Source organism: Carassius carassius, chromosome 22 (assembly GCF_963082965.1).
Source record: "Carassius carassius chromosome 22, fCarCar2.1, whole genome shotgun sequence".
In the NCBI taxonomy this organism is placed as follows: Eukaryota; Metazoa; Chordata; class Actinopteri; order Cypriniformes; family Cyprinidae; genus Carassius; species Carassius carassius.
The window spans coordinates 28,079,919-28,323,711 of record NC_081776.1 but is presented as its reverse complement, the minus strand read 5'-3'; the positions used below and the strand labels follow the sequence as shown (position 1 = coordinate 28,323,711).

Sequence of the window (243,793 nt, the reverse complement as noted above, 5' to 3'; positions counted from 1 at the left end):
TAAAAAAGGCAACTGAATTTAATAGTTTGGGTTCTGTTAAAGGGATAGTTCACCCAAAAATGAAAGTTCATACAGGTTGGGAACAACTTGAGGGTAAGTAAATGACGGATTTTTCATTTTTGGGTGAACTGTCCCTTTACTATTATAGTAATGTGCAAGAAAGTGCTCCCTGTGTATAGTTTACTGCAGAGCTGACTGTGACTACGTGACTTCGAAACTGAGGTTCGTTTCGAACAATCATGTTTGTGTACCGTTACACCCCTTATATATATATATATATAGAGAGAGAGAGAGAGAGAGAGATGGATAAATAGATATTACATTTCCTAATAACACACTAAATCAGATTTCTCTTATCAAACATCTTATGTGCATAACACTTCAGCACAGTACTGTTCTCTCTGTGTGTATGCATGAATGTATGTGTGTGTAATTAATAACTAAATATTTAAACAGCTTTGCAAACCAATTCCTGAAGGCAGTAAATATTACCTGATACCTTATAAAGAAGCCAACCACCAGTTACCTCACCAAGTTTTGGATACAATTCCATGAGTTTATCACATAAAAGAAAAACCGTAAAGAAACATCACTGACATCATTAAAGATAACAGGATTCATTAATCTAGCTGCTATCGCTGCTCTATATGACCAATAAATAAATAAGTGAACAGGTTCTTTTTGACAGGAAGTGTAATGGCACATTACCTCCTGATGAGTCACACTCTCATCTAGCGTGGCAGTTCTGCGTCCTGGTCCTGCCTGTGTATGGAGCAGTTGATCTGGACCACTAGGGGACCGCTCACATTGGGCTGCTGCAGATGAAACATGACCCTCTGATGTCAGATGGACTACTTTGATGATGTTTTTCTTACCTTTCTGGACATGGACAGTATACCGTACACACAGCTTCAATGGAGGGACTGAGAGCTCTCGGACTAAATCTAAAATATCTTAAACTGTGTTCCAAAGATAAACGGAGGTCTTACGGGTTTGGAACAACATGAGGGTAAGTTATTAATTACATAAATTTGCTATCTGGGTGAACTAACCCTTCAAACTTGACTGTGAAGTATATCATTGATAGATAAAATGACTCGTATAATGATATAACATTTAGCTCATCGCCCGCCCCCTATATTCGCTGTTAGCAAGCCATGTTGACAGGTTAGTGTTAATCTAACAGCTAACAGTAAATGTGTTTCATGCTTATCCTGAACTGATCACCAGAATGATGAAACATCGACTTCATCTGCTGCTGGAGAAAATGAGACTGAGCAAGGAGATAACGTTTCGGTTGAAGTTGATGCTAATATTAATGAACTGAGACAGCCTTCTCCAGATCAACCTGAGATCAGTGGCCTTGCATCGGCTTCCTCTCCTACCCTGCACGCCGTTGACATCCCAGCGAACACAAGCACTGATCCTGGATCAACGACGAGGTTCAGGAGTACTGGGCTGATAGAGGACCACAGCTTTGTCATAACATGACTGCTGATTTCACTGCATCAGAACAACAATATAAAAATCAAAAGAGAAGATTTTCAAAAAGTCTTTTTAATGGCAGACTAGTGAATGGTGAAAATGTCAGACGAGATTGGCTGCTCTATTCCCCATCTAAGGGAGCCGTGTGTTGTTTTGTGTTCCGGCTGTTTGGTGTAAAATGACAAGAATGCCCTTTCTAAATTCAGATGTGCTGATAGCTTTAACGGTTGGAAGCATGCAAATGAACGGATTGTCGAGCACGAGGGATCTGAGTCGCATCCCAAATGCATGCTTGTGTGGATTTCAAGAACTGCAGAGCAAGGTAAAATTGACAATGAATTGAAACGGCAATAAGAAACAGAGAGCCAGTACTGGTCAGAGGTTCCTAAAAGAGTAGTTGCTGTTATTAAATTTATATCTTAGCGAGGACTTGCTTTCAGAGGAGACAACCAACAATTTGGATCACCCCAGAATGGAAACTACTTGGGTTGCCTTGAACTAATCAGTCCATTTGATCCATTTCTTAGAGAGCATATTGCACGATTTGGCAATGCAGTTCATCTCTTTCTTCTACTGTGTGTGAGGAGTGAACTGATTTGATGGGTGACAAGCTGTTCTCTGTAATCCTGGATAAAATCAGGATGGCCAAATATTTTTCGATAATCATCTCCACCCCAGACATTTCACATTCAGACCAGCTCACTTTTATTGTCAGATATGTTTTCTTAAGTTTCTACCCATAAGCAGTCACAAAGGTGAGTCACTGTTCAATTCAGTTATATCAGTTATGAAGGAGATGAACATAAACAGAGGATTGGCATGGACAGTGCTTTGACAACGCCAGAAATGTGTCTGGTGCTTATAAAAGTGTGCAATCTCTCATACGTGAAGTCAACCCGTTAGCTGAATGGGTTCCCTGTGCGGCACATACTCTGAACTTATTTGGGGTAAATGCTATAAACTGTTGTCTTGAGACTGAGGTGTTTTTTTATCATTTGTACAGTCTCTTTTTAACTTCTGCTCAAAATAGGTAGGTAGCAGATTGTTACGTACAACCTAGAAGAAAATGAGAAGGGCCGTGTTCAAACTCTGAAATCTTTGTCAAACACAAGGTGGAGTGCGCATGCACAAGCAACCAGCACCCTTTGTCTAAACTATGACAACATTTTCCAGTCCCTTCAAACAATAGCAGAAGATGATCATCAAAACCTGACCACTCGTAGTGAGGCCGCATCTCTCTCCAGGCAGATGGAGAAGCTTGAAGTTGCCATTCTGTGCAGTGTGTGGAAGAAGGTGCTGCAGCGTGTTCAAAAAACAAGCACACAACTTCAGATGGTGGCCCTTGACCTGTCTAATGCTGTTGCTCTGGTGGGTTCATTGAGAGATTGCATTGCAGATCTCCGTGATCAGTTTGAGAGGTTTGAGTCAACAGCCAAAAACACTTTGTCATGTATATCTCAGACATACAAAAGTGATATACAAAGAGAGAGACGACGTAAAAAGCAACCAGATGAGTCATCTGTGGCATATTCACTGAGTACGATGTCAGGAAGAACTCTCTTTAGTCAAAAACCGTCTTCGTTCATCCATGTTACAAAAGAGACTAAACCATCTTACTTAGATGTCCCTGGAAAGGCCCCTTGACTTCAGTGACATTATCAAGGACTTCTCTTTCTGCTAAAGCAGAAAAAAAGATTTTAAGGTAAGCTATTTTTTTTATTGTATATTGTAAAGGAAACTGTTATTCTGAATGATTCTAGATTATATTTATTTAAAACAACTTCAGCAGTGTTTTAGAAAAATGTGGGGTTTTTCTCTCTCTATAGTTGGATCTGCTCTAAATTGAAAGCAAATCTGCAAAGGCTATTATTTGCTTGCGATGAAGATCTGTATTAGATGAACACCGCGTGTGCCGTCTACGGTTCGACAGGTATTACTTAGGCTACATTCAATTACAGTACACGATACCACTATGACATTAGTTTGTTGTATGTGTAACTTATAACAGAGGGGAGCCAAGTTGAATGCAGCTTCCAAAAGACAAAAAGTAGCCGATTAATATTTTCTATATTTGATACAATCACACCAGTGTGAGATCGATCAGCGAGTCACATCATCAGCTGCTAAATTCAGATCTGCGTTCGCTGGCGCTGAGCCGGAGACAGACGTGTTTTTACAGCACTGCGCATTATAACCAATCACACACGATTCTGTTGAGCTTATGAATGCAATGACCAATCAGAGGCATTCAGATGAGTCATCGCTAAAATGCCAGTGCTTCCTTCACTCGCTCGCTGACTGAATACCTCTTTCTGGAGAATTCTCTCGTCAGAAACAATAAAGTACAGATGTGTGTACGAATCTGTAAATAAGATATTGATTTCACAGTGTTGGGAGTTTTTGAGAGTGATTGAACTCTAGACTGTCAGTGAAAATATTCTTTGATAATGTAAATGTTTTTTGATAATGTAAATGTTTTTTTATAATGTAAATGTTTTTTGATAATGTAAATGTTCTTTGATAATGTCAATGTTCTTTGCTCTCTTTCTGTACAATGAAAGATTAGTAGCCTAACTTACAATGTTTTTATATCACATTTACTTTCAATGTTAATACACATTTAATATAAAGTCATATTCAGTCAATCACCCATTTTAACTGAAAGATAAAGGCTGTGATATTTATGTTGTCCTCTAGATGACGCAACGGGATTTTAACCCAAATACTTTGAGAAGTTTTAATCATTTGAAATGTATATTTATCACTACATTTTTTACTTTATAGACCTCAACAAAGACATAAAACATCTAGATAGGATTACATACAAACTAGGGCTGTGCGATTAATCGAAATTGAAATAAAATCGCGATTTGAGTGTGCGCGATTTCTAAATCGCTTTATAGCATGATTTTCCGTGGCCCTGACCTCCCGCAGTATGTTATCTGAACCAATCAGGATGCAGCACGCCTAAGTGGAGCGCGAGAACAGAGCAGACTGGGCATATGACTAACTCCAGGTTCACACACTCTGTCTGTGATGCGTAGCCTTTTTTTTCGAGCCCATGTTAATGGATCAGAACGTTCACACTGCAAGCAGTAAAAAGATGAGAACAGAAAAGGTTATAGATAGAAAGGTGCGAAAAGATTTAATATCTTGCGCGTGAGCACAGAGAGAGTTGTGAGTGCACAGGACACAGGTTGAGCAAAAGGAGACACGTTGTAAGGCAGCATATATCTGATCCTTATACAGTCTATGATGTGAGTATGCGCATCTGGTTTTGTTAACAGAGCAAAGGAAATCTGCGTGTGAGTCAGTGATTTGTCTGTTACGGAGGCCAGCAGAAGGAAAAGGCTGTCTCCAAGCTGAGGTTATCCCACTGGATAGTGGATGCTATTGTCCTGGCTTATCAGGCTCAAGACATGCCATGCCCCCTAGGGGTGAGAGCTCACTCAACTAGGAGTGTAGCTTCCTCCTGGGCGCTGGCGCATGGCGCCTAGCTAACAGACATCTGTAGAGCTGTGGGCTGGGCGACACCTAACACATTTGAAAGCTTTTATAATCTCCGTGTAGAGCCCGTGTCCTCCCGGGTACTCGCCTCTTTAGGCCAGTAAGGACCTGCTTGTTGTCAATCCGCTTGCTGCTGACTGGATGCGTGCGCTATTCCCCTCAGGTGAGTTCCTCAGTCAGAACCCTGAGTTCCTCCAGCACTATTGATGTCCAACACTTGCGTACATGCCCTTTGGTCAGCCCTGTGTGGGACTAGGTGCCTCCATGTGTTGTGATTCCCCTTTCCTGGACAATCCCACGTGTGTATGTCCACAGTAAGTCTCTCCGCAGCATGTGTCTTTGCCTTGGCAAGCCCCTTGCCAGCTCTGTCGTTGAAACTTCCACCCTGTGGGCTGGGTACCTCAGAGTTCTTATGTATCACCATCTTGGTGGATACCTGCCTTCTGTCCTCCCACGGGCAGGCAGCCTGCTAGCATACAGCTGGAATATGCTACTCAGTGAATTCTGTGTAAGTTGTAGGCCCTCACTCGTACTTGCCTCACGACAGGGTGCAATCACTCGCACGGGTCGCTGGAAGACAGCCATGTGGTGTTTTGTAAGGGACCCCATTCGTAACGTCGAATGTGACCGACTGAAAGGGAACGTCTTGGTTACGTATGTAACCCTCGTTCCCTGAAGTAGGGAACAGAGACGTTACGTCCCCTTGCCACATCGCTGTTCCGCCTAACGGCCGGGTCACTAGCTCGGCTCCTCAGCGAAGACTTGAATGCAAGTTGCTCGCGTTGCTCCTTATATACCCACTCTGCGGGGCGGAGCTCGCGATGCAAATTAGATTGTGTAGGGGGCATTTTCTTACCCCCTTGTCTTGAATGTGCATTTCTGTCGATTTTGGAGGGAGCAGGGTAATTGTGTCTCATAATGTAGCAATTTAATTTCCTCATTACCTTCACCTGATTATTGTGTCTCTCGCAACACTAGCTTTTCTAAAATATTTTCTTATTGTTGCTATAAATGCTATAATGATTTTAAAATATGCTCACTGATCAAATTGAATAATTGAGTGTAACATAAAATACATTACTACAAATTAGTAAATAATAATCTGTAGCTCACTATAATTTGAGTAGCTTGCTTAATTCGGACTTGTTAACAGATGAATCCTAAAGTTTGTCTTGACTAACTTTTTTGTCTAGTTTTTGTTAATATTTTGTCAGATTGGTGAAGTCACTGGGTGCATAGTGCATTTGAGGGCTGGGACCGACAATGTGGAGTTCCAGAGCAGACAACCGGAGACACAGAGCGTGATATTCCAGGATGCTAGTTGGAACAATTCGGCTGCAATTGTGGGGATCTCAAGTTGGCGTGGTTTTTTTTTTAAAGACTTATGAATTCTCCAATTTGACCACCCGGGAGTTTCATGGTGAGCTTTTTGTAACCACCAGACATCAGACAAGTATTGAGGAGGTTAGACCTTTGTCAGGTCTTGGTGCAATTGTTCCCAGTGACGTCAGATCCAGCTATTTCTGTGTGTGCTGGAATAACCAGAGAGGAGGTGACTGTGTCCCGTACGTGCGGGAACTGTTGGTGTCAAATGGAGTTTGACCCCAACATGTTACAGAAGACGTGAATGTATACGGCCAGTGCCATCGCTAATGTGACAGTACTCTGAGATTCTGGAGAACTTAATGTGTGTATTATCAATTCTGTGCTGCACTGGTACTTACTGAACTGTGACTTCACTCATCTGCTGCAGGATGCTCAAGACATGGAAGAGCATTTGTGAGAATGTGGTTTTCTGAAACTCCTCATTCAGAATAGCAATGTGGTTGCTATGGTCAAGGAACCGGAGCAAACCGCGTCTACGTCTGAGGCATGCTCATCTAAATCCTTCGTGTCTGGATCAGCTGAAGTGCAGTCTATGTGTGCAACAGGTGATTTGGAGCTGGTGTATGCAGCAGATGAAGTGGAGTCTGTGTGTGCAGGAGGTGCTGCAGATGAAGCGGCTCGGAGTGTAGTTCAGGTGAATTGGAGTTTGTAACAGGTGCAGCCGAGGCAGTAAGTGCTACAGGTGAATCCGAGTTAAGTTATGTAAAGTTAAGTAAAGTTTACATAAGTAAAGTTTTGTGATGTTGAAGTAATTGTTGTTCATGTAGGCTAAGCTTGATTGTTTAAGTTATTGGAAAATGTTTTAGTGTTTGAATTAATGTTCAAATGTAAAAATAATATTTTTTAGTGGGTAAGAGAAGTTATTATTATTATTTTGTAAAGCATTTTGTGTAATTAAACTTTAAAGTCTATATTTTTGTGTGTGTATTATGCTATTTGTTACTTACGTTAAATTTGTTTGTTTTGATTTTATATGCCATTTTTCTGATTGCCATTTTAATAAAGAGTTGTTTTTATAGATCGTTTTTTGTGTACATATATATTTTTCATGGTTTTATTATAGTTTGTGTTTTTTTGTGAGTGAACATACATTTAAATGTCCTTATTTTAGAGTATATATGTTTTTATAATGCTGTTTAGTTTAAATTTAATGTGTAGGGGTATTGGTTTCGTAAATTTCATAGTATGAATAATTGGTTTCGAATAACTTTCTAGATTAAAAAATCTGTAATTGTTTTAAAAAATAAATATTTTGTATGTTCTGTAAGTTTTTAATATATGATATGTATTGTAAACAACAGTTTTGGGTAGATTTAATAAACGTACTGGTATTGGCTGTAATGGCAGAAAGGCGTTTTTTGTCTATTATATAGATGCAAATTATATGTAGGACTAACAGGCCTATATGTATAAATCGTATAATATATATAAATGGTATAATATGATTTTTTGTAAGAAAAAAAAAAAAAATAGGGTGGTTTGCTATTGGCTTTGGAGTGATCATTGAGTCAAATTCATTATATGGTTTTATTTTGTAAGCTTTTATTTTTAATAATGTTCAGCTAATAAACTTTAAAATTGACTACTATGTTGTAATAATCTTTAGTGTGAAATGCGAAAAGAAAAAAAAAGAGCGGTTGAGATAAAATCACATGACACTACAACGTTTTTTTAAAGATTATAAAAATAATAGTCAATATGTATGCTAATGATGAAATATTGCAAAGACTATTGAATACACTTAACGGGAGTTTGATTATTGTCTTTAGGCGCATTAATATGGTGGTGGTGTTTACGTAAGATGGTATTTATGTAACATTGTGTTTGATTGATATTTCATATTTTGTTGTTTGTAATATGTTATTAGCTTGAATGCGTGAGTTTTTTAGGGTTTCCGTTTTATGTGTTTGGGCTTGGTTGGCGTTAGTAGGCGTAGTGTAATATTAGTGAGGTAAAAGCGTAATGTGTTTTCATTGAGTAATTTGTTACCCATTCACTTCAATAGTATTCTTTTTTCCTACTATGGAAGTCAATGGGGCTCACAAATGGTTTGGTTACAAACATTTGTCAATATATCTTCCTACATGTTCATCAGAACAAATAAATATATACAGGTTTGTAACAACAAGGGAGTGAGTAAATAATGGGAGAATTTTCAGTTTTCCATAATGGCCCTGCTAGAAGAGAGGATTTCTGCACTCTGACCAAGATATCTGTATTTCCCCTGCCATTTTGTGGGCATCGTTGGATAGAAAAACTACCAGTCATTGACAGGGCTATTGCAGTATGGCCAATGATCGTGATGTATGTGGATGCAGTAACACAGAAAAAGCTTCCAAATCCAAGAACATCATCCTATGACTCCCTTGCAGAGGCACATTGACCTATATAGTTCATATGTATAATGCATGTATACTGTAGGTTCTCAGAGCCTATTTAAGAGGTTCATCAAGGAAGAAATCCTTAATGACATCACTGCACTGCAGATGGTCAGACTGGACACAACTGACAAGAAAGCAAGAAAACAAACAAAGAATGTGGACATTTGGCTTAGGAGCAGAAGCGGTCATAAAGGTATTGTGGCAAATATCAAACAACAGTTAGGGTACAGGAATTGCATAAAAGATTTAGTCAGTCTCAGGCCGGTGACACACTGGCTGCGTGGCGTGAGCGTCGCGTGTCTGAAGCGTCCCAGAAGCGTGGCAGATTCTGTGTCTTTACACACCAGAAGCGTGCTTGGCGCGGCGCTGGAGCGCTGCTGCTGTAGAGGGAGACAGTTGACAGACCAGGCTCTTGTCTTCATGACAACAATATCAACTTTTTTTTACACACCTACACCTACTGATAAAGGACACCGTCAAAAGTGTTGACGGCTAAATAGATTATGTTTGACAGGTGCAATATTTGAAAATCGATAATTATTTATTTATTTTTAAAATTACATTTATATCTGAATTTATGTAAACCTATAGACTTTCAAATATCAAAATATCATGAATTCATTCCAGTGTGTCGCCGGCCTCACTGTCTGTTCTCAACCCTTCCTGTTATGAGCTTCAGAGTAGCAGCAGAGTAGGTGAGCTCAGTGTGTTGGAGTTTAGAATATGGAGCGAATTTTGTGCCATAATTAAACAAACAAATCCAGCATTTTGCAAACAAACTCGATCTGCTTTGTAAAGGAATACTCGACTCACAAACAAACAGAAAGCAATGTTCAAATACAAATGTCAATTTGAGCGAAAATGCAGTTGAGTAATATTGTGTTTTACAAATATAAATGAATGAGCCTAAATGATATTTCACAAATAAATAAAAACCATCCAACAAATTGCATTTAACCTTTGAACAAATACCAAATCTAGTGCATACAAATGCATACCTGTCTGTTACGAGTGTGAGACAGTTGGCTTTTTATGATCTCTCTCGGCTCGATTTTCTCACACACGCCCAAGAAGATTTTCTCACAAATGCAGTTGAGTAACTTCCTCTTCCAAAACAGTAGTTACCCTTTAAAATCCAATATTGGTTTATATTTTAGTTTGACTTTGTCAACTCTCTTTTTCTGAATGGCAATGTGTCAGGTCCAGTGTTGGGAAGGTTACTTTGGCTCGATTTTCTCACACGTGCCCAGGCAGATTTTCTCACACGCAAATTTAGAAAAGTAATCAAAAACTTATCAAATGTTATCAGTTACATTACTTTAATAAAGTCACTGAAACAGTTACACTACATATAACATTTTAAATAAGGTAATTTGTAATCTGTAACCTATAACATTTCCAAAGTAACCTTCGCAACACTGGACCTGACACCTTGCAACTCAGACAAAGAGAGTTGACAAAATCAAACTAAAATATAATTTTTTAAACTGTAATAATAACTGGGTTAATCCCCTGGCTTAGCACCATCTACTGTTTTGGAAGAGGAAGTTACTCAACTGCATTTGTGAGAAAATCTACCTGGACGCATGTGAGAAAATGAGGAGCGTCTCGCTGCAGCTTGCAGTGGACATCCAACCCTGCCCACATCCAAGTGTGATGTCAGAGGCCTCGCCTATGCCATATACGTCATCGTTTGATTTCCCCTCCCCAACAGTAGAAAATACGTCATCAGGTGATGCCAGATGAACACCCAGTTGATTTTGTCAATTCTCTTTGTCTGAGTGGCAAGGTGTCAGGTCCAGTGTTGGGAAGGTTACTTTGTGTTCTTGTGTAACTTTTTGTAACATGTGTTGTGCGCATGTGCAAAAATGGCGGAAGTATGTTGTTTCGGAGATCAAATTAAAAAATATTATCTTTCGTATTACTAATACAGATTAAATAACTTGTATTAAATAAATTTAAATAGTACGAATCAAACCTAGGCCACATCTCTAATGTATGGAAGTAAATTTATCCAAACAAGGCAGAGAGGTATTCAAAGATTGATAATCATGTTTTTTCAAACATTACAATGCATGATATAAAACAAAAAGTAAATTCATCCAAACAGACGGTAAAACGCCTGCATTGGTTGATTATAGTTAGGCAAATTAATAAAATATTTATACCTTACTCTGTTCATGTAATGACAAATTCACATATTTTATGATCGATTATAACATACCTTAGACAAGATCAAAGTAAAGTAGACAATTTTGTTTTAAAATTAAAACAATTATTTTTAATTATTTAATTCTCTAAAAATATGTTTCACTAATCATAAGGTGGGAACGTTAGTGATCATATCACTATTTTAAGGATAAATATGGGTGTTATGCAATAACTGGAATCCTCCCCTCTTTATTTTTTAAATTTGTGTTTATTTTTCATATTTCTTCCATTTAAATTTTTTTTTCCTGACTTTGGCAAATTTATATACTTTCGTTTTAATTATTTTTATTTTCCTTTTAATTATATACAAGAGCAATTATAATCTACACACTAATGTTGTTTATATGTGCATGGAGAAAAAAAAAAGTTGATCACCCCCCAAAAAACCACAGTAGCCCCTCACTGCAGAACACAAGATCCAGGGGGTGGAGTTGGATACAGGTCCAGGGGGCGGAGTTGGATCTCGTCCCACTGCATTTAGATTAGACATATGGCAGATTAACGTCATACTTATTCGCGTCATACTTACTATTGTTTCCGCATTGAGTCGTAAGTATAGTTATTCTTTTTACGGAAAAATAAACTTGCAAAGAATTTTTTTTTAACACTTTAAATGCTTAATTGCAAACACTGAAATCGGGCGCACATAATTATGGGCAAGTACCAAATCTTTTAATATTTCCATTTATATGAACGTTTGTATTAATTTCAAAACATTATAACTACCTAAATAAAAAATAGAATCATACATTTCACAATGCATGAAATGCCCGTGGTTTCTTGTTACAAGTAAGAATAAAAACAAGTGTGTTTTTTGATCGGCTAAATCTTTACCCCTCTCAGTAGTCCACTTTGACTTCAAATTAATAAGGCACATCTGCTTTTACTGGAATGGTATTAAATCAAGTGTCTACTACATATTTTTTAATCAAGTAGAAAATAGGTGTGCTTTCATCTACTGATCATGAACATTAATAGAAAACAGCATGTGACTAAAATATAGTCATAATTCTATGTTGTAAAAGATGACGTGCTATGCCGGCTATATTCAGTAAGAAAATATTTGCCCAACCTCTCTTTCTTCACTGTTCCCACATCTCAGACCTCAAATAAATAAAGTATTACATTTTTAGACAGTTTTAAAGTAAAGAAGTATAGAGTAAAGAAAATACTATCCACAACTTATTGAAACAACTAGTTCTTTATTTACCCACGTTAGATCACAAGTATCCTTGTAAGATCCACTCTCATTGGATCCATGCAAATCTCATAGGTGACCCATTTCAATCTCAAAAAAGTGAGTTATCACTGAAAGGTGAGGAGTTTGAATCTATTGTACTACATGCACACAACACTCAAAGAAGGTCAGCACAGATTTGGCAGAACTCGCTGCAGAAGCCTGGGTGGGTGTCGAGTTCCCCTCTTCTTCCTTGACCTACATATCCTACAGGTTTAGCAAAGAAAGAAAAAAATAAATACTCCAATGTTCATTATTTTTGTAATGTTTTAATTCATCATTGAAAGCAAAACACCACATGGCAACAACTAACACTGCATACCTGGAATACAATTTTTTGAATATGTCTCCACACTGCATATAAGTTTCAAGTCTGTAGATTTTGTAGAACTCTGCCTTGTAGTATGAAAAGAAAGCACTCCAATTTGTGACACCTGTAGACATGTAAAAGTACACACATTCAAAAATCCACAAGGGCTGGAATTCATTAACCAGCTGTTCAAGCAAATAACATAAGATTTTTTTTTAAATACGTAAAAATATGATACAAATCATCTAAACCAACAACATGTATGTTAGACCCTATACCACCTAAGCTCCTGAAAGAGGTGCTTCCTGAAGTTATAGATCCTCTTCTGACTATTATTAATTTCTCACTGTCATTAGAATATGTCCCCAAAACCTTCAAACTGGCTGTTATTAAGCCTCTCATCAAAAAACCACAACTTGACCCCAAAGAACTAGTTAATTATAGACCAATCTCGAATCTCCCTTTTCTGTCCAAGATACTAGAAAAGGTGGTATCCACACAATTATATTCCTTCTTAGAGAAAAATGGTATATGTGAGGATTTCCAGTCAGGATTTAGACCGTATCATAGTACCGAGACTGCTCTCCTTAGAGTTACAAATGATCTGCTCTTATCATCTGATCGTGGGTGTATCTCTCTATTAGTTTTATTGGATCTTAGTGCTGCGTTTGACACAATTGACCACAACATTCTTTTGCATAGACTTGAACACTTTGTTGGCATTAATGGAAGTGCATTAGCATGGTTTAAATCATACTTATATGACCGCCATCAGTTCGTAGCAGTGAATGAAGATGTATCATATCGATCACAAGTGCAGTATGGAGTACCTCAAGGCTCAGTACTAGGGCCGCTACTCTTCACGCTTTATATGTTACCCTTGAGAGATATCATCAGGAAACACGGTGTTAGCTTTCACTGTTATGCTGATGATACTCAGCTCTATATTTCTTCGCGGCCCGGTGAAACACACCAATTTGAAAAACTAATGGAATGCATAGTCGATATAAAAAACTGGATGACGAGTAATTTCTTACTGCTAAATTCTGAAAAAACAGAGGTGTTAATTATAGGACCTAAAAACTCCGCTTGTAATAACCTAGAACACTGTCTAAGACTTGATGGTTGCTCTGTCAATTCTTCGTCATCAGTTAGGAACCTAGGTGTATTTGATCGCAATTTTTCCTTAGAAAGCCACGTTTCTAGCATTTGTAAAACTGCATTTTTCCATCTCAAAAATATATCTAAATTACGGCCTATGCTCTCAATGTCAAATGCAGAAATATTAATCCATGCATTTTTGACCTCAAGGTTAGATTATTGTAATGCTTTATTGGGTGGTTGTTCTGCATGCTTGGTAAACAAACTACAGCTAGTCCAAAATGCAGCAGCAAGAGTTCTTACTAGAACCAGGAAGTATGACCATATTAGCCCGGTCCTGTCAAGGAGGAAGATTTTGTGAAAGTGTCTACTAGCGTGTGCAATGACCTGGATGCCCAGCTTGGCAGCAATCGAGTGACAACATACCTGAAGGTGCACTGGCTTCAACATGCAGCACTATGGGCCAATTTTGGACGAGTGTTTGAGCACAACAGCAGTGACACCAACAACAAGGCAGAGAGGTATTCAAAGATTGATAATCATGTTTTTTCAAACATTATAATGCATGATATAAAACAAAAAGTAACTCATGATCGGGAACATTTGGTTCCCTAAACGGCACATTTCTCTTCTAATCTGCCACTGAACACAAGTTTTCTGGTCACATTTGGAACAGTTTTTTTTTGTATTTACAAATTAAGCTATAATTTCCTACGTTTCCAATATCAAAATCCTAGCTCCCCAACACTGAGCGAGTATTGTTTTCTCAATCTATGAATTATTCATAACAGTATATTATTGTTTTCCCCTTTTATTTTTTTTCTGGCACTTAAATACCAGTTCCTAAGGCAAGGCTGCCAACTCTCACGCATTCGGCGTGAGACTCACGCAATTGACCCAATTCTCACGCTCTCACGCCACACCCTCATATTCTCATGCAGACTCATGCAGCAGTGAGAAAAAAAAATCACGCCGCATGATCTCGCAAAGCGTGCAGAGAGACCAGACAGACAGTGTAGTGAGTTTTTTGAGACAATTGTGAGGGAAATGCATAATGAATTCCCATAAACAGTGTAGTCAGCCATTCTCCCTTCCATCTGCACTGTGTGAATTGTGAACGCAGGCAGGTCAGTGAGTTACAGGGCGCTCCCTGTCTCAGTCCAGTTTAGGCTAGTAACTAATGCTGTTATATGGCCTATGCTGTTATATAGTTTATATAGAATTAAATTAGCATTAGCAGAGTTGTTTGTTTTGCGGCACTGAGCAGTTATTTTACATAACTTTTTCATAAAAAAACAGTACAAAAGTATTTCCAGATGACATATATCTGAACTCAAAAGTTGGTAGCCCAGACTAAGAGGAGAGTCAAACAGAAGAGTTGATCAACTTCTTCACTTGCTATGTGGTCATATTCAAAAATATTATTGGTAAGGCCAGAACAACGTTAATGTGATGTTTATCACATTAATTTTGTTAACACCATTGCCATGCCATTTGAGTAAGTGTTAAGTAAATTTGTTAATGTTATCTTTCAGATACTTGAATCGACTAATTCTATATTCACAATACTGTCCACATGTCCTGCATGAATGGAATTAAATGAGAATTGAATTAAAAATAATCAATTTGTGTGATTAAAAAGATCAATACTATATCTCATTTTATACACATTAATGCCTGTTATCCTCAGACTAAATGCTCTTTTGTTAATGTAGTTACCTGGACGACTTGGCAGACGCAGGAAGACTGAGGATCTCCTCGTCAGCATCAACATCTACATCAGCCAAGAACACAGTGGGACAGCAGATCCTGACAAATGAGCAAAGGAATGTGCTCTGTGCAAACGGGCAGGGCCCAACTCAGATTAAACTTTGAACACTGTGGATCTAGTCAAGATCCAGTGTGACGGTGGATTGTATGATAAAGGAAATGTATGCACACATATTGTATCAGCAATCACTGAAGCATAGATATGTATTGATATTGCACAGCTATGTGCTGACATGGCTAAAGATATTGTTGCCAAAAAACAGTACCACTTTTGTACCTGTGCTGTCAACAGTTACGGTCAAAAGTGTCTGTGCTTACATGTTGCTGACTGCCTGCAAACCACCAACAATTCACATTCTACATGTCCCACTGCTGGAAAATCTGTTTGTGCCAACAAATGTCACTGCACAAGTTAAACTGCAATCTATGTTGATTTACTGGAGTGGAGCAAATCAGAAAATTACATGTGTAATAGTGACCTGTACACTACAGTGAAGAGGGCACACACAGTGGCCTTCAATCGTTTTGGCATTGTGTCAAGAAAACGAAAAATACATGCACTTCATGCTTATCGCCAGCGGATAGAGCAAGCCAAACAAGAGCTTTACAAAGAGCACAAAACAAGAAGATACAAGCGCTAAATAATAATAATCAGATTTAACCCAAAAAATATTGTTTAATTGCAGTTTTGCAGTGATTTAACAATGAACAGTACAGTAAAGTGAACAGTTTGCTGCACGTAGTGTAATTGTGTCAGAAATAGTGTCAAAACTCCATTTTCTTGAGTCCTTGCTTTTGCAACAAGGCACTCTCTGATGATCTGAAACACAACCTGGCATACTTGGTTCCAAATGTTTGTGTGACCTTTAAATACGTCAATGTTGTCGCCCAACACTTGTTCGATTATGTCAAGTTCAGCACTGTAAACATTACATTACATTATATACAGTACAATTACTAATTGCGTGAAAGCACTGGCGTACCAATATTATGCCAATTATAAGGAGAAAGACTTAAAAAGTGGAAGGAAAAAGATATCTGTATGAATATTTTACCTCAAGTCATGATCCTCTCTTCTGCAGCCTCGCTCGGCCAGCTACTGGCCTATGATTTTGAAGGGTATTTCTTTGGTCAGATATCCTAGGTCTTTAACAAGACCTTGGCACTCCTCTGTGACACAAAAGTAGCCAATGAGTAAACTAAAAACATTATTAGATGTTACTAATGTAGTTTATATTTTAGTGACTAAACAGTTAACATTTTGTTAAACTGTATGGCCATTGGCATTTGTTTGCCTATGCTTCATTCATTCACCTAGGCTACATATGCCTCCAACATGGCTGACATTCTAAAACTTGCAGTTCTACAACCTTTAGTGGGAACACCTAGTTCAATAATAAGGTAATCTGTTTGAATGTACACCTTTAAGAAATCGCCTAGTTCTGACTGCATATCCTTTACCTTCAACTAGTTTGGTGCACATTGTAGTGTTTGAGCCATACGGACTCAGATGCACCCCTGCCTCTTTCAATTCCCTCACAAGCTCTTTTTTTCCCCCTTTGCCTTCCTCAAATAATTTTTCTGGTGCAGAGCATCTCCTCTGCAGCTCTACCACTGAAACAAAATGCCTGTGCAATCATAACACATTATTTTTTGTGAACATCAAAAACCAACATATCTGTAGACAAAGATCACCTATAAAACCATGAGGCTTAAGTGAACAACATCATATTGTTTGACAAAAATTACTCTAGCCATAAGCCATAACTCATTACTCTACTCTACAGTGTGTGGTTTTACCTGTTTTTGCATTAGTTGCATTAGGCACATAACACACATGTTCTACTGATGTTATCTGCACTCTTGCCTCTATCAAGTCAATTTATCATATAAAATATAGCATTACCAACCCTTTAGCTTTCTTTGGCGAAGCCAGCTTCAACAGGCTGTCCACAAAGAACCCATCTTCAATAAAGAATACATAGAACACGTTGTTAAATGTCACTTCACCTCAGTTTCATTTCAATGTTAATAATGAAATATTTATTGGCACCCCTGTTGAAATTAGAGAGTAGAGTGGTGTGCACATCCAAAAAAAATCATAACATGAGCATAGAACCAGTCTTGGTATCCATGCTGACCTGTAGAGCAAAATCCAAATAGCTCACAGAGCAACATTATAATAATAAAGCTTCATTGCAGAAGTCGTGGCCTAATGGTTAGAGAGTCGGACTGGCAATCGAAAGGTTGTGAGTTCGAGTCCCGGGCCGGCAGGAATTGTGGGTGGGGGGAGTGCATGTACAGTTCTCTCTCCACCCTCAATACCACGACTTAGGTGCCCTTGAGCAAGGCATCGAACCCCCAACTGCTCCCTGGGCGCCGCAGCATAAATGGCTGCCCACTGCTCCGGGTGTGTGCTCACAGTGTGTGTGTGTGTGTTCACTGCTCTGTGTGTGTGCACTTCGGATGGGTTAAACGCAGAGCACAAATTCTGAGTATGGGTCACCATACTTGGCTGAATGTCACGTCACTTTCACTTTCAGACACAGGTCCATATAACCCCACATAAAGTATAAATAGTATAGTGCAGGGGGTTTCAACCAGTGGGCTGCGGCCCCATACAGAAGTCACATAGATCCAAATATATTTAAAATAAATACATTTTTATATATTGAAATATCTTACATTTAAATAGAAGAAAATATGTTTTATAAAATATTTGTAAATATATTTTAAATATATTACAAAAATATATTTAAATATTTGATTTTGGCTGCTTTTTAATATTTTCCACATATATTAAACATATGTAAATATATTTTATGTTGTAAATATTTACATATATTTATTTCCCATATCTGTAAATACATTTAGATATCAGACTATGTAAATTTATTAATTTGCAATATATGTCTATGTATTGATTTATAATATTTGTTAACATATTACATTTCAGTATATATATATATGAATTTAAACATTCAAATACTGAACAGAAATTGGAGACTGAAAAATGTAAAAATCCCCAGACAATGCAACTTAAAAACTGTGACGATATAAACTAACTTGCAATAATGAGCAGTACATTCAGATATAGACATAACACCTACTATAGAAAACCCTGTTTTAGAGTTGTCTAATAGAGAGGGTGAAGGAAGGACATCCAAACCCTGCTCCTGATTCCTACAAGATTTTTTTAAGAATTCATAAGGCAGTGGCAAAATTAACATGACAATAAAGAAAACCAAGAGACTTTCTGGCTGAGGCTTACCAGTAGGGCAGCTAGCTGAACAGTGAGTATCCTAAGACACACCACTCACCCAAATATGCCCCGCACAAACACTCACACACACACTCTCTTAAATGAGGGAGACGCAGAGATCAATGACAAATACTCTGTGAGAGAAACACACCACCACAGGACCAAGACACCTCACTGGGGGCCTTCAGCACCTGAAATAAACAAAAACAAAAGAAAACAATTAGTTCAACTCACATTCAATCCAACAGCTTGTATTAGAATTAAGATCATAAAGGGGAACAGCAATGGACAATGTACAGGCCACAGGGGTCAGACAGAGAGATGTAAATACTCTACTAGGTTTGTCCCAAAAGCTCATGAGCCTAGACATGCCATGGAGCAGCAAGAGGTTAAAGGCTTATTTATATCATTAAATATTTTGTCCTTTCGGTCAAATAATTCAATTTAATCAAAAACAAATTATAAAATAAAAAATGGAAATCATTACAGAGGCTTCAATATTACAAAAAAGAAGATAATTATTGACCATTATTGCTCATAACTTTCATTGTAATAAACAAAAGAATACATTAATCATGTAAAGTTCATCCTTGTATGCATGCACGGTCAAAAACCGCTCTTGGATTAGTAAAAAGGGATAGTTCACCCAAATATTAAAATTATGTCATTAATATCTCACCCTCATGTCGCTCCAAACCCGTGAGACCTCCGTTCATCTTTGGAACAGAGTTTAAGATATTTGAGATTTAGTCTGAGAGCTCTCAGTCCCTCCATTGAAGCTGTGTGTATGGTCTACTGTCCATGTCCAGAAAGGTAAGAAAAACATCATCAAAGTAGTCCATCTGACATCAGAGAGTCAGTTAGAATATTTTGAAGCATCGAAAATATATTTTGGTTTAAAAATAGCAAAAACTACGACTTTATTCGGCATTGTCTTCTCTTCCGTGTCATTTTTATTATTATTATTATTATTATTTTTATTCAAACTTCTAAAAACTGTATACACATTCTCTATAAAGGTATTATTTACATTTACAATAAGCTGTTATAATGTATTATACATTAGTTAATGTTATGCAATAAATGACTCTATAAAGACACTTGTAAACAATTATAATGTATTTGTTGAAATAAGATATTACAATTAAATATTTGTTTATAAAAAAAGATGGCAAGAGGGAGGAAAGAGAGAAACTGTTACTTTTAGTTAACGACTAGTAATTGAATGTTTAAACAGAAACTGATTAATGATCTTATTATTTATGTGTAACACATTGGTAGCATTAAGATCAGAGCAGCACTAAACATCAGTGTTTATAGTAGAGAGGAGATGAACACATCAGACTTAACGCTTGTTTTCTGTGACTCCTGGAAATCACAAACAGAAACACAGATACTGTTCATAGACTTCAATTAATGCCAATTATTAAGTTTATAACTAGTAAAGAATCATCAACAAAATAACAAATGATCAAATTACAAAAGAAAATCATGAGGAACAGAGGAAATGTATTGAAATTGACTTTATGAAACTGAATAAATCACTTTAAATTGAATAACAACAGGAGAAACTTAAGATAATGTTAGATAAAAAAAAAATCTATATCATCAATATCAATAAGTAATCTACATATAAAAGAACAATTTAAAATATATATGCAAAACAATTAAACACATCTATATAATAAAATGGAACAGCAAACAATTACAGGGAAAATAACTATTTCACACAACTGAAAACATAATTAATGTTCAGTATTTTTCTGAACCTTGGCGTTTGCTCGAAGGAGACATATGTTCACTTTATCATTAATTTTGGGCTTGGTCAGGGTCTGGTCCCGCCACAAGGACACGTCCAGGACTCTGGAGCTGCTTCTGATCCCCACGTCCAAGATCTCTGTCCCTCACAGTCGTCATCCTCAGAACCTTCATCTGTAAAGTTATACTTAATTAAAATATCAATTGTTAAATATCAGTAATGTTTAGGACAGTTTTGGATAATTCAGTTTAATTCCTTCCAGTAGTGATGTGTCGTTCGTGAACAAATCGTTCTTTTTGAACGAATCTTTTAGGTGAACAAATCGTTCCCGTTCACGCCATCTGATCCACTGACTCATACTTCTCGTTCAGTGAAGTTCCTCCCTCCACAGCTATAAGCAGCGCATGCGCAGCTCAATGAACCGGGTAACAACCATTTCATCCTGTCAAAGAATTACTCAACCTCGAGCCAATAGCCTTCGAGTATGAGATGTGACAGAGCATGTGATTTGTTGAATGTAGTGAACGAATACATTTCATATGAGTCTGAACGAGATCTAGAGATCTTGTCGTTCGTGAATGAAATGACTTAACTGGCACACATGTCGTTCGTGAATGAGTTGAATGAATGGATACATGTCGTTCGTGAATGAAATGAACTGGTAGCTTATCTTGTTTGTGTACGAAATTAATGAGAGTAAACTGGGTTAGTCTGCCATTTATCATGTCAATCTCGCAAAATGCAAAGCGCAGCTACAGGTACTGTGCACATAGGCGCCGATTTATGTTTTTCTCCGTGGGTGCTCAAGGGCGCACGCCATTTAAAAAAAAAAAAAATAGACTAGGCTATTCAAAAAATATTGCATTTCAGAACCTTAGGCTAATGGACAGCGGCAAATGGACACTTCTCAAAAATGCAAACAGGATTGGAGATGAAAAGTTTAACTGACACGTAACCACTAATGCGTTCAGCTTCTTGGGAAATTAATGTTTTGTAAATATTGATTAAATAACTATTGCGAAAGGACAGCGTTTCCATTAACCGATTGTTGCGACAAAAATAATGAGTTTCTGGGAATGTCTACCTCATTTATGTTTCGAGGTTTCTTTTGATAGTGGCATGGCTTTTCTTTGAGGTTTAGAATCCATTATTCATATAGGCTAAAAATATATTTTTTTATTTTATGTATTTAACAAAGAACTCGTATTCTGTCCAAAAGTAGGCTACTTTTGTGTCCATTAGTTTTTCCTCTTTTAAACCGTATATAGGCCTATACTTGAGCAGAAAAATGTTCCCATTTAAACCCTGTTACGAACTTTAAGGAGTCTAGGGAATGTACCGTAACATTTACATTTTAACGTACTGCTGGGTATGAAATGAGGTGGAAGAACATGACAGACAAAACTTTGAAAGAGAAAAAATACTGGACGTTTATTCACAAAAAGCCAAAGCCACTAGATCCAGTAAAATAACAATAATAATGTGTGCTATGTACAAGGTGAAAATGTAAACAAACAAACAATAAAATGGGAAAAGAACGAAAGCGGCGCCAAAGGAAAGAACAAAATATAAGAAAACAATCCTTAATCTAAACCTAATCTAACCAAAGCAAAATGTAGAAAATAAACCGAAATCTTCAGTGCAGTTTTTTTTATAACAAATCTGTCCATTTTAGTCTGATTAATGATTAGTGATTACGGAAAGCAGTAAATGATTACATACTCGCACGGCACTGTATAGTGGGGGATGGGACGTTTTCAGAAACGCTGTGATTGGTGGATAGGATATGGAACATGCATGCGACTGGTTATGTCACTGTCACTGACAACAACATAACCAATCACAGTGTGGCAGACGCTTCATAGCGCCAACTGCAATGTTTATTTTTAAATAAATGTAGCCTACTGGCAGTCTGGCACTGGCACACGTGGGTGCTTATTTTCCGTGGGTGCTCGGTATTTTCCGTGAGTGCTCGAGCCCTGGAGCACCCACGGTATCGGCGCCTATGACTGTGCACATACGCTTATTTTGAAAATTTAGCAACTCCATGTTTAATCCCCGATTTATTAATGTGAATATATAATATACAATCTATCTGACCAAACAATTAATGCTAATTAGGCAAGAAAACCTTGTGCTTTGTTCATCTGAACAACTTAATTAGACTTTATATATTGAATGCGATTATGGACACATTTTAATAAAGCCAGATCAGTTTTTGTAACAAGTGAATACGTTCGTCGACTAAAGACATAACACATATACACTCTTTTTTTTGCCACCTGCTGGCTTATTTTGTGTAATACGAAGAAATGATCACTGAACGAATCAGTGAATGATTCTGAACGAATCATTTTGGTGAACGAACTGAAAATGAACGAATCTCTTGAAAGAATCATAATTTCCACCACTAACTTCCAGAGTTAAGTGGCCCTCTCTTGAAAAGAGGTCCTGCTCCTCCCCAGTCACTGAGACAGATGGAGGAATCAGGGCATCTTTGACCATCTTCTCTGCATCACAGGTCAGTGTGAGGTTTTGTAGGTCGTCGTGTTCAGACACATGAACAGATGTTCCTGCTCATATCTTGAGGACACGGTGTAGTTTTTATGTAGTATGTCACGCCCTCTTTGAAGACATCCCTTCATTTCCCCATCCACTTGAAATGTAGGGTGTTTGTGTTTTTTGTGGTTGAGCACACACTTGAAAAAGGTTAGACTTTTGTTCTTTCTTCCTTTTTTACTGAAAAAGATTAGGATTATAGTAATAAGAAAATTTAATATATGCATGATTAAAGGGAGAGTTCACCCCAAAATGTAAAGCTGCAGTCTGCAAGTTTGTCCTCTTTGTTGCCATCTCTGTTTGAAAACCTGCAGTTGCAGTTATTTTCCATATCCCTTAAAAATATTACTTTGTCCTGTAGGATAAACAATGATTTCACTAAAATTCAGGAAACTTCTGAAACCATTAACATTTATAATACAACTCATATTATTCAATTTTTTTGACGTCTCTTTTCCAGTGCAATTTTTTTTTTCGTCTTGTTGCCTATTTCAATTTTCAATTGTCATTATTTGGAGCCACGGTTTGTACTGCTTGCTCATTTTCAGAAATAAAAGTAGAATCAGTAATGATAAATAGGCATTTCTTTGTGTTATTGAATGTTGTGAAAATTCTTCTAGAATGTCTTAAATTCATTACTGACCAACTCATTTGAAGTTTTGAGTTATTACAATATGATCTAAAAATGTGAATAAAATTCAGAGTACATTTTGATTGTTATCCAACATTTAATTTGAAGACTTTGAAAAAAGGCAATGTTAAACATTTCGATTTCAACATAAAAAAAGGTATAGAAAAAAACTAAAGAAAAAAGGCATTGTCATCAAAAACATTATAATATTTCAACATGAAAAAAAAACACCAGGGAGAAAAAAAAAGTTACATTTACATTACATTACTAACATTTGAACATGAGTAAAGAAAAAAGCACACCATTAATAACCCATCAGGCTAGCCCAAAATGTGGGGACTGCACAATGCCCAAAATCATGTGTCTGCTGACACTGTCATACAAGGCATGTATTGGGAGTCTCAGAATAAGTTCACACGTGTTTGTCTCTGGATAAATGGTCTTCACTCCGTTCACTGGGTCATGTAGAAATATCAGTGTAGACACTGAATCAAACCCAGGTGGAGGATATCTGTCCGTGCCTGTGGAAAAACATCAACAGATCATCACGTCACTCTGACTTCTACTAGTTAACACCGCGTCTACACCTAAAATAAAATAAAAAAGTGGTGGCAGTGGGTGGGTTGGGATTAGGAAAATGAAATCTTATAGGTCTGCAGGAATAATAAAAAAAGGGCTGTCCTTTTCTTCCCTATTGTATCGCATGTCTGAGTGAAATGTTTGCTGCATCCCAGTTCTCCTACTTCTACTACACCCGAACACTAACTGGATGCTCTTTTTGGTGAAGAATTTTAAATGTGTAGCAAAACCGAATACAAGCCTCAGGTCATACTGCCACATCATAACATTTTCTTACGGGCGTTCTGTTGCTCAGTCACATGCATCTACAAGGTTACTACTGGAATGAAAACTCATTAATGTGTTGTGACAGATCACTGTTGCCTTAAGCACGAAAAACAAACAAACAAAACCTCAGAAAGTATTTTTATTTCAACCATGGAAGGATGTGAAGTTTAAGTCCACTGAAGTCAATCTACTCTTTTGTCTGATTTGTTTGTCAGACCGAACGGTGGATTCGTTCCGACATTATGATTATAATTATAATTATTATTATGGTCATATCACCGGTCAGTCAAGCTGTTTGCAATGGGGTTTTTTTAAATAACAGGATGTGAGGAAAAGATGCATTGTGATACGTCATTAATCGTTTTGTAAATGAATCGGTTCACTCTGAATCGTAATCAAATCATGAAGAAATAGGAACCTATACTCCAAACTATTTTTTTTTTCTTCATTATACTGGTCATAAAACAAAGACGTTAGTTGTTAAATCATGCATACTCTCTATGTGGATTATCCAGTCTCTCTCTCTATCCAGTCAACTCCTCGCTCTGAGAAACAGATCTTAAAGAGGTCTGTGATTTGCTGAGGGGGGTCTCTAATAAACAAGATCCACAGGCTCGTGTCTTCTTGTAGTGCTCTTAGCACCCCCAATGTTTCCAAGCCCTCCTGCATCTAATCAAGACATTAGGAAAAAAAGATTTAGTAAATTGTTAATTTACTAGCTGTGTGTCAATACAGATCAACTGCTTGTAATGATTACATCTTTCTAGGTTTTTGCCAAACTTTTAAAGACAGAAGGGGCTTTTTCAGCACGTAGTTGTAGGAACTCTGTGCTAAGAACTAGACAGTGGTTTCATTACTAGAGAACCAACTTCTCTCTCACGCCATTTTCATGGTTGCATTCGCAACAGCAGCAGGAACTCTAAAGCACCATTTACATGTCTTTATTTGTGTTATTTACACCACTTACATGTCTTTATTTGTGTCATTTACACCATTTACATGTCTTTATTTGTGCCATTTACACCATTTACATGTCTTTATTTGTGGCATTTACAAACAGCATCAACCAGTGAATGTAGGATGCTGTGATTGGAGCCGGTTTTGTGTGTCACTTTCATGATAAAGGAGGTGAAATATAAATGCACATTTTATGCAATTGAAAATCTGAATAATATCTGTCAGGGTATCTGCAGTATTTTCTTAGCTCAAATTGAAGACTTTTAATGACATTTAAGACCTACCCAAAAAAACAAAAAAACCTTGAGCAGGGTGGGGTAACGTCTATGGAAACAGCGAACTGTAAAATGACTGTAATAATGTTATTTACAGTTCAAATACAAGAAGTTTTATAAAATGATAAACCATTTTTAGGGAAATGAATGAGTCAAAAGAACTGTATTTCTTCACTATTAGTATTAGGCCTGTCAGTTTAACATGTTAACTGTTAAAACAAATGAATGGAATTAAAATATTTTTACACTGGCCCCGCCCCCAAACCTGTACATCTCATTTCATACAGTTAACTGAGGGCAAATATTACGTCTCTGCAAGCCCTCTCTGTTAATTGTATACTACCAATTAATCAATCTACACAAGTAAAGTATTATCAAATACACTAATTTACTAAATTTCTTCCATGGCAGCATATTATGTGGCGTTTACTAAATGTTATAGTATATGAGTACTTAATTGAATCCTCTTTTTTTTCAAATGTCTTTGTAACCTGTTCAATGTTTACGTTGAGTGGTCGATAAAATTCAAGATCTTGAAATACTCTACCAGTGAACTACACTTTGAAAATATTTCTGTCAGAACACATCCGCTTACCCGATAAAAATGAATGTATTATGCAGGGCAACAACTCCATAAATGCAGTTATGCCCTAAAATTCAAGATATTGGTGCAAAAGTGCCCCAGTATGTTTTTTTGTCTTGTATTAATATACAATAAGCGATATCACATGAGCAGTGAGAGCACTGTTTGTCCCTAATATCACAAGTTTAAATGCAATTTTATACTGTACTACAGTTCAATAATAATTTGATATTGCTTTATTTTGAACAATGCGTTTTTGCTCAGTTTTGCAGAGAAAATAATTACCTTTAATTATTATACAGGTTAACACCTGTACCTCCTGCCTGCGGGTGTCGCTGTTGGACAGTGTTTTCTCTACTTCCTGTTGGCGTTGAGTAATGGCTTCTCCTATCATTGTTTCTTGCACCTCTTGCCACATGTACAGTTTATCTATCTCTGTCGCTGATGAGGGATTCACATGTGATAAATGCAGGGAAATAGTTAGGCTGACAGAGAAGATTTCAGAATTAGAGACACGCATCCAAACTTTAATTGAGGACAGTAAGAATGTTAGGGCTCTAGATACGGCTTTGGATGCGTCTAGCTCAGGGATTCCTGTACATTGTTCGATTCCGGAAACAGAGCCCCTGCAGCAGGGCAACTGGGTGACGGTGAGGCAGCGTAGTCGTGGGTCAAAACACTGCTCTTCTGTTCCGATCAAAACATTAAACAGGTTCTCCCCACTCAGTGATGCACCCACTGAGAAACCTGATGAAAGTGCTCTAGTTATTGGTGATTCTATTGTACGGAACGTGAATATAGAGACACCAGCCACCATAGTCAAATGTTTACCGGGAGCCAGAGCGCCTGACATCTTGGCAAATTTAAAAGTGCTGGCTAATGCTAAATGTAAATACAGTAAGATTGTTATTCATGCCGGCGCTAATGATGTTCGACTTCGCCAGTCGGAGATCACTAAAAATAACATTAAAGAGGTGTGTGAACTTGCAAGCACGATGTCAGACACTGTAATATGCTCTGGTCCCCTCCCTGCTTACCGTGGTGATGAGATGCATAGCAGATTGTCATCACTCAATGGCTGGATGTCTAAGTGGTGCCCACAGAATAACATAGGTTTCATAGACAATTGGACAAGCTTTTGGGGCAGACCTGACCTGTTTAAAAGAGACGGTCTTCATCCCTCCTGGGGTGGCGCCACTCTTCTCTCTAGAAATATGGCAAATAGTCTTAGTGTTTATACTTGACTAACTGGGGCCCAGGTCAGGAAGCAGACAGACTGGCTAAACCGACCGTCTGCTAGCTGCCTCCCGTCACAGAGGTCAGTTAATTCTCAGCACATAGAGACTTTTTCACCTAGATATCACACTATAGAGACTGTGTCTGTTCCCCGAACTAGAAAATACAAAAAACGTCCAAACCAAGTTAAGATTAACAATTTAATTGAGGTTCAACAAATAAAAAACAGAAGCAATATGGATAAACAAATGATAAAGCTTGGCTTATTGAATATCAGATCCCTTTCTACGAAAACACTTTTTGTAAATAATATGATCACTGATCATAATATAGATGTACTCTGTTTGACAGAAACCTGGCTAAAACCTGATGATTACATTATTTTAAATGAGTCCACCCCCCAAGATTACTGTTATAAACATGAGCCACGTCTAAAAGGCAAAGGTGGAGGTGTTGCTTCAATTTATAACAACGTTTTCAGGATTTCTCAGAGGGCAGGCTACAAGTATAACTCGTTTGAAGTAATGGTACTTCATATAACATTATCCAGAGAAACAAATGTTAATGATAAATCCCCTGTTATGTTTGTACTGGCTACTGTATACAGGCCACCAGGGCACCATACAGACTTTATTAAAGAGTTTGGTGATTTTACATCCGAGTTAGTTCTGGCTGCAGATAAAGTTTTAATAGTTGGTGATTTTAATATCCATGTTGATAATGAAAACGATGCATTGGGATCAGCATTTATAGACATTCTGAACTCTATTGGTGTTAGACAACACGTTTCAGGACCTACTCATTGTCGAAATCATACTCTAGATTTAATACTGTCACATGGAATTGATGTTGATGGTGTTGAAATTATTCAGCCAAGTGATGATATCTCAGATCATTATTTAGTTCTTTGCAAAATTCATATAGCCAAAATTGTAAATTCTACTTCTTGTTACAAGTATGGAAGAACCATCACTTCTAACACAAAAGACTGCTTTTTAAGTTATCTTCCTGATGTATCCAAATTCCTTAGCATATTCAAAACCTCAGAACAACTTGATGATGTAACAGAAACTATGGACTCTCTCTTTTCTAGCACTTTAAATAAAGTTGCTCCTTTACGCTTAAGGAAGGTTAAGGAAAACAGTTTGACACCATGGTATAATGAGCATACTCACACCCTAAAGAGAGTAGCCCAAAAATGGAGCGCAGCTGGAGGAAAACAAAACTAGAGGTATTTCGTATTGCTTGGCGGAAAGTAACATATCCTACAGAAAAGCATTAAAAACTGCTAGATCCGATTACTTTTCTTCTCTTTTAGAAGAAAACAAACATAACCCCAGGTATTTATTCAATACAGTGGCTAAATTAACGAAAAATAAAGCCTCAACAAGTGATGACATTTCCCAACACCACAGCAGTAATGACTTTATGAACTACTTTACTTCTAAAATCGATACTATTAGAGATAAAATTGCAACCATTCAGCCGTCAGCTACAGTATCACATCAGACAGTGCACTATAGACCCCCTGAGGAACAGTTCCACTCATTCTCTACCATAGGAGAGGAAGAATTGTATAAACTTGTTAAATCATCTAAACCAACAACATGTATGTTAGACTCTATACCATCTAAGCTCCTGAAAGAGGTGCTTCCAGAAGTCATAGATCCTCTTCTGACTATTATTAATTCCTCATTGTCATTAGGACATGTCCCCAAAACCTTCAAACTGGCTGTTGTTAAGCCTCTCATCAAAAAACCACAACTTGACCCCAAAGAACTAGTTAATTATAGACCAATCTCGAATCTCCCTTTTCTGTCCAAGATACTAGAAAAGGTGGTATCCACACAATTATATTCCTTCTTAGAGAAAAATGGTATATGTGAGGATTTCCAGTCAGGATTTAGACCGTATCATAGTACTGAGACTGCTCTTCTTAGAGTTACAAATGATCTGCTCTTATCATCTGATCGTGGGTGTATCTCTCTATTAGTTTTATTGGATCTTAGTGCTGCGTTTGACACAATTGACCACAACATTCTTTTGCATAGACTTGAATACTTTGTTGGCATCAGTGGAAGTGCATTAGCATGGTTTAAATCATACTTATATGACCGCCATCAGTTCGTAGCAGTGAATGAAGATGTATCCTATCGATCACAAGTGCAGTATGGAGTACCTCAAGGCTCAGTACTAGGGCCGCTACTCTTCACGCTTTATATGTTACCCTTGGGAGATATCATCAGGAAACATGGTGTTAGCTTTCACTGTTATGCTGATGATACTCAGCTCTTTATTTCTTCGCAGCCCGGTGAAACACACCAATTTGAAAAACGAATGGATTGCATAGTCGATATAAAAAACTGGATGACGAGTAATTTCTTACTGCTAAATTCTGAAAAAACAGAGGTGTTAATTATAGGACCTAAAAACTCTGCTTGTAATAACCTAGAACACTGTCTAAGACTTGATGGTTGCTCTGTCAATTCTTCGTCATCAGTTAGGAACCTAGGTGTGCTATTTGATCGCAATCTTTCCTTAGAAAGCCACGTTTCTAGCATTTGTAAAACTGCATTTTTCCATCTCAAAAATATATCTAAATTACGGCCTATGCTCTCAATGTCAAATGCAGAAATGTTAATCCATGCATTTATGACCTCAAGGTTAGATTATTGTAATGCTTTATTGGGTGGTTGTTCTGCACGCTTAGTAAACAAACTACAGCTAGTCCAAAATGCAGCAGCAAGAGTTCTTACTAGAACCAGGAAGTATGACCATATTAGCCCGGTCCTGTCAACACTGCACTGGCTCCCTATCAAGCATCGCATAGATTTTAAAATATTGCTTATTACTTATAAAGCCCTGAATGGTTTAGCACCTCAGTATTTGAATGAGCTCCTTTTACATTATAATCCTCTACGTCCGCTACGTTCTCAAAACTCAGGCAACTTGATAATACCTAGAATATCAAAATCAACTGCAGGTGGCAGATCCTTTTCCTATTTGGCGCCCAAACTCTGGAATAACCTACCTAACATTGTTCGGGAGGCAGACACACTCTTGCAGTTTAAATCTAGATTAAAGACCCATCTCTTTAACCTGGCATACACATAACATACTAATATGCTTTTATTATCCAAATCCGTTAAAGGATTTGTAGGCTGCATTAATTAGGTAAACCGGAACCGGAAACACTTCCCATAACAACCTATGTACTTGCTACATCATTAGAAGAATGGCATCTACGCTAATATTTGTCTGTTTCTCTCTTGTTCCGAGGTCACCGTGGCCACCAGATCCAGTCTGTGTCCAGATCAGAGGGTCACTGCAGTCACCCGGATCCAGTACGTATCCAGACCAGATGGTGGATCAGCACCTAGAAAGGACCTCTACATCCCTGAAAGACAGCGGAGACCAGGACAACTAGAGCCCCAGATATAGATCCCCTGTAAAGACCTTGTCTCAGAGGAGCACCAGGACAAGACCACAGGAAACAGATGATTCTTCTGCACAATCTGACTTTGCTGCAGCCTGGAATTGAACTACTGGTTTCGTCTGGTCAGAGGAGAACTGGCCCCCCAACTGAGCCTGGTTTCTCCCAAGGTTTTTTTCTCCATTCTGTCACCGATGGAGTTTCGGTTCCTTGCCGCTGTCGCCTCTGGCTTGCTTAGTTGGGGACACTTCATCTACAGCGATATCGTTGACTTGATTGCAAATAAAAACAGCGATATTGTTGACTTGATTGCAAATAAATGCACAGACACTATTTAACTGAACAGAGATGACATAACTGAATCCAATGATGAACTGCCTTTAACTATCATTTTTGCATTATTGACACTGTTTTCCTAATGAATGTTGTTCAGTTGCTTTGACGCAATGTATTTTGTTTAAAGCGCTATATAAATAAAGGTGACATTGACATTGACAATAATCATTAAAATGTCATGTGCTTGTGTACTGTTCAGAACTAGTCAGTAAAGATGTGTGAGCTTTTAAATATATTGGGTTATTTTGTGCATCTCTTCCAAATAACCAACAACTCATGAAAATGATTATCTTGCTATGTTTTATTTTGGGTGAGCGTTTCATACACTTTGGCTTACTCCTTTTGTCACACAAGTGATTGTTCCTTTGTTTGGGGAGTAAATGGTCCAAGCATGGGCCCTCTGACAGTTGGAAATATATTTGTACTGTTTTTATACTTAATTGGTACACACAGTAAAAAACTTAGGTTTTTTTTATTTACCGTATTTTCTGCACTATAAGTCGCACTTTTTTTCATAGTTTAGTTGGTCCTGCGACTTATAGTCAGGTGCTTATTTATCTAAATTAATTTGATATGAACCAAGAGAAATGAAGTAAGAGAGTGAACCAAGAGGAAACATTACCGTCTCCAGCTGCGAGAGGGCGCTCTATGCTGCTCAGTGCTCCTGTAGTCTACACTGAAAACATAGAGCGCCCTCTCGCGGCTGTAGATGGTAATGTTTTCTCTTGGTTTTTGGTTCTAAATAAATGCGACTTATAGTCCAGTGCAACTTATATATGTTTTTTCCTCATCATGGCGTATCTTTGGACTGATGCGACTTATACTCAGGTGCGACTTATAGTTCGAAAAATACGGTACCCAACCATTCGGTAACTTATAACCATTATTGGGTAACTGTGTTGGGTTCTCTTAAAATTTGTTGGGTCATTTTTTTGTTGTTGGGTTATTTTTAATTATAACTTAATTGTTGGGTTAAATACGGTTCCCTCTTCACTCTTCACTCAGCCCCTTTTTATTCAATACTTTTTGAAACCTCCATGTGCCAGTTTAACAGGTCTAAATGTTCTCCTATAATGCCTGATGGGGTTAGAGAACACCTGACAAGAGATCAGAGACCATTCCTTCATCCAGAATCACTCCAGACCCTTTAAATTCCCAGCTCCATGTTGGTGCTTCTCCTCTTCAGTTCACTCCTCTCATTTTCTATAGGGTCCAGTTCAGAGGACTTGAATGGCTAATGCAGAAGCTTGGTTTTGAGCTCAGTGACCCATTTCTGTGTTGTTTTTGAGGTTTGTGTTTGGACTATTGTACGGTTGGAAGATCCAAACATGGTCCATCATAAGATTTCTGAGTCTGTCGCTTACTGATTTTTCATCTGTTGGTATTTGATAGAATCAAAGATGCCATGTGACTAAACAAGATGTCCAGGACCTAATATAGGCCCACAACATAAAAATACAGCAGTATATTTCATTGTACACATGGGGTACTTTTTTTTTCTCAGTGTTCACCAAACCATTATTGAGTGTTTGCTGCTAAAAAGCTCATTTTTTTGTTTCATCTCACCATAGAAGCCAGTCCCATTTGAAGCTCCAGTCATGTCTGATAACTGAATATGCTTTAGTTTGTTTTTGGATGAGCTAGGAGAATTTTTCTTGAAACACTCCAAAACAACATGTGCTGATGTAGGTTAGGGCTGCACGATTATGGCCTAAACTCAAAAACTCGATTAACTGAACATTTTACCTCGATTAATGAACAATTATTTTGTTTCTGTTTTGTTTATTTGCCCTCATAGTTCACTTACAAGGTTTGTACTGTAAACAGGGCCATAGTTGGGGTTTGCGGGGACCTGGTTCAGGTTGTACCAGTGGGCCCTGTTTGAAAGTGTTTAATTTGTATGTTCGTTCTGTTTATTTGTTCATCAACATACCCGCCACGTCCCAGAATGCAACGCAACACCCAAGCCCTATAAGGCGCGCTCACTTTAAGGGACATTGAATGCATCCAATATAATACACATACGATTTTTTTCTCAACTGTTTACTTTAACTTAAGACTTAACTGAGAGTTTTTTCGAACATACTATCCAAGATGGGTATTTTCACATATTTTTTATGTATTTGTCGGAACAAGAGCAAAAACAGACAAATTTGGTGTTCAGAACACCGCGGTGCTGAAGTGGGCTCTTACACATCCTTTTCTGTTTGTTTCAACTGCGATTTGTTTTTGTTCGTTGAGGTGCAGGAGGAACTTAAAGGAGAACTTCACAAACGAGAGCTCGGTTCAGTGTTGCTGTCTGTGAGACGCGGCTCTCTCTCCGCGTGCGCACCGAGCACAGTGCGCGAGTAACCAGCTGCTCAGTTCAGCTTTTCTGTGTCTTGAGTTTGAATGCTTTAAAGTCTTTTGAATGGTTACATTTGTAAGTGGCAAGGGTTAATAACACATGAAAATTATATGCTTTAATGTCGACACGCAGCACCGTCCTGTCAACTGTCCTGAGAGTCTTTTTAGACTGGCCTCAGCCAGACGAGTGAGATTAGAGCTGAAACAACGAATTGATTTAATCGATTAAAATCGATTTTTAAAATAGTTGTCAATTAATTTAGTCATCAATTCGTTGCTAAATAACTTATTTGCCGTAAGCGGCTCATTTCGTGCATATTTCAAATCTGCGGTGACCAAAGTGTGGCAGTAATGAGCCACCGGAGGTTTTACTCAGCCAGTACAACAGGAGAAGTAGCGAATAGCCAATAGCTGGCCTCGTTTTATGTCACGTGCTTCCCGAACAGCGTCTCTGCAGCATTCAGCGGGAAGTGGGAGTACTTTACTTTGAGCCTTCAAAGAAGAAGATTAACCTGTAAACTCTGCACTACTGAACTGTTTAAGGGGCCGTTCACATATCGTGTCTTTTGCGCGCTCATGTTCGTTATTTCCAATGTAGGCGCGCAGTATGTGCGCTCATAATGGAAACGACGCGCCCGTTTTTCCAGGCGCGTCCGCAGCGCATCGAGTTAAAAACATTTCAACTTTTCAGAATGCGGCAAGCGCACCGCGGGTCATGTGACAAGAACTAAACAATCAGCTTCATCCTTTCCAGTAACAACGTTAAAAGCTCAGCCAAGATGAAGGAACAGCTGATCATAGCTGTATATGGATTGTCATTTTGAAATAAATTTAGTAGCAGAGCTACTGCAAGCGATTTTTAGAGCTGCAAATCCATTTATCCTTTGCTGAAATTTCCGCGTCTTCAAGGAGAGAGCACGTCGTGGTTGCTTAGCAAAGGCAGACGCCTCAGGGGCGCAACTGCACCATACACTGTAAAAAATATGGACAAAGCGTCTGTGACGTCACCCATAGACTTTCTGAAGAATGGGTTTGAAGCTGTTTATGGGGGGTATGTGCTGCGCCATCTTGGAAAATCTTGGGAAATCCTAACCCCGCCCACCTTCTGACGCGGCGCGCTTCACTCAGCTCGCTCTGCAAATTCGGTTATCTATGTGTATATTTTAGGCAACGAAATATGTTATAAAACACCATACTAACTATTTTCGTTTTCATTAAAAGAAATCTTAAACATTATAGCCACACAAATGTGGTTCAGGCAACGCATATTGATTATATTCAACTACACATAACGTTTGCCTATTTATGAAAAAACAAAATATAAAACACAAACCTGCCTCTTTTCATTTTAAATATAATATAAAAATATTAAACATTTTATGGTCCAGGCAATATGTGCATTTGTACTAAACAACAGATTTTGCAGTAAACAACATTACAGATCATCTTCGTTGTATTAAAATTTAAAATGACAAAACTCTCTTTTTGTTAAATTTCAGTTTTATCAATATTAGCCATTATAAAAGTATAAGTAAAAGGTATAAGAAGCTATAAAAATAAAGCAAACAATTCAGTTAAACATACAGTCAGCGCTCCAGTCTAACCATACATCGGTAAAGTTAAATAGCTTATAAAGTTATGAAACTTCCCCTCAGCCAAAACGATTGCCCAGGGAAAAAATTATAGATTTACGAGACCAAAAATCGCCCATTAGATATACACAAGATGATTTATATCTCATGTTTAACCACTACAGAGACGCCAGAGTCCGCGGCATTGGGGGCAAATTTTAGAAGGTCTAGTCGAGGAAAGACTGCTTCAGGTGGGGTACATGAACGCCGAGCGCCCGGTCATCGCTGGATCAACTGGATAAAATTTTCATAAATCTTTAAATAAACCACAGCTTTGAGCTTTAAACAACTACATTCTCACCTGAAAACCTCTTAAAACTACATTTCATGATACAGAAACAGTAGTATTATATGTCAACTGTATTAAAAAATGGCGCTTCTTGTTGTCATTCTCCGTGGCGCTGCCTGGTCAGCTGTCAATCAAGCTGTCACTCAAAGTTAACCACACCCTTATTGTCATATATTTTATATCTAAATACGATCTAAACTAACGAGTTAGAAAAAAAATCACCCCCCTCACAGTTGTCAGGCACTCGGAAGCTATCGAAAAATACAATAAAAGTCCATGGGACCAACTTGTAAAAACATGAATTAATGCTGTGAAAACGGACATTTTAACATGAAGGCTATGGACATTTGCTCCCTTTTGGGACCGGGGGCGGATTTTCGATGTATTGCAGTTTTTCGCACTTCCGGGTAGGCTTCATTTTTCAGATCAGAATGTTGCTGCTTGGTTTTCTCATGAGACCGCAGTACATGCCCGGATGAGTGAGTGAGAGAGAGAGAGTGACGTTCAGTCGGGGGAGGGGAAAAGAATAAAAGCGGTAACTGACACAGGCTGCTCCACACATCTCCATTCTCCACACAGCAACAGAGCTCGCTCGGCTGAGCGAAAAAACTTAACTGCGTCACAATTTTGTTTAATGTTTTTTGTAGCTTAACTGGGTTCGAAAGGCAATTTATAACTTTCAGGAAGCGGAGTTTGATCGGGATATTATTTCATTACGCTGCAATCGGGTGCTCTGTGTACGTAACGTTAGCTCTGTGTTAGCTTGACTATTTATAGACTGTTGACAGAGTAACGTTCACGTTTGGTTAAAAAAGTAAAAAAATGCTTGTGTAGTGTCGAATTGTATGCACTTGTGGGAGTTATATGCTACATTTAACTTATGACAGTTCACCTGGTTTATTTTATTTTATCTATTTTTTTGCAGACAGCAATATGTAGGCTATAGGTTAGTTAACCTTAGCATTATAGCATAGCTTCCAGTCACTCATTAAATTAGATGAAACTCCCCACATGGATTTGGGCAACCAAATAGAAAAGAGTGTGGCTGCTGCTGAGCCATCTCTTGGTCCTCCACTAGCCAAAAAAACTTGCTCAAGTTCTGTGTGGAAACATTTTACAGTCAGTGCTGCAGATATTACTAAAGTGATATGTAATGTGTGCAAAAGTCAAATCAGCAGAGGCAGAGATATCAAACATCTGTCAACATCTGCTATGCATAATCACATGCACTTAAAGCATCCTCTCCTGGTACTGTCTGCCAACCCCACCACAAGCACAAATCCCACCACCAGCACCAAATGGCTGTTATGTTATTTTCTTTCAATGACGTTCCTTGTTACATGTTCATTACTGGATTTATGGAAAAATATCAACCAATATTTCCATATCCATAATTATTATAATAGATTTAATTAAAGAATACTTAGACTATAACGTAAATTAGAAGTGTAACGCAAAAAACCCCCGCAATTTTTACGCCTATTTTTAATTTGACTCGAATACAAATACAAATACTTTTTCCCCCTTAACAAACACAAATACAGATACAAATACTTGCTGCTCTGCACACCCCTAATATATATATATATATATATATATATATATATATATATATATATATATACATACATGGGCCTTATATTTATTTACTGTTTACTAACAATAGCATGCATATGATCCTTTGTGTAAAGGTCTTCTTTCAATTTTTGATGAAGACTATCTTACGTTTTATAATTAACTCACTGTAAATGTCTGAATATTTTTTAAAGACGTTACAATGTTATATCATAATGTTATTGTTGTTTTACTTCTTCCTTTTATTTCATTTTACAATTACATTCATTTCGCAATCCGTCCCTTTGTGCCACCTGGCGGTAGTTTCGCAAATGATTTTAACACGCGACTGAATTACAGTTACCGCCGCGGGCGGTACACGCGGAGGTAAAGCCCAATTAGGCTGTCTACCTACTGTAAGTAAATGACAGACCTTTCATTTTTGGAAAAAGGAGCGCTTTAAAAATTAACTAATGACTTTAATTTGATGCATGATTATGCAGCTTTAAATAAATTAAAGTGTACTTACATGAAAAAGATGCAGTGACCTGTTCCTAGTGACTCTAGTGACTATCTGATACAAACTAAATGGAGAAAAAGAGGAAACATCAATGAATATCAGTGAAATATTGCATATATCAAAATAAATTAAAATGTATTTTTATTTTGACACCATTGAGAAGAGACACAGGATGACTGCTAGGTTGATCACTTACACAAGTGATGTCCTGGAGGATCAGCATCCTGCAGAGTTTATCTCCAGTCTGTCCACACACCTGTCTGAAGTGTGTGATGATCCTGAAGACCTTCATCAGCTGCTTCAGCAGCACAGGATTGAGACTGGAGCTTAACTCTGTAGATCTGCAGAGTTTATCTCCAGTCTGTCCACACACCTGTCTGAAGTGTGTGGTGATCCTGAAGACCTCGATCAGCTGCTTCAGCAGGTCAGGATTGAGACTGAAGCTTAACTCTGTAGAGTTTATCTCCAGTCTGTCCACACACCTGTCTGAAGTGTGTGGTGATCCTGAAGACCTCGATCAGCTGCTTCAGCAGCACAGGATTGAGACTAAAGCTTAACTGCAGAGTTTATCTCCAGTCTGTCCACACACCTGTCTGAAGTGTGTGGTGATCCTGAAGACCTCGATCAGCTGCTTCAGCAGTACAGGATTGAGACTGAAGCTTAACTCTGCAGAGTTTATCTCCAGTCTGTCCACACACCTGTCTGAAGTGTGTGGTGATCCTGAAGACCTCGATCAGCTGCTTCAGCAGCACAGGATTGAGACTGAGGCTTAACTCTGCAGAGTTTATCTCCAGTCTGTCCACACACCTGTCTGAAGTGTGTGGTGATCCTGAAGACCTCGATCAGCTGCTTCAGCAGTACAGGATTGAGACTGAAGCTTAACTCTGCAGAGTTTATCTCCAGTCTGTCCACACACCTGTCTGAAGTGTGTGATGATCCTGAAGACCTCGATCAGCTGCTTCAGCAGCACAGGATTGAGACTAAAGCTTAACTCTGCAGAGTTTATCTCCAGTCTGTCCACACACCTGTCTGAAGTGTGTGATGATCCTGAAGACCTCGATCAGCTGCTTCAGCAGTACAGGATTGAGACTGAAGCTTAACTCTGCAGAGTTTATCTCCAGTCTGTCCACACACCTGTCTGAAGTGTGTGATGATCCTGAAGACCTCGATCAGCTGCTTCAGCAGTACAGGATTGAGACTGAAGCTTAACTCTGCAGAGTTTATCTCCAGTCTGTCCACACACCTGTCTGAAGTGTGTGGTGATCCTGAAGACCTCGATCAGCTGCTTCAGCAGCACAGGATTGAGACTGAGGCTTAACTCTGCAGAGTTTATCTCCAGTCTGTCCACACACCTGTCTGAAGTGTGTGGTGATCCTGAAGACCTCGATCAGCTGCTTCAGCAGTACAGGATTGAGACTGAAGCTTAACTCTGCAGAGTTTATCTCCAGTCTGTCCACACACCTGTCTGAAGTGTGTGATGATCCTGAAGACCTCGATCAGCTGCTTCAGCAGCACAGGATTGAGACTAAAGCTTAACTCTGCAGAGTTTATCTCCAGTCTGTCCACACACCTGTCTGAAGTGTGTGGTGATCCTGAAGACCTCGATCAGCTGCTTCAGCAGCACAGGATTGAGACTAAAGCTTAACTGCAGAGTTTATCTCCAGTCTGTCCACACACCTGTCTGAAGTGTGTGGTGATCCTGAAGACCTCGATCAGCTGCTTTCTCTCTCTGTATGCTCGCGCAGCTCGTGTGTGAGATGGCAACTCTTCCTAAAGATATTTATAATCTATTATTTTTAAGTAACATTAACATGACAGAAAAATGACTGTATCCTTTAATAATATTTAAGCGAATGTATATTGTTTGTGAAGCCGTCGTAATGTAACATTACATGTCAGCATGGAGTTTACCGAAATCTATCAGTTATGAACAGCCATACATTAATGATAACGAGATTTGATAAGCCTGTGTAGCCGAGGTATTGTATTATGCTATATTAATCTTTGTTTATGTTGCTATTTAGGACTTTATAAGATACATTATATGGACTTAACGTAACTCCATTAGACTACGTTATGTACGTTAGGCCTAACATTACTGCTCGCTGTAAAACAACAACAAAACCGAAAAAGAAATTAAACCTAATTAACTTCGCAATGGACATAAAAAATGTTAATTTAATGAATTCATGTGCAATTTGAAAGGATATATTACCCGAGATTACATTACCTCAGAAAATGATCTGAAGTCTGTCGTTAAAACCGTTGGTCATTTAAAAACGCCACTAGCAACATTGTTAATCAAAATAAAATGTGTAAATTAATTCCTATTAAATAATTAATTCACAACTATTTTGACGAATTTTACAAATTGTAATTAAAAATTAAGAAATTAACTGAGAAATGTAAAAAGCTTACCTGGTTGACAGGGGCGATTCTAGGATTTTTTCAACGGGGGGGCACAAGAGGGGCCACGATTAATACAGAGGGACCAATCTTGTGATGTTTGAACTGTATAGACGGTTTCAACGGTAACAACATAAACAAATGTTACTGCGCATGCGCGCTTTTGCGGACCTAACTTAACTTCCGGTAGACTTCCAAATAGAATCAATAACAACAGCCAAGTCCCTCTAGAGTAGAGCCCGACCGATATGGATTTTTTGGGGCCGATGCCGATATTAACTCGAAAAGAGCTGATTTATAAGCTGATATTTTGATTTTAAAAATAATCTGGATATTAGACCCATTTCCTATAAACTGCACTTACACAACATTCAATAGCAAAATATCTGCCTGTTCTATGTATGTGGGCTGTATATAAACCATTTTCCAGAAGGGATTATGTTAAAAAAAGCCTTAGATTACAGTCTCAATGAATAAACAATTGCACATCAAAAGTATATATATTTTTTAATGATCAAAAAACAGTCTGGTTTTAAACATTTAACACTTTTACTTTCTTCCAGTTGAAGCTGGTTTTAACAGTCTGTGTGTGTACTGTAAATAAATTATAATACTAAAGTTAAAGTATTTGCAGAAGTAGTCCCACACTTTGCTGCTACAGCATTCACCTTTTTCAGCCATCTGTAGGCAGAAAGAGAGACAGAGAAAGAATAAGCATGTGTATTAATAATATCACCATGTATCATTACTCATGTCATCATTAGAATTATAATAATAATAAACTCGGATCTCCTACATAGGCAAAAATGAGAAATATATATATTTTTTTATTTTTCAAGCAATAGGTATGACCTATTACTAGTGATGCACCGAAATGAAAATTCTGCACCGAAACCGAAAATTTAGGATGCACTTTTCGAAAACCGAAACTGAAGCCGAAAATGGCTTCTTTTAAAAACGTATATATATATTGCTTGGATTTAATGGATCTGAATTGAAAAATCACAATATAATAATCAAACTTTTATTAACAGTTACATGACAAAACATAAAATATTTTTTTTTACAATAAATATAAATAATAATTATTCTTCAAGTTTTATGTTCCATCAAATAAAATAGTTTTTTAAAAATTGTGCAAAAAAATCCACAATTTTGGAGATTTTTGCAGAACAAATGTTACATATTGCAACTTTGGTGTCCTCTGGTATAGGGCTGTCACTTTTGTGGAAAAAAAATCCTGTTTGTTTTTTGAGACATAGGCAAAGTGTTCATTAAATCGTTAGTAAATCGCCTATATTTGGCGTTGATCCGTTTTTCAACGCCAAATATAGGCAAATCCACCGACATCTAAACAGGCATTAGGGCGAACGTAAAGAGGGCGCTTGAGACGCGCACAAGTGAGCAATGTGGACTGCCATTACATCAATGAAAAACATTACTGAAGGCTACATTGATATTATGCACTAATAGGCTGTGTGTGTGTGTGTGTGTGTGTGTGTGTGTGTGTGTGTGTGTGTGTCAGAACCTGCAGTTGCTGGGTGACGCGCGTTCGCTGCGAGCGTATAGTGACGAGCTGGACGCGCTCCTAGAGAAGGCCGTTAAAATCGATTCCGTTTTCGTTTTCGAAACTTGTGTTGGTTGGTCCGATCGATTGTGCAGCTTTTGGGACAAGCTTTTTTTGATTGTGACAGCCCTTTGACATGCTTAATCTTTGATAGGCAGACGCGTGATAACAGCTCGACCGTGAGTGAAACCTAAGCGCTTGCGCACGGATGGGAGGGGCGGGTGACATTCATTTTCGGTTTACGTTTTCGGTTGTTTTTTTTATTTTGGCCCGAAACCGATAATGCCATTTCGGCCGAAAATTTTCGGCGGCCGAAATTTCGGTGCACCCCTACCTATTACCTACTTATATTTAACAATATTATTACAACATTTTCCTGTTATGTCTGTGAAGTTGCTTTGAAACAATATGTAAAAAAGAAAAAAGCGCTTGTTCAGCTCACATTTATTTACATGTCCCCTCTGGTTTAATCATTTCTGACGCAGCTACTGTAGTTACTGTAACTACACTATTTGCTCTCACAGACACATTCACAACGGACCCGTACATCTTCTCTTCTCTTTGTGCAGTCTGAATCAAAACATCGTCATGTGCTGGCGAACGTAAAGTTAGCCTACTGTTACCGGAAGATTACGGAATCAATTCGAAGTTGAATGGTTAATGTTAGTGTCATGAACACACCGCTGTCAATTTTAACAAGAACCACCTTCAAACAAGTTAATAGCAAGCATTTAAGGGGCCTGCTAAAAAAGGAAGCTATATTAGCATTAGAGTAACGTAACAGTTGTTGTTTTTTCGATGCACGCTGTACATAACTTCTAGTCATTGACTACACGCTGCCCCCTGCCACAGTAACGCGGTCATAATGTGCAGATATATTTAGATATATTATCTGGAGATATATTTAGAATAAGTTAAACGCTAACGTTATAGTTTGACCTTTTATTAACGTTCGCGCTCTTCCACTGATAAACATGGTATTAGCTTTGTGGCTAATCTAATATAGCAATGCATTAGCGGCTGTAAGTGATGTTACAGAATATTTAGAAGTGTTAATGATAGGACCGTTAGCTAGAACTACCACACTGTTTTTATATACAGTGTATGAACTAAATCTACAATCATTTCACATGACGAACGACAGACTCACCGTCAAAAGAGTGCACCTCCTGTGGCTTGGCTGATAGCTTTCTTCTGTAGTGGATTTCTGGCGCTGTTGTCAACTAGGGAGTTGCAGGGCTCCCTCTGGTGGGCAAACTATGCAACACTCATAACATGAGTGAAGCATGAGACTCTGTTTCTCATGTTTCATTGGCCGTTATAAACGCCGATGCCGATTTAAATGCAATTAGCTCATATCGGCCGATAATATCGGATCAGGCGGACTTAATGAAAATGCTAATTCATTCTTTGCCAGCAGGAGATGTTTTAAAGCACAGACATAAAGCGCGAGAAATAGAGGTTTCCCCAGTAACAGCTGTAAACAAAGCAGAGCTGGAAGGCTCACACGCTGCTTTATCAGGCATATAACATACAAGTCTTCCTTCAGAAATACAGCGATATAAAAACACCTGTGCCTCGCTTTGATATTTAAACATATAAATGTACGGAATTATTATTATTAAACGTGCAGTACGTAACGTTACTCATGTTTATTCAACAAAGTCTTTTTGAAAATCTATCAGTTTTAAAATTGTGGCGAGTCTCCAAAAATAAATAAATGTATGGGAAACAGCACAACCACCTGAGCCCAACTTCAGTCTACTCATCACCTTGACTTTAACTGCGTTTGTAGACGGCACCGCTAGGCAGACCGATATACACAACACAGACCGGAAGTTAACTTAGGGCCAGGCGCGTGCGCCCGATGAAACCGTCTATATCCAAAATCATTTCAAGAGTTCAGTAACCTTTAAAATCAGTAATAAACAGTGATACCCTATTATATTTTAATAGGAGTTATTCACTGCTCTAAATCAAAACAATCAAATACAATTTATATTAACTTTTCACTTTACAAAAGTGAAAGAAAAACTGTAATAAATAAAATAATCCAATGTATGAACAGTGTACAACTCACAAATAATAATAATAATAATAGAATTGATTTATAATAGCCTTATATAATATATATAATAGCCTTATTTATATAAATGCAGAATAACATTAATAATTAATAGAAATAAATACACAATTAATGAATTAATATAACTAATATAAATTTAATATAATAAATTGTTTTTGTTTATTATCCACATCCCATTCAACTTGCATAGCAGCAGTTGCAGTAAATTTGCATTGATGAATAAACAAAATCTACTTATGTCAAGGCTAATTAATCTTGAGCATATTGATTTAAAAATATCATATATCCATACTTTGTTAGATAGCTACTTGTTCAAAAAGGTAGCTTTAGTTTAACATGTAAAATATGTGGATCCTATAGAAACAGTTTATAATAGCTTAATTAGTCCAGTGTTATTTTTATTAGTTATATTAGTATATTTAATTATATTTTATATTTTTTTATATTTTATATTTTATTAGTTATTTATTTTGCTATTTAATCATGCATTAAATATTTATGTATGATATTTGCGGACATATGATGAACATATGATAAAGCTAAGTGCTAAATTATTTTTTTCATTTTGATTACACGCAAGATGAAAAAAGATGTTCAGAGGGATTTCAGCATATTTATATATTTATATATTTTTCGGCATATTTTTTTATTTTTATTAAAATGTCTCATTAATCAGGCCAGTAAGGATTTATTATCTTCAGAATACAGAATATAAGTGTATAACTGGAGAGTTTGGTGCACATAGCTGCTACATAGGCTAAGATGTTTGTACTGAAGAATGACAAAAAACTCATTTTGAGAAAACGGCATTTAAAGATTTGTAATGTAAAAGCGAATTATTTTTTTTAGTGGAAACAACTATTTACAGACACAATATCTTGTCAAATCCTTAGCAATCGACAATACAAACCAACTAAAACGCATCAAAACCTATAACTCAGCATTTATGGCCTTCAACTAAACAGAAAAACTGTCAAAAACACTGTGGAAATGTCAGAACACGTCACGTGATGCGTCTGAACGAATCACGTTGTCGGAAATTGGCATCAGCCAATGAGAGTCACTTTTAGTGTTAAATGCCCCATTGTACTTTCACAATTGGTTGCTGATGAAAAGGAAATGACCATATTTGGATCCGAGAACATTGTACGGGAGAGAGAGCTAGAGAGAAAGCTTTCCAGGGTGCAGACAGCAATCGCGGAGCACCATGGTGATTTAGAACGCCAACTGAATTTATGAGAAATCTACAGACGCAAATAGACTAAAGGTGTAGTAAAATAAAGACCTATATGTGTATTTTGGACTTTTTTTTCACCACAAGTCTGAAAGAAGACATGTTATTGAAGACAAACAGCCCCAAATCTCAAAATTGACCAGTAAAAAAAAAACGATGCTTTTGCATGTGTCTCTCCCATAAATTAAAAAAAAAAAAAGTCTCAAGTGTGGAGCGTTACATAAACATCATACGTTTTGTTTTGTCACCTCACATAAGTGAAAAAAGTCGCTAATCGACTGCATGATTCAATAATGATTTTATTAGAATTGCAATTATACTTTTTTTAAACCATTGCTTTAAATTGCGTTGTTGCCTATATCGGTGCTTTCGGCCGAAAAATAAGTAAATCATAACGCAGTAAACCCCTTTTACATTCAGCATCAGAGGAGCATAGTAAATATAATGATTAGCATCTTGGTCTGCTCTAGGAGATAACATCGTCATCGAACCTGGTCTGTCTAACACCGAAAGACGTTAACGTTAGTACCAAAAACTTCTTGCACTGCAACAACTCGCTAATCAAAAATCATAAGCTGTATAAAATAGATCAACTTACCGTGTGCTTTTTTTCATTGGAAAACAGCAGCTCGCTATTCTTGGTCCTCGTTGAGAAGCATCGCAACGCAATCATGAGTTATTTACTAAACTGAAAGATTATGATTTGAATTTGTGAGTGACAGACAAGTAGAGGGGTGGGGGCACACTGGGGGGCCAATCAGTTTTCAGGAGGGGCCAGTGCCCCCATAGCCCCTCCCCTGGCTACGCCACTGCTGGTTGAGTGGAGCTGGGCGGTGTCAGTTGAAGTCGGAATGACAGCTCATTAACTATGCAGAGTTCCGGCAGTTCCTGCTCTCATTGGCTAGAATTAATCATTAACTATGCAGAGTTCCGGCAGTTCCTGCTCTCATTGGCTAGAATTAATCACGTGCTGAAGAGCTGATGCAAATTTAATGTATTATATTATTAAATATTACTTTTTCCTTTTTTTCCTTTCAGAAATTGTTAATAATTAAATGATTGATCATGAATCGTATCCAAAATATATATTATAATATATATAATATATTATATCATCATTAGGTTCTGTCATTCAGAAACATGGCTTTTCATACCACTGCTATGCAGATGACACTCAACTCTACCTCTCATTCCATCCTGATGATCCGACGGTAGCTATTCGCATCTCAGCTTGTCTAACAGACATTTCTTCCTGGATGATGGACCATCACCTTCAACTCAACCTTGCCAAGACAGAACTGCTTGTGATTCCAGCAAACCCATCGTTCCATCACAATTTCACCATCAGGTTAGGCACATCAACCATAACTCCTTCAAAAACAGCTAGAAGCCTTGGAGTTATGATTGATGATCAGCTGACTTTCTCAGACCACATTGCTAAAACTGTCCGATCCTGTAGATTTGCTTTATTCAACATCAAGAAGATCAAGCCCTTTCTTTGGGAACATGCTGCACAACTCCTTGTTCAAGCTCTTGTTCTGTCCAGGCTGGACTATTGCAATGCCCTTTTGGCAGGTCTTCCAGCCAATTCTATCAAACCTTTACAATTAATCCAGAACGCGGCAGGAAGATTAATTTTTAATGAGCCAAAAAGAATACATGTCACACCTGTGTTTATCAATTTGCACTGGCTTCCAATAGCTGCTCGTATAAAATTCAAGGCATTGATGTTTGCCTACAAAACTACCACTGGCTCTGCACCCATTTACCTAAATTTGTTACTTCAGGCTTATGTGCCCTCTAGAAGCTTGCGTTCTGCAAGAGAACGTCGCTTGATTGTACCATCCCAAAGAGGCACAAAGTCACTTTTACAGACTTTTAAATTAAATGTTCCCTCCTGGTGGAATGACCTCCCCAACACAATCTAGACAGCTGAGTCCTTAGCCATCTTCAAGAATCGGCTTAGAAACACATCTCTTCCATCTTTATTTGACCCTCTAACTTTAACACTCACTATTCTAATTCTATTCTTAAAAAAGTGCCCCCTTTAGACTTAAACTCTTAATTTACTTACTTGTTTTCTCAATAAATAAATAACAATTACTGTTCTATTCTTTTTGAATTCTATCTATTTTCTTTTTATTATACAATTAACAAAAGCAAAAAGGCCTCTAACACTAGCTTGCTCTATTCTACCCATTTTCTTTTTATTATATAATAATGAAAAAAAATCTTGCTACGTTTACTGCGTTTCATGATTCATGCTTCCATTGTCCTCATTTGTGAGTCGCTTTGGATAAAAGTGTCTGCTAAACAACTAAATGTAAATGGATATCAACACATGCATGTATATATTTAAGAAAAATGTTATGTTTATATATTAAATATATTTATATATAAAATATAAGAATGTAAATATAAAAACGTATATACACATGTAAATATATAGGCCTACAGTAAAAATATATAAATATATACTGTATGTGTGTGCATTTATATATACATATTTTAAATACACACTAAACATACATATATTATGTAAACATTTTTGTGCATATCGCACAGCCCTAGTTCATTCAATAAATACAGTTAACAATCTAGCTTCTGAGTACTAAGTTATTAACCCAACGATAGCGGGGTCAGTTTTTTTTTTGCAGTGGGCCGCGCAAACATATGTGTTTGGTTGTGTGGGCCGCGGGTTGAAAAAGGTTGGGAACCACTGATTTAGAAGATATATTAATTAAGTAAAGATTGCCATTCAGAGAATCAAAAGCAAATGTTTTAAACCTACCATCATTGTAATCTTTTAATATAATGCACTTTAACTAAATAAAGATGAAATTTGATTTATTGCCTGCTATATTCTGAGGAGAAACTGAGATTGAACAAGATGAATATATTGACATGATAATTCAGTTGATTAAACAGTTAAATATTTTTGCTGTCTTTTCGATTGCTCCTGTACTCTATTACATTTGTTTTTAAATGTAAAATTATATGTTTTTAGAAAAAAGACTTTTATTTTGCTCTGGCGGTGTGACGTCATAAGGCTGCGCGCACTCCCGCGACTGTGAATTGGCTGAAGAAAGGTGAGTGATTTTAATAGTTTAAAGTGTTTCAATCGACTGAACTCATTTAGAGAGTCGTATATTACACTGTGAAAACAAGTCTAAACCCGTGTCACATTGTAATGCTTTAACTAGTGTTATTAATGATGGTTAATGCTTGTAAAGTGCTCCCGAACAGAATTAACAGAAACAGTGCGTCTCATTTCGCTCCCTATATAGTGATTCAGTTTATTTTAAACAAGACGTCGGTTACTGGTTAGTAGTGTTGGAGAAAACAGCAATGAATCAATTGAATCGCAAAATGATTCAGTGATTCGATCGAATCATCGCGCGCTGACGTCATCTGCTGTTTAAAACAGAGTAAATGTGATGAAAACAAACACTAACCTGTTTAATGATAACTTTTACTAAACAACTGCAAATGTTTTCCTGAAAGTGAAATCTATTAAATATAATCTACACATCAATCAATACTAAATATACGTCTTAATACAAATGTAAACCAATTTGTTTCCTTTTATTAATTTGAATGCTAATGTTGTTTTTAATGTCATACATTTATAAAGATGGCTTTCATTAAAGAGGAGAGAGAAGACGTGAATATTGAAGACGCATTAAGAGTCAAACATGAAGATACTGAGGAACAAACAAAGATGGAGTTTATTAAAGAGGAGAGAGAAGAAATGAAGATTGAAGACACATTCAGAGTCAAACATGAAGAGACTGAGGAACAAACAGGTTAGTTTTCATTCTCAAAGCTGAACTCAGTTGATCATTATTAAAATGTCCAGCTCTACAGAACACCTTAAACTCTAGTGTTGATATTTCCAGTTATTAATAAAAGTAGTCTTAATAGAAGGCTATTATATTATTAACCAAAAAACTATTTGTGTGAAAGCAACAGTTAGGTTCCTAACGGTGTAAAAGTATGTGATGGTGAATCCCTCCATCAAGATCATGATAAGTGGAGATTTGTTGTTGTTTTTTGGCTTGTGACTTGATCTTTTGAATGTAATACAAAACTGCTATTACAAAACTGAACCTAGTTGAGAGGACACTGTGTTTCTAATGTTTTAGACCTAAATGTCTGTAAGAAACCAGTTCTGCTGGGTCTAAGTCTTGTGGTCCTCTAACATGATTTTTGATGAGATGTTTGATAACTGCCAGCTTAAAGATACAGTTGCAATCAAAATTATTAGAGACTAATACTGTAGAAATGCAAGCTTTTCTAAGGATCTAGAATTTCATGAAGTTGCATCTATAACAGTTTACTTGCATATTAAATGTGATAATGTCAATATATAATGTAATATTTTTGAGTTATAAGTATTTTTAATCACACAGATATGTCATAATTATTGAACCCCTGATCATCGGCACTTATTTTTATGATAGGGAACAGATTTTAGGAACTATTAAAAACAGAATTAGCTCTTTTAATAGGGCCCTATTTTAAAAATTTAAATGCAAAGTGTAAAGCGCACGGCGCAGGTGCACTCAGGGCGTCCAAATCCACTTTTGCTATTTTAACGGCGGAAAAATGGTCTGTGCGCAGGGGTGCATTTTTGGAATGGGTTGTCCCTATTTTCTATTAATAAGTAATGGGCGTAATGTTTACATGGCGGAAAAGCTGAACGCTTTTAATCGAAGAAACCTATCTGCTTGTGCGCTAAGTTAAAGCGCGTGAGCAGATAATCTACGGGACAAGCAGGAATCCACCTAAGCTCCCCGTGATGAGTCAGTTAATATATGTGTGTGTGTTTTGGCACAATTGTTCAATTAATTCGCCAATTTCATTTATCATTATAAGTAGTAATAGGCTGAATTACAAACTGGGGCGGACTGTATTGTATATTGTTATTGAAACTTCATAATGTTTCACTTGATTATACATTTAGTCAGGAATTATAGTAAAATTTTTACACGTTATGTGAAAACTAGTACAAGTATATAAATGAATAAAAAGCGACTTACTCATGTTTATGATCTCTGCTGAATAAAGTGCTTCATTCTTTTTTTCTGAGGAAATCTCAAATCCTCAAACCCATCACATCTTTTTGGGGTGAATTATGTCTTATTCCTCTCATCGCGAAGCAAACAGTAAAATAAAAAAACTTGAAGAACAATCTCGCTGTGTCGAGTTGTTAAGGGTTAAACTCAACCTTGTGAAGACAGAATGAGTTGTGGTCTTTGCCAACCCAGCACTTCATCACAACTTCTCTTTACAGCTAGGATCGTCCACCATAACTCCTTCTAGGACAGCCAGGAACCTTAGAGTTGTGACTGATCATCAACTAAGCTTCACAGACCATATTATTACAATGGCTTGGTCCTGCAGATTTGCTTTATACAACATTAGGAAGATTAGACCCTTCCTATCAGAGCAGGCCACACAGCTATTGTTTTCTCCAGACTGGACTATTGTATTGCTCTCTTAGCAGGCCTTCCGGCATTTACTATTGAGACTCTGCCACTGATCCAGGATGCTGCAACAAAAGTAGTCTTCAATGAGCTGAAGAAAGCATGTCACACCTCTCTTCATCAGCACTGGCTGCCGATAGCCACTCGCATCAAAATCAAGGCACTTGTATACAAGACAACTATTGAGTCTGAAATAGCAAGATTAAGTTCTTTAGTGCAGACTTATGCGCTTTCCAGAGTTTTGCAAATGAATGACACCTTGTCAAATCATCCCAAAATAGCACAAAAACATTCTCACGGACCTTTACATGGACTGTTCCAAGCTGGTGGAAGAACCTGCCTATCTCAATTCGAGCAGCCATCATCAAAAAACGTCTAAAGAAACATCTTTTTCATCAGCAAGTCCCTTTTTTAAGGCTTGTCACAGCACTTGAATACTGTTACCCTTATATAGGTCTGAATTGCTTCTATTTGCTATTTTCATTTGTAAGTTTTTTTTTATTTAATGTAAATGTAACTATTTTCTAGACTAAAAAGAAAAATGTGTGATCTTTGGCATATGTGACGACATAAACTAATATCCCTAATCTAAAAAAACAAGGGTTGTGAAATACTCCAAAACTAATCTAACAACAAGAAAACTAATCTAATCCAAAATCAAAGCAAACAGCAATGTAATAAACAAATAACTACACTGAACCAAATTATAAATGCAACACTTTTGTTTTTGCCCCCATTTTTCATGAGCTGAATTCAAAGATCTTAGCCTTTTTCGGTCCTCAAAAAGCATATTTCAATCAAATAGTCTTCACAAATATGTTTAAATCTGTTATGGAATACCAGGACAGGAGGCTGAAAGTAACAGAAACACAGCTTATTGAGGCATAAGTAAAGGAGCAGGTTGTGCAGGGTGATGTGATGGTGCTGGAGGCAGTGATAAAGGGATCCGTAGGTGAATGGCTCAAGACACTGGAGGCAGTGGACACACACACACGCACATGAGGAAGGCTGGGAGCTTCCATGAAAGTAATGCTTGTTTGTGGAAATTTGCAAGTTTAATGGGTATTTTAGAGGGATGGTAAAGTTTGAGGAGTAAGACGTGGAAAGTGGGGTGAATCCGGTACTCAGGTGGTAATTGGAGCTTGAAAGTAACCTGACTGATCTGCTCTATGATGGTAAATGGGCCAATGAATCTGGGACTGAGCTTACAGCATGGTAGGTGCAGGTGAATGTCCCTGGTGGACAGCCAGACCTTCTGTCTAGGTTGGTATTCCGGAGCGTTAGATCGGCAAAGGTCGGCTGTCATCCTGCGCCTACGTAGAGCCCATTGCAGTTGGTGGTGGGCCGCGTCCCAGACCCTCTCGCTCTCTCGGAACCAGTAGTCGATGGAAGGGATGTCAGAGGGTTCACCTGACCATGGGAAGAGCAGTGGTTGGTAGCCGAGCACGCACTGGAATGGAGTGAGTCCGGTGGTGGGTTGTCGCAGAGAGTTCTGTGCGTACTCGACCCACCCTAGGAACTAGTTCCAAGAGTCCTGGTGGCCATTGCAGAAGGTACGGAGGAAGCGGCCGATCTCCTGAACCTTCATCTCTGTCTGCCCGTTAAATTGGGGATGGTACCCAGAGGACAGACTGATGGCCACACCTAGGAGTGAGTGGAAAGCTTTCCATACCCAGGAGATTAACTGGGGACCTCTGTCGGAGACGATGTCTTGTGGAATGCCAAAGTATCTGAAGACATGGTTAAACATTAACTCGGCTGTTTCCATGGCCGTGGGTAGACCTTTCAGAGGGAGGAGAAGACTTGATTTAGAAAACTGGTCTACAATGACAAGGATACAGGTATTATTGTCAGAGGGAGGCAGATCAGTCATTAAATCCACCCCTAGGTCTGTCCATGTGTGGTTTGGGAAGGGCAGAGGGTGAAGCATGCCTGATGGTAGATGGTGTGGACTCTTGGAGATGGCGCAGTCTTTACATCCGTGCACGTACCTTCTGATGTCCGATGCCATGTTGGGCCACCAGAAGCATTCCCTTAGCAGCGAGAGGGTTTCATTGACCCCCTGGTGACCAGTGCCAAGAGACGTGTGAGCGGAGTTGATGAGTGGAGTGAGCCGTGTCCTGGGGATGTATTGACGTCCTGGTGGGCAACCCGGCGGAGTGTTGGCGGAGGGATTGGAGGAAGGTAGGGTCTCAGCAGACCAGATGATTGGATTGATGATTACCTTCTCAGGAAGTATAGTTTCAGGTTCGTCTAGGTTCTCTTCTGGGACATGACACCGGGACAGGGCGTCAGCCTTGATGTTCTTGGCCCCTGGGCGGTACGAGATGGAGAAGTTGAAGCGGGTGAAGAATAGCACCCTGCAGTTTTCCACAGTGCCAATTTCCAATTTCCACAGTGCTCGCAGGTCATGGGGATGCCGGGAGAGTGGTGAGTGTTTGACGCAAAGCGTCAACCAAGTCCTGGAAGGGGTTCGTGAGGCTCATTCTTGTGCCGATCGGTCTTGGTCCGGTCTTCTGTTACGGAATACCAGGGCAGGAGGCTAAAAGTAACAGAAACACAGTTTATTGAGGTATAAGTAGAGGAGCAGGTTGTGCAGGGTGATGTGATGGTGCTGGAGGCAGTGATGAAGGGATCCGTAGGTGAATGGCTCAAGACGCTGGAGGCAGTGGACACACGCACACGAGGAAGGCTGGGAGCTTCTGGAGATCGCTGGAGAGAGGTATGTAGAAAGGGAGTTAGTCCTTAGAGTAAGCATTCAGGTAAAACCTTGTTGTGAATGAGACCGGGCGCTGACTGGGTGCGTGGTATTTGTAGTGAGGAGGTGATTGCAGGAGGATGAGGATCAGGTGGGAGCTATTAGTACTCAAGTGAGGGAGTGCGCTGTGATTTGGTTGGTGGTGGAACCTGGCGTGTCTGTTACAAAATCTGTGTTCGTGAGCACTTCTCCTTTGTCGAGATAATACATCCACCTCACAGGTGTGGCATATCAAGATGCTGATTAGACAGCATGATTATTGCACAGGTGTGCCTTAGGCTGGCCACAATAAAAGGCCACTCTAAAATGTGCAGTTTTATCACACAGCACAATGCCACAGATGTCGCAAGTTTTGAGGGACCATGCAGTTGGCTTGGTGACTGCAGGAATGTCCTACAGACCTGTTGCCTGTGAATTGATTATTAATTTCTCTACTATAAGACATCTCTAAAGGCATTTCAGAAAATTTGGAAGTACATCCAACTGGCCTCACAACTGCAGACCATGTGTCACCACACCAGCCCAGGACCTCCACATCCAGCATCTTCCCCTCCAAGTTGAGACCAGCCACCCGGACAGCTGCTGCAACAATCGGTTTGCATAACCAAAGAATTTCTGCACAAACTTTCAGAAACCGTCTCAGGGAAGCTCAGCTGCATGCTTGTCGTTCTCACCGGGGTCTTGACCTGACTGCAGTTCATCGTCATAACCGACTTGAGTAGGCAAATGCTCACATTTGATGGCGTCTGGCACTTTGGAGAGGTGTTCTCTTCACGGATGAATCACTGTACAGGGCAGATGGCAGACAGCATGTATGGTGTCTTGTGGGTGAGCGGTTTGCTCATGTCTATGTTGTGGATCGAGTGGCACATGGTGGCGGTGTAGGTATGGTATGTTATTTACTACGAACACAGGTGCATTTTATTGATGGCATTTTAAATGCATAGAGATACCACGACGAGATCCTAAGGCCCACTGTTGTACCACTCATCATCGACCATCACCTCATGTTGCATGATAAATTCCTGGAAGCTGTAAACATCCCAGTTCTAGCATGGGCAGCATACTCCTCTGACATGTCACTCTTTGGATCGGCGTATATGAACGCATGTTCCAGTTCCTGCCTATATCCAGTAGCTTTATACATCCATTGAAGAGGAGTGGACCAACATTTCACAGACCACAATCAACAACCTGATCAACTCTATGCAAAGGAGATGTGTTGCACTGTGTGAGGCAAACAGTGGTCACACCAGATACTGACTGGTTTTCAGAGTGTCAGTGTCAGCCATTAAGTGAATAAATGCCAGTGGGCATGGCATATGGTGAGACGATGACCGTTCATCATGTCTTGCCCTGGAGGCGGCCTTTATGCAAATGTTTGTGTAAATATTTACCATTTTATAAGCATCTGGCCCAACGTTCGCTGTTCTCCTATGGCAACCGGGTGGTGCTGAGCCCGGGTGCGAGGGCCCTTTCATCGCTTCTTGCAGCTTTAATTTATATTTTATCTGTATTTAATGTTCTACTGTTCGTGTTACCTGGCTGCACCGAAGGTCTGAGAGTAATGCAATTTAAATTCTCTGTATGTATGTACTGTACATGTGAAAGAATTGACAATAAAGCAGACTTGACATGACTTATGTTGTTTCTACATTAATTTGGAGATTCACTGTGAAGTTGTGACAATATAAATATATAAATATGCAATTTATTACTGAAAATATGCAATTAATAATTTTTTTTAATCGATTGACAGCATTAGTCTAAATGTTTAGATGTCTGTTGTTTTGTGTAATTAAACCAGTATTTGTCTCTTTTTACCTCAGACCTGATGGCACTGAAAGAGGAGAGTCAAGGACTGAATATAACCGAAGAGAAAGATCAAAATGAGAAACATGATTTAAAAATTAAAGAAAAATCAATTAGTTGTTCACAGACTGAAAAGACTCAGAAAATACATACTAAAACCCTTAATTACAACATAATTCACACTGGAGAGAAACCTTACACCTGCAAACTGTGTGGAAAGAGATTTACACAGATAAATAGCCTTAATGTCCACATGAGAATTCACACTGGAGAGAAACCTTACACCTGTGAGCTGTGTGAGAAGAGTTTCACACGAATTGGAGATCTTAAGATTCACAAGAGCATTCACAGTGAAGAGAAACCATTCATATGCCCTCATTGTGGAAAGAGATTTAAACAGAAAAATACCCTTAATGTCCACATGAGAATTCACACTGGAGAGAAACCTTACATCTGCAAAATGTGTGGAAAGTGTTTTACACAGAAAAATCACCTTAATGTCCATGTGAGATTTCACGATGGAGAGAAACCTTACACCTGTGAGCTGTGTGAGAAGAGTTACACACGAAAGGAAGATCTTAAAATTCACAAGAGAATTCACAGTGAAGAGAAACCATTCATATGCCCTCAGTGTGGAAAGAGATTTACACAGAAAAATACCCTTAATGTCCACATGAGAATTCACACTGGAGAGAAACCTTACACCTGCAAAATGTGTGGAAAGTGTTTTACACGGAAAAATCACCTTAACGTCCACAAGATAATTCACAGTGAAGAGAAACCATTCATATGCCCTCCGTGTGGAAAGAGATTTACACAGAAAAATACCCTTAATGTCCACATGAGTATTCACACTGGAGAGAAACCTTACACCTGCAAACTGTGTGGAAAGAATTTCTCACATAACGTATACCTAAAGAATCACATGAGGATTCACAACTAGAGAGAATCCGTTTGCATGTGGTCAGTGTGGAAAGAGTTTCAGATATAAAGAAAGCCTTAATAATCACATGAAGTTTCATTCAAGAGAGAACAGTTTTAAATGTCATCAGTGTGAAATGAGTTTCACAGAGAGGAAACATCTTAAGAATCATGTTAAAATTCACGTCTCAGAAAAGCCTTTCATGTTCCATCTCTGGAAAGAGAACTTTGCTCAACAAGAGGAAGCCTCAAGAAACACTTGAGAATTCAGACTGATGAGAAACCTTTCACCTGTGAACAGTGTAGAAAGAGTTTCAGGGCTATAGCAAGCCTAAAGATTCACATGAGAGTTCACATTGGAGAGAAGCCATTCACATGTGATCAGTGTGAAATTAGTTTCTCATTTAACAAAAATTGTTAAAAATTCAATTTTAAGACTGGTGTTAAGACTGATTTTCCCCATGAAATTCTTGTTACTGTATTCGGCTGGTCTCCATGTTTGGAAACCTATAGTCCCAGTCAAACTCACAGTATGGGATGACAATAGCAAAGAAAATACTATTTTGAAGATTTGAAAGAAAGAGTTTGTACACAAATTTGAGATGTGGCTAACAGAGTTTAGCAGTGTGCTACATATGGAGAAATTCTGATGTGAAATGGTAAACCGAAGAGATTCTTACAGATATGGAAACCCTTTTAAATATCTTGAAGGTGACAACAGATTATTAATTTCAACACTCCAACTACATTGCTCCAACCCTAATCAAACACACCTGAACAAGCTAATTAAAGTCTTCAAAATTACAAGGGCTACAGGCAGGTGTTGGTTTTTTCCAGGTTTGAGCTAAACTCTGCAGGACATCGTCACTCCAGGACCACGTGTGACAGAGTATGTCTAGTAATTTATTTTATATAGCCCCCCTCACAAGTTTTTTTTTATTATCCTTTTTAATCCACCTTTTTCCTTGACGTGTAAGTAAGCCTATGGGTGAGACTTCCGTTTATAACAGATTAAAATAACATGATAGGACACATCAATTGTCAATATCAAGCAGCAAAACGAACTGTTTTGTACAGCTAAAATAGGTAATGCAAATGAGACCGGAAGCTAGACTTATAGAATTTACAAACGACGGCGGCCATTTTTACGTTAGGAAAAAGGTGGATACATTTGAAGTATGAAGGTAAAAGAATAGCAAAACTCGAGAACTTGTTGATTTGAATGTGAGAACTTGTCATATTAATATTTGTACAAACCCGATCCCAAAAAAGTTGGGACACTGTACAAATTGTGAGTAAAAAAGGAATGGAATCATTTACAAATCTCATAAACTTTTATTTTATTCACAATAGTATATAGATAACATATCAAATGTTGAAAGTGAGACATTTTGAAATGTAATGCCAAATATTGGCTCATTTTGGATTTTATGAGAGCTACACATTCCAAAAAAGTTGGGACATGTAGCAATAAGAGGCAAGAAAAGTTAAATGTGCATATAAGGAACTGCTGGAGGACCAATTTGCAATTTATTAGGTCAATTGGCAACATGATTGGGTATAAAAAGAGCCTCTTAGAGTGACAGTGTCTCTCAGAAGTCAAGATGGGCAGAGGATCACCAATTCCCCCAATGCTGCGGTGAAAAATAGTGGAGCAATATCAGAAAGGATTTTCTCAGAGAAAAAATGCAAATAATTAGAAGTTATCATCATCTACAGTGCATAATATCATCCAAAGATTCAGAGAATCTGGAACAATCTCTGTGCCTAAGGGTCCAGGCTGGAAAACCATACTGGATGACCGTGATCTTCGGCCCTTAGACAGCACTGCATCACATACAGGAATGCTACTCTAATGGAAATCACAACATGGGCTCAGGAATACTTCCAGAAAACATTGTCGGTGAACATAATCCACTGTCCCATTCACCGTTGCCGGCTAAAATCCAGAAGCGCAGGCGTTTTCTCTGGGCCAAGGCTCATTTAAAATTGACTGTGGCAAAGTGGAAAACTGTTCTGTGGTCAGACGAATCAAAATTTGAAGTTCTTTTTGAAAAACTGGGACGCCATGTCATCCAAACTAAAGAGTACAAGTACAACCAAAGTTGTTATTAGTGCTCAATTCAGAAGCCTGCATCTCTGATGGTATGGGGTTGCATGAGTGCATGTGGCATGGGCAGCTTACACATCTGGAAAGGCCCCATCAATGCTGAAAGGTATATCCAAGTTCTAGAACAACATGTGTTCCCATCCAGACGTCGTCTTTTTCAGGGAAGACCTTGCATTTTCCAACATGACAATGCCAGACCACATACCACATCAATTACAACATCATGGCGGCGTAGAAGAATGATCCAGGTACTGAAATGCAGATCCGGGCCTGCAGTCCAGATCTTTCACCCATAAAAAACATTTGGAGCATCATAAAGATGAAGATGTGACAGAGAAGACCTAAGACAGTTGACATCCAAAGCAGTTTGACCAATAACATAACCGGTATTGAGAAGGTGAGATCTACAAGGAACGATCAAAGCGATGCAAACATGTGTTTGTTCGGTCGTTTGACTTGAATCATTGCTGCACACCAATCAAAAAAAGACACCAAAGTAGGATCGAGAGAGCAAATCGAAAGCATTAGGAGCTGTCTGCTCTGCTCTCTATAGCTCATGAATGTCACACAACCTGGATATTTTAGGCAATATTAAAATCCTGGCCAGGACGTGTCCCGTATGAACGGCGCATGTGGCCACTTTCCAGTGGTCACTCCGGTGTATTCTCCAAGTTCCTGTTCTCCTTGTCATCTAGTTGTCATCATGTGTATAAGTGCTCCTTGTGTGGTTTGTGATTGTAGCTCCATGTAGCTTTGCTTTTCTGTTGAATCTCCATCTTACTATCACTCTCTGTTGTCTAAAGTGATCAAATATAAACTTCCAATATATTCCAACCATATATCCGATATTATTTATCAAACTAATCTGACCATTCGCTTTAAACTAGGGCAGTGAGATATGGGTAAAATATCTAATTGCGATATTTTTTTTTTGACATATACTACGATTGCGATTTGATTTGTGATTTTAAAATTGCAAAGTCAAGCTTCAGCTCAATATTGTCAATAATGTGCAGGACAGTATGAGTATCATTACCCTGCTGAAAAAAAAACTAAATTCTTACAGTTTCCATGAAACCATTACACGATTGCTTTTTGTTTTTGGCATTATTCCAACAGGAATTACTGTTGTTCTATCCAATAGAATTCCCATTATAACCCTGAAATCCTTTCAATAGTGTTCTGGGAGGGGTTCTATATATATATATAGCTATCATAATTATGATGGTATAACTAATTTTATTGACTTAAATTGGTTACTAAATTTCACTGGAAATATTTATTTTTATATAAATAAAGAGCTGTATTTCTTTAGTCAATTATTTAAGTATTACATGTTACATTGTATTTGGGATTTTAAGAACAAGTGCAAAATGTGCTGAATGTTTCATTACATTCTAGTGAAACTAGCAAGCAGTTAGACTGAATTTACATTCGTTTTAAACATGGAGCCAGGCACGAGTCGACGCAGGTAGCGCATGTGCCAGATGTGCTCGTGGAGATTTGTGGAGATTATCTTTTTTGTTCGTTGTCTGTCTTTTCAAAGCCTAAGTTACGTAGTAAGTTTTTCTTTAGTTTTAATTTGCCTAACTATTGACCTAACTGTAGATGCCATAATCCCACTCTGTCTCTGTCCTGCTTTCTGTTTTTTTTCTCCAAATGGTGGGCGTTTACACAGTTGGCTAGAGCGGTGCTGATTGGGGAGAACAGAGGAGCCCTCAGTCTATTGGGTAGCAAGATTGTCACTCAACGCTGACAGTCATGCATATGCTCTTGATCGGAGTAATATGGCGTCCACACATCGCAGGCTTTTGCGATTTAATAAATCGCAACGTCTCAAATCGCGATTTCAATTAGATTTCGATTAATTGCACAGCCCTACTTTAAACTTTACATTGCAAATGCTTTGCACATACACCGCGTTAGCATTCGTTAGCTTGTCATTCACATTTCCACTCGCGCTTCTATCTTCTGTTCCGATCAAAACATTAAACAGGTTCTCCCCACTCAGTGATGCACCCACTGAGAAACCTGATGAAAGTGCTCTAGTTATTGGTGATTCTATTGTAAGGAACGTGAATATAGAGACACCAGCCACCATAGTCAAATGTTTACTGGGAGCCAGAGCACCTGACATCTTGACAAATTTAAAAGTGCTGGCTAATGCTAAACGTAAATACAGTAAGATTGTTATTCACACCGGCACTAATGATGTTCAACTTTTCCCCAGTTGGAGATCACTAAAAATAACATTAAACTGTTATTTTAAACCTGCACCCCGACGCAGGCGTCTTCAATGCCCCTCAACTTGGACGTGTCAGTGTTTATGAATAGATTAAATGAAACGGAACAAATGTAATCTTGACAAACTATATATCATTATAAAGATCTAAGCCTCAAGCATCGACGACAGATCGCTGTTTTTCAATGGAAAGCTTATAAAGACTGTATTTGCTACATTTGTGTAAGCAGTACACATAAAAAAACATGAACATTAGAAATGCTGTACATACCAGATCCGTCGTAATAACGAGTCATAAACACATCCACAGCTGTAAATCCCGGTTTAGTCAGAAAGGTAAGGGTCCACTGAACGACATCTTATGAAGCACGTTTAGTCCAACGAAGCAATAACGTTTTAATATGGATCATAATTCCTTTGTTTACGTTTCAGCTCTTCAGCGACTGATTGTTTGCGTCCATTATGGAATAACTCACGGTCAGAAACTGCGTCTTGGTAGTAAAAACACGGCACGGTTTTGCAGCGTACAGTGTCACAAACAGAATGAGGCGATCCACCAGAAAAAAGAATGAATGAAAGATAGGCGGAAGATAGTTTATTTGAATTCTGGCGCTCCCTCGTGACGCGCTCTGACGCACCTGTCAGCTGATGGAGGCAGAACTTATAGCGATCGCCTTTTTCTTTCTTTATTTTTCAACAGTTTTTATATATGTGAGAGTGTGTTTTATGTTGAATGTGAATGTGTCTGCATGATTACCATCTGTTTGAGTGCAAATCAGCCCAAATCAGCTCGCTATTACTGCATGATCACGGCTATCAAAGTGAACGCGTCTATATGAATAGAGAGAGTGGATTATTTACTTTATGGCACATTTGTGTTATTACCATCTGTATAAGTGGCCATCAGCACATCAGCACTTATTTGCATTGTAATTCATTGTGAATGCTGCATTTCTAGCAATCTCAGGATTTTCTGTAATTGGCAAACAAAGTTAAATCTTTTTTTTATTTTTCTTATTATTCTTATTTTTCTTACTCAAATTATTCTTATTGTATTTTTCTAGTGCTCAAATAAATCATTTATATGATGTCTTAGATTCTGTCTAGTGTTTTATAACTGAAAAAAGCTTTGCAGTGGTGTGTTTACTGACTAAATAGTTTGTAGAAGCCTTCAATACAGTTTTTTATATTTTGGGGGGTGGGGGGTGTAGACATAGTCTCATAAAAATATTTGCAGGAGTCTCATTTTTCATGATATTTTATTCAGATTTGAAATAGAAACTCATGAGACATGTGGCTTTTAACCCATTACTTTTCTAGATTGCTCCAGGACTCATTTCATGTATTTTTATATCAAATAAAAAAATATTTAAGTGTGGTAAAAAAAAGAAAAAATAATAATGTGAGTCCCATAATGGGGGGTGCTGGCTAACAGGTTAAAGAGGTGTCTGAACTTGCAAGCAGGGAGGCCGGACACTGTAATATGCTCTGGTCCCCTCCCTGCTTACCGTGGTGATGAGATACACAGCAGTGTAAGGCAAAATTCCCAGTAGTGAGAGAAAAAAGTCGGAGCAACTTTTATATATATATATATATACATATATATATATATTGTTATATATTGTTTTATTTATATATATATATATATATATATATATATATATATAAATATAGTTATATATATTAGTGGTGGGCCGTTATCGGCGATAACATTACATTACATTTACATTTACATTTATTCATTTAGCTGACGCTTTTATCCAAAGCGACTTACAATTGCTATATATGTCAGAGGTCGCACGCCTCTGGAGCAACTAGGGGTTAAGTGTCTTGCTCAGGGACACACTGGCGGTTCACAGTGGATTCGAACCCAGGTCTCCCACACCACAGGCATGCGTCTTATCCACTGCGCTAACACCACCCCACCAACATGCTGCGTTAACGTGAGGCTCTTATTGGGCGATAAAAATAATATCGCCGTTAATCTATTCTCAAAGTTGGGTTGGGAGCTGGGTCTAGACTAAGCAAGCTATGATGACTTTCACCTTGATATTTTATATAACCGACTGGCTGAGGCCAGCCTAAAAAGATGCTCAGGACAGTTGACAGGCCACTGCTGCGCATCGTCACGAAAGCTTATCTTTTTCACGTGTTTTTAAGCCTTACCGCTTGTCGATTTAAACATTAAAGCATCCAAACACAAGACGCGGAAAGTTGAACAGAGTAGCTGGTTACTCGCGCGCTGTGTTCGGTGCGCACGAGAGAGAGAGCAGCGTATCAAGGACAGCGACACTGAACCGAGCTCTCTTCTAAGAAGTTCTCCTTTAAGTCCCTCCTGCACCTGAACGAACAAATACAAATCGCAGTTTGAACAAACAAAAATATGTGAAAGAGCCCAATTCAGTACTCGCGGTGTTCAGGGCTCACGCAGAGAAGGGTGTCTCAAAACACTTGAACTCTGAATCTGCTTCTTTTTGTTCTTGTGCCAACAAAATATGTCAAAATTTGTCAAAATATCCACCTTGGAAATTATGCTTGAAAAAACTGTCAGTTATTTCTTAAGTGAAAGTAAACAGTTGAGGAAAAAAATGGGATGTGTATTATATTGGATGTGTTCATCGTCTCTTAAAGTGACCGCGCCTAATTTAGCTACTGGCTGCTGTAATGTTAATCCAAGAAAATGAAAATGAAAATCACTCTTGACTGAATTACTTTGTAGTTTTAACAGTCAAACCAAAAATTATTCAGGCACCAGATATAATTTTTGATAAATATAGCAAAACTGTAATAATGTGAGAAATGTTGAAGGTGTCTGAATAAAATGTAGGTTTGATTGTATATTTCATTTTTACATTTAAGTGAGTGAGTGAGTGAGTGACTATCCAGTGCTATTTTACATTTAATTATTTGGTTTCTGTACCTTCACACCTACAAACTTGAAAAAAACTTAAACATTGGTGTGAAACAGGCATAAGGTTGTGTGCACCTTGTGCAATGTGGAATTAGTTTACAGCTTTTTCAAGCACTTTGTGATGCATTTTGGAAACAGGAGATGAGACCCTTTTATATATATATATATATATATATATATATATATAGATTATATATATATATATATATAGATTATATATATAAATTGAATTAGGACACAATTCTGTAAGGTTAAAAAAGCAAGTTCTTTATTCATCTATGGGTGCTATTGCATGAAGTCAGCCAACTTCTGCTACAGAAACTTGAGCTGATAACACTGTAGCGCCAGCATTAGTGGGAGATCTGCCTGTACTTCATACAGACTTGTACAGAGAACACACAAGACAAAGAACGCCTAATTGAAAAATACAAAGAGAAGGAAACATCCAAATGAGCTCGATAAAAACATAAACTATAGCAGGTCTAGGCTTATCAAACTTGACTGTGTGAAAGTAAAAGAGGAGGTCTTGAAAATAAGAGAATGGAAAAAGCTAGACCTAGAAAATGTCAAATTAAACCTAGAAATCATTAAATTACTGGAGAAGTTAAAGCCTCTGGCTATTCCTTCGAGTGATGCGCGGGTCAATGTATTAATAACCTGCACCCGATCAACGTTTTCAACTAACCCGCCCGCAACTCGGACCGCAAAAAAAAGAAAATATTGTATCCGACTCGCTTCCTGACCTGAATTTTTTTAAAGCAGTAAATGCCCATCGTAGCGTCATTGGGCCATATACGTAGGAACTAGGCCAGAAAAAAGAAAAAAAAACACCTTAATATATTCTAATTTTGTCAAGAATTATAAAAAATCATCCTGCTTGTTCCAAAATATGCAAGGAGAAATTTAATTGTTTAGTAGCATGTCAGAACATTGCGACGCACGCTCTTCGTTTCTTTGTTTTTATGTTTTTTATTCATTATCTAGGCCTTTGTTGCAGATGATAAAAGCAAACTGTGCATTTTATCTTTCTCTGAAGGAGAAAGAGAACCAAGGAGCAGTGTTTCTGTTTGTTTAATATGTTTTTAAAGCAACTAATCGATGACTTACTTGTTAGTTTGCTGTATAGCTTGTTTAACTAGCAGGTCTTCCCTCACTTTTGACCAGTTTAGGATTCTGTCATTTCGTACTTACCGAAACAAAGATAGTCATATAGATTTTTTTTTATTGTTGGGTGAAGTATGAAGCAAACCACCTGGTTAAAGTTTTTTTTATTTATCTCGCTCTCTCTCAGCTGAACAGACAACATCTCCCAAACTTGTTTCCTTTTAAATGCAAAGATGAATGTAAAAATAACAAAGCAATTTCTGTGAAAGAATTTACAAATGTTTTTTTTGATGAAATTTTATTAATAAGATTCGGGAGGAGCGCTTCAGATACTTAGCCTAATCAACACAGGTGGACCATAATCAAGTAACCAATCCCATAGTATAAATATCGCTGACTTCCCTCTATCCATTGACGGTTTATCAGCATGCTGGTTCGCTTCGTCTGTCACCTTACCACAGACCCAATTTTCGTACGAATAAAGAGAGCTACACAGGGGATTTATAAGACCTGCTGCTTTTGCCGGACCCGAGATCATTTCTACCCAGCCAAACACGGCCGTTGAGCAGCATTAGGCGTCATCGCGACACCTGCTCTCCTCACCAAGCCACACGTCGTGGCCAATAGACCGTGCAAGCTCCGAGCTCGCCTTGCTCGACACAACGATCGTGCCGCCCGAGCTCTCCCCGAGCGCTGGATTGCAGCAGAAAGAATCCAACCAGCCTGGGTCGAACCCCAGTTCTCACCGCGGCTCAGCCTTTCACCCCGGCGTTCCGGCCGAGTGGCAGTTTGAGGCCGCTTCCTCTAGCGGCGCAGACCGCGCGACGTTAACCAATACATTTTCAAGCGAAGACGCTAAAAACAGGTTCTTCTTTTTCTTCATTGGATTTTTACGGCAGTTGGCATCCAAAGTGTTGCATCTAAAAGCAGGTTCGCGGCTAAAGTTTGTTAAACGACGTCATGACGCAGTTCCGTCTTCTTCTACTCGTGTTTTATGGCGGTTTTGGCAAACCAGCGTAAGGGGCATTACCGCCACCTGCTGATCTGGAGTGTGGATTGCGCATAGATTTGGACTACAGATACAAACGTTCCGTCGGATGATGATGACACTTTTAACCACGAAGGCAAGGCATTACATTTGCCTTAAGCACGTTAAGGAAGCACGTTTAAACTTCACGGAAATGATACAGACATAAGTTCCATGAAAAAAAAAAGCTTGTAAGTCTCTGGATAAAAGCGTCTGCTAAATGCTTAATTTAATTTTAAATTTTAATTTCCATGCAAGTTTTCTGGTAGGACCAAATCATTTAGGGACCTATTTCACCATTCACCGGTGTGATCACTCAAAATTCATTTAAAACGCAACTGCCCTCGTGTTTTGACGCAGGATAGCAAGTGTGAGTAAAATGACTGTCTCCTTTTAAGGACCGTAATACGAAAAAACTGGCAAGTAAATATCTTTAGAAACCCATTGGAAGCGAATAGCACATAACTGCGAATAGCACTATTAACCCATTTGCTTGCAAGCATCGCCAACGGCCCCAGTTTATTATCATTTCACTTTCACAGCACGTAAAACATCACTCTCTTACTTGATCTGGATAAACCCTGCATCAATTGAAAGTCTAAAGACTTTGGCTTTGATATTTGACCAATATTTCGATAAAACATCATTTCAGTGACAGTTATTTAGTAATTATGTCAGGAAAACGATTCCTATTCCTGAACGGTAAACGTCGTAGTGTCAGCTCGTGGACAAATGTTGATCATGGATCTAGTCAGAAAGAATCATGAGCAGAAACATCTTTATTTTGGGTATGTAATTTCTCTCTCCATACCAAAAATGGGGGGTGACTGGTAAGGGGTTAACGTTACTGCTATAATCATGTCTATCGGTACAACGTCTTACAAGACTAAACATGCTTCATCGTTTCCAAAAGCCTCTGTTTCCACGGTCCATACTACAATGTGAAAACAGCGTTCCAAACGTAGCCGCTCAGGAGACCGTCTAATGAGCCCGGAGGCCAAATGAGAGTAAAGATGCTTTTCCAACAGGAACATAATAATGTGGACAAGGCTTGAGGAATTGTCAAATCAGGCAACCAATTGCTAAGCTGGTGACACAGTAGGCTACCCATTCATTTTTAGCTTGCCCCATCAAATGTTACTAACCCTTTATTACTCTTCCCACAGCCAACATCTACAGCAGTCAAAGCAAGTAGCCTTGCATGTACCTCCTCACTGCCGCAGCAGTGTCTGCTCCCGCAGGAGCCTTTCTTATACCTCCTCACTTCCGCAGCAGTGTCTGCTCCCGCAGGAGCCTTTCCTATACCTCCCCACTGCCGCAGCAGTGTCTGCTCCCGCAGGAGCCTTTCCTATACCTCCTCACTGCCGCAGAAGTGTCTGCTCCCGCAGGAGCCTTTCCCGTATCTCCCCACTGCCGCAGCAGCGTCTGTTCACACGCAAAAAAAAAAACACGCATCACCTCCGCTTATAGGTATGCCATGCATCCTAGGTTGCGGTGATAGCATCATGTATCGACAATAGCCAAGATGATATTAGGCCCATTCTCCAACCAACGTTTTTTATTATAATTATTAGGCGGCCTACCATAATTCGACTATCAAACCGCTCCGTTATCCCATCTCAGCACTGCACTTCACGCTCGCCCGTGCTCTCAAAGGATGATGTGAGCCTGTAGGTGGCAAAGAAGTCTCCATCCACAAATAGACATGCATCGTTTGTAAGGGTGTGACGAGATCTCGTGTTACGAGATCTCGCGAGATTAAAACGCGACGAGATTTCTCGTTGAGGTGAAAAGTTGTCTCGTGAGTGTTGTTGCGATGTCAGCGTGATGGAGCATGAAATTAGTATTGAAGATGCCCCGGCCACTTTTAAATCGTTTGTGTGGCAACAATTTGGTTTTCCTGGGGAAATTATAAATGGCGAAAGAGTGACAGACAAGACGAACACAATATGTAAACATTGTAAGAAAACAATGCCGTACACCGCGGCTAACACGAGCACTATACAAAAACACATACAGAACCACCACAGCTCTCTACTAAAGCTAGCTGCACCTGTGACGAAAACATTAAAAGGGCAAACAACTCTAAATGCCTTTGCATCTCTTCCACCGTCAAGTGCAAGAGCCACAGCAATAACGAGAGACATCGGCGTTTTCATTGCAGCAGATATGAGGCCATTTTCTGTGGTGGAAAATCTGGGATTTCGGCGACTCCTCCGCACACTGGAACCGAGGTACACCATCCCATCACGCGCGCATTTTACTCGCAATGTGGTCCCAACCCTCTACAAAGAAACCAAGGTCAAGGTTGTACAGACTCTGAAAGAGGCAGAAAGCATCGCCATTACTACAGATGGTTGGACTTCTAGGTGTACGCAGGGCTATATCACAATTACAGCCCACATAATCAACAGTGACTGGGAAATAGTGAATTTTGTACTGCAGACTCGCCCACTTTTTGAGTCCCATACAGGGACAAACATAGCTGAAGTTTTACAAGCAGCTGTCACTGACTGGGAGATTAAAAAACCAAACCTTGGCATCGCAATTGTGACTGACAATGCGCGTAATATGGACATGGCTGTGCGTGAGGCAGGATTAGAGCCGCACATCAAGTGCTTTGCGCACACAATAAACCTCGCTACCCAGGCTGGCCTCGGTGTTGCGCGCGTCACTCGGTTGCTTGGGCGGGTGAGATGAGTAACAGCTTTTTTTCACCGGAGTTCAACGGCTGCCGCATTATTCACGTCCAAGCAAAAGTTGCTACAACTGCCACCACACAAATTAATCATGGACGTTACCACGCGATGGAATAGCACTTTAGATATGCTGGTTCGTTACCTGGAGCAGCAAGCTGCCATATCAGCAGCTCTCACCAGCCCTGAGATGAGACAAAATGCCCGTAACATTGATGCACTGGACAGCAGCGATATCTTGAATGCCGAAGACCTTGTGAAGCTGCTGAATCCTCTGAAAACAGCCACCACAGTCTTATGTGAGGAGAAGAGCCCCACAGTGTCTCTCATTGTGCCACTGAAGAGCATGATTGAACAGAGCATGGTGCCAAATGAAGGCGATTCCCCCACCGTGGCAGACACAAAGAGAGCAATCCTCAGTAATATTTCAGGGAGATACAGCGGAGATGCATACAATGTTCTGTTAGAGAGCACTGCGCTGGACCCAAGATTCCTGACTCTACCGCAGCTAGACCATAACCAACGCGAGTCTGTCTTCCTGAGGGTGCAGGAAAAGGCAGAACAATTGCAGCAAAATCAGGTATACATCAGTTTGAATTACTTTACTCCTTTTGTAAGTGTGAAAGTGTGTGTGCATTTTTTCCTTCTAGATTTATGTTCCCAGTACCAACTGAAAATGTTTAATGGATTAATGCAAAGTGTGTGTGTGTGTGTGTGTGTGTGTGTGTGTGTGTGTGTGTTACAAATTAGAAACATGACAGCATCGCTGGAATCGGAAAAACCGTCTCTGTGCAGAAGTTCATTCTGGACTGGGCTGAAGGAAAAGCCAATCAGGATGTAGATTTCATGTTTGTGCTTCCGTTTCGAGAGCTGAACTTGATCAGAGATCATCAGTACAGTCTTCACAGACTTCTGCTGGACTTTCATCCTGAACTTCAAGATCTGGACTCAAAGATTTATGAGAAGTGTAAAGTTGTGTTCATCTTTGATGGTTTGGATGAAAGCAGAATCACACTGATGTTTTCAGACAGTGAGAAAGTTTGTGATGTGACTGAGACTTCATCAGTGGGTGTGTTGATGTCAAAGCTCATGAAAGGAGAGCTGCTTCCCTCTGCTCTCATCTGGATCACCTCCAGACCAGCAGCAGCCAATCAGATCCCCTCCAAATACATCCACCGTCTGACAGAAATACAGGGATTCACTGAGCCTCAGAAGGAGGAATATTTCAGGAAGAGAATCATTGACGAGCATCAAGCCAGAAAAATCATCTCACACATCAGAAGGGCAAGAAGCCTCCACATCATGTGCCACATCCCCGTCTTCTGCTGGATCTCATCCACTGTGCTTCAGAAGCTCCTGGAAGAAGATCTGAGTGCAGAAATCCCTCAAACTCTGACTGAAATGTACATCCACTTCCTGCTGATTCAGATCAACATAAGGAAGCAGAAGTATGAAGAGAGTGATCCAGAGAAACTCATGCAGTCCAACAGAGAAGTGATTGTGAAACTTGCTGAAGTGGCTTTCAAACAGCTGATGAAGGGCAATGTGATGTTCTATGAGGAGGACCTGATTGAGAGCGGCATAGACGTCACTGACGCCTCAGTGTATTCTGGGATGTGCACAGAGATCTTTAAGGAGGAATCTGTGATTCATCAGAGGAAAGTCTACAGCTTCATTCATCTGAGCTTTCAGGAGTTTCTGGCTGCTTTCTATGTATTTTACTATTATATCATAAAAAATGACAACACATTGCAGTATTTAGATCAAGTACATAATCTCCATAGGGACACAGTGAATAAAGCCCTTGAGAGTGAGAATGGACGTCTGGATCTGTTCCTGCGGTTCCTGCTGGGCGTCTCACTGGAGTCCAATCAGAAACTCTTAAAGGATCTACTCACACACACAGTGAATAGTTCAGAGAGCATCAAGAAAACCTCACAGTACATTAAAGAGAGAATAAAGACTGACAAAAATCTCCCCACTGAAAGATCCATCAATTTGTTCCTCTGTCTGCTAGAGATGAAAGATCAGACGCTGTACAAAGAGATTCAGGATTTTCTGAAATCAGACAAACAGAGAAAATCAGAGAAACTCACTCCTGCTCAGTGTTCATCAATCACCTGCATGCTTCAGATGTCAGAGGAGGTGCTAGATGAGCTGGACCTCAAGAAATACAACACATCAGATGAGGGGAGAAGAAGACTGATACCAGCTGTGATCAACTGCAGAAAAGTTCTGTAAGTAACTTTATTCTTATGAAGGTCAAGGTTGTGTTTATGGTTTCCCTTGGGAGAAATTTGTTTTGGATTAGAGAGAACCGCTGCACATCAACACATAAAAAAAAAACACACAACATAAATTATCCTTCCATTCCTATAATCCCTCATCAAAAAAAACAATGCCATTCAAATAATATATTACTTAAAAAGAGACAACCTGTCAGGTATCTAGGAATTGCAGTGAGATATAACAAGGGTTTGACAAAAGACTGATACAAGAGGTAGTGAAGTGCACAAATAAATACCACAACAGGAACACAATAAACAGGAACAGCTAGGGAAGGCTTCAGGAAACAACTGGCAGAATACTTTGGCAACAGAGGGGGCAGCAAGACCAGGCTGATAGAGAAGACCATACAAGGCACCACTGAGCAGAGCTCAGACACTTGATGACCGCCGACTCTGAAGCACACCAAGTGCCAGGCAGGTAGAACCAGGGACAGGTCAGGAACTCTTAACACAAGACACAAAAAAAAACACAAAATAAACCGAAGACAAAAAATATAAACCAATGAACTAATAAAAAGTAAAGTAACAAAATAATACATTACCAATTTTACCAACTTAGAAAATAATCAAACAAAACCTAGAATCAAGACTAGAAAAACTAAATAAATGTTACAAATAAAAGCAAAAAGCTAGAATGGACCAATACTAAAACAAGGAGCAAGACAAGAACATGCAATTACAAGGACTAGACAAAACAAGGGCACAAGACCAACCAGACAGGGAGACACAGACACATATTTAGCCACATCCACAGACAGAGACAGAGACAGAGGGGGTGAGAATGACCACGAACCAGCAAACACAAAAGGGTAAGGTGCACTATAAATAGGGAGGAAAATACATGAGGGACAGGGGAGTACAATTAGACCAACTAGGCTAACAAGAGGGTGGGGTAAAGAGGAAACAAGGAGGAGGGGCTTAGGGAGCACATGGACAAGGAAAACAAGGCCATGTGCTGAAACAACACATAAACACAAGAAACAAAACACAAGACAAACAGTGTCATTGCAAAACCCTGACACAACCACACAACACCACACTTTTATGTCATACCAACTGATGCAATTGTCCTTCTTTCCCTTTTAAATGTCCTGTCATAATAGTTAATTAATTAATTTAACAGACAGTGGAACAATTGCATGTTTATACCGATTATGCCTGCATAATGGAACCATGTATCTTCTACCAGAATTCATCAGCACATACTCCGGTGCAACACATGCGAAGAGTCCAATAAAATCTTATTGGCCTGCTGGATCATACACAACTCAGAAATGTTTTGTTACAAACTGAGTGTCTGTATACACATAATTTTTGCTGCCACTCTCAACAAATAATTTAATTGGGCTCTCATTTTTACTGTTAAGTTCAAAACCATACAATTATTCCATATCTTAAAACAGACTCTATCATTGCTTTATAAAACATTACCATAACCTTGCTATTCATGCCGAATAACCATAATCTTCGTAAAGATGTAAGCTCTGATGAATTCTTGATGAAACACTTGACACGTCAGTGCCATTTAAGTTCACTATCAATGTGGAAATATTTGTAGGAATCAACCTGTTTAATGTCTTGACCATGAACCACAACAGAGATTCTATCCCCCACTAATCTGGGGTCTATAATGACCTCTTCTGTCTTCTTAACATAACATTCAAGCTCAAATAGGTTAGATCAATATGAGTAGAAAACCTGTGTGCAGCCCTGGCAAACCTGACATATTCTAATGTGTTGTAAGACCAGCCTGACACAGGGAAGGTACACATGGCTCCGCAATCAAATACTAAAGTGCTTGCCCAAAATGCCAAGAATACCTTACCAAAAGAGTAGTCCTTTGTTAGGGAAGGAAAGAAAAAGCACGCTAAGTGCCTGTCCCCTGATTCATGCCAGCTGAATAAAGCCAGGGACTGGGAAATGCGAGTCAACCTAATCCACAGACTCACTTTCCTATTCAAAATTGCAGTCACCAATCTCTGCCCAGACCTGGTTCTCTGGTCCAACTTCAGTAGGATCGTCTTAATAGTCAAACTGACAGTCCCTTGGGAAGCGGCCATTAACGAGGCCTTTGAAAGGAAGACGTCAAACGTCAACTTGGCAGCTGAGGCAGAAGAGTGGGGCTAGACAGTAAAAGTATACCCAGTGGAAGTGGGCTGCAGGGGCTTTGTGGCTAGTTCAACTATAAGGCTACTGAAGGAGTTGGGCAGCAGAGAACAGGTCCAGCAGAGGATAGTCAGGGAACTGGCTACTGTCACTGAAAGAAGCAGCCACTGGCTGTGGCTGAAGCAGATGGACACTGTGTGGGATGCCAAATGACCATGTAACAAAGTAAAACAAACACGGGTCTGATCAGCCTGTGGTGGGCCTGCCTCGGCTGAAGGTAACTTGTGATAAAGGGACAAAACACAACTGAAGATGTGTTGCATTGGTGGAAATTAGGAATGCACCGATACCACTTTTTTCAGTTTTGGTATTCGCCAATATCGATACCTGTATTTTCACAGCATTTGTCTTTTTTTTTTTTTTACAAATATTGGGTACAGAGACAAAATAAGAAGAAGAAGAAGAATCATGTTAGTTGGCTTCATTTAGATTGTATACAGATATTTACTTCAGTTATTATCACACTTAATTAAACCTGTTCAAACGTATTATATAAGCTTTTGTTACTTTCATTGTTAATTTTAATGCTCCATTGTAGTGTTGTCAAAAGATTCGGTACTTCGGTACCAAGTCGGTACTAAAAAAATTTTAATGTGACAGTACCAGGTTTCTTTAAGTACCGGTAGTACCGAGGTCCCGTTCAAACCCGGTTCAGCGCTATGATTTCCGCGAAGCAGAAAACAAGGACAGAATCTCAAAATCCAGTCATGAAAATGAAACTTACATTTAAATATGGACAGTCATGGAATTTGTCAAAGTTAGCATAAATTAATCAAATCAAGTCTCCATATGGACCAGTATCTGTAAATGTTAAGCCGCAAAAGTTGTTTGAAATATGAATCCGTGTTCTGCGCGTCTCTGTGTGAATTAATGAATGGCAGAGACGTGCGGGTTTGTTTACTACATAGAATGAAGCGCATGCCGCTTGCATTAATTTCAGCATCTGAGCTTCAGAGTTCTCTCTCCATCAAGCGATCTGAACTTTTCAGTTCATCTCAATGGACGCACAGCACACCTGTATTTGATGCTCTGTAAACTCTTTGTTAAGGCGCACGACTTACCGTCGCTTTACTGATAGCGCTGTTTCTCACACATGCAAAGAGAGAGAGAGTGAGAGTCTTACCACGCTGAATCGACACGCTATATGTAAACTATTCTTTGTTGTCTTCTCCTGTCAAAATAATGGAGTTCATTTAGAATTATTCATATTCATTTTCGAACAAGCAGAAGACATACTGGTTTCTCCGGTAGTGGGCGGAGCTAATGCGCAAATGGCAATTTCATTGGCTGAGGCTGATCTCTTACCATCCCTGTTTTGATTTCAGCAAATCATTTTGACCGAACGCATACAACATGATTAATATTCATGAACCCAGCAGCTCATCAATTCATAGTGCATTGTATATACATTAGTATGATAGTAGAATTAGTAGTAGTATTATCTTTTAATAATAATTAATATGATCTATTACTATTTTTTTTTACAGAAACCCTCAATGACCAAAAATATCTTAAGCATCACCACCAGTCTTAAGTTCAGTTAAAATGACAAATATGCATTCATTAGGCCTAAAAGTTAATTTTTACATAAAGGCATTGTGCTAGAAATATTACTATTATTTAGTAAAATGTATGTGATACTCCTACTACTGTTGAAAAAAATTATAAAACTTGATTTTTTAAAGAAATAAATCACAATATTTCTTCCATGTTTTATTTTTAATAGCAAATCCCCTTTATTTACCAAAAATAAAATGTGTTTCAATTTCATAAATTAAAAGACAAATTAAATTTTGGTGAAACTTGTTTACTGTTTTTCATAATTATATAACTTGTAGAAAAACTTAAAACCAATGCCATTCTTTATACTTATTTACAATTGTGTTAAATTTTTAGTGCTAAAAAGTGATTTTTTTTTAAATAGCATATTTTTGTGTTTTGCTTTGGTACCGAAATTGTTACCGAGAACCGTGGATTTTCACTGGTATCGGTACCGAATACTGAAATGACAACACTACTCCATTGCAACAGCTCAATACTGTAATCATAAAACATTTTGATGTAATTTGATGTCACGTGTACAAATAAAAAACATAATTTTAGAGCAAGCTAAACATGTGCAGCGCGCACTCGTTTGCATTGGTGCCGAACACAATTCTAGCCTAGCGCATTTCACCCAGACTGCTAGTTTCACTTTTGTTTTAATCGTATATGCCTGACGTTTAAAATAAATGCTGTTTATAGTGAATGCCCCTATATTTATTGTTTGTTTTATATTTACGATTAAATTCTAATCCAAATGCAGGATAATGGAGCAAACAGCAATCAAGATCATGAAACAGAAGTGCGCGCTTGCTGACTCTCTCTCTCTCGCTCACTCTCCTTACGTCAAATAACTGTAAGAACTTGTGCACTGTTTTGCTTGCTTGCTTTTGACATATACTGATGTCAAAGATCCTCTATGGGGTTCAGGTCTGGTGAGTTTGCTGGCCAGTCAAGCACACCAACACCATGGTCATTTAACCAACTTTTAGTGCTTTTGGCAGTGTGGGCAGGTGCCAAATCCTGCTGGAAAATGAAATCAGCATCTTCAAAAAGCTGGTCAGCAGAAGGAACCATGAAGTGCTCCAAACGTTCTTGGTAAACAGGTGCAGTAACTATGGTTTTCAAAATACACAATGGACCAACACCAGCAGATGACATTGAACCCCAAATCATCACAGACTGTGGAAACTTAACATTGGACTTCAAGGAACTTCTATGAGCTTCTCCACCCTTCTTCCAGTCTCTAGGACCTTGGTTTCCAAATAAAATACAAAACTTGCTCTCATCTGAAAAGAGGACTTTGGACGACTGGGCAACAGTCTAGTTCTTCTTCTCATTAGCTCAGGCAAGACACCTCTTACGTTGTCTGTGGTTCAGGAGTGGCTTAACAAGAGGAATACGACAACTGTAGCCAAATTCCTTGACACTTCTGTGTATGATGGCTCTTGATGCCTTGACCCCAGCCTCAGTGCATTCCTTGTGAAGTTCTCTAAAATTCTTGAATCTAGTTTGCTTTATAACCCTCATAAGGCTGCAGTTCTCTCGGTTAGTTGTGCATCTTTTTCGTCCACACTTTTTCCTTCCACTCAACGTTATGTTATCATGCTTGGATACAGCACTCTGGGAACAGTCAGCTTCTTTGGCAATCAATGTTTGTGGCTTACCCTCCTTGTGAAGGGTGTCAGTGATTGTCTTCTGGACAACTGTCAGATCAACAGTCTTCCCCATGATTGTGTAGTTTAGTGAACCAAACTGAGATACCATTTTGAAGGCTCAGGAAACCTTTACAGGTGTTTTGAGTTGATAAACTGATTGACATGTCACCATATTCTAATTGGTTGAGATGGTGTATTGGTGGTTTTTTTTAAATGTGAGCCAAAATCATCACAATTAAAACTAAATTAAACTACTTAAGTCTGAATTTATTTTATACACAAGTTTCACAATTTCAGTTGAATTACTGAAATTAACTTTTCCACAACATTCTAATTTATTGAGATTATAAAAAGTCTACACACCCCTGTTAAAATGCCAGGTTTCTGTGATAAAAAAATGAGACCAACATAAATAATTTGAGAACCTTTTCCACCTTTAATGTAAACTATAACCTGTACAACTCAAATAAAAACATAATTTGAGAACTTTTTCCACCTTTAATGTAAACTATAACCTGTACAACTCAAATAAAAACAAACTGAAATCTTTTAGGGAAGGGGGAAGTAAAAAGAAAAAACTAAAATAATGTGGATGCATAAGTGTGCACATCCTTAAACTAATACTTTGTTGAAACACCTTTTGATTTTATTACAGCACTCTGTATTTTTGGGTATGAGTCTATCAGCATGGCACTTCTTGACTTAGTAATATTTGCCCACTCTTCTTTGCAAAAATGCGCCTAATTAGTCAGATTGGGAGGGCATCTCCTGTGCACAGCCCTCTTCAGATCACTCCACAGATTTTCAATCGGATTCAGGTCTGGACTGTGGCTGGGCCATTCCAAAACTGAAGTCTTCTTCTGGTGAAGCCACTTTTTTGTTGATTTGGATGTATGCTTTGGGTTGTTGTTGTTTTGAAAGATGAAGTTTCTAGAACCATAATATTAAGCAAATACATCTTTCTAAACATAGAAATGTTGCTTTTCCCAATTTTCACTCCCACTACTGGGCAGCAAATCTCAGAATTAGGTCAGTAATATTAAATGATAAATCTGGTTAACAGGATAGGCTCAAATTAAAATGGGATGAAAATTTATGTTGGGGTGGAATCTCTACCTTTATTAACTCCCATAGCTGACATATCTTGCTTTATACCCTCCACACTAGATCAAGGTTTTTTAACAGTGGAAAGATGTAGGAATTTACACAGATGGTAATCTTTGGTGGAGAGAGAACTGTACATGCACTCCCCCCAGGCCGGCAGGAATTGTGGGTGGGGGGAGTGCATGTACAGTTCTCTCTCCACCTTCAATACCACGACTTAGGTGCACTTGAGCAAGGCATCGAACCCCCAACTGCTCCCCGGGCGCCGCAGCATAAATGGCTGCCCACTGCTCCGGGTGTGTGCTCACAGTGTGTGTGTGTGTGTTCACTGCTCTGTGTGTGTGCATTTCGGATGGGTTAAATGCAGAGCACAAATTCTGAGTATGGGTCCCCATACTTGGCTGAATGTCACTTCACTTTCACTTTTTCACTTTCACTTTTCTCTTTTGAGGAAATTCAAGAAAAATATAAACTTCACAGAAGTTATTTTTTTTAGGTTCCTGACTTGTACAGTAGGTGGACATCCTAAATGGGTATTTCCGCAGTGCGACGGCGTTAACTGCAAGTCAGTCGCGTGTTAAAATCATTCGCAAAACTACTGCCAGGTGGCACCAAGGCACGAATTGTGAAATGGATGTAATTGTAAAATGAGATAAAAGGAGGAAGTAAAACAACAATAACATTATGATATAACATTGTAACATTTAAAAAAAATATTAAAACATTTACAGTGAGTTAATTTCAAAACGTAGGATAGTCTTAGGCTACAGTCTACTCATCAAAAATTTAAAGACCTTTACACAAAGGATCATATGCATGCTGTTGTTATTAAACAGTAAATAAATATAAGGCCTATGTATACATTATATATATATATATATATATATATATATATATATATATATATATATATATATATATATATATACATACACACACGGTTAAAAAGCTAAATGTTTTCATTTCGGTTCATTCTTGGTTTAAAAAAATCTTCAGGTTCCATATGCAGAGCGAAATGAGAACAATCCAGCATTTAGCAATAATTATTATTAACTATGTTGTTATTCTTGATTTTTTTAAACTACTAACACTTTGCATTTTTTAATTATGCCTTATGTGTGAAATTTAAAATGTAAAAATTTAGTTTTATCTGTTTCAGCTGTTTGATCGCGCTGGTGCCTCGCGCACATCTTCAATGGAAACAGCAGCCGTTCACCAGACATTCGGCGCGAGCAGCGGTCCACCTTGACATATTGTTAATTATGATTTTTTTCCCCCCCCATAGATACTGAAACACGCGTGAACTACACAGCCTATTTTACCTCATGAATAATAGTTAAGCTTCAAATGGGCAACATCACGAATATGGAAACTGATTTCTCCCGAGTGAGAGAATGAGAGAGCCCAACCTTACTTTATGCTTAGCTTTAAATTATTATTTTTTGTTTGTTTATAGCTAAGCCTATATTATTATATACTGCAATTATATTTGTCCATTAGAATTATATATTTTTAATTCTTGTTTTGTTCTGATAAATTTGTTAAATTTAAAGGATTTAAAGTGAAGGTAAAGTGAAGGGAACTAAAAATATCCTGTTGGTACATTATAACATTATTAGACCAGCAGTTATTATTTCTAAATGTAATAAAATGCAACTTATACATGAATTTTATAATAATAAAAATAAAAAATCATGCAGTAAATGAAAATAGGTGATTAATCCGTTAAAATGCAACCTGTACACGACTCATATATTTTTTCCTCTCACAAACTTAATTAATTTTTTAAGAAAACATTTATCTGTTAAAATTTTTTACTCTGGGTTAACAATATTTATAATTATTATATACTTCAGAACAGAGCCTGGGCCTAATCTAGGCTAACATTGTTTTTTTTTTTTCTCTCCATTGCATCTGAAAATGACTTTGTTCATCACATTCACTCCGCGTGCTCTGGCGCAGATCTGCATCCACGTTGCTTAGCTGTGGACGATTTAAAAATATATAAGGTTGATATAAAGGTTGCTGTCCCATTTTATCCAGGAATTGATCATTTTAAAAAAAATTCACCGCAGACGGTGAAGCTGCGTCAGTTAGCGGAGTCCCGCACGCTGTGAGTGGAGCAGCTGCAGAGGATTCTGCTTGGTCTTAAAGCCTTCCGCAAACACTCAAGACCACAAATAACAATGATTTTCGTAAAATAATGATTAATTGTCAATAGATATTTGTTATTATCATTATGGTCTTGTGAAAATAATAACATGGGCTGCGAGAAAATAATGAATAAAAAGAGTAGGGCTGCTGAGTGCAGGCATGTTTCAGCCCAGTAACATGCAAAAACACCGTTACTCACAGCCAAAAACCGTTCAGCTGGAGGTGTGAATCTCTTGCTCTTTCATATGGACAGTGTCTTATGAGGGTTTCAAACTTGCTGAGCGGGTTTAGATAGGACTCGTTCTTTTGGTTATACACTAAAAAAATGCCAAGTAAGATTTTTCTAGTTCTAGTCGTTCATTTGTTATATTCAACTAATCAGAGGTTTATATTAAATTTACATAATCAAGTCTTAAGATGTTCTGCGCTCAAGCAGAGAAGCAGCCTAATAATTGTAAAAAATGAGACATTTTAATTATTTATTAATAAACAAATGTTTTCTTGTCAGCTGCCAGATGAAATGTACAGTGCTGGCTCTCCGATGAGAGAAATGCACAATATTACACAATACTTTCGTTTTTGTTTAAAAGACATTTCAAGCTTTCGGTAGATATATTTTGTGAGACACCACAATTGTAATTAAATTCATTATCAGGAAAAAATTAAAGTGATGAGATGGCGCCTCCCTGTCATTCATGCGCATTAATAATTTTTGCACAAACACTTGAATATGAATATTAATTCATAATTAATTGGCATATGCATAACAACGTAAGATATTTTTTACATGCAATTATCCAAAATAAAACCAAACAAGATTTGTAATGAAGATAAAACAAATAAGAATAAATGCTGCAAATCCAGCATCACACGTGCAGTGCAAATCTTGCACATATTTTACACACCTGCATTTAAATGCAGCTGCAATTTTTTAAATTAAATTATATGAAAGCAAGTAGGGCTGGGTAATAAATCGATTTTATAGATTAACTCGAATTTGTAATTTACATCGGTTTGTTTGAAGGAAAATCGGTTTTCTTTTTAACATCCACCAATGCTCCACTCAGGCTCCCGTAGTTCAGAGTGAGCTCAACCCTAGTTAGGACTCCTCCCCGCGCGTCTGAGACAGAGACGTGCTGCAGAGTATGAGCGGAGCGTGTGATTCTGACTGGAGCGAGGAGAGGATGTTTTTAAGAGTCTGAGCATCGTGGTTTTCACTTGCTCCAAGCGTGCTCCATCAGGAGTACAATTTCTGCCAACAGCCCGTAATATAACTGTATATTCAGCAACAATTCATGTTAAACATATTTAGCTATATAGCTTGATCAGAAGGTTACAATGACTGCAATAGTCGAGCGGGATGTTACAGTCTAAAAGAGTTCTGTCTCTTTTACTGATTATTTTCGGGTTAAAGCATGATTAAACAGATAAAGCACATTCACATGCAATCGCTTAGGCAATAATGCATTCAAACAAATGTAATCTTACAGTGCAACTACATTATTAGTATCTGATTTTGAATGATTTTGAAATCTTTAAGAACTTCATCGATCTTTTTAGATAAAATAACTGACAAAAATGTACTGTTATTTTCATCACAAACAAAATTTGCACAGCAGAAAGCAGATTTAATGCTTACAATGTTATTAGTTTGGCATGTGATAGGGGAAAAAGTTTACACACAATAGTCTAAGCCACTTTGAAACTCTCCTGTTATTTAAATTTCCTTTATTTTTATTTTTTATGAACATAACATTTCAAACATACTGAAATACTTTATCCACGAGTGAAGGCGAGAGGTGTTTCTGGTATCAGTGAGCACCGAGGAGAAGTCTACACCGGACATGAGTGGCACGATACAACAAAAGACAACAGAACACAGTGATGGATACACTGGAAACGATCCCCATCAGTGAACTGATGCTCGTTCTGTTTATGATGAAATGTTCTGACACTGTGTTCAGATGATTTGACACTGTAGTGTGATGTCATCAAGTTTAAACACACTTTTAGCGCAGTGGAGCACGCAGACACCTCTCACATTGACAGTGACTGCTCTATTTACATAAGAAAAAAATTAATAAACCAGCGGTATAACAAGATGGAAATATAGATTAGAAAATATATTTACACTTGCTCTGTCCTCCGTCCATGACACTGACTCACTGCGGAGCTGCAGTTTTAATCTGAACAGCTCTTAACGCCGATTGGATGGTTGGATGCATGATGGGCTAGTATTAAAGAAAAATTATAATAAAATAAAATAAAGGTCTTTCCAGCATTAAGGTAATAACAATACTGTTTTTAATTTTTTTATCATCTTGTCTCACTTATAAATTTGACTGGTAAATGAATGATAAAGAACTATATTAAAACTTGTTTTGAAAAATTTCTTTGTCATTTGAATATTGAATTTAAAATCATTTAAAATCATAAATTGGATTTTTTTCTGGAAATTTTTTTTTTATAGGCCATATGCTATCACCCAGCACTAAAAGCAAGTAAAGAAGGCTCCCTTTAAAATCACTTAAGGTGTATTTTGTTGATTATAATGAGAGAACTTGAGTTAATCGTGAGGATGTATTATTAATCCGTCCATTCTTTAGAGTTTCAAAGATTTAGCTAAATTGTGCAGGTTTAATTTATTCGTTTCTTGTTTTAGGCTAATGAGGTCTAAATAATGGGAACGAAATTATACATTGCTTCACGTTTTACTAAAAATGCAACAATTTCTTAATCAGTTTACAGACAAATGTCTTTTTCCCAAGAAGTTATCTGTCTAAATAAAGGACAGGTAACGAATGACAAAAATGCATGCTGTTTTATTAAAGGAATTTTAAAATATAAATTAAAATATAGGCATAATATATGAAAATATTGACATTTTGCATATTAATCCATGTAGCCTAACCCCCTAAAATAGGCTACCACTTTTAATGCTCTGATGCAAAGTAAACCACAATTTATTTTGAATAATATAACACATAATTCATATAATATAAATAATACTGCACACCTTTTAAATGTATCAAATCTAAAATATGGTTTAATACCATGTAGCTTAGAGAAAATATAAGCACAGGCTCAGGCACAGGCTTGACATTTATCCTGCTTGAATTCGTTCTAAGAAATGCACATAACTTTATAAGTACCAAACTTTCATCTGTGAATATTAAATATTTTAACTATAGTGCTTTTCTTTCATTTTCCCTGACTGAAGACGTCAAATGTAACACATCAGCGAGGCAAAACTGACGTCTATTTGTGAAAATGTGCTTTGATGCGCTTGTTTGATAACTTGTGGTTAAAACGCCACTCAGTGGTCAAAAGTTGCAAATGCACTTTACAGACGCCACAGCGGCGGTACCCGCGGCGGTAGAAAGGGCATTTTGGATGTCTACCTACTGTACAATCCTATTTTAAAAGGTCCGTAAAAGTTAAACCTTCTAGTATTGATACAAGTCTTAAAATCTTTTTTGGTAAAAGGAGAATGTTTTTTTTATATAAAACACCATTCAGTCTTCTCAATTAAAAGTTAATGGGAGGATGAATTAAGGGTAGAGATTTCAAATGAGATATGAGCAAATAGTTTGGAAGAAATTAACAGATGCTCCATAAATTCCAGACACTGACTCAGTATACAATTTTCCATAGATTACATTATTCTAAAACGTGTTAACAGATATATACGTATTGCACATTGCTTAAAACAGTAATAGCTGTCACAAAATATGTTACAAAGTGGAAACTGGTCATTTTTGTGCTTTTTGAGATCATTTCGTTCATCCGGTTAAAAAAGTTAGTTCAAGGCATGTGAGAGTGCTCCTTGGCTGCTTGGTTGCACATTATGAATTTACGTCATTGGGTTGAGCTCCCATTATTTATGAGGAATGTAACATTATACATGATAAAGGACTCATCTAATCTAATAACTGCGCTGTGATTTGCATGAGCTATTCCCCAGTAAACAGGGGATGTCCCCCGGACGTTCTGAATGTCCGTTTAGGTCCGCAGTATGTCCGCTTTGTAACGTTCATGGGCAGACATTTGAAGGACATCTGGATTTGGTCCACTGTGTAACGTTCACTGGCGGATGTTTTGAGGATGGACGTTCACTTACGTCCACATATGGTCCTCTTTTTGTCAGACGCCCTGAGAACATTTGCCCGAGCCAAGTTTGCGAACATCCCCATTTCGTCCCTCATCTGCCATTTCCATTACAACGCTTGAAAAATCCAGTTGCCCAAGCGTGGGCCTTTATCATCTGCTGACCAGCTTTTGGAAGAAGCTGATTTCGTTTTCCAGCAGGATTTGGCACCTGCCCACACTGCCAAAAGCACCAAAAGTTGGTTAAATGACCATGGTGTTGGTGTGCTTGACTGGCCAGCAAATTCCCCAGACCTGAACCCCATAGAGAATATATGGGGTATTGTCAAGAGGAAAATGAGAAACAAGAGACCAAAAAATGCAGATGAGCTGAAGGTCACTGTCAAAGAAACCTGGGCTTCCATACCACCTCAGCAGTGCCACAAACTGATCACCTCCATGCCACGCCAAGTTGACACAGTAATTAAAGCAAAAGGAGCCCCTACCAAGTATTAAGTACATGAACAGTAAATTAACATACTTTCCAGAAGGCCAGCTATTCACTAAACAAATTTTTTATTGGTCTTAAGTATTCTAATTTGTTGAGATAGTGAATTGGTGGGTTTTTGTTTAATGTGAGCCAAAATCATCACAATTAAAAGAACCAAAGACTTAAACTACTTCAGTCAAGGGTCTTCGGTCTCTGCAACAGCTCCTTTCGCAAATGAGGGACCTTCCTGTTCCATATAAACTCAGTGATTAACTTTGTTAAGTGAGGGAGAAAGATATGAATGCACTGGAAGAGATGGGACAATTTGGGGAGGATATTAATCTTAACCAAATTGACCCTGGCCACAAGGGAAAGAGGCAACAATGACCACTGTTGAAAGTCCATCCGTATCTGATCTAACAAAGGGGCAAAATTATAACCGAACAAATCTTCAAATCAGTCTCTAATCTGGATACCAAGGTATTTAAGCCTTTCGAGTCGATTAACGCGTATACGCGTTATGAGGCATTTTCTCCTGATAACCCCCAAAAGAACTTAAATTACACTTTCAGTTTTGATCGTACAGATAAGAGAAATACATCAATCGAATCTGTAAAGGGTCTACTTTTTTGTATACAGACATAATAACAACAAAACTTTGTGCATTTATAAAATAAAGATAACAAACAAGGTGTGCTGTCTGCAGCCTTCGTCTGCGCTGATCTTTATTTACAAACGCGTAATTAAAATGAACTGTAACTCATGAGAGACATGAGAGATATATCTATAGAAAGCCTGTCTACTTTTAAACTAAACAAGTGCTGCCGAAAACAGATATTCTGTGATAATGTAATCCATATGAAAACAACGCGATGTCCGTTTCGCACGTCTCCCTTCATTATCTACTAATGTGACCATGCCCCCGCGCTGAATGCTTTATTCAGATTCTAATGTTTCACTGAAGTGCGCGGCTTGAATATGCCCACACAACAGAAGAAGTTTTTATTTAACTGTTTACTTCGCGATGAGAGGAATAAGACATAATTCACCCCAAAAAGATGTGATGTGGTTGAGGATTTGAGATTTGGATTTCCTCAGAAAAAAAGAATGAAGCACTTTATTCAGCTGTATTGACCCAGAACTCGACATGGGATCCATCTGCAGGCTTTATTGCAGAAACTCGTAGTCGTCCAGGCAATGGTCAGTACCAGCAATATCAGCAACGTAGGGAGAACAGAGAATCAAAATCCAGTAACAAGCAAGGGTCGGTAGGTAGGCAGCAAAGGTACGTAAAGGATATCAAACAGGATCGGCAACAGGAAGACAAACACGGGTAGTAACGCTCAGAAATGACAGACACACCAAATCAAGACTTTGCGTTGAACTGTTGTGATAGTCCAGCTTATATACACAGTCCTGTTGAATTGCACCTGTGATGGTGATCAGAGTCCAAGGACGGGGCTTGTGGGAAATGTAGTGTAGTCAGTGTAAATGAATGGATGGATGCGTGTGTGTCAGTATTCAGGTGAGGGTGCCCTCTGCTGGCCAGCAGAGGGAATCACAGGGTTCGTCTCCGTGACAGAGCACCCCCCTGCGAGCGACTCCTGGTGCGAGGAGGCAAACGACGTCAGGTTCTACCACAAGGTCGAGGGGCCGGTCTTTCAGGGTGTAAGCGATGAAATTCATCGATTAGATTGTGGTCTAGAATATCCTCAGAATTTACCCAAGAGCGTTCCTCTGGACCGTACCCCTCCCAGTCGACCAGGTACTGCAGGACTCTTCCCCGACGTCTGGAATCGAGTAATTCCTGGACTAAGGTAAGCCTCCTCGCCCTCAATGGTGATGGGTTGAGGGGCCTGTTCATGGGACCTCCCCTCTCCCTCGTCTCTGGGACCAGCAGCGGGCTTGAGCAAGGATACATGAAAAGTAGGAGAAATACGGTATGTGTTAGGAAGTGCTAACCGGTAGGAAACTGGGGTTATTTGTCTGATGATCTGGAATGGACCCACGTACCTTGGACTCAGTTTGTGGCATGGAAGCTGGAGACGAAGATCCCGTGTAGATAGCCACACCCATTGACCCGGCTGGTAGTTGGGACCTGGGCGCCTTCTGCGGTCCGCTTGCTCCTTTTGCCTTCGAACAGCGTGTTGAAGGTGAACATGAGCCCGATTCCAAACCTCCTCACTGCGCGTCATCCAATCATTTACGGCCGGCACGTCCGTTGGCTCCCCTGACCATGGGAACATTGGCGGTTGGAACCCCAGTACATATTTAAAGGGAGTCAGACCAGTTGAGGGTTTGAGAAGGGAGTTTTGTGCATATTCTGCCCATAGTAAGTATCGCGCTCAATCGTCCTCATTCTGATTGCAGTAGGTTCTAAGGAAGCGATTCAATTCCTGGTTGAGCCTCTCCACTTGTCCGTTGGCCTGGGGATGATAACCAGAGGTGAGACTGACATTGACATTCAGGGCTTTGAAGAAGGCTGACCATAGTTGAGAGGTGAATTGAGGTACTCGGTCTGACACGATATCTTCGGGTAAGCCGTATAACCGAAAGACCCAATTGCAAAGATGTTCTGCAGTCTGGAGAGCTGTGGGTAGTTTGGGTAGTGGAATGAGTATGCAGGCCTTGGAGAATCGATCAATGATGGTAAGTATGGTAGTGTGGCCTTGTGAATTGGGAAGATCCGTAATGAAGTCTATGGCAATGTGAGACCATGGTCGTTGTGGAATGGGGAGTGGTTGAAGGAGGCCGGCGGGAGATTGTTTGGATGATTTGTTGATGGTACAGTTGTTGCACTGCTGTATGTAGTTGGTTGTGTCCTTGTGTAGTGATTCCCACCAGAAGCGATTCTCCAGCTGATTAATGGTGGCTGTGATACCTGGATGACCGGATGATGGATGGCAGTGAACTTGACTGATGACCTGATCACGAAGATGTTCAGGGATGAAGATTCTGTCGACTGGGCAGGCCACAGGGGTTTCGTTCTGCTCCCTGTATTGTTGCAGCAGAGTCATGATGTCCCATTGAATGGGGGCAACTACTACATGAAAAGGCAGAATGGGTTCTGGATCTATTGGAATGTCCTCCTCCTCAAATTGACGTGAGAGAGCATCCGCTTTGGTGTTCTTGGAGCCGGGTCGATAAGTTACAGAGAAGTCAAATCGGGTGAAGAACAGGGACCATCTAGCTTGGCGAAGGTTAAGGCGTTTGGCGGTGCGTAAGTATTCCAGGTTCTTATGATCTGTCAGTACTGTAAACGGGTGCGTGGATCCCTCTAAGCCAGTGCCTCCACTCCTCGAAGGCTGCCTTCATGGCAAGAAGTTCCCGGTCCCCGACACTGTAATTGCGTTCCGCTGAGTTAAGTTTCCTTGAGTAGAAGGCACAGGGATGGAGCTTAGCAGAGGGGTCTGGACGTTGGGACAGGATAGCTCCGATACCGGTGTTTGATGCGTCCACCTCGACAACGAAAGGTAATGAAGGGTCAGGGTGGCAAAGTATGGGCGCGTTGCTGAATCGTTGCTTCAGGGTTTGAAATGCCTTGTGAGTGGGTTCGGACCATTGTAGTCAGTGAGTTCCTTTTTTGACCATTGAAGTAAGTGGGGCGTCAACCGTACTGAAGTTTCTGATGAACCTTCTGTAGAAGTTCGCGAATCCTAGAAATCGCTGTAATTCCTTGAGGGTTGCGGGTTTAGGCCAGTTAAGAATGGCATTGACCTTCCTCTCGTCCATGGCCACCCCTCCGGGATTAATTATGTACCCCAAGAATGTGGTGGAAGTCGTGTGGAATTCGCATTTCTCAGCCTTGGCATATAACTGATACTTGATGAGGCGCTGAAGAACTGATCGGACGTGTTGTATATGTTCAGGAAGTGTGTTGGAATAGATTAGGATGTCGTCAATATACACGATCACAGATTTGTTCAGCATGTCCCTGAAGACCTCGTAGATGAATGACTGAAACACAGATGGACTATTGACCAGTCCGAACGGCATCACAAGATATTCGTAGTGTCCAGTGGTTGTGGAGAAGGCTGTCTTCCATTCATCTCCCTCTCTTATGCGAATGAGATTGTAAGCACACCTCAGATCCAGCTTGGTGTAGTATTGGGCAGTGCGAAGCTGTTCAAGGGCTGAAGGAACCAACGGAAGTGGGAATCTGAATTAAACAGTCATTTCGTTTAGTCCACGATAATCAATGCAAGGATGGAGACCACCATCCTTCTTCTTCAGGAAGAAGAACCTGGATGAAGCAGGGGATGTGGACGGTCTAATGAAACCTTTCTGGAGTTCTTCATTGATGTAATCCTTCATGGCTTCGGACTCCGGTTGAGACAAGGGGAAGATGCGACCCTTTGGAGGAGAATGCCCTGGCAGAAGATCGATTGCACAGTCATATTTGCGGTGAGGAGGTAAGGTGTTGGCTTGCTCCTTACTGAAAGCCTCCATAAGATCAGCATATTCCTCTGGAAGGTCGAGAATGGACTCTCGTGCTGGAGAGAGTGACACGGAACAGACAGGAGGAATGGGTTTGACCAGAGAAAGACAGTTCTGTTGACAATGACTGCTCCATTTTACGATTTGGCCCTCTCTCCAGGAAATCTGTGGATTATGCAGACGTAAACAGGGTAATCCAAGAATCACGGGAGTGTGAGATGTGGGGAGAACGTAGAATTGAATCCTCTCCTTGTGAAGTAAACCAGGCGCCATCAAGATTTTGCGAGTGAGGTGGGTGATGGATCCAGAACCCAATGGCCGACCATCTATTGTCTCCACTGAGAGAGAGGTAGAGCATGAAATCAGTCGAATGTTGTATCTCTTAGCAAAAACTGGGCGGTCAGTGCGACGAGAACTGGATCGTCGGGCACGATGCAGATTGTCAATGGTAAGCTCAATGAAGCTATTAAGATCTCTGCCCACATCTCTGCATGCTAGCTCAGCTTTAAGATCATAATTCAGACCCTTGCGGAAGAGTACCTTTTTTATGTGTCATTCACCCAGTTGGTTTGTGCCGCCAGTGTGCAAAATCGTAGAGCATAATCAGTCGCCGTCATTCTGCCTTGCGATAATTCAAATAAGCGATCTCCAGCTCCCTTTCCCTCCTTAGGATGATCAAATACTGCCCTGAACTGATGTAGGAAGTCATGAAAGGAAGAGAATGCAGATCTATCGGAGCCCCATACAGCAGTAATCCATTCCAGTGCTTTCTCAGTCAGCAGTGAACAAACAAAGGCGATCTTCCCAGTATCAGTAGTATACAGCGTGGGTTGCTGTTCAACAAACAATGAGCATTGTAACAGAAATCCCTTACACTTGTTGGCGTCACCGTTGAATTTCTCCGGGAAAGCGAAACGGGGATTAACCTGGGACGGTGTCCCTGCAGCTTGGGCAATGGCGGACGCCTCCGGCGTTGGTGTGGCCGCGGGAGCTGTATGGAGACTCTGAACGGCTTTGACGAGTTCCTCAATGATAGACGTCAGTCGATTCAGCTGAAACTGGTTAGCAGCGATCTGATTTGCTTGGGCCGCCATGGTGGTATGAAGACCTTCATAAGCCGCTGGATCTGGTGTTGGCGAAGTCTTCTGTAATGACCCAGAACTCAACATGGGATCCATATGCAGGCTTTATTGCAGAAACTCGTAGTCGTCCAGGCAATGGTCAGTACCAGCAATATCAGCAACGTAGGGAGAACAGAGAATCAAAATCCAGTAACAAGCAAGGGTCGGTAGGTAGGCAGCAAAGGTACGTAAAGGATATCAAACAGGATCGGCAACAGGAAAACAAACACGGGTAGTAACGCTCAGAAATGACAGACACAGCAAATCAAGACTTCGCGTTGAACTGTTGTGATAGTCCATCTTATATACACAGACCTGATGAATTGCACCTGTGATGGTGATCAAAGTCAAAGGACGGGGCTTGTGGGAAATGTAGTGTAGTCAGTGTAAATGAATGGATGGATGCGTGTGTGTCAGTATTCAGGTGAGTGTCGTCTCCATGACATCAGCAGAGATGATAAACAGGAGTAAGTCTCTTTTTATTTATTTATATACTTTTACTAGTTTTCACATAACGTGTTAACATTTTACTAGTTAGACTTTTTTCAAACTATAATTCCTGACTAAATGTATAATCAAGTGAAACATTATGAAGTTTCAATAACAATGCACAATACCATACCATTCAAAAGCTTGATGTAAATAATATAAATGTAACAAATATATGTAACTGCAACAAATGTAATAATGCTGTTCTTTCAATTTATCCCCCCCAAAATACCGGAAAAAATATTCTCAGCTGTTTTCAACATTAATAATAATAATAATAATAACAATAATTTTTTTTTTTTTTTGTAGAAAATCAGATTGTTAAAATGATTTCTGAAGGATTGTGTGACTGGAGTAAAAATTCAGCTTGGAAAGTCAGCTTTGATTGTTCCTAATGAACTGTTTAACTGCACTCGCAAGTGGATATTAAATTATGTTGTGGGATAATTAAATATATTCTAAATAAACTACAAACATAAAATTATATACATTTATTTTGACCTCACATTCAAACCTCCCATTGGGGTCAGCTATCACATTAGAGCACACAAAAGGGAACCAAAACTCTTCACACCCCCACCTACCACCCCACGAGCTGAAGCGTCTTCCCAAACAAGACGCGAGCAAATCCCACAAACTACCAAAAACATCCTAACGTGCTCCATTAACAGCACAAACCAGTAGTGCTCATGCGAGTTGTAATAAAGCCTAGAATAAATATATATACAAAATATGAAAAGTGACTCAAGTCCAAGTGACACAAACTTAAAGCAGGGCAGCTTACCAACAGAAAACGGGTTAAATTCATCCCCAGTTTACCAAACAGACTGCCAGCCACTTTCAAATTGTAGCTCCAGAAGAGACACCAGACTTTAAGTTCACCTTGACAAAGTCCATTGCAGTGGCTGGATCCTCAAAGTTGTGTGTAGCTCCACCGGGAAGAATGATCTTCAAAATCGCGGGAAACCTATATCCAAACTTCACTCCAGGACACGAATGTAACAGACGTTTAACATCCGTGAATGCAGCACATTTCTTCGCAACTGACGAAGTATAGTCAGGAAAGAGAAACAGTCTTTTGCCTTGGTGGAGAAGAGCGGCCTCACTGGCCCGGCGTAAAATGTAATTCTCACGTGAAAAAAGTGCACATGAATCACAAAGGGTCAGGGTGGTTTACCATCACTGGTCTTGGATCGGAGAGTACGATGCACCAATCGAGCAAGGGCAACTCCTCCAGGCTCAGTCGAGGGAGAAGCCTTATTGGCACGGCCTGTGCGAGCCGAGTTTCCACGTGCAGCTGCCATTGTCGGTTGAAATTCCCCAAAAAACTGACCAAGTACTTGTCACAATTGTGCACCAGCCAAATTAGTGAAAAGAAACTGTGTTAAAAAGTTAAAATGGACACAAACTCGCAGAGCAACAGGGAGACACGTCCTACATGTTCAGTGTCCAACCGCTCCTCCCAGTTTGCATTTTCGAATTATGCCTTATGTGTTACCAAATATGGAGTATTATCTGTTTCAGCTGTTTGATCGCGCTGTTGCCTCATGCACATATTCATTGGAAACAGTGCAGCTGTTCACCGAGACAGATTTTTTTTTCCATCGAATACTGAAACATGCATGAACTACAAAGTCTATTTTCAAATGGGCAACGTCACGAATATGGAAACGTTTGGATTTCTCCAGAATGAGAGAGCCCAACCTTACCTTATGTTTCCTTTAAATTATTATTATTATTTTATTTTTTAAAACTAAGCATCATATACTGCAATTTTATTTATCCATTAGAATTCTACATTCTTAATTATTGTTCTTTTCTGATAAATTTGTTAAATGTAAAGGATTTGTTGTAAAGTCAGGGGAACTAAAAATATCCTGTTGGTGCCTATAACATTATAATTTCTGCCGTTATAATTTTCTGAATGTAATAAAATGCAACTTTTTTCTTCTCACAAAAAAAGAAAACGCAGCAAACAAAAATAGGTGATTAGTTAAAATTTGTAACTGTAGGTTAAAATACATTTTATACTAAGGAACAGAGTAAGGGGCCTAATCTAGGCTATATTTTTTAACTGTTTAAAAGTTATGTGTGTTTTTATCCAGTTTTTTTTCATTGCATCTGAAAATTACTTTATGCATCACATTCACTCCGTGCACTCAGGAGCAGAACCTGCCTCTCTCATTGCTCAGCTGTGGGTTGCTGTCCCATTTTATACAGGAATTGTTCATTTAAAAATAAAAAATAATCTAATTGTATTGTTAGTTTTATGCTAATATACAATCAAGGTCTTCGGATACTATATAAAATACAAGTTAATTTAGGCTGACATGCACTGTGACATTTAACCATTTCAATTTATAAGCTCCTTGAGATTTTAAAGTCAGTTTAATAGTATTGACATTCAAGTTGTCAAGTTGTCAAGATTTTAATTTTAATTTAGTTTTAATTTCTTAAATTATTTCTATGAATTAATAACATGTTAGCATGACTTTTTCATCTTATCATTTTTTACGAGCTGTATTCGTTTTCGGAAAACCAAGCACCCACTTTTTTCTTGTTTAAATCAATTAATCGCTCGCATATCTACCTACAACTGGGAGTTTTTTTTTTAGCAAGATGCCACTGTCAGGGGGTCAAAATATAATTACATCATCATTAGAGTTAACTTAAGAAACAGAAAAATAATGGCTAATGCAATTTTTTTCTTGTATTAATTAGGCCTAAATAATGGGAGTGAGATTATACAGTGCCTCATGTTTTACTAAAATAAAGAAAATAATTTATAAAACACATTTCTTAATCAGAGTACAGACAGATATGTATTTCCCAAGAAGTTATCTGTCACCTTTTAACTGATTTTGTAAAATCAAAACTTGCTGACGGTGATCCTGACTGCTGTAAGCGCTCACGCTCGCTGTGAGGCGGGAGCAGCTAATTAAGGATTCCGCTTGGTCTTAAAGCCTTCCCCAAACAATGTTTTTCGTAGAAAGAATGATTAATTATCAATTGATAATTTGTTATTATTATGATCTTGTGAAAATAATAATATGGGCTGCGAGAAAATAATGAATAAAAAGAGTAGGGCTGCTGTGAGTGCAGACAGCATGTTCCAACCCAGTAACATGACAACACACTGTTCCTCACAGCCAAAAAACATTGAACAGAGATGTGTAGAGGGTATTTAATAGGTCTGCCCTCACGTAAGATTTTTCTAGTTACTAGTCGTTAATTTGTCATTATTCAACTAATCATGGGGATGCGCCTTTAGAGAGAAATGCAACCTTCACATATTACATAATGCTTTCGTGTTTAATTTTCCTGTTGATTCATGTAAAAGTAGACATTTCAAGCTTTCTGTAGATATATTTCTCATGTATTTGAGACACCACAATTTTCTGTTATTTCATTATCAAGAAAAAAATAAAGTGATCGAGAGGGCGCATCCCTGTCATGCATGCACATTAATAATTTTCGCACAAACACTTGAATATAATAATTCACATTTTGCATTTGCATTACAAAGTAAAACATTTTTACATGCAGTTATCCAAAATAAAACCAAACAAGATTTGTAAATGAAGATAAAATATGTAGATATATAAGAATAAATGCTGTGTGTCGCACTCAGCATCGCTCGCACAGCGCAAATCATGCACTCTGATATTTAACACACCTGCATTTAAGTGCGACTGCAATTTATTTATTTTATTTTTTACTTTACCTAAATTATATAAAAGCAAGTAAAGAAGGCTCCCTTTAAAATCACTGAAGTTGTCAATTAATGAAGCTCTTTTTTTTACATTGTGTACATTTTGTTGATTATAATGAGAGAACTTGAGTTTAACCGTGAGTAGGTTTTATTAATCAGTCCATTCTTTAGAGTTTCAAAGATTTAGCTAAATCATGCAGGTTTAATTTAGTTGTTTCTTGTATTAATTAGGCCTAAATAATGGGAGTGAAATTAGACAGTGCCTCATGTTTTACTAAAAAAAAAAAGAAAATAATTTATAAAACACATTTCTTAATCAGTGTACAGACAGATATGTATTTCCCAAGAAGTTATCTGTCAAAATAAAGGACAGGTAATGAATAACAAAGTAGTGCGTGACAAAAATGCATGTTGTTTTATTAAAGGTATTTTTAAAATATAATTCAAATATAGGCCTAATATGTGATAATATTGACATTTTGCATATTAATCCATGTAGCCTAGCTCACTAAAATAGACCACTTTTAATGCTTCGATGCAAAGTAAACCACAATTTCTTTAGAATAATATAACACATAATTCATATTATATAAATAATACTGCACACCTATTAAAGCTGCAGTCCGTAACCTTTTGTTTTCAGTTCTGTTTATTAACCACTAGAGCGTCAAAAGTTACGGACTGCAGTTTAAGCTTATGTATATATATATATATATATATATATATATATATATATATATATATATATATATATATAGTGACGTGACATACAGTCATGTATGGTGACTCATACTCAGAATTCGTGCTCTGCATTTAACCCATCCAAAGTGCACACACACAACTGTGAAGACACACACACACACACTGTGAACACACATCCGGAGCAGTGGGCAGCCATTTATGCTGCGGCACCCGGGGAGCAGTTGGGGGTTCGGTGCCTTGCTCAAGGGCACCTAAGTCGTGATATTGCCAGCCATAGACTCGAACACACAACCTTAGGGGTCAAAATCTCTAACCACTAGGCCACAACTTTCCCGAATTATATATATATATATATATATATATATATATATATATATATATATATATATATATATATATATATATATAATATATATTCACGAATTTTAAATATATATATATATAATATATAATATAATATAATATATATATTACTGTTTGTTTTCTTTACTTTATAAATGCACAAAGTTTTGTTGTTATTATGTATGTATACAAATAAAAGTAGACCCTTTACAGATTTGATTGATGTATTGCTCTTATCTGTACGATCAAAACTGAAAGTGTAATTTAACTTCTCTTTGGTGTTATCAGGAGAAGATAACAAGAGTGGGATAACGTAGAGTGGGAGGTGACAAGTCCACATTAAAGTCTATCAGCCAATCATCAGTTTTCTTAGTCATTGACAAGGTGAAGGACCAATCAGAGTCTGTCTGACACAGCACGAGCATTGAGGAGCAAACACACAGAGACAGCGCTGGGAGAGGCTGCACTGTAAAAATTGCTGTAGTTTCTACAGCAAAATTTTACAGAATTTTACTGTATAAACATTTTACAAAATGCAGCTGTAATTCGCAATGCATTATGGGCCAAATAAGGTTTTACAGTTGTTAACAGTATATTTCCACGTCAACTGTAATTCATTTACAAGAAGCAGGTGTTGTCACTGTAGTTCCTTGTTTTTACACTAACTTACTGTAGTGTGGCATTATGGGATTGCGCACGCATCATTCAAATCAGAAACCCAACCGACTGGAGCAGCCCGAGAACGATTGAAGATTAGAGGCTTTATTCATAATTCCTGGTAAGTTCACTTAATAATACTTGAGAAATATATCCTTTTTATATTTATTTGAGTATATACTTATAATGTATAAGCAATATCATGTCACAATAGCCTCCTATCCTGACATTTAGAGAAGTGGCCTTGGTAACTTCTGTGCAGTTAACTGGGAATTGCTATCAGAGCATAGTTAGGCCAAATTTTCGATTTTTGGAAGTTACATTTTCTTATTGAGAGCATTTGAAGTACTGTTTACCTAACTTTTATCATAAAGCCCAATGCGAATGATTGTCATAGTAACTACTATCTGTCGAAATAACTGCCGATCAGCAAAATATGTGAAATTTCATTTGTTTATATGTGTTTATATATTGGCGTGACGCCTTACTATAATAAGTGAAAGACATCTTTATATGCCCGACTGGACAAGTTAGCCTGATTTAAAAAAAAAAATGAAAAAAAGACTGAGGAAGCATCGAAACGCGAGACTGATTATGATTATATTAACGTTTCATTCAATATCAAAACAAGCTTAACCGCACACATAAACTCACGGAAAATACATGAGGTAAATGTTCAACTGTTGAGTTTATTTATAACATATGATATAAGTAGCATCACAAGTGAGCTGTTTTCGTGAGTATCATGATTGCAAATACATAGTTCAATAAACAATTTGTTAACAAGTTACTTACTTTCTAGACACAATATTGAATGTTGTTCTATTTCACCAACGAAACTAGTTCCAAACAATGATCCAATTAAAACTATTTTGCTCATTCTCAAATCAAAACTAAGCGTTGTTTTTGCTGAATGATTCAGCTTTTTGAACGGATCGGTTCAATGAATGACTCAGTTGATTCACTCATTAAGTTATTCGCTGCCACCTAATGGCAGTTTAGTTTCACGTTTAAAAAGTATCATTGCATTTTTCCAACATTTATTAATTGTATTTTCAAAAATTAATGTAAAACATTAATTTCATTACACAGTTGTAATTTTGCACTGTCAATTATTTAATTTGATTGGTGGTACAGTTCTACAATGTAATATTATAATTTATAATTGGTTGTTTATTCTAAAATATATTTTTTGAGTGTTAATTTTGGTCTCATTTATGTAAATGCTTTAAAGAAATCACAAGATTATTTTCTTTATGTCTTGTAGGTGCAAAGAATAGCAGCTGATGTGGAGAAATGTTTGATGCTTCAAGACTCTGAAGCTGATTTTATTAGGTAATGTATTAATTCTTTAAATAATTTGATAAACTTGTAATTTAGATTACATTTTATATTGAAATATTTCTTAATTTCAGGTCCACCCAGTGGCTTTTAACTATTTGAGGGTCAGATGGTTATGAATTCATACCTCAACTTTGTAGCTGGATTTGGAGTCTTATTACAACTTCAGTCTGGCATCCCAGGAGCAGGCATCTTTTGCACACTTGAATTCTTTAAAAGGTAACAAGTTTTACTTAAGTAATTTAATTTGCGAGAAAGGTTACTTATTTAGTTTAAAGGGTTAATCCACTCCATAATGACAATTTAGTCAATCACTGTTAACGTGATTAACAGTGATTAATGTCATTTCAAACCCGTAAAAGCTTTGTCTTCAGAACACAATTTAAGATATTTTGAATGAGAACCGGGAGGCTTGCATCTGTCCCACTGACAGCCAAACAATTAATGTCTAAGCCCAGAAAAGTATGAAAAGAATCGTCAGAACAGTCCATCTGCCATCAGTGGTTCAACTGTAATTTTACGAAGCTACAAGAATACTTTTTGTATGCAAAGAAAACAAAAAGAACAACTTAATTCAACAAAGATGTTATTTTTGTTTTCGTTCAAATAAAAGCGTAAATAAACATAGAAAGCGTGCCCATGTGACCCAGCTGACACAGAACAGCAGCTGCAGTTCAACAGATACTCGCTAAAATGGCGCTACACTGATGCATAGAGGAGGCGAATTGTTGAATAAATTTATTTTTGTTTTCTTTGCATACAAAAAGTATTGTCTTTGCTTCATAACATTACGGTCGAACCACTGATGGACTATTCTGATGATGTCTTTCATACTTTTCTGGGCCTTGACAGTGGTATTTACTTGGCAGTCAGTGGGACAGCCACAATCCTCCCAGTTGCATCCAGAATATCTTTAATTGTGTTCCGAAGACGAACGAAGCTTTTACGGGTCTGGAACAACATGGAGGTAAGTGATTAATGGCAAGATTTTCATTTTGGGGTGGAGTAACCTTTTAAGTACTGGTAAATGCTAATTGTATTGTATAAGTGGCATTTTGACATTTATTTTATTGAGCTAGTTTCATTTGATACATAACTTTATCCTGATGCTTTTGCTTGTTTTTATGTGCAGATGTTTTCTTGGAATCACAACACTCACTGGATACAAGACGGATACATGGAGGCAAAACAAGTGGAAAAGTCTCAGAGAAGAGGGACAACCCTCATTGTGTGCTCATCTCAGAAAGTTGTGTATTTATTATTTATTAAATTGTCTTTTGCAGGAATATTCTTAATTTAATAGAACATAAGCTCAAACAACAGAATTTGTGATTTAATGTTGATTCCAGCATTTTCTACTCTGAGTATGGCTTATTATTTTTTAACATGTATTTGTAGTTAAACATGTATTTTTATGATAAGATTTTAACTGTTGAAACACTGACATTTTTATTTTACCAGTAAAAGCCTTGCAATTTCTTTCTGACACTTTTAATAAATACTTATTTGCAACATCATTGACTTTATTCATTTTTATTCATTTGTAAATGTATTAAGATAGAGCTCATGATAATGCATTTATATACGTATTTTATAATTTACTCTTAAAATTATTATTTAAAGTAGTTTCATTGTTAAATTATTACAACATAATATTGTATTTAGGGGTATTTACAGGATTTTATTGGCAACTTTTGTTGCCAGTTAAATACTGTAATATAATGAAATTACAAATAAATGCTGTAAAATATATTTACAGGACTTTATTGGCAACTTTTTTGACAGGTAAATACTGTACTTTAGTGAAATAACAAAATATTGCTTTAAAATAAACTACAAGTTAAATTCAATGTTACTGTAAAAAAAAATACTACGAACTACTGTATTTCACATTCAGCAATTAACTGTAATTTGCTTTGCAGTAATTTCCTGTAATCCATTTTACAGCAATTAACATCATTTTTACAGGATTTTATTGGCAACTTTTTTGCCAGTAAAATCCTGTAAATTCTACAGTACATTTTTTACAGTGTGTTTATCATCAGATCGCGTAAATCAGTGGAAAATGAATAGAAATTACGATTCTGTCTGAAGAAATATGAAGTAAACCTCAGTAAATATATCAATATATCTCCCGCAGATATGCATCTTTGGTCTGTAAATCCTTATTGACGCTGTTCAGTGAGTCTATGTGAACACAAATAAACCGCTGCTGACGTGACTGAATATGAATGAGTGGTGAATTTCTATTCAAAATGTGGCATAATACGGATTTATTATTTTGCACTCCTGACACAAATTACTAAATAACTGTCACTGCAACAATGTTTTATCAAAACATTGGTCAAATATTGAAGCTAGAGTCTTTAAACTTTCAATTGATGCACAGTTTGTCCAGATCAAGTAAGAGAGTGATGTGTAACGTGCTGTGAAAGTGAAACAATAATAAACTGGGGCAGTCGCCGATCCTTGCAAGCAAAGGGGTTAACCACTCAAATTTTTATAATAACTCCAAAAAGTAGGCAGACAGGTTGTAGTACACATAACTGGTAATGGTGATCGGATAGAAACTGGCAGTGAAAGCACAACTAAAATAGCAAACCAAATGAGATGAACTAAAACTAATGAACATAACTGTGACAGGAAGTTTAGAAAAGAAAATAGAACATATTGCCATTTAATTTACATAAAATTACCATAAGGATAGAGAAGAAGCTTAAATGACAGCATTCAAAGAGCTACATACACATTGAGAAGAAATAAAAAAGCTAAACATTTAGATAATAAAAGTAATCAACATAAGTTGACAGGAAATAAACTACATAAGTAAACTACATAAAAGGACACAAAAGGTTTCTCATGATTTATGACAAAGACAAAGAGAAATCAGTTCTCCTTTTAAGGTATTGAAAAAAGGGGGACCAAGTTTATTTGAAGGAATCAATATTATGTGTGAATGCCATTAATTGCTCCAAGTTTAAATGTACTAGTAATAATTTGAGCCACTGGTTTATTGAGAGATCTGTTCTGTCTTTCCAATTAAGAAATTTTTTTTCATTTTCTGGCAATACACAAGACAAAGTTTTTATTGTAAGGAAGACAAAATGCCACTACCTAGACTTTAAGCAACTGTACACCCAGTGCCTATAGTTGCTAGATAACTAGCAAGTAAGTCAGTTACAAAGCAACAGAAAAAAAAACACAGGGTTGGAACACCTCAAAATTAAATGAACTGTGTATTTGTGTTTCTTTTAGTCTTGCTGACTGCAATCTCACTTGTCACAGCTGTGAAATTGTGGTCTCAGCTCTACAGTCATTAACCTCTCCACTCAGAGAGCTGGACCTAAGTAACAATGACCTGCAAGACACAGGAGTGAAGATGCTCTCGGATGCACTGAAGAGTACAAACTGTAAACTAGAGATACTGCGGTGTGTAAGAGTAGAACTACAAAATAATAAATGATGCATTTGATTTTGGACATAGTTCTGAGTTCATGTATCTTGAATGATTAGTTCTCTTCAGGTAAAAGATTGTTAATGTTTTTATTGTTTGCAGTTCAAATATTATAATTTCTGCAAAGTTTAATATAACAGTTTGGGCTTATCGGTAAAAACATGTTTAGAGTGATATAATATCAGAATTAATTCTAAAATGTATAAGCTGTTAAAACCTTGTGCTCAAATGTGTTTGAAAAGGTATTTTCATTATTCATAGACTTAAAATACAGTGCAGGCACTCAATTATTCAATCTACTTTCTCTTTGTAGATTATCTGGCTGTATGGTGACAGAGGTTGGCTGTGGTTATCTGGCTTCAGCTCTAAGGTCAACTTCACACCTGAAAGAGCTAGATTTGAGCTACAATTACCCAGGAGAATCAGGAGTGAAACTGCTCACTGACAGACTCAGTGATCCAAACTGCACATTGGAAAAACTCAGGTATGTTAGGCTGAAATTTGTCATGGTATAATTGTTTGTTATTGGTCGTTTTGGTTTTTACACATATGTTGTTTGTCTCAGAAACACAGTGTCATAACAGTAGTCCATGCATAATACACCAAATATGATCACTTTGAATGATGAACACAAAAAAGTCAGTTTAACCCTTAAGTGCATGAACATTGCGCCAATCATTTTTACATATTCGGGTCAGATGATTTTACCATCCCTGTCATTGTCAGAACTTATTTCCCCAGTACATTCAGCATCTGTCTCATATTATATTTAAAGAAATGAATACATCTGCTTGAAAGAATGAAAAATGTTGTAAACAAGTTGCTATAAAGAATCCATAATTAGCCTATACAACCATTGGTATTTAATTAAAAAGAAGACCGTGTTCTTGTTCTTTATGAGAAGTGGTTTTATTTAATTTTAACAAAAAGTTATGTTGTGTGTCACCACAGTTAAATCAGTGTCTATTATGATAAAACCTTTATATCAAACCTATATAATGAGTTTAATAAAAAAATAAGAAATGCATTATAATAAATACATTACACTGTAACTAAACCTATTAGATTTTAGCCGACTTATGATATTTCGTTGACTAAAACTACACTAAAACTAAAAACAATTCAGATGACTAAAATATGACTAAAACTAAATGGCATTTTAGTCAAAAGACTATGACTAAAACTAAATCAGAATTTGCTGTCAAAATTAACACTATATTTTGATCACTGGCAGCTTATTCACCAACATCCACCATCAAATGAAAGTTGTATTTCATTGTGTACAGTAGTTAATCTGCAGTAAAGCCATTCAAGCCAGTTCAGTTTTTGCTGATGGTATTCTTTTGTTTTACGCCTGCGGTTCCATTTTAGGTGGTCACTCTCTGCGGTGATGGCTGATGAATTGGGATCTCATCAGAGAGACCAATCTACTTCGAGTGTAACTAATGGACATTGGCATGCGGATTTCACATCTGGCTGCCACACCCCGCAGTGCGGGTATAAAAGGCAGAAGGTTCACCACATTCATTCATATTTTTAATTCGGAGCTGAACGGTAGTGCATCACTACTCCTCTCTACTTCGGTGCTGCAGAGAGACAAGCGAGTGCGGGTGTTACAGCATGGTAGCGTCGGTCACGGTCACAAAACGAACAGAAAAAACATGGCCGAAGCCCTGTAAGACCTGCACGAGGGTGGTCACGACCGGGCAGTTCTACATGAACTGCGTGCTGTGACAAACCTCGTGCTTCAAGTGACAAAGGTGACCACACAGTCCCTGAGTCGTGCAATGTCCACGTTAGTGGTCCAGGAACTCCATTTCTGGCTGTGTCGGGCAGACACGAAGGAGCATGATAAGGTACAGTTCCTGAATGCTCCCGTGTCTCAGACCGGCCTTTTCGATGACGCTGTCGTGAGCTTCGCCCAGCAGTTCTCAGCGGCACAGAAGCAGATGGAGTAAAACCAGCATGTCTCCTCTGTGAAAGCATGAATGAGTGCACCTGCTGCCTCTTAAACCCATGCTGTGGGGTGTGGCAGCCAGATGCAAAATCCGCATGCCAATGTCCATTGGCTTATTTAGTTACACTCGAAGTGGATTGGTCTCTCTGGTGAGATCCCAATTAGTCAGTCAACAGTGATGTGACATCTCCATTCCCTCATTCAGGGAATGAGGGTTACATACAAAACCGAGACATTATTATGAGGGAAATATCACATCATCATTGTGTATCAAACAGTGCTACTTTGAGGAATAAACTTAAGTTGCATTTATCGAGTCACAAGAAAAGTAATTGTTATAATTAATAGATTGAGGAATACTAAGAAAGTTGATGTCTAATCAGTACAAAAAGTATATATTATAGTAGTACAAAATGTGGTTTACTGCACCACTTTCAGATGTTTTTGCAAAAACACCTTGACATATTTTACTGGCCTATGTCACATGACTGTAAGAAGCAAGCAGGCACACAGAGATACTCACTTTGCAATAAACTGAGAGAGATGGAAAATATTACAGAAAGGCAAGGTAGTTTGGTGTGGTGCCACTTTTTACCTATGCATGATTTATATATATATATATATATATATATATATATATAAAATGTAATCATGCATATATAATTTGTATGCATATTATATATGCATACAAATTATATATGATATATCGTATTTTAGTTCATATGATTCATATTTATATATGTAATCATACATGATTTAATGAATTATTTAAAAATACATTTTATTATTAATCAGAATATTTCTGTAAAATACAAAATAATTTTTACATGTACACACATGGTACACACATTTTTATTTGTGCTAATATTTGCTTTTGTGATAAATTTGATATTAACGGCCAGTTTGGTATATAAAGTTTGGTGTAGCCCCTGTATGTACTTAAAATGATTTGGAGAATCACTTCTTTGATCTTAAAATTGTTAATTCATGAGAATTTATATTAAACTGAGACAAAGTTACTGTACCAATACTGTTTGTATTTTCAGTGTGGACCATAATGAAGTCTTCAGAATCACACCAGGACTAAAAAAATGTAAGTCTGTTTTAAGTTTTCTTTCATTTGTTACACTCAGTATTTTTTCACTGAAGTTTTAATATCTTTTTGTGTTCAGATTTTTGTGATCTCACACTGGATCCAAACACAGCACACACTAGCCTCTTAATGTCTGAAAACAGAACGGTGACACATGTGAAAGATGAGCAATCTTATCCTGATCATCCAGAGAGGTTTGAGCACTATGAGCAGGTTATGTGTAAAGAAAGTTTGGCTGGACGTTGTTACTGGGAGACTGAATTCAATGGCAATGGTCATGTAGCAGTTACATACAAAAAAAGTCAGTAGAAAAGAAGGGATTGATTGTCTGTTTGGTCTTAATGAACATTCCTGGTGTCTATTCTGGATTAACAGAGGTAATGTTTGTACTGCCTGGCATGATAATAAGAACACTGATGTCCCTGTCCCATCTCTTTCTAAAAGAGTAGGGACATATCTGGATTGGCCAGCTGGCACTCTGTCCTTCTACAGCATCTCTGACACACACACACTCACACACTTATACACATTCAACACCACATTCACTGAACCACTATATGCTGGATTCAGGCTTTATCCTAGAGCCTCAATATCTCTATGTCACATTGAAGAATCTCAGGTAAGGAATAACACAGAAAACAATTCACTCTAGAGTCTAGACAGTGGTATAATAGATTTGGATGTTTTTTCTAAGTCTTTTTGGCTTTATTGTAGTGAGTGTATAGTGGAGAAGTTACAGAAAATAAAAGGGAATGGAGAAAGGTTTTTCTCAATTTCTGCTTGAAGTCATTAAGGCAGATTTGAAGTAAGATTTTATAATGTGCATCATAAACCAATTTTTTATGTCATTTTTATAGTTATAAGTTTTAGAGTGGTGAAGGTATTTTAGTTAAAAATTTTAGTTTTAACACTAGACCCATGCAGTCAAATTCTAAAGAAAAAACAAAGCTATATCAACTCGTTCCTTATGCATGGATTAATGATGTAGCATTTTCACTATGTCCGAATTTCACTATGTTCCACTACCCTTGGTTTCCATTGCTCTCTTTAATTATGTCGCACTTCCCAAGGGAATGAATGGGAGAGGCTGTAGAAAATGTTTTTGGTTAAATTGTTATGAATGGAATGGAAATAATTAAATAATTTTTAATGCTTTGAATTTTTTTTACTATAACATTTACTAAGACCTGAATCAACACATATACATTTTTTGTTTGTTTATTCTCTTGGACTGATGTATGAGGGCGACATGAGCAAGGCATGTACAGTATGGTTGCATTTCACGTTGCCTGTAATTTTTTCTCTGGGTTCCTACAAGTACTTCATGTTTCAAAAACAACAGCAGGCATACACATCTAATTATGTTACATGTTTATCAGAACACTTGGTCGTAATTGGTTAATGTTGTACAGCTTATTCATAAGCGGGCATAGGTCCTGCAGTTTAAAGATTCTCTTTTGTGTTTGCTTGCACAGATCCATAATTTAAAATGTACTGTGGGGTAATTTGTAATGATTTTAATTTGCTTTTGCGTTTTTTAATCTATTTTCCTGATTATTTTAACTTTACTGCATGTACAGCTGTTGTGTTCAGCGTAAACTGTGTGGAAAAAATAGGCTCAACTATTCACAAAATTACATTGCCTCTATAATTTCCATAATAAAGCCAAAAAGTCTTTCCCAAGATTTTCAAGTTCTCAGACAGGAAATTATTTGTTTCTATGGCAACTCTCATAAGGCTAAAACAGCTTTGTTGTTGGTAATGGAATAATGCTAATCATTAAATTAATCCACTTATGTAATACTCTTACAAAATGTTTAAGAACAAAAAATATTGGTTGGATATGTTGGTGCTTTTTACATCATCGACATCAAGCAAGACACAGACAGAACACTGGAGATAATGTTAGTCACAAGTGTGTGTATGTATGGAATTCTGATTTTTGAAAGTCTGTTCTGAAACAACAGTTTTTTTTAATAAAGTGATCAAATAAATCCTTTCATATTTTTCAGTATTTTTAATGTGTTCATGTTTCATTTGATATCCTCATTGTTATAGTTCCTGTTTGTCATGTATTTCCCTTGCTTTGTTGTTTTCTTGCCATGTGCTATCCTTGTCCAAGAGCCATGTTTTGATTGGTTGTGCAGTTCATGTGATTCTCAGTTTTGGTTGGTCATTACACTTATTTGAGATTAGCAAAATATCTGCAGAACTGATCAGTGGTGATCACAGTGAGACAAGGATATTATAGTTTAGAATTTTTTAATTAGTTTTTTTTTTATGTTAATATAAGGCGCACCTAAGAGCCTTAAATTTTCTCAAAAATCGGCCGTGCACCTTATAATCCGGTGCGCCTTATGTGTGCACTGAGTTCCAAAATCTGTAAAAATGTTGTTGTGCAAGTTTGGTAAGCACTCCGCTTGATTGACTGTTGGACCATTTCCCTCTGACACAGGGATGTAATACGTACTGTACATGTACGCTGGCAGCGATAATCCAATCAGAGAACATTACGTAATACGTACAGTACATATGCTTACCTCCACCAGGTATACTACTGGTATGCTGCAAAACAACATTTGTTTGTCTAAGGACCCCCGAAAATGGCACCAGTGAAGGTCTAGATGGACAAGGATAAAATGAGAGAGTGGCTGAGAGAGGTGTATGTAAAGAAACCGGTTGGTTTTTTCCATGCATCACCATCCCTGTTGATCTGCGACTCCATGCGCGCCCATCTCACCGCTACTATGAAAAACCAAGTGAAGCAAATGAATTCGGAGCTTGCCAACATTCCGGGAGGATTAACAAAAGAACTCCAACCGCTGGACATTGGTGTAAACAGGGCGTTCAAAGTGAAGTTGCGAGCAGCGTGGGAGCGATGGATGACAGACGGCGAACACACCTTTACTAAGACTGGGAGGCAGCGTTGGGCGAGTTACGCCACCATGTGTGAATGGATTGTGGATGTCTGGGCTAAGATATCTGCTTTAACTGTTGTCCAAGCTTTCGCGAAAGCTTTCTGCGATGTGCATGCGCAGAAGTTAAATTGGTGGAATTGCGCATGCGTTAAATTTAAACATCATTTCAGCATACCTAAGATTACAAGCGGTAAACATCATACCCCTTTATAAACTGTATTTTTATTAAACCAGGGCCTATCAAAAAGCATACCCCTGTATAAACTGTATTTTTAATTAAAATTGACAGACTCCGCTATAAAACTCAACTTCCGGTATGCTATTCTGACAAAGTATGCTACATCGACAGAGCATGTTTGACGACGGCGAATGTGGACTATTGACCAGGAGGATAAACTCGCTGAACTCTGACAGGAACAGCGAGCGCTGTATGATGTTTCTAGCAGCGTCTACCATGTTTTTAATTTTCTCTCTCTCTCTCTTCCTCTCTCTCTCTCTCTCTCTCTCTCACACACACACACACATTTGTAGTATACAGGGACTCTCCATAGACGGAACGGTTTTCTATACTGTAAATTCTATTCGCATACACTACCTCTATCCATCACGGAAAAATGTTTAAAATTTCAAGTAAACAGTTTAGTATTTTTTTAAGCCATTTGGTTTACGAGTGCACAGGAATTGTCCTCATAAACCATGTTTGCATTGTAATACATATGTCAGATATTTACAAACCATATACAACAACACACACACACACACACACACACACATTAGGGCGACCAGACGTCCCGGTTTCCTGTTGCTGAAACAGAACCTGTACGTGTAGGAAACAGTCATGCCTCGTATCAATATTTTATATGCAGTTATGAGAGAGGGAGAGCAGTTATATTAGGCGAGTTTGACTTGAATCACCGCTGCACCGAATGATCACCTGTATGACATCAAAGTACCGCAAGAGCGATTTGAATGCATTGGATCCGTGTGCTCTCTTATCGTTCTCGCGGTACTTTAATGTCATACAGTGATCCTTCTGTGCAGCGGTGCTTCAAGTCGAACGCGCCTATCAACTTCATGTGATTGCTTCTGAAATTGGTAGGTCGTAAAATCGTGTCGTATATCACCTCGTCCGTACGATTTTCATATAAACTCACTCGTGACGTGTGCGTGGACATACGATCTTCCGACAATCCGAATTCGCACCGTGTATGCTCGCCTTAAGGGTTATTGTTGTTGGCATTTTGGGGTCATTAAAGGGACAGTTCACCCTAAAACAGTTGTTGATTGGTAACCAAAAAGTTGGTGGTAGCCATCGTCTTGTAGTGTGGAAAAAATACTTTGGATGTCAATGGCTATCAGAAACAGTTTGATTAACAGAATTCTTCAAAAGATATTGTTTTTTTCTGCGGAATTAAGAAATTCATGCAGGTGTGGAACAACACAACTCCCAGCACATCTCTTCATTTAACCACTCTGCTAAAGGAATCTCAAAACGTGCAGCAGTGTTAAGATGAGCTGCTAGATTACAGAACAACTGAGAGACTGAGAGTTCTAGGCAGCATCTGACAGCTGGACGCCCCAGAAAAAGTAGTTCTGCTTCCGAGCTGAAAAGAGCTGTCAGGGTTCACCACAAATATGAATTAATCACATCAAGCTGCATTTTGTTGATTCAAATAATGAAATAAATAATATTAATAAATATGTTAAAATAATTGTCAAATAATTGATTTTACTTTCAACTTAAGTGTGTTCTCCAAAATTACATTTGTTACTATATTTTAAATGTATAAATGTTTAGTCTATAATACATTCTATGTGCATTAATGTAATAATTAAAAAATAAAGATAAACTTAAATACTCATTTGTAAGTCTCTTTGGATAAAAGTGTCTGCTAAATGAATAAATGTAAATGTAAATACACTTTCTCATACAGGATACTCCAATAAAACTTTTTGTTGAAATTTTCATCACCAGCTCCTGTCCTATAAACTCTATAAAGTTTATTTTCCTACATAATATTTGACATACAGTGACATTTATGACAGTACTGTGTTTGTATGTAATAGTACTGTAATTTATGTCTGTGTACAGAATACTTTCAATATCATTATGTTGTCATTATGAGTCACTTAAACACACATTTAAGTGCATTGATTGCAAGCAAAAGTTAGAAAAAATCTAAACCAAATTAATTTGCCTTCAAATAGCCTACATTTGGTTTCTATTATAGGCTATACTGCACTGTAAAAATTACTTTTAGTTAGGTGAATGAGTCTAACCATAGTCTTTGGACTAACCACATAACAAAGTAGAACAACTTGAATAGAAATGGAAAGCTTAAAATAATATGCTACCACTCAGTGTTTCTTTTGTTTAACACACATGTGCCAAAATACCACATCATGGTAGTTTAAAAAAGGGGCCATGTGCCATGTTTATGTAATATCGATGCGTGAGGGAACAAACAAGAAGAGAACAACGGAGCATCACGTTTGGATGATTACAGATGATACTTTATGTACTGCAGACGATGAATCAAATAAGTATATGTTGATATAAGCTTTCTTTATTTTTAATTTAGTCTTGCCATTCGTGTGGCTTTCACTATAACGCTGCAGTTCTTGCTATATGAACTCGGTATGTGAATTAATTGTGTAATTTATCTCTGACTGCATTCTGATATCAGAATGTGATCGCGTATGTAGACCAAAAAAATTGGCTGCTGAAAATACAATATTTTATTTTAACTAACTTAAACGGGTTAAGATTCATTTTAATGCTACTGAACAAAATTCAAAGATCCGATCTTGTAACATTTAATGAACATAATCAATATTATAACCACCAGTAATATTAAATATATCAGCCAACTCTAGAAATAATGCTGTTATATCTATATCTATATACCCAAAATAAAAAAAGTTTCTGCTCATGATTCTTTCTGACTAGATACATAATCAACATTTATTCACAAAGCTGACACTTCAAAGTTTACTGTTCAGGAATAAGAATCACTGTTATGACAATAGAGATATATAAGCTCAAACATAAAAACAAAATAAAAATATTAAAAACATATCAGATAGCAAACTAACATAGAATCAACGTAGAATTGATGTTTCTCATGGCGTCGAAACGACGTTGATCTCTGACGTCGATCCACATCGTTTTGCTCATCGGGTTAACGTTGATCCAACGTCAGGCATGCCATTCAAAACTAACATAAAATCAATGCAATGGGTTCCCTTAGCTTACGTTGAATCAACGTTGATTTTCAGTTGGTTTATAAAACGTCAAAGAATCAATACGTTTTCAACATAAAATCTACCGTATTTTCCGCACTATAAGGGGCACCGAATTATAAGGTGCACCTTCAATGAATGGCCTATTTTAGAACTGTTTTCATATATAGGGCGCACCGGATTATAAGGCGCATAGAATAGAAGATACTGCAGTCAAATGTTTGACTGGGTTTGCGTTATGCATCCACTAGATGGAGCTGTGCTAAAGGGAATGTCAACATTTTGACAGAGCGCCTTGATCCATATATAAGGCGCTCCGGATTATAAGGCGCACTGTCGTTTTTTGAGAAAATTAAAGGCTTTTAAGTGCACCTTATAGTGCGGAAAATATGGTATCTAATTGGTTTGCTTAACGTTGAAACTATGTTGATTTCATTTGGGTAAAATTACTTTACGATTAACATTTTCTGCTTCTTTTAAAAATCTCACATAGTTACTCCTCAATAAATTTGCCTCTATATGTAATAATTTATTAAACACACATCACATTCAGTCATAATTTCTTTATAATTTATACAATACAGTTTATACACAGTTACAAATACATGTTTAGAACACAAACCTTATAAGTCTAGCCAAGAAAATGCATTTACACACAAATGCACACACACAGAGATATAAAGTATATTATAGGCTAATATAAATTGTGTCAAGTAACAAATTAAAAGCTATATTCACTGAATAAAAATACGTTATTACCAAATGTGTTTGACTTTTATTTTCAGTAGGGCACAAAAGAAGATACAAGGCAGAACATTAAGATACTGACTGTAACGATTGCGATCCAGTAAGACACAGGGAGAGAGCGATCCAAATGCAGATATGTTTATAGAGGGGTAATCCAAAGAATAATCCAACAAGCCGGGTCAAAACCAGAGAACAATCCAAAAATAAAACAAACAGGGAAGGGACAGGAAAGGGAACAGGAAGATGAGGAATCTCTGAGGACGAGAAGACTGGGATCACGAAAGGTAAGGACTCCATACAGACAACAGGAAAGGACTGGTAAATATAGGGAGGCTAATGACAATTAAGTGAAGGCACCTGGTGCAATTAGCAGGAGTGCAATTACTGTGATGACAGGACAAGACTAGAGGAATTCTAGTGCCTACGGTGAAGTGCCTAAGGGGAAGTGAGCCCACTAGTGGACACCCAGGGAAACAGAGACTAGACAGCGTGACACTGACAGCCTCAGTCACGGTTCACTGTCAATGCTTTTCTAAAAACAATATATACCTATAAAAAAAAATAATGGTGACTGAGCCTGTCACAAAAGATATGTGTGAGAAGATGATGTATAAAGAAGACAGAGGTACATAGTAGATCAATCAGTTTTCATTTGCAAAACTTAAGTTCTTTGTAATATCAGGGATGTGACCTAATCAGGTCAGGTTTGATCATGTAGGCCACAATTAGACAAAGTAAATTTTTAGTTGTGTTTTTATAAATGTCCTATAACTCCATGATTACATTTCTCTAAAGTTTGGGGGTTATTTTTTTATCATGTGCCTCAACAATATTATCTTTTGTATATTTCCATATAAAATGGCAACATTTGATGTAAAACGTGTATTTCTTATCTTTTTATTATGCTGAGTTCCAGGCAGATTTTTAAGGTTGGAAAAACACAGGTTACAGGTTGCCTGGAAAGCTGCCTTCATCGCACAAATTGCTCTTTTGTTGATTTGATCACTTCAATTGTCGTCATTTGTATGTCGCTTTGGATGTGTGTGTGTGTGTGTGTGAACACTGGAAACATATTGCACTTCAGACTTTAAGCAGTGTTGGGGAGTAACTAGTTACATGTAACACCGTTACATAATTGAATTACAAATAAATGTAACTGTAATCAGTTACAGTTACTAAGACAAAATTAGTAATTAAATTACAGTTATTTATGAAAATTTTAATGATTACAAAGGGTGTATATTTGAATATTTACATACATCCACAATATTTACATACATCCATATGCAGCTTATTTCTTTCCCAAATTACACTGAGACATACGGACCATAATCTCCGCGACGCGGAAAAAACAGTCTGGTTCATAGAATCAAGTCATAAAAATGGAATTCACCCTAACGCGGACGGAATATGCCACATTTTGGACGAATAAATCAAAAGTAGGTCAGTACACTTGAATCAAAACGTGATATGGAATATCTGTCTGTGAATATTAAGCCGCAAAATGACAATAGATGAATCCTGCACATTCTGTGTGTCTGTGGAAATCAGGAGCAGACTGGACATCGGGAGAACCGCGACAATTCCTGCTTGCCTGGCAGACGATTTGGCCCGCTATTTTAATATTGTTATTGTATAATTGCATGTCGAATGTACTAAAGCGATTATTTCTGAATCCTTCATTCGATAATTAAATCTCTAATAAATCTTGAATTGGTTAGTCGTGACTGGCAATGGTTGGGCTCGCGCGCTCTCCGCGCCTCCTCCAAACTGTTTGGATCAGACTCCGAGTAATCAATGCGAGAGAGAGAATAGAGTGGACTGTGGAAGCGCACAGCTGGAGCAGAGAAGCGACTCTTCTGTTCTGGGTTTCAAGTGCTGGTCAGTTTCATCTGTATATGCTATTGTAGTTTTGTCTTCGTTTACTTAGTCAAGCAGCAGCAGCACATTGCTCACACTCACTCAAAATACTGTATAAACGACATCATAGTTATCTATTGTAATGTTACAATAGTATTTTAGCAGACAAATAATCAAATTTTATCATAGGTTTAGAGGGAACTGGTGCAGACAAAAACACAACCTTTAGGAAAATTAATGTAGCCTATGGTATGGCATTAACCATAGTTTAACCATGGAATTTGTAGTAAAAATAAATACAAGTGGTAATCCATTTGCCGAAAAACAAAAATGCAATTACAAAACATGGTAAAAGTCAAATAAAAATCTTCAGTATTAAAGTCATGAGAGGATGGATGGATAATGAAAGTGAAGGTGCAGTTCAGGAGAGAACACTTAATTATGTTGCATGTCCCCAACCTAAGGATTTAAATCTTTTTCATGTCAGGTCCATACACAAAATAAGGTTGTCCATGTTTCAGAATGTGTTGTGGGAGTATGAGTGTGAGATTTCCCAGCATATTTTTTTCCCCAGGCGCAGACATGTGGTTTCATTTACTACACATAGGCCTACTGTATGGAATAAAATCACTGTCAAAAATAATCGGATGTAATTCAAAACATTTGTGTGTAATTTTAATATACTCGTGCGTAATTTAAAACTATTGTACGTAATTCTGTTTTTTGTTAGAGTTGGATTCCAAAATCTACAGCCACGACAGTTTACAGATACGCGATTTTGTGTTTTTTTAGAGTACAACTCTAAAATGTACGACTGTGACAGTTTACAGACACGGCGCTTGTTTTCACAATAGCTCTGTTACACACAAGACATGCGAATTACGACCACAAAGTGCGGTGTGCGAAACCAGAGCCGTTGTGCGAAACGACTGTCAAAAATACGTCATCAAGGTCACAGGCATTACGATCCGAGGGAAGATGAATTGATTCAACGAAGAGTCATACTCTTAATCGCTATTGGCCTATAGATTAATAGAAAGCGATAAATTAAACACATACTCCTATAAAACCAATTGAAATTTATCCAATGTAAAAACAGCGTTAATGATGTAAATAATATTATTTTAAATTACTTTCGTAAGTACCTTCAAAACGGCTTACTGACATAATCACCACCGCACGTTTAGGTCTTAGTTTATCAATAATCAAAAACAGATTACAATTATTTTTGAGAATACAAACGTCTCTTAACACGGTTAGTCACACTTGATATTCTTAAGTTAAAGTCACTTAAAGTCAGCTGTATTTGTTAACATTAGTGAACTAACAAGAACAAACAACGTACAGCTGTATTTTTATAAACTAACAAAGTTTAATAAATACCGTATCAAATGCATTACTCATAGTTAATGTTAGTTAATACATCAGTCAACAAATTAAACTTTATTGTAAAGTGTTACACTAGAAAACTAGGTTTTGCCTGATAAAGAAAAATTAGTAAAAATTAAAAAAAACTAATAAATTAAAAAATTTGTCAGAAGAGTTTAGTAACCTTGTTTTAAGTGACATTAACCAATTAAGCAAACAGACAGCTTTATCCACTAAAACATTTATTTAGCTTTCAGTTTCAGTCACCAATTCAGTAAAAAGATAGATAGATAGATAGATAGATAGATAGATAGATAGATAGATAGATAAACCACTCATTCATTCATTCAATCTGCAGTAGCAGTCCATAGAACAGAATCCAGCTGTGAAGATGCCCTTCTTTCCAAGACCACAGTATCTACAGCCATCACACATCTGCTGAGCTCCAGCTCCACTCTTCATGTCTTCCTCACATCTGGACTGACAGACTTCCAGTCAACCGTCCCTACACAAGAGAAAAACAAATGTTGAGAGATTCAAACAAGAAGTAACCAATAAGTAGAATAAAATATCCAATAAAAAAAGAAGCGCAAGTGTCTGAGAGTGCAAGTCTGCAGCCAGACCCTTCTCCATTATATTATAATACAACTGTACTACTGACTCTTCACTGAGTACCAGAAGTACATATGCTTCCTGTGCATGGTTTCTAAAAGAATGGAATCAGGAATAAGTTGACTGGCACTCATCTATACCACAGGTTATAATAATATTTACATTTATTCATTTATCAGACGCTTTTATTCAAATCGATTTACAAATGAGGACAAAGTGGAAGCAATCAAAAACAACAAAAAGAGCAATGATATATAAGAGCTATAACAAGTCTCAGTTAGCTTAACACAGTACACGTAGCAAAGGCTTTTAAATAATATAAATAAAAAGAAAACAGATAGAATAGAAAAAGAATAGAGCAAGCTATTTGGTTCATGTGAATGTACCACTCCAACATGTGGGATAAACTTCAAAAGAGTGAATGTCCTTCGAGTGCACTTTGGGCGATGGTACAGTCAAGGCATGAGGATCTAATACAAGAGGCAAATCATTCAGAGTAATGTTACTGACCTGCAATAATGATAATAACCTGCAAGTGGAGCACGTTCTGCTTTACATTTCAGGTTTAGGTGTAGCGTGGCCACATAAGGGGAAGTATATTTATAGTAGATCAACCTATAAGAGTGAATGGTTGATCATTTTGTTTTATATGCTTTCTCTTGGGTCTGTATTTTCTCCCTTACCTGTATGTGTTGTTGGGCTTGATCGCCCAATCTCGCGAGATGCGTTCCGAGCGAGATTGGTTGTCACGTGGTTTCACGTCACCCAAACAGGAACTGAGGGGGGGGTTTTAAAGATATAGTACCGGCATACCGGCAATCGGGAGCGCGCTCATTCATTCACGATACGGAAACGATCGTAGTGGATTACCTGTCTTTTTTTGCCTGGCTGTTTTTGGAGCTTGTACTGCCGATCCTTTGTGGAGTATATCCTTTCATTGGAGTGGTGGATTACTCATCCGGGGGACTTTAAACTGCTGGAGACACGCAGATTCTGCTCACAGATTCACCATCCTTGCCGGTGAGGCTGATCTGACTTTGTAAATAGTACACGCTGGACTGAGAGACTTCCACACACCAACACACACACACACACACTCAAGCTTGTGTGTAATTGGGTTACTGGGTTTATTCGGTTGTCTTATAAATACACTTTGGTTTGTTTTGCTATTCTATTTGTCTTATTTTTTGTTTGTTACTCCTCCATTCATTTTGATTTATTCCAAATGAACGATTGTTCTCCTTTTATAGTGTAAGCTCCTCTTAGTTGCTTAGGAGAGTGTTACATATTGGTGGCCAGTACGGGGACGTTCTGTTTCTTTTTGGATGTTTTTTTTAGTAAAAGTCTGTAAAAATGGAGGAGCAGACAAATGTAAACGTTGAAAATGTTACACCGGCTGCTTTAGACACTGATAACCCTGACCAAAATGTACATGAAGAAAATAAATGTGGAGTTACTCCCAGTGCAGATTTTACTGCAGGCCCATTTGTCACTAGACACAATCCAACTGGTGAAATAACGTCTATGCTTAGCTCATTGTACATTTCTGATGATGATGAGGATGATGATGATGAGGATGATAATAGTTGTGTAGTGAATGGAAATGTGGTACAAACGATGCAAACAGAGATTGATAAACTCAAAGTGGATTTATTGGCTTAGTTCAAAAGTTACATCAGTTGAACAGGAATATAAGCACTCGGCTGACAGTTCACTTAATAGGGAAACTAGTTTCCGGGAGGCAGTGGACAATAGCTTAGCAGAGTTGGAGGATTATTTCCGGCGCTCCCTGGAAAAGTTGGAGAGAGCTGTGGCTGATTGTTTCCTGAGAAGAGATGAAAGATGGGAAAATAAGTTGAAAAAATTACGTTTCACCAGTACCCCTTCTCTCTCTAGATTGGCACCATACACACCAACTACCTCCATTTCATCCATTCACGATCATAGGACTCCAATACCAGTAACTAAAGTTAAATTCCCTCCAACTAAGACTGTCAATGCTACGTATGATGTCTCTACTGTATCTTCCCCTCTTACTGAAGTGCTTACCCCTCCATTTGTTCCAAGTTCTTCGTCCTTTTGCGGGCGGCCCCCGATTCGGCTGGAGTTTCCCACCTTTGGTGACTCCTGTGAAACATCGGAGGTGCTCAACTTCATAGAACAGTGCGAAAACTTTCTGGATATCAGGCCACTCCCCAGTGTGGAGCTTGTGGGCACACTGAGCACGGTTCTGAGAGGACCAGCTCTGAGCTAGTGGAAGGCAGAGAAGAGCAAGGTAACAGATTGGCAGTCTTTCAAAGAGGCTTTTATGGGTGCGTTTCTTCCAGATGATTACCTCACGGAAGTGGAAGATAAGCTGAGGTCTCTAGTTCAGCAGCCACGTCAACGCCTGAGAGATTTTGCCTATGATTACCGAGCACTTTGCCTCAAGTGGAAGCCTGATATCACGGAGGAAGAGATGGTGAGCCGCATCCTTAATAACATCAACCCCAGAGTAGCGGGCTGTCTAAGAGGGACGGTGAGGACGGTGGAACAGCTGGTGAAGGTGGGCTCTATGGTAGAGAAGGATTGTATGGGGGCGAAGGATTACTGGCAGAAAGTGGACAGTCTGAATGGTAAAGAAAAGGCCAATAAAAAAACACCTGAACGTCATTTTCCCAAGAACTTGGCAGGACTCTCTGTTGCTCAACCCCATTCGCTAAATTCTCTTCTCCTGGTGCCTGTAATAGTAAAAGGTAAAGAAGTGAAGGCGGTGGTGGATACAGGTAGTACATACACATTGATGCAGGAAAACCTTTGGAGACAGCTAGGAGGTGAGACAACATCTGACACTCCAGGTTCCCCTCAGCGCTTCATCATGGCAGATGGAAAGGTGCACCAAGCTATGAACCAGAAAACCATCTGCTATAAATGGCATGATAAGGTATGCAGAGTGGAGACATATATAATGAAGGATGATCACCTGGCGTTTTCCATTATAGCTGGCTTGGATTTCCTGAGGGCAGCAGAAGCCATTGTGGATGTCGGCCAAAGTAGATATGGCCTGAAAATGGGCAAAGGATATATATATATCCCTTCTTATCTGACCTAATGAATACGGATCGGTCTACAATCCCAGTGGGTGAAAGAAGATCCCATACTGCGATTGTGAGTCTTTACTATGCCTTACCTCCCACCTGGGAAACACAACTCGCTACCCTGGAAACGGAGGTTGCTCCAAGCTGGGACTCCGACAATCAGCAGGAGTTGCTGAAGCTGATGGATACCTGGCCTCGCACCACATCTAATGTCCTGGGCAAAACATCAGTGGAACATCACAAAATTTCGATTACTTTCCCTTTAAAACACTACCGCGTGTGGAGTCACGTGACCCCGCTCCCTTACATTATTACGTTATTCCGCCGACATGTCGAGCATGGAGAGCTTAATCACTGAGACAACTGAGCAACAAGAGCAGCTTGTACCAAAGAAAAACGCAGTCTCTGTCATTTGGACACATTTTGGCTTCAGTAAGGATGACATCGAACAAAATGAAGTCAGATGTAGACACTGTAGAAAAACAGTTTCGACGTCCAAAGGTAACACCACCAATTTGTTCCAACACTTGGAGCACAATCACGGTACTGAATATGAACAGTGCATGGCTCAAAAAAATAAAAAAAGAGAGACTGACAAGCGCCCAGCAACAAGTGCCTCCGCAAAGCAGATGTCTTTAACACAAGCGTTCACAAATGCCACACAGTATGAGAAGAGTTCTAGAAGATGGAAAGAAATAACTGACGCTATTTGTTATTACATCGCAAAGGATATGACTCCCTTGGCTACAGTGGAGCGAAGCGGGTTTAAACACCTCGTTAAAACTCTCGACAGAAGATACACTGTGCCATCGCGATCACATTTTTCTAAAACTGCGCTGCCAGACATGTACAAGACATGTTGTAAAAATGTAGCTGCTGAACTGAAAAATGTTCAACACTTTGCAGCCACATCTGATCTCTGGTCAAGTAGGACGATGGACCCATTCTTGAGCCTTACTTTGCACTACATTGACGACGATTGGAAGCTGCGCCAGAGATGCCTTGAGACGGCATATTTTCCAAGCGATCACACGGCAGATATGATTGCTCAAGGTCTGAAAGATATGCTTTCTGAATGGGACCTCGCGGAAGAAAAACTGTCAGCCATTACGACAGACAACGGTGCAAATGTTGTCAAAGCTGCCGCGCTTAATGGATGGATACGACAGCAGTGTTTTGGACACCGATTACACCTTGCAATTGGTAAGTACACGTCAGCTTAATTAAATATAATAGCATTGGGATGTTATCTAATTGGGCATATCTGGTGTTTACTATATTCTGGCTAAGCTAAATTTGTTTATAAAGCACCTATATAAATGTTACAATATGCTTGATATTACAGTGTTACAATGTTAAGTTCACATTACAATGTAACAAAACACTACATCATTAAAGTAAAAATCATTGTGTTGTAAAAATGTGTTGTTAATCTGATATTATTTAAGAAATATAAGAGGCTCGTTAATTTTGGTACTGTTAAAGCTTTAGGTATGAATAAAATATCGTCAACAATAATAAAAAAAATATTTATTTTTGTGTGTTTCAGAAAATGGATTGAAAGATCAACGTGTGACACGTGCAGTGAGGGTGTGCAAAAACATAGTCAGTGCTTTTTCTTATAGCTGGAAAAAAGAAGGCGTTAATGAAGGTGCAACAAGAACTGAACCTGCCACAACACAAGCTAAAAACAGCATGTGTTACCAGATGGGGATCGATGCAAATGATAATTGCAAGAGTCCTCGAACAAAGGAAAGCTATTACACAGGTCCTTTCTGAAGACAAAAAATCCAGGCACCTTGTTCCATCGTGGGCTGACCTGGATGTCTTGGAGGCTGTCAGCAAGGCTCTCTCCCCTTTGATGGAGTTCACAGACGCCCTATCAGGGGAAGAGTATGTGACCATTTCATTTGTAAAGCCTGTACTGCACATCCTCAATTCTCGAGTGCTTGCTGAGGAGGAAGATGATGTGGAGCTGACTAAAACTATCAAAACCAGCATCCTCAGGTACCTTAAGGAGAAGTACTCAGATCCAATCACAGAAGAGCTACTGGACACAGCCAGTTTTGTTGATCCCAGATTTAAAGCTACCTATATTTCTGCTCACAATGTCCCCACCATTCAGGAGAAAGTGAAAACAGAGATGGAGAAGATGTCAGAAGCTGAAGTCTGCAGAGAAAGTCAGATTACAGAGACTGCAGAACCAACAACTTCATCAGCAGCAGCAAAAAAGCAAAAGAGGTCATTAGGAAGCTTTTTTAAAGGGAGTGAGGCAATACCTTCAGCTACACCCACTCTGTCACTTCAGCAATCGCTAGAAGCAGAGATGACCAGCTATTTGGTGTCCCCCATGCTGGATAGTGAGGCAAATCCACTGGACTGGTGGAGGAAGCATCATGTACACTTTCCCAATCTAAGTAAGTTGGCAAAAAGGTATCTCTGCATACCAGCTACTAGCTCCCCATCAGAACGGGTTTTCAGTTCAGGCGGAAACATTGTTACATGCCTCAGGTCCTGCCTGAAACCTGAAAAGGTTAACATGCTCGTGTTTCTTAGTAAGAACTTGGAGTAAATTCAAGTTCATATAGTGACATAACAAGATCGCTAAGATTACCTCATGCAACAGTGTATTTTCATTACAACAATCTGTTGTTTACATTGATACATTGCACATTAAAATATTTGTTTACAGTATATGCAAGAAATGCACTGTTTAAAATATTATTTACAGGATATACAAGAGTTATTTTATTTTGAAGAGATACTGCTTATTTTCTACTTTTAATAAGAAAAACATTGAAAGTAATTTATTTTGTTTCCAAAAGTGCAAGTTATTTTTTTATTTTTTTTATAAGAACAAAGTGACTGTTCGTTTTAGGCAATGTGTGCTTTAATTTAAGTTGTTTAACATTGATGTTCAATAAATAATCATAGATAGTAGATAGTGTGTGTTTCCTTCAATTATTTTTAAATCAAGTAATGCACCCTTCATTCAAATATCTCTCACTTGTAATATGTGAGCATATTTACTGTAAAAAAAATGTGTCAGTGAACCATGAGGGCAAAAAAATTTAAAATAAATAAAATAATAGTTCATTAATCGTAATCGAGTTAAAATGTTCAATTAATCGAGATTTTGATTTTAGGCCAAATCGCCCAGCCCTAGTGTGGACTATAGGAGGCTCAACAGCAAGACCATACCTGATGCTTATCCATTGCCTCTTATTCATGACATCCTGGAATCACTGGACGGCGCCACTTGGTTCAGCACATTGGATCTGCAGTCAGGATATTGGCAAGTGGATATGGAGGAAAGGAGCAAAGAAGCTTTCATCACCAACCAGGGACTATTCCAATTCCGAGCCATGCCTTATGGGCTCAGGAATGCCGCTGCTACATTCCAGAGGCTTATGGAGAAGGTTCTGGCAGAATTGAGAGGAAAATTCTGTTTCGTATACATAGATGACATTATCATCTATTCGCAATCCTTAGAGGAACACACCAAACACTTGAACTCCGTAATGCAACGACTGGAACAGGCATCTCTTACCCTTAACATGAAGAAGTGTCACTTCTTTAAAAGACAGCTAAAGTTCCTGGGGCACATTGTCTCAGTGAAAGGTGTGGAGGTTGATAGGGAAAAAACTATTGCTGTGGCCCAATATCCTCTTCCCAAAGACCTCAAAGCTCTCCAACGCTTTCTGGGATTAGCAGGGTGGTACCACAAATTCATTCCCCATTTTGCGGACATCACTGCCCCTTTGAATCACCTAAAAAAGAAGAGAGTAAAATGGGACTGGACTTCTGAGTGTCAGACAAGCTTTAATACCATCAAACAAGTGTTACAAGACCCTCCGGTATTGATGCAGCCTGACCTCAACCAATCTTTTCAGGTGCATACGGATGCCAGTGATGTAGGGTTAGGAGCCATTTTCACCCAACAAACACCTGAAGGGGAAAGAGTAATTGCTTATGCTTCTAGGACCTTAAGAGAAGCAGAATTAAATTACTCTACCTCTGAAAAAGAGTGTTTGGCGGTGGTCTGGGCGGTGGAAAAATGGAGGCATTACCTTGAAGGGAGTCAGTTTGACATTTACAGTGATCATGCTGCATTAACATGGGCTTTCAATAGTCCCAAAACTTCCTCACGACTAACCCGATGGACTCTTAGGTTGCAGCAATTCAATTTCCAAGTACACCATAGGAAAGGATGTCTCAACCTAGGTCCAGATGCCTTGTCTAGAGTCAGTGAACCTGAGGAGAGAGAAGAGGCTCTTTGTATGGCCATAACAATGACGCAGTGCTCATCAGACATACCACACACACTAGCAGAAATTTCACTAGCACAAAGTACTGATAGCACTGTTGCTCACCTGAAGTCAGACCCTAAAGTCAGAAAGGTACAAGACCAACAGATTACCTTCGAGGTCCAACAGGGGGTGTTGTATCGTCAAGTACCTGTAAAGAACAACGGAGATAAATTCCAATTGGTTGTTCCTCAGGTATTAATTCCGGGCTTTCTTCACTACTTTCATGACAACCCACTAGGAGGACATCTGGGTCGACTAAAATCGCTACTGAGACTCTTGGAGGTGGCTTGGTGGCCGACGGTCCGCAAAGACGTCTGGCAGTACATCAAGGAATGCAATATCTGTCAAAAGTATAAACATGACAACACTAAACCCAGTGGCTTTTTACAGCATACCCAAGTGACAGAACCAGGGCATACATTGGGCATGGATTTGATGGGACCCTTCCCCAGCAGTAAGAAACAGCACTCTTACCTCCTAGTGATTGTAGATTACTACACCAAATGGGTAGAGATGTTCCCCCTTAGGGATAGCAAGACACAGAAGATTGTTAAAATTCTAAGGGAAGAAGTTTTTACTCGTTGGGGGGTTCCCAAATACCTGATATCAGACAGGGGAGCACAATTCACCTCCCACATACTGGCTGAGCTATGTAAGACCTGGGGAAGTATCCAAAAGCTCACCACCAGTTATCACCCTCAGACAAACCTGACAGAGAGGATAAACCGGACATTAAAAACTATGATTGCATCATATGTGGGACAATACCATCAAGCCTGGGATCTTGTTGATAACAGTAAAATACTTAACATTAAGGTCTGAATGGAACCCATTTAGGCTACCCATGAGCATTAATACAGAGAGGCAGGAAGAAGTACTTTAGAAACCAGCCTTTATTAATTACTAATGCAGAGATGGGGTTTGGGGTTGGGTCCGTGGGACTGTTTCTGGGGATTTACTTTTTATTTTGCCTACCTTTTGTCTTCTACATTCTTCTTACTATTGTCTCATGTTCTTGCCTCAGACTCGTCCCCCAGAAACAGCCCCAAGTATAATCTTTTAAAAATTAATAAAGGAACCAGCCTAAGTAGGAACCAAATTATTTCTTCCTGCCTCTCTGTATTAATGCTCATGGGTAGCCTACATGGGTTCCACTCAGATCTTAATATTAAGTATTTTACTGTTATTTGTCAACAAAATTTAACAAGACATTTTCACCTGGCTAGACCCAATGTTTAGATCTGTTGTGGTATTTATGCAAATTAGCACATATTTAATTAGATTATGCACCATTTGTCCATGTTAACAAACAATTAAAAAAACCTGTAATACATTTTTTGTTTGTCTTGATGTAAGTAATCAACTCATTTGCATGGTGATATCTAAAGGTTAAAAATGTTACCCTATTCACGTGAGAAAAAGAATGAATAGGCTATATTTGGGTCTTTTTCGAAACTTCCCCTAATGGGATTCTTCTGGGCTTTTTTTTCCTTACTCAGGACATATTGATACAAAATCAGTCTGCTTCTGTTGCAATTTGTTCAACCTTTTTTCCTAAATTGACTAGACTATTAGTGATAAATGAAATATGACTTCAATACTTAAACAGTGAACACTTATATAACATGACCTGTGTATTAATGTACAGTGCACGTAACACAAAATTACTCATTATTTTATGTAACCCTATCTCATCGCGCTACAGGCTGCTGTGATGACCTCCTAAACAACTGTCTTCTTTAAGCACCTAATGTTACATGTACTCTGAGAGCTTATCTTACCTATTATACTATCTCTGTAATATTGCTACTCTCTGTTATAACTAACTGTGACGAGTGGGGCGGGGCCGAGGGACATGGGAGTGAGGCCGGGGGAGTGATTGAAGATGAACTACACCTGTTTGACCCGCCGGACTCGAGGCCCATGGAGGAGATGGAAGGATATAAAACTGGAGCGACGACAGTGAAGGACGAGAGAGGACCAGGCCTGGGCTTTTAGTTGTGTTTTGGTTTTACTTTATGCGCACCAGTCGTCCGTGAGGGGCTGGTGCGCTGTTTTGTGTTTATTTTGTTATTAAAATGTTTTTGATTGTCCGCCGGTTCCCGCCTCCTTCTTCCGGATGAATATGAAGGTTTATTTCGTTACAGTGGTGCCGAAGCCCGGGAGAAGGAGGGACGCGCTGCTGAAGATCCCTCGCCGCTCTGGTGAATCCGCGGTGCCATCGAGCTGGCGAGGAGTGTGCCGCCATGGACGCTCGAGGCGGTGGGCTGGAGCGAGTTGCCAGGGACGGGCGAGCTCGCTACCGGCTGCCCACGATGTGGAGAGACGGCTGCCGTCCGTGAGGGAGCGGAGGAGTCGGCGCCGTTCGCCAGGTGGCCGGAGCCTGCTCCCATCCGCCGGAACAGGGAGGAGCAGGGAACGGGGGACTCCTGCTGGCTGCCCAAAACCGGAGGAGCCGTCGCCGTCCACCGGGCGGCGGAGGAGTGTCGTGCCGTCCGCCGAGGCCGTCCAGTGCCACCGCCAGGCACCGCGGAGAAGATCGCCCAGCTGGTGGAGGGCAGAGCAGCGGTGCGTCTGGGAACCGGAATTTTTTTTTTTTCCTCTCTCCCCTCTCTCGTCTCTGTCGCTCCTCCTTCCATCTCCTTTTCTCTCGCCTCGTCTGTCCTACCCCCAGGTTCCCGCAGGTCCCCGTGAGCGGCCCCCCCGGAGGGAGGGGGGGGGAGTAGAGCGCAGTCTCGGGAGTGCCCCCCGGCCTGCGAGGGGCGATGGGGGTATGTGACGAGTGGGGCGGGGCCGAGGGACATTGGAGCGAGGCCGGGGGAGTGATTGAAGATGAACTACACCTGTTCGACCCGCCGGTCTCGAGGCCCATGGAGGAGATGGAAGGATATAAAACTGGAGCGACGACAGTGAAGGACGAGAGAGGACCAGGCCTGGGCTTTTAGTTGTGTTTTGGTTTTATTTTATGCGCACCAGTCGTCCGTGAGGGGCTGGTGCGCTGTTTTGTGTTTATTTTGTTATTAAAATGTTTTTGATTGTCCGCCGGTTCCCGCCTCCTTCTTCCGGATGAATATGAAGGTTTATATCGTTACACTAACGTTAACCCTTAAACACAGGGGTCGTCAAGTTCGGTCCTGGAGGGCCCATGTCCTTCAGAGTTTAGCTTCGACCTCATGACCGCCAGGAACAAGTTTGATGACCCCTGCTTAAACATGTCAGATTAAAAAAATAATAATAATAATTAACTTACCTGAGACGAGGTGTGAGCGCTTGGCTGCTGATCCGCCATTTCGGCGCCAGTGGTTTAAAACTTTGGTGGGGCGCATGCGCACTTCGTTGAATCGATTCATCTTCCCTCGGATAGTAATGCCTGTGACCTTGATGACGTATTTTTGACAGTCGTTTCGCACACCGCACTTCGTAGTCGTAATTCGCATGTCTTGTGTGTAACAGAGCTATTGTGAAAACAAGCGCCGTGTCTGTAAACTGTCACAGTCGTACATTTTAGAGTTGTACTCTAAAAAACACACAAAATCGCGTATCTGTAAACTGTCGTGGCCGTAGATTTTGGAATCCAACTCTGACAAAAAACAGAATTACGTACAATAGTTTTAAATTACGCACGAGTATATTAAAATTACACACAAATGTTTTGAATTACATACGATTATTTTTGACAGTGATTTTAATCCATACTACTGAAGCTCGCAGTGTTTTCAGCCTCTGCTGCCTCAATATATGAGTACATGAACACAAACATAATCTCTAGAACTGCTGTGAGTCACTTCATGAGCATTTTACTTATTTTACTTACAGCAGTGTTTCAAAAAGACACCAATGTTTCAGGAGTTTAGTACACATGCTTATTAGATAACCGTATTTGAGTTGATGTATATGCTTTTATTTTTTTATTAACTATTTCTTCCCCAAACCATTGTTAGATGCAGTGTTTCCTGTAGTTATGCAAAGATTTGGTTACAAAAACAGTATCTATAAACTTATTTCTTTTGATTTTAAATCTTCATTGAACTTCAGATCAATCTCTAAGTAGCCTGGGAAAACCCAGACTACTTCCGGCGAATTTCAATTCTCTCTACAGAATAGTCTGGCAAAGAGGACTATCTAGCTCGTTTCTGTGCCGCCGAAATCGCAGCACCAATCAGAAACGTTGAGGCGGGGTTTACACGATGACGACAGCACAGCGACGGTAAAGCAGATTTTGTACATTACAAAGATGGATGCTGCAGAGGAACATTCGTTCGAAACTGCTATCGCGTCTGTTTTAAGTGATTTAAACTTTAACTTTGCGTTAAAACCCGAGCAAAGAACAACACTTGAAGCCTTCATATCTAAAAAAGATGTTATCGCTGTCTTACCGACTGGATTCGCTCTGCATACGTCATCTCCTTCATCGCTCTGATTGGTTTTAGGTCTATCCAATTGCGCCCAGAGGCATTTGAACGAGGTCCGTCGGTGACGCCCCTTTAGAAACGAGACGTCTAATAGGCTTTGCCAGACCCTAACTCAGTTTCAACTGAAAAGGGTCTGGTTTTAACCAGGCTAATCTCTAAGTAAAAGGCAATACTAAAGTCTAATTGTGTGGTGTATGTGTTCAAATGTGATTATCTTAATTCAAGTGATGAAGGATGGTGAAAGTCTGACAGTATTGAGCAGTACTTAAACATGTATGGAGTAAATGTTTGAAAATGATTAACAGTTGCAAATAAACATTAGAAATTTAGAAAAGTACTCAAAAGTAATTAATTACATTACTTTATTAAAGTAATTAAAAAAGTTACACTACTATTACATTTTAAATAGGGTAACTTGTAATCTGTAACCTATTACATTTCCAAAGTAACCTTCCCAACACTGACTTTAAGTAACTTAGCCTCGTGGGTTCTCCGTCTGTCACTGAATAATATAGGCTATATAAAATAATGAATAAAAATACATTTAGTTACTCTTTTTCTCTCTGTGAGAGTGCACACGCAGATCTCCCATTCCTCTGATCAAGTTTCACCATATCAGATGTTATGATTTCGATCAAATGTGTCGGCTGTGTCGGTTGATGAGTCAATGTGATTTCCAAGAAATAACGTTCTGATGTTCCGACCAAATAGTGAACGTTCATTCAACATCGGAATTTGATCGATGACCGATACTGACCTTTACAACCAAAAAGCGACGTTTAATCAACGTCTGCTTGCTATCTGGGATATTTTTTAAATGTATTAAAAAATTGTTGATGTAGGATATGATTTTAGATGGTGTAGCTAAAGCCAAAAGTCTACCAAAGCTTCAATTGAAATTTCATAATCTAATCCGTAAAACTGTGAATTTTATGAAATATTTTCTAAGGCCATGTCGTGTGTTTTTAGAGAAGGCTAATCTGATTGATTTATGGCACTTGTCATCTCTGTAAGATCACAGATGTAAACACTCCTGTGTGCTCTGACTGTTTTTGACTGTGAATACTCCCCCATTCATGATTCTATTGTTCTCACCAAACGAGTCTTTCACACCTCCGCCAGGTAAGAGTTGCATTTGTAGAGTGTGTTTGTCGCCATGTCGTCGGAATGCTGTTATTTTCCTCTCGGAGTCCAATCAACTTTGTTTGGCCTTCCCAGGGGCACTGGTCAATGGTTACAATTCATGTTTAACTCAGTTCACGAAAATTATAATCCACATGTAAAACTATGTGCAGCACATTGAAAGATGGAGCAGTTCCCTCTTTGTCTGGAAAAGGCGTTGTTTATGGACCACAACCGGTAAGTGTATTTTATTATTTAAGTTGGTGCGTTTAACAGTTTCTGTAACTTAGTACACAAAGGGCAACCCTGTTTAGCTTTGTTAACTAGATGGTAGGGCTGTGCAAAAAATCTAATGTGATTTTCATGTGCATCTCGTCAATGAAAGGCACTCCTGTGATTAGAAGTAGATCTCCAGCACGTGCGTTCAGATCAGGATTGCCAGGTTTTCAAAACAAATCCTGCCCACTTGCTTCTCAAAACTACTCCAAAACTAGCCCAATCGCGTTTCCAGGAGGGCAACGTGCACTAAGCTGCTGTCGAATCACAACACAGGAACCGCTGGCACAATCAGAACTTATGTATTTCTGAAGGAGGGACTTCATAGAACAAGGAAGTCATCAGCCCGTTTTTATGACAGTGAAAACAGCGGTATACAGATAAGTGAATTGTGTGAAAAATACAGTGGTTTTTTTACACATGAAACATGAACACCTGTTATATTGCACACTGTAAACACAATCAAAGCTTCAAAAAAACACGAAAAACGGGACCTTTAAAAGCTTGTTATATACTCCTCGTAATGCCCCTCTCTTTCTCTCTCTCTCAAAACTTTATTGTCCTCAAGTAAACAATACTCTATTCTTATTTTTCTTTCATCTTAATATTTTTCACTCTCTGAAACACTTAGTCTGCCTTTTTGTTTTTTTCTGACTCTCCCTATAGCCTCCCTACACCTTGTCCTCAAGCCTCCTTTTTGTCTAACCATGTTTTTATCTTTTGCAATATAGGATTGTTGAAATGGCTGCCCAGCAGAACAGAGGGAAAGCAGATGATGCTATTTTCTTCGCAGACATGCTTCTTGCTCAAAAAAAAGATGAGTATATTTATTGAGACAGTGATCTTGCAGTTTTGGTGGTAATACTAAATCATGGGAATTAGAGCACAACATTTCAGTGTTATTATTTAATGATCACTTTCTGTCATGCAAGGCAAAGGAGGCCAAGGGCAAAGCGACATCTGCCTGTAATAAATGTAATGTCCGATGGGTGGAGATAGATGCTGAAGGACGTCCACTGCTTAAAAGAAGCAGAAGTGCTAGTTTCAGCTACAGGTAGTCCATGTCTTCCAAGATTATTTGTGACTACCCACCATCCAACCTTTCTTAACAGAGTGTAACTGTGCCTATTGTATATAGAATTAAGCTTTTTAACTCAAAATGATGTTCTTTTAAATAAGTTTGTAATTTAAATGCAACATGTTAAACTATGCCATCAGAAACACCATTGGTGGATCTTTTACTTATGTTATTGGCTTTGTCTATTTTTAAATGTGTATTTGTTATCAAACTTAGACTGGAAACACATCCTGAGATGTCAACTCCAGCATAACTACTGTAATGCAAATCCAAAGATAGCAAATGGAAGTGAAGCAATCAGTGTCCCCACATGAAAAAATACCATAGTAACTTATAGTAAATACTATAGTGTTTTTGAACCACTAAACTAATGTAAGGGATACAGGTAAATTTATCTCAAAGGGAATCATTTAAGATTTTAAATGGAATTTGAACAGAATCACTGTTTCACGGCTGATCACTGAGATGCCCTGCGATTCACTGAACGAGCCGTTAAACATCAAATCTGCGCTGGATATTAATATCCAAAGTATAGTGAAAACACTATCAATTAGCACAGTAACAAGATCGGCAGTTTAAGGCATTAACTTTTAAGCACAAAACACAAGATACTTCTCTTTTCAATATGAATAAGGCTTCATTAGATAAATCTAAGACATGTAAACTAATCTAACACATAAACGCACGCACACATTCACACAAGTTGCAGGAAGATCGAAAGTTAGGGAAAGATGAGTTTAAGAGAATGGAAATGTGGAATCCCAAGTTTACAGAAATACGTTAAATTGCATAGACATGAACAGCCATCAATCACTTAATTAACCCTCGCATTGAGTTCCTCAATGAGGTTAAAATTATATTAGATACACCAGTACAAATGTCTACATTGCCTTTGTAAAGGTGTCCCTTTGTTGTCGCTGATTGGCTGGAAGTTCAGTAGTCGCTGAAGTGATGTCTTAGGAAGCCCGTGGTTGGGCGTTGGCTGAAGATGCAGAGTTGTGTGGGCTGGTTGAAGTTGAACTCTGTTACAAAACTTAACTCAGAACACGAAACTCTCAAAGGGAAAAGAAAAGAATTAAAGTTTGGCGAGACTAGGTGGTGTTTCTTCTCATCGTGGCTAAGTAGCAGCAGGCAGGCCGAAGCACGCTGGAACCGCGCTCAAAGAATAGTGTTGACTAACAGCATGGCTAAAAGCTAAAGCTAAGAAGCAAAGCTAAAAGCAGGCATGACTAATAGCAGAAGCATAGCTACAAACTTAAAAGCAAGATTTTATGGTGTCCTAAGTATTTAAACTGGCCTGTTGGCCACACCTCAAATGTTGTCTTGACCAATCAGATATTGTCTTGGCTCGGGAGTATCATAAATCATATGTTGTCTTATCAAGCATGTGGTCCGAATTTTCCCGCTCTTGCAGGGTATTATTTTGGACATGATTCCTATAACAAGAATATGATACATTTGACAAATAACTGATGGTCAGGACTATTTCAAGCAAGCAGATTCGATTACATAGATACTATTTCAATTCAATTCAAGTTTATTTGTATAGCGCTTTTTACAATACAAATCGTTACAAAGCAACTTTACAGAAAATTATGTTTCTACAATATTTAGTAGTAGCTAGTAGTTTGTGCACGTTTGACAGGATTTTAGAAAAATAAAAATAATAATAATAATACAAGACGTAGTCAGCTAGATGATGAACTATCAATATTATTAATTAATAGTAATTATATGATGCAGTCACACATGTAGCAATAATTGTTAGTTCTGTTTGTTGATTCAAGGTTAGGATCATCTGGGGTCCTCTGAGGGTCAGCATCATCTCTTCTCAGGTGTTCTGGATCCAGACTGGAGCTTGTGTAAATCCTAGTTACCACGGGATGTAAATCCCGTGGCAAAACATAGAAACAAAATAGAGACATCATTAGCATAGCTGCTGAGTCCAGCGTTTTGTGACCTTAGTGTGCGTGATGGGTTGTAGTGTGGTAGAAGGCTAGTTAGGTACGCAGGAGCTAAACCATTTAGGGCCTTTTAGGTAAGTAATGATAATTTGTAACTGATACGGAACTTAATAGGTAGCCAGTGCAGAGACTGTAAAATTGGGGTAATATGATCATATTTTCTTGACCTGGTAAGGACTCTAGCTTCTGCATTTTGGACTACCTGTAGCTTGTTTATTGACGAAGCAGGACAACCACCTAGAAGTGCATTACAATAGTCCAGTCTAGAGGTCATGAAAGCATGAACTAGCTTTTCTGCATCAGAAACAGATAACATGTTTCGTAGCTTGGCAATGTTTCTAAGATGGAAGAATGCAGTTTTTGTAACATTGGAAATATGATTTTCAAAAGACAAATTGCTGTCCAATATAACACCCAGATTTCTGACTGTAGAGGAAGTAACAGTACATCCGTCTAGTTGCAGATTGTAATCTACAAGATTCTGTGTGGTGTTTTTTGGTCCAATAATTAATATCTCTGTCTTATCCGAATTTAATTGGAGAAAATTATTTGTCATCCAATCTTTTACATTTTTAACACACTCTGTTAGCTTAGATAATTGGGAAGTTTCATCTGGTCTCGTTGAGATATATAGAGTATCATCAGCATAACAGTGGAAGCTAATTCCGTATTTTCTAATAATATTACCAAGGGGCAACATGTATATTGAAAATAGAAGGGGACCTAGGACGGATCCTTGTGGCACTCCATGTTTTACTGATGATAAATGAGATGACACCCCATTTAAGTAAACAAAATGGTAGCGATCGGACAGGTAGGATCTAAACCATCTTAGAGCCTGCCCTTGAATACCTGTATAGTTTTGTAATCAATCTATGAGTATGTCATGATCTATGGTGTCGAACGCAGCACTAAGATCAAGTAAGACTAGAAATGAGATGCAGCCTTGATCTGACGCAAGAAGCAGGTCATTTGTAATTTTAACAAGTGCAGTTTCTGTGCTATGGTGGGGCCTAAAACCTGACTGAAATTCTTCATACAGATCATTTTTATGCAGGAAGGTGCTCAATTGAGCAGACACAACTTTTTCTAAAATTTTAGACATAAATGGAAGATTTGAAATAAGCCTATAATTTGCCAGTACACTAGGATCTAGTTTTGGTTTCTTAATAAGAGGCTTGATAACTGCCAGCTTGAATGGTTTTGGGACGTGACCTAAAGATAACGACGAGTTAATGATATTGAGAAGCGGTTCTTCGGCTACAGGTAACAGCTCTTTTAGTAATTTAGTGGGTACAGGATCTAATAAACATGTTGTTGGTTTAGATACAGTGATAAGTTTATTTAGCTCTTCCTGTCCTATATTTGTAAAGCACTGCAGTTTGTCTTTGGGTGCGATGGATGAAACTGAAGTGTTAGACGCTGTAGAATCTACATTCGCTATTGTATTTCTAATGTTATCTATTTTATCAGTGAAGAAATTCATAAAGTCATTACTATTTAACGTTGGTGGAATATTTGAATCAGGTGGCGTCTGGTAATTTGTTAATTTAGCCACTGTGCTAAATAAAAACCTTGGATTGTTTTGGTTATTTTCAATGAGTTTGTGGATATGCTCTGCCCTAGCAGTTTTTAGAGCCTGTCTATAGCTGGACATACTGTTTTTCCATGCAATTTTAAAAACTTCCAAGTTAGTTTTTCTCCATTTACTTTCTTGAGAGTTACTTTCTTGAGAGAGTGAGTATTACTGTTATACCATGGCACAGTACGTTTTTCTCTAACCTTTTTCAATTTGATGGGGTCAACAGCTTCTAATGTATTAGAGAAAATAGTGCCCATGTTGTCAGTAATTTCGTCTAATTCATGTGTATTTTTGGGTACAAATAGCAGTTGAGATAGATCAGGCAGGTTATTTGCGAATCTGTCTTTGGTGGCTGGAACAATAGTTCTGCCCAGACGGTAACGCTGAGACATATAGTTAATATCAGTTATACGCAGCATGCACGATACAAGGAAATGGTCTGTAACATCATCACATTGGGGTACAATATCTATAGCAGTAAGATCGATTCCATGCAATATAATTAGATCTAGTGTATGATTAAAACGATGAGTGGGCCCGGTGACATTTTGCTTGACTCCAAAGGAGTTTATTAGGTCAGTAAACGCAAGTCCTAATGTATCATTTGCATTATCAACGTGAATATTAAAATCTCCCATGATTAGCGCCTTATCAACTGTAACTAGAAGGTCTGAGAGGAAATCTGCAAATTCTTTTAGGAATTCTGTATACGGCCCTGGTGGTCTATACACAGTAGCCAGAGCAAGAGATACATTAGATTTCTTTTGCATGTCTGACAGTGTAACATTTAGCAGAAGTATTTCAAAAGAGTTAAACCTGTATCCTGTTTTCTGGGTAACATTGAGAATATCACTATATATTGTTGCAACACCTCCGCCACGACCAGTCTGACGGGGCTCATGCTTATAACAGTAGTTTGTTGGAGTAGACTCATTTAGACCAAAATAATCATTTGGTTTTAGCCAGGTTTCAGTCAAGCAGAGTACATCAAAACTATTTTCTGTGATCATTTCATTTACAATAACTGCTTTGGGTGTGAGTGATCTAATATTTATGAGCCCAAACTTAAAAAATTGTTTTTGTTCATTTACTTTACATTTTTCTGGTTTAATTACGATAAGATTTTTTCTAGATCCTATATTATATTTTGACCTCACTATTCGGGGAACAGACACAGTCTTAATAGTTTTTACAGCGCAAGTACTTTTATCATTTAAGCGGGTGGAACAAAACTCATCATAATAGTTATTAGAGAATTGTCTTACTAGTCACATGGAGCGAAGTGTCCTGGAGATGTTGTCAGAGAGCAGCTCCGCTCCGATTCTGCTGGGGTGTAATCCATCAGCGCGAAACAGCCTAGGACGCTCCCAGAAAAGATTCCAGTTATTAACAAATAGCAGTTTCTGTTCTTTACACCATGACAACAACCATTCATTTAAAGCAAAAAGTCTACTGAACCTTTCGTGTCCTCGTCGATACGTGGGCATTGGTCCTGACACGACGATCGTCGCCGCGGGCGTCGTGCTGCGAACCGTCTCGATCAGGCTGCTGAAGTCCCTCTTCAGCGTCTCCGTCTGCCGCAGCGTGGTGTCGTTAACCCCGGCGTGAAGCACGACCGCTCTGGGGCTCTCGTCGGCCTTCAGGATCGCGGGTATCTGCGCAGAAACATCGAGAACACGAGCACCAGGCAAACAATGAGTGTGCACTTTACCATCGGCTAACGTAGCACTTACGTGTCGGACGATGGAGTCTCCGTTGATCACAGCGTCGTGTCCTGTCTCGCGGAGGGGAGCGAATCGGTTCCGTATGGAGATCTCGAAGGCAGGAGGGGGAGAAGTCGTCGCCCGGGACCCGGCTCGCGTCCTCCGCTGTGGATGCACCCAGGGTCCGTGGTGTCCCAGCGTCGCAGTGAAGGACATCTGGGAAGATCGCGTCCTGGGTGCACCGGGCCTGTGCAGAGAAACACACGGAGTAGACGTGGTGGGACTGTTAGCAGATCGCTGTATACTTACCCCGGACTTGTGAGCGTCAGCCCGGGATGATTCCAGCGCGGCTCTCCGCTCTCTCAGCTGGGCCTGCCTCACCTCCAGGTCGCGAATCTGCTTCCCCATGGTATCGAGCTCGAGCTGCACAGAGTGGAGACATTCATCCGCCATTAAAGCAAGTAACAGTGAGTACAGCAGTGGTAATGTGTGTGAATAGAGTATTAGCAATGTAAGCGCAGTTAGCAGCAACCACGCTTGCTGATGCTAACGGGCTAAAAGCTAATAGCGGGAGATCAAAATAAAACTAGTGATAGCGAGGCGCTCTGATTGTTTTTGTTGTAGAATACAAAAGAGGATATATTCACACGTTATATAAACGGAAACGATGATGTATAAAATTTATTTTTACGTTAAAAATAGTCAATGAAAAGAATATAGTGACGGAGCTCAAACGCAGTACAGCCGCCAACAACAAACAGGAAGTCCTGTGTACCAATTATTCTGGACCAGGGGATCGAAGGATCCTGTACTTTGTATGCTCTGTAGTTTTCTTTAGAAGACGTTGAGGTGAGACATACATATTCAGTCATTTATTGTTATTACGGCTAAGAACAGAAAGTGTGGAGGCACCTATTGTAATCGTTAGTGTTCTTTTTCTTCTTTTTCTTCCATTTGTGGCAAATTGGTGAATTTTGGAACACTGATAGAGGACAGTCCGAACAGTAACCATAGCAAAATTGGAGTCTCTAACTCAAACTCTCTAGCGCCACCACTTGTTCAAATTTGCACTCATGTTTATGCTAAAAACTTTTTAAGCTGTTACACCGATTGTCACGAAATTTAAACCAGATCATCTTCAGACTATAAAAAATAAATTAATACTACTGGGGGCAAGCAACTGTTTGGTTACCCACATTCTTCAAAATAACATAACAATAACAAAAAGCAGAAATAAACTCATTTAGGTTTAAAACAACTTGTTGAGTGAGTACTTTTTTTTTTTTTTTTCATTTCCATTTTTGGGTGAGAGAACACAACACAACACAAAGAGGAAAAAAACACACTGCCTTTGACTGAATAACTTTAATACAGTTCTTTTAATAAGAATCTATGTATAATTGGTTTATTTTTATGTTTGATTCAATTTCTTGAATGCTACTGCCTGAATACACCTACAGTGCAAGAAAAATGGTTGGGCTGGAGATGAAAAGCTACTCAAAGTCTCACTGTCCTTTATCACCCTTAGACTTATACTTTCTGAGTGGAAATTGTAACAACTGTAAATTGTAACCATTGTACACGATGTTCTGTGTTCTCAGGCAGTACTTTCAACCACAATGCCAACTGTACCACATACATTTGAGACCAGACCACAGTCTCCACAATGCAATCTTTGTCAAGGTCACCATCTCCACCTGGAAACACAGCTCATATGCCATCTAGTCCAACACAGTCTCTGGATATGTTGGAAGGGTAAATCTGTATGTCAGATTGTCTTAACAAAAAATGTACAACTGGCAAATATTTGAGCAGTTAACAACAGGGGTGGAATGGTTATACTTCCTCATGGTTTGGTTTTTATAACAGTTTTAGAGTCATGGTTTATGTACGGTTCAGTGTATGCTGTGTTTAGGGAAAAACTATACAGTCAAATAAAACTAAATAGATTATTTTTATTTTCTATACCTACAAGCAATAGCACAAATAATTACAATAATGTAATATAATAAATAGTGGGTTTCAAGTTATTTTAGGTCGGCCTAACAATAGTTTTTAGTTAACACGTTGTTATTTATAATAAAAAGCTCGTCAGGTTTACACTGAACCGTCTTAGAGCTTTTTCGAACTGTGTGTAGAACCTTATAGTTGATGTTGATTTGTTTTTCTTTTCTCAGATCCGTTTAACCCCTGATTAACAAGTATACAGTAGTGTAATGTGCATATGTGTGTGTGTGCGCACTTGTACAGCTATCTTTTGAAGGCTAGTTTGAGTTTAAGACCTGCGGAGTGAGGACAAATTTGTAAAGTGATGACATTTTGGCCATTCCTCACTTTCTGAGAGTCCTGTTTGAGGGTCAAGACTTGTTTTTAGGGGCCAGAGTTAGGGATATGCCGGTATCAAATTTTCCTGTTGCGGTTCATTGATAATACTGTATACCATGATTAAAGCATTATCACGATATTTACATTTTGTTTTTAAAAAGTGGTCATAATACAGTATAACAGGTTAAATAACTTTTTTTTTTCTTATGACAAAAATAACTAAACATTTAAAACTAAGCAATACAGAAAAATATATAAACGTTAAATGTTTTACACATTAAAGTGCAAAAGAACTATAAAAACCAATATGTATCACTTTACAATAAGACCTCATTAGTCAACCTTAGTTAATGCATTAACATTCAAGGCAAGGCAAGGCAAGTTTATTTATAGCACATTTCGTACACAATGGTAATTCAAAGTGCTTTACATAAAAGAAAGTAAAAAAAAAAGTCATGTAGAAAAATAATCACAAAAAAAAACAAGCAATTTAAGAACTTGAAAATTATTAAAAAATGGACTTAAAATGAATTTAAGACAGTTCAAATATAGAAAATGATATTACATCAAATACAGTGCAATACATAAATATAGTGTAATCAGTTCGGACATCGCATAGAGCTCATTCAATAAATGCACAGCTAAACAATGAGCAATAGCTACATTTACTAAAGAAGTTATTAATCTTTGTTAAAAAATAAAAGTCTTAGTTCATGTTAGGTCATTAAATAACACAGTTGCAACTTTCAATTTTAACAATGTGTTATTAAATATTGGAATACCTAAGATTAATGAATGTTCAGAATATTTTTTCATTGGCAGTTTAACTAATGAAGCCATAATGTAAAGTGTGAATGAACAATAAAAGATCAAAACACTTTCAAACAATATCTAGGGCATTTGTAGTCCAGATTAACACAAAAATGAATGTTTGAAGATAAATTGCCTATTAAGTCTAAATATTTCAGTAGTTGGCTCTGTAATAAACACCATAGGGAAAACACAAATCTGAATGGTTATTTAAGATTATTTAAATATGGTTTAGAAAGTAACAGCTGCTTTATTTACTGTGTTTACAGGGTAAGGGCTGCGTATTAGCCCCATCTGCTGTCAGAGAGTGAATGTGCTTTCATTCAGCGCGTCTCTCACGTGTTCCTCCATGTGCTTCTCATGCATGCTTGTTTAAATCAGAGCGCATGCGCTCTTTCAAGCAGCATACAGCGATGTTGTGCATTTTAAGCAGCTGATGGGAATACTATTCTTAAAATGCATTCAAAATTCTGAATAATTTGTAATGTATATTTATTTACGGTATTTAGAAGTGCCCACGATAACAATATCGTGCATATTAATCACCGCAATATATCGCATTACGAATACTCGCACAAGTCTAGCCAGAGTATAATTGGATTAAGAGTAGGTTAAAGGTAAGGGTTTGTGTGGGGCATGTGTATGGTTAGGGTAATAATATTGTGTCAGTGAATGCCCTCACAAAGATAGCTATACAGAGTAAGACCCAATAACTTCATATGATGACTAGATATTGAGATATTCTTAATGTGTAGTTTAATTTTTGCTACAGGGTAGAAGTTTCACATCTTCTTCAACTACCAGTGTCCCAGTGTGATTTTGAAACAACCCTGACTTCAAACTTGATAAACGTCTGCAGGTCTGAAGTTATGAACTGTGCTCTGCGTGCCCTGCGTACATGATTTGACCCCAAGTAGAAAATAAGTGTTGTTTTTGTGGATTGATGACGGTCATGGAGAGGGTGCTGTGGATGATGGAGGACCACTGCGTGAATTCTTATGTCTCTTGCTGATAGATATTAGAAGATGTGCAATATTTCAGGGACCAGAGAATGAAAAACATTTGTCATTAGATGTAAATGGTATGTATTTTGTGTCACTGATATGATACAATGTATAATATGTATTTATAACCAATTTATAACATAAGTTTACTTGGAATGTTATATATGCATTTATCTACTAAAACGATTATGTATAGATCTAAACACAGTGTAGTCAAAGGACTAATTCTTTTTTTCTTCTGTGTTATAGCTCTTCATACAGGGCTCTACAGACTTGTCAGAATGATGATATCCATGTGCCTAATTCACGGGGGAGTTGCTCCACATTTTTCTCAGATAGACTGTTCAATTGGATATCTGGAAAACCCACAGGACCTGCAAGTCTTTCAGATACTGGAGACCCCACAAGTTAAACCCTTACCAGTCACCACCCATTTTTGGTATGGAGACAGAAATGACATACCCAAAATAAAAAGGTTTCTGCTCATGATTCTTTCTGACTAGATAGATAATCAACATTTGTTCACAAAGATGACACTTCAAAGTTTACTGTTCAGGAATCAGAATCACATGACAGACTGTTATGATAATAGAGATATATAAGCTCAAACATAAAATAAAAATATTAAAAACATATTTTTTTAATGTATTAAAAAAATTGTTGATGTAGGACATGAGTTTAGCTACATAGTGTAGCTAAAGCCACAAGTCTACCAAAGGCCATGTCATGTGTGTTTTTAGAGAAGGCTAATCAGATTGATTTATGGCACTTGTCATCCTTGTAAGATCTCACATGTAAACACTCTGTGTGCTCTATATATGTGTTTGGCTTTGAAAACTCCCAGATTCATGGTTCTATTGTTCTCACCAAACGAGTCTTTCACACCTCCGACAGGTATGACACATTATCTGCATTATTCTTTTACCATTATTCTTTTGTTTTTATTCCACCTTTATCAGCCTTTGTTGTGGTTTTTCAGGCTTTACAAAGACACAAAGCTGCAATCTCGCTTTAATCTCTGTATGCATTTTGCCCTTATTTATTAAAAGTCCATCCATCCATCCATCTTCTTCCGCTTATCCGGGGCCGGGTCGCGGGGGCAACAGTCTAAGCAGAGACGCCCAGACTTCCCTCTCCCTAGCCACTTCGGTAATGCGGTGGTAATGCGGGAAGATCTGCGACCCCGTGGTGCAGCCGCGGGCTCAGTAGAAGTGTCTTGCGTGGCGTTGGTGTCCCGAACTTCTGCTATGGACGCATGCGGAGCTGCGTCGTGAAAGGTGTCATCATCAGAGGACGATTCGGTCTCAGACATGCTGCGGTGATTCGATGCGTCAATTCTGGAAGTCAAGAGATAGCGGAGGAAGGACTACTTGATTATTTATAGGCGTTTTCCTCTTGAGCTGATTGGTAAACTGTGTAATCGCTAATGATGAACTGGCCGTGTTAATTATCCGTGCATGTTCCTCCCGAAATTTGTTTGAGAAACTTCCCTTACTAATGTAATGTCACAGCTTTTTTCTCTCTTTTTTCTTGTTTTTCTTTTTTCAGCACAAGTGACACAAATCTGCCAGCTTCCTGACTTATCCAGGAGGCTGTTCAGCTTTTACTGAATAACCAAACACCCAGACCCTCAAACCTGCTGACACTGCAGCAGAGACTGAACATAACACATGTGAGGGGAACACAGGCCAAATAAGGTCTATATCTTGCAGTGAGAACAAATGAATCTCATCAATAATGAAATTCCATTAATTTCCCTCAGCCATCAACCTCCAGAACAGATTTTGTGCAGACTAATCTTTCAAGACTTTTCCAGCAGCAAGGTTCTCTACTCAGTCCTTCAGAGTGTATGAAACACCCTGGTCTTATCATTTTTCTTTGTCTAGCTGACCTCAAGGCTGAAATGGCACCTTTAACAGAAGAGCGTAGTGTGTTGCTAAGTGTTAGGCTGGGAAAACAGAAAATCACTTTCCCCAATAATAACAGCTCTTCATATACCAAATTTAGTGAACAACTGTTCAGTGCTTATCCTTCGCTGAGACAGACAGGAGGCTTTAAAATAATGAGATGTAGAAGGAGCCGGGCATTGACACAGATACCAGAGCCAAATTCTGGCTACAGCGTGAAATTTCTTCAAAGTGAGAGAAGTCTTAACAAAGCCATGGCTTATATTGTGCCACTGCAGCAAGCTATTTTCAGTATACAGAACCAGAAGAGCCTGAACAAAAAGTTTGTTACAGAAGTTCTTGTGCAATTCAGTTCATGCTGGAAAATGTGAATACCGTTAAAATATTTACCCTCCGGGGCGAATCCGCATTCAAGTGGCCTGCTCCGCTGTACGCTCTGATTCAATTCGACAATGCGCACAGAATATGCCCCGCCTACGCACAGCGCACTGTCAGTTTGCGGACTCGTCACAGACGCTGGGCAGATTCACTTACCGGACGCAACTTTTTCAATTATCGTCGTCACTTAATCCTTCTCCTCACCGTGGAAAAGCTGGAGCCGACAGGTCGGTGAAGTCTGAACACAGTAAGAATAGTTAAAATATGCTTTATTTGTACAGTTGTATCCAGTAACTTTACCTTTAATTGCTTTTTTTTTTTTTTTTGAATGTTTGTAATTTTAAAAAATGACTGTGGCCAAGTTCTTCAGTGTCATTAGCGTTAACTCAGATTTGAGTGAAAAGTAATTTGGCAAATAACCTTTTGAGTAAAACGCTATTTGGACAGAATTTCTTTATCTTCCTGGGAGGTGGGGTGATTTAATGAGCTTTTTAAATAAGGTTTCAGTCCAATCCGACCTAAACGCAAATTTTCACTCCTTTCGAGTAAAATGAAAATAGCAGGCGAGATAAGCTAATGTAAAGCCTAACGTTACCCGTTTTTTTCACTGAACTTTTAGTTGTTTGAGTCTATTTTTTTGTTTACATATGACTTCTCTCCACCTCATGTTATGTTGTTTCAGATCATTATTTCATATCATATTCATAATTAATAAGCTACCGTGTGTGTGTGTGTATGTGTGTGTGTGTTTGTGTGTGTTCTGTTGCAGCTTACAGCTCATTCAAGTGCTACCAGTGTGTTTTTGGAGTATTTCTTCTTTCTATTTCATCTTTCGTTTGAGGAAAGTAAGATTAAAAACTGTTTTACACTTGATTTTGTCAAATACTGATTATAGTCCACAACTACAGCTTTTAACATGTAATAAATGTGCCATTTCAAAATATTCATATCATTATTTCTTACCATATTAACCATATTAATTCATAATTAATAAGTTACCGTGTGTGTGTGTGTTCTGTTGCAGCTTACAGCTCATTCAAGTGCCACCAGTGTGTTTTTTGGAGTATTTTATCTTTCGATTACATCTTAACTGAACATCTGAGTAAAGTAAGATTAAAAACTGTTTTAAACTTGATTTAGCCAGCTATTTTGTCAAATACTGATAATTAGGGCTGGACGATTAATCGAAAAGTAATTGAAACCAGAATTCAGGACCTCTAACCGACGTAATTGATGTAAAACACAAGAGACTGCGCACGAGCAGTGAGCCTTGCGTCGTCACTAAACTCTGTCAGTTGTATGTGTATTATGGTTTATGTGTATTAGCCTACGGTTTGCCAGTTTAGACATTCAAGCCATTATATGATCCGATGTGTATTATATCGAGCTACCGTGCTCGCGCAGCTGCATTGTGGCACGAAAACAGAAACTAGTTGTAAGCGCTGTCCTGTGATTTATCACTTAAGTAGCTTAGAAACTCAGAAGTTATTATAGCATATATTTTTCTACTTTTGAAGGAACTATTTACAACCCACAGCTTCACAATTAATAAAGAAATGATATAACTAATTCACACAAGCAATCACTCTCATTATGTACTGGTACTGTGCTAATTTATTTGTATCTGATTTACAACAAGCAGAAATCTGTTAGAAATGTTATGAACCATAGATAAAATAACTGCTGAAAGTAAGCTATGTCATTTCAGATCACTCTTTCAAAATAAAATATCCCATCTTTAATAGTCAAGCAAATTTACAGTACAAACCTTGTAAGTGAACTATTATGGCAAAACAAACAAACAAATAAAATAATCATTAATTAATAATTGAGGTAAAATGTTTAATTAATCGAGGTTTTGATTTTAGGTCATAATCGTCCAGCCCTACTGATAATGGTTCACACTACAACTTTTAACATGTAATACATGTGCCATTTGATTTTAAAAGTTTCATACATGGTTAAAAGTTTAAAAACCTACATTTTAGGCTGTTTCTTAGGTTGTGTTTGTTATTGGAAACAAGGTTTGCATTATATATAACACTGTGGAAAGAAGTAATGATGAAGTCTGGTTCAGGTGAGAAACAAGTAACACCTGGGTCTCGTTGCAGTGATTGGCGTGGGGAACCAGCTTTTAAGCGGCGTGGCGAGGCTGAACCTTTCCAGTCGCGATGACTTTCCCCTGGAACAATCCCAGGACGAGACACTTAAGCATGCCGCCGAGCAGGTCCGCTCTATCGATGGGCAGGTTCTCCACCCTGAGCTTCCGCTATCCAACCCGTATTTTGCCATTATCAAAGACAGGTTGTATCGAGTGACCCACAACGCTCAGACAAGGGAAGATACAAACCAACTGTTAGTACTGTTAGTGTAAGAATGTCAAATTTGGACTCGTCTGACCATAAAACACTATTCCACTTTGAAATAGTCCATTTTAAATGAGCCTTGGCCCACAGGACACGACGGCGCTTCTGGACCATGTTCACATATGGCTTCCTTTTTGAATGATAGAGCTTTAGTTGGCATCTGCTGATGGCACGGCAGATTGTGTTTACCGACAGTGGTTTCTGAAAGTATTCCTGGGCCCATTTAGTAATGTCATTGACACAATCATGCCGATGAGTGATGCAGTGTCGTCTGAGAGCCCGAAGACCACGGGAATCCAATAAAGGTCTCCGGCCTTGTCCCTTACGCACAGAGATTTCTCCAGTTTCTCTGAATCTTTTGATGATGTTATGCACTGTAGATGATGAGATTTGCAAAGCCTTTGCAATTTGACGTTGAGGAACATTGTTTTTAAAGTTTTCCACAATTTTTTTACGCAGTCTTTCACAGATTGGAGAGCCTCTGCCCATCTTTACTTCTGAGAGACTCTGCTTCTCTAAGACAAAGCTTTTATAGCTAATCATGTTACAGACCTGATATCAATTAACTTAATTAATCACTAGATGTTCTCCCAGCTGAATCTTTTCAAAACTGCTTGCTTTTTTAGCCATTTGTTGCCCCCGTGCCAACTTTTTTGAGACCTGTAGCAGGCATTAAATTTTAAATGAGCTAATTAAGTGGATAAAAGTGTAAAATTTCTCTGTTTAAACATTTGCTACGTTATCTATGTTCTATTGTGAATAAAATATTGGCTCATGTGATTTGAAATTCCTTTAGTTTTCATTTTATTAAAATTTAAAAAATGTCCCAACTTTTCCGGAATTCGGGTTGTATTTGTGACTGATACGTGGCTATCTACTGGTGACTTAAGTCCTTTTGCAGACCTTGTTCCCTCAGATTATAAATTTATAAATTCTCCTCGGTCTACAGCCAAGGGTGGAGGTCTAGCAACTGTTTTCAAAAACAGCTTTCACTGTCGTATAGTGGAAACTTAACTTTTTCAAAGTTTTGAACTGCAAACTTTTCATCTTAAATTGGATGAGCCAGTGTTTTGTGGGCTGATTTATCGGCCTCCTAAATATAACAAAGATTTTATTCAGGAGTTTTCTGAATTTTTAGGGGAAATTTTATTGAAACTTGATAAGTTTCTAATTATGGGGGATTTTAACATTCATGTGTGTTGTCCAGCGGACCCTCTGGTGAAAGACTTTTTAAATCTCATTGACTCTTTTAATCTTGTGCAGTCTGTAAATGTTCCTACACATGAGCATGGACACACACTGGATCTAGATTTGTCATATGGCATTTCTGTATGTTATGTGGATGTTTGTGATGCTGTCTTTTCTGACCACAAACTAGTTATTTTTGGGGTTTCTTTTCCATGTCAGACTGATAAACCTCTTCCAGGTGTAGAATAAATACTAGCGTCATTAACAAGTTCGCCAAGGTGTTTGAAAATAACTATAATGTGAATGATCCACTTTTATCCTTTTCAGATCCTTTGTCTTTGTTGTTTTCTTTTAATTCTGTATGCATAACTATTTTAGATGATATTGCACCCTTGAAGGTGAGGCGTGTAAAAACTAAGATAGAACCTTGGATAAATGTTAATACACGTGCACTCAGACAAATCTGTAGGAGGGCAGAGCGTAAATGGCAGAAAGACCGACTCCAAGTGTCCTATGATATATTAAGAGACTCTCTGCAAACATATCAAGGTGCTATTAGAGCAGCAAAGGTACAGTATTTCTCCGACATTATTGAGAGAAACTGTTTTAGACCAAGAGTACTATTTAGTATTATAAACTCTATTATAAATCCATCCAATGTAATTGTGCCGGATATGTCGATGGATATGTGTGAAAATTTCAAAAGTTTCTTTGTTTAAAAAATTAGGTTAATTATTTATGATATCACAGCTACACCATCTGTTCCTGTGGTGTTTGATCACTTTGATGCTCTTGATCTTCCTAGTTTGAAAAAAATAGTAGATCAGTTAAGGCCATCAGACTCCCCACTTGATATAGTCTCATCAAAGATAATCAAACAGGCTTTTGATACAGTTGGTCCTAGTGTTTTAAATATAATAAATAGCTGTTTGGTATCAGGATCTGTGCCTGATATTTTTAAACATGCTATGGTGCAGCCTTTAATTAAAAATACTAGTCTGAACTTAAATGAGTTAAATAATTTTAGACCTATTTCAAAATTGTCATTTCTCTCAAAGATACTAGAGAAAGCAGTTCTTATTCAATTGGAATCTTTTTTAAATTTCAGTCTGGCTTTAGGAAACATCACAGTACAGAATCTGCACTTTTAAAAGTTCTTAATGATGTTTTATTGACTGTAGATTCTGGAAAGGCAGCAGTTTTGGTGTTACTTGATTTGAGCACGGCATTTGATACTATAGACCACGAGATTCTTATCTCACGGCTAGAGAGATTGGTAGGGATGCGAGGCATTGTTTTAAACTGGTTTAAGTCGTGTTTAACAAACAGAAGTTTCTCAGTTACCATGGGGGAATTTACATCTTCGTCTGCCCCTCTTAAATGTGGGATACCTCAAGGGTCCATCTTGGGACCCATTTTGTTTTCATTATATATGCTTCCAATTGGTGCTATTTTTCAAAAACACAAAATATAATTTCACTGCTACGCAGATGATACACAGATATATATGCCTGTAAAAAAGTAAGATAATCATTCATTAGGGCCTCTTTTAACATGTCTGAATGATTTGAAAACTTGGCTGGCTGCAAATTTTCTGCATCTAAATGAAGGTAAAACTGAGATTGTTGTGTTTGCACCCTCTAATGTATCTGAGTCACCCTGTGTTGATTTAGGTTCTTTATCTATTTATTGTAAATCCATGGTGAAAAACTTGGGGGTAATTTTTGATAACTCCCTAAAATTTGACAAACAAGTAAACGCTGTTGTGCGATCAAGCTTCTTTCAATAAAGAACCCTGACTAAAGTCAAGTCATTTTTGTCATTTGAGGATCTAGAGAGAGTAATGCACGCTTTTGAGACCTCACGTTTAGACTACTGTAATGCTTTGTATGCAGGAATTAATCAGTCGACTTTGAGACGTTTGCAAATTGTTCAAAATGCCGCAGCTAGATTGCTGACAGGATCTCGGAAGCGGAGCCATATCACTCCGATTTTGTTTTCTTTACATTGGTTGCCTATCTGCTATAGAATTGATTTTAAGGTTTTGTTGTTTTTAAATCTCTAAACGATCTGGTAAAATCTTATCTCTCAGATCTATTGCAGATATACCCTCCATCAAGATCACTTAGGTCCTCTGAACAGAAAATGTTAATTGTCCCAAGGTCTAGACGCAAACTTTGGGGTGATCGTTCTTTTTCTGTGTTGGCACCGAAACTCTGGAATAGTCTGCCTTCGCATATTAGAACTGCGATTATCTGTTAATGGGCTGCTAGATATTCTATATCACATTTCTTCAATTAAGGATGATTGCTACGTAATATATGGTGTTTCTATTTGCCTGAACTTCTTCAAGTAAGTTGCGAGGCAAACCGAAAATCCAGCACTCTCCTTCATTACTGATACTGCGACTATTCTTTTTTCTATGTGTTCATTCGCTGGCATTTTCCACATTTCTTTTTTTTCTCCCTTAAAAACAAATTTGTCCATTCTGATGCTCAATTTTACTGAACTAATGGCTGTTGATGACTATTTGAATTGAATTCTGCAAAAGTGGGCTCTTGTATTTGTTCGTTAAATGTGTACTAATGTTATGTGAGTATGTCTGCTCATGTCTGAAAATAATATATGAAACACAAAAGAATTTAACATAAAAAACATTAGGCTATAGCTTATATTTCTTAAGTACATATTTTTTAATTAATGTAAAAAAAATTAATTGTAAAACTGAAAAAAAAAACATTGTGTTCAGCATGGTGGGCCGCATTTGAATTCGTGATGGGCCGCGGGTTGAGATGATGCTGCTGCTAGCTCCATGCCAGTTAATTCAACTCTATGAGAGTTAATTTTAACACTTTACTAGTGTACAGTAAGTAGACATTCAAAAGGCCCTTTTTACCGCCGCGGCGGTGTAAAGTGCATTTGCAGATTTTGACCGCTGAGTGGCGCTTTAACCACAAGTTATCAAACAAGCGCATCAAAGCACATTTTCACAAATAGACGTCAGTTTTGCCTCGCTGATGTGTTACATTTGACTGCTTCAGTCATCATAAAATGAAAGTAAAACACTATAGATTAAATATTTAATATATTTAATATTTAATATTCACAGATGAAAGTTTGGTATTTATGAAGTTATGTGCATTTCTTAGAACGAATTCAAGCAGGATAAATGTCAAGTCTGTGCCTGAGTCTGTGCTTATATTTTCTCTAAGCTACATGGTATTAAACCATATTTTTAATTTGACACATTTAAAAGGTGTGCAGTATTATTTATATTATATTAATTATGCGTTATATTATTCAAAAGAAATTGTGGTTTACTTTGCATCAGAACATTAAAAGTGGTAGCCTATTTTAGGGGGGTAGGCTACATGGATTAATATGCAAAATGTCAATATTTTCATATATTATGCCTATATTTTAATTTATATTTTAAATATATATATATTTTTTCCTTTAATAAAACAACATGCATTTTTGTTATTAGTTACCTGTCCTTTATTTTGACATAACTTATTGGGAAAATGACATTTGTCTGTAAACTGATTAAGAAATTGTTGCATGTTTAAACATGAAGCACTGTATAATTTCGTTCCCATTATTTATGCCTAATTAGCCTAAAACAAGAAACGAATAAAATTAAACCTGCACGATTAAATCTTTGAAACTCTAAAGAATGGACGGATTAATAAAACATCCTCATGATTAAACTCAAGTTCTCTCATTATAATCAACAAAATTCACACGATGTAAAAAAGAGCTTTAGTAATTGACAACTTAAGTGATTTTAAAGGGAGCCTTCTTTACTTGCTTTTAAAGTTGGGCAATAGCATATGGCCTAAAAAAAAGAAATCCCAGATTTTGTTTTATTTTCGAACAAAAAAATCTGATTTATGATTTAAACCGATTTTTAAATCAATATTCAAATGACGAAGAAATTTTACAAAACAAGTTTTAATATAGTTCTTTATCATTCATTTAGCAGTCAAATTTATAACTGCAACAAGATGATTAAAAAAACAGTAATGTTATTACCTTAATGCTGGAAAGACCTTTATTTTTATTTATTTATTTATTTAATACTACCCCAACATGCATCTAACCATCCACTCAGCTTTAAGAGCTGTTAAGATTAAAACTGCAGCTCAGCAGTGAGTCAGTGTCATGGACGGAGGACCTGTTAATATATTTTCTAGTCTATATTTCCATCTCGTTATGCTGCTGGTTTAGTTTTTTAGTTTTTTTTTCTTACAGAACTTATTTGTAAATAGAGCAGACACTTTCTGTGTGTCTACACCAGACACGAGTTGTCATCCGTGCCCCACAGCGAAAAGTGTGTCTAAACTTGATGACATCACACTATAGTGTCAAATCATCTGAACGCAGTGTCAGAACATTTCATCATAAACAGAACGAGCATCAGTTCACTGATGGGGATCATGTCCAGTGTATCCATCACTGGGTTCTGTTGTCTTTTGTTGGATCGTTCCACTTGTGTCCGGTGTAGACCTGGCGTGTGTTTTTTAAGGGGTTATGTTACAGTCCTGCTTGTTTTAAATGTTTTTATTAAATATCTGTATTGACTGCATGGTCATATTATCGAATTATTTACTGCCATGCGACCTACAAAAGTAAAGCTTGGCAGGTTTTTTTTGGTGGATGTGCTTTGCTTGTGTTCCCGCGGTCGTCTTCATTTCGTCAGGTAAAACATTTCTCTCACTCTCAGCAGAGTCTTGTGAGCAGCAACAACTTTCCCTCGGCACGCACTGATACCAGAAAAGCGCTCTGCCTTCAATCCACAGATAAAGTATTTCAGTATGTTTGAAATGTTATGTTGATAACGTAGCATATAAAATAATAATAATAATAATAATAATAAAAAATAACAGGAGAGTTTCAAAGGGGCTTAAGCTATTTTGTGTAAACTTTTTTTCCTATATCACATGCCAAACTAATAACATTGTAAGCATTAAATCTTTAATTGCTGCTTTCTGCTGTGAACGTTTTGTTTGTGATGAAAATAACAGTAAATTTTTGTCAGTTATTTTATCTAAACAGATCAAAATCAGATAGCATGCTGATAATGTAGTAGCACTGTAAGATTACATTAGTTTGAATGCATTATTGCGAAAGCGATTGCGTGTGAATCTGTTTAAATCATGCTTTAACCCAAAAATAATCAGTAAAAGAAACAGACAAACTCTTATAGCCTGTAACATCCCGCTCGACTCTTGCAGTCATTGTAACCTTCTGATCAAGCCATAGCTAAATATGTTTAACATGAATTCTTGCTGAATATGCAGTTATATTATGGGCTATTGGCATGAATTGTACTCGTGATGGAGCGCTCTTGGAGCGAGTGAAAACCACGAAGCTCATATTCAAGTGTTTGTGCAAAAATTATTAATGTGCATTAATGACAGGGAGGCGCGGTCTCATCAATTTAAATTTTTTCTTGATAATGAATTTATAATTTTTTAATTAACATAATATCGTGGTGTCTCACATACATTAAAAATATATCTACAGAAAGCTTGAAATGTTGTGTAATCTGTGAATGTTGCATTTCTCTGTTGGAGAGAGCCAGCACTGTGAATTTCATCCTGCAGCCGACAAGAAAACATTTGTTTATTAATAAATAATAAAAATGTCTAATTTTTCACTATTATTAGGCTACTTCTGCATGTGCTTTGTTGCAAACTTAATGCATGTGCTTGAGCGCGGAATATATTAAGATTTCCATCCATCCATCATCTTCTGCTTATCCGGGGCCGGGTCGCGGGGGCAACAGTCTAAGCAGAGACGCCCAGACTTCCCTCTCCCTAGCCACTTCTTCCAGCTCTTCCGGGGGGACCCCGAGGCGTTCCCAGGCCAGCCGGGAGACATAGTCCCTCCAGCGTGTCCTAGGTCTTCCCCGGGGCCTCCTCCCGGTGAGACGTGCCTGGAACACCTCCCTGGGAAGGCATCCAGGAGGCATCCGAAATAGATGCCCGAGCCACCTCAGCTGGCTCCTCTCGATGTGGAGGAGCAACGGCTATACTCTGATTTCCTCCCGAGTGACAGTGCTTCTCACCCTATCTCTAAGGGAGCGCCCAGCCACCCGACGGAGAAAGCTAATTTCGGCCACCTGTATCCGGGATCTTGTCCTTTCGGTCATGACCCACAGCTCATGACCATAGGTGAGAGTAGGAACGTAGATTGACCGATAAATCGAGAGCTTTGCCTTACAGCTCAGCTCCTTCTTCACCACGACAGACCGGTACAGCGACCGCATTACTGCAGAAGCTGCACCGATCCGTCTGTCAATCTCACGTTCCATCCTTCCCTCACTCGTGAACAAAACCCCAAGATACCTGAACTCCTCCACTTGAGGCAGGAACTCTCCACCAACCTGAAGTGGGCAATCCACCCTTTTCCGACTGAGAACCATGGCCTCGGACTTGGAGGTGATGATTCTCATCCCAGCCGATTCACACTCGGCTGCAAACCGTCCCAGTGCACGCTGAAGGTCCTGGTCTGAGGAGGCCAACACAACAACATCATCCGCAAAAAGCAGCGATGAAATAGTATGGTCCCCAAACCGGACACTCTCCGGCCCTTGGCTGCGCCTAGAAATTCTGTCCATAAAAATTATGAACAGAACCGGTGACAAAGGGCAGCCCTGCCGGAGTCCAACATGCACCGGGAACAGGTCTGACTTACTGCCGGCAATGCGAACCAAGCTCTTGCTCTGGTCGTACAGGGACTGAACAGCCCTAAGTAGGGGGCCGCCGACCACATACTCCCAGAGCACCCTCCACAGTATGTTGCGAGGAACACAGTCGAATGCCTTCTCCAAATCCACAAAACACATATGGACTGGTTGGGCAAACTCCCATGAACCCTCCAGCACCCTGGAAAGGGTATAGAGCTGGTCCAGTGTATCACGACCGGGACGAAAACCACACTGTTCCTCCTGAATCCGAGGTTCCACTATCGGCCGAATTCTCCTCTCCAGTACCCTGGCATAGACTTTCCCGGGGAGGCTGAGAAGTGTGATCCCCCTATAGTTGGAACACACTCTCCATTCCCCCTTCTTGAAAAGAGGGACCACCACCCCGGTCTGCCAGTCCAGAGGTACTGTCCCCAACCGCCATGCAATGTTGCAGAGGCGTGTCAGCCAAGACAGCCCCACAACATCCAGACTCTTGAGGTACTCGGGGAGGATCTCATCCACCCCCGGTGCCTTGCCACCGAGGAGCTTTTTAACTACCTCGATGACTTCAGCTGGGTGATGGACGAGTGCTCCTCCGAGTCTCCAGCCACTGCTTCCTCAACGGAACACAAGTCGGTGGGATTGAGGAGATCCTCCAACTATTCCTTCCACCGCCCGACGATATCCCCAGTTGAGGTCAACAGGTGCCCATCTCTACTGTAAACAGTGTTGGTAGGGCACTGCTTCCCCCTCCTGAGGCGTCGAACAGTTTGCCAGAATCTCTTCAAGGCCAACCGATAGTCTTTCTCCATGGCCTCACCGAACTCCTCCCAGGCCCGATTTTTTGCCTCCACGACTACCTGGGCTGCAGTACGCTTGGCCTGCCGGTACCTGTCAGCTGCCTCCGGAGTCCCACAAGCCATCCAGGCCCGATAGGACTCCTTCTTCAGCTTGACAGCATCCCTTACTTCTGGTGTCTACCACCGGGTTCGGGGATTGCCGCCTCGACAGGCACCGGAGACCTTACGGCCACAGCTCCGAGCAGCCGCAGCGACAATGGAGGTGGAGAACATGGTCCACTCGGACTCAATATCTCCAGACTCCCTCGGGATCCGGTCGAAGCTCTGCCGGAGGTGGGAGTTGAAGATCTCTCTGACAGGGGGCTTGGCCAAACGTTCCCAACAGACCCTCACAGTACGTTTGGGTCTGCCGAGTCTGTCCAGCTTCCTCCCCTGCCATCGGATCCAACTCACCACCAGGTGGTGATCAGTTGACAGCTCCGCCCCTCTCTTCACCCGAGTGTCCAAGACATATGGCCGAAGGTCTGATGACACGACCACAAAGTCGATCATCGACCTCCGGCCTAGGGTGTCCTGGTGCCACGTGCACTGATGGACACCCTTATGCTGGAACATGGTGTTCGTTATGGACAAACCGTGGTTAGCACAGAAATCCAATAACAGAACACCGCTCGGGTTCAGGTCAGGAGGGCCGTTCCTCCCAATCACGCCCCTCCATGTGTCACTGTCACTGCCCACATGAGCGTTGAAGTCCCCCAGTAGAACGATGGAGTCTCCAGTCGGAGCACTTTCCAGCACCCCTCCCAGAGACTCCAAGAGGGCCGGGTAGTCCGCACTGCCGTTCGGCCCGTAGGCACAAACAACAGTGAGAGACCTATCCCCGACTCGAAGGCACAGGGAAGCGATCCTCTCGTTCACCGGGGTGAACTCCAACACATGGCGGCTGAGCTGGGGGGCTATTAGCAAACCCACTCCAGCCCTCCGCCTCTCACCATGGGCAACTCCAGAGTGGTAGAGAGTCCAGCCTCTCTCAAGAAGTGTGGTTCCGGAGCCCAAGCTGTGCGTGGAGGTGAGTCCGACTATCTCTAGTCGGTACGTCTCGACCTCCCGCACAAGCTCAGGCTCCTTCCCCGCCAACGAGGTGACATTCCACGTCCCTAAAGCCAGATTTCGTGTCCAGAGATCGGGTCGTCGGGGGTCTCGCCTACGACTGTCGCCCGATCCACTATGCACCGGCCCCTTACGCTCCCTCCTGCAGGTGGTGAGTCCACAGGAGGGCGGCCCCACGTCACTCCTTCGGGCTGAGCCCGGCCGGACCCCATGGGGGAAGGCCCGGCCACCAGGCGCTCGCATACGAGCCCCAACCCCGGGCCTGGCTCCAGGGTGGGGCCCCGGCTGTGCCATGCCGGGCAACGTCACGGTCCTTGATTTAAATGTTGACATAAGGGGTTTGTGAACTGTTCTTTGTCTGGCCAGTCACCAAGGACCTGTTTGCCTTGGGAGACCCTACCAGGAGCATACAGCCCCAGACAACATAGCTCCCAGGATCATTCGGGTACTCAAACCTCTCCACCACGATAAGGTGACAGTTCAAGGAGATTTGATTATGTAAATTTAATATAAACCTCTGATTAGTTGAATATAACAAATGAACGACTATAACTAGAAAAATCTTACGTGGGGGCAGACCATTTTTTAGTCTATAACCAAAACAACGGTCCTATATAAAACAGTTCAGCAAGTGTAGCCTCATAAGACACTGTCCATATGAAAGAGCAAGAGATTCACACCTTTATCTCGACCCCCACAAGTCATACATAACTACCCCCAAAAACCCAACCCCCTCCAGCTGATTTTTGGCTGTGAAGAACGGTGTGTTACTGGGCTGAAACATGCCTGCACTCAGCAGCACTACTCTTTGTATTCATTATTTTCTCACAGCCCATATTATTATTTTCACAAGACCATAATGATAATTACAAATCATCAATTAATAATTAATCATTATTTTACGAAAATAATTGTTATTTGTGATCGTGAATGTTTGCGGAAGGCTTTAAGACCAAGTGGAATCCTCTGTTCCTGCCTCACAGCGCGCGGGACTCACGCTCAGTGATGCAGCTTCACTGTCTGCGGTTTGACTTTACTGAATCAGATTGAGGCGAATACAACTTATTGATCATGAGACCAACATTTAGCAAGTAGGAAAACATTCATTCTACCTGAAGGAAGATGTATTTTATTGAGCTAGTGCTGTTAAATAGAAAGAGAGAGAGAAAGAGAGAGAGAGAGAGAGAGAGAGAGAAACGAATCTAGGGCTATTCTTAAACTTGGAGCTCATTATATTGAAGTACAAATCCAAACACCAGAAACGTTATGCATTTTATTTATTCACATGCTGTATGGTTGAAATAATATTTTAGTTTACAACTTTAAGTTCCGTTGTTTAAAAAAATGCTTTATTGGCTAATGTTTCATAAACCTTCAGTTGTTATATGCTCTAAAATCCAATGCCATTAGTAATTTCACAGTATTTTCACCTCCTAAATCAAAAAATATATGAGTCGTGTATAGGTTTCATTTTAACGGATTAATCACCTATTTTTGTTTGCTGCATGTTTTTTTTTTAAACACGCTAAAAAATAAATCAGAGTTTGTGAGAGGAAAAAATATAAGTCAGGAATAAGTTGCATTATATTACATTTAGAAATAATAACGGCTGGCTTAATAATGTTATAATGTACCAACAGGATATTTTTAGTTCCCTTTACTTTACAACAAATACTTTAAATTTAACAAATATATCAGAACAAAACAAGAATTAAAAATATATAATTCTATTGGATAAATATAATTGCAGTATATAATAATATAGGCTTAGTAATAAAATAAAAAAAAAATAATAATAATTTAAAGCTAAGCATAAAGTAAGGTTGGGCTTTCTCATTCGGGAGAAATCCAAACGTTTCCATATTCGTGATGTTGCCCATTTGAAGCTTAACTATTATTCATGAGGTAAATAGGCTGTGTAGTTCACGTGTTTTTCAGTATAGATGGAAAAAAATCATAATTAACAAAATGTCAAAGTGCTAATGCTGAATGTGAACGACTGCTGTTTCCAGTGAATATGTGCACGAGGCACCAGCATGATCAAACAGCTGAAACAAATAATACTTAATTTTTGGTCACACATAAGGCATAATTCAAAAATGGAAAGTGTTGGTAGTTTGAAAAATCAAGAATTAATACTAATTATGGTTATACTAACCTGAAGATTTTTTTTAAAACCAAGAATGAACCGAAATGAAAAAAAAAAAAAAAAAATATATATATATATATATATATATATATATATACATAGGCCTTATATTTATTTACTCTTTAATAAAAATAGCATGCATATGATCCTTTGTGTAAAGGTCTTCTTTTAATTTTTGTTTAGTAGACTGTACCTACATTTTGAAATTAACAAATTGTACATTTTTTAATATTTTTTTTTAAATGTTACAATGTTATATCATAATGTTATTGTTGTTTCCTTCTTTTATCTCATTTTACAATTACATTCATTTCGCAATCCGTCCCTTTGCTCCAACCTGTTGGTAGTTTCGCCAATGATTTTAACACGTGACTGAATTACAGTTAATGCCCAATTAGGCTGTCCACCTACTGTATGGCACCATTTGAGGGAACAGGTTGGGCTTTCCAAAAACAAAGACAAAATTACCTCAGCAAGAAAGCCCAGAAAGAAACCATTATCTGGCTCAGGCAAGGAAATGTCCTATTTGTGAAGTGGATGGACACAAGAGAGGTGGCGATGTGTTCCACAATTCACAAGGCATATGCGGGTGAGACTGTCAACAGGTGTGTGAAGAACACAACAGATGCCGGTTCCCACAGCAATCAAAGAATACAAAAAATACATGGGTGGAGTTCTTATAATCAATTTATGATACATTATGACAGTATAGAAAAGAGACTTAAATTGTCACTATACTTAAAGCAGACAAAGACCACTTATAAATATTAATAACATATTTTAAAGCTTTTTAGACGTTTAAAATAATTTTTCATCACTTTACTTTGAGCAGTAAAAGAACACTAATAAGATGTTGTATGATACTGCATAGATCTGAAGCAAACAATGTCAAGAAAGTAAAACATGAAACGATAGGATATATAACCCATTATAGCGAATCATCACACACTTAATAGTTATAAACACAAAAAGGTAAGTTATGCACAACTTAGATAAGTATTATAATACATTGTTACTTTTTTACGATTATTTATTACATGATACAACACATTATAATGTTTATATGGCATTACGTGTGCATTTTAATGCACTAAGAATACCCTTATGATGCATTATAAATGCAGGCTTCATCTAGTGTTATAATGCATTATACACAATGTAATAAACACAAATAGGTAAGTATTATAATGTATTGTAAATGAGGTTATGATTAATTTTAAGATGATATGTCATATTATAATGTTTTTTATAAGCACAATGTATGCATTATAATGCATTAAGAATGCCCTTATAATGCATTATAAATACAGGCTTCATAGAAAGTGTTACCGATTTTTTTTTTTATACTGCGAAGTTACTAATATACAGGTGCTGGTCATATAATTAGAATATCATCAAAAAGTTGATTTATTTCACTAATTCCATTCAAAAAGTGAAACTTGTATATTATATTCTTTCATTACACACAGACTGATATATTTCAAATGTTTATTTATTTTAAGTATGATGTTTATAACTGACACCTAAGGCAAATCCCAAATTCAGTATCTCAGAAAATTAGAATATTGTGAAAAGGTTCAATATTGAAGACACCTGGTGCCACACTCTAATCAGCTAATTTACTCAAAACACCTGCAAAGCCTTTAAATGGTCTCTCAGTCTAGTTCTGAAGGCTACACAATCATGGGGAAGACTGCTGACTTGACAGTTGTCCAAAAGACGACCATTGACACCTTGCACAAGGAGGGCAAGACACAAAATTCATTGCAAAAGAGGCAGTCTGTTCACAGAGCTCTGTGTCCAAGCACATTAATAGAAAGATGAAATGAAGGAAAAGATGTGGTAGAAAAAAAAGTGTACAAGCAATAGGGATAACCACACCCTGGAGAGGAGTGTGAAACAAAACCCATTCAAAAATGTGGGGGAGATTAACAAAGAGTGGACTGCAGCTGGAGTCAGTGCTTCAAGAACCACTACACACAGACGTATGCAAGACATGAGTTTCAGCTGTCGCATTCCTTGTGTCAAGCCACTCTTGAACAACAGACAGAGTCAGAAGCGACAAAAAGGACTGGACTGCTGAAGAGTGGTCTACAGTTATGTTCTCCAGTAGTCCGGAGGAAGAGAGGAGAGGAACACAATCCACTTTGCTTGAGGTCCAGTGTAAAGTTTCCACAGTCAGTGATGGTTTGCGGTGCCATGTCATCTGCTGGTGTTGGTCCACTGTGTTTTCTGAGGTCTAAGGTCAACGCAGTCGTATACCAGGAAGTTTTAGAGCACTTCATGCTTCCTGCTCCTGACCAACTTTATGGAGATGCAGATTTCATTTTCCAACAGGACTTGGCACTTGCACACAGTGCCAAAGCTACCAGTACCTGGTTTAAGGACCATGCTATCCCTGTTCTTAATTGGCCAGCAAACTCACCTGACCTTAACCCCACAGAAAATCTATGGGGTATTGTGAAGAGGAAGATGCAATATGACAGACCCAACAATGCAGAAGAGCTGAAGGCCACTATCAGAGCATCCTGGGCTCTCATAACACCTGAGCAGTGCCACAGACTGATCGACTCCATGCCACGCCGCATTGCTGCAGTAATTCAGGCAAAAGGAGCCCCAACTTAAGTATTGAGTGCTGTACATGCTCATACTTTTCATTTTTATACTTTTCAGTTGGCCAAGATTTCTAAAAATCCGTTCTTTTTATTGGTTTTAAGTAATATTCTAATTTTCTGAGATACTGAATTTGGGATTTTCCTTAGATGTCATTTATAATCATCAAAATTAAAAGAAATAAACATTTGAAATATATCAATCTGTGTTTAATGAACTAATATTATATACAAGTTTCACTTTTTAAATGGAATTAGTGAAATCAACTTTTTGATGATATTCTAATTATATGACCAGCACTTTATCTGCTCCACTCCCACTCTGCTCACATACTCTGTTCTCAAAGTCTTGGGCTTTTGATGCCAGAAGAGATTTTATTGTCAGGCAATAAAATCGAGAGAACTCTGCAAAGCAATCTGCAGAATCTTTTTCTGTATCCTCTTTTATACAGTTTTTATTTTATTTTATACAGTCTTATATTTGTTATGGGACCATTGTGCAGTCATGAGGCCTTAATTTTATGTTCTGTGAAAATAGGGGCCCCATAATGTGCTTCACCATATGCTTGCACATTCCATTCTCATCTAGATTTCTATACACGCAGGAAAATACACATGATTATAATGGTAGAATAATTTAATACATAAATAGCTATATTCAGATTGATTATACTTGAATAATTAATATTTTGATTAATTAAAGTCTTCTACATTAGTCAGCACACTGAGCACTGGCCACCATCCCACCTGACAACATCAGGTCCATGGCATTGCTGAACAACAACAACACGGAAACATTATGTGAAATACATGTAGCCAAGTATGGTGACCCATACTCAGAATTCGTGCTCTGCATTTAACCCATCCAAAGTGCACACACACAGCAGTGAACGAACGAAGGAACACACACACACACACACACCACATCCTTGTTTTTGTTACTTTGTGAGACCCCATGACTGGGACATCACTTGTGGGATCCACCTTTTCTAGAAGAGGTATGCTTCTTAAAAAAATCACGCAATATCAGAACACACTCATAAACACAAATCACACTTGATAATCTCAAATTTGAGAACTTTTGCACAAGACCTGACTGGGATGGCACATGTGGGGTCCCAAACTGGTTTTCCTTCCTTGTGGGTCCATCTACACACACTTCCAGTTTTATATACTTCATGAGGCCATGCCTTTACGATTCAGTAGTTGTGGGGCCCTTTGCACATTGTCTTTTAGTTTAATAAAAATCTATATCCTTTACTTCACAGTAAAAAAAAAGTCAGTTGACCACCGTTTTAGACACTGTCTTCATTCTGCCTGCTGTTTGTGGCATAATCCCTTTTGATTGGTTTGTCTTTTACCAGCCAACACCAATAAACCTCAATTGTCTCAGTTACATGCTAACTTTGCCCTGTGAAATATTGAAAATCTGTCTTGAGAGAAACAGTCATGTGGGGAGTCCTCTATTTGTAATAAATTGGCACAGATATTAGTGAATGTTAAATGTTTTTGCTTAGGACCTCCCATTACCGATGTTTGGCCTGGGATGCAAACACAAACTTGTCATAGCACTTATATATCACTGCTCTTTTTGCTGTTTTTGATTGCTTCCATTGTCCTCATTTGTAAATCGCTTTTGTAAAGAAGCGTCTGCTAAATGACTAAATGTAAATGTTTAATTACATTATGACAATCCCTTACGAAAAATAACCATGGTTTTATTATAGTAAAACTGTAGTAACCCATGGTTTTTTGGCGTGTTGACTACCATTTGTATAACCACAGATTTACTACAAATACCATGGTTAAACCATGGTTAATATAGCAAAACCATGGTTAATTTGTGGTTACCATGGATTAACTATAGTAACCATGGTTTTTTGGTTTTATTTGTAGTAAAACCATGGTTAATTTTCATAAGGGATATAGTATAGTAGAGTACAACTAAAGTTGTATTGATTGGCAAAATGGCAATGTTATTAGCGTTATACAAATTGCATTTGGAATAATAAAAAAATATGTTCTATTAAGTGGAAATAATGAAACCGTGTTAATCACAAGTTTTCATGAATCACAAGTTTTCATGATTTCAATCAATGTGAGCCTGTCCAAAGACTGTCCTCTCAGAAAGAGGAGTAACATACAACTAATATAAAAGAGAAGAAACCTAACACGTTGAAGTAAGAAATAAAAGACAGACATGTTGTGACTGCACTGAAGACTCTTTATTAACACTGCTAAACAAAACACACTGAACAAAATGATAAACGCAACACTTTTGTTTTTGTCCCCATTTTTCATGAGCTGAATTCAAAGATCTAAGACATTTTCTATGTACACAAAAGGCCTATTTCTCTTAAACATTGTTCACAAATCTGTGTAAGTGAGCACTTCTCCTTTGCCGAGATAACCCATCCTCCTCACAGGTGTGGCATATCAAGATGCTGATTAGACAGCATGATTATTGCACAAGTGTGCTTTAAACTGGACACAATAAAAGACCACTCTAAAATGTGCAGTTTTATCACACAGCACAATGTCGCAGATGTCTTTCATGTCACAGAAGTTTACAGATGAATTCAGCATCATGGCCAGCTTAGCAACCTAAGCAATCACAAACAATTCAGTTTTGTTTGTGATTCCTTAGCCTGCAAAGCTAGCCATGATGTTGAATCCACCTGTTGTTACTTTTAATCACTGGATGGGAGCTGTCAGTTTCGCTCCCTCTACACTTGCGACATTGTGCTGGGTGATAAAACTGCACGTTTTAGACTGCTCTTTTATTGTGTCCAGCCTAAGGCACACCTGTGCAATAATCATACCGTCTAATCAGCATCTTGATATGTTACACCTGTGAAGTGGATGGATTATCTCAGCAAAGGAGAAGTGCTCACTAACACAGATTTGTGAACAATATTTGAGAGAAATAGGCCTTGTGTACACTGAAAAGTCTGAGATCTTTTGAGTTCAGCTCATGAAAAATGGGGACAAAAACAAAAGTGTTGTGTTTATATTTTTGTTCAGTGTGTTACTTTAAACATGGTGCTTTTGGTGAATTATACCTGCAGCTCAGGAGCATCGTATAAAATTGTATCTGTATTGGGATTTCCTTGTGACGACACCATACTCCCAAGTGCTCACGGATCTTTCACAGACTAAACCAATCAGTAACTCATTACAATGTAACACTGTCGCTCATAAGCTAATGACCACATAAATGGACAGGAAAACACTTGTCTATAACTATAGACGATAAAAGAACATGCTGGAATCTGAAGAATTAGTTGACTGAAAAATCGACACCACCCAGATAGCAAACGACATGTGGCCCAGTTCTGGCCCACATCTCCCATATTCTTCTGGCCCACATACCGCGCGGAATGACGGCGATGACTCAACCTGAGTCTGGCTGACATATGTCAGCCACAACTGAACCAGATCTGGGCCACATCTCAGAAATGGTGTGGGTGACATCTGGGCCAGATCTGGCCCAGTTTTGTCTGACAGAAGTCAGCCACAACTGTACCAGATCCATGCCACATCTCACAAATGGCATGGGCGACACCTGGCCCAGATGTCAACCACGCCATTTCTGAGATGTGGCCCAGATCCGTCCCAGTTGTGGCTGACTTCTGGGTTAGATATGGCCCATATTTACCCTTTCTAGACACAAAAGCATATGTAATTCATCCAGAATAAAGAAAACACTCATGTAGTCTAAACTGCTTTATTAAAATATAAAAATTAGACAAATAAATATACATACATGAATACAACTGCATGTATAGATATAAAACAAATACATTTACATTATTACAAAATAAAAAATACAGATAAATATAGTTAAATACACATTAACATTACATTTAGCAGACACTTTTATCCAAAGCAACTTACAAATGGAAGCAATCAAAATCAACAAAAGAGCAATGATATACAGGTGCTGGTCATATAATTAGAATATCATCAAAAAGTTGATTTATTTCACTAATTCCATTCAAAAAGTGAAACTTGTATATTATATTTATTCATTACACACAGACTGATATATTTCAAATGTTTATTTCTTTTAATTCTGACGTTTATAACTGACAGCTAAGGAAAATCCCAAATTCAGTATCTCCGAAAATTAGCTAGTTTTACAGGCCCTTTTTTTTTTGCTTTTGTTAATTGTGTATATATATATATAATATATATATATATAAAAATGAATACAAAAAGATTAGAGAAGCTAGTATTATTATTTCTTTTTTTTTAAGAAAACAAGCAGTTAGTAAATGAAAGACAACATATACACATGACGTATATCACATAACATATTGCGGCTGTGCGATTTGGGGCAAATATCTAATTGTGATTTTTTTGACAGATAGTGCAGTTGCAATTTTGATTTGATTTTGCAAAGTCAAGCTTTAGCTTAATATTGTCAGTAGTGTGCAGCACAGTATGGGTTTCGTTACCCTGCTGAAAAAAACAAAAACAAAAAAAACAATAGAAACCATCACAGAAATTCTTATGGTTTCACAAGCATTACGAAACAGGCTTCTGTAAATGGATCCTCTGTGAGACGCGGCAGAGAGTAGTGAGTATGAGAAACATTCAGATACACCGGCTGATTCAGTCTTCTGAATTGGGAGTAGCGAACATGCATTATAAACTTCTTTCAAATTAGAATCTGTTGGGGAGATAAAATGTGCAAGATAACGTATATGTACTAATAAAAACATCAAACAAAAAAATGTATCTTTTACTCTCCAGTACTGAAAGCAGAACTGATAAGGGAGCCCTTGATACTGTGACACTGCTCTTTCAAATTAACATGACCTTTTTTGCAGTGGCGGTAGTTTGTATGTCCATCTATAGTTGCCATCATCTAAGGTCTTTTGAGTACTGGTATCATCTGAAGTCCTCACAAGTCCTGCAAGTCCTGTGCTGTGCAGTTTCTAATAACCCTGGGATGGACATTTGCAGAAACAGGAAGACAAAGGGAGAAAGATTAGCATAGCTGCTGTTCATATCATTTCAGGCAATGTGCACTTTTTACTATTTCATCAATGGAGTACATTGAGTACTATTTTTAATCTAGTAGGTTTAAACTGAAATACTTTTTCTAGATCCCTTAATAAACATATTATTTGTTGTCTGTTTTTGGGGAACAGACACAGTCTATAGAATGGACTGCATATGCCAGAGTAACATTTAATACATTTTAATAAAATTTAACTGGGAGGAACATCATAACTGTAATTTACACAACCATTCAAGAGTTTGGGGTCTGTAAGATATTTTATGCCTTTATAAAAAATCTCTTATGCTCACCACAGCTCCATTTATTGAATCAAATTACAGTAAAATAGCAACACTGTGACTATTACAATTCAAAACAACTCTTTTCTATGTGAATATTATGTTAAAATGTCATTTATTCCTTTGATCAAAGCTGAATTTTCAGCATCATTACTCCAGTCTTCAGTGTCACATCTTCAGAAATCATTCTAATATGATGATTTACTGCTCAAGAAACATTTCTGATTATGATCAATGTTAAAATACAGACGTGCTGAATTTTTTCGTTACATAGACTCCAAACATTTGAATGTTAGTGTTACATGCATCAAATTGTTCAAAATCATCTGTTTCAAATAAATGCAGGTCTTTTGAACTTTGTATTCATCTGTGAATCCTGAAAAATAAAATGCATCACGGTTTCCACAAAAAAAATGAAGCAGCACAACTGTTTCAACACTGATAATAAGTTTCTTGAGCAGCAAATCAGCATTTCTGAGGGATCCATGTGACACTGAAGACTGGAGGAATGATGCTGAAAATACAGCTGCACATCACAGGAATAAATTAGTTTATAATGTATTCACATAGAAAACTGCTATTTTAAATTGTAATAATATTTCACAATATTACTCTTTTTACATATTTTAATCAAATAATTACTACAGATGTGAGCAGAAGATAATTATTACAAATTGTATCAACTTCAAGCTTTTGAACACTAGCGTACTGTATATTTGAGGTTTGACTTACTGTACTAGTCTTGTGGTCAATAGCATCTTTGAGATGTTGTCTTACAGTAGGTTCACTCCGACTCTGCTGGATGCAGCAGGCCATGAAGAAGCACTGAAGAATCTAGGAACAAAACAAGCAATTTGACACAGAGCCAACAATATTTAGTCTGCAGTTCCAGGTTTATTAGATAGAAACAAGCTAGAGCAGGTGAAATGCAAAAAATAAATGAATAAAATAACAGATTCATTGTGATATATGTTGTGAAAAAAATGCATATTAACGTTAGGTTACTTAACCTTTTCAGCGCTTCCTACATATCTGTCAGCAGCTCCCTTCAGAAATATTGAAATCTTGGACACTCCCTTCTGTTGTAGAAGGATTATTTTGTCACTCTTGAAATCGCAGAACAGTTTTATGTTTACCATAAAAAGATCCAATTTTCGCGCTCCTTGATAACGTGACGTCATCGATAAACAGTAAAGTGTAAATTTTAAGGTTAAATAAATTAAGCAATTTCCAATCATCCATTGAAAGATTACCAACAAAACAGTCAAAAGCTATCATTTACAAATGAAGATTTGATTAAAAGCCCAAACTTACATAAATAAGAGCACAATAGAGTCATCATAGCTGACGATACGTCGTCTGAAAACGTTAGAAATGCTAACGGACTTTTTCGAAGACATTAAACCATTCCTATAAAGTAAATAAACAACAGAAGCGAGTCAAATACAAGTAAGAGAAGTGTCAACAACAGTTATAAGTAATATTTGTGTGATTTTATGGACTTAACTCACCTGAAAACAGTGAAATCAGCGAGAAAAGGGGTGTTTCCTCGTGACATTTGCAGTGTTGGGCTCCGTTTCCATGGCAACTCCATCCGGTCCGCGCGCACGCCCATGAAAGCACGTCACGAATTAAAAGTCACACGCTTACGTTACATAAATAAACATGAATAAACATATGCCCCTTATTTTTTTTTTCTGTAAGAGGGGGCGCGGCCATTTGTAAATTTAATGTGTCTGGCTTTCGGTGTCATTCCAGCTATATTAGCTGTACAAACAGCTTGTTTTGCTGTTTACTGTTGCAAACTGCTGTATCTTACCTTGTTATTTTTAATGTATTGTCTTAATTATGAACGTACTGGTTTGTAGTGCAAACAGTTTTACCGTTTACTGCACTTTGTTCTTCTAGTTATTTCCCTATAACCATGACCATAAGTCTCACATATTCACATACAATTGCTTGGTGGATAGAATTAGATCACTACATAATTCAAAATGTCATTCAATTATTATATTGCTAATTTAAAATTCATTTTGTAGTTCTACAGCCCAGTGCAAAAAGTCAGGCCTGCACATAATAGTGGGACAAAGTGGCACTTTTATAGTTTAAGATTTTGTATTGTTGCTTTTACGAACACTCATATATGTATGTGTGTGTGTGTGTGTGTGTGTGTGTGTGTGTGTGTGTGTCTATAAGGTGCATCTTGAAGAAATGTGAATATCATGAAAAAAGTTCATTTTTTGTAACTTTTTTTATTAAAAAGTGAAATTTTCATATATTCTAAAGATTCATAATTTTTTTTTGATGATTAGAGCTTAATTTGATGAATGTAATTATTGCATTTAAAAGTATAAAAAAAGGAGTTAAACAAATATTATTTAATTATTTAAAATGATTTTTAAAGAAACTTTGTCCTTGTCCCTTTTTTTTATCACACCAAAGGACATTTCAGCCTTTTCTGTCAATGAATGACCTTGCTATTCCAAGCTAACCTGTCATTAGTGGCAAGCAAGACACATTTGCAAAATTTTCTAGGATTATGTAGCTTAACATGCACTTTTTAATAAAAAAATATATAATGTAGGGGTGTCATATTAATGCACAACAAAGCATAAAACATTTGTAGTGGTTCCGAAAAAGTTCAAAAGGACATGGTGTCACACCAGAGGACATGGTACAAAAATGTAAAAAAATCGAATAACATTGCAGCTTCATAACAGGTCCGTGTAGAACAAATAAATGTGTGTATGTATTTATATTACGTGTCCTGAAATATTATGGGCGTCCGGTACTCAAAATAGTTTTAGAACCACTGACTGGTAAAGTAAGGTGATCTGCCAGGACGTGTCTTCAGAAAATGGCACATCTGGTCACCTGGTATAGGCCATATCTGGCCCACATACAACAAACCAGAACTCAACCTAAAACCGGTTTGTCACACATTGGCCGGATCTGGCCCACACGCAACAAGCCAGAACTCAACCTAAAACCGGTTTGTCACACATGGGCCGGATCTGGCCTACACGCAACAAGCCAGAACTCAACCTAAAACCGGTTTGTCACACATGGGCCGGATCTGGCCCACACACAACAAGCCAGAACTCAACCTATGACCGGTTTGTCACACATGGGCCGGATCTGGCCCACACGCAACAAGCCAGAACTCAACCTAAAACCGGTTTGTCAGACATGGGCCGGATCTGGCCCACACACAACAAGCCAGAACTCAACCTATGACCGGTTTGTCACACATGGGCCGGATCTGGCCCACATACAACATGCCGGAACTGACACTAAAACCGGCTTGATGTGTGTGGGCCAAATCTGGCCCAAATGACCTCTGCCACTGCCAGAACTCAGCCATATGTGCCAGATTTGGCCCAGATAAGGCCCGGAAGTGTATGCTATCAGGGCAACTGATTACTATAGATTTCATTCGTCAATGGCCTGATATCCTAAAACAAGACTCAATGACCTGATACAGCCTTTCATCATACAAAACTGAAATCAATGAAGTGCATCATGCATTTTGGAACTACATCAAACTTTATCCTCTCCCAAATATTAATAAGAGCACAAGTAAGTGTGGCATAAGATAATATATTTGGTAAAATGCAAAAAATTCATAATAATGTCTGTCTTTTCTCGCTGTCACTAGTCTCTTGTTCTCCATATCTCTTGTGTCCAAGATACTTTAGCTGCTAATGTTCAACCTCAGTCCCTCTCCAACTATAAAACTGACCCCGCCTCTCTGAACCTTTACCTTTAGAACTAAAACATCTGATTTCAAAACCACCTTTTTGTCCAGATGTTGAAAGCATTCACTATGGGATAACATTTAAAATTCCATAAAATCTGACAATTTTTACATTTAACCATTTACAACTTTATACTTTGGGTGTACTTTATACTTGCAGCTCAGGAACATAGCTCAAATTTTCCTTTGCAGAGCAGATATCCGGTTTTTGATGTAAAATTTAAAAGCCAGCCAGTCCCTCCGTTTTAGGGCTTCCGGCTCAGATTTGAGGCACAAATCGCAGGCAGCCTTTCCTGGAACACGACACGATTCAATGAAGTGCATCATGTGTTTTTCAACTGCATCAACCTCCACCTTCTCCCAATTCTTTTTCTTGACTGGTTTGCGACCTAAAAGAGAATGAAATTACTAAACTTGAAAGCAGGCCAAATTTATTAAGTTTTGCTCGCATTCTCACAACCCAATAACCAAACTCATAAATAAATCACCTGCCAAAACAGTTCTTCACTACAAATACTGTTAAAGAACAGTAGCACTATGGTTCAGTTAATCAGATCATTCACACAAGTCACTCACCATTTTTTGGAGATGATAACTGGATAGCTTGAGAGTTTTTCTTTGTGTCATTTCGCATCTGACTGCCTGAAGCACATGGTGCCTCGGCTGTGTCCTCAACACAGTCCTTGTTCCTTGGATGCTGACTTTCATTTTGAGATGTCACATTGTGTGGTGAGGCCACCCGTGTGCAATCTGTTTAATTAAAAAAGAACAAATATTGCACGTGAACCTATTATGATTAGTATAGTCTTCATAAGTATACAGTGCCTATAGAAAATCACCATACTCTGTTGAAATCCTTATCTTGTGTCACATTAAACCCTGGAGATTATTACATACATATACACACACACATACATTATATATATATATATATATATGTATATGTATATATGTATGTATGTATGTATGTATATATATATGTATATTTAGTGTATATATATATATTAGGGCTGCACGATTAATCGCATATGATTGTCATGCGCCTCTCGTCAGTAAAACCAGTTCTGTGATTAGCGGTAAATGTCCATCACCTGCTTTCAAATGGAGTGGCACTTAATATACAGAGCCGTAGTTCACTGACAAGCTACACAATAATCACATTCATAATCACAGATGAATCGCATGCGTTTATGAACGTGATATTGTGTAGCTTGTCAACGAACATATACATATTAAAATAATGCTATGTATATGAACATATTACCCTTGACATCAAAGCAAAAATAACATTTAACATTTACAATTTAATTAGTGAAATATCGGGTTTGGTTAAGTCAGGGGTGTCCTGACAATTAACATGGTGTGTGATCTGGGAAGTGACTGGTTGTCACTGCATACATTAGCCCTTCCATTGAAGGGTTTGGACACCCCTGGGTTAAGTGGTCAGCCTTTTAGACTAACTGTTATAAACTTGGTCAGGTACAACCAGTCACTTCCCAGATCACAAACCATGCTATTTGCAGTATTATTCCTGCTCATCTCGGGTCTGTTCGTACTGAACAGCTTTGCTTTAACAACCTACACCCGACAGGAGCTTTTGGATATCGGTGAGGACTTTTCCAACAGTTTTATCACCAATCTTTGACTCATCCCTGAGATTGCCGGAACACCCAAGGCTACGCACTCTTACCCGGCCGGGCGGAAGTGCTCACAGGCGGCGTCGAGATCGTAAACAAAGGCGGGGAAGCGCAGAGATCTAAGAGCTAAGCTAAAGCTAACACTGCTCTGTCTCTCTTTACCCAGCATTTTCTTTGCTAATGTGCGGTCACTGGCAAACAAAATGGACGAGTTATGACTTTGCATCACCCACAGTAAGATACTTTTGAATTGAAATGTCATGGTTTTCACAGAAACATGGCTACACAGCGACGTACCCAATAATGCTATCGAGCTAGTCGGATGCTACATGGTCCAGGCAAACAGAATTGCAGATGACTCCAGCAAGACATGAGGTGGTGGATTGTGCATTTATGTCAACAAAGCTTGGTGTACGAACACTGTCATTGTTGAGAGACACTGCTCAGCTAACCTAGAGTTTCTCATGGTTAAATGTAGACCTTTTTATCTGCTGCGGGAGTTCACTTCCAAATTTATAACCGCAGTCTATATTCCACAGGATGCTACTGCCAAGCTTGCTTTGAACGAACTTCATGCAGCCATTAGTAAACAACAGACTGCTCACCCGGAGGCTGCTTTTATTGTTGCAGGAGATTTTAATCACTGCAAATTAAAGACAGTGGTCCCCAAATTCTTTCAGCATGTTTCCTGTCAAACCAGAGGAGACAAAACTTTGGATCATGTTTACACAATCATTGATGGAGCTTACATCACGACCCCCCTCGGACAGTCTGATCACCTTTCTTTGTTTCTCACCTCTAAGTATTCACCCCTCATCAACCGTGTGAAGCCATCAGTGAGGACCATCAAAGTGTGGCCAACTGGAGCAGACTCTTTACTTCAGGACAGATTTCAGTACACGCACTGGAGTATGTTTGCTTCTCAGGCTGCCTGTGGCTCTCACACGGACATTGATATCTATACCTCCTCTGTTCTGGATTACATTAACAACACCATTGACAGTGTTACAACAGAAAAACAGATCACAACAAGTCAAGCAACTCCACTCCAACGGTCACATACGTCTCCTTCCTTAACGAGCTAAATGACTTATGCTCACTTCAACAGCGACAGCAAGGAGACGGCCACCAGAAATCACACCATCAGCAGACCACCAACCCCTCAAACTCGCATCCACAGATGTCCACATTGCATTGAGCCGGATCAACGCACACAAGGCTGCTGGCCCGGACGACATTCCTGGTTGTGTGCTTAGGGCATGTGCAGAGCAGCTTGCAGGGGTATTCACAGACATTTTCAACCTGTCCCTCACCCAAGCAACTGTGCCAACATGTTTTCAGTCCACATTCATTTTGCCAGTACTGAAACAATCCTCCTTTAAATGACTACCGCCCCAAGCACACCTCAAAGACTGCCTCACACCCTCACTGGACCCACACCAATTTGCCTACCGCAGAAATAGAAGAACAGAAGATGCAGTATGCACTCTGCAACTGGATTATGGACTTTCTGTCCAACAGACCTCAGCATGTTAGGTCAGGCCACACCCACTCCACCACCATCACACTCAACACCGGTGTACCACAGGGCTGTGTGCTGAGCCCATTCCTCTACTCCCTCTACACCCACGACTGCAAGCCTGTGCATGGATCCAACTCCATCATTTAAGTTTGCAGACGACACCACGGTGATTGGCCTCATCAGTGACAACAATGATCCTACAGTGAGGAGGTTCGGTACCAGGTCACATGGAAGCACGCATGACCCTATCCACATTAACAGGATGGTTGTTGAACATGTCTACAGCTTCAAGTTCCTGGGAACCACCATCTCAGAGGACCTCTCCTGGACCACAAACACCTCCAGCCTGGTCAAGAAGGCTCACCATCGTCTCTTCTTTCTCAAGACACTGAAGAAGAACCAGCCATCCTGGTGAACTTTTACCGGTGTGCGATCGAGAGCATCCTGACCAGTTGCATCACAGTCTGGCATGGGAACTGCTCAGTTGCTGACCGCAAGGCACTGCAGAGGGTGGTGAAAACCCAACGCATCACTGGGACACCACTTCCTGCTCTTGAGGACATCCAGAGGAAACGCTGTCTACTTCGAGCTTGCAGCATTCTCAAGGGCTCCTCTCACCCTGGCCATAGACTGTTTAACCTCCTGCCCTCCGGGAGGCGCTTCAGGAGCCTCTGAACAAAGACCACAAGATTCAGGAACAGCTTTTCCCTACAACTGTCTCCTTGCTGAACTCTGCCCTCTGACACCCACCAACACCCCCCCCCCCACACCACACACACAGACTCCTCACCCCTCATCTGATTTATTTACAAACAAGCAAAAAACTGTACTTATTGTACTTATTACTCATTAGTAACTTATTACTTGCACTGTCTGTTCATCCAGAAACACTGAATAATCCATTTGCACACTGTAATATTTTCTATGCAGTTTACTGTCCATTGCAATAGTGTAAATGATGTTCATATGTTCATAGTTTCTGCCTATAGTGTACATACACTTTTACATAATCCATCTGTATAGTATGTTCATAGTACACCTATCTGTATATCATGCTAATAGTAAATTAAATGTAAATTATGTCTGTAATACTACCTTGTCTGTATATTTATTGTACATTTGTAACATATTGTGGACCTTGTATATTCTGTACTTATTGTGTGTGCTTATTGCACTTCTGGTTAGATGCTAACTGCATTTCGTTGCCTTGTACCTTACATGTGCAGTGACAATAAAGTTGAATCTAATCGCTCCCCACATGACATAAGCTGTAGTAGTTTTGTTTACTTCATAACTGACTGTTATATGATGAGTACATTAATAGTGCATGGAATGCAACGAATACACCATGGTTGGAAAGGTCATTTGACAGTGAAACTTGAAACTTTTAAATTTTGACTAGTTAGTTGGTTGAAAGGTTAGATTAATTTGTTTACAAAAACAAATCTGCAACTAAGCTAATGTAAGGCCTGTGAATCTCAACCAAAGCTCCTTCACACTCTCTGACCATCATGATATAGATAAACACAGCCTAATTTATGATGTCGGAAAGGAATTCAGAAGCTGCTGCTTTATATTACCTCAAAATTTACACCCCATTCTAGGTGGAAGCATGGAGGAGTTAGGATTTGACTTAGTAAAGAGAGGGAACATTCCTTTTTGATAACCCAAATTCTGTTAAAAGAGCAGTAAAAATCATACTAAAACTCAAATTTGATCTTTCTGGAAGCAAATACCTCAGACAGGAAAAACTGATGCAGACATGCATCTTCAAGTACAGCAAGTAATGAAATATATACCTGGCACGTTCTCCTCAAGCCAGGCCTCTTGGATTTCTTTGTCACGCAGGATTGTCTCTAAAATAAAAAGAAAGCAGGTAACAAAAGCCATCACAGCGCTATTCGGACTGTACTGGAAAAACAATATCTGAATTTTCTTATATTTGTCTAATGAAAAGGCATTGGTATCATTTGGGGAGATGTTGATATCATCTAGGGTCTTTCCCTTAAACTCTGATAAACGCCCCTGCTCAAGGGCTCAAGGGTCTTGCTGATCTTCGCAAGCTGGAGAGTGCCCTCAGGTAAACGATAGAACTGGCGATGGACTCTGATGTCATGGCCAAGAAAATCTGCCAGTTGATCAAGCTCAGTGTCATTCAGATTGAGTAATTTTGAGAGTGTAGCAACATGCTTCCTGAGCTTTGTAGAGGTGAGTATAGAGGGTTCTTGGCTCCACAAGCTTTCACAAAGTAACGAATGCAATCTGACCCTCTGTAGTGGGACACTGCATATGGCCGTGCAAACATGTATGGATTGTTATCAGCCACTCCACATTCTTTTCTCTTCTCCACAAGCAAATCAAGGGAATCCACCATCGCAGGGGTTAAGAGCACAGGCACCTTCCGCCCTCTTTTACCTCTTATTTCAAGTCTCACAAAATGCTTGCAGAGACTTTTCTCTAGCTCAGAGAGAAATACATTGACATCTTCATGAGGATTTGATTTGTCTCTTAGGATGAATGTTGAAACAGGCATTTTTGATACTTCCCCTTCTCTACGCCTGTTGAATAAAATAACTTGAGCCAGAGTCACTTTTGTCAAGTTAGCCCAGTTGCAAAATGAGCACTCTGATGTCAAGTCACTGTAGAACTGGTGCTGCGCGTCATCCAGGTAGCAATGCAGAGTTCTTACATCTTCTGTGAAAGGTAACAGCTGTGGGGAATTCCACTTGGACTCTGTGAGGCCCAGTAAGGCTTTGGCTGATATGAGCTCATTCCACCTGGCATCATAAACTTGACGAAAGCAGCGAGCCGCTGTTGCACCATCATTATCACCTTTCATCATTGCATTGGTTTCAAGGAGCATGGACACATTTTTCAGTCCATGTCCAAGCTTTAGAGCAAGTGTTGCAGTTTTGTATTTGCCAGTTTCCTCGTTGAAACCTGCTGTGTGTCTTACTGAAGTAACTGCTAGCATGAAGTTTTTTGGTGTGACATAATCTTTGATAGTTTGCAGTGGTCTGACCTCTCTACCATGTAAACGCAGCCGACCAAGCTCCCTCAACTTTTGACGAATGTATTCATGCTTGCTGACATCGGCTCCAAGCCTGTTATATAGATGTTTTCCAAACTCCATGATGCAGAGAGCATTTTTTACTTCAAAAGGGATATCATCTTGTGTCATATTGCTCACCAGCTTCCAAACACTTTCACTAACCACAGTGGGTGCCGGTTCAGCAAACGCACAGAGGGATTGGACTCTAGTTTTTCCAGGTTTAGATTTAACACTGCTAGGTTTGAATTTACAGCTCTGCATGTGTCTCCAAAGCACTCTTTTCATAAACAACCCTTGGCAGTAGATACAGTGAATGAAGTCTTGACCCTCACATTTTTCTTTTGGTTGTTTGAAGGGAACAAGAATTCCAGACCCTGTTTTTATAACTTCAGCATTACCTCAATCTCTTTTAAGTGAGCACGCTCCAAGTGTCTAGATATTTTTTGGACCGCTGATCAACAATATAGGCAGTACTGTCGCTTGTTGTACATTCGAGATCCATTACTCTTTCTGATGACAGCAGGAACAAGTACTGATGCATCTCCAACTGTAGTTTTACATGATGTGGTGCTGTCAGGAGCATGATGTTGGCTTTGTGTTATAGCAACAATTCTATCATTGTCCTGGAATTTAGCAAGAGATGTCTTGAATTTGCGCTTACATGGAAGTGAACAACGTACTGTTGCATCAGCTCGACTTTTTAATGATAGATCTTGGCTTATGTTACTATCCGTACTATCCCCACTTGTGGATGGGACATATTCTTCTCCACTGTCCTGGCTTGATTCACTTATTTTTTTCAGATCCAACAGAAATCTTCTGATTAACCTATAAAAACATAATAACAAATAAGCTACACAACACATGACTAGGTTTTTCCAATACAACAGTACTAGGTTAATTTTTGCTACACAAATGACAAATAGGACTGGGCGATATATCTAACGATATGATAATGCGGATCTAGTCAGTAAATCTGGTTCCGTGATTAGTGCTAAATCGCCATCTCCTGCTTTTAAATGGAGCAGCATTTAATAGACAGAGCCGTAGATCACTGACAAGCTACGCAATATTGCGTTCATTATCCCAGATGAATCACCTTTGATAATAAATGCAATATTGTGTAGCTTGTCAGTGATCTATGGAAACTTACCAAAATGCTTCTTGACTTCCTAAGTCTTGACACAGTTTTATGTACAACGTTATCTTCCTCCTCATCTGTACTTGAGTCAAAACCTTTTCTTATCCGCTTAAATTGTGGCACAATCATTTGAATATTTTCTTCATCTGGACTGTCAAAAAGCTCTTCAGACCAATTAAGAGTCTCCTCCATCTAAAAAAAAAAATGAAATGTTAGAATTTCACAGATTGTGAGGAATAATTGTGCTATTTTCTTACAAAACACTACAATGTGTCAGTAGCTGATAAAAATAACTGTTTGGTGAAATCATGAATAATTAACAAATAAAAATAAAGAGCTAGACCGTGTACATGTTTAAAATGAACATGAAACAGCAAAGCTGTCAAAGAGGCAGGTGTTTTGTAAAAATGCCATGTTCACACAGTTTCACTACATAAAAACACTGGACTTGACTAATTGAGAATAATTACAAATAGGGACCAAACATGCAATAGATGCCTATAAATAGAACAACTATCTGTAAAAATGCTGCTTGCCTTACCAGAATGCTTTTAGTCCTAAGCTGTGGCACATGTTCTCCTTCCACAGTACCTTTACTACTTAGGTGCTATAAAGGAGAAACAAATTATACACAGGATGACATCTACTCAAAAAAGTTCTGTAATGAAAACAAAAGATAAATGAAACGGTTAATGCAAATCAGAAAGAACCAACCTGTATGCTGCTAGATGGTAAATCTGAAACAGTATCAGGTTGTGGAGAAGAAAGATCTGGTCCAGAGGTGACTTCATCAGAGTCTGTGTACTCAACTAAGGAATTCATTGGTTTCTTTGTAACCTGAATTGCAATAACAAATGTTTTATGGTCAAGATAACTTGTAAAATGGTTATAAATCTATACATAGTTGATTATTCTAATGCTCAAAAATAAAGATGTGATTATGATTGAAAAAACTGACAATTATAGATGAAAAAAAATAATTAATCACAAAAACAATATAACCACCATAACTGCCCTAAAGGGGGGATGAAATGCTATTTCATGCATACGGAGCTCTTTACACTGTTAAAAGACTTGGATTCCCAAGCTAAACATGAACAAAGTTTAAAAGATTAAGTTGGACGTTTGATGGAGTGTCTGTTTGTTTATTGTAAATCCACTCCAAACAGCAATATACAAAGAGTGGGAAAATATGTTGAACTAAATGAATTATTTCATATTAAACGTAGGGGACATTCACACTGTAGTTTTTAGCACCGGTTTTTGATACCCAACCCTAATTGATAGCAATCGTTTATTTAGGATAAAGTTCTTTCCCCACATTTAAGCATGTAACAGCTTTCAGACGCACTCAACAAAGCGCGCTAGTCATTCTATAGCTCCGCTCAAATGATACACCTCCATCCGCTTGTTTTTTTTTATTTTTAGAAAGACTCGTAACAGCGCATCTTTCTTTTATAAATATGATAAAACTAAAGACTTTTTGGAGATATGAAGGATGCAATACTACTCTATAGGGTTCTCAAGATTGACATGAGACTGACAGAAACTGAGTGTTTCATCCCCCCTTTAATAGAAAATACCCTATGCTGTCAGTAACAACCAGCAGTAATTAAAAAAGCTCAAATAAAACCAGTGGAAAAGGTTAGTGTAGAGCCCTTGGACTCACCTTCAGAACTGAAGGGGAAACCTCATTGGTGTGTTGTACCCTTGTGTTGGAACTTTCCACCAGTTCCTGGTTGTTGTGTTCAAAGACCACATTGGTAGAATGCCCACCATCAACCTGTAACATAAATTACATTTAATAATTGTGAATTCAAACACTACACTACCATATGACCAAGTGATGGAAGAAATCTGTTTTTTTTTCATGACTAAAAGAAACTCCAATTGAAAGGAATGTTTCTTTTTACAATGACATAATGAAAAGGAATTCAGAATTTCTAGAATTGATATTTGGACCCCACAAGGGTAGACCAGTGTATGTGTGTATAAACATGTACTTATACACTACCATATGACCACGTGATGGAAGAAATCTGTCATTACCAAAAGAAACTAACTAACATTAACCTAAAACATGATCGCTGCTTCCCACTTGAATGGTGAAATTGTATTGGCACGTTCACCAAACAAGAAGACTCACCTTCAGAATTGAAGGGGAAACCTCATTGGTGTGTTGTACCCTTGTGTTGGAACTTTCCACCAGTTCCTGGTTGTTGTGTTCAAAGGCCACATTGGTAGAATGCCCACCATCAACCTGTAACATAAATTACATTTAATAATTGTGAATTCAAACCCTAAAGCAGTAAACTCATGAACAACAATATGTTTGTACTAATTAAAACACACGACCAATTCATGTGCATAATCCGATGTTTGATCATCAAATGAACAAAATTCAATGCATTGATTTTGAATAGAAAATTGAACATTCTCGAAGGCTTCTCAGCTATATTGATATTTGGACCCCACAAGGGTAGACCAGTGTATGTGTGTATTAACATGTACTTATACACTACCATATGACCAAGTGATGGAAGAAATCTGTTTTTTTTCATTACTAAAAGAAACTCCAATTGAAAGGAATGTTTCTTTTTACAATGACATAATGAAAAGGAATTCAGAATTTCTAGAATTGATATTTGGACCCCACAAGGGTAGACCAGTGTATGTGTGTATTAACATGTACTTATACACTACCATATGACCACGTGATGGAAGAAATCTGTCATTACCAAAAGAAACTAACTAACATTAACCTACAACACGATCGCTCCTTCCCACTTGAATGGTGAAAGTGTATTGGCACGTTCACCAAACAAGAAGACTCACCTTCAGAACTGAAGGGGAAATCTCATTGGTGTGTTGTACCCTTGTGTTGGTACTTTCCACCAGGTTCCTTGTTGTTGTGTTCAAAGGCCACATTGGTAGAATGCCCACCATCAACCTGTAACATAAATTACATTTAATAATTGTGAATTCAAACCCTAAAGCAGTAAACTCATGAACAACAATATGTTTGTACTAATTAAAACACACGACCAATTCATGTGCAAAATCCGATGTTTGATCATCAAATGAACAAAGTTCAATGCATTGATTTTGAATAGAAAATTGAACATTCTAGAAGACTTCTCAGCCATATTGATATTTGGACCCCACAAGGGTAGACCAGTGTATGTGTGTATTAACATGTACTTATACACTACCATATGACCACGTGATGGAAGAAATCTGTCATTACCAAAAGAAACTAACTAACATTAACCTACAACACGATCGCTGCTTCCCACTTGAATAGTGAAAGTGTATTGGCACGTTCACCAAACAAGAAGACTCACCTTCAGAATTGAAGGGGAAACCTCATTGGTGTGTTGTACCCTTGTGTTGGAACTTTCCACCAGTTCCTGGTTGTTGTGTTCAAAGGTCACATTGGTAGAATGCCCACCATCAACCTGTAACATAAATTACATTTAATAATTGTGAATTCAAACCCTAAAGCAGTAAACTCATGAACAACATGTTTGTACTAATTAAAACACAACCAATTCATGTGCAAAATCCGATGTTTGATCATCAAATGAACAAAATTCAATGCATTGATTTTGAATAGAAAATTGAACATTCTTGAAGGCTTCTCAGCTATATTGATATTTGGACCCCACAAGTGTAGACCAGTGTATCTGTGTATTAACATGTACTTATACACTGCCATATGACCAAGTGATGGAAGAAATCTGTTTTTTTTCATTACTAAAACAAACTCAAATTGAAAGGAATGTTTCTTTTTACAATGACATAATGAAAAGGAATTCAGAATTTCTAGAATTGATATTTGGACCCCACAAGGGTAGACCAGTGTATGTGTGTATTAACATGTACTTATACACTACCATATGACCATGTGATGGAAGAAATCTGTCATTACCAAAAGAAACTAACTAACATTAACCTACAACACGATCGCTGCTTCCCACTTGAATGGTGAAAGTGTATTGGCACGTTCACCAAACAAGAAGACTCACCTTCAGAACTGAAGGGGAAATCTCATTGGTGTGTTGTACCCTTGTGTTGGTACTTTCCACCAGGTTCCTTGTTGTTGTGTTCAAAGGCCACATTGGTAGAATGCCCACCATCAACCTGTAACATAAATTACATTTAATAATTGTGAATTCAAACCCTAAAGCAGTAAACTCATGAACAACAATATGTTTGTACTAATTAAAACACACGACCAATTCATGTGCAAAATCCGATGTTTGATCATCAAATGAACAAAGTTCAATGCATTGATTTTGAATAGAATATTGAACATTCTAGAAGACTTCTCAGCCATATTGATATTTGGACCCCACAAGGGTAGACCAGTGTATGTGTGTATTAACATGTACTTATACACTACCATATGACCACGTGATGGAAGAAATCTGTCATTACCAAAAGAAACTAACTAACATTAACCTACAACACGATCGCTGCTTCCCACTTGAATAGTGAAAGTGTATTGGCACGTTCACCAAACAAGAAGACTCACCTTCAGAATTGAAGGGGAAACCTCATTGGTGTGTTGTACCCTTGTGTTGGAACTTTCCACCAGTTCCTGGTTGTTGTGTTCAAAGGTCACATTGGTAGAATGCCCACCATCAACCTGTAACATAAATTACATTTAATAATTGTGAATTCAAACCCTAAAGCAGTAAACTCATGAACAACAATATGTTTGTACTAATTAAAACACAACCAATTCATGTGCAAAATCCGATGTTTGATCATCAAATGAACAAAATTCAATGCATTGATTTTGAATAGAAAATTGAACATTCTTGAAGGCTTCTCAGCTATATTGATATTTGGACCCCACAAGTGTAGACCAGTGTATCTGTGTATTAACATGTACTTATACACTGCCATATGACCAAGTGATGGAAGAAATCTGTTTTTTTTCATTACTAAAACAAACTCAAATTGAAAGGAATGTTTCTTTTTACAATGACATAATGAAAAGGAATTCAGAATTTCTAGAATTGATATTTGGACCCCACAAGGGTAGACCAGTGTATGTGTGTATTAACATGTACTTATACACTACCATATGACCACGTGATGGAAGAAATCTGTCATTACCAAAAGAAACTAACTAACATTAACCTACAACACGATCGCTGCTTCCCACTTGAATGGTGAAAGTGTATTGGCACGTTCACCAAACAAGGAGACTCACCTTCAGAATTGAAGGGGAAACCTCATTGGTGTGTTGTACCCTTGTGTTGGAACTTTCCACCAGTTCCTTGTTGTTGTGTTCAAAGGCCACATTGGTAGAATGCCCACCATCAACCTGTAACATAAATTACATTTAATAATTGTGAATTCAAACCCTAAAGCAGTAAACTCATGAACAACAATATGTTTGTACTAATTAAAACACACGACCAATTCATGTGCAAAATCCGATGTTTGATCATCAAATGAACAAAATTCAATGCATTGATTTTGAATAGAAAATTGAACATTCTAGAAGACTTCTCAGCCATATTGATATTTGGACCCCACAAGGGTAGACCAGTGTATGTGTGTATTAACATGTACTTATACACTACCATATGACCAAGTGATTGAAGAAATTTGTTTTTTTTTCAATACTAAAAGAAACTCTAATTGAAAGGAATGTTTCTTTTTACAATGACATAATGAAAAGGAATTCAGAATTTCTAGAATTGATATTTGGACCCCACAAGGTTAGACCAGTGTATGTGTGTATAAACATGTACTTATACACTACCATATGACCACGTGATGGAAGAAATCTGTCATTACCAAAAGAAACTAACTAACATTAACCTAAAACATGATCGCTGCTTCCCACTTGAATGGTGAAAGTGTATTGGCACGTTCACCAAACAAGAAGACTCACCTTCAGAACTGAAGGGGAAATCTCATTGGTGTGTTGTGCCCTTGTGTTGGAACTTTCCACCAGTTCCTTGTTGTTGTGTTCAAAGGCCACATTGGTAGAATGCCCACCATCAACCTGTAACATAAATTACATTTAATAATTGTGAATTCAAACCCTAAAGCAGTAAACTCATGAACAACAATATGTTTGTACTAATTAAAACACACGACCAATTCATGTGCATAATCCGATGTTTGATCATCAAATGAACAAAATTCAATGCATTGATTTTGAATAGAAAATTGAACATTCTCGAAGGCTTCTCAGCTATATTGATATTTGGACCCCACAAGGGTAGACCAGTGTATGTGTGTATTAACATGTACTTATACACTACCATATGACCAAGTGATGGAAGAAATCTGTTTTTTTTTTCATTACTAAAAGAAACTCCAATTGAAAGGAATGTTTCTTTTTACAATGACATAATGAAAAGGAATTCAGAATTTCTAGAATTGATATTTGGACCCCACAAGGGTAGACCAGTGTATGTGTGTATTAACATGTACTTATACACTACCATATGACCACGTGATGGAAGAAATCTGTCATTACCAAAAGAAACTAACTAACATTAACCTACAACACGATCGCTGCTTCCCACTTGAATAGTGAAAGTGTATTGGCACGTTCACCAAACAAGAAGACTCACCTTCAGAATTGAAGGGGAAACCTCATTGGTGTGTTGTACCCTTGTGTTGGAACTTTCCACCAGTTCCTGGTTGTTGTGTTCAAAGGTCACATTGGTAGAATGCCCACCATCAACCTGTAACATAAATTACATTTAATAATTGTGAATTCAAACCCTAAAGCAGTAAACTCATGAACAACATGTTTGTACTAATTAAAACACAACCAATTCATGTGCAAAATCCGATGTTTGATCATCAAATGAACAAAATTCAATGCATTGATTTTGAATAGAAAATTGAACATTCTTGAAGGCTTCTCAGCTATATTGATATTTGGACCCCACAAGTGTAGACCAGTGTATCTGTGTATTAACATGTACTTATACACTGCCATATGACCAAGTGATGGAAGAAATCTGTTTTTTTTTCATTACTAAAACAAACTCAAATTGAAAGGAATGTTTCTTTTCACAATGACATAATGAAAAGGAATTCAGAATTTCTAGAATTGATATTTGGACCCCACAAGGGTAGACCAGTGTATGTGTGTATTAACATGTACTTATACACTACCATATGACCACGTGATGGAAGAAATTTGTCATTACCAAAAGAAACTAACTAACATTAACCTACAACACGATCGCTGCTTCCCACTTGAATGGTGAAAGTGTATTGGCACGTTCACCAAACAAGAAGACTCACCTTCAGAATTGAAGGGGAAACCTCATTGGTGTGTTGTACCCTTGTGTTGGAACTTTCCACCAGTTCCTGGTTGTTGTGTTGAAAGGCCACATTGGTAGAATGCCCACCATCAACCTGTAACATAAATTACATTTAATAATTGTGAATTCAAACCCTAAAGCAGTAAACTCATGAACAACAATATGTTTGTACTAATTAAAACACACGACCAATTCATGTGCAAAATCCGATGTTTGATCATCAAATGAACAAAATTCAATGCATTGATTTTTAATAGAAAGTTTAACATTCTTGAAGGCTTCTCAGCTATATTGATATTTGGACCCCACAAGGGTAGACCACTGTATGTGTGTATTAACATGTACTTATACACTACCATATGACCACGTGACGGAAGAAATCTGTCATTACCAAAAGAAACTAACTAACATTAACCTAAAACATGATCGCTGCTTCCCACTTGAATGGTGAAAGTGTATTGGCACGTTCACCAAACAAGAAGACTCACCTTCAGAATTGAAGGGGACACCTCATTGGTGTGTTGTACCCTTGTGTTGGAACTTTCCACCAGTTCCTTGTTGTTGTGTTCAAAGGCCACATTGGTAGAATGCCCACCATCAACCTGTAACATAAATTACATTTAATAATTGTGAATTCAAACCCTAAAGCAGTAAACTCATGAAAAACAATATGTTTGTACTAATTAAAACACACGACCAATTCATGTGCAAAATCCAATGTTTGATCATCAAATGAACAAAATTCAATGCATTGATTTTGAATAGAAAATTGAACATTCTAGAAGACTTCTCAGCCATATTGATATTTGGACCCCACAAGGGTAGACCAGTGTATGTGTGTATTAACATGTACTTATACACTACCATATGACCACATGATGGAAGAAATCTGTCATTACCAAAAGAAACTATCTAACATTAACCTACAACACGATCGATGCTTCCCACTTGAATGGTGAAAGTGTATTGGCACGTTCACCAAACAAGAAGACTCACCTTCAGAACTGAAGGGGAAACCTCATTGGTGTGTTGTACCCTTGTGTTGGAACTTTCCACCAGTTCCTTGTTGTTGTGTTCAAAGGCCACATTGGTAGAATGCCCACCATCAACCTGTAACATAAATTACATTTAATAATTGTGAATTCAAACCCTAAAGCAGTAAACTCATGAACAACAATGTGTTTGTACTAATTAAAACACACGACCAATTCATGTGCAAAATCCGATGTTTGATCATCAAATGAACAAAATTCAAAGCATTGATTTTGAATAGAAAATTGAACATTCTAGAAGGCTTCTCAGCTATATTGATATTTGGACCCCACAAGGGTAGACCAGTGTATGTGTGTATTAACATGTACTTATACACTACCATATGACCAAGTGATTGAAGAAATCTGTTTTTTTTTCATTACTAAAAGAAACTCCAATTGAAAGGAATGTTTCTTTTTACAATGACATAATGAAAAGGAATTCAGAATTTCTAGAATTGATATTTGGACCCCACAAGGGTAGACCAGTGTATGTGTGTATTAACATGTACTTATACACTACCATATGACCACGTGATGGAAGAAATCTGTCATTACCAAAAGAAACTAACTAACATTAACCTACAACACGATTGCTGCTTCCCACTTGAATGGAGAAAGTGTATTGGCACGTTCACCAAACAAGAAGACTCACCTTCAGAACTGAAGGGGAAACCTCATTGGTGTGTTGTGCCCTTGTGTTGGAACTTTCCACCAGTTCCTTGTTGTTGTGTTCAAAAGCCACATTGGTAGAATGCCCACCATCAACCTGTAACATAAATTACATTTAATAATTGTGAATTCAAACCCTAAAGCAGTAAACTCATGAACAACATGTTTGTACTAATTAAAACACAAACAATTCATGTGCAAAATCCGATGTTTGATCATCAAATGAACAAAATTCAATGCATTGATTTTGAATAGAAAATTGAACATTCTAGAAGACTTCTCAGCCATATTGATATTTGGACCCCACAAGGGTAGACCAGTGTATGTGTGTATTAACATGTACTTATACACTACCATATGACCAAGTGATTGAAGAAATTTGTTTTTTTTTTCAATACTAAAAGAAACTCTAATTGAAAGGAATGTTTCTTTTTACAATGACATAATGAAAAGGAATTCAGAATTTCTAGAATTGATATTTGGACCCCACAAGGTTAGACCAGTGTATGTGTGTATAAACATGTACTTATACACTACCATATGACCACGTGATGGAAGAAATCTGTCATTACCAAAAGAAACTAACTAACATTAACCTAAAACATGATCGCTGCTTCCCACTTGAATGGTGAAAGTGTATTGACACGTTCACCAAACAAGAAGACTCACCTTCAGAACTGAAGGGGAAACCTCGTTAGTGTGTTGTACCCTTGTGTTGGAACTTTCCACCAGTTCCTTGTTGTTGTGTTCAAAGGCCACATTGGTAGAATGCCCACCATCAACCTGTAACATAAATTACATTTAATAATTGTGAATTCAAACCCTAAAGCAGTAAACTCATGAACAACAATATGTTTGTACTAATTAAAACACACGACCAATTCATGTGCATAATCCGATGTTTGATCATCAAATGAACAAAATTCAATGCATTGATTTTGAATAGAAAATTGAACATTCTCGAAGGCTTCTCAGCTATATTGATATTTGGACCCCACAAGGGTAGACCAGTGTATGTGTGTATTAACATGTACTTATACACTACCATATGACCAAGTGATGGAAGAAATCTGTTTTTTTTTTCATTACTAAAAGAAACTCCAATTGAAAGGAATGTTTCTTTTTACAATGACATAATGAAAAGGAATTCAGAATTTCTAGAATTGATATTTGGACCCCACAAGGGTAGACCAGTGTATGTGTGTATTAACATGTACTTATACACTACCATATGACCACGTGATGGAAGAAATCTGTCATTACCAAAAGAAACTAACTAACATTAACCTAAAACATGATCGCTGCTTCCCACTTGAATGGTGAAAGTGTATTGACACGTTCACCAAACAAGAAGACTCAATCTTCAGAATTGAAGGGGAAACCTCATTGGTGTGTTGTACCCTTGTGTTGGAACTTTACCACAAGTTCCTTGTTGTTGTGTTCAAAGGCCACATTGGTAGAATGCCCACCATCAACCTGTAACATAAATTACATTTAATAATTGTGAATTCAAACCCTAAAGCAGTAAACTCATGAACAACATGTTTGTACTAATTAAAACACAACCAATTCATGTGCAAAATCCGATGTTTGATCATCAAATTAACAAAATTCAATGCATTGATTTTGAATAGAAAATTGAACATTCTAGAAGGCTTCTCAGCTATATTGATATTTGGACCCCACAAGGGTAGACCAGTGTATGTGTGTATTAACATGTACTTATACACTACCATATGACCACGTGATGGAAGAAATCTGTTTTTTTTTTTCATTACTAAAAGAAACTTCAATTGAAAGGAATGTTTCTTTTTACAATGACATAATGAAAAGGAATTCAGAATTTCTAGAATTGATTTTTGGACCCCACAAGGGTAGACCAGTGTATGTGTGTATTAACATGTACTTATACACTACCATATGACCACGTGATGGAAGAAATCTGTCATTACCAAAAGAAACTAACTAACATTAACCTACAACACGATCGCTGCTTCCCACTTGAATAGTGAAAGTGTATTGGCACGTTCACCAAACAAGAAGACTCACCTTCAGAACTGAAGGGGAAACCTCATTGGTGTGTTGTACCCTTGTGTTGGAACTTTCCACCAGTTCCTTGTTGTTGTGTTCAAAGGCCACATTGGTAGAATGCCCACCATCAACCTGTAACATAAATTACATTTAATAATTGTGAATTCAAACCCTAAAGCAGTAAACTCATGAACAACAATATGTTTGTACTAATTAAAACACATGACCAATTCATGTGCAAAATCCGATGTTTGATCATCAAATGAACAAAATTCAATGCATTGATTTTGAATAGAAAATTGAACATTCTTGAAGGCTTCTCAGCTATATTGATATTTGGACCCCACAAGGGGTAGACCAGTGTATGTGTGTATTAACATGTACTTATACACTACCATATGACCAAGTGATGGAAGAAATCTGTTTTTTTTTTTTCATTACTAAAATGAACTCAAATTGAAAGGAATGTTTCTTTTTACAATGACATAATGAAAAGGAATTCAGAATTTCTAGAATTGATATTTGGACCCCACAAGGGTAGACCAGTGTATGTGTGTATTAACATGTACTTATACACTACCATATGACCACGTGATGGAAGAAATCTCTCATTACCAAAAGAAACTAACTAACATTAACCTAAAACATGATCACTGCTTCCCACTTGAATGGTGAAAGTGTATTGGCACATTCACCTAACAAGAAGACTCACCTTCAGAATTTAAGGGAAAACCTCATTGGTGTGTTGTACCCTTGTGTTGGAACTTTCCACCAGTTCCTGGTTGTTGTGTTCAAAGGTCACATTGGTAGAATGCCCACCATCAACCTGTAACATAAATTACATTTAATAATTGTGAATTCAAACCCTAAAGCAGTAAACTCATGAACAACAATATGTTTGTACTAATTAAAACACACGACCAATTCATGTGCAAAATCCGATGTTTGATCATCAAATGAACCAAATTCAATGCATTGATTTTGAATAGAAAATTGAACATTCTAGAAGGATTCTCAGCTATATTGATATTTGGACCCCACAACGGTAGACCAGTGTATGTGTGTATTAACATGTACTTATACACTACCATATGACCAAGTGATTGAAGAAATCTGTCATTACCAAAAGAAACTAACATTAACCCAAAACATGAACAACATGTTTGTACTAATTAAAACACACAGCCAATTCATGTGCAAAATCCGATGTTTGATCATCAAATGAACAAAATTCAAAGCATTGATTTTGAATAGAAAATTGAATATTCTAGCAGGCTTCTCAGCTATATTGATATTTGGACCCCACAAGGGTAGACCAGTGTATGTGTGTATTAACATGTACTTATACACTACCATATGACCACGTGATGGAAGAAATCTGTTTTTTTTTCATTACTAAAAGAAACTTCAATTGAAAGGAATGTTTCTTGTTACAATGACAAAATGAAAAGGAATTCAGAATTTCTAGAATTGATATTTGGACCCCACAAGGTTAGACCAGTGTATGTGTGTATAAATATTAGGGCTGTCACTTTTGTGAAAAAATCATTTTTGATTTTTTTTAAGACATAAGTGTTCATTGAATCGATTGTAAAATCGATTTTCCATGTCTAAAAAAAAAAGACGTTTCCTTTTTCAACGTCAAATAAAAGACAAACCTAAAAGAGAGCGCTGGAAACACACAAGTCAGCAATATGTATTATTTATTGGCATGAAGTTTTGTGCAGAATAACATACAGCAACAGGAGTGCAACATTCTCGAAAAAATATATATGCAGAGGGGACTGCTGCCATAACAAAAGAAAAACATCACTGCAGGCTTCAACCCGGCTGCATTTATGATTTAGGCAATTCAAACATCTCCAAGATTATTTTAAATAATGATTCAATCCATTTCAAACAACTGTTCAAAAAATGAAACTTTAAATGGACTTGAGAACAGGCCATGTGTCCAGAGCAGAGCGTTTTTTATTCAACTGTCCAGCTGTTGAGAAGACGTGCTCTGACCACACTGATGTCCCAGGGACACTCAGGTGCAGCTGCGCAAGGTGGGGGTATTACTGCCAATTTTCCACCACAAAAGCCGGTCACTGTCAGCTTGCAATGGTCCTTTTCATAACTCAGAATCTCCTGTAACTAGTTGCGCGAATGAGGCGAATTCGCGTGTACCTCGCCGCGAGACCTCCAGACGCGCGTAAACGCCTCTTTACATTGCCTTAACATTGAAATCATTTGCGCCAGACGCTCTATTCGCGTTTGGTTTGAACGCAGCATAAGAGGTCGCTTTCGACGTCACTGGGTCTTATAGGCGCGTAAAATTGCTGGTATTTTCTGTCTAGCTTTTGCAAAGCATACTGCACTTTCGGAATTCTTTATTTTCTTTTTCTGTTTGTTTGTGAGTTTTGTTACATCTATATTTTTAATTGTTTAATTATTTTAAAATGAATAGTGTACATATTTGGTCAAAATCGATTCCCTATTTTCGTTTTTGAAACTTTTTTTGGTTGGTCCGATCGATTGTGCAATCGATTTTCAAACTAAAAGTGACAGACCTAATAAACATGTACTTATACACTACCATATGACCAAGTGATGGAAGAAATCTGTTTTTTTTTTCATTACTAAAAGAAACTCCAATTGAAAGGAATGTTTCTTTTTACAATGACATAATGAAAAGGAATTCGGAATTTCTAGAATTGATATTTGGACCCCACAAGGGTAGACCAGTGTATGTGTGTATAAACATGTACTTATACACTAACATACGACCAAGTGATGGAAGAAATCTGTCATTACCAAAATAAACTAACTAACATTAACCTACAACACGATCGCTGCTTCCCACTTGAATAGTGAAAGTGTATTGGCACGTTCACCAAACAAGAAGACTCACCTTCAGAATTGAAGGGGAAACCTCATTGGTGTGTTGTACCCTTGTGTTGGAACTTTCCACCAGTTCCTTGTTGTTGTTTTCATCAACCTAAAACATTGATCACAGTCAATTCTTTAATCATTGCTCTAGCAACCAACTGTTGTCAACTCTGCTAGGAAAGTTAGTAGCCATTGTAATATTACAATGGAAAAGATAACAACAAAATTTTAAGTAACTTTTTTTAACCCACACGTATTATAGTATGTATTATATATGTAATATAGTATACCTTACCCTCCAAGGCTAATCAATTCCGCCATAATCATATGTGAGTTCATCTCCTCTCTCTATGTTTTGAAAAGCAAACAGGACTAGATGTGGCTTTCCATCTGAAACAATTTTTTTCACCCGGCAGTTAGGATTAACATGGTCATCATTGACCAGCCTCCCCAATGATCCATTTTCCACAGCAGCATCAATGCTAAAGGAATCCAAAAACATATGATAAATACAAATAATATACAGGACCTAAAAGAATATGAATGCTTTTCTATAGCTCAATATATGCTTGAGATCAAAGTCACATGATTTTTATGTGTGGTTGAATCAAAAAACAATGGTTGTGTTATCTCGGAGAAGGAACTTTTGATTATGCTTCTCATACTCACTCCTCTCTTCCCCACGCTACGCTTCATGGACGAGCCGTTCACACTCGCCGGTTTTAATGGGAATTGTATTGGTTTTAATGTAACCTATAATGGTGTCTATTGGATGGATTCTGTTGGTGGGATGTAATATGGCAGAAGGCAACCAATAGAATAACATTAATTCCTATTGGAATAATTCCAAAAAAAAATTGTTTAACTAAAACTGTAAGAATGTCAGCTTTTTTTGCAGTAGGGTAATGATATTCATACTGTGTGCTGCACATTGTTGACACTATTGAGCTGAAGTTTGACTTTGCAATTACAATATGTAGAAAAAAAAATTGCAATTAGATATTTTCCACATATGGCACAGCCCTACTGCTGATAGTGAGCTATGATGTCAGATCGCTCTTTCAATAGGAAAAAATATCCCACCTTTGATAGTCAATCATATTTACAGTACAAATCTTGTCAGTAAACTATGAGGGCAAAAAAAAAAAAAAACAGAAACAAAATAATCATTCATTAATCGTAATCGAGGTAAAATGTTCAATTAATCGAGGTATTGATTTTAGGCCATAATCGTCCAGCCCTAACATAGACCAGTTAAAGAATTGTGTTGGTGTTCCCTTTTAACGCTGTTCATTAGGGATGCACTGGTTGACCGGCCATAAATCGGAACTGGATGGTTTTTGCTTAAAATACGCGATCGGCAATCAGCCGCTTTTTGGTCTTTTTTTTTGGCCGATTTTTCCGAAAGTGCACCCGCGTGCACAGACTACATTGTAATCGTTCGCTATGTCATTTGTGTGGAAGTATTTCGAAATCTGTGCGCAGGACACGGGCAACCGTTCAGCACTGGAAGTGCAGAGCTACACGTCTGAGGCACAGATAGCAGGAAGTAAACAGCAGCTGGTGTACTGGCGCACAAATAAGAGCCTCTTTCCCCACACTCACTAAGGCTGCGCGAGTATACTGTACCTGTCCGCGCCCTGCACACGTGTAGACAATGAAGAGATGTTCAGCTCAACTTCTCACGTGTTGGATGAGAAACAAATGGACTCAACTGTGACAAGACTGAAATGTTTTTTTTTTTTTGTAAAGTACAACTTGCATACACGTTTGAAAAGCCAGAAGTAAACATCAGTTCTGCATTAGGATGATTATTTTTATTTTACCTTAAAATTACATAGACTTAATTTGATTTAAAAATCACCTGCTTTGGCACACTGAAAAAGTGTTTCATTCATCCAATTAAAACATTTTAATGGTAATGATTCACATCTATATATTTTTTACTTGAGACAATAAGTTTAAAAAAATTTCATTGGCTCAAGTAAATAAATCATTACCCTAATTTTTTTTTAAATTGGATGAATGAAACACGTTGCATCTTTGTTTTATTCACACCAACATTATTTGATTTTAACATTTTGGAATAATGTATTTATATTTATATATATTGTATTTTTATTTAATCTCACTGGTAAAGACTTTTTTTTAACCAAATTTAAAAACTAAAAAAAATACTGAATGCTGATTAAGAAAGCTCTTATTGAATGTGCGTTGATTGTGTTGTTAGGACTGTAGAACTATGCAGTTGTTGCCTTTAATTTCACATGGTTACAGTTAATCTTTTAATTTAAGGCCAGTTCTCTGTAGTTTCAACCCAATTCAAAAACAAAAGCTAAATGCTGATGTCTGTACCATCTATGTCTGTATTAAATCTAGGCTACTTACTGTGCCATTAATTTCAGATGGTTATGGTTATTGTTTTCAATAGCCAAAAGCCAGCCGGAATCGGCCAGTTTACTTGTAAAAAAATTGGTATCGGAATCGGCAATGAAAAATCATGATCATGCATCCCTACTGATCATACATAATTGTTCAATTGTTCATAATTGTACATAATATGGTTGATAACCAGTTCAACTTTTTTTCCCAGAGTTTTGAAAAAGTGAAATTGTTATTGAAGGATGCATGTATGCTATTGAAAAAGTAACCTGCTTGAATGCAGACTAGATTCTTACCACCATTTTTTGCCATGCCAGTAGAAGTCAAACATAAAAACTGCCTGTGATGGATGATACTTCTTCCTCCTAGCTTCAGATTCAGCAGAGTCTATCAACTCTCCTCTGTATTCCACAACAAAATCCCCTTTTTGAAATGGGGACAGGGCAAACACACCACGAGCTATCAACATAAAATGCATAAAGATATCACATCTGATGTGGCAAGATTGCAAGTGCACGGTGTAACCACTGTTGACAGTAAAGGCAATCTAAATTCATTGTACAAAAATATACATAAATAATCCAGAATTGTGCCGAATCAAATATTTTGTAAAACATTTCATGTTAACTTGCCTTTTATTGGATTTATGTGTCGTGCCTCCAAAAAACATGTGTTGTCAGTGGCACTATGCACATGTTGCAGTGCTACAGCTTCCGGTTTCAGTCGCAACCTCTTCATAGTGACTTCCACCTGTGCTGAATAATTTAAATGCACTATTTAAGCTATAACGAATTATTAATTACATGTGATACACCAAAAAAACTAAATTTCTGAACATTTTATTATATTAGGAACATGTCCAACATTAACACTGTCAAACCAAATTAGATATTCCAGGAACTTCATGCAACTCCATTGTGTATACATACAAGTCTCTCACTGCGAGTTGCCCATTTTACTAGAATAAAAATACTTTTACAGTGAAGTTAAGTTACTCAAAAGAATACAAAAAGACAGTATACTGTATTTTGTAATTCAACTATTCAATTTGGCTACTACTTGAACTGTACTTACCTTATGCATCTGCAGTGCCAAAGCAATTTCTTCAAACCTGTTGACAAACAACTTGTTAATATGATTTTTGTGCAGTTGAACAATTTAATCTGATGTGACTCACAGAATGACCATCCTCAAATCACCCAATTTCTTTTCTTAAAACATTTTGTTTTCTGTACAACTGTTTAAAGACTTCTGCAATAATCTGAATCATCAGGGATTGACATTAATGCTTGTCCACTTGTCCTGAAGAAACAAACAAAAAAATTATATATATTTTTATATTGGTTACTCTAAGGGGTTGATCACTTATCCAAACCAGGTATTTTTACTAATTAAATTGAAAATTGTTATGAATTCTTGTAAATGCTATTTTATTTTGATGTGTAGATTTTAATGTGTAAATACAGCTGGCAAAATTTAGGTTTAATTTAATTTATTTTAATTTCTAGGGTGTATATTGTGACAAAAGGTAATGATTTTGACAGGGTATGATGATTTTATACATTAGAAAAAAATTTGTCAAACATATTGGCACAATAATTTTAGTGATTTGCAGATTTTGTCAAGTGCCATGTTGTAAATGTGATTTCACTTCACATTGAATTTAATTGGCACATTTAAGAGAAACTGCCAATTTCATGTGACAGCCCATTTGTGCAAAAGTTCTCAAATTTGAGATTATCAAGTGTGATTTGTGTTTATGAGTGTGTTCTGATCTTGAGTGATTTTTTTAAGAAGCATACCTCTTCTAGAAAAGGTGGATCCCACAAGTGATGTCCCAGTCATGGGGTCTCACAAAGTAACAAAAACAAGGATGTGTGTGTGTGTTTTTTTTTCTTTTAATGGGCTGTGACATGAAATTGAGTTGCCATTTTTTTTCTAGATGGCATTAATTCCCTGGCCAACAACCTTTGTGCCATCAAAAAAAATTACAAGCATTTTTTATGGAGCTACTGTTTAACCATATTCTGGTTTCGACATGACACGGGGAGAGTATTGCTTGTCTGAAGGACGAGTAGACAATAAATTTAATGTCAATGCCTGGTCATAGTCGATTGATCTAGGTCTTTATGAACAATTATTTTTTCAATAACTCCTTATTTAATAATGTTAGACCCTAGCTAGGTAGTGAATAGTGAGCTAATAAAACTAGCAGGCAGACAGTAAGCTACAGTTATAATGCTAACTAGCGGTTAATAAAATAAAAACACTAACGAATGCCAAGGCTAATGCTGTGTTCACACCAAACGCGAATAGAGCGTCTGGCGCGAATGATTTCAATGTTAAGTCAATGCAAAGGCGCGTTAACGTGAATTGACGCGCGAAACGCGCTAATGGTGCTTTTTGTGCATTTAGCGTTTGACCCGAGTTCGCGTCTGCCGCCCGAGTTGAAAAATTTGAACTTTGGCATCAATTCGCGCCCCGTTAACCAATCAGGAGCCTGCTAGGAGTCACTCATTCAACAAGGAGGAACGACTGATGCTGTCAGTGAGCAGTCAACCGAATCTATATGACAAAAGTTCATATTTCTATAGAGACAGGAATAAAAAGGACCTATAAATATATATGTGTGTGTGTGTGTATAAGACATATTAATGAATAAAGGCCAAAGATAAGAAACTTTTCGTTTTACCCAAACAAATTATATTTTATCTTCAACCACTAAAGAGACATCAGAGCCAGCGGCAAATGTCAGAAGATCTAGCCGAGGTGAGGCTGCTCTCGGCGGATACATGATGACAGAGCTCCGGCTGATCATGTGGAGCTCACGTCTCCGAGATCGGCGAAACACATTTTTTAAATAGACGCTGTCAATATAAATAAACCGCATATTTGAGTTTAAAACAACTACATTCTCGCCTGAAATACTTTTAAAACTACATTTCATGACACGATAACAGTAATATTTAGAAAGTTATCTGAATAAAAATGGCGGTTGAAAATGCTGCGTGAACTCCCATGACGCGAATTCTCGTCTTGTTGTGAAGTTAATTTCACGCGCAAATGAAGCGAATGGTCAAGCGGCAAACTAGACGCGGTAGACGCGAATTTGACGCTCTATTCGCATTTGGTGTGAACACAGCATAACACTATTTAACCAGAGCGAGTGAGATGAGGCGCCCGCGCTGTAGTGCGTCACTGCACCGTGACAGAGAAGAGCTGTCTGCTAGCTAGCGGCCACTAACGCTAACAATGGCCAGTTTTGACTGCATAAACTTTACCCAGGAACTAGAGACTTTTGGGTGGTTGAAATGTTAGCTAGCTGCTACTAAGATGATAACACTAGCTGAGCTAGCAGGGTCATAACGGCGGGCTGACTGCTGGCCCGCAGCTAGTCCTAACTACTTTCTATAACAAAATACAGAAGTTACAGGAAATGTGTTTTTTTTTAAGTAATCTAGGTTGTTGCTTTCTTCATTATTCATAGCATATGTGTTACAAACATTCGGTATATTACCTTATATTCAGTATTCCGAATGATAATAGATTATTCCAGCCAAGACATTTTTCCCTTATGGAACCTTCCGACCGTTAACGATGTCCAACGTCATCATCACGACACTTCACGTCTCTTCAAAAGATGTACTGTATGTCGTGCGTAGCCCGGTGTCGTGGTACTGACCCACGTGACAAACAATCATGCCTTTCATTGGCTTATAGTGTGTATAAGTGTGTGAGAGTGCAATACCATTAAGCGAGTTAGGGGGGCAAAATATTAGCACACTTAAACACACTTTTTTTTTTGTTCATCACTTGTGGGCCAAACTCAGATTTCTGCACTAGACATATCAGCAAAGCGTTTTCTATTCATTCCAATCATAATCTTTGTGGGGTCCAGCAAAATGGCCCCACACTGTTTTTGGGACCACACACACACACACACACACACACACACACACACACACACACACACTCACACACACTCACAAATGCACAAACACACACCCACACCACAAACCCACCCATACACACACCAAATTGAATTACAAATTGTTTGTAGAATTGTAAAATGTTATTTGTTTTACTTTTTGAATGTATATACATGCAGATTTTGTTGCATATATATCTGTTCTAAATTCAGTGTAAACACTAGGCTTTGGCAATATATTGTAACAATTGTCAATAAAGCACATATTGAAATTTAAAATAGAGTATGTGTGTGAGAGAGAGAGAGTGTGTGTGTGTGTGTGTGAGAGAGAGAGAGAGAGAAAGTGTGTGTGTGTGTGTGAGAGAGAGAGAAAAAGAGTAATAGAGCTGACTCTTAAAAGAGCCATTGGTTGAATTTTTTTTAGGGATTGTAGATGGAGGAGGAGAATGCGATCTGAGTTAATGTAATTAAGTATTTTGTCCTTTAACATAAAATGGATGAAAATCACGGTAATTGTAACTGAACTGAACTACAGTTACTGTGGTAAAAGCATAAGCGATGCAGTTTCTGTGTTATAACTGTAAACTACCGCAGTAGAACTGCAGTTACTGTGGTGAAAGTGTGGCAAGGGTTGTGTTTCCACTGTTATGCTGATGATACTCAGCTATATACCAGGTCAAGAAAATATGATCATATTACCCCAATTTTACAGTCTCTGCACTGGCTACCTATTAAGTTCCGTATCAGTTACAAATGATCATTACTTACCTATAAGGCCCTAAATGGTTTAGCTCCTGCGAACCTAACTAGCCTTCTACCACGCTACAATCCATCACGCTCCCTAAGGTCACAAAACGCTGGACTTTTGGTAGTTCCTAGGATAGCAAAAAAATTTGAATTGAATTGAATTGGTTACTGTGCTACAACAACTACAAAATACCACAATAGACCTACTGTGGTAAAAGCACGGTAAGGGGTTAATGTGCATTAATTATAACAGCTGAACTAGAGTGGTAATTACTACTTCCTTTAACGAAATATGAATATGATAAATGGATCAAAGATCTGTGTCATGTAATGTGAAAGCTGATGCTAGCTTTTAATCATGCTAGGTGCTAGCTACTCACTTTTAAATAATTTGGAACAAAAAGAAAGTAAGCTGATTCAGAGCAGACAGATAAATTGGTTTGTTCGCAATGCAAGGTTGTGCCAGTGTGGCAGGAAGGGCGTTTCTGTTTTCATCATTGAGATTGATGGCCATTCTAGCCTATCATTGGTGCCCCTGGGCTTTAAAACAGCAACGCATTTGCCGTTCATCAGGCGTAACGTTTTGACTCGCTGCGTCGTTAACGCGCTCTGTCACTGCTTCTGGGAACCCGGATGCGATCACCTGAGGCGACACCGCTAGAGCGTGTGCTATTGTCTTCCGTGACATGAGCTACTGTTATTGTTTGCATGCATTGGATGCGTGTGCTGGATGTGAACACTAGAAAAGTTGTAAAAACCTGAGTTGCCCTCCAGAGAAAGCTATGGTTAAATTGTCCTCGACGATCGGGCCCTGGTTATAGACCCGTAAAGAGCTATAACTGCATTCCAGTCGGGGTGCTCCGTGTTCCTTTACGGCCGCAGTGCTGTCCTGTTTCGATCCTGTTGCAATCCTGTTCACAACAATCAACTGATTCAACTACAACTCGGGATCGCGGTTGATTTGTTTATTTTGATTTGGTCTTTACGTAGCTGGTTGCCTAACTGATATTAACTACAAGGACTTTCATCCATTTGATTCCTCTATTTGCTTTCATTTGTATTTGATTTTGGTTCTAAAGATTGAATTATTTATTTTCTAATTATTTTCTGGAATAGTTCCTTCCTTTATTTTTGTTTTATTTTGCGCTAAGTTGCTCAACAAACTGAAGTTTTGTTTCCTTTATTGATCTCTCTGTATATTGGCCGCCATTGACATTGAGGTTTAGCCAACTGTTTATTTCAATTTATTACTTCTAAGATTTGGTCTCTTTTGGGCATTAATAATCTTTCCAGCCATCAAGGTCATTTTTCATATTTGATTTATTTTCATATTTTATTATTTTTCATATTTGATTTATTTATTGTATCTCTTGTGTGTTGTCAGGGCCTGAGCACCAGGGGCAGAGGATTCCTATTGGGTGATGGTGTCTTTCTCACCGTGTGCAGTGTTTGGTATTTACACCTGTGTGAGTGGGTGTGTGAGTGTGTGCGCACAGTGAATTGCAGTGGTCCTGTATCTGCGGGTGGCTTGCTACAAAGGTTTGCCAAACTTGAACAGTGCCTTATATCCTTTATGCTCTCTTTAAAAAATTGTTAATAAACTATATTTTTGTATGATGACCCATGCCTCTGACTCTATTTGGTGATACGAACCTGTGTATGCCTTTAGTTGGGGCTTATTCTAAATTCTTTGGGCAAATTTCCCAGAGTGGCGTAGTCGGTGTGCAAATTTTACCATCTTGTTAATTATAATTCTTTGAGAAACCCCCCTTACTGCCCTCGTGTTACACGCCACACCAGTTTTTACTCAAAGTGACTTTAAAATGAGGCCTTAACAGTAATGCCTCCAACTTAAGTATGTACATGTATTTCAGGATGTGGTGCATCCCTGAGAACAATAACTTTGGATCTGAAATAAATTGTTTCAGAAATATAGCTATTGGGGAAAAAAGTTGGTCTCGTGGCACAACTTGCACCTGGTAAGTTGTGCCTTTGGGGAGAATATATTGGGGTAAATTGTGCCAGTGAGCTTCTGGCCTGACGGTGGAAACACAGCGCTCATTTGGCCTCTGTGCTACAGGTCCGAGTCCATTTAAAGCACTGGCTCGCACTGGCCTGACAGTGGAAAAGCGGCTATTGTCTTCAAGATCAATAGAAAGCTACAGGCAGGTGTTTGATTAGGGTTGGAGCTGAACTCTGCAGGACAGTGGCCCTCGATGACTGAAGTTGACTAGTTCTGGTCTAGGTAATTAATGGTGAAACTGTCATGACCAACTTGTTGTATCTTCATAATCTCATTTAAATGCACATTCAGTTCTTTACCTTCTATGTTTTACAAATTCAGGATGTTGTTCAGGATTGTGTTGGCAGCAGATGAGATCAGGAAGTTGGTGATTGACAAGCTGCCAGAACGCGTGGAAGACCTAAAGTCAATTCTGAGGTCTAAACTTAATCTGGATGGCAAGATTGTGATTCAATATGAAGACCCAGATTTCCAGAATGATTTGGTCAATCATAGAAGTCTAACAGATTTAAGAGAGCAACATTGAAGATCATGCAGAAGTCCCTACCAAACAAACAGTTTAATGGCGGCAGTAGCCAGGACACTGCTAGCCTGACATCTGCATCATCACCATTGAGGTCAGGTACACCCACTCACACAAAAAGCTGCCCAGGTTCTGGTTGCATAAAGCACCTTCAGTTTTTCCCTTAAGTCCCTTAAACATTTCCCTTAGCAAAGGAAAACTGTTAAGTATTTCATGACAGCGACCCATGTTTTGTCTTTAAAAAAATCGACTCTTGCCATGGTCACATTATTTGTTAATGCAGATAGTGATGTAAGTTTTCACAGAAAACAATATATCATGAATAAGGAAAACAAAAAGAAAACTAAATATGAAAGAGAATGACCAGATGAGAGGGAAACTCAAATCGACGATTCACTCAAAACAGAAAATTCTGTTTAAAGAAAAAATTCTGACAACGATTAAAGATCTCTAATCATGTTTGTCCATGAAGTGGTTTTCAGTATGTGAAAGAAAGAGTGTGAATAAATATATATTTAATGGCAAAGAGACAAGATAGTCTATGCATGACATTTTATTCGTAACCAAAATGATGTGAACATTAAAGCGCTAAACTCTTGATCAGTGTGTGTGTTACAGATGTGGTGGTGCTAAACGTAAAACAAAGTGCAAGAGGAGGATAAGGAATAAATGAGGAGTTTACTGACGATAACGAAGAATACAGACAATATTAACAAGATAACATTTAGCATACAAGTCACATTGTTTGGCTATAACTTTATTATGACTCTAATTTATTTTATAGTCTCAAGCATAAAGAAATCATGCAAAATGAAATTAAGCAGTTTAACTAGGATAAAACCGTGGTTTATTTTTGTAAGGGTTGTGATATGCACATTTTTTGTTGAAGAAATTATAAAGGCTGTGTCATCTATAGCAAAATGGTGGCCAAAAATAAAAGAGGAAGTGAATATTTGAATTAAATGTTTGGTCAGTAGCCTAAACAAGGATTTGATTGTCCTGTAAGTGTAACAGCAGCAATTACATGGCATTTGGCTCCCTTTGCAGGCATTTGTAATAACGTAAATAAATTGATTATTTTGTATTTGCCTACATTATGTATTTTAACAGTGCTATTATTAACCAATCATTATTGCCTCATTGTTTTTTATATAATGCATTTTAAGTCATTTTAAAAGCTATTGATTTCTTAGGTCTGTTTTTATAGCAACAACAACATCAAAAAATATTAAGGATGATTTGTGGTGTTATTGTTAAAACCATGGGTAATTTTCGTAAGGGAACCTGAAAAAAAAAAAAAAACTTTCACAGGAATGTGCCTGAAAGTGATAAACGGACCTTGTTTTTACCTAAATGATTTATAATTTATTTTAATATATTAAAAATGTATAAAATGTGCATTGTAGCTGAAAAGTTGTTTTATGACTTCAAGTCTTTCTCCTCAAATGCTATTGAGCTTCAAATTTGCGTTTGAGCCCATGTGAAAAAGTAGCATAATTTACATATAGTTTATTTGAATAAATATCAAACATTCAATTCAATTGTGCATTATAGCTGACACCCAACTGAACAATTACAGTTGTTTTTATGACTGCAAGTCATTCTCCTCAAATGCTACTGACGTTAGAAAAGTGTATACCAATATCGCATGTAACTTTAGAGACGGTCCCTAAATTTGAGACTCTCGAACGTCTAACATCAAGCCAACTTTATGCCTGTTTTTATTTTTTTTTTTTCTTTAGTTTTCTTTTCTCTGCGATTAAATGTACAGCTCTACTTTTGATTTATTCATTAAAAAATGGCCGAATTCCGTGACGTTCTGCTTTATACAGCAAGTTCCATTTGTGACTGAATTTCGCGATTCAATCCGCTTTGCAAACACAGACAGGGTGAATTTATTAATGAAAGTGTGAAAGTTCTGACACAAAACAAAGTTGTTACTTATCCTCACGCTTTTAAAAGTGGGTATCGTATCACGTAGTAGACTACACCACAGTTAGCTTATTATCATCTTAAAGTTTGTGCTTTCATTAAAGCTTAATTTCTTGAAAGATAGATAATCAATTTTTACCTCTTTCCTTCTGTGTCTCATGGTTCCCTCGCTTCGCGCGCACTGAGAAAGTTTTCCAAACAAATCAGTCTCTTGCATACTGTCTAGAGTCTCGTGCCGCTCTGTCGTCCTCTCTTGCTGCTGCATTCACTGCAGTCGGACATTGGAGATTCGCGCTCGTAAATTTTCAAATTGGCCATAACTTTTAATTCGTTGCTGCTAACTGGGGTGGCAGCAGAGGTGGCAAGACTTTCTTTTAGGGTGGCATTTGCCACCCCATGCCACCCCGGTAGATCCGCCCCTGGTCACTGGAGACACTGTAGTTCACACTGCCCCTCCCCCACTAGCAGAGTGCTGGAAGCCTGCTCTGGTAAGTTTTAAACTTTTAAAGCATCGTTTAACTGTTTGACTTAGCTGAAATATTGCCATACACTTTGAAAGTGGAAACACGTTGCTCTATATGTACGTGCAACTATAGCTAAGAAAGTCTATGGGTCAAAATGGAAAATGCGAATGCCAAATGGCTCGTGTATAAAACTGCTTGCCATTGTATTTAGTAGGGGTTGCACGACTACTGATTTATACTAGTCGATTTTTTTATAAAAAAAATACTCAAGTTACTCGACTACTCGTGGTACAGGCTAGTGTAAATGAAAGACATACATTTTTTAAAATTAATTCATAGCCTTATGCAACAATTACATATATGAATTGTCAAAACTATTATGACATTACAAATTTAAATTTGCATGTAACAGCCAGTATTTGTATTTGTGTCTGTAACAATCACAACATTTTTCGTATCTGCATTCGGATACAATGTCGTACAGTACTTCATAAGACTGTTATGGCTATCTATTTTTTCATAGTTATCACTGAACAAGTATACCATGTTAAACTAAAATTATTATTAATTTCTAAAATAATATTTATCATATGCAAGCATAGAGATGTCATTTGAACACAACTGAATCAATTCAATGCGCACATTTTCATTACAAACTCTTTAAGCAAGTCTTAATGTTTAGTGAACTTCACTAAACAAACGTGTGTGTGCCGCGCAAACCAGCAAAATATAAAGATGCAAATATGTAGGACAAATAGAAAATGTATCCATATCTAAGCTGATTATTAGCCTTCTCTCTCTCTCTCTCTCTCTCTCTCTCGAGAGAGAGAGAGAACTGGTTTTTGAGAGACTGAGATGCCAGCGCTGCTTTTTGATTGGTGAGCACGCTGTGAATTAATCCATTCATTTCATATCGTAGCCTAAGGTTTAAAGCATTGCCTTTTAAATATATACAATAGAACGTGTATGATGTATTATTATAGGTGATATTATTCTTGCCAAGCTCTGATTTCTGAGAGATGCACGGATGGACAACAGCAATGCTGTGTTTGATTTGCGGTCTTTTCATTCATAAAGTTTACATTGACTTACTTCACACTCGTAACTTTAGCGGTCTCTGTATAATATTGCGTTGATCCCCTGACTCACCTGTTATCTAGCAAATTCCGGACTTTGCCAGCTTCAGCCGAGTATTCAGGCAGAATTATTCCTTGTCTGACATTCATTTTTGAAGCCATTATCCATGCCATTCGGAATAAGGAATTCGGCTTCAGGCACACCCCGCAACATATATGCAAGGTCATAGAAAGTAACATCTACATGCAATATTGTAAACCTAAAATTCTTGTCGTACTTGCAAACTCTTTGTACGCATTATGGTTAATGCATGCTCGAGTAGTCGATTGTTTCCGAAAGCGCCGACTAGTGGTTGAAGTAGTTGATCACTCGACTACTCGACTAGTCTATGCATATAGAAGCATATGGGTAGCAATATTTGGAATGTAATAAGCAAAATGACAATGCAATATGTAAAATGGCAATGCATTTCTGTATTTACATTTTCCAATACATTAGTGCAACCTTTGGTGCAAAATGAAAATTAAATTACAGAATTTTCATTTGCCATTTCACACACTAGTTTTAATATTTAAAATGAATACTAATTTTAACGCTTTATAAGTTGCAAAATGAAAATGAAAATGTATTACAGAAATGATTAGATATGTGTAACATGTTCAAGCAAAAACTGTGGCAAAAGTATCATTCAAATGCTATTTTTCTTAATAGCATTAATACTCACAGTCAAGACACTTACGATTGCATTTTCATTCAATGTCCCACAATGACAAAAATTCAATAGCAAAATTCAATGTGCACACTGAAAATGCATTCCGAGCCGATCACGTGTCCACCCCCTTCCGCCATGTCAATCACTGCGTGAACAAGGCGGGGCTCTCCACCAACGCCATGGCACTCCACCAACGAGTCGAGACGACAGCGGCGAAGCCAAACACAGGCGCCATCTTGAGGTCAGGTGAGGTCCACAAGCAGAGGAGCTAGACAACACTAGTAGTAATAAATCATTAGTATGTAAAATTTAATTCTAAATCATAAAAAATCATGCTCAACATTTGTATTTTTTTTAATAGGCCACATTTTCTGGCTATATGAATTCGGCCCCAAGCTGCAGGATGAAGTAGGCTATGGTTATGTGCATGCAGGAACTCGATTCAAGGATGGCCTGAAGGTTTCTTTTTTCACTTACCAAACTTTCCATAAATAAATATGAAAAGTTGTAACATATAAGTTAATAATTAGATATCTGTCTCATATTTTTGAACAGAATGCTGCCAGATGATCTGTGATTGTGTTCAGCCTGATCCGCAGCGAGACTTGGAGTCCTGAAGGAGAAGCAGATCCATTACTGGTTCATGGTACTAAGATTAGAGTCCCAGATTTGCTAAATGCTTGTTCATATAATCAGTCAAATTTGCTCTAAATGTAGTGTATTTAGATAAATAACATTGATTTATGTTTTTGTTCCAGGTCGTGGAGTACGGCCTTGCTCTCAGTTGTTGAAGCTCTAAGACTGGCAAGAGCAGAATCCAAATCTTCAGTACTTATCCTGCTTGATCTGTCCGCTGCTTTTGACATGGTTAACCACCAGATCCTCCTATCAACCCTACTGGCAAATGGCATCTCAGGAACCACAGTTCAATGGTTTGAGTCTTACCTATCAGATAGGTCCTTCAAAGTATCTTGGAGAGGTGAGGTGTCCAAGTCTCAACATCTATCTACTGGGGTGCCTCAGGGCTCAGTTCTTGGACCACTTCTCTTCTCTGTCTACATGGCATCATTAGGTTCTGTCATTCAGAAACATGGCTTTTCATACCACTGCTATGCTGATGACACTCAACTCTACCTCTCATTCCATCCTGATGATCTGACGGTAGCTATTCGGATCTCAGCTTGTTTAACAGACATTTCTTCCTGGATGATGGACCATCACCTTCAACTCAACCTTGCCAAGACAGAACTGCTTGTGATTCCAGCAAACCCATCGTTCCATCACAATTTCACCATCAAGTTAGGCACATCAACCATAACTCCTTCAAAAACAGCTAGAAGCCTTGGAGTTATGATTGATGATCAGCTGACTTTCTCAGACCACATTGCTAAAACTGTCCGATCCTGCAGATTTGCTTTATTCAAGTCAAGTCAAATCAAGTCAAGTCAAATCAAGCCCTTTCTTTCGGATCATGCTGCACAACTCCTTGTTCAAGCTCTTGTTCTGTCCAGGCTGGACTATTGCAATGCCCTCATGGCAGGTCTTCCAGCCAATTCTATCAAACCTTTACAATTAATTCAGAACGCGGCAGCAAGATTAATTTTTAATGAGCCAAAAAGAATACACGTCACGCCTCTGTTTATCAATTTGCACTGGCTTCCAATAGCTGCTCGCATAAAATTCAAGGCATTGATGTTTGCCTACAAAACTACCACTGGCTCTGCACCCATTTACCTAAATTTGTTACTTCAGACTTATGTGCCCTCTAGAAGCTTGCGTTCTGCAAGTGAATGTCGCTTGATTGTGCCATCCCAAAGAAGCAAAAAATCACTTTTACGGACTTTTAGGTTAAATGTTCCCTTCTGGTGGAATGAACTCCCCAACTCAATCCGAGCAGCTGAGTCCTTAGCCATCTTCAAGAATCGGCTTAGAAACACATCTCTTCCATCTTTATTTGACCCTCTGGCCGTTAGTCTGGGGATGAAATCCAGAGGAGAGGCTGACAGACGCGCCAATGAGGCGACAAAATTCTTGCCAGAATTGGGACGTGAATTGAGGGCCCTTGTCTGAAACGACGTCAGTGGGTAGACCGTGTATCTTAAAGACGTGATTGACCAAAACCTGAGCCATCTCCTTGGCCGAAGGAAGTTTAGGAAGAGGGATAAAGTGTGCAGCCTTTGAAAATCGATCCACTATAGTTAGAATGACAGTATTACCTGCTGACGGGGGTAAGCCAGTAATAAAATCAAGGGCTATATGAGACCAAGGATGCAACGGAGTGGGTAGTGGTCTTAAGAGACCCGCCGGCGGAGAATTGCTAGATTTAGTTTGCGCGCAGACCGTACATGAAGCAATGAAACGTCGCGAGTCGCGGTCAAGAGTGGGCCACCAGAAGCGCTGGCGAATAGTGGAGAGCGTGCCCCGAACGCAGGGATGGGCGGTCAATTTGGAGAAATGAGCCCACTGAAGAACAGCTAAGCGTGCCGTAACGGGAACGAAAAGGAGGTTCCTGGGGACGTTGCGCGGAGCGACAGAGCGAGACAGGGCGCGTTTGACCACCTTCTCTATTCCCCAGACAACCGCACCGACAACTCGAGAGGGAGGGATTATTCCCTCTGAGGTGGAGGGTGAGTCTGAGGGATCAAAGAGGCGGGAGAGGGCATCGGCCTTCACGTTCTTAGACCCAGGGCGATAAGAGATCGAAAAAATCGAAACGGGCGAAAAATAGAGCCCAGCGAGCCTGCCGAGCGTTGAGCCGCTTAGCCGAGCGAATGTACTCTAGGTTACGGTGATCCGTCCACACAATAAACGGTAAGGTAGCACCCTCTAACCACTGACCCCACTCTCCCAAGGCCAAACGTATGGCCAGCAGCTCACGATTGCCTACGTCATAGTTGCGCTCCGCAGGCGAGAGACGGTGGGAAAAAAAAGCACAGGGGTGCAATTTATTGTCGGACGAGCGTTGGGAGAGGATGGCCCCCACTCCCACCTCTGACGCGTCGACTTCGACTGTGAATTGTTTAGAGCTATCAGGGGTCACGAGAATAGGAGCCGAGGTAAAAAGAGATTTTAAGTGATCAAATGCCTTCTGAGCCGACTCTGACCACTTTAAACATGACTTGACAGATGTTAAAGCTGTAAGGGGAGCCGCTACTTGACTGAAGTTAGGTATAAAACGTCGATAAAAATTCGAAAAACCCAAAAACCGCTGGAGCGCGACACGAGAGTCAGGGATAGGCCAATCGGAAACCGCCTGAACCTTCGCAGGGTCCATACTAATGCCATCAACGGAGATCACGGAACCAAGGAAGGTGACGGACGGCGCGTGAAAAGTGCATTTCTCAGCCTTCACGAATAGGCGATTTTCAAGGAGGCGTTGAAGAACTCACCGCACATGCTGTATGTGTACCCCGAGAGACGGCGAGAAAATCAATATATCGTCAAGATACACGAAAACAAAGATATTAAGCATGTCTCTTAGAACGTCATTGATTAACGTCTGGAACACAGCTGGGGCGTTCACGAGTCCGAACGGAAGCACCCGATATTCGAAGTGCCCTAACGGCGTATTAAACGCAGTCTTCCATTCATCCCCCTCCCTAATACGAATGAGATGATACGCATTACGAAGATCCAATTTGGTGAAAAATCTAGCTCCCTGAAGCAAATCAAAAGCGGATGACATGAGCGGTAGGGGGTAGCGATTCTTAACGGTCACATCATTAAGCCCACGATAATCTATACAGGGACGTAAAGACCCGTCTTTCTTCTTAACAAAGAAAAAACCCGCATCAGCTGGCGAGGAGGAAGGGACAATGGTACCGGCGTTAAGAGACTCGGACAGATATTCCTCTAACGCCTTACATTCGGGCCGGGACAAGGAGAACAATCTACCGCGAGGAGGCGTGGTCCCGGGTAAAAGCTCTATACTACAATCGTACGGCCGGTGAGGTGGGAGAGAAGTGGCCCGTGAGCGACTGAAAACCGCCCTTAAGTCATGATATTCCTCCGGCACCCCGGTCAAATCGCCCGGCTCCTCCTGAAACACAGACACAGAAGAAACGGGGGGATTAGCAGACAATAAACATTCGACATGACAAGACAGGTTCCAAGAGAGGATGTTATTATTAGACCAGTTAATGTGAGGATTATGTTTAACTAACCAGGGGTGTCCTAGAACTAAAGGGGCAAAGGGGGAACGAAAAACTAAAAAGGAAAGGGTTTCGTGGTGATTACCAGAGACAGTGAGAGATAAGGGAGCAGACTGAAAATGAACCCTGGGTAGTGAACTACCATCTAGGGCAACAAGAGGAGTGGCCTCCTCACGCCTCCTCAAAGGAATACCTTGCTTGCGAGCCCAGGACTCATCTAGAAAATTCCCCTCAGCCCCAGAGTCTATTAAGGCATTACAAGAAACAGACGAACCAGACCACTGCAGGATAACAGGAATGACAGTACACGACCTTGAAGGAGAGATAGAAGTAGCGCTCGGCAGTAATCCCTCACCTACTGACGAGCGCTTGCCTTTTACTGGACATGTTGCCACGAAGTGATTGGCAGCGCCACAATACATGCAGAGTTGGTGAATGATGCGACGTTCCCTCTCCTTGGCAGAAATACGCAGTCCACCTAACTGCATGGGCTCAGGTTCAGGCTGAGTGGGTTGGGGAGAAGAGACAGGTGCGGCGGCGGAACGAGCGGGGAAATCCATGACCCTAGAGCGGCGGCGGAAATCAAACCTCCTCTCTGTTTGTATGGCCAGATCAATGAGGGGGTCGAGGCGAGTCGGCAGATCATGGGCGAGGACCTCTAGGAAACGTGCTACGAGCGCCAGCTCATTCCATCCACAAGTGGTCGAGAGGGTACGAAACTCAATGGAATAATCTACGACAGAGCGTCTGCCCTGATGAAGAGTGGACAAGATGCGAGAAGCCTTTTCTTCTTCAAATACCCGAATCATCTCCTCCTTGAAGTTGTCAAAGCTTGCGATGTACTCGACCTCAGCCTCCCAAGCAGCAGTTCCCCACTCGCGGGCACGTCCAGTCAGGAGCAAGATGACGTAAGCGACCCGAGCTCGCTCTCTAGCGTAGGTCACTGGCTGGAGAGAGAAGACAAGTTCACACTGGGTGAGAAACGACCGACACTGCGAGGGTTCACCGGCGTAACAAGGAGGGTTGTTGACTCTGGGCTCTGGGGATTCCACCCTCCCGGAAGCAGGAGAGCCCGCCTTAAGTTGGTGAACCTGCGTGGACAAATCTGAGAGCTGGACGGCCAGGGAATCAACTGCATGCCGAGCAGTGACTAGCTCCGTGTTATGTCTTCCGAGCATGGCCCCTTGCAGAGCAACAGCAGTCTGAATCGAGTTTGCACTCGCTGGGTCCATTCTTGGCTTGATTATTCTGTGATGGGGAAAGATGAGGACCCAAGAGCGATAATGCAAAAGGAAACTGCTTTAATTGAGTAGCTTATCAAAATAACCAGCCTTCGGAAAAGCCAACAAAAGCAGCCGAGGATCCGGCACCCAAAAGGTAAACACAAAGTCTTTTCTATAATCAGCAACAGAGGGGTCGGGCCGGCGCTCGGGCTGTGTGCGGAGATTGGTGTCTCGCGGACCTCCTTTCCGCGCTCTAGATAATCTCAGGTGGTCGGGTATGGTCACTGTCCAATGTACTCGTCAGCACCAGCAGGGCTGGACAGAGAGCAGAGCAGCAGGTTAACTTAAGACACTGTTAGATCTGACCTGTGACTGAAATATGAGAGGCAGGGATGGATCCGACACGATAGGACAAGACAGGACAGGAACGAGATGGCTGTGAAGCTGCTGCATGTACAGCAAACGAAATAATCAAGCAGAGAGCACAAACACAGGGAACAAGAAATAGCCAGGATGATTAAGGAAAAGAGAGAACAGGTGTGAATCTATTAGCGAGACAGAGGAGAGATAATGAGGAACAGCTGAAGAGGTGAGTGAGTGTGGCAAAATAATCAGCAGAGGAGGGGGAGGAAGAGAAGGAAAACCGAAACCATGACAATATACATAAACAAAAAGTAGTCTCCCATTCACCTCTTTACAATCATATTTGACACTAAATGGCAAAAAAAACACCACTCAAAAACACATCCCATGTTAGCTTGATATAATTTGTCTTAACTGTAGTTAGTATTAAATATAAGATTTATATAGCATATTTTGACAGTACTTTGCATATCAGTTCATGACATTTTTTTGCCAATTAAAGAAACCAAAAACAGCAAGGCTTTAATCAATGAACCATATTCTTTCATGCAGTAAAAACTGTATTTAAACTAAATTGCTCTATAAAAAAACAACTAAAGATCAAAGACTTTCTATCCAATCCTTATTAAGGACAGATTCGTTAATTTTCAGTGTGTATCTGATGAAAGGCAGGAAAATTATGTTGATAATTTATTACTTAATAGGTAACTTGTTTATATTATAATAGCAATTAAAAAACAGATTATATACTGATGATTTTAATAAAGATAATCTGGGATTATGCAAATAACATTTAACATTTAAAAACGATTTAAACCATTTTAATTAAAGATTTCCATGCAGACTGCAGACCAAATCAAATGTTTTCAACCCACATCAATGTAATACTTTAATTTCACGGACCTTTAATGAAATTCACTGTAACCAAATAAATTTTTTCACCTTAATATTCTGAGGAAAAACTGAGATTGAATAATCACACTTTGCAAGACCAGTTACTTTCTTCACTTTTTGAGACCTCATCTGGAGCTGATTCATCCCCAAATACTCCAACAGGTAGTCCTCTTTCAAAAAAAGCTTGTCAGGAAGAAGACTTCAAAGTATCTAATCATGATATTCTTCATGCTGTCAATGCTCTTAATGATCGCTTTTCATCGACGAAACAACAAAATGCCCAGAACTCGGTCACTATAGTTAATCTTTCAAAGACGACTGACTTTGTGGCCAAGGAGATGAAATCTTTATCTGCAAGGGTCAAGACTAACGAGAACAAGGTATCACAGATTGAGCAGGTGGTCCGGACGGTTTCAGGGCAAGTGTGATCAAGCTGAGATCTCTGTAGGAGGATGAATTTGAGGTTAAATAACCTGAGAGAAACCGATGGAGAAGATATAAGACTCATGGTGCTCGAAATCATAAAAATGTTGACTCCGGACGAGGTAGGTGACATCCGTTATTATGTCGACACAATCCATAGAATTGGACGTCCTGGTTCTGGAAATAACTGTCCTAGGTCGGTCATCATCCAGTTCGTGCTCAGGTCCTACAGAGAGAAAGTCTGGAAAGCAGCACGGGATCATCCTGCACTCAAGGAAAGAGGGGTTTGCCTGGCAGAGGACCTGACATTTGCAGAAAGACAACAGAGAAAGCTGCTATGGCCAAGGGTAAAGGTGGCGAGAGAAGAGGGCAAAAGAGATTACTTTCATGGAGCAGATGCCTTTATTGATGGAGAAAAACTGTCTGTTGATGACTATTAAGATGAGAATTAACTGAGAAGGAGGTATTGACTAAGCTGGGTAGACAGTGTGAGCTGAAATCTTGTGCTCAGTCTGCAGACCAATCTGCGTTCGTCCAGGTGAATTTAGTTGTTTCAGGGTTTTTTATAACATTGTTCTGACATCCAAATAAGATTATTCTATGTCTGATTTTGTTTTTAGATGTTTAAAGATTGTTCCCTGCGCCGCCCGCAGAGTTGGTCTGCTTTCACACTCAATAGTTGTATCGAACCCAGGTGTGTTTGTAGTCACCTTAACGTCATCGCAAACGGATACAGAAAACGGCTGGAGAACACAACACGACTGAGCATCGTTGTAATTTTTTTTTGGTGCTATTATGCACAGCATAATAATCAATTTGAATTATTTAATTTTAATTAATTGAATTTTGACTTTTAGGAGTGTGTGGAATCCACCTCGGCTCTCCTGTGTGTTGAGGAAACAATGATATCGACAGTGTTACGCATGCGCGGGCTACTTTACTTCCTGAACAAGTGCCACAGTTCGGGAGCAACCGAACTTAGACCATCTTCTCCAGGTAGTCTCGAGTTCAGTACCCCAGTGCACACCAGGGTCTGATGACAGCGTTCACATTAGCCATTTTTCATGCGAACCGTGCCCCGTCCCGCACTAAACTGCCAGTGTGAAAGCCCCCTAAGATGGCTTTAATTGCCTCTGAAATCAGTCTCCCTTAATGCGTCTGATTATGTACAGGAGATCACTCAGTTTAATTCATGTTATAATAATCATAATAATTACATAATTATGTTTCTATAGCATCTTTTTTGGAAAAAAAAACATTCACAGATTTATTCAAACATATGTTAAATACTGAAGAATGGTAAAATATATATAATGAGTATGTAATGGTGTATATATTTATCCAATCTTCCTTCCAGAGTTAATCAGTAGTAAAGCAGAAGAGATGATCGTTCACGTGTGCTTTGCTTGATCTGAGGCGACAGTGATCTGTCACGACAAAACAGTATTTATTATTTTAACTTCCTGATAAAACGGGCAAAAATTGTCAAAAATAGATCTTTAACTTCAAAAGTAACAACTGAAAACAGCGATGTTTGTTTTATTTTTCCTGGTTTCTACAGAGCTGGTAATTTTAAGAAGAATCAAATCAAACTGAGTTCAGCTTTAAGAATAAAAACTAAACTGAATGTGTCTTCAATCTTCACGTCTTCACTCTCCTCTTTAATTAACTCCATCTTTATGAAAGTGAGTCGTGTATCTCAGCTGCTTCAGGAGTTTTTCTGTGTTTGGACACTTATCCTGTTTAAATGAAAATTATTAACAGCTTTTAAAATAAATTAAAAGTAGATCTCCATATGTATCTCAATCAGTTTCTGAGTTCTGTAAAGGAGTCAGTCAGAGTGAGATTCGGATCACTGAATCATTCTGCGATGCAATTGATTCAGTCGATTCGGAGTTGATTAAAGATTCATTTCTCTGTCAATACTCACCGGTGATTAAACTGGTGTTGATGATAAACTTTTCATGTTCATTCGAGCACGGATGCGCTTTACTCACACAAAATAACTGTAATACTGTAATTATTTATCTGGGACAATAATTACAGTCAGTAATAATTAATTTCACATTCATATACAATTCTCTAAACGAGCTGTAGTGATTCAAACACTTATTATGATTAAAAGCACACATCTTCAGCTGAATCACAGACGCAGAGTGCAGAAGATCCTCCTTTTTTCTTTCTGCTGAAGCCTGATTTGTTCACGTTTGTGTAGCTGCACAGACCAATGGCGCTTCAGCCCGCCAAAAGGGGCGGGGCCTACCGCTATATAACTCACCCGTAGCGCCGTTCATCAGATCATTGACTGAAGCCACGAGCGTCGATTCATGCAGCTTGTAGTGCGTCAAGAGACATAACTCGTTCTCTTATTTAACCGAAGCGTTCACTTTCAAACATTCACTCTCGTTATGTACGAGAACAATCACACCGCACTAGCGCAGCATTGTGACGTCACATCACCAAACCAAAATAAAAGTCTTGCTAGATGCAGCATAGAAATTTATATAAGAATACGACTATAATTGAGGCAAAGGATGGACTGAATTAATAAAATTGCAGAGCGATCAAAAGCCCAAAGCCGTTAGTACAGCTGAGCTTAAGATCTAGTCTTGTATCTAAATGTAAGGAACTGTGAAGTGCTTTCAATGTTCATCTTATTAAATCTGTTTTTCTCAGAATATATATATATATATATATATAAATCATACAGAATATTGCTCTAAGCATTAAACCTGAAACGACCTTGAAATTTTTTTATTTTTAAGGAAACCTATGCTATTTTTTATTTCATGCCACTGTCCATGGTCCTGATGCTACCCGCACCTTAACATTTCCATAAATTTCAGTGTTTGCCCAAGTTAACCCCAAATCACTTTGTTATTAAGCACACTCCAACGGTCACACTACACCATGGGGATTGGCTTATGTATTACATTTAGTAATTTTTGACTTTGAAAAGCAGCTATACATAAAGCTCAAATATATATATATATATGATTAATAGTTCTGTGGTGCCTGGGGCAGAAGAGGGAAGCGGGGGCAAGGTCAGGAGGGAGTTAAGCTTCCTGACAGCCTGTTGGAAGAAGCTGTCCTTCAGTCTGCTGGTCCTTGCCTGCAGACTCTGCAGTCTCTTCCCTGATGGCAGAAGACTGAAGAAGCTGTGTGATGGGTGGGTGGGACCATCTGCGATACAGAGGGCTTTGTGAGTGTGACGGGTTCTGTAAATTTCCTGGATGGAGGGGAGAGAGACACCAATGAACTTCTCAGCTGCTCTCACTTGCGTTGCAGAGTCTTCCAGGAGGACGCGTTGCAGGCGCCATCTCACACGGTGATGCAGCTCATCAGGATGCTCTCGATGGTGCTTCTGTAGAAGATGTACATGATGGGGGGTGGGGCTCTGGCTCTTCTTAGTTTGTGGAGGAAGTAGAGACGCTGCTGTGTTTTCTTGGCCAGTGCTTCTGTGTTTTCAGTCCAGGAGAGGTCCTCTGTGATGTGCACACCCAGGAACTTGGTGTTGCTCACTCTCTTCACAGTCGCACCGTTGATGGTCAGAGGAACGTGCTGAGTGTGTGCTCTCCTGAAGTCAACAACAATCTCCTTTGTCTTCTCCACGTTCAGAGAGCGATTGTTGTCACTGCACCACCCGAACAGGCGGCTCACCTCGCTCCTGTAGTTTGTGTCATCTTTGTTGCTAATGAGACCCACCACAGTCGTATCATCTGCAAATTTAATAAAGAGGTTGGAGTTGTGTGATGGTGTGCAGTCGTTGGTCAGCAGCGTGAAGAGGAGGGGGCTCAGCACACATCCTTGGGGGGCCCCAGTATTCATTGTGATGGTACTGGATATGTTTCTGCCGACCAGTACTGCCTGAGGTCTTCCAGTCAGAAAGTCCAACAGCCAGTTGCACAGTGAAGTGTTGAGCCCTAGATGAGCCAGTTTGTAAATGAGCTGTTGAGGGATGATTGTGTTGAATGCTGAACTGAAGTCTATGACTAGCATTCTGACATATGAGTCCATCTTGTCTATATGTGTGAGAGCTGAGTGGCATCATCGGTCGACCGGTTGGACCGATATGCAAACTGGAAGGTGTCCAGGGAGGGGGGGGGCAGACTTGTTGTAGTGCATGACTAGCCGTTCAAAACACTTCATGAGGATGGGAGTAAGTGTAACAGGATGGTAGTCATTGAAGCAGGATGAAGATGGCTTCTTCAGAACTGGAACGATGGTGAGAATTTTGAAGCATGTGAGCTTTTCTCCTGCTGGTTATACTACAACTTTCATTTTGAAAGTAATTGCTTTTACATATTTAATATGATTTTTTATTAAGAAAATTAGTTAATAACTTCACTATTATTGAACATAATGGGTAATAACTTTACTGTAATACACTTTACTTTCTCCAAATTTAGTTCACACATCACTGCTCTCCAGCAGGTTATACTACATCACTGGTTTTTAAATTAATTGGTTTTCCATATTTCATTCCCTCCAATTTATTAATGGTCCTCACGATTAACTATTTCGTTCCCTCCATTTGCTAAATCGTGTACATGATTTATAAATAGAGAGAATGAAATAGTAAATTGTGTGCACCTTAGTAAATTGAGGAAACTAATGAGTAAATTGTGAGCACAATTTATTTATTTTTCTTTCATGTCATGTGCTGGGCTCCTTAAAATTATTATTTATTTGCTTTTTTGTTGGAAAAGTTTGTCAGTTACTGTATCTTTCTCTCCAAACATGCTACACATTTTTTCAAAAATAATTTGAGTGCATACAACTACAATAACAATATCCAAATTTGCAATAAATCATAGAAGAATGAATGAATGAATGAATGAATGAATGAATGAATGAATGAGTGTATGAATAAATTAATGAAGACAATTATTTAATTGAAAATAAATAAATAAATAAAACATTGGTTGTCTTGACAGACAAAAACATGAATACAAATATTTGTTATACAAATATTAAAAAGAAACCATGAACGCAAAAAAAATTTATTTCCACTTTAATTATTTAATTTTGCCCTTTTGTGCAAAATCAGAATGAGCTTTATTGCCAAGAATGTTTACAATGCATAAACAATACATTTTTCTTGGTGACAGTTGCTTCCAGTGTTGGAAAAGTAGAGACACACTGTAGGCAATGCAAAATGGAATATCACACACAACAGTACAAAATGTAAGCAATAAATTAAATACAATACAATATGTACTTGAAAGTTGAAACATAACAGGATAACACACGGACACAGTAAAGTTATGAACATTTTTTACTTCATTAACATTCATAAAAGTTGGGTAAAACTAAATATTTTCAATGTGAGTGTTCTAGTATAACCAGCAGGAGAGCAGTGATGTGTGAACTTAATCTGGTGGATGTACAGTGTGTTACAGTAAAGTTATTAACCATTATGTTCAATAACAGTGAAGTTTTTAACATTTCCATAATAAAAAAAATCATACAAAATGAGCAAAAGCAATTTCTTACAAAATGAAAGTTGTTGTATTATCAGCAGAAGAGCAGTGATGTGTGAACTGAATTTGGCGATACTACAATGCATTAATGTGAATTTAGTGACTATTTTATCAGTAACCTTTTTTCGCGTTTCGCACTTTGCAGACGGTCCCTTCGGACTTGTCTCTTAGACACCCGCGCATTGAGATCAACGTATTTTGTACAGAGTGGAGGAACGTTTGTTTTCAGGCAAACTCGTTTGTAGCTCGTTTACTACATCACTACGAGTGAAAAGAGGCCATAATTCGTGTACTAAAAACGTTTTTCTCACGAGTTATTGATCCGGAAAAGTCGAATCTGTGAATATCTTGCCAGTTTTACCGAACTATGTAAGTTCAGCTCATTCAAAAGGTGCTAAACCATCCAGGGCTTTATAAGTAATAAGCAATATTTAAAAATCTATATGATGTTTGATAGGGAGCCAGTGAAGTGTTGACAGAACCGGGCTAATATGGTCATACTTCCTGATTCTAGTAAGAACTCTTGCTGTTGCATTTTTGACTACCTGGAGTGGTTTTACCAAGCGTGCATAACACAAACATTGAGTATTTCTGCTAGCAGCGTCATTTAGAGGATGACATATTTTGGTAATGTATGGGAATTACAGTTAAAACCCAAGGACCAGATATGAATGAAGACCAGGAGTCAGAGATGACGTACTAATAAAAGTAAAATTTTTACAGAAGAACATAGTTTGCAGTTTCATCAGCAGAAGCCATCTTCTGAACTCTCAACAGAGTTCATATAGGCCGCTCCACATACAATTCAAAATCAATAATAATTATACCCTGACAGAGGATAGTAATTGCGTCAAAGCATAAGTCAACAAACTTCTGATTGATTCCAAAACCTAGATAAACTCTCCAAAGTCATATATTTGATACGCTGGACATTGGCAGTTGAACAATTGTCCTGGGACTGTCTGAGCTTCTCCCTGTACAGACAGATACTAACACACATACACAGAGAACTTATCAGAACTTCAAGGCCATCTGACCCTGGCTAGATTTGTATCAGTATGGTTTGTTACATACACACTATGAAGTCATCATCTTAGAGAGCAGAAATACAGCATAAAGCAGGATTCTGTAATATGTCATCAGCCCACATAAGGCTACACATTTCACTCTTGCCATAGCTTGATTAATAGTCAAACATGAAATAATGTAATAATATAATTAACATCAATATGAAGGATATGGCAACTCAGCCTGTGATGTGTGAACTTAATCTGGTGGATGTACAGTGTGTTACAGTAAAGTTATTAACCATTATGTTCAATAACAGTGAAGTTTTTAACATTTCCATAATAAAACAATCATCCACTCCTTTACTCCACTCCTTCAGTAAAGTTCTTATTTGACTTCATTATAAAAAAATGCTTACAAACACACACGCACGCACGCACACACTCACACACACACACACGCACACATATATATATATATATATATAACTACACACGTGTATTTCTTTATGTCTTTATTTATTTTAATTGTTGATTTACATTGCACTTTATTGCCTTTACATTATTGGACCATAAAGGTAATTTTTAATCTGATTATGCATATTGCTCAGAATATTTTAATCTCTACTGCACTATGCTTGTTTTTGATTTTATGAGTTTAGTAGTACATTACTTAAACCCTGTTAACCATTCGAAACAATGACTGTGAATTATAGCAAAATTGCTGAATGATAAGGTTTAAATTGTGTTTTAAACCGGATTCAAAGAACACGCCAAACAGTTCAGCAGTCAGAGACTCCATCAGTTTACTGTGAATGTGCTGATCATGCAAGCAAACATGCAATCAGGACCCAGCATACTGAGTGTTCTCAGTACTGATCATGCAGGTAGGCAGCCAATGAGGACACAGGACTTTAGAGTTTAATTATTATTATTATTATTATTAATAATAATAATAATTGGGATATCCGAGTTAAATTAAAGTGTGTACACTATATAAAACATATGAATAATATGGATTCAGCACTGTATCTAAAAACAATAAAAGGCATAATTTGAAAAACCAAGGTTTGTGCATCATAGGGAATAATGTTGTGATTATTTTACAGTTGGTTGAATCCCTTCATCTCAATAACATTCTTTGAGACAAATGTGCAGTTTGCAGTCTTCATATATCAATTAACAACATATAACATCTCGTCTAATACAGTACCTATAGTACATCCTTGCATATAATGTATTTTTCACCATTACATGTCCAATATCCTGTTCAAACATCCCACCCTTACCCAATCTACATTTTACATGAGAAATGTAGACAAAGATACAACAACAGTGTAATATGCACATTTTAATATTAAATTGCCTTAGAAAAAAACACTACAAACTAAAAATAAACACTTACAAATGATTATACTGTACTGGCTACACTCATAAAGAATACAATGTATGGATGTATGTGAAATATAACAAAACATAAGAGCAATTCTTTTACACAAAGACCAGTAGACCAATATGCCACATACACTGAATACTACAAAAGAAATTCCATGACATCTCAAAAAGGCTATACTTCTTTATTTAGTGTTTTACCGCACTTTCAGCATAAGCTCCTAGAAGAGCTTACCAACACAAGTCACAAATCCATGCTTGTTCTTCTGGTGGCACATTAATTTTGAGACACTGAACATGAAACCACCTATTACATGATTCACATTGGATCTGGAAGGGAAATATGACATGCTGTTAGATATATTCAGAAACTGGTAATAGTACTATTAAAAACACTTGTTTAAGCTTTGCCCAACTACTCAGTTGGCAGAAATGGCATAGTCAATACCCAGATTACTTGCTCCTCTGTTTGGCCATTGTCGAATTTCCCACACACAGAGCAGTACTCGTCTCTTGAAACTGCAATTAGTATAATATATATAGGAGTACAGGGAATCTTTCTGTGTGTGACTGATTTAAACTGTTTGTTAAAAGTGTTTTATACCTGATGCCAGCTAAATGTCTTTGGCCAGATTTTCCCTGTAGTGGCACATCATGGCCTCGCTGGGTGTTATATTAATATTCTCAGGAATATTGGGGAATTCTTCCACCACCTGTTTGCCCATCTAAAAGGACAGTTGTGTAAAGGAACAGACACTGTGTCATATGGGCAAAGGTCAGGACAGTGTTTATGTCCCCCCCTCCATATACCAGCATCACAAAAACACCACAGCTGAAACTGTCCGCCTGAAATGAATGGCTGATTTTGTCAGGTGTCTAGGTCTTCTGCACCCAGTCTTTCTTTTCATCCCGTTCTCTTCTCATTTAAAAAAAAGCTCTGGTTTAGGAAAAAAGCAGTGCATGTTGGTCTCAATCAACATCAACTATGGTAATTTACCATTATTAGTGGTTTGGAGGTGAACATGCTAGTTACTAAATACACAAATTAAGTGTCATACTGGAATTTTGAGCATGTCTCTGCGGCTTGTTTCTTTTCATCTGTACCCTTTAGAGAGTCGAGGATGAAAATGGTGTTCCTCAGAGCATGTTGGTACTAATTTGGAGTAAAAGAAACATGAAAATGAGTACTACCAAGTCAATTCTAACAAAGTTTCCTGAAACCACCAACCATTTCTATATGGCCATGTCCATGTTTACAGTATATTTAATAGTGTAACATTTCTGTTTGTACTTACCACCAACCTCCAGTGGTTCTCATTGACAAGTACGAAAGTGATGAGTCCATCGTATTGCTCAAAGTTGACCTATTTATCAAAAATGTACATAATCATGTCTGCGTACTGTACATATAAAAAGTAAGCGTTCCAAAAATTGCCTCTCACTTTTCGCAATCTTTGCCGTGCCATCTGCTCCCTTGTGCCATTTAAAATGACATGTGTGGTGTAATAGTTCAGCTGGTAGAGATTTGCTCCCGTCCTATGAAGTACAGCTCTTAAATAGCACTCAATAGTCTAAAAAAGGATACAGGATTTCAGTTGGAATCAAATTACTTGCATTACTACATATGGGGACAGTATGTTGGTATCATGCTCTGAAATATGATTGTAATTCTACAATAATGCATTTTGCTTTCTGTGTACATATGTTTACCTCTCCATTTAACCAGTCATGTGGCCTCAGTGATTGGAATTCCCTGTGATGTAATGTTATCTCCTGATTCTGCCTAGGAGACTTCACAATGGCTATAACCAGCTCTGTAGCTGGCTTCTTCCATAGCATGTCGAACTATAAAAACATGAAGTACATTCAGTAAATAGCAGCATACCTTAATATATGCAGGAACTATTTTTCTTGTTTTGTACTAAGAACCTCATTACCTCTTCTTTTACACGGAGTACCTTGAAGAAATCTGACTTGTGTGCAAACTTTTTTCTTCCTCTGTGTCACATTAAGCCTTCTTTTTTGGGGAGCAGGTATTTTTGGAGGAACAGAATAGTATTTAGATTTAGTGTGTGGGAAACGTTCTTCCTTCTTCTTCATACAGGTTTCTTGATACTTCTCCAAGTTCACAGGTGTCTGAGGTGTCTCAAGTTGGAGCAACGGCTTCTGAGGAAGGTTGTTCTTCATCCAGGTTTCTTGAGACTGATCAAGATTTACAATCATATTTGACACTAAATGGCAAAAAAAAAAAAAAAGCACCACTCAAAAACACATCCCATGTTAGCTTGATATAATTTGTCTTAACTGTAGTTAGTATTAAATATAAGATTTATATAGCATATTTTGACAGTACTTTGCATATCAATTCATGACATTTTTTTGCCAATTAAAGAAACCAAAAACAGCAAGGCTTTAATCAATGAACCATATTCTTTCATGCTGTAAAAACTGTATTTAAACTAAATTGCCCTATAAAAAAACAACAAAAGATCAAAGACTTTCTATCCAATCCTTATTAAGGACAGATTCGTTAATTTTCAGTGTGTATCTGATAAAGGTAGGAATATTGTTTATAATTTATAACTTGTTTATATTATAATAGCAATTAAAAACAGATTATATACTGATGATTTTAATAAAGATAATCTGGGGTTCTGCAAATAACAATTAACATTTAAAAGAAACGATTTAAACCATTTTAATTAAAGATTTCCATGCAGACTGCAGACCAAATCAAATGTTTTCAACCCACATGTAATACTTTAATCACGGACCTTTAATGAAATTCACTGTAACCAAATACATTTTTCATCTTAATATTCTGAGGAAAAACTGAGATTGAATAATCACTTTGCAAGACCAGTTACTTTCTTCACTTTTTGAGACCTCATCTGGAGCTGATTCATCCCCAAATACTCCAACAGGTAGTCCTCTTTCAAAAAAAGCTTGTCAGGAAGAAGACTTCAAAGTATCTAATCATGATATTCTTCATGCTGTCAATGCTCTTAATGATCGATTTTCATCGACGAAACAACAAAATGCCCAGAACTCGGTCACTATAGTTAATCTTTCAAAGACGACTGACTTTGTGGCCAAGGAGATGAAATCTTTATCTGCAAGGATCAAGACTAACAAGAACAAGGTATCGCAGATTGAGCAGGTGGTCCGGACGGTTTCAGGGCAAGTGTGATCAAGCTGAGATCTCAGTAGGAGGATGAATTTGAGGTTAAATAACCTGAGAGAAACCGATGGAGAAGATGTAAGACTCATGGTGCTCGAAATCATAAAAATATTATGTTGACACAATCCAAAGAATTGGACGTCCTGGTTCAGGAAATAACAGTCCTAGGTGGGTCATCATCCAGTTCGTGCTCAGGTCCTACAGAGAGAAAGTCTGGAAAGCAGCACGGGATCATCCTGCACTCAAGGAAAGAGGGGTTTGCCTGGCAGAGGACCTGATATTTACAGAAAGACAACAGAGAAAGCTGTTATGGCCAAGGGTAAAGGTGGCGAGAGAAGAGGGGAAAAGAGCTTACTTTCGTGGAGCAGATGCCTTTATTGATGGAGAAAAACTGTCTGTTGATGACTATCAAGATGAGTATTAACTGACTGAGAAGGAGGTATTGACTAATCTGGGTAGACAGTGTGAGCTGAAATCTTGTGCTCAGTCTGCAGACCAATCTGCGTTCGTCCAGGTGAATTTAGTTGTTTCAGGGTTTTTTATAACATTGTTCTGACATCCAAATAAGATTATTCTATGTCTGATTTAGTTTTGAGATGTTTAAAGATTGTTCCCAGCGCCGCCCGCAGAGTTGGTCTTTACACTCAGTAGGTGTATCGAACCCAGGTGCGTTGTCGTCGCAAATGGACACGGAAAACACCTGTAGAACACAACGCGACTGAGCATAGTTGTAATTTTTTTATGTTATTTTGGTGCTATTATGCACAGCATAATAATCAATTTTAATTATTTAATTTTAATTAATATAATTAGGACTTTTAGGAGTGTGTGGAATCCACCTCGGCTCTCCTGTGTGTTGAGGAAACAGTGATATCGACAGTGTTACGCATGCGCGGGATACTTTACTTCCTGAACAAGTGAGCACCGAGTCAGTGTTGCTTGCACATTCACACGAACCATGCCACAGTTCGGGAGCAACCGAACTTAGACCATCTTCTCCAGGTAGTCTCGAGTTCAGTACCCCAGTGCACACCAGGGTCTGATGACAGCGTTCACATTAGATCCTTAATTTCAAAAGTAACAACTGAAAACAGCATAGACATTTGTTTTATTTTTCCTGGTTTCTACAGAGCTGGTAATTTTAAGAAGAATCAAATCAAACTGAGTTCAGCTTTGAGAATGAAAACTAAACTGAATGTGTCTTCAATCTTCACGTCTTCTCTCTTCTCTTTAATAAACTCCATCTTTATAAAAGTGAGTCGTGTATCTCAGCTGCTTCAGGAGTTTTTCTGTGTTTGGACACTTATCCTGTTTAAATGAAAATTATTAACAGCTTAAAATAACTTAAAAGTAGATCTCCATGTGTATCTCAATCAGGTTCTGAGTTCTGTAAAGGAGTCAGTCAGAGTGAGATTCGGATCACTGAATCATTTTGCGATGCAATTGATTCAGTTGATTCGGAGTTGATTAAAGATTCATTTCTCCGTCAATACTCACCGGTGATTGACCTGGGGCCCGTTCTTCATACGTCGCTAACTCAGTTACCTGGATTTGATTGTAGACGATTTGGCGTGATCTTGGATCGTTTGGTTCTTCGAAGCTCATCCCGGAGCTGCTGTCATAGCAACAGGTCCGTAAGCTTAAACCTGCTCGGGAGCAGCTTATTTCATGTAAACAGGATTAGATCGCTTCTTTTCAACCAGAACTGATACTCAAAATATGTCTGCTACCACCGCTACTTTATTACAAGAGTATCGTACTGATCCAGGGACAATAATTTAAAATAATAATCATTAAAAAAATTATTTAAAAATAAAATAAAAATGCTGTGTAGTCCATAACAGCCTACTATAGACACAGCCAGCTTTACTCACTGAAATATTTATTTGTCATAAAATTATTACTTCATAATTGTATTAGAGTCTTACACACATGCTATACAGATAATAGAGTCGTGCATTATTTTGAGTGATGACTGCTATTATAAGAGTGGCTTGATGGAGTGCAGGAGATGCAGATAACATGATATTGACCCATAAGAAACTTTCATTAATGCTGTCATGTAACAAATCTGTCCAAATATAAATATAAAATTAAATGAATAGATAATTTCTACACTGAAATAAAAATTAAAGACTACACAACTATTATAAATTGCGAATCGAAATAATTAGGAATCATGAAAAAATTCTAAAAGAATAAAAACATGTATCTATTATCTGTTTCATGTATCTATTATAACATTTATGTAGTTTTGTTTGCTTGGCTGTTTCCTTATAAAAGTCCAGAAATTTGTCAAGTTTTTCGTCGGGTGTCATTTTAAATGATATGACGTCATTACATTGCCGTCTTTCTACCAGCCAATCGCTGCACTGCTGATCATGGTTTCGAGTATCGATACATTTCCCCTTTTAAACCAACACATGAACGCGCAATTATCTCAGATAACTCAATCCAGCGATACTAATCATACACAACAGGTGTGTTCGAAGAACCCAATTAGCCGGATCATGATTAGCACGATGATATCATCTTGGATGTGCCATTTGATCTCGGATGTAATAAGCGAAGTACTAAGAACGGGCCCATGGTGTTTATGATAAACTGTTCATGTTCATTCGAGCACGGATGCGCTTTACTCGCACAAAATAACGAACACTGTAATTATTTATTTGTGACAATAATTACAGTCAGTAATAATTAATTTCACATTCATATACAATTCTCTAAACCAGCTGAATTGATTCAGACCAAGCGGCAACATTCTGATCTGAAAAATGAAGCCTACCCGGAAGTGCGAAAAACTGCAATACATCGAAAATCCACCAGGGGAAGGTCCCAAAAGGGAGCAAATGTCCATAGCCCCATGTTAAAATGTCCGTTTTCACAGCATAAATTCATGCTTTTACAGGTTGGTCCCATGGACTTTTATTGTATTCTCAGATAGCTTCCGAGTGCCTGACACCTGTGAGGGCTGTGAATTTTTTTATAACTCGTTAGTTTAGATCGTATTTAGATATAAAATATATGACAATAAGGGTGTGGTTAACTTTGATTGACAGCTGACAAGGCAGCGCCACGGAGAATGACAACAAGAAGCGCCATTTTTTAATTCAGTTGACATATAATACTACTGTTTCTGTATCATGAAATGTAGTTTTAAGAGGTTTTCCGGCGAGAATGTAGTTGTTTAAAGCTCAAATCTGTGGTTTATTTAAAAATTTATGAAAATTTGATCCAGTTGATCCAGCGATGACCGGGCGCTCAGAGGTTATGTACCACGCCTGAAGCAGTCTTTCCTCGGCTAGACCTTCTAAAGTTTGCCGCCAATGCCGCGGACTCTGGCGTCTCTGTAGTGGTTAAACATGAGATATAATTCATCTTTCGTATATCTAATGGGCGATTTTTGGTCTCGTAAATCTATAATTTTTTCCCTGGGCAATCGTTTTGGCTGAGGGAAAGTTTCATAACTTTATAAGCTATTTAACTTTACCGATGTATGGTTAGACTAGAGCGCTGACTTTGTATGTTTAACTGAATTGTTTGCTTTATTTGTGTAGCTTCTTATACCTTTTACTTATACTTTTATAATGGCTAATATTGATAAAAACTAAAATTTAACAAAAAGAGACTGGGTTGAGTTTTGTCATTTTAAATTTTAATACAACAAAGATGATCTGTAATGTTGTTTACTGCAAAATCTGTTCTTTAGTACAAATGCACATATTGCCTGGACCATAAAATGTTTAATATTTTTATATTATATTTAAAATGAAAAGAGGCAGGTTTGTGTTTTATATTTTGTTTTTTCATAAATAGGCAAACGTTATGTGTAGTTGAATATAATCAATATGCGTTGCCTGAACCACATTTGTGTGGCTATAATGTTTAAGATTTCTTTTAATGAAAACGAAAATAGTTAGTATTAGGGCTGCACGATGTGTCGTTTAAGCATCGATATCGCGATGTACGAATCCACGATAGTCACATCGCAGTATGTGCGATGTAGGCTGTCGTAGTTGATCCGTTATTCATTAACTGTACGGGCCAGCTACTCCCCTGCCCTTGACAGTGTGATTCGCGGATTAATTGCACAGCTTAACCATCATAGAGTGAAAGTTTATAATTGAAAGGACTGAAAACCACATGCAAGTTTAACAGGGCAGAGAGAGAGGGAGCGCGAGAGAGAGACAGAATTATTAGAATTGAATTGAATTATTAGAAAAATAATGTGCTTTATTTTTCTAATAATTTAAAGGTCCCATGACATGAAAATTTCACTTTATGTTTTTTAACATTAATACTAGTTCCCCTAACCTGTCTATGGTCCCCCAGTGTCTAGAAATTGTGATAGGTGTAAACCAAGCCCTGTGTGTCCTGCTCTGCCTTTGAGAAAATGAGAGCTCAGACGGCTGATCTGGAGTCTTCCATGTATGTCGTCATAAGGGGAAAGGTTACCTCCCCTTTCTCTGCTTTGCCCGCCCAAATATTTACATATAATTAAGTCACAATGTCAGCAAAGGCGTTACAAAAAGACTTTTATGATATGGATTCGACAGCACCACCACAAACAGTGAGTAACGGTGTTCATTAATGCCTGATCTGTGATCAGTGATTTCTGATGTGTAGCTAATTATTCAACTTCACACAAACTTTCTTTCTTAATCATTTAATACTGTTTATGCATCAGTGAATCAAGCCAGTGACTAAACCATCAACTTCACGTTGTTTCTCTTAGTAGCATGAAACAAATCTGTTATTTAAATTGTGATTTAACTTCAGAGTTAAATATTGTTGGAGCTGTGAATCACACATCGTGAGTTTATCTGCACACTTGCCCAAACTGCCATTATAATTATAATGAATGAAGCTTTTATGCTGCACATCGAAGCTTTTACTGTATTCATGTCGATATTGTATTTGCTGTTAGTTGTGGTGAAAACATTTTGTGAAAGAAAACACGTTGCAATGACGAGATCACTGCATTCACGCGATATACAGACTCTGTTTACTGAGTGCTCATCACTGCAGCCTTTCATGTGATGGGAAGAGATCAAAACAATAATGCTATAATCAACACTTTCATGATTCGTTAATCTCGACAGCTGTATAAGTAAAAATAAAATAAAAAGAAAACAGTAAAAGTATTTGAGAAGGGTTCCAGATGTAATACACATTTCGAATGCAAAGATGTCAGCCAATCACAACAGAGTCTCACAGCAGACACGCCCCTTCAAACAGAGCATTCAAGCCAGAGGACTAAAATCAGGATATACAAATGCCTTTATTATTACATTTTAAATGTAAAAATCGTACTAACAATATCAGTACACCTCAGGAAACATTAAAAAATAAATAAATAAATAAAATAATCCACATCATGGGACCTTTGTCACCTTTATTTATTTATTTATATAGCGCTTTAAACAAAATACATTGCGTCAAAGCAACTGAACAACATTCATTAGGAAAACAGTGTCAATAATGCAAAAATGATAGTTAAAGGCAGTTCATCATTGGATTCAGTTATGTCATCTCTGTTCAGTTAAATAGTGTCTGTGCATTTATTTGCAATCAAGTCAACGATATCGCTGTAGATGAAGTGTCCCCAACTAAGCAAGCCAGAGGCTACAGCGGCAAGGAACCGAAACTCCATCGGTGACAGAATGGAGAAAAAAACCTTGGGAGAAACCAGGCTCAGTTGGGGGGCCAGTTCTCCTCTGACCAGACAAAACCAGTAGTTCAATTCCAGGCTGCAGCAAAGTCAGATTGTGCAGAAGAATCATCTGTTTCCTGTGGTCTTGTCCTGGTGGTCCTCTGAGACAAGGTCTTTACAGGGGATCTGTATCTGGGGCTCTAGTTGTCCTGGTCTCCGCTGTCTTTCAGGGATGTAGAGGTCCTTTCTAGGTGCTGATCCACCATCTGGTCTGGATACGTACTGGATCCGGGTGACTGCAGTGACCCTCTGATCTGGACACAGACTGGATCTGGTGGCCACTGTGACTTCGGAACAAGAGAGAAACATACAAATATTAGCGTAGATGCCATTCTTCTAATGATGTAGCAAGTACATAGGGTGTTATGGGAAGTGTTTCCGGTTCCGGTTTACCTAATTAATGCAGCCTAAAAATCCTTTAACAGATTTGGATAATAAAAGCATATTAGTATGTTATGTGTATGCCAGGTTAAAGAGATGGGTCTTTAATCTAGATTTAAACTGCAAGAGTGTGTCTGCCTCCCGAACAATGTTAGGTAGGTTATTTCAGAGTTTGGGCGCCAAATAGGAAAAGGATCTGCCGCCTGCAGTTGATTTTGATATTCTAGGTATTATCAAATTGCCTCAGTTTTGAGAACGTAGCGGACGTAGAGGATTATAATGTAAAAGGAGCTCATTCAAATACTGAGGTGCTAAACCATTCAGGGCTTTATAAGTAATAAGCAATATTTTAAAATCTATGCGATGCTTGATAGGGAGCCAGTGCAGTGTTGACAGGACCGGGCTAATATGGTCATACTTCCTGGTTCTAGTAAGAACTCTTGCTGCTGCATTTTGGACTAGCTGTAGTTTGTTTACTAAGCGTGCAGAACAACCACCCAATAAAGCATTACAATAATCTAACCTTGAGGTCATAAATGCATGGATTAACATTTCTGCATTTGACATTGAGAGCATAGGCTGTAATTTAGATATATTTTTGAGATGGAAAAATGCAGTTTTACAAATGCTAGAAACGTGGCTTTCTAAGGAAAGATTGCGATCAAATAGCACACCTAGGTTCCTAACTGATGACGAAGAATTGACGGAGCAACCATCAAGTCTTAGACAGTGTTCTAGGTTATTACAAGTGGAGTTTTTAGGTCCTATAATTAACACCTCTGTTTTTTCAGAATTTAGCAGTAAGAAATTACTCGTCATCCAGTTTTTTATATCAACTATGCAATCCATTAGTTTTTCAAATTGGTGTGTTTCACCGGGCTGCGAAGAAATATAGAGCTGAGTATCATCAGCATAACAGTGAAAGCTAACACCATATTTCCTGATGATATCTCCCAAGGGTAACATATAAAGCGTGAAGAGTAGCGGCCCTAGTACTGAGCCCTGAGGTACTCCATACTGCACTTGTGATCGATAGGATACATCTTCATTCACTGCTACGAACTGATGGCGGTCATATAAGTACGATTTAAGCATGCTAATGCACTTCCACTGATGCCAACAAAGTGTTCAAGTCTATGCAAAAGAATGTTGTGGTCAATTGTGTCAAACGTAGCACTAAGATCCAATAAAACTAATAGAGAGATACACCCACGATCAGATGATAAGAGCAGATCATTTGTAACTCTAAGGAGAGCAGTCTCAGTACTATGATACGGTCTAAATCCTGACTGGAAATCCTCACATATACCATTTTTCTCTAAGAAGGAATATAATTGTGAGGATACCACCTTTTCTAGTATCTTGGACAGAAAAGGGAGATTCGAGATTGGTCTATAATTAACTAGTTCTTTGGGGTCAAGTTGTGGTTTTTTGATGAGAGGCTTAATAACAGCCAGTTTGAAGGTTTTGGGGACATATCCTAATGAAAATGAGGAATTAATAATAGTCAGAAGAGGATCTATGACTTCTGGAAGCACCTCTTTTAGGAGCTTAGATGGTATAGGGTCTAACATACATGTTGTTGGTTTAGATGATTTAACAAGTTTATACAATTCTTCCTCTCCTATGGTAGAGAATGAGTGGAACTGTTCCTCAGGGTTTCTATAGTGCACTGTTTGATGTGATACTGTAGCTGACGGCTGAATGGTTGCAATTTTATCTCTAATAGTATCGATTTTAGAAGTAAAGTAGTTCATAAAGTCATTACTGCTGTGGTGTTGGGAAATGTCAACACTTGTTGGGGCTTTATTTTTCGTTAATTTAGCCACTGTATTGAATAAATACCTGGGGTTATGTTTGTTTTCTTCTAAAAGAGAAGAAAAGTAATCGGATCTAGCAGTTTTTAATGCTTTTCTGTAGGATATGTTACTTTCCCGCCAAGCAATACGAAATACCTCTAGTTTTGTTTTCCTCCAGCTGCGCTCCATTTTTCGGGCTGCTCTCTTTAGGGTGCGAGTATGCTCATTATACCATGGTGTCAGACTGTTTTCCTTAACCTTCCTTAAGCGTAAAGGAGCAACTTTATTTAAAGTGCTAGAAAAGAGAGAGTCCATAGTTTCTGTTACATCATCAAGTTGTTCTGAGGTTTTGGATATGCTAAGGAATTTGGTTACATCAGGAAGATAACTTAAAAAGCAGTCTTTTGTGTTAGAAGTGATGGTTCTTCCATACTTGTAACAAGAAGTAGAATTTACAATTTTGGCTATATGAATTTTGCACAGAACTAAATAATGATCTGAAATATCATCACTTGGCTGAATAATTTCAACACTATCAACATCAATTCCATGTGACAGTATTAAATCTAGAGTATGATTTCGACAATGACTAGGTCCTGAAACGTGTTGTCTAACACCAATAGAGTTCAGAATGTCTATAAATGCTGATCCCAATGCATCGTTTTCATTATCAACATGGATATTAAAATCACCAACTATTAAGACTTTATCTGCAGCCAGAACTAACTCGGATGTAAAATCACCAAAATCTTTAATAAAGTCTGTATGGTGCCCTGGTGGCCTGTATACAGTAGCCAGTACAAACATAACAGGGGATTTATCATTAACATTTGTTTCTCTGGATAATGTTATATGAAGCACCATTACTTCAAACGAGTTATACTTGAAGCCTGCCCTCTGAGAAATCCTGAAAACGTTGTTATAAATTGAAGCAACACCTCCACCTTTGCCTTTTAGACGTGGCTCATGTTTATAACAGTAATCTTGGGGGGTGGACTCATTTAAAATAATGTAATCATCAGGTTTTAGCCAGGTTTCTGTCAAACAGAGTACATCTATATTATGATCAGTGATCATATTATTTACAAAAAGTGTTTTCGTAGAAAGGGATCTGATATTCAATAAGCCAAGCTTTATCATTTGTTTATCCATATTGCTTCTGTTTTTTATTTGTTGAACCTCAATTAAATTGTTAATCTTAACTTAGTTTGGACGTTTTTTTTTTTTTCTAGTTCGGGGAACAGACACAGTCTCTATAGTGTGATATCTAGGTGAAAAAGTCTCTATGTGCTGAGAATTAACTGACCTCTGTGACGGGAGGCGGCTAGCAGACGGTCGGTTTAGCCAGTCTGTCTGCTTCCTGACCTGGGCCCCAGTTAGTCAAGTATAAACACTAAGACTATTTGCCAAATTTCTAGAGAGAAGAGTGGCGCCACCCCAGGAGGGATGAAGACCATCTCTTTTAAACAGGTCAGGTCTGCCCCAAAAGCTCGTCCAATTGTCTATGAAACCTATGTTATTCTGTGGGCAACACTTAGACATCCAGCCATTGAGTGATGACAATCTGCTATGCATCTCATCACCACGGTAAACAGGGAGGGGACCAGAGCATATTACAGTGTCTGACATCATGCTTGCAAGTTCACACACCACTTTAATGTTATTTTTAGTGATCTTCGACTGGCGAAGTCGAACATCATTAGCGCCGGCATGAATAACAATCTTACTGTATTTATGTTTAGCATTAGCCAGCACTTTTAAATTTGCCAAGATGTCAGGCGCTTTGGCTCCCGGAAAACATTTGTCTATGTTGGCTGGTGTCTCTATATTCACGTTCCGTACAATAGAATCACCAATAACTAGAGCACTTTCATCAGGTTTCTCAGTGGGTGCATCACTGAGTGGGGAGAACCTGTTTAATGTTTTGATCGGAACAGAAGAGCGGTGTTTTGACCCATGACTACGCTGCCTCACTGTCACCCAGTTGCCCTGCTGCTGGGGCTCTGTTTCCGGAACCGAACAATGTACAGGAATCCCTGAGCTAGACGCATCCAAAGCCGTATCTAGAGCCCTAACATTCTTACTGTCCTCAATTAAAGTTTGGATGCGTGTCTCTAATTCTGAAATCTTCTCTGTCAGCCTAACTATTTCCCTGCATTTATCACATGTGAATCCCTCATCAGCGACAGAGATAGATAAACTGTACATGTGGCAAGAGGTGCAAGTAACAATGACGGGAGAAGCCATTACTCACCATGCTTGATGATATATTCTTACTGCGGTTGTTTGATGAACTTGTGAAAAACTGGAGCGAGGGAGAGGAGAAAAGAAAACAGCGATAGGTTCGAATGAAAACGCTAATGACAGGCTAACGAGTGCTAACGCTTTGCAGGTGTACTGCACTCACGGAAATAAAATAAAAGTGAACGATCAAAGTTAATCTGATAAGACTGATCGATAATATCAGAAATATGGTGTGAATTAAGTTATATTTTACCACTTTAAAAAACAGAGAGTGATAGTAAGATAAAGATTCTAGAGAAAAAAATAAAATAAAAACAGCTACACGGAGCTAAAATTTGCTACAGAAGGCCAACAGGAAGTAGAGAAAACACTGTCCAACAGCGACACCCGCAGGCAGGAGTACCTTTAATGATCCGGAGTCAATTATTCAACTAATACTAAAGTTACCACGCAAGACATCGATCAGAAGATATATTTACAGGGATTTATCTGTTTATTTATACTTAAAATCACTATTGTGGATAGGATTAATTCTTCCGCATCTCATCTAATTCCTCTTTTGCTAGTACCAAAACGTAGTTTTAAAGCAGGTAACGGAGGCTTGAGCCGTTGATAGTATTCTAATGCAGTTATTAATGAAGTCTAAACACTTTTCTGCTGCAGCGTATGTAAACAGCGACGAACTGTTATTAACTCACCAGTGAGAAATGTCATGTGTAGCCTTTAAGTTGCTACACTATAAAGGCTAACTGATAAAGTGAAAGTGAAGAAGTGAAAGTGACGTGACATTCAGCCAAGTATGGTGACCCATACTCAGAATTTGTGCTCTGCATTTAACCCATCCGAAATGCACACACACAGAGCAGTGAACACACACACACACACACTGTGAGCACACACCCGGAGCAGTGGGCAACCATTTATGTACATGCACTCCCCCCACCTACAATTCCTGCCGGCCTGGGACTCGAACTCACAGCCTTTCGATTGGGAGTCCGACTCTCTAACCATTAGGCCACGACTTCCCTCAAAATCAACACCTTTTTGTGTAAACTGTGTGACCGTTATTACTGTTAACTATGTGAAGTGATATGAACTGTAATGCGGTCAAGACAGCTGCATGGAACTACGTTCATCAAGTGTTTCACAGAAAATAATTGCACACCTCACAATGTTTGTCAGCCAATCAGATTCAAGCATTCAACGGCCCCAAGAGCCACTCCCAAGCCTCTATACCTTTCTGATCCAAGGATATGATGTCAGTTGATTTTATCAGTGTTAAATCTATGCGACATTTTTACCCAATTTTCTTGCTCCCTGTACGATTATCGTACATCCGATTGCTTATAAATTCATAGCACACCTCTCCTAAATAAGCCGTACGATTTGACACCTCATTCAAGAGTCTACGACAAACAGTGCAGAAGGGAAAAAAACATTATGTAACGTGAGGAGACTTGAAGAAAAATGTGCTTAATGTGAATTAATGGATGGCTCTTAAAAGCACATTTGAGGGCTTCATCGTCTGAGTTCTTCCTGCAGAGCTTCTCTTGGGTTACTCAGCAAGTGCTCGTTCCCCTCTGGGGTCAGGTGGACTCTGTCCCTGGACAGATGCGACAGGTCGATGTTTGAATCACGAATGCAGCGCATTCTCTCCGACAAGAAGCCTGCAATCGCACTGTTGAGCCACCGCCGGCTCCGTTCGGTGCCGTATTCATACCTAGCAGTCTGTCCTCGCCAATTCAGTCGGGGCAGAAAGAATGAAAAAAGCCTGGTTCTGGGGAGCATCCTGAAGACTTCAGCCAGGTCCGTCTTCATTTCCCGAAGGAAATCCAGGCGGTTGTGGCCCTCCCGACACAAGCTGTTTCCACCGAGGTGAATAATCAAGATGTCTGGAGCTGGAGCTCTGGTCCTGAGAGACCGCAGCACTGGAAGCATCTGCTCCCAGAGTCTGCCTCCTCTGCCCTCCCAAGTAATACTGCAGCGAAGGCCAAGGCTCCTGTCGAGCCCCTGCTCACCAATGTGAGCATACAGCCTTTGAATAATTGAACTGCCAACCTTCCACACACAAGGTACTCTGTCATCTGCCATCTCCAAGAAGAGTGAGGGTGCTGTGATTTGGCGCCAGTATTTAAGATGAGCCCTGTGTTTCTTTGTCAAAAGGTGGAGCTGTTGCACATCCTACAGGCAGCGAACGCTTTAGAGCAGTAAACAATCAACGAATATTCCAGATTTATGCCAAGCGATTGCTTATTGTTTATAATTTATGAAAATGTTTGTTGCAATGTGTATATGGTACTGTATTTTATGCTGCGTTCCAGGCAGGTTTTTGAGCTCGTAAGTCACGACTTCAAACCACGACTAACGACTTTGTACCATTCCAGGCAAGTCTTCTTGAGCACAAGGAATTGTAGCAAGATTATCAATTTTATTGCAACGTTACATTGTCCTAAAATAGTTTTTTCAATGTGTACCACTTGCATAAACACCTCATCCGTAGGAAGTATTATCCGTGGGGGCTATCATTGTTGTTTCGCGTGCTGTGACATCGGAGCTCGGAGTACATCAATCTAGTACGAGTTCACAGGTGGGAAGTCAGGTGTTTGACTGCCGTTCCAGTGCACTTTCACGGGTGTAAGGTTGGATTAACAAGGGTTACAGGTTGCCTGCAACGCGGCATTAGACTCTTGTAGAAGTTTATTTTATCTCCCTAATCTGAAATCAAATGAGCAGCCTTCAATAGTAAGACATACATTTCAAAATAAAGAGTCCTGGTGTATATCATCTAGTTCATAATTAAAAGCCACACAATGTGTATCATTTCTCCCCTGCTCATTACTGATATTTTGTAACACAATAAACCCTGTAAAACATATACATTAGAGCAGTGGTTCTCAAACTTTTCAGAGTGGAGAGCCTCCTGAGGCATTAACCATTCGTCTGCATAACTTTCCACTGCACATTTTCCATTAAAGAATAATATTTGCCCCCTAAATTGACTTTGGCCATATTTTATCTTTATAAATAACTTTTTTTGAAGATGATCCTAGGTTATTTTAGGGGTGTGCAATATTGACACAAAATGACTTATATACAGTACAGTTTGGAAACATTACTATTTTTAATGTTTTTGAAAGAAGTTTCTTCTGCTCATCAAGCCTGCATTTATTTGATCAAAAATACAGAAAAAACAGTAATATTGTGAAATATTATTTCAACTTAAAATAATAGTTTTCTACTTGAATATACTTAAAAAAAAAAATTTATTCCTGTGATGCAAAGCTGAATTTTCAGCATCATTACTCCAGCCTTCAGTGTCACATGTGACATCCAGTCTATCGCATGATCATTTAGAAATCATTCTAATATTCTGATTTATTATGAGTGTTGGAAACAGTTCTGCTGTCTAATATATTTGATGAATAAAAGGTTAAAAAGAACTGCATTTATTCAAAATAATAATAAAAATTCTAATAATATATATTCTAATAATATATTTTCTTTACTATTACTTTTTATCCGTTTAACACATCCTTGCTGAATAAAAGTATTTTATTTAAAAAAAGAAAGAAAAATTACTGACCCCAAATTACTGACCAGTAGTGTATATTATTACAAAATATTTATATTTTAAAAACATAGCTTCTCTTATTTTTTTATTTTTTTTTTAAACTTTGTATTCATCAAAGTATCCTAAAAAAGTATCACATGTTCTGAAAAAATATTAAGCAGCAGAACTGTTTCATACTTTGATAATGAATCATCATATTAGAATGATTTCTAAAGGATCACGTGAAAATGATCCTAAAAATTCAGCTTTGCATCACAGAAACAAATGATAATTTAAAGTATAATAAATTTAAAAACAATTATTTTAAATTGTAATAATATATCACAATATTACATTTTTTCTGTATTTTTGATCAAATAAATGCAGGCTTGATGAGCAGAAGAAACTTTTTTCAAAAACATTAAAAATAGTAAAGTTTCCAAACTTTTGGTCTGTACTGTATATTACCATATTTTGCAGAGTGTCTTTTTGAGATGGTTTAAGCCTGACATGAATAAATAAATATGACACTAAAAATCTCTGTCTTTATGAGTGAACGGACTCATTCAAAACGGCTGATTTGTTTAGAAATGAAGTTAGTGATTGTCTTTATGAATGGGCCACTGAATCATAGATTAAAATGCTTTGATCAAAAACAAAGATTAATTCAGTAACAAAATACTCAGTGCTGCACGAGACACACAATTGGTCTTACTTTGGCCTTGTTAAAAACTTTTCCTTGGCGAAACAGATACACAGCACTGTGACTAATGTAACACACTTAATACTAGCATCTTTTTAGTTGAGCTATAGTATAAAAGCGATCGCACTGACATTCGGAAAAGCAACACTTTTGTTATAGTTAGACATTACTTAACGATCATGACATGAATATTAAAAACAATACAGGTCATTTTTGACTCGTATCTTGAATTATCTTGTAACCTGATAGCCTTCATCCAACACTGGAAAAACTCTCACAATGTGTTTTTTTTTTTTTTTTTGCAAAATTACAAAATGTCAGTTCACACATGATTAAAACAACAGTTAGGATATTAGTACACGATAAATATTGGACACTCCTTGCTCATTTACTTTCTCCATACGAAGCTCTCCAGTGCGTCACATTGTAATTTAATATTAACCACGAGTTGTGATTAAACTTACATGGCAGCGTTGAGATAATAATACCTTTTTTCCATTTCTCCTTAAATAACCTGTCTGTCGTTCCAGAACAAATGTCTTCTTTTGGACATGTTTAAAATCACAAGAAAATCAGTTACAACACAGCTATCATCAAATCCTCATGCTGCTCGAGATTCTGGCACCGCTTTAAAATGCACATGTTAAGTGTCCAGACTCCCGAGGTGTAATATGAACGCAAATAAATTAGTAATTTGTTCCTCTTTTAGTTCAAAATAAAATGTTATAGCGAACACATTTTATTTAATTTTCAAACTGATGTTTAATTTATTATTTTATATTATTGTTTAAATCCTCCTGCGGGCCGGATTGGCCATATGTTTGACACCCCTGTTGTATAGTATCTGAAGACCTTGATTACATGTTAGCATAAAACTAACAATAATATTTGACATATAAAAAAACAAAAACAAGAACAATTCCTGTATAAAATGTGACCACAGCCTTTATATGAAACATTTTCAAATCATCCACAGCTGAGCAACACGTGCGGCAAGTTGAGCGTGCGGAGTGAATGTGATTGTGAAGTCATTTTCAGATGCAATGGGGAAAAAAGCTGGATAAAAACACACATGAAACTTGTAAATAGTTAACAACATAGCCTAGATTAGGCCCATACTGTTCCAAAGTATATAATGTAAATCTGTTAACCAACAATAACACATTTTAACTGATTAATCGCCTATTTTTGTTTGTGAGAGTTGCATTTTATTACATTCAGACATAATAACAGCAGGCCTAATAATACTATAGGCCAATGTACCAACAGGATATTTTTAGTTCCCTTCACTTTACAGCAAATGCTTTACATTTAACAAATTTATCAGAACAGAACAAGAATTACAAATATATAATTCTAATGGATAAATATAATTGCAGTATATAATAATAATAATATAGGCTTATAAACAACAAAAATTATAATTAAAATAATTTAAAGCGATACATAAATCTTATTCATTAAGTAAAATTGGCTTTGTATTTCACACGTGTTTCAGTATCGAGGGGAAAAAATCATAAGTAGCAGAAATATGCCTGTGGACCGCTGCTCACGTGAATGACACGGTGAACTATTGCTGTTTCCAGGGAATATGTGCGCGTGAGGCTCCAGCGCGATCAAAGTCACTATTCACAATTTTTGGTTACACAGTAAAGGCATAATTCAGAAATACAAAGGGAAAGTTAAGAATGATAACCTGAAGATTTATTTTTTAACCAAGAATGAACCAAAATGAAAACATTTAACTTTTAATCCATATATATATATATATATATATATATATATATATATATATATATGCCTGTTTAATAAAAATAGCATGTATAAGAGCCTGTGTAAAAGTCTTTCTTATAAGTTTTGATGCGTAGACTTTAACGTAAGACTTATCTCACGTTTTGAAATTAACTCACTGCAACCAAAATTTACTGCCGCAGCGCTGTTAGCGGTATTACCAGTTCTGGTTGTCTACCTACTGTAGCCACGCTTCTGATATTTTCCACATCTTTTAAATCTATGTACTTAACGTACATACTACAGCTTCACATGTGAGCCATGTCTCTGGGCATAATCTGTGTGTTTTTGATTTGGGCATGTCAAACATGCTACATGCTTATCGGCTCACTGACGATGACAAGATTAAACCCTTAGATATCGAAATTTGGTACCGAATGAAAAGACATTTTTCGATACTCAATAGTATCAAGGCAATTTGGTCGGTGCCTAAAAATTATCAAACTCGATACCCAGCCCAACCCAAACCTATCTTCAATAACAAAAGGGCCATTTGGAATTCCTAAAGGTACAGAAGTGCTGAGTAACGTCTTTTCCACTTTCGGGCAAATGCATGCCAGGGCTAACAACAAGCCGTTCTGGGCCCATAGCCTCGCACCTCAAGACATGAGCCTAAACTCAAGCTGTATTTTCACTGTCGGGCCAGCGCTACTTTAAACACCTTCCCTTAATACTCCTCTTTGAAGCAAACGTCACACAACCCCAGCATGTCACTGGTGAGGGGAAAATTAATGAAAACTATACCGTAAAACGAACTTGACAGAAACTGATGTTTGTTTCCTTACATAAAAACTTAAGTCTTAAACATAGATATTTTATATGATTTACGATTAAAATAAACATGTTTACATAAATTTGTTAATTTGTGTGAGCATGCTAAATCAAACTATCATAATTTCACATTAAAAGAGAAAACACATACTTGCTCAGTCACAGCTGCTCTGTTTATTTGTCATGTCATGTCAAGTGAAGTCACCTTTATTTAGAGACAGAGGCGAGGAACCAAAACTCCATCGGTGACAGAATGGAGAAAAAAACCTTGGGAGAAACCAGGCACAGTTGGGGGGCCAGTACTCCTCTGACCAGACGAAACCAGTAGTTCAATTCCAGGCTGCAGCAAAGTCAGATTGTGCAGAAGAATCATCTGTTTCCTGTGGTCTTGTCCTGGTGGTCCTCTGAGACAAGGTCTTTACAGGGGATCTGTATCTGGGGCTCTAGTTGTCCTGGTCTCCGCTGTCTTTCAGGGATGTAGAGGTCCTTTCTAGGTGCTGATCCACCATCTGGTCTGGATACGTACTGGATCCGGGTGACTGCAGTGACCCTCTGATCTGGATACAGACTGGATCTGGTGGCTACGGTGTCGGAATAAGAGAGAAACTGAATTCAAATTCTTATTCAAATCCGAATAAGATATCATGAAAAATTAGATTCCTGTAAATATTTCTATGAGACGATGTCTACACCCCCCAAATATAAGAAAATATATTTCCCAATAGTATTGAAGGCTTCTACAAACTATTTAGTCAGTAAACATACCACTGGATAGTTTTCAATTATAAAACACTAGCCGGAAACTTAGACATCATATAAGTGATTTATTTGAGCACTAGAAAAATACAATAAGAATAATTGGAGTAAGAGAATAAGAATAATAAGAAATATAAAAAAAGATTTAACTTTGTTTGCCAATTACAGAAAATCCCGAGATTGCTAGAAATGCAGCATTAACAATGAATTATGATGCAAATAAGTGCTGATGTGTTGATGGCCACTTATACAGATGGTAATAACACAAATGTGCCAAAGTAAATAATCCACTCTCTCTATTCATATAGACAAAGTGAATTCACACTTTGATAGCCGTGACCATTCAGTATAGCGAGCTGATTTGGGCTGATTTGCACTCAAACAGATGGTAATCATGCAGATACATTCACATTCAACATAAAAAACACTCTCACATATATAAAAACTGTCGAAAAATAAAAGAAACAAAGACAAAGGCGATCGCTATAAGTTCTGCCTCCATCAGCTGACAGGTGCATCAGAGCGCGTCACGAGGGAGCACCAAAATTCTTTCATTCATTCTTTTTTACGGTGGATCGCCTCATTCTGTTTGTGACACTGTACGCTGCATAACCATGCCGTGTTTTTACTACCAAGATGCGGTTTCCTTCCGTGAGTTATTCCATAACAGACACAAACAATTCTGTCGCTGAAGAGCTGAAATGTAGACAAAGGAATTATGATCCATATTACAATGTTATTGCTTCGTTGGACTAAACGTGCTTCATGAGATGTCGTTCAGTGGACCCTTACCTTTCTGACTAAACCGGGATATACAGCTGTGGATGTGTTTATGACTCGTTATTACGACGGATCTGGTATGTACAGCGTTTTCATTGCCTATGTTTTTATGTGTACTGCTTACACAAATGTAGCAAATAGTCTTTATAAGCTTTCCATTGAAAAACAGCGATCTGTCATCGATGCTTGAGGCTTAGATCTTTATAATGATACATAGTTTGTAAAGATTAAATTTGTCCCGTTTCATTTAATCCAGTGGTTCCCGACCTTTTTCAACTCGCGGCCCACACAACCAAAGACATATGTTTGCGCGGCCCACAAAAAAAAAAGAACTGACCCCGCTATTGTTAGGTTAATAACTAAGTACTCAGAAGCTAGATTGTTAACTGTATTTATTGAATGAACTAGGGCTGTGCGATATGAAAAAAAAAAAAACTTGATTTTTTTTGATAAATTTTGCTATTCCGATTTTAATCACAATTTTGATGCATACATATAGTATGCTTTACAGTCATAAATACATTTAGGATGAATTTGAAACATATTTCCAAAAGAAAACCAATTAGAGGCTTTATTAAAAAGTTGTAGCGTCTCTAGAACAGACATAAGTCAAAATAATCACTATACTCAGGTGTTGAAATAGATTTGTTATACATTATAAAGGTTCACACGTTTGCAGTGTGTATACAGTATGTGTAATGCAGAAGCAGCAGAGAGAGCGCATTATTGTAACGCAAAAGCACATTAAAATAATTTAATTAAAATTAATATCTATCCGCTCACATGCAGATCTATTTTTTATTATATTTTTCAACTGTCCCTTACTCAACAGAAGGTGCCGAGATTATGGAAATCCTCTACAGTTATCTCAGTGTCTAAAAAGAAGAGGCATAAAGTCAAGGGAGAAGCCCATAGAGTCCATAAAAGACACGGGACAAAATTGTTCAACAACGTTTTGAGGAACTGGAAATAATTCGGTATGTGGCCAGTATGAAGTATTCACTACATATGAAGTAACATTTATCCACAAAAATATTTATCTACTTCATTAAATAATGAAGTATGGGTAACAGGGAATCTATATTAATGGGGGATTTTTCCCCGGGAGGAAATTATCATGAAATTATACATGCAATGGAAGAAAAAAACCTCATGTCAATGTCAGTCATGGTTAACGTTATTCCTTTACACCTGGTTCACACCGGACGCCGAAGCGACGCGGTCCGGCGCCGACCGGATTGTCTCATGTTTCTTGGTGTGACTTCCTGTCGGTATTGACTCGTATCGCTCGCGGCTCGCGCAAAAAATAGACCAGACGCCGAAACTGGCGCTTCACGGCGCCTGGTGTGAACGAAACCATAGGTTAACATGGGCGCCGAAAGGAAGCGGCCTCCGTTCCGCGCCGCTTCCGCGTCGCTTCGGCGTCCGGTGTGAACCAGGCTTTATTTATGTACAGATATAGGATACGCTTGAAGATGAATGTGATCTCTTCATCCTGATCGGAAGCCATCTACAACATGACCTATCCTGCATAACCTAATGTGAAACAAAGAAAACCATTTCTGTTCAAGTGTTTTTGACCATTTTTGATTTATTAGCCCAAACTACATGATTTAACACCTAGCTCTTAATTCTTTATACATTGGAATATTATATGGTTAAATGTTTTACGTGAAAAGATGAAATCATGTAGAACATTGAGCAATTTTAAAAGACTATATAAAATGAATATATTGAATGGATACGAAAATGACTCGAGGGGATATAGTATATTGTATACTTACAGTGTGGTTCCTTGGCTTATATATTAGGTCTATTTTGAATGGGTTATTATTCGGTTTGATGTAGATAGAAGGAAATGAAGAAGATAGATGGAAAAAAAAATTGTAAATGTGCGTTTATGCATATGTGTGCATCTGTGCCTATTTTAATCACTTTTAATAATTTTGGAAGCTTGTGCTGAGATGTAGGCCTACATGTACTTATTTATCTGTTATTTTTCATTTTATATGTGTGTTTTATTATAATTTTAACTAACTAAAATTACTAAGAACAGGCTACTCAGACGATTACAATCCAAAAGTAGGCTTTATTTTAGTGTCGATTTTAGCCACTTCTTTTGTCAGGCCTATATTGTTTTAATGTAAGATGTCATATTGGAATTGTATAGCGTAACATGTTATATTAATATTATTGTAATATTAATATACCATACGATTTTGATTTCCAAAACACACACACACACACACACACACACACATTAATATTCAAGGTGAGTTTACGCTGATGCGTCATTGACCTTTCGAGGTCAGCTTGCTTGCGCTTTACCTGGCAATAGTCAAAGCCCTTATTTTTGGAGAGCCATGATATTCAACTTTGGAAACTTCAGTGTTAACTGTTTGTTGCCTGTTTTTTGATCTTCCATTATTTACTTCAATTGACTTGTTGCTAGCATATTATACATGTGTTTTAAGAGACGAGACTCTTCTTCCGAGTTAAGCTTTTTCAGGGAAGTCCACTGTCTCCATCAATATAATGAAAGATTATTATTAGTTGAATCATCATTATATAGGCCTAAGCAGAAGTGTAAAGAGTGATGTTACCTGAAAATCAATACTTGAGTAAAAATACAGATACCTTACAGTAAAAAAGAATCCATTAGAAATTACAAGTCACCATTTTCAATACAACTTGAGTAAAAGTCTCAATGTTTCTGATTTCAACAATATTGAAGTATTTTACTCGTACTGAATGTGGCTAAAAAAGATGAAGGTCATCCTCAACAGCTGAGACATGCAGATGACTTAAGACATGCAGGTGAAATGAACAATTGATTTGTAAGATAAAAGAAGCAAAATAAAGCTGAACACCTCAATAATATAAATCAAGGTAGACACAACAGCCTTAAAGGCCTGCAAATTCTCAGTTAAGCTCAAAACACAAAAAGGCTATAAGTAAACCAACATCCTTCAAAAAGGCCTTGTCAATATAGAGGATATACACTAAGTAGACATCCAAAAGGCCCTTTTTACCGCCACACGTACTGCCGCGGCGGCGGTATAAAGTGCATTTACAGCCTTTGACCGCTGAGTGGCGCTTTAACCACAAGTTATCAAACAAGCGCATCAAAGCACATTATCGCTAATAGATGTCAGTTTTGCCTCACTGATGTGTTAGATTTGATGGCTTCAGTCAGGGAAAATTAAAGAAAAACACTGTAGTTAAAATATTTAATATTTAATATCCACAGACGAAAGTTTAGTACTTATGAAGTTATGTGCATTTCTTAGAACGAATTCAAGCGGGATGTCAAGCCTGTGCCTGAACCTGTGATTATATTTTCTCTAATCTACATGGTATTAAACCATATTTTAGATTTGACACATATAAAAGGTGTGCAGTATTATTTATATTATGCGTTATATTATTCAAAAGAAATTTTGGTTTACTTTGCATTGGAGCATTAAAAGTGGTAGCCTATTTTAGGGGGGTTGGCTACATGGATTACAGTTTTTCTCGATTGGTTTGGCTCATTTCTTGAAACCGAGATGACATTCTCAAAACCATAAGGTCATTTGGCCAAACAGTCTTACAGTTCTGCTCAACATTATAGCTCACTAGCAAAATCAAATATCTTTCCCCAAACTCTTCTTCCATGCTTCAAAAGCAGATTCCTTTCCCATATAAAAGGTCAGTACAGTCAAAATAGCACAGATCCTTCTCAATTGCCTTGGCACATGTGCATTCATTTAGTGCTTTTGTCAAAATAACCTGGATGGTTTAGCACAACACCATGGATCCCCTGCAAAAGCTCATATCTCTCCCAAAACAGTTTATCCATGTGTCAAAACTAAATATCCTTCTCATATAAATAGTCAATGCCCCCAAAATGCATTATACCTTTGGCATTGTTTAAGCACTGCAAGTCAAAATGCTTAGACGTTTTGTCACTGAGGCACAGGTCTAGCAACAGAATACCACTATAAATAAAACTAAAAGATTTTACAGTAAAATCAGCCTCCAATAAACCACTCATACTCAAGGAAACTGTAAACATTTTTATTCGTACAAAGAAATGTTAACATTAGAGAACATACTGTGAAAAGAAAACATATACAGGATTCTGTAAATGTGAACAGTTATAAACAAACAAAAAACAAAAAAACTCTAGCCTACCATACTGTAAATAAAGTTTCAGAACTATAGTACAGTAATATTTTCAGTGGTCGCCATTGTCACCCTCTCTTTCCTGGCCACCATCCTCATCCTCCTGGCCATCGACGCGCTGCTCTCTGTTAGGCCATAAATTCTCATCCACATCGCAACGGATATTTTCTCTTGCGATGCAGCGAGGGAAGAAACGGCGTGAATGTCTCAACCATCCCCTACATTGATCCCCTGTGATGTCCTCACATGCAGCATCCATTGCATGCAGCAGGGCCCTCTGGTCTTGAGCCTGATGCTCATACACCCTCCACCTCCAAGCTGAAAAAAACTCCTCAATTGGATTTAGGAAAGGAGAGTAAGGTGGAAGAAACTCCATTAGCATCCGGGGATGGGTGGTGAACCAGGTTCTGATGCGTGGGCCACGGTGGAAGTTCACATTATCCCACACAATGACATAATGTGGTAGCTGAGGTCCTTCTTCACCTCTCTCATTTTCCGGGATCAGATCAGTATAAAGGTGGTCCAAAAAATTGAGGAGCTTTTGTGTATTGTAGGACTCTAAACTGGGAATGTGTGTGGCCACACCTCTTTCTGATATAGCGGCACACATTGTTATATTTGCTCCTCGCTGGCCTGGGACATCCACAGTGGCTCGGTGGCCAATGATGTTACGGCCACGCCTTCGACCAGGTTGAAGCCAGCTTCATCAACGAACACTAGGATGTGAGAGGTTTCGTTGCCTTCTAATGCCATTATTCTCTACAATAGAATAAAAATAAATCTAATCAGTCAAGTAGAGACAGATACTGCAGGGAGGATCTAAAGTACTGTAAAAAGAGGGAGTGAAAAACTGAAGACAATTTCTAGGCAAAATGCTCTAGTCACACAAAGCTGGATTCTGAAGGTAAAAAGGATAAAAGCAAAACAAAAAAAAGTGGTAACCATGTCTTACTGTAATAGTGTTACAATGATAGACAACCAGTAGTTGACTTACATGCACATACTGGTACCGCAGCTCTTTCACTCTTTCACTGTCAGAGTTTCTCTCAAATGGTACCCTGTAAATCTGTTTCATGGTCATCTGATGTTTCTTCAATACCCGGTCTATTGTGGAGATGCTGATAGAGTTTATATTTTGGAACATTACATTGTCTAGAAGGATTGCATTACGAATCGGTCTCAGTGTGATGGCATTATTTGCAATGACCATGTTGCATATTTATCGTTCTTGTTGTTTATTTAGAAGTTTTCTTCTGCCACCCACTTGAGGCTGTCGTCCAATCCTAGACATACAAGTCAAAGGTCAACACTGTAAATTTGTTACAAAATGAGTTACCAATGTAATTGTACTGCTGTTTTATGGTACTAAAAGTGTGATGCACTGCACAGTGACTGGAATACTATTCACAGTATTTTCTCCATTTTTTTTTCTTTGTCATTTTTATAGTATCATATAACATCACATGAAGATATTACAGTACTCTAGGCCTACACACACACCAACACTGAATAGTTCAATAGAATAGTTCTGTACCTGTTTCCCTGCGAAAGGTTTGGATGATGGAGGAGACTGTAGACCGAGGCACATTAGGCTGCACTCGGCGACCTGCCTCTGCCATTGTGAGGCGATGGTTTATAACGTGGTCAATAAGGGTGGCCCGGATTTCATCTGGGACATCATGGTGCCTCCGTGCTCCTCGGCCTCTTCCCCCTATTCCTCCACGCATTCTCACTCCTCCTCTTCCTCTTCTTCCTCCTCTTCCTCTTCGAGCAGGAAGTTGCTGTTGTACTTGGCGAGGTGCTTCCATGTTCACACTGCAAATGAAACTGGCCCCGGGCCAAGCTCTGTCTATATACTTTTGGCAGCAGTCATAATCATGGACAACACCTGTCAGGTAACTAAACAAACTGTTTGATTGGTCATCTGAGATGTGGGAAACTGCTCCTTCGTTAGTTCTAATTTCACCTGATTGATTGTCAAGTACTGTCATAAATTTATCAAATGTTCCAAGAAATTCTTTCATGGTATTATATCTTTGACTAATTTTGACAGTTGAACAGACAATTGTGCATATGATGACTTACACAATGAAACCATGCTGATATGTTTTGGAGAGAGTAACCATTTCACTGAAAAATCAACTAATCAGTTTAGATCAGCAAGATCTATTTATTTGGAAAATGTGCTAAATGTGGGCTCATTGTGCTAACTGTAGCTACTTGTACATAATCATTTGAAAAAAGCACAGAGTCACTTGAGACATGTACTAAAGCATTTGCAATTTGATAAAACCAATGAATGACATTCTGTTGTGAACAATTGCAAGGTGGTTTGGAGATTTATCCATGTTATTTTGAGAATGTCATCTCGGTTTCAAGAAATGAGCCAAACCAATCGAGAAAAACTGTAATATGCAAAATGTCAATTTAAGGATTACTTTATCACAGAATATCTGTTTTCGGCGGCACTTGTTTAGTTTAAAAGTAGACATGTCAGGCTTTCTATAGATATCTCTCTCATGT

General features: G+C 38.4%; 2 protein-coding genes and 4 long non-coding RNA genes across 8 annotated transcripts; 1 reads left to right on the top strand and 5 right to left on the bottom strand.

The window, feature by feature from the left end:
* Nucleotides 1-3,607: 3,607 nt before the first annotated feature.
* On the bottom strand, nt 3,608-162,752 carry LOC132099206 (uncharacterized). Of its 3 annotated transcripts, none has more exons than XR_009423058.1 (5): nt 162,689-162,752; nt 162,416-162,508; nt 161,201-161,328; nt 160,946-161,051; nt 3,608-3,620 (listed from the first exon to the last, which is right to left on the bottom strand). It is a non-coding gene; the product is annotated as an uncharacterized LOC132099206 (long non-coding RNA). The 3 variants fall into 3 exon arrangements; XR_009423059.1 differs by having other exon boundaries at nt 162,416-162,481; nt 162,679-162,749; XR_009423057.1 differs by lacking the exon at nt 162,689-162,752 and having other exon boundaries at nt 162,416-162,603.
* On the top strand, nt 48,520-56,141 carry LOC132099184 (zinc finger protein 239-like). Its single transcript, XM_059505632.1, has 2 exons — nt 48,520-48,704; nt 54,975-56,141. The coding sequence occupies exons 1-2, from the start codon at nt 48,533-48,535 to the stop codon at nt 55,898-55,900; spliced, it is 1,098 nt and encodes a 365-aa protein (XP_059361615.1). The 5' UTR covers nt 48,520-48,532; the 3' UTR covers nt 55,901-56,141.
* Nucleotides 55,831-56,286, bottom strand: LOC132099185 (uncharacterized). Its single transcript, XR_009423052.1, has 2 exons — nt 56,152-56,286; nt 55,831-55,896 (listed from the first exon to the last, which is right to left on the bottom strand). It is a non-coding gene; the product is annotated as an uncharacterized LOC132099185 (long non-coding RNA).
* Nucleotides 150,289-152,073, bottom strand: LOC132098496 (craniofacial development protein 2-like). The gene is made up of 2 exons (XM_059504591.1): nt 151,823-152,073; nt 150,289-151,754 (listed from the first exon to the last, which is right to left on the bottom strand). The coding sequence occupies exons 1-2, from the start codon at nt 151,825-151,827 to the stop codon at nt 150,683-150,685; spliced, it is 1,077 nt and encodes a 358-aa protein (XP_059360574.1). The 5' UTR covers nt 151,828-152,073; the 3' UTR covers nt 150,289-150,682.
* Nucleotides 162,753-186,727: 23,975 nt separating the features above from the next.
* LOC132098495 (uncharacterized) lies at nt 186,728-189,503 on the bottom strand. Its single transcript, XR_009422942.1, has 3 exons — nt 189,386-189,503; nt 187,003-187,189; nt 186,728-186,816 (listed from the first exon to the last, which is right to left on the bottom strand). It is a non-coding gene; the product is annotated as an uncharacterized LOC132098495 (long non-coding RNA).
* Nucleotides 189,504-189,720: 217 nt separating this feature from the next.
* Nucleotides 189,721-192,700, bottom strand: LOC132098494 (uncharacterized). The gene is made up of 3 exons (XR_009422941.1): nt 192,607-192,700; nt 190,164-190,200; nt 189,721-189,844 (listed from the first exon to the last, which is right to left on the bottom strand). It is a non-coding gene; the product is annotated as an uncharacterized LOC132098494 (long non-coding RNA).
* Between the last annotated feature and the right edge of the window lie 51,093 nt (nt 192,701-243,793).

Bases quoted from the DNA above. Each gene is read 5' to 3' on its own strand.
- LOC132099184 (XM_059505632.1), top strand. From the start codon at position 48,533: ATGGCTTTCATTAAAGAGGAGAGAGAAGACGTGAATATTGAAGACGCA. The intron at 48,705-54,974 runs GTTAGTTTTCAT...TTTTTACCTCAG, and splicing joins AGAGACTGAGGAACAAACAG to ACCTGATGGCACTGAAAGAG.